This window comes from Dasypus novemcinctus, chromosome 7 (genome assembly GCF_030445035.2).
Source record: "Dasypus novemcinctus isolate mDasNov1 chromosome 7, mDasNov1.1.hap2, whole genome shotgun sequence".
In the NCBI taxonomy this organism is placed as follows: domain Eukaryota; kingdom Metazoa; phylum Chordata; class Mammalia; order Cingulata; family Dasypodidae; genus Dasypus; species Dasypus novemcinctus.
This window is the reverse complement of record NC_080679.1, coordinates 2,091,494-2,358,318: the sequence shown is the minus strand read 5'-3', so window position 1 is coordinate 2,358,318 and position 266,825 is coordinate 2,091,494. Positions and strand designations below refer to the sequence as shown.

The 266,825-nt window shown below is 51.8% G+C and overlaps 5 protein-coding genes, 3 long non-coding RNA genes and 2 other non-coding genes across 25 annotated transcripts; 5 read left to right on the top strand and 5 right to left on the bottom strand.

The window, feature by feature from the left end:
* Window positions 1-9,268: 9,268 nt before the first annotated feature.
* LOC101418251 (aquaporin-12-like) lies at window positions 9,269-12,857 on the bottom strand. Its single transcript, XM_058301287.1, has 3 exons — window positions 12,251-12,857; window positions 9,969-10,085; window positions 9,269-9,474 (listed from the first exon to the last, which is right to left on the bottom strand). The coding sequence occupies exons 1-3, from the start codon at window positions 12,855-12,857 to the stop codon at window positions 9,269-9,271; spliced, it is 930 nt and encodes a 309-aa protein (XP_058157270.1).
* A 28,262-nt stretch (window positions 12,858-41,119) lies between these two features.
* Window positions 41,120-134,464, top strand: LOC101414911 (ubiquitin carboxyl-terminal hydrolase 2-like). 5 transcript variants are annotated; one of them, XR_011649173.1, is made up of 13 exons: window positions 41,120-41,826; window positions 42,388-42,496; window positions 42,582-42,703; window positions 43,057-43,127; window positions 43,398-43,577; window positions 44,067-44,165; window positions 50,753-50,944; window positions 129,872-130,003; window positions 130,437-130,487; window positions 131,361-131,583; window positions 132,255-132,436; window positions 133,221-133,327; window positions 134,405-134,464. XR_011649173.1 is itself a non-coding variant. In XM_058299766.1 (13 exons), the coding sequence occupies exons 1-13, from the start codon at window positions 41,394-41,396 to the stop codon at window positions 133,232-133,234; spliced, it is 1,782 nt and encodes a 593-aa protein (XP_058155749.1). In that variant the 5' UTR covers window positions 41,121-41,393; the 3' UTR covers window positions 133,235-133,364. The 5 variants fall into 5 exon arrangements, 4 of the variants coding, with proteins under 4 accessions (XP_058155748.1, XP_058155749.1, XP_012384844.1 ...); XM_058299766.1 differs by lacking the exon at window positions 134,405-134,464 and adding an exon at window positions 130,288-130,319 and having other exon boundaries at window positions 41,121-41,826; window positions 131,361-131,525; window positions 133,221-133,364; XM_058299765.2 differs by lacking the exon at window positions 134,405-134,464 and having other exon boundaries at window positions 133,221-133,464.
* Window positions 55,665-58,094, top strand: LOC131279090 (uncharacterized). The gene is made up of 3 exons (XR_009186416.2): window positions 55,665-56,183; window positions 56,544-56,649; window positions 57,996-58,094. It is a non-coding gene; the product is annotated as an uncharacterized lncRNA (long non-coding RNA).
* On the top strand, window positions 73,179-73,285 carry LOC131279332 (U6 spliceosomal RNA). Its single transcript, XR_009186702.1, has one exon. It is a non-coding gene; the product is annotated as a U6 spliceosomal RNA (small nuclear RNA).
* Window positions 77,228-85,366, bottom strand: LOC139439288 (uncharacterized). The gene is made up of 2 exons (XR_011649172.1): window positions 84,682-85,366; window positions 77,228-81,590 (listed from the first exon to the last, which is right to left on the bottom strand). It is a non-coding gene; the product is annotated as an uncharacterized lncRNA (long non-coding RNA).
* LOC101441964 (ubiquitin carboxyl-terminal hydrolase 48-like) lies at window positions 92,801-107,431 on the bottom strand. Of its 11 annotated transcripts, none has more exons than XM_071216026.1 (16): window positions 106,946-107,431; window positions 106,219-106,327; window positions 105,899-106,134; window positions 105,472-105,542; window positions 105,013-105,192; window positions 104,406-104,504; window positions 102,644-102,803; window positions 101,865-101,996; window positions 101,554-101,585; window positions 101,386-101,436; window positions 100,565-100,756; window positions 99,674-99,780; window positions 97,076-98,385; window positions 96,609-96,897; window positions 95,454-95,510; window positions 92,801-93,374 (listed from the first exon to the last, which is right to left on the bottom strand). In XM_071216026.1, the coding sequence occupies exons 1-11, from the start codon at window positions 107,160-107,162 to the stop codon at window positions 100,739-100,741; spliced, it is 1,305 nt and encodes a 434-aa protein (XP_071072127.1). In that variant the 5' UTR covers window positions 107,163-107,431; the 3' UTR covers window positions 92,801-93,374; window positions 95,454-95,510; window positions 96,609-96,897; window positions 97,076-98,385; window positions 99,674-99,780; window positions 100,565-100,738. The 11 variants fall into 11 exon arrangements, with proteins under 11 accessions (XP_071072127.1, XP_058155757.1, XP_058155758.1 ...); XM_058299774.2 differs by adding an exon at window positions 98,557-98,804 and having other exon boundaries at window positions 95,454-96,897; window positions 102,612-102,803; window positions 106,946-107,430; XM_058299775.2 differs by having other exon boundaries at window positions 92,801-93,133; window positions 93,248-93,374; window positions 95,454-96,897; window positions 102,612-102,803; window positions 106,946-107,430.
* On the top strand, window positions 124,977-129,175 carry LOC139439289 (uncharacterized). Of its 2 annotated transcripts, none has more exons than XM_071216031.1 (7): window positions 124,977-125,432; window positions 126,294-126,402; window positions 126,487-126,580; window positions 127,019-127,089; window positions 127,367-127,546; window positions 128,045-128,143; window positions 129,040-129,175. In XM_071216031.1, exons 1-6 carry the CDS (start codon window positions 125,228-125,230, stop codon window positions 128,058-128,060), a joined length of 675 nt encoding a protein of 224 aa, XP_071072132.1. In that variant the 5' UTR covers window positions 124,977-125,227; the 3' UTR covers window positions 128,061-128,143; window positions 129,040-129,175. The 2 variants fall into 2 exon arrangements, with proteins under 2 accessions (XP_071072132.1, XP_071072131.1); XM_071216030.1 differs by having other exon boundaries at window positions 124,977-125,435.
* LOC111758641 (uncharacterized) lies at window positions 134,390-137,282 on the top strand. The gene is made up of 4 exons (XM_023591606.2): window positions 134,390-134,464; window positions 134,637-134,734; window positions 134,851-135,018; window positions 135,196-137,282. The coding sequence occupies exons 2-4, from the start codon at window positions 134,669-134,671 to the stop codon at window positions 135,562-135,564; spliced, it is 603 nt and encodes a 200-aa protein (XP_023447374.1). The 5' UTR covers window positions 134,390-134,464; window positions 134,637-134,668; the 3' UTR covers window positions 135,565-137,282.
* Window positions 137,283-162,069: 24,787 nt separating this feature from the next.
* Window positions 162,070-162,176, bottom strand: LOC111766469 (U6 spliceosomal RNA). The gene has a single exon (XR_002798512.2). It is a non-coding gene; the product is annotated as a U6 spliceosomal RNA (small nuclear RNA).
* Window positions 162,177-168,909: 6,733 nt separating this feature from the next.
* On the bottom strand, window positions 168,910-188,047 carry LOC131279091 (uncharacterized). The gene is made up of 4 exons (XR_009186417.2): window positions 187,936-188,047; window positions 176,920-176,970; window positions 172,940-173,083; window positions 168,910-170,044 (listed from the first exon to the last, which is right to left on the bottom strand). It is a non-coding gene; the product is annotated as an uncharacterized lncRNA (long non-coding RNA).
* Between the last annotated feature and the right edge of the window lie 78,778 nt (window positions 188,048-266,825).

Genomic DNA, 266,825 nt, shown 5'->3' with positions numbered 1-266,825 from the left:
CACTTGCCCTTTTTTTTCTTTTTTCTTTTTCTTTCACTCACACTGGAACAATCACAGCACATACACAATAACACTGAACAACCATTAAGCACAAAAGCAGTTTTAAATTTACTAATCTAGAATTCTTCATTGCTTTAACATTTCTTTTCCAATTCTCCTCCTCTCAATTTCTTTCTTAGTCTTTCTGTCCCCAAGTCGTACTTGCTTTATGATGTCATGCTTGAACAAGTTCTGTAGTTAAGATACTTTGACGTCTTTGGAATGAGACCCAACTGGGCAGTTTCCAGCGTCCAGTCCATCTCTCCATCTGCATGACCGGAGGTTCTGGGTCCCACAGGAACTTTTGTCGTCTCTTGGTGTTCATGGGTTCATTGTATGGTTTTATCTGATGAGCTGGTACCTACACAGGACGCTCTTTCATTTCTCAAAACAGCTCTGCAAGTCCTTTTCATGGTGTCCCTGTGCAGAAACTCTCCTGAGCTGCGGCATGTGCGCCGGGCGGCCCCGCAGCTTCCCTGCAGCCGCTGGTCTGGAAGGATTGTCCCCACAGTCCCGCAGCCGCTGACACGGCCAGGAAGGTGTAGATTCCGCTCTCTGTCTTCTGGGGAAATACAAGAAACCCTCGAGGACTTCTCGAAGGCTTTCCAAACCACTCAGGGCTCTGCGCTCTTACACCAGCATTTGTTTCACTCGAGGCAATCCTTCTCTTTGGGTCCCTGGTCTGGCACCAGTTGCTGCAGCCTTCTTTTCTTCGAGCCTTCTTTCCTTCGTGCCCCACGCTGGGCGCCACTTGCTGCATTCAGCTCACACTAGGTTGGCTCGAAGGGAAGGCAACACAGAAATAAAGGTAGAGACACAAGAGGGGAGACAAACCTGGGACCAGGGGACTCACAGCTTCTAGAACTGAGAGCCTCAACCCTAGTTTTCCCATCGCATTTATTGGGAAACTACCAAGCATCTGTTTGCTATCTGAACTGCAACATCATGTACAATAACAGGGAACCACTGCAACATCGAACAACTGCTACATTTAACAGGTGTAACATTTATAACATTATAACAAACAGGTTAGACAGTTTCCCACAACAAATAGCAAACATGCAGGAGGGTGTAGCTTGACTTCAAGTAACCTTAAACAAAGGTAAATAAGTCTAAGAATACCATCACCATACCAAATACCCATAATCAAAGGTAAGTTCAGTTTATAATTACCATTACTACAGCAAGCACCCACAAGGGTGAGGCTAGATCTGAAGTAACCACAAAGGAAAATTAGTCTGATTTCCATAACAATAATAGGTCCGGGGATAAGTCCACCCTGTTACAGTAATTTCAGTTTTTGCCCTTTTATAATATAAAGGTATCTATATCATGATCTTAACTCTTGTTTACAGTTTCTAAGAATACCAAATTGGGCACTTTTGTTTACTAGCTAAGCAACTAAAACTGTTTTATTAGTAACATTAACATAGCTAAGTTTTTTGGCTTTTGCAGCAGTTGAACTAATTCCACTTGTGATTTCTTTTATATATCAAATCCAATTGCAAGATAATACTGACATTTAAGACCCATTTTTAGGTCACAATATGTTACTGGATTTTATCTAGGTTCTTGGCTGTGCTGCAGAAATGATTTTCAAGAGTACACTGGGTGAGTTAAGCCAGTAGTTTATTCAGGTAGGGAGGGAAGAGAAATGGGAGAAAATAACAGAGCAGGGGGCCCAGGTAGAGAGGAAGGGGTGAAAAGGGATAAAGAGGGCTGATTTAGAGGCTGCCATTCCCCATTATAGGTTATAAATGCCCAGGTTTACTTGCTTGGCCACATGGCAGAGGAAAAATGGCGAGAGCAGGGCACAGAGGGCAGGAACTGGTCCAAGGTAAGAGCGCGGGTGTGTGCAGGCCTCGAGGTCCGCTTGATAAACTATTACATTCTACCCCTTTGCCAATGCAGGGGAGGGTTCCAGCTGCTTGCTGTTTTGATTGATCACCCACCCGTGAATTCCCTGTGAGGGCCCAAGGATAAAGCCCCTCTTCCTTGCTTCCAGAGGAAGTCCTTGTTCTGGATAGCAGAATCTTGGGGGTGGGGGTCTTCCAGCACTCGTCCATCTGGAAAGTTCCAGATCCTTCTATTGATTCCCTATCTCACTAGCCTGCTTCACTTTCATCCGTTATCCAATTTGTAACAGGTGACCCCAAATCTGATTTATAAATTCCTGGGCATGAGTACACTGACAAAGCAAGCCCAGTTTAGAATGGAAGAGAGAATTTTACACACTTCCTTAGCTTAGGGAAAGACCTGACTTTAGAATCACCTTCGCATGAAGCTCTCTCAGTGTCCACCTGTGGCAGAAACCTCATGCGGTTCCTTACAGCTTCATTCCTTCAGGAAAATCACTATGCAGTTCCTAGGAAGGGAGCTAAGGCATCCAGAGAAGCCCTGCCCCTGATAAGACATGAGCTGGGGCTGCTCTGGGGCAGCATCCCATTAGAGCTCTCCCTCAAGGGGTAAAGCCCTGCGAGGCTTTTTCACTGGAAGAATTGGAGAGTTGCAAGGGAATAGGCAGGGAGCTAGGAATAGCCAGGAACCTTTCAAATCATGGGCTGGAGGTGGGAAGAGGCTTAGTAAATGGCCTTGACCTCAATTCCCCATTCCCTCCCCCCATGAGGCACAACTGAGCCTGGAGAGGTCCAGAGTAGCAGTTCAGAACAGATAAGGGGCTCCCGTGTTCATTAAGAAATTAAGGGGGAAGCGGACTTGGCCCTGTGGTTAGGGCGTCCGCGTCCGTCTACCACATGGGAGGTCCGTGGTTCAAACCCCGGGCCACCTTGACCCGTGTGGAGCTGGCCCATGTGCAGTGCTGATGTGCACAAGGAGTGCCCTGCCACACAGGGGTGTCCCCCTGTAGGGGAGCCCCATCTGCAAGGAGTGCGCCCCGTAAGGAGAGCCGCCCAGTGTGAAAGAAAGTGCAGCCTGCCCAGGAATGGCGCCACCCACACTACCCATGCCGCTGACGACAACAGAAGCGGACAAAGAAACAAGACGCAGCAAATAGACAGAGAGAACAGACAACTGGGGGAGGGAGGGATTAAATAAATAAATAAATCTTTAAAAAAAAAAAAGAAATTAAGGAATCTTACTTGCAACATAAAGTCACCCAAGGTGCCTGGCTGACATCTCAAGCATGGCTTCAGGCCCTTTCCGTCCTCCCCTGGGGCAAGGTCCCAGAAGTCCTGGCGAGGCAGCCGGGCCCAGGTCCCTCTGATGTGGAAACTGGATTCAGATGGCCTGAGGGGATGGCACATTTAAGGGTGACAGTTTAAAGGTGAGCCTGTCCCAGCCCCTGCACCTGCTGCTCTTTCCTTCTCCATCTTGGCAGCGTGGACTTGATTGTTGAAAGCTGAGAAGGCTGTTTCTAAAAGGGAGTTAATAGAAATTTCAGGCCAAGGATAATTTTTTTTGCAGGTTTCTCCAGATTTCCAAGGCAGAGTAGCTAATAGAGTTCCTAGGAGGCTCTGTCGTTCTCTTGAGTCAGGACCCGCCAGGGGGTATGTTTATGCCTCTACCAGCGTTCCTTGAGCAAGGCTGGGTCTTCAGGTCCCCCTGAGTCCTTATCCTGAGCTTACTATAATCACCGGTTTGGCAGTGCATTTCCTCATCCCTTTAAGGAGACCTGACCACACGGTCACCCTCTCTGTCCTCCCTTCTCTCTCACACAGGTTTCACTGGAATTCGGGGTCCCAAACAGAGCCCACTCTTGGCTGTACTGCAGCCCCATGGTGGGGCAGGATAGATTAGCCTCTTTCTTTTTAGAACCCCAGTAGGCAGGTTGTCCCAGTTCCTGAGAAGACACCACAATGGGGAGGTGCTGGAATGCTGGAGAAGCCGCCATTATCCTAGGGGAGGAAAGCGCACTCGTCAGTCTTGGTGGTGCCCCCTGCTAGACCTGGCTGAGTGGATCCTCCCTGAGCCAGTGTCCTGAAAGTCGGGAGTCCTGCTCGCTGTCCCCACATTCCACAGTTTGGGGCCTTATATCCCTCATCACCCCACAGGCTTAGAGGTCTCGGGAGACACCTGGGTCTGCTTTCCAGACTGAAGCCTCCAAGCTGGGCTTTTCCACTGGGAAAGGGACTGGCTAGGGAGCTTTCTTTTGGCCTCCTCTTGCAGGGCCTTAGAAAGTGTCTGTGAGAGACACCTCATTTTATTACCACTGCCAGGGACTGAGTGTCCAGAAACAGAGACTAATTGCTCTGTGGCTTGCGGCAAACAACTTCAGGGTCCCTGGAGGTAAAGGACAAACAGGAATCTCGGGGCCTCCTGGGGGCCGAGTGTGGAACAAACCTCTGGGCACAGCCCAGGGTGAGAGTCTTGGGATTTTAAAAAAAACAAGAGGGCACAGACAGGCTTTGATTATGAAGCCAAACTCAGCACTCTTCACGCGGTGCTGGAGAGCCTTACTTGCATCTTTGTCTCCTGGCTGGCTCACCAAATAGGTTACAGAAGGCTCTGGGTTCTGGGCTTCTAGGTTCTTGGCTACGTCACATGAAAGAGCTTAAGGACAAGCTACAGGGTAGGTTTAGTGCGGAAGGTCAAGCCCGGGAAGGCTGACCAAATACTTGGATATGCCACGGACACCACGTGGGGAGGCCAGCAGCTGTCACGCCATTTATTTACTCACATATCCCGATAACAGACGTCAGGGAGCTGCTGCATGGCACAGTGGGAAGACAAAGGTTACAAAGGGCCGGGCAGTAAAAAGAAGGGGCCGACCAACGCATAGAGCAGCTGGAGGGTGCACGTGGCCTAGCAAATGATTAGCAGTGAGTACGTGCAGATGGGGGGAGCAGGTGGGCTCCCAGCTGCACAGGTGCAGGCTGACGGCTACTACGCTCGCCCCGTGTGCACTGTAGCGGAACCTTCCAGGGTGGACTGCTGGCCAATTCCACCCCACCTTTCCAGCAATCTACACAAATAACTAGTGGGAGGGGCAAGTGGGAATTCCATGCCCCTACAGTAGGCAACAGAGTAAAGAGTTATTAAGAAACAAAAGAGGTAAATACACAATCCAATTGTGAGCATGCTACAGGGTTAGACATGCATGGGACCCGGGTTAGGCCTTTTTAAGGTCGTTCTCCTCCCCTTTCCTCATGTTGGGAGGGGTCCCAGCTGTTTGCTGTTCTGATTGACTCCCCACCTGTTAGCTCTCAGGGGGCCAACAGGGAGGCTTTTCCTTTAGAGGTGAGGGGGGGCTCCCCATTGACCCTGAGAAGAGCTCCAAATGGGAGCTTGTGGACAGGGTCTAGGTGGGGTCTTTCCAGCTTTCTCAATAGCAGGGGGTCCAGGCAGGGCCTCCCAGCCCTGTCCTCAGGGGCCCAGCCCCCTTTCCCTACACTAACCTGCCTCCCTGGCCACCACCTCCTCGAGGGGCGCATGGAGCGCAGGGCGCGCGCCTGGAACGTGCTGGACCCGGCGCTGCGCGCGCACTTCCCCGCACCTGTGGGCCCGGCTGCGCGCCCTGGGCCCCGCGCGCCTGCGGCGGGATGTGGCGGCGCTTCGGGGGCGGGCACAGCTGGCGCGCACCTGCCTCCCCCAACGGAAGGCCGGGAGCCGGCGCCGCTGAGCCACGGCCTGGCGCCCGTCGTGGGCTGCGAGCTCCGGCCTGGCCTGGACGTGGCCACCGAGCGCACCTGTCCGGCCTGGCCATGCCCGTGCTGAGTTCACCTGACGCCTCTACCTGCGCCAGTTCCCGGAGGGGCCCTGGGCCGGCGGGGGGACCCGGGGGCGGGGCAGGACGCCCCATAGCGCAGGGGGACTATCGCAGCGCTTCCTCCTTTAAGACAGCCTGGGAGAGCCTCGGGACGCGACACCAGGCCTACGTGACTCCCACCCAAGTCCCTGCCCGAGGTGATTGACAGCTCAGGCTCCGGGGCGTCCAGCACGACGTGGCCTGGCCTGGTCAGGGGCTGCTGTCCCTCTCCTGCAAAGCCTCTTCCGGGGTCCTCACAGTTTCCACTCGGGCGACTTCTTTTCCTTTGCTGTCACTGAAAGCAGCGTGAGTCGCTCGTGGCAAATGCAAGAGAGCCGCTCACTGCTGACAGTTCCTCATTTCTAGAAGGCTCTTCCTGCTGGGGCCGTGGCTACCAGCAGGTCAGCGCTTCTCAGGCTGTGCGGACGAGAAATTCCTACAGCTAGTTGGAGACGTACATTTTAGTACAAGTGTAGGGGGAGATCCTCTGCAACAAGATTTCTGAGCAGTTTAACTCTGTACCAGTCCGTGTGTGTGCAGTGAGTTCTAAATGTATATTTATTCAATGGCATTTTAAAATTTTATTTTTAAAGATTTATTTTTATTTATTTATTCCTATTCCCCCCATTTGTCTGCTCTCTATATCCATTTGCTGGTGTTCTTCTATGTCTGCTTGTCTTCTCATTAGGCGGCTCCAGGAACCAATCCTGGGACCTTCCAGAGTGGGAGAAAGGCGATTACTCTCTTGCACCACCTCTGCCCCCGTTCTGCTACATCTTCTTATTCTCTCCTCTGTGTCTCTCCGTGTCGGCTGGCACTCGTGCGTGGGGTGACATTCCCTGCATGGGCCAGCATTCCACGTGGGTCAGCTCGCCACGTGGGCCAGCTTGCCCTCACCAGGAGGCCCTGGGCATCCAACCCTGGACCTCCTATATGGTAGACGAGAGCCCATTTGGCTGAGCCACATCCGTTTCCCTCAATGGCATTTTGATGCTTCCTCTGACATTTCCCGTAAGCTGTGGAGGTTCTACAAGAAATGGAAAGTGATGCGTGGTTTGTATCAAATTCCAAACACCGGTTTGTGCATTTCATGACTGTAGCCTCAACAGGAAAGGAAAATTAATATTCAGGTTCTCTTTTGTATCAATCATTCATCCTAAGCATCATATGAAAATCATGTTCTTTTTCATCGAATGTGGCAACCTTGCATTTTCATTTCTTCTTCTAAGCTGTGGATGTTGGCTTTGCTCTGTGGTAGCAGCTCTCAAAGGAAGAGATTCTAAACTCTCTAGATCATTCTAATAACTCCCAAGAAGCAGGGTCGCTCAGAGCAGTGGGGCCAGAGGCCGCGGCCCAGCGGGGCGAAGCAGTGGCTGAACCAGCCCATCAGGTGGCCCGGCCTGAAGCCAAGGAGGGGTACAGGTCGGGGAGTCCTAGGGGTGGGCCCGACCCTGCCTGGCCCGGTGCCTGGGCCCCTCCGGGGGCTGCGGACCCTCTGCCCTGACCCCTCGGCCGCCTCCCCTGGCCTCAGGGCCTCTCCACAGTTCTGTCCCATCTGCCTCTGTGCCCTTCAAAGGCCGCTTCCTCCAAGAAGCCCTCCCTGACCCCTGACCAGGTCAGCACCCCACGACCTTCGGGGCTCTGGCTGATACCCCAGCCTCCTCGGCACGGGCAGCTCACGCGACGGGGCCGCTTTGGTGGAAGGCGCGGTGCAGGTGTACCGCCTTCTCTGCTGCTCTCCCGGCGCCCACTCAGAGCCTCCATGAGTGGGTGCTTTGGGGGGATAAACAAATGAATGAATGAATGTGGACAGGCTCTCAGTGGGGCCTGAGGCCGGGCGGGTCGTGCTCAGCCTGCAGGGAACACAGGAGGGCGCAGAGCAGGACAACCCCTCCCCCACCGCAGGTGGTCCTTTGTCCCAGCCCCTCAGCTGGGCTCACCTGGCAAACAGCCACACCTGCACACCTGCGAGGGAAGACTGAGGGAGAGGAGGTGAGTGCTCACAGGTGGGACAGGAGAGGCCGCGGAGGCAGGGAGGGAGGGGGCGGGGGCAGGGGTCCTCGGTGGTCTCTCTCCCGCCAGCCCACCTGCTCTGCCTGGACATGCAGACGTGATCAGGAGCCCCCGCAGCCACCCGGCCCGGATTCTGGACCTTCGGCCCGCCGTGCTCCTGCAGGTGGACTCAGGCTGGAGGGGGGCATGCTGGGGGACCCTCCCCACAAGTCTGTGCCCTCCCTCTCTGTCCTCAGGCCGACCAGCAGCCTCGGGCAGGGACCATGACCCCTGCCTCTTCCTGGACCTTCTGGGTCAGAGCCCCAGCCCCAGCGGTCAGGAAGCACGGCCACCCCAGCACCGGCCCTGCTCCCACACCGGCCCCTCGAGGGGAGCTGGTGGACCCCATCCCCCGCCCCCCACCCCGTGCGCCCACCTTCCCTGGCCTGGAAGGCCCCAGGACCTCCTGGGCTCACTCGTGGCCGTAGCCCTGAGGGCTCCAGCTCACACTGGACCAGGGTCACAGCCAGGAGGAGGTGGCTCAGTGGGAGGGCCCTCCAGGGGGGACGGTCAGCCAGGGCCTGCCGACAGGGGACCCTTCCGCACCCGGGAAGCTGTGGCCTGGGCCCACGGCCCCTGGGAAAGCCCTCCCGGCTCCCCCGCGCCCTCCCACTCGTCCTTCCCCAGCACGGAGAGCCAGGCGAGGGCCTGCTGACCACCCCCACGACCGGGGCGGGCCTCGGTGGATGTGGCTTCAGGACACCAGCTGAGGGCCTCGGTCCGCCAGGACGGCTCCGCGTCAGCTTGGGTCTTTGGAGAGGAAGTGCCGGAGGCTCCACACAGCCTGCCCAGGAGCACGGAGCTCGGACTTCCAGGCCCCAGCGACGGGCGGGGGCTCGCCTGGCTTTGCAGAACCTTCCGGGGTGTCCCGGAGTGCCAGGGGCGCGGCAGGTGCAGGCTCGGCTGCCCTGAGCCCAGGGCCCGCAGCGCCGTGGGCGCGTGCTCCTGCCGCCGCCGCCCCACGCCGGCTTGTCCCCGCGTGGCTGCGGCCCCGGCCGGCCTCCCTGCCCTGTGCCTGCTCGACTCGCCCAGGGCAGCCGGTGTCCTCCACGGAGCCCCCCGCCCTTCGTGCCTCTGTCCAGGTGGACACACCTTGCCCCCGCCTCCTCTCAAGGTCCCCTTTTGTTCTTCCTCTGTAGTTAGGAGGAAGAGAGCCTGGTGGGCAGGAGCAGCCCAGCCCTGCCATCCTCCATGGGCCGGCCCTGCCCGTCGGTGAACACGGCAGGCCCAAAAGAGGCAGAGTTGCATCTCCCCTCCCCAGGGCTCTCCCTCCACCTGCCCCACTCCTTCCTTCCCGGCCCGTCCAGAAGCCCCTGTCAGGCCCAGGGAGACGGGTACTTCTGAGAAAGGTTTATTGAGGAATGGTTTCCAGGAGGAGGCAGGGGGCCGAGCTGATCCCTCCCCAGCTCTGGAGGTCACGGGGGCTGCCAGGGCGCCAGCCCTCATGTCGCGCTCACTCGGGAGCATGCTGGGTCAGCTGGAGCGCAGCAGCAGCCGCCCCACCCTGCTCCGCCCAGTCTCCCCGCTTCTCTGTCCCTTAGTGGGGATTTGGGGCTCCTGAGGCTCGGGGGCCAGCTTCCCCCTGGGGGTTCGGTACTTTCTCTTCTGGCTGTAGAATAGGTTCCTCTGGAACAGCAGGGGAATGTTGCCCTCGTGGAGCAGGACGGCCAGGACCATGCCTGCAGGGGAGGGGTTCGGGCTCAGTGCAGGGCTCGGGGTGCAGCCAGCCAGGGGCTCCCGCAGAGCGCCCCGCCCCAGCCGGGGCCAGGGAGCACAGGTCCCTAGCTGGGTACAGGGGCAGCCCCAACCTGCCCTCACCCCAGAATGGGACGGGCCTGTTGCCCAGGGGCAGGGTCTCTACCGGGAACCCCCCACTGGACCAATGCAGAGGAGAGCCCCCTCTCCCAGCTGCACAAGGGGCCCCTGGAGAGCCCGCCTGGACCCTCGCCCCCTCCTCAGAGGGCCCCTCCGTGCACACTCGGGCATCAGCAGCCAGGGGCCCCTCTTCCTCCCGGCTGTCTGCCCGTCCCGGGCTCTGACCCCTGCCCAGGTGGCCCTGGCGCAGGCTGCAGCCACGGCTCTGGGCACCACCCCACCTGGCACCCTCCTGGGCTCCACTAGGCAGGGGACCGTGCAGGTGGGGCTGGGCTCAGGGCGCCCCGGCCGCCCTTACCTGTCAGAGGCCCCAGCCAGTACACCTGGGCGTACTCCAGCAAGGTGTGCCCCGAGCACTGGAAGGTGAGGGAGGCGGCCAGGGCGGGGTTGAAGAAGGCAGCTGTGAAGGGCCCGGCTGTGGACGGAAGCACAGGCTGCGGGCGGCTGGCTCGGGAGCTCCTACCTGCCCGGGCCAGGCGGGGCCCCCACTCAGGGGTCTTCAGCCCAGCTCCATCCCCCTCTACTGGTGGAGACACAAAGGTGAGGGCTATTCTGCCAGGGCCAAAGGGCACAGGGGCTCCCCGAGGATGGCGGACCCTCGTCCTGCCCTCGCCCCCGTAGCTGCCGCAGCCCTTTCTTTTCTCCAACACCTCCATCCCAGGAGACGTGGTCTTTGGGGACAGGGCAGGAGTGAGGGAGCGCCAAGGGAAGCCCTGGCCCCCTGGCGCGAATGCAAGGAGAGGGTGCCGTGGGACAGCCGCGGGCCCCCGGGGAAGCGGCCGGAGCCAGGTCTGCGTCCTCAGGCCCAGGCCAGGTCTGGGAGGCACCCCAGGAAGCCTGGGGCTCCTGGCAGCTGGACCTTGGGGCAGGGCAGGGGCGATGTGTACAAGGACCCCTGAGCCACCCGCATGGAGAATGGACAGGGGCCGCAGCTGGATGTTGCCCTGAAGGCTCTGGGCAGGTGTGCGCACCTGACTCAGGTACTCAGGAGGAGCTCTGTGGGGTCACGGGGCAGCAGGCCAGCCAACCCACAACCCTGTCTGTAGCAAGCCTGCTGCTCCCCAGGGCCCCTGGGGCTCTTGTGTTACAGGTTAGTGGTGCCCCCGGCCGGCTGGTGGGCAGCAGCCACAGGGCTGCTTTCTTTGCTCAGCGGTGGACTCCCAGGACCACCCAGGAATCTTCGGAGAGCTCAGCCCACCCCCAGGCGTCCCCAGCGCCTGAGCACGAGGCGCTGCTCCTTAAATCCCCCAGCCGCCCACACCTTTCTAGGATGTTACTTCTCCAAAGCTCTCGCCATGTGGGAGGCTCTCTCCATGCCCCACTGGGGGGGGACACAGCTCTCCTTCCTGGGAGGCTGTCCTGCCTCTGCCCCCTCCCCCACTGTCCGGCAGCAGAGGGGCTCCACCCCACGAGGACGCGCCAGGGGAGGCCCCGACACAAAGAACGCTGGGGAGCTGCCGGGGGTCAGCAGCTGGGCGGCCCGGGCAGAGCCCCCTGCACACTCTTTCCGGGCTCTGCTCCCAGGTCAGGGACAGCTGGCCAGTGGGCGACCCCTCAGGGTGCCCCATGCCTTCCTCCCTGTTTGGGGGGGTCTGCTGCAGACTCCTGGGAGACCCCGACTTCCTCGTCTCTGGGAAGCCGCTCCCGTCATCAGGGCAGACACCCCAGCCAGTGCAGGTGACCCAGGCACGTGACCGCGGGCAGGTCTGGGGGTCCTAGGCACAGCAGCGGCGCTGGCTGAGGCTGAGGTGGTGCCGGAGGCCAGGTTCACAGGGCACCCATCAATGCTGGCCAAGAGATTCAGCCTGGGGTGGGGTCATGTCGCAGGAGGGGGCAGGAGGGGAGGGGTGCTGCTCTTCTCCTGGGTGACGTAGGGGCGAGCAGAGCCTGGCTGGGGTGGGGGGCTTTGGAAGGACCACAAGAAGAACTCGAGGTAGAGGGGAGGGGAGTCTGGGGGTCCCCGGATCCGAGTAGGGCTGTCCCGAAACTCCCCGCCCGCCTTCCCCAGGTGTAGGTCTCCTGGGAGAAGCAGAAGATCGGGGGTGGGGCCGCTCACCTGGAGGGGGGACCTGTCAGGGGCTTCAGCCTCCCGCGGCGCTCTGCGCCCCCAGCCGCCCCTCGCTCCGGGGGAATGCCAAGCTCCAGGCACGCGGCCCTAGCCTGCCGCCAGTCCCTCCCCGGCAGCCCCTCCCCCGGCGTTCTATCCCAAGGCGGCCCCTCTCCCCGGTGGCCCCTCCCACCTGCAGCCCCTCCCCTTGACAGCCCCTTCCCCGGCGGCCCCTCCCCCGGCAGCCCCCCTCCCCAGCCCCTTCCCCAGCGTTCCTTCCCAAGGCGGCCACTCCGCTCGGTGGCCCCTCCCACCTGCAGCCCCTCCTCTTGGCGGCCCCTCCCCCGGCGGCCCCTCCCCGGGCGTTTCTTCCCAAGGCGGTCCCTCCCCACCAGCGGCCCCTTCCCCCTGGTGGCCCCTCCCCCCGGCGGCTCCTCCCCCCGGCGGCCCCTCCCCCCTGCAGCCCCTCCTCTTGGCAGCCCCTCCCCCGGCGGCCCCAGGCCCGCGGCGCGGGTGGGCTGAGGCCCGCTCACCTGCGTGGAGCGCGGCGGTGCCCAGCAGGGCCAGGGCCGGCACCCTGCAGGCCGCAGGGCGGTGCCGCAGGCGCAGGTGGGCCAGCTGGAGGACGCAGGCGCCGGCGCCTTCCACGAGGGCGCCGTGGGGCACGGACGTGCGCAGCGCCGAGCCGCAGTGGGGGTCCAGGAGCGCCTGCAGCGCGTGCAGCTCGCTGAGCCCCCAGGCCCAGCAGCGGCGGGTCAGGGCGCCCGCGGCCTGCGTGCCCAGCGCCTGGGCCGCGAGCCGCAGCAGCGTGCCGGGCAGCGCCGCCTCGGCCAGGAGCAAGTCCTGCAGGGCCCCGGCGGGGTTGGCGGCGGCGCCGTCGCAGGACGCCCCGTGCAGCAGGAGGAGCAGGAAGGGCAGGAGCAGCAGCAGGTCGGGCCCGAAGCCCCCCGCCCAGGGGCCCATCTCCCGCAGCATCCTCATCTCCAGCCAGCAGGCGCAGAGCTGGGCCGCGCCCACCGCCTCCCGCGCGAAGCTGGCGTAGGCGCCCGCCGGCAGCAGGGCCCGCGCCGCCCTGCGAGCCGCCTCGCAGAGGGCAAAGGTGGCCACGAAGAAGGCGAGGGACGCGCTGAGGGCCGCCATCGGGCAGACGCTGTGCAGGGACCGCGGCCGAGGACGATCGGGGCCGGCGGCCTCCAGCGGCCCAAGGTCACCGAGCCGTGGGAGCGTCCACCTGTCCGTGGGCCTGGGAAGCCACAGCTGCGGCCTTAGCCCAGCCCCGGCCACCAGAGCAGGCGCAGAGCCAGGGGCCCGCAGGGTCCACCCCCCAGGCCGCCGCCTCCAGGGTGGAGGCGTTCAGGGACCCCCACTAGGGCTTTTTGCCTCCGCGGCCGCCCAGGCTTGGACTCGGACCAGGGCCCCTCCAAGCGGCTGCCCTGGCTCCCTGACTTGTGCAGACCCCGCGGCCAGGGCAGGGGCAGGTGTGTCCCCTCCCCACCCACTCCCCACCCCGCCTTGCTGGGCTGCAGGGGAGGAGCGTGGCGGCCAGGGAGGGAGGCAGGACCTTAGGCCAGTCCCTGGACCTGGGGGCCTTTCCAGGGAGGAGGGGGACAAGCAGCCGGAAAGGCGGGTACCTGCTGTGAAAACCCGGCCGGGGTCTCCCTGCCCAGCAGTGCCCCGCCCCCAGGCTTTCAGTGTGGAAGCCGCTGGGTGCCGCATGGGAGGAGGATCTGCAGGTCGGGGGGCCATGGGAGACGGGCGCGCACCCTCTTGCTGCCACCCCTTCCCCAAATCGGGGCTCCGCACCCCGCCTCCTGCCGCTGAGCCGTGGTCAACACCCCGAGCCTGCAACTCGGCTGGCTCCCTGGCTGGACCCACAGGTTAGAGACGGGCGGCTCAAGCCAGCTCTGGCTCCCCCCCCCCCCCCCCCCCCCCGTCAGAACCGGTTTCACACGCGCCTCCCGCGTCCCCCGAGTAGCCTGTTGTTGTTTTGCTGACCCAAACCCCCCCCCCCCCCGCCCCGGCCTCTCCCGCCGCACAGTCCCGGGAGACCGAGGTCCGGCGGGGAGGCCTCGCAGAGCCCGTGGCCTTCTCAGCACAGGTAACCAGCGTCCTCGCCCAGATTGCCCTTTGACGTCCAGCACTGTCCCAGGGCTGGGAAAGGCGCCTTGTTCCCTGGGGAGGGCAGGGAAGGCCCAGCGCTGGGAGCCCTGGGAAGTGCAAGGCTGAGCTGGCCTGCCGGAGATCCGGCCCTGCTCACTGGACTTCACCCATGACAGGGAGAAGCCTGTCCAGACCCAGTGCAAGGGGGGCCCCGCCCTGTCTTCTCCTGCTGCGGGGACCCCATCCTTGAGCTCTGGCTGCCCCTGCCCCCCTGCGCTTTCCTTCAAGCCTGCCTGCCCCGAGCTCTGCCCCTGCCCTGTCCTGCAGCCCAGCTGCCACACCCTGCCCCCTCTGTCCATCTCCCTCAGCTGGGTCCCCCCCCCCCCCCGGGACCGCCCTGAGCCCTGCCTTAGGTGAGGCTGTGGAGAGCACCTGCCCCAGCAAGGTGAGCCTTGAGCGCTCACTCGTGGTGTCCGATGGCGGCAAAGTCCTGTTTCTGGGCCCTCACCATGCTCTGAACGTGCGACAGTCTAGGGGAAACTGAGTCTCGGTGTTGTAGAATTTGAGAGAAGTTCAATTACTTGAGTATAGAGAGGCCAGGACTCAGGAATGATTTTGAGAAGGAAAAATGGTTTATTGACGGCCGGCTGGACTCGGGAACTTTCTGTTTCAATCCCGAACCCCGAACAAGATTTTTTAGTCCCTTCTATACAGAGAGGAAAGGCCAAATGGTCCTTTTGTTTCAGTTCTTAATAGGCTTGAATTAGCATATATTTCCACATCTTAGGTAAGCTTTTAGCATGGACCTCAGGCATTCGATAAGCTTTTAGCATATTTGCTTTGCATTTCCCTTGAATACTTAAAGTTTATAGACCTTGCATTGTTAAACTGTCTCCTGCTCACCGAGGGCAGGACTGCAGCCTTTCATCATCCCACACCCACAAGTCACAGATAGTTTAGGTTACCTCTGAAGAGACAAAGAGCCTGCCACCCACAGCCCACATCATCAGGAGGGTAATCAAGGTGCATGCCCGAGCCAGGACGGACACATCTGGGACGCCCCTGTGATGGTCAGGCTATCATGTCAACTCGGCCAGGTAACTGTGTGCAGTTGTTGGTCAAGCAAGCACTGGGCTAACTGTAATACAAGAGCATTTATGGACTTTAGTCACCATTAACTTTGCTACGGTGGTGAATCACAGATAGCTGATGACAATTACATCAGTCAGGGAGATTGCCATCAGCAGTAGTGACACTTACCCCAATCAGTTGAATGCCTTAAAAGGGGAAGTGATTCCAGCATTGAGAGAATTTCCCAGCTGGTCTCTGGACAGCCAGCGTCTCCCAGAACTCTTCAAGAACCTTCACTGGACTTCCATTGCAGCCCCTGGCTGCAGCCTGCCTGCGGAACCTGGACTTGCGCATCCCCACGGCTGCGGGAGAGACTCTTATAGAATCGCATACTATTGACAGTCCTCTCTTTTTGATTCTGTTTCCCTAGAGAATCCTGACTGATACACCCCCAAACCTGCCTCATCTCCGAGACCACTTCAGCTCTGCTCGGCTTCCCTTCTCCGGTGGTGCAGGCAGGGGTCTTCATGGGGCTGCGAGATCACCCATGCCCCTTTCCCTCAGCTCACCCCCTGTGGACAACTGTCCTTCCCAGGAGGCTGGTCCTTGGGTGTCAGCCAACTCTGGGTGCCCTGCCTGGGCCCCTGGGCGGAGACCTTGCTGCAAGGGCTGAGGGGTGCCCCCAGCTTGGAAACGGGGAGAACTGGGCTTTGCCTGCTCTGTCCCCTCTGCGGTCTTAGGCTGTCTCTGAAAACTGTGGAGTGTGATAAGAGCAGAGAGTAAGTGGCCATTTCATTTAAAGCTTTCAAGAAGAGCTCCTGACAACTTCCTCTATCTAAACACAAAGGGACAGCACCTTGTTTGAATTTCTCCTGTGCTTCTTTTCCTCTTTCAATTCGTATTTCCACTCCATTTTGGCCAAAGAATTCTGTGATCTTACCTAGCGGAACACATTGTCAGCTTGGACAGTGTTTTGTCACCTGATAATTCCTAACACAAGGATGGGAATGTGTATATTTAAGATGTCCTGTGAGTATAAGGCTCGAGGAGTTAACATGCTCTTCCAGAATGAACCATCAGACACAACTGCAGCATGGTAGAGGCTTTGGCAAATACTAACTGCGCAGAAAACAAAATCCCTGGGAAATGTGTCTCCTTGTGGAAATACGGGACTGAGTGCCCAAATACTCGGCGCACACATGGGCGTTCCTTATTGCCAAAACCAATCCACTACAGCCTGGGTTATGTTCTCGTTTTCACTGTTTCCCAGAGCAGTGGAGGAGAAACCAGCTGAGAGCGGAAGGTCTGTCCCGGGGGAGCCCCTACTAGGCAGCCTGTCACCTGGCAGCCCCCTCTGCATTACATGCAAATCGAGACCACATCAGAAATTAGCTCCCAGAGGCAGGCACAGACCCAGGCGGCCCTGGAGTTTGCTGAAAGGAAGGGGGTCACTCCCCGAAGGAAAGCCTCGCCCTCCCTGCCTGCGGCCGCCAGCCCGCCTCTCTTTGGGAGGGAGCAGGACGCTGGGCAGGGGAGTGGGAGCTGACCCGAGGCCCCGCGGCAGGCCTGGTGGGAGCAGGACCAAGGGGGGAGGATCTGGAACAAACCTGCTGCCGCCTTCCGCCCACCCCCGGGAGGACTTCCTGCGCCGGCCGCCTCTGCCGCCCTGTGCTGACCAGCTCTCCCGCAGCACCCGTGTCCAGGGCCCTGCGGGTGAGGACCAGCGCTGGCCGACCTCGGCTCCCGGGCGGGGCAGGGGTGCGTGGCCTGGGCATGGCCTGGCTCTGTGGAGGCCGGCTCTGGGCCTGCACCCATGAGGAGAGGCTGGGGCAGCCCCCTGCCTGGCAGGCCTTGTCCCGCCGGGTCCCCGGGGGCTGTGCCTTTGCTATGGGGCATGGGTGGGGCTGTGTGTGTCAGACAATAAGAACTGCAGCCCCCCACCCCGGCCTGGCCTTCTGTAACCATGCCAACCACTCCAGGCCCGGAAAGCCAGTTAAGTGAGGTCAGGTCTATAGACTTCGAATATTCAGGAAGGATGCAGACGAGATACGTTAATTCAAGCTCACCTGGAATGTGGGACATGTGTTAATTCAAGACTCATCTGGTTCTCAGACAAAGCACCATTTGACTCCCCCCTCCTACATCCTCTGTGTGAAAGGGACCCAAAAGTCCTATTCGGGGCTCGGTTTTTATTAGGAGAGGAGTCTGATGAGCCCGGGCAGTCAAAATGATTACTGCGTCCTGACCTTCCATAGGCGATCATGGAATCTCTCTGCTTCCACATTTCTTGGGGGCGGGTCCAGGATGGCAACGAAGGCCAGAGATGGCAGTACTTCACTGCCCCTTTCGGGTATCTTCAAGGAAGCCAGGAGGGCTCAGGTGAACCCCAATTCTGGGCACCCCTGGACTCCTTTCAGTCCAGAAAAGGGATGTGGGCTCTGCCGGAGTCCTCCCGGGGACAACTGGATGCACTGGAAGGTCTAAAAGGAAATTTGGGAAATGAAAACCTTCGCACACCAGGTAAGACCCCCGGGGAGACATAATGTCAGGAAAACCTAACTTTAAACATGAGAAGGGGAACCTGATCAGCTTCCAAAGAAGGCCTCAGTACCTCCAAAAATTCGGGGGGAAGCCAACTTCTCCAGGTCCAAAAGAAAAGAGAGAAAGCCCAATATTTAGGTAACTGTGGGTCGGCATCTGGTTCTGCCTTTGATATAGCCTGTGCATAAATTCAAAATTGTTTCCAAGAGGACCTAGTCCCCAAGATGGCCAAATAAGTAATATAGGCCCTACAGTCTCTGAATGTTCAAAAAGGATGTGAGACAAATGTGTGTTTAGGGTTGCCTCCAGACGAGATGTGGAAGATATGCTAATTCAAGCTCACCGGAGATGTGAGCGATATGCTAATTCAAGCTCACCTAAAATATGGGGGTACTATAATTCAAAACTTATCTGGTACTCAGACAAACACTTAACTAACAAGGAAAGTCATTTTCTTTCACAAAAGCACCATTTAACTCCCTACCCTTATATCTTTTCTGTATAAAAGGGAACCCAAAATTCTATTTGGGGCTCGGTTTTTATTAGGACGAGAGTCCGCTGAGCCTGGCCGGTTGAAATAAACCAACTTTCTTCTCGGTACTCTCATGTCCTGGCCTTCGATACCGCGCACACTCGATTTCTCTACAGCATTTTTGGCGACTCCGCTGGGATGCGCTGAGAAGGTCAGAGGCGGTAACAGTTGTTTGCCCCTACCGGACGTCTCCAGGGAGGCCAGGAGGGCCCGGGCGAAACCCAGCCCTGGGTGCCCCTGGACACCCCATTTGAGTCCAGAAAGAGGTTGCAGTCTTCGCTGGAGCCCTCCCAGAGGAGCCGGGGACACCGGGAGGTTTGAGAGACCCTGAGAACGAAGCAAGGAGCTCCACACGTCGGATTGGTAAGACCCCCGGGGGCATAGTGCAGGGAAGGCCTAATTCTGAAATTAGGAGGGAGTCTGATCAACTCTCAAAGAGGAGGCCCTAGTACTCCTGAGAATACGGGAGGAAGCCGTCTCCTCTCCAGGTCCGAGGAAAGGAAAGGAAAGGAAAGGGGGGTGGCTGTGTGCATGTGCTTGTGGCGACTGAGTGAGACGCGGAAAATTGCTTCTGTGGCGCAAGTGCGGAGTCCCGATCCGCGGTTCCGTGGTGACCTCAGATGATCAAGGGCGGTCTGGGGGGTCCCTGCAAAGGGACCCTCTTCCATATCGGAGGCTTATACCGATCCGCTAAGGTTAAGAGGCGCCGAAAGCTCGCGCGAGGGACGTGGCTGGAGACGGACGAAGTGAAAGGCTTGAGTGACTGTTGTACACCGTCGGCACAGGGTGGAAATGGGAAACACACACAGTAAAACCCCATTAGGATGTATGCTGGAAAACTTCCCCTGTGCATTCCAGGGAGAGATGTACGGCATAAGGTTTCAGCCAGGAAAGCTTAGGATGCTTTGTGAGTTAGAATGGCCAACTTTCAGCATGGGCTGGCCCCAGGAGGGCACTTTGGATCCCCGGATCATCCGTAAAGTCCACAATGCAGTGACTGGAAATCCAGGGCATCCAGACCAATTCCCCTACATCGATGCTTGGGAAAATGCTGTGAGCCAAAACCCACCTTGGTTAGGGAAGTGCGTGACTAAGGAAGCTAGAATTTGCTTAATGCAGAAACCGAAGAGTGCCGTCCCAGGGACCAAACCAAACAATCACCGTGCAAAGGGCACAGAGAAAGTGCGTCCCAAGTCCAGTGCTAATCCGCCCATTTTGCAAGGGCCAGATGAATTTGAATTTCCACCGCCTTATGCGATGACTCCCGCCCCAGCGGTACTAAGGAATGAAAATGAGCTAGTCTCCCTAAGCAGTGACCCACAGTCGTCATCCGCACAGGGAAGTGCGATGTCCGCACCATCCCCGCCCCTGCTTTTGTCACCACTCCCCCCCGCTGCTTTTGTCACCATCAGAGAGGGCACCTATACTATCCCCGCAGTTGCCTTTATCGCCATCTGCACCTGAGAGCCCTACGCCATCCCCACAGCAGCTTTTACCGTCTCCGCAGCGGTCTTTGGCACCTTCGGCAAGGAGAAATGCAGACCAGCTGCTTTTACAGCTGGTTACACCTGGCAACGCCGGTGCAGCACTGCGGGTCAGTCAGGGAGGAGACGCTAAGAGATTACAGCTCATACCACAGGGATCCCCGGGGGCAGAGGGAGCCAGGGAGAAGGCTGCCTTCCAGTTACCGCTGCGTGAAACCCGGGCCCCAATCTTTTACGATGCAGATGGCCAGGTTCAGGGGCGAAGCTGGACATTCATCTATCAGCCCTTTATGACAACAGATCTCTTTAACTGGAAAAGCCACACCCCACCATTTTCGGAGAAGCCTCAGGCCATGGCAGACCTTTTCCAGTCTATCATACAGACCCACAGACCCACCTGGGCTGATTGTAAACAACTTATAATGACTTTATTGAACTTTGAGGAGAGAATGCGGGTCACGCAGGGAGCGCTAACCTGGCTTAGAGAGCACCCACCTGAGGGAACTTTGGACAGTGATCAATATGCCCGCTGCAGTTCCCAGAAGAGGACCCCCTGTGGGATCCAAATAGCGCTGTCGGGCTCAACCGACTAGAGACATTCCATAGGGCATTAGTTGAAGGCAGGGAGCCACAAGGCAGTGAATATGGCAAAGACCAGTCACATTCTACAGGCTCTAGATGAGAGTCCTGCTCAATTCTATGAGAGACTGTGTGAGGCATTCCGTGTATACACGCCCTTTAACCCAGATGCTCCTGAGAGCCAAACAATGGTAAATGCAGCATTTGTTGCCCAGTCACAGGCTGACATCCGGAGAAAGCTGCAGAAATTAGATGGGTTTGCTGGAATGAATATCTCTCAGCTCATGGAAGTAGCTACTAAGGTCTATGTCAACCATGATGAAGAAACAAAAAGGGAGGAAATTAGGAAGATGAGGAAAAAGGCAGATTTTCTGGTGGCAGCCATAGTGGAAAAGTCCATTCCTGTGACAAGGAAGGTAACTTGGCAAACCCCAGCCCCAAGGAGAGGGAAAGGCCCACGTCTAGGGCGAAATCAGTGTGCATACTGCAAGGAGGATGGACATTGGAAGCAAGAGTGTCCTAGCTGGCCACTTGACCCGGCCTCTGCAGCCAAAGCATTAGCCAGAAAGGCCAGTGGGGTATCACGACCCAAACGCTGGGACCGTAAAGGTTCAGAGAAGAAACCTGCAGATCAGATCATTGGGCTGGCGGGAATGGAGGACTCTGATAGAGATTATTAGGACAGACCGGGCTCCTATTCCCTTGGCCCCAAGGAGCCTATGGTCGGAGTTCAAATTGGGGGCCGCACCATACAGATGATGGTTGACACTGGGGCTCAACATTCTGTAATGACCAAGCCAGTTGGGCCTCTATCAAAAAGGCAAGCCACTATCGTAGGGACAACTGGCAAAAGTGCCCAACGGCCTTTCCTTCAAGCCAGGACCTGCAACATTGGGGGAAGGGAAGTCACTCACGAATTCCTCTATCTTCCGGAGTGCCCAGTCCCCCTCCTGGGTCGAGACCTGCTGTCAAAACTACAGGCTCAAATTACCTTTAGTGCCACAGGGCGATCCACACTGACCTTGGGGCCACAAGACCCTCCGAAGGTAGCGCTAACCCTTCCTCTGCAGGAGGAATGGAGACTGTTTTGCCTCAGTGAGACTGGCCAATCCATGGCCATGCAGCTCCCCTTTGAAGATGTGCCTGAAGTATGGGCAGAGGGGAACCCGATGGGGATGGCACATGACATTCCTCCAGTTATTATTGAAATAAAGCCTACAGCCAGTCCAGTAAGCATAAGGCAGTATCCAGTTCCACGCGAAGCACAAGAAAGGGTCCAGCTACATATTCAGAGATTGCTGAGTGAGGGCATATTGAAGCCGTGCCAGTCTCCTTGGAACACCCCTCTCTTCCCAGTTAAAAAGCCTGATGGAGATTACCGCGCAGTCCAGGACTTACGAGCAGTTAATTCGGCAGTAGTAGCCCTTCATTCTGCAGTTTCTAATCCTTATACTCTGCTCAGCTTAATACCCGCATTGGCAATCTACTTTTCATGCCTAGATCTTAAGGATGCCTTCTTCTGCATTAGGGTAGCACCCAGGAGTCAGCTGATTTTTGCCTTTACATGGGAAAATCCAAACTCAGGTGAAAAGCAGCAGCTGACATGGATGCGATTGCCTCAAGGATTTAAAAATGCACCCACTATTTTTGGACAAGCCCTGGCCAGTGATCTCAAATCCTTTAAGGCAGAAAGCCATAACTGTTTTCTTCTCCAGTATGTAGATGACCTCATTCTTGGAAGTTCCACCTATCAGGACTGTGCTGGTGGAACCCATGCTCTTTTAAAACATCTACAGCAGAAGGGCTATCGGGTGTCTAAGAAAAAGGCCCAAATCTGCCTACCTCAGGTCAAATATCTAGGTTACAAAATAACACAGGGGCGCCGTGAATTGGGACTTGAAAGAAAGGAAGCGATCTGTAGTCTTCCTGAGCCCAACACTCGCCGGAAGCTGCGAGAGTTCCTTGGGGCAGCTCGATTCTGCCGCAATTGGATCCCCAATTTTGGGGTCCTCACGTGCCCTTTATATGAAGCCACAAAGGGGGGAGATCGGGATCCCCTGCTCTGGGAAAGCCCACAGAAAATGCTTTCACTGCTCTTGTTGTAGAATTTAAGAGAAGCTCAATTATTTGAGTATAGAGAGGCCAGGACTCAGGAATGATTTTGAGAAGGAAAAATGGTTTATTGATGGCCGGCCGGACTCGGGAACTTCTGTTTGAATCCCGAGCCTTGAACAAGATTTTCAAACGTCTTTTATACAGAGAGGAAAGGCCAAATGGTCCCTTTGTTTCAGTTCTCAATAGGCTTCAATTAGCATATATCTCTTCCACATCTTAGGTAAGCTTTTAGCATGGACTCCAGATATTCTAGATAAGCTTTTAGCATATTTACTTTTTGCATTTCCCCTAAATACTTAAAGTTTATAGCCCTTGCATTGTTAAACTGTTTCCTGGGACTGGAGCCGTTGCCATTTTCCCTAAGGGCAGGACTGCAGCCTCTTACCGTTCCACACTCACAAGTCAAACAACTTAGTTATCTCTGAAGAGACAAAGAGCCTTCCACTCATAGCCCACATCATTCCCCCCCTTTTGCCAAAGTTTAACTTGCTAAGCTTTGGCATAATTATTGTTGGAGCTATGAGGTGGATGGCTGTTTGTTGTCTTGATTGATTATTTATCAGTCTTTAGTACAGCATCCAGGACTGTTTTTAGAAGTTTAGAACTTTTCATTCTGGACAGCAGAATCTTGGGCAGGGGCCTCCTGCAGTTATTCTGCTGCCACTGGCACTCACGTGGATTTCCAGTCAGGTTCCAGATCCATCTATTACTTTTATTTTACTCTTAAAGAGTTTACACCTTTAATTTAAAAGGGGTGCTGAAGGGAGATGATCTCTTTTCTGTAACTGCTTCCTGCTGGCCATGGGCTGTAGTCATTGCCTAATAAGGTGTAAAACTCTTTAATTTATTCTAACTGGAGGAAGATGGATCTGGCATTCTGTACAAAGTTGGATGAAGTTTTCATATGGTTAATAAGATGTTCACTCTGAAAGAAACAAACTTAATTAAAAATTTGGAATACCTGTTTTTAAAAGAGGACACATTGGATTACAGAGGTAGACAAGGTTAGATGCCTATAAAGATGGCACTCCTTAAAAGCTGGTGGGAACAGCATATATATTCTTTTTTAAGTTATCCATCTTTAGAGATAAATTGCAACAGACACTTAGCTTTGTCTGAAGACACATTCCAAGCTGTTCAATGATTGACACTCATTCACTCTGTCAGATGCTCCTGGTGAACTGGCACTCCTTGGGCAACTGGCTTCACTCAGGATTAGAACACTAATTTGGAAATACTCTTAGTTTTCACCAGTGGGAGTGATCAGAACTACAGAATAAAGATTTTTACACCTTGGTTTTCATTGTACAATTTCTAGCAATTTTGACTTGTTCAATAGGTGACTCACCATCAGCAAGCAAGCCTCACTTTTGCTACACAGCAGAGTACAGCAGAATATAGAAGTTGACTGAGACTGGCTGAGACTGCCACCTTATTCTATAGACATGTTATTAACTGTTTAGAAAATGATTTTACCAGGAATTTAACATGTCTAATATACTTCTGCACTTGATCCAAAATAGAAAAGATAACATTACAATTATTAGGCATATATTTGGTACAGGATAAAAGTACAGCACTTAATATTAACTAATGTATTATTTAATGCATAAGGATTCAGAGTTGCAATTATTAGTTTTGAGTTTCAGGTTTGTAATACCTTACATGTTATCTCTCCATGAGAGCAGGCCATAATGCCAATTGTGTTTAAGTTTCACTTACAGTATCCTGGTATCATGGCTCCACTTAGCATGTTCTTCAATGCAGTGAGCAAGTTGCAGCATCCTTCATCTTAGAGAGATTTTCCAGTATTCCACTAGCCTGGTGCATAGTGCTCTCTGGCACCATGGAACAGTGCCAGTCTGGAGGTGATATCCATTGTACACTTGGCTGTACCGAGTCATTATTGGCTGCTGCAGGAGCTTGAAACTGCAATATAGTTTCCATCAACTTCAGGAGCAGAACCAGAGACTGATATAGCACATATTTTAATTGAGGGGTCAGTGACCAGCCTAGCCAATAACTCACATGGAGAGGCCACCTGTAATGTATTCAAGGCCTGGTTTGAATGCACAAGAGTTTGACAATGTTAAAGTTTATTCCTTGTTTTTATATATATTTTAAACAACTTAATGCAACACATATATCAAATGACTGTTTACTTACACAATTTTACTATGAAGATAACAGTAGGTACTTTACTTTAGTAAGAGGAAAAATATTATTTTTCATTGTTAGAATGAAAACAGAATATTTCCAATAGAATCAAGACAACTTTTTATTACCATTTACTTAAATGTGTACTTTGCAGTGGCCTTCAGACAGGTTTATTATCATGAAGTTATTTCTGCTACCAATACCAATCTAAGTTTTTTAGTTAACAATGACTTCTACAACTAGAACTATTTAAACATTTTCAGTTTGGAAGATGTTTTACAAACTCTTTATAATTGACTATAACCACATTGACTAGCCACCTCATGTTTAAATAAACTTACTAAATTACAATTACCAATGAAAGAAATTCACTCTTTATTTAAGAGAGCATATCTACAATCTTTTTCCTTTAGCATAATTTCACTAATGTGAACTTACAATATTCATTACTCTAAAGATTTCGTACATAATGTTAATTTAGTTTATAAATTAACTATGGGAGATTACACTCAAGTTAAATAAAATTGAAACCATAATAGTTTATGCAAGGAATGTTCTCTTTTTCCCTTATAGGAAGCTAAAAATTTCTTTTCTTTAAGTTATGAAAATTATTAATTTAAAAGCATACTGACTACCAGGTTTTAAAACACATTACACAATTACTTAATTTTTTAAAAAATCATAACCCAGGAAAGATCTTTTCCATAGTTTTTATGGACTTTCCTTTACTTACTGAAATTTGTTAATAGAGCCACTAATTACCTTTATTTTGTTGGAAAGAAATCTTCTGGAAGAAAATAAGGCTCACCAGATTGTGGAGAAGAAAATAATTTATTCTCAATCTTGCAAGAAGGGGTGCAGAGCCAGATATGGCTGGTGCCACGAACAAAGAAAAATGACACAATTTATACCCCTAAGCCTAGCATGCAAGCTCTTCCTCTGTTTTTCCATAGATTGGATACTTCAGAAGTTACAGCTTATCTGAGATTTAACTTTCCCACACAAAAGTTTAATTTAACTGCTTCCTCTATCACATTCCAACCATTTTAGTTTTTACCTGCTCCCCCCTTTGTCAAATAAGGAATAGAATTTAGTGCTGAAATGGCACCGACTTAGCTCCTTCTTGGGCATCCTTCCACTGCCCATAGGACTGGCCTAAACTGGTCTCCTCCACTGCTGTCCAACCCGGGAGTGGGAGACTGAGGCAGCAGGCCACCAGGTCACATCAACATTTTTCTTATGTGAAAATTAACCTAATCTTTGTTTTTTCTTTTTCTTTTTCTTTTTTTTTTTTGCATTTTATGGCTGACAAAGGTTTAAACTGGGAAATTACTAGGCAAACTGATTCTTAATTCCCTAGCCTAGTAGATAGGTTTAATCTGCCACACCTAGTCATGCCTTAAAAGCTCTTGCAAAGAGGAGGCCCTTTCCCAATTGTTTCTATAATCAGATTTCTATGACTTTTTCATCCTGCTTAGTTTAATTTGGGCTTTAAGAATATTTATAAATGTAACTGCATATTTAACCTCAACAATTTGAGCAAATAGGCAGATATAAATAGTTTGAGACAAAAACATAACTTTAATTACTTTAAACTTCTAATCTTTACAAAACAAGTGTGACTGCAAACATTTCAAAGACTCTTGAAACTCTTCTTAATTTGCACTATGACCATGCAGTTTACCACAAGAATTTTCCTTCTTACTTAATGGACTGTAATAACCAAAATGTTCTCAATGCCTTAGCACCATTTTGTTTTAGAACTTTATATTTTACTTTGAAATTAGCAGAATTTTGGATAAGCAACAAGATTAATTTTATATATATTTACTGAGGCTATTTGAAGCCTCAGGGAGACAGACTGCTTTCTCTCATGAATTGCCACTCTTAGGAACACTGACTGTCAAGGCAGGAGACTTCTCCCCCTCCACCCCCCTTTTTGATTATGGAGATAATAAAACTCCAGTGGTCATTTAACCTTATTCCATCAGGCAGCCATTTATTTAGGTTACACTTGAATTCATGAGAGAAAGGGTTACTAATACCAGGAGAGGAGACAGTGATGTCCCAGCTCTTCTCAATTATGAAATAACCATAGGCAAAGGCAAAGGGTGAGGTTAGGCTTGAAGTAACCATAAACAAAGGAAAGGTTAGTTTAGAATTTACACTTAAATAATAGTTTCAGGCTAAATTCACCCAGCTATAATTTCAGTTATTGTCTTTCCACTGTTTTATAATATAAATGCATTTATAAATGATTTTAACTCTTAGTTACAGTTTTTATTATTTTTTTTAAAAAAACCTATTAATTTTATAACACCTTTAAATACCTTTCATTTGGCTTATAACATATTAAATTAACTTAACCATTACTTTAATTTTTCCTTTAAAGTAAAATAATAGATCTCTTGCAGTTAGTTTGAAATAAAAAAGCTACTTTTCAGGATTTGATTTCTAGAACATAAATGTTCTTTTAAAAGAGATAAGGCTCTTCTTCAAACGCTGAGGAAATGATGAGGTTAAAGCACAAGAAGCTATTGATAAAAGATTTTCTTTGTATATTGATCTTATTCAATTTTAATCATAAAAATTTTCCTTCCACAAGCCTTCTACACTTTCAGTATTCATTCAGGTTCTGTCCCACACTCTACTCTTTCCAATAATCAATCATTTTATCTTAGGACAAAATTATCTTCTGTTTCCTTAACAATAAAAACACACTCCATATATCCCACATACTAAGTTACCAGGCAAACTTCTTACAACATATAATTGCCATTAATACTAAACAAGCTTGTTAAAATAATGAACTTTTCTTCACTTTAAATACTTAGTAGCATGAAATACCAGAAACAGTTTTTTTGGAAGCAAGTTGGCAGGGGAGATTGGCTGCCAAATAAGTTTGTTATAAAATTGCCTTTTAGTATTATTATTATTATCAATTCAGTTTTGTTAAATAATGACTTTCTGCAATTAGCCACTTAAATACCTTAATTTAAACAATGCTTTGTAAAACTTTTATAATTTATACCCTTAAGACAAATTTTACCTTCACAGAACATTCTCTTACTTAAGGTTACTACAATACCTTCTAAGAACCTGAGCAGAATGCAAACGTATTTTGGCTTTGACACCCTAAGGAGGGAACTTTACTGCATTTATTCTGATTCTGCTTTTCACCCCCTTCACTTCCCCCCCCTTCCAGGCAGTCGGGTGCACAACAAACAGGAATGCGGCTTATGAATAGAAGGGTGGACTCACTGGAAAGGGGCAAGCCGCTCCCCCCTTTCCAGCTTTCAGCCAAAATGGGCAGACAGAACCTACTCAAATTTGGCAACTCTCCCAGGAACCCAGCCGCCCTGACTGGGACATTCCCAACAAACTTGGGTGCTTGGCGCGGACACAGATGGCCTCCAAGCCCCAGCAAAGGGCCAGACCAGAGACAAGACAGCAGAGCATGCACAAACATCTAGACTCCGCAAACATCCAGACTCCTCAGCTTTTGCCCCAGAATCATTTCACCCCCTTGCCAATGGCAAGGGAGGGCTCCAGCTCAGCTGTAATTCTACTTTACATAAGGACACAACTCCAACACTAGCATTGAGCTGACACAGACAGAAGCACAAAGGTCACTAATCTGACCCACAAGTTTATATATTTATTTTCACCATGGCTGCCCCCACAGCCATCACAAACCTCAGAACACTTAACATTTGGTATAAAGCGAATTCATTCACAATTTAGCACCATAACAAAAGATTTCAGCTAGACTTTTCCACTGTTTAAACTTTACACCCAGACCAAGCTCCACCAGAAAAGCCGATCCATTTTCCTGTAACCAAGTTTTGTTTTCCTTAATCTAGACCAATTTCCAGGACATTAGGACTTGAACCTATAAATAGCCCTTCCTATTAAAATCGAGACTCCACTCCTTTAGTGGATATAAGACCAGTACCAGATTCTAACATGCAGTTAGACAAACCCAAAACACCAGGGCTTTTCCCCGGTTTTTCTCCTTTTCCCAAACTAGAGAGAACAGCTTCCCCCCAACCTTCTGGGGCTACTAGGGTTCTCTCGGGAGGTGATCAGCCTCCCCTTCCTAGCAATTAAAGCTAGGGCCTTCCAGACTGTGCTCACCCGGGGAGTCTTACCTTCTTCCAAGTTTGGAGTTCTTTTTCGTTCCCAGAATCTTTCTCTTCAGACCTTCCATTGCCCTCGATTTTTGTCGGGAAGATTCTGGTGGAGCCCACATCTTTTCTGGATTAAATTTAATCCAGGGGCACCCAGATTTGGGGTTCACCCGAGTCCTCCTGGCTTCCTCGGGGATTTGGAAGGGGCAGCAAAATGCTACCGTCTCTGGCCTTCGTTTGTTGTCCCACCAGAGTTGCCAAAAATGTTGTAGAATTTGAGAGAAGTTCAATTATTTGAGTATGGAGAGGCCAGGACTCAGGAATGATTTTGAGAAGGAAAAATGGTTTATTGACAGCCGGCTGGACTCGGGAGCTTTCAGTTGAATCCCGAGCCCTGAACAAGATTTTCAAACGTCTTTTATACAGAGAGGAAAGGTGAAATGGTCCCTTTGTTTCAGTTCTCAATAGGCTTCAATTAGCATATATCTCTTCCACATCTTAGGTAAGCTTTTAGCATGGACTCCAGATATTCTAGATAAGCTTTTAGCATATTTACTTTTTGCATTTCCCCTAAATACTTAAAGTTTATAGCCCTTGCATTGTTAAACATTTCCTGGGACTGGAGCCTGTTGCCATTTTCCCTAAGGGCAGGACTGCAGCCTCTTACCATTCCACACTCACAAGTCAAACAGCTTAGTTATCTCTGAAGAGACAAAGAGCCTTCCACCCATAGCCCACATCAGCTATGGGCTACCGCTCTCAATTGGCTCTGACAACGGACCTGCCTTCATCTCTGAAATCACTCAAAAGATTGCAAAGTCACTGCGCATCCAATGGAAACTGCACACCGCTTACCATCCTCAGAGCTCAGGAAAGGTAGAGCAAATGAACCGTACAATAAAGACTTATATTGCCAAGATTTGCCAAGAAACTGGACTAACATGGGTGCAGGTACTTCCAAGTGCTCTCCTACAAATTCAAGCCAGCCCAAGCCAAAAACTAAGCCTAACCCCTTATGAAATCCTCTTTGGGAGGCCTCCTCCCTTAATCAGAAATATAGAGGGGGATCTCAGAGAAAGAGGAAACTTATCAATAGCTCAGCAGATGATAAGCTTAGGAAAAACCCTACATAACCTGCATCACTGGGTCCAAGAAAGGGCCCCCATTAGCTTAAGCAGCTCTGTACACCCGTACAAGCCAGGAGATGAAGTTTGGGTCAAGGACTGGTAGTCAGCTCCACTAACCCCTCGATGGCGAGGGCCCTATCTTGTCATTTTATCCACCCCCACTGCAGTTAAAGTAGCTGAAATCATCCCGTGGATACACCATAGCCGAGTCAAGCGAGCTGCCCCAGAGTCCTGGACCTGTATTCCAGACACCCACAGCCCAACCAAACTCATCTTGCGAAAAAGGGGAACGCCGAGCCCTGCTCCAGTCACACCCCGGAAGCTGACTGGTCCACGGATGGCTGAAGATTGAGGAGGGAACACCGAGCCCTGCTCCAATCACACCCTGGAACCTGATTGGTCTATGCACAGCCGAAGATTAGGAATCTGGTTTAATCTGTTGCAATGCCCCTTTGCCTATTTTTCCTACTTCTAGCCCTAACCCTCCCCTGGTCCCAGGTCGACACCACAGAATGTGAGCCATGTATTCAAAAGGTGCGTACAGGGGCCCATGTCAACACCACATTAATATATCATAGTCATTACACCTGCAAGGGCCAGGTAACCACCTGTCAGTTTCAGGGAACCTCCTATAGTGTCTGTAATGCATCTGGCCAAATAACCTGCTATGACCCTAGACCCCCAACAGTCTCCCGTAAATGGGAAATAAGAGTGCTTGATCAAAATGGGGATCTACTTTCCTCCACCCCAGTCATGAGCCAGAACCAACAAGTGTCCCTCCTATTTGACGCATGTCAGGCTATAGACTCCAGGATACCATGGAACACAGATTGTGGAGGGCTCAGCTGGGAGCAAACGTATACTCATAGCAGTAAGTACGTGTGCGCTCCAGAAATGAGAAGTGCAGCCCAAGGGGGGAGCTTTTAGTGCAAATACATAGGTGCATACTACTGCCCCTACTGGTCTTGTGTCACCTGGGCCACCTGGAAAACAAACATAGCTAAACAGACAGCTATCCTCACCAAGGGTATGGCCCCGGCTAACTGTCTACATGGTCAATGTAACCCTTTAAACCTCACCATCCTTAAACCTGAATCCTGGCAGACTCAGGGAGTCCAAATGGACCTCCACATTGAAGGTAAAGGAATAGACCCAGGAGCCTACATCTGGGTTGGGTATCGAGAATACCCACTCACAAGTAAAGCCCATTCTGTGTTCCACTCCTTTTATGAAGAAATGGAAAAGCCCTTTTCCATCCCACAAGCAGCAAGAAACCTCTTTATAAGCCTGGCTGAAGTGGTGGGCACAGCCTTAAATGTCTCCTCATGCTACATATGTGGTGGTACTAATATGGGAGACCAATGGCCATGGGAAACCAGGGAATACAATTACAGTCAACCGTATAATGCAACTGGCCTCCCGGCTGTCCCCCGAGATAGTATGTGGCCCTTACAAACTTCCGTCATAGGAAAATATTGTGCTTCAAGGGCCTGCCTAAGCTCCTCTATAGCTGTTGGAAACCTAACATGTACAGGGGGAAAATTCTGAAATTATACCACAAATACAGCAGAGCCTTGGGGAAATGGAAAGAATTGGACCTCGTTCTCATAAATCGTACTTTCCCCAATTTAATTACAGTGTGGAACTCCACTGCAAAGGGCCCCTTTACTGCCCCAAATGGTTTGTACTGGATTTGTGGGAAGGTTGCATTCCGAGAACTGTCGCAAAACTGGTGTGGAACTTGTATGCTTGGTACAATAAAACCCTCCTTCTTCCTCATTCCCTTAACAGAAGGGAAAGAGCTAAGCCAGCCAGTATATCAAAACACAAGGAAAAAAAGGGCTGTCACTACCTGGGGAGGTGAAGAATGGCCCCCTGAGCATATAATCCAATACTATGAGCCAGTAACTTGGGCAGAGGATGGCATGTGGGGTTACCGAACCCCTATCTGTATGCTAAACTGAATCATCCACCTACAAGCTGTGGTAGAGATAATAACTAATGAAACTGCCCATGCACTAAACTTACTAGCCCAACAGCAAACTAAATTCAGAAATTGCTATCTACCAAAACCGTCTTGCCCTAGACTATCTCTTAGCAGCTGAAGGGGGAGTTTGTGGAAAGTTCAATCTCTCTAATTGCTGCCTTGAATTAGATAACACTGGAAAGGTTATTGATGAAATTACAAGCAATATAGTAAAAATTGCTCATGTCCCAGTGCAAACCTGGAATGGTTGGAATTTAAATAATCCCTTTGGAAGCTGGCAGTCAATAGTAGACAATTTCAAGCTTCTACTGGGAATAGTTGCCGTCTTCATAGGAGCATGCACCATCCTTCCATGCCTCCTTCCTTTCATCATAAACAGAATGCGCACCCTGATAAATGGTGTAGTAAAAAGGCAAACAGCTGCCCATCTCATGGCTCTATATACATACCAGTCAGTCCAGAGGGACTCAGACAATAGTGATGCCGAAGCTTAATAACTTAAGCTTTGCCTCAAAGGGGGGAATATGATATAGCCTGTGCATAAATTCAAAATTGTTTCCAAGAGGACCTAGTCCCCAAGATGGCCAAATAAGTAATATAGGCCCTATAGTCTCTGAATGTTCAAAAAGGATGTAAGACAAATGTGTATTTAGGGTTGCCTCCAGACGAGATGGGGAAGATATGCTAATTCAAGCTCACCAGAGATGTGAGGGATATGCTAATTCAAGCTCACCTGAGATGTGAGCGATATGCTAATTCAAGCTCACCTGAGATGGGAGGGATATGTTAATTCAAGCTCACCTAAAATATGGGGGTACTATAATTCAAAACTTATCTGGTACTCAGACAAACACTTAACTAACAAGGAAAGTCATTTTCTTTCACAAAAGCACCATTTAACTCCCTACCCTTATATCTTTTCTGTATAAAAGGGAACCCAAAATTCTATTCGGGGCTCGGTTTTTATTAGGAGGAGAGTCCGCCGAGCCCGGCCGGTCGAAATAAATCAACTTCCTTCTCGGTACTCTCGTGTCCTGGCCTTCGATACTGCGCACACCCGATTTCTCTACAACACCTTCACTAAGAGAGTGAAGGTTTGATTATAGTAAAAAAGGACATTAATGGGTTTAAGTCCAAGTGCATCCTGAAAAATTGATCTGGATTTGGAAAATCTTGGTTACAGAAAAGTGGATTGGTTTTTGGAATATAGCTTTGTCTGAATATGAGTTAAACAGTGGAAAGGTTTAGCCAGAAATAAATCTTTGTTTTGGTGCTGGATAGCAAATGAGCTTGTTTTATAAACAGCGAGGGTAGGCAAAAAGTCCTGATAAAAGTTTGGTGTGAGAAGTTGCAATAATTAACAAGCTGTCGCTCAAAAGCAACCATACTGGAAAAATGAAAATTATGAGTCAAATTGACGTGCTTTGTGTTTCTGTCTGTATTAGATGCCAGTGTATATTTTCATGCCTCCAAATAGTAGTATTAAACTGTGAAATAGTGAACGTCGGTTAAGCTGGAGCCCCTCCCCTGCTATTGGCAAAGGAGTAAAATAATTAATAGTTTATAAAGAAAACTGCAAAGCCTGAATGTGCACTTGCGCTCCTCTTACCCCTCCCAGCTGGTCCACGCCTTTGCAAGCCGCATTCCTGTCACTACATCCAGCTACCTAAGAAAATAAAGTGAAAAGGCGCTGGGCAGAGCCAAAATGAATGCAGTGGAAGTTCCTTTCCCCAGGGAGGTCACAGGCCAAGCTTCATTTGCATAATTAACCTTTACCCATGTTTTACCTTTCTACTTCCTGCTACTGAATTTCTCTTTGCCGGTTTCTGTTAAAATGCTTTGAAATGTTTTAAAAACTGTAAAACTGGTAAAGTGACTTTATCTAGCAAAAAGGCTATTGCCTCAGAAACCCAGTCTATTAGCTAGAACAATGAACTTCTAATCACTTAATGGCTTTTTAATGCTGGTTTAACTGGAAAATTATCAGACAATAAAGTCATAAAACTGTGAAGAAAAAAAAAACACCACAATTTGGCTTGGCAACTTCACAATAAAATTTAGCCAGCCTGTCTCCTGAGTCTAAAACTGCCCTGCAAATGCAAAGGAATAAAATTCTTTTGTTATAATCTGTGCTTAATTTTGTGTTCAACTTTGAAATCTATTTAACTTTGTCAGTTTGCTTGTGCCTAGCAAATCAAATTTAAAGTTCACCTGTTACAAGTTGGATGACAGGAATAAATAACCTGGAAATGAACCTTTAAATGCCAATACTGTCTTGCTAGTAAATTTAATGCATAACTCACAACTGAAACTTATTTAATTACTGAAAAAGATGGAAAAACTGCACAGAATTGTTACTAATAAAATTATTTTAATTGCATAATTAATATAAAGGTACCCAAAGTAATTTTAAGTAAAAACTTTCTAGAAACTAAAAATTAAAATCACTGTATAAGTACCTATATATATATATAAAACTAATAACTGAAATTATTATAGCGGAATAAATGTAGCTTAAATTTTAGCTATTATAATAGTAATCTTACACTAATTTACCTTTGTTTATGGCTACTTCAAGTTTATCTAGTGCTTACTATAATAATAGTAATTGTAACTTAAACTTATCTTTAGTTATAATTATTTTATAACTAATTTCACCTACACCTAGACTTCAACTATTGTGATGACAATTATAAACTGAGTTTGCTTTTGCTTATGGTTACTGCCAGTCTGGGCTCACTCCTTGCCTCTGCTTATGATTCTAAAACAAAGAAAAAATGTATCTTAACATTGGAAACATTTTGGTTATAAGCCATTAACTAAAAAGAGCCACAAAAGAGGGAAACCACAAACCCCTAATCTGGAAAAGCCAGCAAAAGAAAACTCTTCAAAAAAAAATCTTTCAAATATTGTTTTACAGTTAAACTTGTTTTATAAAAAAAAGGGGGGGAAGGTTTTAAGTAACTAAGTTGTGTTTCCATATAAAACTATTCATGTCTGCCTATTTGCTAAAATTGTTAAAATTAAATATGCAGTTATATAGATAATAAATATTCCTAAAACCCAAATTAAACTAAGTGATATGGAAAAGTCATATAGAAATCTAAATATAAAAACTATTGGGAAAGCTATAAAAAAAACCTTACTAAATTATAATAAAAACAAATTAAATAATTACTTTATATTCCAAAGCCTAGAAGTCAGTATGCTTTTAAGATTATTCACAGTTTTAAAGTTTTATCTAAGAGCAATTTCAAACCCCTGTAAAGAAAAAAAAGGAAACAACATTCTTTGTTTAAACAATAACAGTTTCAACTTATTTAGCCTAAGTGTTATCTCTTTGGTTTGTAAGATACCAGGTTAATGTTAACATTATATGTATTAAATCTTAAAATAATAAAAAGCTGTAAATTCATGTTTAATAAAATTAAGTTAAAAAATTATAAATCTGCCCTCTCCTAAATGCATAAAGTAAAATCCTTTGATAGCAATTATAATTTTAGGTAAATTAACCAGTCTATGTAATTATGTTTAAGTATAAAAAATTTGTGGAAGCATCTTCCAAATTAAAGCATTTAAATAGCTAATTCTAAAAAGCCATTATTAATTAAAAATCTAAATTGATTTTAATGAAAAAAAAACCTTCCTAACAATAAAATCTATCTAAAAGTCACTTCAATATACATATTCGAGTGGTGGCAGTAAAAAGGTACCTTGAATCGACTGGGAATCTTCAGTTTTCATTTTAAAAATGGAAAAAAAAATGACCTTTTTCCTCTACTACTAAAATAAAATACCTGTATAATTAACATCTTCATGGTAAAAGTGTAAAAATAAAAAGCAAAGTACTGAAAGTTCATTTAATATGTAGCACATTGCATTAAAAGTATTTAAAAGATGTATAAAAATGAAAAGATAAACTTCAACATTATCAAAATCTCTTGTACATTCACAGCAGGTGTCCAGTACATGCAGGGTACTTCTCTGTGCGAGTTAGTGGCTAGTTTGGTCACTGACCCTTGAAACAATGAAAGTATTACATCTCTGGTTGTGCTCCTGAAGTGGATGGCAACTACTTTGCAGTTTTGAGTTCCTGCAGCAGCCAGGAGTAGCTAAGTACAACCAAATGTACAATAAATATCGTCTCCAAACTGGCACTGTTTCATAGTGCCAGAAAGTGCTATGCACTAGGCCGATAAAATCTACTCCCTAATTTCCCTCTAGAATCAACGTGCTGCAGCTTCTATGAAGAACATAGGAAGTGGAGCAGTAAATACCAGAATACTGTAAGTAGAACGTAAACACAACTGGCACTATAGCTTGCTTCCATGGAAAAATAACCTGTATAATATTGCAAACCTGAAGCTTAAAGCTATTAATTGCTGCTCAAGGAAAACTCATACATTAAGTAATACATTAATTAGTATTAAGTACTGTACCTACATCCTATTCTAGATATATGTCTGATAACTACGGTAATGCTTCTGGTAAATCATATACAGGAAAACACTGAACATGCTGAAGGGCCTGATCAATTTCATTTTCTGAATAGTTTATAAACATGTCTATAAAATAAAAAAGTGGCCACCTTGCCTGAAAGCAATGAGGCCAACAACCCTTTTAATGAAAAGGCCACCAAATTAACTTAGGGGCAACCTCTCACATCTTTCTCCCCACACTAGATGAAGGATGTGCTTAAGCCTAAGGCCACCAGTAGCTTACAAGTAATTGGTTAATTAATATCAGGCTCAGTTATTAAAAATCCCCCAGGTGCAAATAAGGATGTAGCAAACTCAAACCAGTTTTCCCTCCTACCTCTTATTCCAGCACCTGTACTAGTACTTAAAGTTGCACAGTGTACCCAGGGTAAACAAACCAGGGCAGCTAGCTTAAAGTTCACCCTAAAAACTGATGGGTAGCTTATTAAAAATGCCCAAATCTGGCCAGGAGCAGTGCAATAAAAAGTTCTTTCTGAATTTCACCAAGACATTCATCTGGGAAAAAATGCCCTAACCAGCTTAACTAGATTCTCAAAAAAAAACAAAGCCTAATAAAAACAGTCAAAAAATTTTATCAAGAGTTACTCAATTAAAGCCCAAACTATAAAAGCTTTACTCTGTAGTTCTGATCACTCCCACAGCTATTAAAGCTAAAGAAATGTCCAGCTTGGTGTATTAATCCTGAATAAAGTCAGCTACGCAAGAGTACCAGTTCACCAGAAGCACCTGATGAAACACATGAGTGCCAGTCATTGAACAGTCTGGGATTCATCTTCAAAAAACAAAGCTAAAAAAAAAAAAAAAAAAAAAAAAAAAAACAGAGAAAAAAGAAAAAAAAGCTAAGTAATGTTTATGTCAAAATGTTGAAATCAACCTTGCCTCTTTTCATCTCCTTTGACTTAACTGAAAAGAGAAATACCTCTTCTCATTTCTCTCCTCTACCATAAAAACTAATATTAATGATTTATGCCTAATCCCATTTTCTATTACAATTTCTCTTTAGGTTTAACCAACAACATAAAATAACATATATATACTGTTCCCCACCAACTTTACAAAGGTGCCATCTTTGCAGGCACCTAATCTTTTCTAATTCTGGGATCTAGTGTCCTCTTAAGGAAACCATGTATTCTCAAAATTCTAATTAAATTTGTTTCTTTCAGAATGGGCATCTTGTTAGCCATGTAAAAACTTCATCCACCTTCATACAAAGTGACAGATCCATCTCCCTCCAGTCAAAATAAAATAACAGAGCTTTCACACCTTGTCAGGTAGGGTCCCTACAACCCATGGCCAGCAGGAAGTAGCTACAGAAAAAAGATCATCCCCCTTCAGTACCCCTTTAAGATTAAAGGTGTAAACTCTCTAAAGGGAAAATAAAGCAAGCTTATAAAATAAAAAATTAATAGATGGACCTGGAACCTGGCAGAGAATCCACATGAACATCAGTAACCCCCAAGATGACTGCTGGAAAACCCCATCCTCGAGATTCTGCTATCCAGAACAAAAACTTCTCAAAACAAGAAAAAGCCCCAGATATTACCCAAAAACTTTATCTCTAGGCCCTCACTGGGAAATTAATAGGTGGGGTAATCAAAGCAACAGACAGCCACCCACTTCATAACTTCAATAATGGTGATGCCAAAGCTTAACCAGTTAAGCTGGCATCAAAGGGGGGAATGAGATGGGCTGTGGGTGGGGGCTGTTTCTTCATCAATAACCTGGGCTGTGTGTGTCAGACAGTGAGCACTGCAGCCCTGCCTTCTGTAACCACGCCAACCACTCCAGGCCCGGAAGCCAATTAAGTGATATAGGCTCTATAGACTTTGGATATTCAGGGAGGATGCAAACTAAATATGTTAATTCAAGCTTATTTGGAATGTGCAGGATATGTGTTAATTCAAGCTATTTGGTACTCAAACAAAGCACCATTTGACTCCCCACTCCTACATTCTCTGTATAAAAGGGACCCAAAAATCAGTTTTTATTAGGAGAGGAGTCTGCCGGACCTGGCTGGTCATAATAAATCTTCCTTCTCAGCGTCTCGCATCCTGGCCTTCAATACCGCGTACACCTGACTTCTCTCTGCTATAACACCTTGGGGGGTGGGAATCCACACAAGGCACCTTCATCAGAGTTCCATGGGCCTGTGCGCCCCAGGCAGGAGCCCACCCCAGGCTGGGGTGGGGGGTATCTGCCCCGACCGACCAACGTGCCTGAACCCACCCTCACTGCAGCCAGAAGGGAGCTGAGGTCCACAGGCTGCACCTGGCGCCGGGTCCCTGCAACCTGGGGCTGGTGAGGGGGTTGCACCCTGTCCCGGGAGGGCAGCCTCCCATGGCAAGCTGTTATTAGGAGCCTGCTGTATGCACGCCTCTGCATACCAGAGGGACACAAGCAGCACCAGCAGAGGGGCTGCGGGGGAGTGTGCAGGTGGGGGAAGGGCGCTCAGGAACACGTGGGGAAACTGAGGCAGCAGGCCCACACAGCCAGATGGTAGCACTGGGTTGCAGTCAGGTGCGGCCTCTCGGGGAGTGGGCGTGGTGCCCTGGACCTGGGCGGGGGAGCAGCTGAGAACCCCCTTGTCTAGTTGAGCAGAGGTCTTGTCTGGAGCCCTTGCTGGGCCCCCGGAGGACCATGTGCTCTGCCCCTCCGCATCCTGCTAGGCAGGGGCCAGGCGCCCCTCACCCCCCCCCGGCACCCCTCCTCTTCCGCCAGCGCCATGGAGGTGGAGGCAGAGCTGCGGCAGCTGGCAGAGCTGCCAGGACAGGCCCCCAGGAGGGCCCTGCACCTGGACGAAGGCTGCTCGCTGGGCCCCTTCTGGAAGAAGCAGGGCAGAGGGCGCAGTGCCCTGGAGGGGCCGTGGTCCTCCAGGAGGCCTGCCAGGGGTTGGGGGATATGGGGTGAGGGGAGGATTGGAGGGTGGCCCCCCCATTTCCAAAAACTCTGAACGGGCCCCCTCATCCTGCCCTCCCCTGCAGGCTTCCGTCACCTGACCTGCGGCCCAAGGCCCCCGCCCCACCCCCCACCCATCGCCCTTTCCTCACCCCCCACCCCCAGGCTGCAGCAGGAAGCCTCAGCCCACCTGTCTCTGCTCTCTGGGTCTTCACCTGTCAGGTGGCGACCCTGAGGGACCGCTGGACAGGTGCCAGGTCTGAGGTTCCGTCCATGTCCCAGGCCCCTTAAGCACTGGGTGGGGGTGGGGGTAGGACCACGCAGAGGCTGCCGGGAGAGCACGGGTCACGAGTGGCTGCCCCTGGAGCTGGAGAGGGGCAGGCCTGCTCGGGTGTGGGTCCCGGCCGGGGGTGCGGCCTGGAGCAGCTTGTGGGCAGACCCCCCTCCCAGCCGGACTTCCTGCTCCACCTTCTGCCTGGGGCAGGGAGGGGGCGGGCTGCGGGAAAGCACGGGGACCGGTGGGCTCGCATTGGTTTGGGGGCCTTGCCGGGGGCTGCGGATTCTGCGGTTGTGCCCTGGCATCTCTCATCCAAGGGTCCAGGCGTTGGGCGTCTTTCTCTTCCGGGAACCTGCAGGTGTGATGGCATGGGGACCCCCAGCCTCGTCACGCAACTGCCGCAGGAGCTCGTGTGGCCCCCTCTGTCCTCACCTGTGGCCTGGGAGTGGGCGGGGAGAGGCCAGACCTGGGGGAGCCTCCCTTGCTCCCCATGGTCCCCCAGCCGCACGCCCAGGAACAGCCACAGGGCTCAGCGACTCGCTGAGCCAGGGACCCCGCAGCGCCCTGGCTGGAGGATCGCAGGGGCCTGTGGGAGGCTGGGGCCCCTCCACCTGGTCCTCAGCACAGAGGGGTCTCGGCCTTGCCTCAGGCCCATGGGTTGGGGCGTCAGGTGACCACAGAGCACGGGGCAGGGCCACCCTCCCTGGGCCGGGAATGTGGACTAGTGCCAATCAAACAGGCTTTGGCGAGCCGGCGCAGCCGCCTGCCTTTCAGCCACGTGCAGGGCTCTCAGGTGGAGCTGCTGCTCCCCTGGGAGGGCGACTCCCATTCCCGTGCCGTCTGCTACAGCACTCGCACGTCGCCACCTGTCATCTTCTCTTTTCTGCTCCCCTTGCAAACTTCGTCCTGGAATCACTGGACAGGGCCCTAGGAGCCGAAACAAACCAGAGAGGCTGCCCAAGTGGGAGCCGTGGCTCCACGCGTGCAGCGCCCCCCAAGCTTCAGAGCGTGGCGCCTGCTCCGACCCGCGCAGCCCCCGCGGGGGAGACGGGGAAGGCGCAGAGCCAGGGCGGCCCTTGCAGGCCCAGCGAAGGGAGGCAGAGGTTTAGGGCGCCAGGTGGGGCCCAGCACGACAGTGGGCTGCTCCGGTGCCCGGGAAGGGGGTGTCCCCCAGGCGGTGCCCAGCCCAGCACGGTGGGCTGCGAGGGGAGCGCGGGGGCCAGACTGTGCCGAGGAGTTCTGCAGGGTCTTTTCCTCCCCGGAGTCGTTTAGGATTGCCCTGGGGGGCTCTCCACATTCTCACCTGTGAGTAGCCCTGGGGGGCCTGGCCATTTGCCTGCGGGGGAGGGGCGCCCTGGGGGGGGCAGGCCCCGGGTGCGGAGAGCGGGGTGTGGTGGGGGTCTCTAATATAATTGGGTGTGGTTGGGTTCATCCGGTGAAATCGGGCAGCCCTCCGGCAGGTGAACCGGCTCCTGAGCTGGGAGGGGGACAGGAGGCCCGGGGGGGCAGGGAGGGGGGCGTGCAGGGCAGAAAGCAGCGGCCGCGGCAGGGGTGGCCAGGCAGCCCCGTCCTGAGCAGGTCAGCGCTGCCCGGGGAGCGGGAGGGAGATGCGGGCGGGCAGGGGGCAGTGAGGGCTGCGGGGGCTCTGCTCAGGGCCAGGGCACTTCCAGGGATCAAAACTCAGGTTTCCCTTTTCAGGCCAGGGGCTTGGGGGGGCGTCCGGCCACCCCAGCAGGGGGTCTTGAGCAGCCCCTTCCTCCCGGCCGCCCCCACCCCACCCCGTCCTTGCACACGACCCCGCGGGCGGGAGTTCTCTGGAATGTTCCCCAGCAGAGAATCGAAAGTGAAAGTGGAGCGCACAGGGCCGCCCCTCCCCCGCCAACCCCGACCTCGCCCCCCCGCGGGGCGGAGCCGCCGGCGCCCCGCCCCCACCCCAGGCGCTGCCGGAGGCTCCGAGGGGCCGGGGCTGCGGGGCCCCAGAGCCGGGTCTCGGTCCGCGGGGACCCGGGCGCAGGGGGACGCTCGCCTGGAGCCCCCAGCCCCGCGCGCCCGTGGAGAGCCGTTCCCGCCCTCTGAGCCTCAGTTTCCCGCCCGTCTGCGGGGCGGGGCGCCCAGGTCGGGTGGGCCTAGGCCCCTTCGCTCGCTTCCCTCCCCGCGAGGTCCACGCCGCGGGGCTGCCGCGATGGGGCGCCCGCGCGGGTCCCAGGACGGGGTCGCCGGTGCTCGCCCCCCGGACGCTGCCCGCGGGTCCCGGGGCTCGTGTGGAGCCAGGGATGGTCACCGCGTTGCGGGGGACGTGCGCGGGGCGCGGCGGGCGCTAGACCCCTCTGCCCGCCGACAGGACGTCGGGGCACGCGTGGGCCAGGTCCAGGCCCCTCCGCCTGAAGCCCGCCGCCGTGGCCCCCGGGCGGAGAGGAAGGGGGGCCAAAGCCGCGGTGGGGGGCGGGGCGCAGGCAGGGTACAGCTGCCCCCACCCCCTCCTGCACCCCGCCCAGGATCTCGGGGAGCCGCTGGGCCGAGCCTGCCCACCCCGAGGCCCAGCTCCGTCGCAACAGCCACAGGTTCAGGGCACGAATCTTCCAGAAGGTCAAGATCTCCAGCCAGCGTTTCTTTAGGTACGTTCCATTCCTGACTTATGCATGCCGAGTTCTTTCCTGGGCTGTGGAGCATTCCTGCCTTCTCTCCTCTGGGGCAAAGACCCGTGTGCGCTGGGAGACAGCGTGCAGCGCCGCCTCCTACTCTGGGGTCCTGTTTCCCACCTTGGGGGTCTTTCTGAGGCAAAAATGAGCTCCAGGTGGGGCCGCCCACCAGAAAGCTGCCAGCAAGTGCTTGTGCTGGGGGTGGGCCTTCAAAGAGGGGCCAGGGGGCCTGCTCCTTGGGGAGGGGCCATGTGACTTGCAACTATAAAGGAGACCCCAAGGTGGCTGCAGGGGAAGCAGGTGCCCACCTGGGCAGGTATGGAGTGGGGGGTGCCCTCTGAGAGACCCGGGGACGTTGGGGTCTGGCCCAAATGTGCAGAGGGACAAGCGGCAGGGACGGAGGCCCAGCCCCTGGGGCCCCTCAGGGTCTCTGGGCTCAGCCCAGGTCTGGTGCAGAAAGAGGGGTGGGGGTGCCCCGGGGATGGGGCTCTCCCTCCTGAGCACCGCCCAGCCTTTCAGAAGCTCTACTTCCCCCAGGCCCATCCTGGGGACGCCCCCCCTTTGTGGGTCTCGTCAATCACGGGCTGACCTGCTACCTCAACGCCCTGCTGCAGTGCCTCTTCGTGACCCCGGAATTCCGGGACAGGTGAGCGCCCGGCGGCCCCGGGAGGGACTGGGGGGGGAGCTCTGGTCCTGTGTGAGGTGGAAGCCGGGCTGCCCTGTGGCCGCAGGGTCCAGGACGCGCCCAGGTCCTCGCAGCAGCAGCAGGCGCTGGAGCAGATCTTTGGGGACCTGGAGGCACGGCGCGGCCCCGTGGAGACGCGGGCCCTGACTGCATGCCTGGGCCTGGGCTGTGAGTGGACCTGGTGCTCCTGCCAGGGCCCAGGAGGCCGGGGCAGTTCCTGGGCAGAGGGTCTGAGCGGGAGGGCATGTGGTCAGCATGGATCCCACGGAGCAAAGATGGTGTCCATGACTGCGGCTCTGGGGTTGGGGGTCCCTGGACAGTCAGAGCAGGGGGAGGCTGCAGGGAGGAGGCGGGACGCTGGGCAGCCCGGGGACCCAGAGGAGGGCTGGAGTGGGGAGGCTGCTGGAGGGGCCACGTCGCGGTGTCCTGCCTGCTCTGGAGTGGGGGAGGCGGGACCGAGGGCCGGGGGCAGAGGGGGCTCTGCTGGCTGAGCTGGCCCCCGCCCCCCCAATGCCCTGCAGACGGCCAGCAGGACGTGGGCGAGGTGTTCCTGCTGCTGCTGGACAAGCTGGGCCGGGACGACCTGCAGGAGGTAGGGGGCACGGGGCCTGGGTCAACCAGGCCCCAAAGGGGCAGGATCAGGGCCTCGGTCCTGGGAGGGGGCTCTCCTGTGGCTGAAGTCCAGAGGCCTTGCCATCTCCTGGAGGGCGGGCAGTGCACCCCGTGGATCGAGGGGCTTGTAGGGCGCCGAGCAGCGTTGGCCCAGGTGGAGGCTGGGACTGTCCACACTGGCGGTGCTGCCCGGGACCCACCTGGGAACGGGCCGGGCCTGGGGCCTGGGGAGTGACCGCCTCCTGTGCAGGTGTTTCAGAGTGAAGTGGAGAAGGTCATCAGGTGCTCCAGGTGTGGCAGTGAGGACCACATCCCGCCCGGGGGCAGGACGCTGCTGCTCCCCCTGGCCTCCCTTGTCCGGCTCCATGGACTGGACGGGGACGGGCAGGCGCCCCGAGAGCTGCCCCGAGAGCCTGCTGGACGCGCCCAGGTACCGGCCCCTTCCCAGGTGGCCTGCGGGGGGAGGCCCAGGGAGTGGGTGTTCTCCAGCCCCGGGTCCCACTTCCCTCTAGTCACCGCCAGTCCGAGCCCCTTCTGTGCTGGGGGCTGCGCTGGGCAGAGATGCCCGATTGTGCCCCTACCTCGGGCACTCAGGAGCAGTGGGGGGCAGGCAGTTGGGGGCCCTCCCCAGGTGGCTTGGTACATGGGGATAGAGAGCAGCTGTGCTTGGGGAGCGCCCCGCAGTGCCTTGGAGGCGGTGGATGCCCATGGGCAGGGGTGATATTGGGGGTGCTGGGTTTTGCACCCTAAAGGACTTTTTAGGGCAAACCCTGTGCCCGTCAGCGGAAGCCTCGAAGGGGCTGTGGTGGGGGGCAGGGGCCCTGGAGGGCTGCAGAGCACAGAGGTGGGGGCAGTGGGTGGGGAAGGGGTACGGCACAGCCCCCTGGAGCCCCCAGCCTCTCTCCTTGGTCTCCTGCAGGACACAGGTGCCCTGAGCGGCCCCCACGTCCAGCATTTCGATGAGGACGACAACCTGTTCTTCTGTGAGCGCTGCGATGCCAAGACCCCCGCCTCCAAGGTAGGGCCTGGGGCCCGGCTGCTTCTCCCCAGCCCTGGGGTAGCCCCTGAGCTGGACCAGACCCTCGGGGGGCCTGAGAGGTGCCAGCGGCCGAGTGGTCTCAGGTCCCTGAGCTGGGAGGGCGGGGCAGGATGTGCCCGTCTGTCCCCTTGTGCCCACGGCCTGTCCACCTCCCCCCGCCCCTGCCCTCGGCACAAAGGGCATCTCCCCTGCCTTGGACTCCAGCCTCGCTCTTGTCCCCAACACGGGGCCCCTGGGACCACCTCGCTGAGGGCTCTCTCCTCGCCCTGCCGACTCCCACGTGTCTTGCTCCTGCCCTGGCCTCTTTGGCCGGAGAAGTGTTCTGCCCCTCGCTGTGGCCTGTCCAGTGCCCTGGCCTGTGGCTTTGTGCCACGCTGCCCCGAGTCCTGGTCTGAGGCACCTGTTCCTCCACGGCAGCTGGGGAGCTGGCGGCCACAGCCCTGGCCAGGGTCCCTCGCCCGTGGGTCTTGTTATTCTGCTTTTATTTTCAATGCTAGAGACTGTTTTTTCTATAGCCAGTACTTATTTTTTTAATTAATTTATTGAAATATATCACTCATGCATAAACATATATAAACAATAAGTGTATAATAGTAGTTGTGAACTTAAAAAACAAACATATATAACATCATACAGGACTCTTATAACTCACCCTACCACCAGTATCTTGCATTGTTGTTAAACCTTTTAAACTAATGATTAAATAGCATTGTCGAAGTATTACTACTAACCAAAGTACTTTTCCCCAATCCACCCTATTATGATTATTTTTATATCATTTATATATGTACATCCATAATAAGAGTATAGTAAAAGTTGTGAACTTATAAAGGAAACATGTATAACATCATACAGGGGTCCCATACATCAACCCTCCACCAACACCTTGCATTGTCATGAGACGTTTGTTACAAATTATGAAAATATTGTCAAAATCTTACTATTAATCATAATCCTTATCTTACATTTGGGGTGTTTTTCCTCCAACCCACCCTATTATTATTTTTTCAATATATTTTTTATGACAGAAGTTATAAACTTATAAAACAATCAATTCCCAAACAACACCTTCTATCAACATACCACACTGGTGGAACATTTGTTACAGGTAAGATAATATCATCTGAATGTTACCACGTCCATAGTGTACATTTGGCTCACATTTTCCATACTGCCTCATTACTCACCACAGTACATCCTTGGCATAGATGCAAATATTATATAATTATTGCTAACCACAGTCCATAGGTCACTCCAGTTGTATTTTCCCATGCATTCCCACCACCCTGCAGTAGTGATGTACATTTGCTCTAGCTCACAAAGGACACTCTTGCATCTGTACCATCAACCACAATTCTCATCCACCTCTTGGTTTACTCTGCTATTCAGTGCCTAGATTATTCTCTAGCAGTCAGTCAGTTGGCATTTACATACCTAGACTACCATTTTCAGCCATATCCCCATTTATAAACTATTACTATGTGTTACCATCCACTCTATAAATTTTCACACTTTTACAGTAAAGCTAATTAAAACTTCTACATACATTAAACATCAGTAGTCCACTCAGTCCTCCTCTTATCTCCTTTAAGAATCCACCACCTACTACCAGGTCTTGAAGATATTTTCCTACAATTTCTTCTAGAAGTTTTATGGTTCTTTCTTTTATTTTTACATTTTTTATCCATTTTGAGTTAATTTTTGGATAAGGCATGAGATTGGGGTCCTCATTCCTTCTTTTGGCTATGGATATCCAGTTCTTTCAGCATCATTTGTTGAATGGACTGTTCTGCCTGAGCTGTGTGATTGACAGGCTAGTCAAAAATCATTTGACCATACCTGTGAGGGTCTGTTTCTGAACCATCAGTTTGATTCCATTGGTCTATGTGTCTGTCTTTATGCCAGTACCATGCTGTTCTTACCACTATAGTTAGGTAATATGATTTAAAGTCTGGAGATGAGGGTTTGCTTTTCCTTTTTATGATGTTTCTGGCTATTTAGGACCCCTCACCCTTCCAAATAAATTTGATAATCGTGTTTTCAATTTTTAAAAAAATGCTGGTGGAATTTTTATTGGGATTGCATTGAATCTTTATATCAATTTGAGTAGAATTGACATCTTAATGATATTTAGTCTTCCAACCCATGAGCATGGAATGCTCTTCCAGTTATTTAGGCCTTTTTTGATTCCTTTTAACATTGAGCTGCAGTTTTCTGAATACTAGTGCTTTACATCGTTGGTTAAGTTTATTTCTGACTATTTAAGTTTTATTTTTTTTATTTTTATTTTTTGATATATAAGAGAATACATTTTTATTTATTTAAAGAAAAAATTTTTTTAATACATTCTCATATTAGGGATTCCTACAGTGGGAAAATAACAATTACTTAATTGCTTTATATTTCTGGACATTTTATTTAAGGACAAGTAAAAGAAATACATTTGAAACATAAATCTCAAGTCAGAATTAGTGATCTTTTGAATAGTCTACAAGAGGGAGCTCTTCCCTAAATGTTAGAAGCTCCCCAAGCTTCTAGGATTTTGAAATTAGTGAGATCCAGCATTTCCTAATTTTAAAGTTCCCTAGTGGTGGTGGGGAGATGTGTGGGAGCCCTGAATGATGATATGCATGTTTGTTTTATAAGTTCACAGCATTTATTATATACTTATTGTTTATGTATGTGTGACATACTTTGACAAAATTTTATTTTGGAAAAAATTTAAACAAACAAAACAAAACAAAACAAAACAAACAGTCCCTTAGGACATGTAATCATCATAGCTGGAATCAACTATACAGAGTAGTTTTTAAAAATTAAACAGAATCTAATTTTCTGCAAAGTCTTTATTTATGAATTCTCTTTCCCTTTGCCCATCATTCCCAGGACAAATATAAAAGAAGTGTGATCACAATGTGCTAAGAGTAATAAAGCTGAGTTTCCATTAACAGATTATAAATGAAAAAGCAAAAGCTCATATACACATATATGTATCATACATAAAGTCAGAGCTTCCACACATGGCAGCAGCTTTGCAGATGCCCACATCGTGACAGTTGAAATAACAAAGCCCAGCAAAGGATAAAGCCGCAAGTGTCACCAGGCCTGCCCTGGCAGCTTTCTGTAATCCCTTCCCAGGGACATAGACAGTAATAACTTGTTCAAGGCCCCATTTCCTGTGGCCAGTGACTGCTGCAGCTAGGGAGTAGTCCACCACAGTGCAAGGAGTAAAATAAGCCGCTGGAAGCAGGCCCAGGATCAAAATGCTGACCGCCTTCTCAGCAGTCCCGTGAGAGGCAGCCTTGGAACTAGCATCGCGGCTGGGGGACAGGTGAATGTGCTGCACTCCTGGGGTAGAATGGTCCTGAAGAAATGCTGAGACATGAGCAGGTCTGATCACGGAGGTTTGGAGGAACAGAGCTCGGCCCCCCTGGGCCCTGCAGAGGACACCCAGCCTCCAGAGAACCGCCATCCTGCTTGGGGCTCCCTAGTTAAGTTTTATCTGTCATATTTTATTTTCACCACTCTTTTGACACTTTTAGTTACTTTTATTGATATAATCTTCATTTCTAGACTCTCTTCCAGGCCTCTCTCTCCTGTCTTCTTTTCAGGCTCTAGCACACCCTTTAGCATTTCCTGAAAATCTGTTCTCTTCCTTAGAAATTCTCTCAGTTTCTGTTTATCTGTGAATATTCTAATCTCACCCTCATTTTTGAAAGACAGTCTTGCTGGATATAAGATTCTTGGCTAGAAGTTTTTTTCTTGTAGTATCTTAAATACATCATACCACTGCCTTCTTGCCTCCATGGTTTCTGGTGAGAAGTCAGCACTTAATCTTATTGGATATCCCTTATTTGTAATGCATTGCTTTTCTCTTGCTGTTCTCAGAATTCTGTCTTTGTCTTTGGCACTTGACATTCTGATGAGTATGTGTCTCGGAGTTGGTCTATACAGATTTTTTTTTTGCATGGGAGTACACTGTGCTTCTTGAACGTGGATATCTATGTTCTTCAATAGGATTGAGAAATTTTAAATATTCCTTCTGCCCCTTTTCCCTTCTCTTCTCCTTCTGGGACACCCAAGATACATATATTTGCATGCCTTTTGCTGTCATTTAGTTCCCCGAGTCCTTGTTCAATTTTTTCCAATCTTCATCTCTTCTCTTGTGTGTTCACTTTCGGAGGCCATTTCTTCAAGCTCACCAATCCTTTCTTCTTCCTCCTCAAATCTGCTATTATATGATTCCAATGTTTTAAAAATTTCTTTTATTGCACCTTACATTCCTGTAAGGTCTGCTATGTTTCTATGTATGCTTTCAAATTCTTCTTTGTGCTTATCTAGTGTCTTCTTAATATCCTTAATCTCTTTAGCCATCTCATTGAATTTATTTAGGAGATTTGTTTGAACATTTGTAATTAGTTGTCTCAACTCCTTTATGGCATCTGGAGGCCTATCTTGTTCCTTTAACTGGGCCATAGCTTCCTGTTTCTTGGTGTGGATTGTAATTTTTTGCTGGTGTCTTGGCATCTGGCTTCTTAGAATATATATTCTGGGTGCAGTTTTTCTCTTTAGTTTAGAGCTTCCTGCCCTTTCTCCTTTGGCTGTGCAGTAGGAGCCAAGGATGTAGTTGGTACTAAAAAATGTGGAGCCTCAAGCTGCCCTTATTGCCCCAGGAATGATGACGCTTCTCCCAACTTTCTCCTTTCCCATAGGTAGGGACAGAGTCACAGCTGTGTGGAATAATCCAAGTTGTGCAGGCCTAGACTATAGTTGCCCAGAGAGACTGATGACGCTTCATGCTCCTTTCTCCTCTAGCTGGGGCGGGGATGGGGCTGCAGGTGTGGGCAGCAGTCTGTGTAGTGTGGGTCCAAGATGACTGCAGTTGCCCCAGTAGTTGTCCCATTATTCATTCTGTGCCATCCAAAAGTCCCTGCAGTTACCTGGATAGGCTGGTGCACAGCCCGCAAGCCTCCCCCTGGCCAGAAGTGGGGCTGAAGCCTAGGCTAGGGCTGCAGGCCAATCTGGGTGAAAGAAACCGGTTCCTGCTGTCACTGTGATTTTCAGTCAGCCAGGCTTTCCCTCACGCTGGGGGCTGAGTCACAGAAAGAAGCTCCAGCCTCTTTCTGACTTGGGCAGATTCACACCCCAGCTGTTTCCAGGGTTATACCTTAGCCAGTCGAGTCTACCAATCAATAGCCAAAATCAGCAGCCAACCATCTCCTCCTCCCCTATTTTAGCTCCCAGAATAGCTCCTGGGGCGGCTCGTGGAGCCAGAGTAAGATAATCCCCACCCCCTTGGCTGGGCTGGTAATTTCCCGGAGAGGCTGGCGCAGGTCCCCGCAGCTTCCTCCCTGCTGGAGGTGGGGCTGGGGCGTAGGCTGGAGCTGCAATCTGACCTGGATGGGAAGAAGCCAGTCCTCACCAGCACTGGGATTCTCAGTCCGCCCTGCTGTCCCTCGTGCCAGGCGTGGAGTTCAGATGGCAGCTCCCGGCCTCTTTCTGACTTGGACAGGCTCAAGCATTAGCTGTTCTCAGGATCATACTGTGGCCCACTGAATTTACTCATCATAGCTGAAGTTGGTGCCCATCTGTCTCTTCCTCCCCCGTTTTGGGGAAGTGGAGCTTTCAATTCTAGCCGCAGAACAGCTCCCAAGGCGGCTTGTGCCTCCAATGGAGGGTGGGCACTGGCCTCTGGGGCGTGGAGCCTCTACTTATGAGTCTTCTCTGCAGACGGGCAGTCTCCTCCTTCCATTCCTTCAAGGATGTGGCAGGATGCTCTTCTGATCTCCTGGAGCCCCCAAACAGGTGCTTCAGTAGCTCCAGAGAGCTGTGGGTATTTGCTAACTGCCCTGTAGGAGCTGACTCCAGGAGCTCCTTACTCTGCCGCCATCTTGCTGGCGCTCCATCAGCACTTATTTCCATTCTCTGCTCATGCTTCATCCTGGCTGCTCTCTCCCTGCTCTGCCCCACCCTGGACTATTTACTGCTCTTGAAGAGCACCTCGAAACCTCCCTGGAGCTGGCTGGAGTTCCCCGAAGGCGGTGACTCTCCGTCCTCGGGTGAACGTGCTTCTGGTGGTGGCATTGGCCTTGGTCCCAGCTGGAGGGCGGCCAGAGGGTCACTGCTTGCAGGGGCAGAACCCCGACCCCCAACCTCCTAGTCATTCGTCTCCAGCCCCCCACCAGCCCTCCCCACGCACCCTGCTCGTGTCCACTGCCCTGAAGCCTCCCTGGGGGTGACGGGGTGCCCCTCTCCTCTGTCCCCCCATCTTGCCTCTCACCAGCCCCACCTCCCGCTAGACGTTCAGCGGGGGATGGGCTGCCCCGGCAGCTTCCTGGGGAGCCCTGCGCGGTCCCCGCCTGCTCAGTCTCCCTCTCCAGGCCCCTGAGAACCGAGTGGACCCCCTGCTGCCTGTCACTCGGGTCTGCGACCTTCCCGGAAGGGCACCGGCCAGCGTTGGCCCGGACAGGGCAGGCAGCCGGGAGGTGGAGCAGAGGAGGGTCCCGAGCCGCCGGCCTGGGCCCTGGCCCGTGGGGTGCCCCCCTGACCCGCCTCGCCCACTCTAGGAGCAGCGCTTCCTGCGGCTCCCCAAGATCCTGGTGCTGCAAGTCAGCGAGTTCACCTTCAAAAAGGGAAAGTTCCACAAAGCCCAGGCGACCACCAACGTCTCCCACGTGCTGGAACTGCAGACCGCGCCCCGGGCACCTGCTGCGCCCCACTCTTCAGGTTCTAGGGGAGCCACGGTCACCCCAGCCCCGGTGAGCCCCGGCACAGGTGGGGGGAATCCAGGACAAACCTTCCTATGGCCACAAGGACAGCGTTTCAGACAGCGCGCCCCCCCACCTTTCCTTCAGTGAACAGCTGCCAACCAGGGCCGAGACAGCGCAGGCCCAGAGGGGACGGGGGGGTGCAGGCCCCCAGGACAGGTGGGGGGTACAGGGGGGTGCAGGCCCCCAGGAGAGGAGGGGACATGTGGGGGGCGCAGGCCTCACAAAACAGGGTGGGTTGGAGGGCCACAGGCCCCAGGACAGGCGGGATCGGGCGCAGGCACAGTCCTGGCTCCTGGAGACCCCACAGCTAAAGTGGGATTGGAGGTGGCCAGGGGCCTGGCAGGACCCCTCCTCAGGTGGCCTGTGTCCCCACAGAGCCCCCTGTCCTCCCCTCACCCCTGGAACTCGATTCCAGATCCTGCCCCAGGAGGGGCATGAGGGGGGCTTTGTGCTCCCACAGTGGACTCAGCTGGGAACTGCCCCGCAGGGTGGCCCAGGGCCAGGCACCCACGTGGCCATCGGCGGGTGGACGCCAGGGGCGGGGACGCCAGGGACATCTGCCGGGCGCCTGGAGCCCTGGACGCTGGGCCTTGGGGGGACACAGGCGGCTGCTGGACCTGAGCGCAGGAGCCGGGGGTGGCACCGCTGGGGCTCGCCTGTGTCTGTCCTCCTCCTACCGTCGTGACGCTGGCGGGGGCAGGACGGGTGGCGCTGGCCGATGCCCACCACAGCCACAGCCCGCAGGGCCCCCGTTGTCCTGGAACGTGGAGGCACCCACGAGTCCCCGCACCCCGTCTCCCTGCAGGAGCGGAAGCGCTACCATCTCTACGCCATGTGCAGCCACCGGGGGGACTACAGCGGGGGCCACTACACGGCCCTCGTCCAGCCCCCCGGCCAGGAGCAGTGGTATCACTTCAACGACCAGCGCGTGGACCGTGTGAGTGCCCCCGCCATGTGGCCCCGGGCTGTGGGAGAGGACAGCTGTGGGAGGGGACGGCAGGCGCCAGGGGTCAGGGCAGGTCACAGTCAGGGCCAGGCACAGGGGAGAGGACAGAGGTCAGGGCCCAGGTCCAGGGAAAAGGTCAGAGGTCAGGCCCGGCACCGCCTGGCGGGGGAGCCCCTGAAGGAGGCAGAAGGCGCAGGGGCCACGTGCAGGGCAGGTGGCAGGTGGGCGAGTCGCCTGAAGGCCGTGTCCTCACTGCCCCGCCCCTCTCTTCCTAGGTGGGGTCTTTCCCGCAGCAGTTCACACACAGGTACGGCTGCAGGAGCCCCTGGGCAGGGGCGGGGCCCTCCCGGGAGGCTGGGGGCCCTGGAGGGTGAAGGGGCGGTGGGGCGGGCGGGGGCGCCAGGCTGACGTCCTGCCCACAGGTCCGGGCTCCCGTACCTGCTGATGTACCGCTGTCAGGACAGCAGGGACAGGTGCGTGCCGGGTCTGGGCCCTGGGGTCCGTGTTTGGGGGCAGGGGTGGAGGTGCCCTGGCCTGTTATCCAGAATCTCAGGGATGGAGCAGCCGGACAGGCTCTCCAGGAGGTTCTTAATTCTGGAAGGAATGAGAGGAGCACCACAGGTGTCCACAGAGGGCCAGGAGCAGGTCTGGGGTAGAGGAGAGAGACACATGGGAGCACAGGGCAGGAATCCGCTGCTCGCTCTGGATGGAGCCGGACGCAGAGGAGCCGCCTTTAGAGCAGCCCTGAGCTCCCAGGAAGCAGAGCCCCACCCAGGGCGGAGAGCACCCAGAGCCACAGGACCCAGACTGCAGCTGGCTGCTGGGGCGGGGGGTGGGGCAGTGGTTGGTGCCAGATTTAGAACCTAAGTGCGGATGTAGAGGTGAAGCTCATGCAGGAGAGGAGCTCTGGGGCCAGGAGTGTCTTCTGTGGACAGATGACTCATGGGGCCCATTGCCCCCAAGCGTGCCCTCTGCCAGGACCCTTGCTGGCCGTGCGGCCACCTCCACTCTGCCCTGTGGACATACACTGGCGTCCTCCTCACTGTATCTCTTCAGCCCAAAGGCGAACCCTGGAGCCGACCCCCACTGGGCTGGAGCACCCAGGGGACCCCCAGCCGGGCTCGGGCAGGGATGGGATCGCCTGGAGCCCCGCCTGGCCAGCACCGCACCTGCACCTGCACCTGCACCTGCACAGGTGTCCACCTGGGTGTAGGGCACAGAGGACGGAACCTCCCGGCCCCCAGGGAAGGCTGAGTGGCCCCACACCCACCTGGGAAGCTCAGCTCAATGCCCAGGAATTCCGTGGACAGGTAGAGACAACTGCTGTTACACGAGGAAGCTCAGCCGTACAGTCCAAGGCCGCACGTCAGAGACCAGGTGGACGTGCTCCGCACTCGCCCCCCCGGTGGCCCCTGCCTCTCCCTGCGGCCTCTGCTCGGGGGTGACGGCACTCCTGCATCCGCGTGCTGGAAGTGCCTCCCTGCCCGTCTCTTCCCAGTGCGGTGTTCCGGGCATCAGGTTGGAAGCTGGGAATCCCAACAGGCTCCTCTGAGACCTTGCTTTATTGCTTTGTTCGTTGTCTATAGTTCAGGGAGTGATGGAGAAAAGCTAATAAGGCAGAATAAAAATAAAAATGTATCATGAGCTTTTGGTTAACTTGGTTATTAAAGTGTAAATGCTGTGCCTTGGGTGGGCTTGAAGGGTGGAAGCTTAAACAGCTCGCAGATCTGTGGCAAGAGGAAGTCCAGCCCGAGAGTCGTGAAGGCAGCACCTGCTCCCGGAGCACCTGCCTGGGCAGGTGGCCGGCGCTCCTTGGCACGTGGCGGCCTCCTGGCCTTGCCTGCTCAGGGGCCCTTGACCTCCAGTTTTTTCTTCCTGTCGCTTCTCTCCACACCAGTGTTTTCTTCTGCTAGTAAAGGACCCAATAGCAAAGAAAAAATAATAAATGAATAAAAGAGCAAAACCGAAAAAAGCAAAAAAATAAAATAAATAAACCAAAGGGCTCCAGTACTGGAGAAGACCTGCTCTGATGGATGAGGGCCACACCTCACTGAAGTGGACTCATCCAACTGCCCACAGGGGCTCCCTCCCACGGGATGGAGTGAGTCGGAGCACCTGCCCTCCAGGGCGCAAACAGCTCCAAACCCCGCACAGGTGCGCAGCTCTTACAGTGTGAACAGCACCAGGGAAACCGAGGAAACAGGCTCCCAGTCTTCACGACTGTCATCTAATCCAGGAAGTGGCTCAGGCAACTGACTTCCTTCATGAGTGGGTCAAGTTCAGAGCAACCACCTTAGTGAAAAGAAAGCCAGCCACGGAACCACAGTCGTTCCTCCAGGACGGAGCCACTGCTCTGCGGAGCCAGCTCTTCTCCTCGCCTTCTCTGCGGTCTGATGTTGACCTGCATCTGGGGTTGCCTACAGACTCCAGAGCTGGGAATGAAGCAAGGATTCTGCGAGAATCAATTGGTTACTGGGAATTCCCAATGAAGGGTATTGTATGTATTATTATAGTTGGTAAAATGTGTTACCCATCCTTTTATCAGTACATTTATGATAAACTTAGGTGCTTAAATATATATAAATATGCATTTCTGTATATATGTACTTGTTTGGTCATTTTAAGAACTCTCAGTTAACCGTGACCCAGCGCCCAGTGCTGCCCCTGGCCTTGGGTTTGCTTGATTCCCTCTCCAGACGCTGCCCCTGGGCTGACTGGAGGCAGGAGCGCTGCCACCTGCCCCTGGGCGCTCCACTGTGCCAGGCAGGAGGCCCAGCCCCAGGCCCTGCCCGGCCCCTCCTGCCTGGAGATGCGCGTCTGTGACCCAGGAGGCCCTGCAGGACTCCCAGCCTCAGCGCCAGCCAGGCCACCCTGGACAGAGCGACCCGACGTCCCCCAGGGCTGTGTGTCCTTGTTATAGAAGTTGAGAGGGTTCAATTATTTGCATATAGAAAGGCCAGGACTCAAGAATGATTTTGAGAAGGAAAAATGATTTATTGACAGCTGGCCAGACTCGGGAGCTTTCTGTTTCAAACCCGAGCCCTGAACACGAATTTTGAGTTCCTTTTATACAGAGAGGAAGGATCAAATGGTTCTTTGTTTCAGTTCTCAATAAGCTTGAATTAGCATATCTCGTCCACATCCTAGGTAAGCTTTTAGCATGAACCTTATACATTCTAGATAAGCTTTTAGCACATTTGGTTTGCATTTTCCCTGAATATTTAAAGTTTATAGACTTTGCATTACTAAAGTGTTTCCTGGGAGTGGAGTCGTTGCCATGATCACCAAGGGCAGGACTGCAGCCTCTAACCCAGACCCACAAGTCACAGACAGCTTAGGTTATCTCCGAAGAGACAACAGCCTCCCACCCATAGCCCACATCATCCTGACCACCTCTTCTTCACCCCAGCGCTGCACGAGGACCCCACCCTACCCAGCACAAGCTGCTTGAACAGGAGACCCCGGCCCTGGGTGGACTGATGGGCAGCAGGTCATGCCCACAGGCACTGGGGGAGGGGGCGCTGCAGGCCTCGGGGCCCCAGGGCTGCCAGGGCAGCCAGCAAGGGCTTGGGGGATGCCTGGTGGGAGCAAGGAGGGAGGGCTCCCTCCCTTTCTCTGCTTGTGCCTCCTAAATGGGGTGAGGGGCTCAGGCCTGGGTCCTGCCAGGACAGCCAATGGGAGGAGGGGGTGGGAGTCCTGCCAGCACTGCCCAGGGGGAGGGGCCCAGTGCTGGTGGCTCAGCCAAGCGGAGGAGAGGGTCCTGGTCCCACCCGCCCCCTCTAGGTGACCAGGGGGTGGGTACAGCGCCTGGCTGACCAGATTCAGTTCTGTTTCTTTTGCGGGACTTTTCCGAGAACTTCCTGCCCGCGGGGCCGTGTGCAAGGACCTGGGTGGGGTGGGGAGTCTGAGCAGGGGCCTGCCGCCCCCACCCGCGCCCCCTCCCACCGCCCACACATAATAAAGGCCAGGCCCCGGCTGGCGACTCCCCAGAAGCCTGAGGCGCCCAGCAGCCGCCCCCCGCGCAATCCAGGGAAGCCCGCGGGAGGAGAAGCCCCCGTGGTCACCCTCTCCGCGGACGGCGCCAGCGCGGGTCCCGGGCCGCCAGGCAGGGTGGGAGGTGCCGCGGGGACCCCGTTCTTTGCCCCGGAGCACCCCAAGACAACGCTGGTCCCCTGCCTGGCGCCCCGAACCGCTGCGCCCACAGCGGGATCCTCGTCACCCCGACCCTGACCCACTTGTCAAGGAGGGAGACAGAAGCTCCGGGCCACGGGCCATTGCCAGGTCAGCAGCAGCGGGAGGGGGAGGGAACCGAGGACCCTGCTGGGGACCCCTGCAGAACCGGCAAGGGCTGGAGGGAGCCGGGCGGGACCCCAGCTCCACCACGCGGGCTCTCGGCCTCAGCTTGGCCACGGGGCAGGGGACAGAGGGCCAGGGACGCCCCAGAACTGCTGGGGTGCAGGGGGTGTGAAGGGGGTACGTGGTCCCCAAATCCGCCTATATGGGTAGTGCTCCCCCTTATCCACAAAAAGGGCTAGAAGAGGGGACGGGGCCGCAGGGAGGTGGGGGGCGGGGCCTCGTGCCTCCTGGGACAGGGCGGAACCCCTGCCTGCCCCCTCAGCTCCCCATCACTCTCCACTGCAGGAAAGGAGCCCTGAGGCCAGGATCCGGCGCCCCACAATGAGCCTCTCTAAGGGGGAGGAGGCCGAGCCCCCGCTCAAGTTTGTGAAGAGCAAAGACGAGATAACAGGTAGCACCTGGCCGGGGCGGGGAGGGGCCAGGTGGGGCTCTTTGGAGCCAGGTCCTGGCGCCCCAGGAGGTCCAAGCCCCTCCAGTCACAGGAGGTTCCCGTGGGGAGGGACGGGCTGCTGAGAGCTCCTGGTGGTCACTGCAGACTTTCCAGAACTTGACCAGAGCAGACCAAGGGGCAGGCGGAGCTGGGGTGGGGTGGAAGGTGGGGTCCCCGAGGTGGGGGCTGGAGGGACGGCCCTGGAGAGCCCCCTGTGTTCCATCCGCATGTGGGGAGGGTCCCTCCAGGGGAGCCTGGTGTCCTCTGGGGGCTGATGACAACCTGGGGTCCCCACCTTGGCAGTGCCCCCTTCCACCCCCCTGAAGCTCAGAGCAGGGTGTCCGCACCTGAGCCCTGCCCCCGCTTCCCCCACCTGCTCCTGCTCTGGAGGGTCCAGACATGGCAGAGGCCCCTCCTTCCCCAAACCCAGCTGTGGAGCCGGAGCCCCCCTGGCCGGAGCCGACACCTGTGACTGTGCCACCAACACCCAGGGCTCAGCTCGGCCCCCAGGGCCCATCGTGCTGCCCCTCCTGTCCCCGCCCCTTTGTCCCCCTCCAGACCCCGGAGCAGCCCCCATTCCTGCCACGTGTCTGTGGTCCCTGGAGCAGCCCCCAGTCCTGCCACGTGTCTGCCCTGCCCCCAGGCCAGGAGGGTCCCCCGACCCCCTGCAGGAGCCCCTGAGCTGACTACCTGGGCCCAGCCGCTCCCCCTCACACGTTGTACCCCAGGAATGCGGCCCCAGGACCTGCCTGAGCTCTGCACCCTCCCAGCCTCAGCTCAGGCCCTGCTGCCCCCCGGCGCCCCTGACCAGGCCTGGTGAGGCCCTGCCTGGAACCCCAGCCCACAGCCCTGGCTCGGTCCACCCTTGACCTTATAGGACAGTGACGGGGGTCCGGGGTCAAGGACCCTGGAAACAAGCACAAGACTCGTCCTGTGCCCAGGCCTTGACCAGGCAGGGTCCCGGGAGGTTGTGCCAAGGAGGGAGGGGCAGGAGGGGCAGAGGGCACCGGGGCAGCCCCCCGGGCATGGCCTCAGGAGGGGCTTCGTTCACAGGCGGAACCTACTGCGGTGACCCCAGTGGGCGAGGACAGCTTTCTTCGTGTCCTGGGGCAACAGCCGCAGCTGGAGGCCTCCGGCATGTCCCACGGGACCGTGTTTGGACTCCTGAGGCTGGGGGAGAGAGGCGGGTGTGGCCTCTGTGCCCAGCTCAGCCCCAAGGCCGTATGTCCTGTGGGAGCCCCCAGACCCAGCGCAGCCCGGCCGTGGGCACCTGATCCTGCCCCACTCTGAGCCCCCTCGTCCTACAGGGGACGAGTATGACGGGACCCAGAGGGTGCAGATGAGCTGTGGGCACGCTGTGGACCCCGGGAGCCTGACGGCCTGGTGCCGCAGCCTCATCCAGCAGGTGGGGGGGCATCTCTAGACAGGGGGGACCAGGTGACCAGGTGCGGGGGGCAGTGGCCAGTCCCAGCCTCAGTGCTGGACAGAGCCCATGACACGCCCGTGCCTTGCCCCCTTCAGGGCTCCTTCAGTTTCTACTGCCCTGCTGATGTCAACGGGGCCAAGTGCGGGGCCCAGTGGCCCTACCCCGAGGTGCACCACAGCGCCGCGCTGGGGGATGCGGAGCAGAGGGACTTAGGGCTGAAACTTGCCCTGTCTGCAGTGAGACTCTACTGTGACTTTAAAGAGGTGGGTGTGGGCCCTGCCCGGGGGGCCTCGGCCTCAGTGCCCAGGACTTAGGCCAGGGGGCAGTGCCCAGTGCCTGGACGTCAGTGCCAGGGCCCCAGTGCAGATCCTAGTCCCCTCGTGGGGACCCCCGTGCCTGCCCCTCCCCGCTGCCCCTGGCCCTGCTCTGAGCCCCCGCCCTCCCACAGTGCCCGAGGTGCAGGAGCCTGGTGGAGAGGAAGGAGCTGACCCACCTGCGGGTGCTGTGCACCATCTGCTCCTCCTCGCTGGGGGACCCCTACGAGTTCCAGTGCCTGCGGGCCTGAAAAGGGCAGGGGACGCCCTCGGACCACTGCGCCAACGAGGGCTGCCGGGACCCCAGCCTGCACGTCCTGGCCACCTGCGGCACCAAGGACCTCCCTGGCAGCGAGATCCGAGGCTGCCCCTCCACCCGGGCCTGCCCGACGTGCGGGCTGCTCATCGAGCACAAGGACAAGTGCAAGTATGTGCTGTGCTCCCGCTGCCACGTGGAGTTCTGCTTCGCCTGCCTGGACATGGCGCAGGCCTGCCGGGCTGCCAAGTTTGGGGCCTGGTTGCGGTCGTGCGCCAAGCCCCTGGCCCCACGGCAGACCCGCGTCCCCGTGTGGAGCCGCGAGGACTGACTAGGGGTATGACCAACCCCTGGGTCTGCACCTGCCCTGCTCGGCCCCAGTGCTCCTCCCTCCTGGTCCCCATGACCCTTTGGAAACAGCTGTGAGACCGTTTCTTTCCTTTCCTGACGCCAACCACTCGCGCTCTCCTGACACCCCTCCTGGGAGCCGGGCCTGGGTGTGGGCGGGAGGGCACAGTCGTGGTTGTTGGGTGAACAGGGTCCCGGGGCTGCTCACTCAGTGGACGGCCCTGCAGAGGCGCAGACTCCTGGCTGCAGGTGCAGGATGCTGGCAGGGGCTGGACAGGGGAGGGTGGAGGGATGGATGGGCAGGTGGGAGGAGGGTGGGCACACGGGCTCCTACATGGGTGGTGGGTGGTGGTGATGACGATAGGGAGATGGGTTCACGGACACACAGATAAGCGGACAGATGGACACGTTGGCAGGTCTCGGCACACGTTTGTGCAGATTTGCCTGGGGCAGGACAGACGTGCAGACGCAGGTCCGGGTTTTAACTCCCAGAGGGTCGTGGGCTGGGCCGGGGCCATCTCCTCCGAGGCGGGGAGGGGCAGGTCGGGGTCCCTGCTCAGGGCCACTGTGGCCTCTGGCAGCTGGTCCTGGCTCCTGACCCCTGGGGCAGCTCAGGTGGGAACCAGGGCCCTGCGGGTGCAGGGCGGGGCCTGGGAGGGGAAGGGGCGGAGCCAGAGCTGGGAGGGGCAGGCCCACCCTCCCCAGGGGCTGCAGGGGTGCAGGAGGAGGGGCAGGTCCTGGCCAGCCCCCCTCGCCTCCAGCCTCCCTGAGCCCCTTGTCCTGCCAGCGCCCATCAGAATGGCCCCTGGGCAGGTGCACAGCTCCCAGGTTGGAAGTGAGGGTGGAGGTGATGGGCCCTGGGTCCTGAAAGCCTATTGAGAGCCTGGCCCTGCTTCCTGTCGTGGGGCCTGTGGGACGGGACCCTTCCTCCCCCTCCTGCCCCCTCCCCAGGCTCTTAGGTCCCTGCGCCCAGTCCTGGCACCTGAAGAGCCCTGCTCACACGCGGCAACCTGGAGAAGAAAACCGCAGCTGGAGGCCCCGGTTGGTGTCCAGAGGCCAGGCCAGCCCTCCTCTGCAGGCCACTAGGGTCAGGTCACCCAGCAACCCTGTCCCACCGGCGAGTGACTGCCCGGGAGCTGTCATGAGCGAGGCGAAGCCATCGGCATCCACCACCACCCTGTTAGCCAGCCAATGGGGTGCTGATGCCAAGTACCGGGAATCCGTTGGCTGTTGTAAAGGGTCTTTATTTGGGGTAGAAGCTTCCAGTCACAAGGCCCTAAGGAGTCCAAGTCAAGAAACCGTAAGAGGTACCCCTCACCCAGAGTCTGTGGCCCCGTGTTGGCACCAGATGGCAGGCGACGTCTGCGAGGGCCCGGCTGTCCCCCACGGGCCCGTGGCCCCAGCTCCTTCCATCGCAACCACAGCCTGGGACGCGCCTCGTCTCTCTCCGGGCTCGTTCTTCTCCGGGCTCGGCCGCTCCACTCTCTCCACAAGCTCAGCTGTCAACTGCCAGGCGAAGGGCTTGTCCCTCTTTGCTGGGCCTCTGCCTCGTCTAGTGGAGCCTTTCTCTCTCTCTTCTCTTTCATCTGCTTCTCTGTGTGTTTACTTCCTGGGGCTCCAGCATTAAGATGTTCAAGTCTGCCCTTTCCCATGTCTTTTTTCTCTGTGAGTCCCGGCCCACCAAGTGGGGGAGGAGCCTCCACGTCCTACTGACGGGGCCCAAAGCCCTAACCGTAATTCAGTCACGCTCAGGGGAACAGACCAGTTTACACACGTAATGCAACATCTACTTTGGGAATTCATAGACAGTGCAAAATGGCTACAAGCACCGCCAGCCCCTCCCCCTCTGTTCCCAGTGAGGTCGAAACACAGTCTTAAGTGTGGGGTCCACATTGCGTGGCCCGAGGCTCCGTGGGTGCTGGGCAGCCTCCTTCCTGGGCACCTGGAGCTGGGCTGATGGCCAGGTGGGCTGGTCGCCCTCGGCAGAGGCCCCTCCCTGACATGACGGTGTCTGGAGCCGCTGTCACCCCTTCCTCCAGCCTCCCCTCCTGCTGGCCTCCTCCTGCCCCCAAAGCCAGGTGGGCGTGGGTGTGGCCTCCTGCTGGGCCAGGTGCAGGCTGCAGGGGCGCTCAGCTCTCACCTGGGACAGGCTCCAGGGGGGCTGGGCGCCCGGACCCTCACGGTCTTGGGAAGATGATCTGTCCTCTGCCGCCTCCTCCACCAGAAGTCCCCACCCCGTGTCCTGGGGACAGCAGCCAGGTGACCCCAACTCCACTCTGAGATCCGGGGATCCAGGCCCAGGCTAACCCTCCCCACCCCCCGCAAGGCTCAGAGACCAGTCTAGGCTGACACCCCAACCCCTGAGATCCAGGGACCCAGTCTAGGCTGACATCCCAACCCTTAAGTTCTGGGGACCCAGGCCCAGGCTGATCCTTGTCCATGACATCCAAGGCCCCAGGCCCAGGCTGACCACCTCCCTGTACCCAGAGTCTAAGGTCTTGACACTGATGTTTGCCAGCCGACGTCTGGAGCCAGAGAAGACCCTGAAGTACTATGAGATCAGGAGCAAGTCCACCCTCCTCATGGTGGCTGTGCTAGTCAGCCAAGGGGTGCTGATGCAAAATACCAGACATTGGTTGGTTTTTATAAAGGGTATTTATTTGGGGTAGGAGCTTACAGATAGCAGGCCATAAGGCATAAGCTACTTCCCTCACCAAAGTCTATTTTCACGTATTGGAGCAAGATGGCTGCCGACGTCTGCCAGGGTTCAGGCTTCCTGGGTTCCTACGTTCCAGGGTCTTGCTTTTCTCTGGGTTCAAGGTTCCTTTCCTCCTAGGGATTGCTTCTTCCTGGGCTCAGGGTTGCTCTCTTCCTGGGGCTGACTTCTTTCTCTGTGAGCTTACTTCCCAGGGCTCCAGCTTAAGCTTCAGCATCAAACTCCAACATCAGTAACCTTCAACTCTGTCCTTTGCCATGCCTTTTATCTCAACGCCCTAATCATAACTCAATCATGCCCAGGTAAAGATCAAATTACAAGCATTATCCAGTATTTCTTTTTGGAATTCATCAGTATTAAACTGCTACAGTGGTCCAGCTGCCCGGTGGGGCCTGAGGCCACAGTGAGGGCTCCGGAGCCATGACAGGGACCCAAGGGCACCTCCTCTCAGACAGGACAGCTGCCCTCAGAGCAGCAGATGAGCAAGATTATTAATTTCTTCTTTTATTTTTTCTTCTTTCATTTAGTTAATATTGTTATTCTTTTCTTAGTTTTTGGTGAATATTTTTTTCCTTTCATCCTTTCCATCTTTATTGATGTAAATACGGAAAGCCACTAGTTTTTCCCTGATTACTTCTTTATTACACCCTGATACGCAGTGTTTTCAATGGCAATTTGTGTAAATTCCAAATAACTTTTGTAATTTTGATTTCAGATGACTATGTGTGGTATGTGTGTTTTCTTTTGTTTTTTTTTTAAAGTTTTATTTTTTCATTTATTTCTTACCCCCCCACCCCCAGTTGTCTGCTCTCTGTGTTCATTTGCTGTGTGTTCTTCTGTGACCGCTTCTATCCTTATCAGTGGCACCAGGAATCTGTGTTTCTTTTTGCTCGGTGTGTGGGCGGCGCCATTCCTGGGCAGGCTGCACTTTCTTTTGTGCTGGGCGGCTCTCCTTACGGGGTGCACTCCTTGCACGTGGGGCTCCCCTATGCAGGGAACACCCCTGTGTGGCAGTGTGGGCCAGCTCACCACATGGGTCAGGAGGCCCGGGGTTTGAACCGCGGACCTCCCATGTGGTAGGCGGACGCCCTAACCATTGGGCCAAGTCTGCTTCCCTGTGTTTTAAATACCCAGGTAGAAGGACATTTTTTAAAAAGAGGCTTAATTTCTATTATCATTGAGTTGTGACTAGAAAATGGCTTTGTGTATTAGTCAGCCAAAGGGGTGCTGATGCAAAATACCAGAATTGGTTGGTTGTTTGTTATAGAGGGTATTTGTTTGGGGTAGAGCTTACAGATACCAGGCCATAAGGCATAAGTTACTTCCCTCCCCAAAGTCTATTCCACATGGTGGAGCAAGATGGCTGCCGACATTTGCCAGGGCTCAGGCTTCCTGGGTTCCTCTGGGCTCAGCTCCTCTGTTTTCTCCACAAGGGCAGCTGTAGCCTCTCAGGTGAATGGCTCTGTCTCTTTCCCGTGCCTCCAGCTTGAGACTTTAGCGTCAAACTCCAACATTAAGAACCCTTAACTCTGCCCTTTGCCATGCCTTTTATCTGTGAGTCCCCGCCCACCCCGTGGGGACTCAATGCCCTACTGGCACAAAAGGTTTACATAATTACTTAATCAAGTAAACCTATGAATCCAGTATAATCTAATATGCCTGGAGGAAAAGATCAGCTTACAAACATAATCCAGTATTTCTTTTTGGAATTCCTCAATAATATCAAACTGCTACTGTATGAGATTTCCTTTATGATCTTTAATATGGTCATATATCAGGACTGTTGCAAGTCTACTTGGCAATATTCCCTATTACCATGTTTTAGAGTTTAAAATATATCCTTACAGTCTATTTTATTTGGATGTGTTGATTAAGTATTCTGTGTCCTTGCTTATATTTTTTCATTTGGCCTATCTTAGACTGAGAACGGTTTGTAATTTGAATGGTTCTATTTCTCTTTGCATCTCTGCTATGTGATGGTGGCTGTGGAGTTATTAGGTGCAGAGATATTCCCAACTATTATACCTTCATCTTAAATCATGGCCTTTGACATTATAAATTCATCTTCTCACATTTTGTACATTTGGGCATGGAGTCTACCTTGTTTGATATCAGGATGACCACCCCTGCTGCATTATTATTTCTTTATTTTAGCCTTTCTGCTTTCTCCTATATATCAATAGAGCTAGGTAAATATATAAAGAGTTGAATAATGCTTTGTGAGTCAATCTAAAAGTAGTGTTTTTTTAAGCCGGTGAGTCACGTCCATTTACACTTATTGTCATGATTGATATATTTGGTCTCAACTCTGCGTGGGATTTTATGTTATCTTCTCTGCATATTACATGATATTTACTGAATTTCTTTCACCATAAGGTATTTGAATTATTTTTGTAATTTTGGACAATTTGTATTATTTTCGGGTCCTTCATTACCTTTGCACTGATAACATGATGTAATGTCCTCAGGCAGCCTTTCTTTATTTAGCCCTTTATGTAAATGATTTCCTTTCGCTATCACCTCTGTGGCAATGAGGCAGGTTAGTTTCGGGAAAGGAAAGACAGCTGAACCACAGCTGAGACCTGGCCGAAAACATGGCCACGAGTGGCCATGAAACCTGATCCAGATGCCAAGAAATAAAGCTGGTGAGACCTGGCCACAAGATCCCATTTCAACGAGGTCCCATTTGGGGTCAAGGGGAAGCCTGGATACCTTCAAATGGCCTCACCATTGGCCCCTGAAAACTGGCAGGTGGGGTAAACAATCAGAAGAGCGAGCAGCTGGGGCCCTTTCTCCATGTTAGGAAGGGGAGGAGCGAATAATGGCTCATAAGGGTAGGCCCACAAGCCCAAACGCTCTCCCTGCCGGGAGGAGCCCTCATCTGTACCTTAGATGCATAATTTTGTTCTGTTCTCCCATTTCTCAATAAACGCTATTCTTTTCTCCCATTCTGTTCTTTTCTCCCATTCTTCAATAAATTCTTTTTACTGGCCTAAATAAACTGGCATGTTCTTATATTCTTTTATGTAACATAGGCAAGAATCTAGAGGAATCCATCATGCCCCGACTTCAGCAACAAATAGTTGAATCCACTTCACGCTTTTCTCTCTTCATTCTCCTCCAGTCTTTGAACCTTGTCATTTCTCCTCTGTCAGAACACAAACCATTCCCTTCCTGCCCTCCCGAGTTTATACCCACACTTCTTACAGTCTTGCTTCTACCACTAATAATGTCCTCTACTCAACATCCATCCTTTTGGTAGGTTGCCCAGCCACCCCCTTTGTTCAATCTTATCCCCTGGATGACCATCCCAAGTTCCTGCATGCTTAATGTCCTGTTTCTCCAGAACCTTGTCTTTTGTCTGTATATAAATTCTGGGCTCGTGCTTTCTTCATAAATTTTCCTTAAAAATGTCACTCCTCTTTTTTCTTGCTTTTATATTGTGGTAATAAAGTTTGAAGCCTGCCTGATTTTGTTTCCTTCCCAAGTGCCTTGGTGTTTTTGCCTGGAGGTCTGAGAATTTTGCCTTTATCTTTGTCTCCTTGTTTCACCAAGACATATTTTCTGTGTACTTGACTCAGCTTGTGCTCAAGGTTCCAGAAGGGGCAGGAGAACAAGGGCCTCTGCAGAAACACTTCCGAGTCTCATAGAAGAGCTTCATGCTCATATCTGTCCTGTTCAAAATCCGCTGGAAATCTTTCACCAAAGTACTCTAATCGGAGTACCAAGACTTTAGTACTTCTGAGTACCAAAGCTTTTGATACTTTCAGGGATGTGGGATCACCGAGAACACAGCCCTCACGCAGTGTGGCAGGTTGAAATTATTTTATGAATCTCAGAAAGGGAAAGATTATGTTTGTCAACTAAACAATTCCCCGGGGCGTGCTACCCTTTGACTGCATTAAGTCCAGCTGAGTGACTTTGATTAGATTACATGTGAGATTAGGCTTTTGATTTGACCATGTCAGTGGCTTACTCAGGCTGGGCCTTCAAACCCTTCTGGGTCTGATACAAATGGACTCAGACAGACAGACACAGAAAGAGAGAGCTCTGTCCTTTTCTATCCTGCCATGTGGCAGAAAGAACATGGCTCCCAGGAGAGATGAGCCATTGTGCCTGAGAGCTTAGGGCTGAGGTTTGCCCCTTGAGGGCAGTGAGGACAGCTCGCAGTGGAGCCGGGTGTGGGGTCTGGGAGAGGGCAGAGGGTTTCCCCGCTCTGCCCCTCAGGGCAGCGTCAGTCCCTGCCCACACATTCTGCTGGGAAATCCCCTAAGATTGTCCCTGGATAACATTTCCTTTCAGGCTACAAAGAAACAATAAACCAAGGCAGCCTGTTTTTGCCTCCCACCCAAATCCAGGATCAGCAAGGAGGGGCTGGGGGCGGGGGGCACTGGAGAGCTGATGGGGAGACCCGGGGAGCAGGAGGGAGGACACCTGCCAGTCGTCCTGGTCCCAGGGGTCAGCTCCATTGCTGTCCAAAGCCCCATGGTGGCCCCTCAGGGCCCCACAGCCCCCACACAGCCCCGCAGGCCCTGCTCAGCCAGGCACAGCCACCCGCAGCCCCCACATGCGCCCCCTACGGCTCTCAGAACACTCTGCTTAGCACTCCCCACGGCCCTGCACAGGCCCCAATCCCCCCCACTGTCTCCGCCCACCCTCCTGAGCGCCCCTCTCCCCCTGGAACCCTCCATGCACCCCCTCCCACCCACCCCGTGACGGATGGGGGCCCAGGGTCTCCCGTGGCTTCCTGGAGCTGGAGGTCAGCGCCCCCCAAGGGCCTGCAGGTGGCCATGGCCAGTGTCCCAGCCAGACCTCTCTGGGGCCTGTGGGGTGTCAGGGGCTCTCCTGCCTGAGGTCAGTGATGGGAGACTGGCGGGTAGGGCAGGTGTCCCTTATGTGGACCTCGCTGCCTGCCCCCAGCTCCGCCCTCCCCTGAGGTCCCGCCCCCATCTGGGACCCCAGCAGGCTGTCCTGGGCAGGGTCTCACATCCACTGCTCACACCCGGAGGCTGCTCACCACCCCGAGGTCAGAGGCTCAGGGCAGGAGTGGGTCTTCTAGGAAGTGACCAGCCCCACAGAGAGGAAACCACCCAGGACCAAGTTAGGGTGCAGCCAAGGGGGTGGCGGGAGAGCAGGTCCAAGGAGGCCGAGCCACGTCCAGGGACCTCTTTAAGGGACTGTCTGCCAAGGTCGGGGTGGACGGGTCAGGCGGAGGCAGCCCTGGGGGTCTGCCCTGCACGACAATGCCCTCAGGGAGCTGGGCCAGGGGAGGGTCCCTGTGCCAGGAGAGGGTCCCTGTGCCCCTCTGCCCACCCTTCAGGGCCTGCCCCCAGGAGACCCTCCCTGTGCTGGCCCCTAACGGTGCAGGAGAACCCACGTCACCTGCAGCCCAGGGCCCACAGCTCAGCTCAGGTCCTGCCACCACCCCAAGGTTGAGCCTTGTGCCCCCATGCCTGAAGGGGGAGCTCTGGGTGCAGGTGCCAGCCCAGGGAAGGGGCCTGGGGCCCTGGACACCTGCAGGTGTTGCTCTCTGCCCTCAGCTGGGAAAGGAGGCCCAGCACCCTGGGAAGGAGATGCCCTGGGGGGTGGGGGTCCCGATCCACCTGCCCAGTGGTTCTGTGGGACAGGGCACTGGGCCCCCAGCAGTGAACCGCACACAGGCCCGGGGCTTGGGAGAGGCGCAGCCAGGGCTTCCTGTGTGAGCCTGAGCTCCCAAGGCCTGTCGACCACTAGGGGGGCCTACTTTGCTGGGGCCCCCCAACACCTGGGCAGGCTCTCAATACACTGCAGTGTTCGCTCCACCCCGGGGTAATGCTCCCCCATTCCAGGATAGTGCTCCCCCATCTGCAAGACAAAAAGGCGTAGCCAAGGCTGCGACTTGAGGAATATTTATTGCCCCAACCCCCCTCTCTTCCCTGTTGGAGAAAACCCAGGAGGTCGCTCATCCATTGTCCTGAAGGCAGCTGACCTGTCCAGGGAGAGGAGCCCTTGGATCCCGTCAAGGCTCCGGAGCCCTTGCTGTGGTCTCAGGCCCCACCGGGCAGCTTGACCACCATGAGGAGGGTGGACTTGTTCCTGATCTGATAGTACTTCAGGGTCTTCTCTGGCTCCAGACGTTGGTTGGCAAACATCAGTGTGAACTCCGAAGACTCTGCGGGCAGGTGGGAGGGTCAGCCTGGGCCTGAGCACCCGGATGTCAGGGTCAAGGGTCAACCTAGGCCTATGCCACAGAAGTTGTGGGTGGGGTATCCCTGGGCCTTGGGGTGGGGTTAGCCTGGGACTGGGTCCCCAGATCTCAGAGTGGAGTTGGGGTCACCTGGCTGCCGTCCCCAAGACAGGGGTGGGGGCTTCTGGTGGAGGAGGTGGCAGAGGAGAGATCATCTTCCCAAGATCGTGAGGGTCCGGGCGCCCAGCCCCCCTGGAGCCTGTCCCAGGTGAGAGCTGAGCGCCCCTGCAGCCTGCACCTGGCCCAGCAGGAGGCCACACCCACGCCTACCTGGCTTTGGGGGCAGGAGGAGGCCAGCAGGAGGGGAGGTGGAGGAAGGGGCGACAGCGGCTCTGGACGCCGTCACGTCAGGGAGGGGCCTCTGCCGAGGGCGACCAGCCCACCTGGCCATCGGCCCAGCTCCAGGCGCCCAGGAAGGAGGCCGCCCAGCACCCACGGAGCCTCGGGCCACCCACAGCATGGAAGCTGACCCAGGGCGCACCCTGCCCCCAGCCCCTGGACGCCCCCCCTGTCCCACCCCGCCCCCCTGATCACCTGATTTTAACATTTTCTGGGCCACCAAGTTCATCAACTGCTTCACTGTCATTTGCTTGAATTCGTCCTCAGCTTTGGCCACGTCCACCACCACGTCCCGGCCCCTGAGACCATGCACCACCACCTGGTACAACATCTTCCCCCTCTGAAGCTGGACTGACGGACAGTCACACAGGCGCTCCGGGCGGCGAGGCTGCGCTGGGGCAGGAGCTGCCGCTGGCCCTGGGAGCGGAGCAGGCAGCGCCCGGGCGGGGGGAGGCTGGGCAGGGCTGGTCCTGGCGGCCCTTCCACTTTCACTTTCCTTTCCTGGGCAGCTCCCGGTCCCAGCCCTGCCTCGGAGGCCAAGCTCCTCCCCGCTCCCGGAAGAGCAGGGGGACTGCGGGTTGTGAGCCTGTGTCGTGTGACCGTGTGTGTGTGTGTGTGTGTGCTTGAGTGACCGTGTGTCTGTTGTGTCCTTGCTCGTTTGCTTTCTGTCCCCTCTGTGGTCTTGCGAGCGTGTGCTCCTCCATCTCTGTGTGTCCTTGTGTGTGCCCTGGGGTGCGTGTCCGGCGGGTCCTCCACGGCCGTGGTCCTGCCGGTGTCCCTGCTGCCCTCTGGCCTTACCCCACACCCCCAGTGGGAGCCGCCTGGAGGGCAGGGCCGTGCTCGGGCACAGGAGGACGGCGCCACCTGCCTGCACCTGCCCGTGTGGCCGGCCGAGGCCGCGGGGTGGAGTGGACGCGGGGGAAGCCCCTTCCTCCTGCCGGCCTCCGTGGTGCTCCCCTCGCCCAGCCTGGGCTCCGGGCCAGCCCCGCCCCCAAACCTCCCCGCCGGGCAGGCGCCTCGGGGCCCTGTCCACTCCCGGGCAGGCCGTCTCTGCCTCTGGCCACGGCCTCGAGGAGGGTTCCCCGTGAGCTCAGCCTCGACTCGGGGCCTGCTGCCACCACTGCCATCAGCCCCAAGGCCGCGAGCCACACCCCGGACCCTCAGCCGTGGGCCAGAGCACAGAGAGAACCAGGTCGCACCCAGTCCTGGGGTCTCAGGGTCCCCCAATGCGAGCCCCACCCCCTTCATGGACGGTCCCTCATCCTTCGCCCCGCGTAGACGCCCTGGTCCCCCCCTGCACCCTCCTCCCTGGGGCGCCCTTCTGAGGGGACACCTGGCCCGAGAAGACGGCACGAGGTCTGCTTTCAGGGAATCCAAAACCTCGTGTGCCTTCCCCTACACTCCTCACATGCCAGACGTATGCACGCACACACACGCATGCACAGGCATGCACAAGCACACACACGTGCATGCACAGGCACACAGTAGATGTGCAGACAGGCTCGCACACACTCAGGTCCACAACACACACGACACATAAACACACACACATAACAAGCACCTGCACATACACACGCGCCTCAATGCGCATGGACACGCATGGCTGGGCATGCGTGGGGCGTGTGAGCACAGCACGCAGGTGTGCACCCCTCCTGCACAGGCACATAAATACACAGAGGCCATGCAGGTTCCCACGCACGCACCAGTGCACACGGGCATGCACACCTGCGCACGCCCCTGCACACGGTGCCCTCTCACACTCACATGCACGTGGGCACCACGTACAGGCAGAGCAACGGCTCCCATGAGGGCAGGACCCGAGCGTGGGGCTGGTCCCTCCTCAGCGCCCTGCAGCGCCCGAGATGTCGGGGAGCTGGTGGGGTGGGCACAGCGGGATCCTCCTGGAATCCCCTTGGCTGCTCCGGAGCTGACCGGCAGGCGGTGGTCAGGACAGGCCTGGGGGACGCTCCTCTGGCCCCACGGGCAGGCCGTCGCCCTCTGCCCAGCTCCAGTCCTCACTCCCAACCCGGGAGCTGTGCACGTGCCCCTGGTGCCATTCTGATGGGCGCTGGCAGGACAAGGGGCTCAGGGAGGCTGGAGGCGAGGGGGGCTTGGGACCCTGCCCCTCAACCTGCACCCCTGCAGCCCCTGGGGAGGGTGGGCCTGCCCCTCCCAGCTCTGGCTCCGCCCTTTCCTCTCCCCCAGGCCCCGCCCTGCACCCTCAGGGCCCTGGTTCCCACCTGAGCTGCCTGAGGGGCCAAGAGCCCAGGACCAGCTGCCAGAGACCCCCAGAGGCCCCCCAGCCCGGCTCCCTCCAGCCCCTGCCAGCTCTGCGGGGGATTCCCAGCAAGGTCCTCGATTCCCTCCCTCTCTTGCTGCTGCTGACTTGGCAATGGCCCAAGTCCCAGAGCTTCTGTCTCCCCCCTTGTAAAATGGGTCAAGGTCAGGGTGATGATGGGCCCAGCTGACGGGGACTTGGAACCCTGGGCTGCCCCTTTCCTGGGAGACAGGGTGACCGTCAGGCCACACGATCCGCACGACCCCAAGTTGGTGGATCCTGGACTTGGGCGCTGCAGCCAGTAAGTGCCAAGTTTTTCTTTACTTCCCGAGAGTTTTTTTTTTCAATTGTCTTTTAAAAAAAAAATACATAGATCACAAAAAATGTTACACTAAAACATACCCCACACCCCACACCCCCACTCCTCCACATCAACAGCCTTTCTTCATTGTGGCACATTCAGTGAATTTGGTGACTACATTTTGGAGAACGGCTGCACCACATGGATAATGGTTTATATTGCAGTTTACACTCTCTCCCGGTCCATTTAGTGGGTTATGGCAAGATATATAATGTCCAGCATCTGTCCCTGCAATATCATTTAGGAAAACTCCAAGTCCTGAAAATGCCCCCACATCACATCTCTTCTTCCCTCTCCCTGCCCTCAGCAGCTACCATGACCACTTTCTCCACATCAGTGCTACAGTTGATTCCATTACTAGTCACAATAGTTCTATAGTAGAATACCAGTAAGTTTATTCTATTCCATATTTAATTCCTCCATCCTGTGGACCCTGGGATGATGATGTCCACTCCACCTCTATATCAGGGGGGCTTAGATCTCACATGGTTGATGGATGTGATTTTCCTGCTTGGAGTTGTAGGCACTCTTGGTTCCCTGGTGTGGTGGCTGACCTCCCTGTTAGCCGACCTGTGCAATTTCAACAATCAGAGAGTAGGAACTGCAACTCTGCTGAGGCTCAGGGCCCAGCTGGCACATGGCCAGTGCAGAGGTTGAAGTCTCCTGTATATACACCAACCCCAGTGCCAACCACAGATTCAGTAAAAGTGACCAAAGAGTCATGTGTAGAAAGGTCACATCTGAGTCCAACTCCATCACACTCAGGAACACAAATTCCAAAGTAGGGCCCACTGACAAGGCACTGAACTCCAGAGCCAACTGCCATGACTGTAGATCCTGTGTGTCTCCAAAGCCCTCAGGAGCATCAGTACCTGGGGTTGTATCTACTTTGGCGGTCTCTGGGGTCCTACTAAGGTGTGTGTAAGCGCAACCCCTCTGATGACCTCTTGACTTGTTTTTGAAGACCCTTAACCATATATACTCATTTGTCTTTATCATTTCCCCCTTTTATGCAAGGTCTTTTTCTAGTTGCATCACCAGTTAATTATTGTTAGTAATCCCTCAGTGCCAGAGAGGCTCATTCCCGGGTGTTGGCCTCCGCTGCGGCACTGCAGGCAGGTTGCTGCAGGCGAGTCGCTGCCGGGGATCTGGCCTACGCCACGGCCGGACCGGGGCGGCAGCGGGCGGCTCAAGGCTTGGGGGACGCGCGGTTCGATGGAGGAAAAACCACGGAGACGAGGTCTATGCGCAGGTCTGATTTTATTCGGGAAGTACATGGGGTTTTATAGTGTCATGGAGGCGGGGAGGTTGTGGGAGGGGCATGTCCGCGGGGCAGCTGAGGATTGGCTGCAGAGGCAAGGGCGGACCTGCGGTTTATGACGTAAGCCATTGATGGCAGAGGGGGTTGTTTCCGAGGTTGTGCCGGGGCGGATACGGGATGAGGGCGGTTGAAATGAGGCGGGGAGAACAGCGATCGGCTGGGAGGGGGAAGATAACAGTGGCTGGGAGGAGGGGCAGAGGGAGGCAGCAGCACAAACTGCTGCTGAGAAGGGCCATAATACAGGGAGGTTACGAGGAACAGGCGGGCAAAGTATAAGGAAGCGAAAGGCAGGGTGGGAGCAGGGGACACCCGGGAGTCAAGTCCCATGTGCTTAAATGCTGATTTTGGTTTAGAGAGGGGCTGGAGGATCTCAGGAGGTAACTCTTAGGCACCCTGGAGCTCTAGGCCTAGTTGAAATTTCAGGCACACAGGCTCATGAGCATAGTCATAATGTCAAGGGCTCATCACTAGAGCATCCTTCTTCACTTGTCTTTGCTCTTATTCTTAGTGGATTATTGCTGTTCCATTGGGGAATGTGACAGAGCTCCCCTGGCTAGGAACTCAGCATGCCCTCAGTTGTCGATTGTAATGGTAAATGGTATGAAAATACTCAACATATACCTGGACATTTTTTTGTACACTATATACTTGCCCTGGAGAACTCCCTCCCAACCCTGTGTCCCCCATCAATAACACCCCACACAAGCATTCCTCCCCTGCCATAGTTGAACCCCTTTGTGGTCCAAAACTTCCTCAAAAATGAAGCCTAATATATTGCCAAATTCAATTAATAGGAAAATGAAATAGTAGTGATAGGTTTAAAGATTAGAAATAGAATACATACTAATTTAGAAAAACTAACACAAAGTAAAAATAAATTGGGGTTTTAAAAAATGAAAAATATTATGCTCGCTTTGGCAGCACATATACTAAAATTGGAACGATACAGAGAAGATTAGTATGGCCCCTGCGCAAGGATGACACGCAAATTCGTGAAGCATTCGGTATTTTTAAATAAATCTTTTTTAAAAAAGTGAAAAATATCATAAAACTTTGTTTTTGACGTTTTGCATTTCATCACTGTAATAGGTGATATATATGTGTAGTGGCAAGGCAATTTCTTTCATTTCTTTCTCAGTGTCTACATCCTTTCTTTTATTTCTAATTTAAAATTTTGTCTTCAGAAAAGTTTTAGATCACAGCAAAGTCACATATACAATATAGGGACTTCCATACATCCAACATCAAACCCTTTCCCCACTTTCCCAGCTATGATTTTTTTACATGTTCATGTTCTGTTTGCTACAGCTGATGAACAGATATTGACATGTAGCTATCAAACATGGTTCCATTTGGGTTTACCTTATGCTTTATATTTTAGACTGTACAATTTTCTAAATTTTCATTTATCTTATGTTTTACATTATCGTTTATATTTTGGCCTTTAGACTTTTATACATTTTTGGTGTAATTTAACATGTCCTATATCCATCATTGCATGATCTTGTGGAGCACTTCCATTGCCCTCCCAGTTACCCTGCTTCCATCTATTCTATTCCTCTTTCCTCCTCCCCTCAGAACCCACAGTGACAACCAAGCTTCCCTGCTTGAAGGTCCAGATTCACAGATACTTGCAACAATGCTAAGGGTTTTACATAATAGCCGTCCGCCCTCATTGGAAGCCACCTATTCTCTTGAGAGACACAATTCCCTCTATTTCAGAACATCAGGCCTCCCCAGGATGTGGGTACACCTTCCCACTCATTGTATGGGTCTACACCCAATGATATAACACACTATGACAAGATGAGCCCTCACACACTCCCTAGAAGCCTGCCCCTGTGCCGTATGCCTCCCCTTAAGCACCTTGAACAGGTAATCCTTCCTTACAATATTTTCTAAAGAGTTTTCTCAGCATTACAGTTTCAACCACATCTATGACAATCTCCCATGTTCAACTGTTCCCCCAGCCATCCCCCAGTTCCTTAAGCCATCTGACCAATCCTCCCAACCCTAGCCCCCCTCAAGCCTGCAAAGCCCCACACAAAGTTATCCCTATGCCCACATCTTATCCCTTCCCTGTACAAATACTTACCTCCACTTTACCATAGATTTCACCCACATAGCCATCACCTCACAACCTTTCTCTCCCCCCTCCAAGTTCTTGTAAGTCTATTATCCAGTCTCTAGCTCTCTAAGACAGACGGGTTTGCTTATTTGGTATCAGAGAGGTCATGTAGTATTTGTCCTTCAATGTCTGGCTTGCTTTCCTCAACATAAGGTCCTCAAGATTCATCCATGTTATCCCAAATGTTTGTACTGTACTGCTTCTTTCAGCTGATTAATATGCCATTGTATGAGTATACCACATTTTCTTTATCCATTCATGTGTTGATGGGCATTTGGGTTGATTCCAGCTTTTGGCAATAGTGAATAATGCCGCTATGAACATTGGTGTGTATATATCGGTTTCTGTCCTTGTTTTCAGTTTTTCTAGGTATATACTTAGCAGTGGAATTGCTGGGTCATAAGGCAAATCTATAGCTAGTTTTTTGAGAAACCACCAAAACATCCTCCAGAGTGACTGGATCCTTCTGCATTCCCACCAGTGGTGGATGAGTGTTCCCATTCCTCCGCATCCTCTCCAGCGCTTGTTGTCTTCTGTTTATTTGATAGCTTCCACTCTTAAGGGAGTAAGATGGCATCTCATGATTTTGATTTGCATTTCCCTAATAGCTAGAAATTTGAAACATCTTTTCATCTGCTTTATAGCCATTTGTATTTCTTCTTTGGAGAAGTGTCTGTTCAAATCTCTTGATCTTTTCTTAATGGGTTGTTTGTCTTTTTATTTTTGAGATACAGGATTTCTTTGTATATGCAGGATATTTGTCTCCTATCTTTTACATGGTTACCAAATATTTTCTCCCATTGGGTAGGCTGTCTTTTCACTTTCTTGACAAACTTCTTTGAGGTGCAAAAGGCTTTAATTTTGAGGAGGTCCCATTTATGTATATGTGCTTTTGCTGCTCATGCTTTGGATGTGAATTTCATGAAGCCGTTTCCTATTACAAGGTCCTGTTGATGCTTCCCTACACTGTTTCCCAAGGTCTTTAAGGTCTTGGCTCTTATATTTAGGTCTTTTATCCGTCTTGAGTTTATTTTTCTATAAGGTGCGAGATGGTAATCCTCTCTCATTCTTTCGCATATGGATATCCAATTCTCCAGACACTATTTGTTGGAGAGGCCATTCTCTCTCAGTTGAGTGGGCTTGATGGGCTTGTCAGTTTTTGATGAGTGTATATATGAGGATCTGTATCAGAACTCTCAGATTGGTTGCATTTGTCAGTGTGTTTATCCTTGTGCCAATACCACGCTGTTTTCACTACTATAGCTTTACTGTATGTTTTGAAGTCAGGTAGTGTGATTCCACCAATTTCATTTTCCTTTTTCAGTATGTCTTTGGTTTTTCAGGGCCTCTTTCTTTTCCTAATAAATTTCATAGCTAGTTTTTCTAGCTCATTAAAAAAAAATTTGGTGTTGATTTTTATTGGGATTGCATTGAATTTGTAGATCATTTTTGGTAGGATGAACATCTTAATGATATGTAGTCTTCCTATCCATGAACAGGGAATATTCTTCCATTTATTTAGGTCTTCTTTGAGTTCCTTGAACAGTGTTGTGTAGTTTTCTGTGTATAAGTCTTTTACATCATTAGTTAAATTTATTCCTAGGTATTAGATTTTTTATTTACTATTATAAATGGTATTTGTTTCTTGGTTTCCTCCTCTGAGTGCTCATTATTGGTATACAGAAATGCTACTGATTTTTGTGCATTGATCTTATTATCTGTGATGTTACTGAGCTTATATATAAGTTCTAGAAGCTTTGTTGTAGACTTCTCAGGGCTTTCTACATATAGGATCATGTCATCTGCAAACAGTGAAATTTTGACTTCTTCCTTTCTAACTTGGATGCCTTTTATATCTGGTTGTGGCCTCAGTGCTCAAGACAATGTCAAATAGAAGGGGTGATAGCGGGCGTCCTTGTCTTGTTCCTCCTGATCTTAGAGGGAAAGGTTTCAGGTTTTCACCATGTAAATGATGTTAGCTGTGGGCTTTTCATGTATACCTTTATCATGTTAGGAAAGTTTCCATCTTTTCTTATCTTTTGCAGTGTTTTTATCAAAAAAGGGTGCAGTATTTTGTCAAATGCTTTTTCTGCATCTATAGATATGATCATGTGATTTTTTTCCTTCTCTAGTTATGTGATGTAATTTATTAATTGATTTTCTTATGTTGAACCATCCTTGCATACCAGTAATTAAACCCACTTGGTCATTGTGGATAATTTGTTTAATATGTTGTTGAACATGATTAGCAAGTATTTTGTTGAGGATTTTCATGTCCAGGTTCATTAGAGAGAGTGGTCTATACTTTTCCTTTTTTCTGGTGTCTTTGTTTGGCTTTGGTATTAGGGTAATGTTGACCTCATAGAATGAGTTAGGCAATGTTCTTTTCACTTCGATTTTTTTGGAAGAGTTTCAGCAAGGTTGGCATTAGTTCTTTCTGGAATGTTTGGTAGAATTCACCTGTGAAGCCATCTGGCCCAGGGCTCTTCTTAGTTGTTAGGTTTTTAATGACTGATTCTCTCTTTACTTGTGATTGGTTTTTTGAGATAGTCAATTTCTTCATTTGTCAATGTAGGTTGCTTATGAGTTTCTAGGAATTTGTCCATTTCCTCTAAATTGTTGTTTTTGTTAGAATATAGTTTTTCAAAGTATCCTCTTAGGATAGTCTTTATTTCTGTGGGGTCAGTGGTGATATCGCCTTTCTCATTTCTTATTTTGTGTATTTGCATCTTCCCTCTTTTTTCTTTGTTAGTGTAGCTAAGGGTTTGTCAATTTAATTGATCTTCTCAAAGAACCAGCTCTTGGTTTTGTTTATTTTTTCAAGTGCTTTCTTATTTTCTATTTCATTTAGTTCTGCTCTGATCTTTGTTGTTTCTTTCTTTCTTCTTCCTTTGGGTTTAGTTTGTTGTTTTTTTACTAATTCCTCCAAGTGTGCAGTTAGTTGTTCAATTTTAGCTCTTTCTTCTTTTTTGATGTATGAATTTATTGCTATAAATTTTCCTCTCGGTACTGCTTTTGCTGCATCCCATAAGTTTGGATATGTTGTGTTATCAATTTCATTAGTTTCAAGGTAGTTATTGATTTCTTTTGAGATTTTCTCCTTAACCCACTGTTTGTCTAAGAGTGTGTGGTTGTCCATATCTTGGTGCCAAATCTGGGTCTCTGGCCTTTGCAGATTTCCAGGTTCATTCCACTGTGTGGTCAGAGAAATTATTTTGTATGATTTCAAACTTTCTGATTTCTTTGAGACTTTCTCTGTGGCCTATCATGTGGTCTATCTTGGAGAACGATTCATGTGCCCTTGAGAAGAAGGTATATCCTGCTGTATTGAGGTGTAACATTCTGTATATGTCTAATAAGTCCAGCTTCTCAAATATATTGCTCAAAGTATTTGTTTCATAATTGATTCTCTGTTGAGATGTTCTGTCCAATGGTGATAGTGGTATGCTAAGGTCCCCCACTATAGTTGTAGAGGCATCTATTCCTCACTTAGTTTTTCCAGTATTTGCTTCACGTATTTGAAGGTACCCTTGTTAGGGGCATAAATGTTTATGATTGTTCTTTCTTCTTGAAAGATTACCCCTTTTACTGATATGTAGTGTCCATCTTCATCTCTCACAATAGTTTTGCAATTTAAGTTTTTGTCTGATATTAATACAGCTACTTCTGCCCTTTTTTCCTTATTGTTTGCCTGTAAGATTGTTTTCCAGCTGTTCATTTTCAACCTCCTTGAATCCCTGAATCTAAGATAGGTTTCTTGTAGACAGCATATAGATGGGTCATATTTCCTTATCCATTCCCCAATCTGTGTCTCTTGACAGGTGAGTTTAATCCATTGACATTCAGTGATATTACTTTCAAGGAATTACTTACATTAGCCATATTTTCTTTGGATTTGTGTTTGTCATATTTTTTCCTCTCTCTTTTTGTCTTTTTAGTTGTTCTTACACGCTCCTCCAGTTCTTACAGTTTGTCTTTCCTGTTATTTTCTTTCCTCCTGCAGAACTCCATTTAGTATTTCTTGAAGGCCATGCTTCTTGTTCGCATATGCTCTTAGTTCCTGTTTATCTGTACGTATTTTGAACTCTCCATCATTTTTCAATGCTAGCTTTGCTGGATCAAGTACTCTTGGTTGGAAATTTTTTCTTTTGTACTTTGACTATGTCGTGCCTCTGCTTTCTTGCCTCCATGGTTTCAGATGAGAAATCGGCACTTACTCTTATGGAGCCTCCCGTTCTCTTTTCTCTTTCTGCTTTCAGTATTTTCCCTTTGTCTTGAGTGTTGGATAATTTGACAAGTATATGTCTTCGGGTTGGCCTGTTGGGATTTATGCTGTTTGGAGTGCATTGTGCTTCCTGGACATGTACATCCATCTCCCTCAATAGGTTTGGGAACTTTTTAGCCATTATTTCCTGCAACACCCCTTCTGTCCCCTTTCCCTTCTCTTCTCCTTCTGGGATGCCTATAAGGCATGTATATATGCATTTTGCATTGTCATTCAAGTCTCTAAGTCCCTGATGGATTTTTTTCTATCTTCTTATCAATCAATTCTACCATCTGTTGATCGCAGATGTACTGTCCTCCACAGCACTAGTTCCTTCCTCTGCCTCTTCAAATCTACTGTTGTTTGCTGAGAGTGTAATTTTGATTTCTTGGATTGTGCTGTTCATCACCGTTATCTTTTTGTTTATGTTTACAATTTCTTCTGTGTGCTCTCCAAGTGCTTACTTAATATCCTTAATCTCTTCCTTCACTTCATTAAACTGGTCTATGATATATGTTTTGAGTGCTTTGATTAGTTGTTCAGTGTTCTGCTCCTTGCCTGGATTTTAGTTTATTCTTTGGATAGGTCCATGTTTTCCTGATTATTGGTTTAGTTTTTAGTTTTTGATGCTGCCTGTTCATCCTGTTATCTGGATGGGTTTATTCAGTTGCTTAGCTTTTCCGTCTAGTCTCCGGGTTTATTTAGGTGTGGTTTTTGTGTTGTGTTAAGTCTTCTCTTTGACATTTTGTTCTTCTTATTCTATTTCTTGGTTGTTGTCTAAGTTCCCTTTGTCGCAGTCTCTCCAGGTCGATGTCCAGACGCCTACTGCTCTGTTGTTCCCAAAACTACTCACTCAGGCAGGATTCTGTCCCCACTCAAATGGTGTTTTGCAGGATACATGATGAGGGTGCACTCCCTCGAATGCCATCTTGCCCCGCCTCCTTCCCTTGAGTTTTTACTGTTTTGTTTTCTGTTTTTTAATTGCTGCTGGCTGTGGTCTGCTGGATTCCCTCCCACTGTCCATGTTTGTCCAGCTGTGCTCTCTTCTGTCCGTCTAGTGCTCCTCGTCAGACTCCCCACCCCACCCAGGTCCCTGCACATGACCCTGCAGGCAGCGAGTTCTCAGAAATGTTCCACCAAACAAACAAAACTGAACCCGTCAGCAAGGTGCTGGTAGAGCCCCTCGCCCCACTTAGGAGTGGGGACTTTGGGCATGGCCCAGGCGCTGGTTGAGCCTTAGAACAGCCTGGGGGCCAGCAGAGCCACCCATGCTGGGCCTCTGAGCCCCTGCAAGGAGGGTACAGTGCCCTGGACAGGGCCCTGCCACATCTTGCACCCCCCTCCCCATCTTCATACCTGGAAGGATCTAGACCCTGAGCCCATGTTCCCAATGGGGCGGGAGGTGCAGGCTGCACACAGGGGACCTGGCCAGGTGCAGTCCCCTAGGAAGGAGGCCTAGAGCCTGGAGTTCAGCAGGCGCTGCCCCCACCTGTCCTCAGCCTCCAGGGCTCCATGTCCTTGCCCACCCATGGGAGTAGAGCCTGGCCATTGTGCCCCCCAGGAAACCATGCCTCCTCGCTCCCTCCCTTGCTCCCACCAGGCATCCCCCATGCCCCCGCTGGCTGCCTCTGCTTCCAGGCAGCCCTGGGGCCCCTGAGGCCTGCAGTGCCCCCTCCCCCAGTGCCAGTGGCCACGACCTGCTGCCCATCAGTCCTCCCAGGGCCGGGGTCTCCTGTTCAAGCAGCTCGTGCTGGGTGGGGTGGGGTCCTCGTGCAGCACTGGGGTGAAGAGGACGAGGTCAGGACACACAGCCCTGGGGGACATCGGGTCACTCTGTCCAGGGTGGCCTGGCTGGCACTGAGGCTGGGGGTCCTGCAGGGCCTCCTGGGCCACAGACGCACATCTCCAGGCAGGAGGGGCGGGGCAGGTCCTGGGGCTGGGCCTCCTGGCTGGCACAGTGGAGCACCCAGGGGCAGGTGGCAGCGCTCCTGCCTCCAGTCAGCCCAGGGGCAGCGTCTGGAGAGGGAATCAAGCAAACCCAAGGCCAAGGGCAGCTGTGGGCACTGGGTCATGGTTAACTGAGAGTTCTTGAAAAAAGAAACATATATATATTACATAAACTCACATTTATACATATATAAGCCTATACAATTATCATAATTTGTACTGATGAAAGGATGGGTAGCACATTTTACCAACTATAATAAAACATAAAATACTCTTCATTGGGAATTCCCAACAACCAATTGATTCTCACAGAATCCTTGTTTCTTTCCGGGCTATGGAGTCTGTAGGCAACCTGACATGCAGGTCAACATCAGACCGCAGAGAAGGCGAGGAGAAGAGCTGGCTCCGCAGAGCGGTGGCTCCATCCTGGAGGAACGACTGTGGTTCCGTGGCTGGCTTTCTTTTCACTAAGGTGGTTGCTCTGAACTTGACCCACTCATGAAGGAAGTCAGTTGCCTGAGCCACTTCCCGAATTAGATGACAGTCGTGAAGACTGGGAGCCTATTTCTTCGGTTCCTCTGGTCCTGTTCACGCTGTAAGAGCTGCGCACCTGTGCGGGGGTTCAGAGCTATTTGTGCCCTGGAGGGGCAGGTGCTCCCACTCACTCCATCCCATGGGAGGGACCCCCTGTGGGTAGTTGGATGAGTCCACTTCAGTGAGGTGTGGCTGACGTTCATCAGAGCAGGTCTTCTCTAGCACAGGAGCCCTTTAGTAGCAGAAGACAACACTGGTGTGGAGAGAAGCCACGGGAAGCAAAAAACTGGAGGTCAACGGCACCTAAGCAGGCAAGGCCAGGAGGCTGCCACGTGCCCTGCTCGTGACACAGGGACCCAGGCCAAGGAGAGCCGGCTGCCAGCCCAGAGCAGGTAGCCTGGAAACAGGCAGTGCGTGCCCTGATTATTAGAAAGAAAGCTGCACCTGTAAGAGAAGAAAAGCTCACCCAATTGTGGAGGAGAAAAGCATTTTATTAATTACTGTTGGAGTCGCGGACCCAAAAGGTATCGGGAATGAAAGACAAAGAGAGATTGGGAACAGGGGATCTGCGAGCATTGAAGCCTCAAGCTCATCAGACAAGTTTATTAATGTTAGGGGCTTCTTTATATACCCCAAGCAATCATGGGAACCAGCAACTATCCTAGCTAACTATTCCCATAACTTCATTAATGAAAACACAGTGCACAGTGGATAAGAGAGTAACTAAAGCCCAAGATGTTCTATTATGTTATTGAAACAAGTATACTCATAAATCTTGTTGCCCAGGTTACTTGAGATATCAAGTCTGGGTTCTGCTGGAATGTTACGTTTCCCAGAGAGTTTAGCCACCTGCACGTACATCTCCAGGGACAGCATGACGCAGTGGTCAGAAAGTAACTTGCTACCATGGAAACAGCATGCCTTTGTTTTCCACAAATTACCTTGCAAGAATGGATGTGTAAGCTGGGTAAAATGGCCGGTGTGCCAAACAAGAAACAACATTTATCCCCTAAACCGAGCACAAGGTGCCTCCCCACTTCCCCATTGATTGGGTTCTTCAGGGGTTACAGCCGATCTGAGAGGTCTAGCTAAATTACGGGGTTCCCTCTCTGAGCCGCCGCTCCCATTCCATACATTATGGCAGTTTGGCACCACTTTCAAACCTGGCTCCACTTTTGAATTTGGCACTGCCTACATTTGGTGCCATCTTCATTTTGGTGCCACTTTCAAACTTTGGTGCCAAAGCCACAAGAGCCCCTCTCCCCTCTCCTTCAACGGCAGAGACAGCTTCAGGTTTACCTTCATGTGAAAGCCAAACTTCACCCTTTCCTTACAGATCTCCCCTCTTTCTTTCAGACTCTTTTTAGTTTTCACAATTTAGTTTCTCAAATCTGATAAGAACTTCCGCACATTCTTTATCGTACAGGTCTTCCTCTTTAAGGGGGTATAAGTTGTTTTGCTTCTACTGTATGGGCATCTGTCTGGTTTGGGCCATTTCAAAGAGTTTTTGAGCTAAAGCTTGGGCACATGGGATGATGCAACATCCAACTGCGGTGAGTACCTCAGCCTTGATGATAAGGGACATCAGGACAGACAGTGCCACTCCTTTCCATTCTCCAAATCAGCTCTAACCATCCCATGAGTGGGTTGTCAATGCCAGAATTTTCTGCTAACTCTTCAGATAAGGCTGTTAAGCCTTACAAGGCTTTGGCGATAGTCCTGTCTGGGACTGTATTATTGGGGATGAAGTTACAGCAACTACCTCCAATCATGATACAGATGCCTCATTTTTCTCCTAGCGTCATGTCTACGGCTGTCCTATTTTCCCAGGCCATTTGACTAGGAGCATCCAACTGTTCTGCTACTCTCTTAACTGCATCCCTAGTGTAATTGATAAATCTGTGTTGATGATAATATATATAGTTAATCCAACCCACATTTTTGTTAATGGGGACTCAATGAAGAAGAAGGACTCAAATCCCTCAGGTACCTGGTTTCTAGCTTTAAACTCAACTAGGGCTCCCCAGGGAACTCCTAGACTATCTAGATAAATTCAGTCATCAAAGGAACCAGGTAAACTCCTTTCCTTTCTCTTTCCCTGGTTTTGTGTTTCCTCCTCTTTTTCAAATGCCAGGGTAAATGGGATGGCCAGTTGAACCAGAGCACAGGCTCCTCCCCCCTTCTCAGGTAACACTGCTCGGAGGATACCCTTTCCACAGTACCACCAACGGTCTGCCAGGGTAATGGCCAAACTGGAGAAATGGCCAGCACTATCCTCACTCACATTCCATATTGTGTACACAAGGCCAAGGTCCCAAGGTCCTGGAGCCCCGTTCCCCATCTAGAGAGACAGGCAGAGGGACTTCCTGGACCAAGGCGGGAAGCCGGCACAGCTTTGTTCTTTCCCTTTTTACAGGAGGGAAGAGAGCGGACAACGTAACATAATTCTCACTAGGAGTGGCATTCTGGAAGAGGAGCACCATGCCTTAAGCTCCCATTCATGTTCTTCCATAGCTAATGGAACAGGCACGATATGGAGCAGTGGACCAGCCTGTGGCACAAGCATAACAGTTGCTTTTGTTCAGACTCTCGACTATATGTTTGACCCATTCTACCCAGGTATTTGCATCTCCATATCTTGTCTCTATTTCTGCTTTGAATCCCCTGCCTTAAGTATCCTGAGTGCTTTGGGATCCTTCTGCATCAGGGAACTGCCCTTTGGTGGGTTTTCCCTTGGTTCTTCTGAAGGGTGAGCTGGAGCAGGTGTTGTTGATGTCATAGCTACACAGGGAGGAAGGACTCGAATACAGAACCTCCCCAGAGGATCTTCATCTGTAACGTCCACCCACATGCCATGGTCTCTATCAGGGGAAGAATAAAACGGTTGTTTTGGTGAATTGGTCTGCCTTTCTAATGGTATTACTACCGGGTTAGAGTGGTGGTTTTGCAGTCTGGTGGGTATTCCCTTTATAAAAGGCTGCTTGTCCTCCAGCTGTTTCCAGTGAGGGTGGCCTCCTCCGTTCCTGGTGGTCCAGCCCTTGCACTTGGTAGTCCACCACACAAGGAGGGAGGTTGAGATAAGCTCTCAGTGACTCCAGGTATAGATATTTATTTTGCCCACTCAGCCACCACTGATGTCCTAAATCCCTACATATTATCACTTGGCAGGTGTCCAACTGCACAGTCTGGGACTCTAGGCCTTCGGTTACATTTATTATCAATGAAACGGGCCTCGTCGCAACCCAAACCTGGAACGTCGTAGTCAGTGTAATTATTCTCGCTCTCAGACTGAGCTTTAAACCCTTCATCTGTCAGCCTCCTGAGGCACTAGGTGAAGTGGTTATGGGTAATAGCCTGCCCTCTATAAGGTACGTTCAAGTGGAGGGGTACCTTCCCGCAAAGCTCACTGGTTCAGGAGCCAACCGGTCCCTCCCCCTTTCTGATATGCCCCCAACTATTCTTTTCAGAGTGATCCTTAAGGGGTCTGAGGTTGGAGTTCTTTCCCAGGACTCAGACGGTGTTGTTGGGTACTTACCTTCCGGTTTGGGCACTGGTCCTTTTACTCGGGTGCAAGGGGTCCAGCTTCTTTCTGCTATACACATTGCAGTTTCATTTGTCAACAAAATTTTGTAGCATTCTTCCCAGGTTGGCTGAAGTTTGGACTCCTTCCATGACTTGATTAGGACCCAACTGCCAGGTTGGTGTTGATGGACAGCGACTTCTAGAGGCAGGGTCTGGGCCAGAAAACCACGATGCCTGAGGGATGACAAAGTAGAGGACAAAGCCAGTATATAATTCTTAAGGAAGAGATCCTTCCAGTCTAAGGAAGGAAGTTCTCCAGTCCTTCGAGGAAAAGGCAATGCAGAAAGCACTTCATAAGGAGAGCTTCCCAGTTCTTCCCTAGGGGCAGTTCCAATCCTCAATAGCACTCTGGGTAAGCACTGAATCCAGGGCAACTTCATTTCTAGGACCAGCTTAGAAAGATGCTTTTTCAAGGTTGGATTCATTCTCTCCACTCTCCCTGAGGACGGCGGGTGCCAAGGTGTATGGAAGCTCCATGTGACACCCAGGCTTCCCATAATATTCTGGAGTACATGGGAGGTAAAGTGCCTACCATTATCTGAGTCTATATTCTCCACTCACCCATAACCATAGCGAGTAATTATTCAAGTATAATTTTAGAAGTCCCTGATGCTGTAACTGAGAGCAGAGGATGTGCCTCCACCCATCCTGTCAGATGATCTGCAATAACCAGAACATACTTTAGTGGAATCATTGGGGGCATTTCAGTGTAAACAACCTGAATGCTCTGGAGTGGCCTGAGGCTGGCTCCCATCCCCCTTGTTCTTGCTTCCTCATGACTTTCTTACCGACCTTTTGGCAAACTATACACCATTCATTTAATTGTTTAGCTGTGGTAAAAATACCCACACATCCAAAATACTTAAGAACCAGGTCACACAAGGCCTGTCCCTGCAATGACTCCCTTGGTGTAAGACTGCTAGAATGCCTCTCATTTTTCGCTTATTCTACATTTGCCTGTCATCCAGGAGAAGCCACCTCCCTTGATCATCCAGGGTCACTCCTAACTGCTCCAGCTCTTTCACCTCCTTTTCAGAGAATGTGGGGACCCCAAGCTCTTCGGGAATGGGGGTATCAGGACCATCAACTTCAAAGGGGGACTAAAGGAGTTTTCCCTAGCCTCCTCATCTGCTAACCTGCTGCCCTTTGCTTCAAATGTATGACCTTTCTGGTGTCTGTTTACATGTACCACTCACATTTCCCTGGGCCAGACACTTGTTTTATTATTTGCCCACGTACTAGTCCTTCTCCTTTGCTGCTAATCAATCCCCTCTCTTCCCAAATTTTCCCAAAGGCACACTTAGAGTCGGTGTAGACTGTACCATCCTCTTCTCTAATAACTGGAGGGCTTGAATTATTGCATACCATTTGCAAGTTTGAGCTGAACGGTCATCGGGCAATCAGCCAGTTTCTTTCACCTCGCAAGTTAGTCCATTACAATTGCATAGCCATTGTGCCTCCTTCCTTCTAGGACCCTGGAGGATCCATCTATGCACATTTTTTTTCCCCAGTGCAGGGGAGGCTGCCTGAGGTCAGACCAGACTCGGGTCTGATACTCAGTCATATCTAAACCATCAGCCTCAGGAGCCTCCCTTGGCTCAGGTCCCTTAAAAAGGAAGGAGGCGGGGTTCAAGCTGTGGTCTACTGTCAACACGAAGTCATTTTTCCCACTAGGATAGCCTCATACTTCAGAAATCGGAGTCAGTGAACCACCTTCCCTCTTTCTCAGACAGAATTGTTCTGACCTGAGGAGGGGTGCTAACGACCAAGGCTCCCCTGAAGGTCAGCTTCCTGCTCTCTTCTACCAGGAGAGCGGTGGTCGCCACAGCTGGAACACATGCGGGCCATCCCCTGGAGACGGGATCCAGGATTTTGGAAAGGAAGGCCACAGGTCTCCTTTGACCCCTGCAGACTTGGGTCAGAACCCCCAAAGCTGGTCTTTTATCTACTGTAAGAAACAGGTGGAAAGGTTTCTCAAGCGAAGGGAGGGCCAGAACAGGGGCCTGCAACTGTCTGTTTGAGCCACTCTAAGGCGTCTATTCCCATTGTTTCTATTTTACCTTGTTGGGCTCTTCCTCCAACAGATTTTTATATATCCCTTTAGATTGGAATGCATGAGTCTATCCATAACCCCATCAATCACAAGGATTTCCTTAGTTCTCTTTTTGTCCGGGACAGAGGTAATTCTATTACGGCCTGAGCTCTCTCTGGATTTACCTTCCTCTTTTCCTCACTGCTGAGATGGCCCAGGTACTTGACTTCTCTTTCTAGGAGTAGTAGTTGACTTTTGACACCCTTAACCCTTGATCTGCCAAGAAGTTCAATAGGTTCTTGGTGGTTTGGGCTACTGCCTGCCTTTCTTCACCTGGTACTAGCAGATCATCTACATATTGTAAAAGGACTGCTTCAGAAGGAATTGAAAGTTTCTCCAATACTTTCTCTAGTTCTTGCCCAAATAGGCTGGGGGATTCCGTGAAGCCCTGGGGTAGGACTGTCCATCTGTCCTGCTGCATCCTTCCAGTGAAGGGATGCAACCATTCGAACGTGAACAAGTCTCTACTCTCTGGGTCAAGGGGACAGGTCCAAAGGCATCCTTCAGCTCTACTACACTAAGCCAGTTATGATGATGAGGATCTTACTGTAAGGCTGAAGGGATAGGGACTACAGGGTGCCGAACCAGGACAATTTGGTTGATGGCTCTCAAGCCCTGCACCATCCTCCAACTACCATCCGATGTTTTGATGGTAAAATAGGAGAATTAAAGGGGGACATACAGGTTTCTAAGAGTCCATCTCGACTAAGACCCTCAGTGATGGGTTGGTGTCCCTGCCTCCCCTTTAAGGGAATGGGATATTCTTTCTGACAAACAACTTCCCCTTCCTCCTTCAATTGGATTTTAACAGGGGGAAGCTGCAACCCCCCCACACCCAATTCCCTTCCTTCACCCATACTTCCTCCTGGATGTCCTTTTCGTCTTCTTCAGTGAACAGGGATAAAACAATTTCTATCTTACTTCCAACTCCAGCTGCAGGGGTATTATCAGGCCCCTTCCCAAGAAATTATTCCCAGCTTCTGGGACGTACAACAGAGAGCTTATAAGTTGGCTACCCTCCCAATGAATATCAGTAGGATCAAGAACGAGAAATTTAAATCCCTACCCTTTTGCCCTTTTGACTGTGAAGGAACTACCAAAGGCTTTGGTTCCCATCGGGAAGTGGTTCACACCAAAAATGTCATTTCTTCTTGATATGGGCCCACCTTTAGATTTACTAGAGGCTCCAGGTGGGCTCTTGAGATTAGGAGCCTCTGACTCCCCTACTCCTCAAAATTCATCAGGTGCATGACCTGAACTTCTTTCTTTAAATTTGGGCACTCCCTCTGTAGCAGTTTGACATAGTTATGAATTCCAAAAATAGATATTGGATTATGTTTGTGAACTGGTCTGCACCTGGGCATGATTAAATTATGATTAGGGCTCTGATTGGGCCACATCAGCAGGGCATTGAGTCTTCCCCCCCTTGGTGGGTGGGGGCGCACAGATAAAAGGCATGGCAAAGGACAGAGTTGGAGTTTGTTTTTTTCAAAGATTTATTTTACTTCTCTCTCTCCCCTTCCCCTCTCCCTCCCATTTTCTGTTCTCTTCTGTCCATTTGCCGTGTGTTCTTCTGTGTCCTTTTGCACTTTTTTTAAAAGATTTTTTATTTGTTTCTCTCCCCTCCACACCCCCCCTCCGGTTTTCTGTGCTCTGTGTCCATTCACTCTGTGTTCCTCTGTGTCCCCTTATATTCTTGTCAGCACACCAGGAATCTGTGTCTCTTTTTGTTGCATCATCTTGCTGGGTCTGCTCTCCGAGTATGCAGTGCCACTCCTGGGCAGGCTGCACTTTTTTCACACAGGGCAGCTCTTCTTATGGGGTGCCGTCCTTGCGCATGGGGCTCCCCTACACGGGGGACACCCCTGTAGGCAGGGCACTCCTTGCACATGGCAGCACTGTGATTGGGCAGGCTCACCACATGGGCCAGTAGGCCCTGGGTTTGAACCCTGGACCTCCCATGTGGTAGGCAGATGCTCTATCTGTTGAACCAAATCTGCTTCCCCACTTGCATTCTTGATGGCACCAGGAATCTGTGTCTCTTTTTGTTGTGTCATCTTGCTGCGTCAGCTCTCTGGGTGGGCTGAGCTTTCTGCATGGGGCGGCTCTCCTTGTGGGGCGCACCTCTTGCATGTGGGGCACCCCATTCAGAGGGTATCCCTGTTTGTCATGGTACTCCTTGCCCATGGCAGCACTGCACATGGGCCAGCTCTCCATATGGGCCAGGAGTCCCTGGGATTGAACCTGGACCTCCGATATGGTAGGTGGACGCTCTATCAGTTGATCCATATCTGTTTCCCAGAGTTGGAGCTTTTTGAATATGCAGTTTTGAGCTGAGCCCAGGAAGTGAACACACAGGAGAAGAACACAAGGAATAGACATAGCTCCTTACACATGGCAGAAGCCCTGTGGAGAGAGACAGACCTATTTGCCTGATACTCTACAGGTGGCCTTGTGCAGTGAGCACAGCAGCTGAGCCTGGAGAGAAATGCAGCCCTGGGAAGACAGGAACCCAAGAAGCCTGAACTCTTGGCAGACGTCAGCAGCCATCTTGCCCCAACACATGGCCATAGACTTGGGTGAGGGAAGTAACTTATGCTTTATGGCCTGGTAACTGTAAGCTTCTATCCCAAATAAATACACCTTATAAAAACCAGCAGATTTCTGGTATTTTGCATCAGCATCCCTTTGGCTAATACATCCTCTTAAAATGACCAGGTTTCCCACAGTGGATTCCTGCACTCTCTTAGCCCCTTTATCCAAGCTACCCAGCCTGCTGCCCTATTTTGTCTCTGCCTTCCTTCTCCCTGCCTCACCTCTAATCTTTTCTGGACCTTGTGGTCAACTGTGCTCATCATGACTTTGGCTTTCTTCTGCTGTTTACCCCCTCCCTTCTCACAAACACTTTCTAAGACTCTCAACAACTCTTCCAGTGGTTTATCCATCCATCCATCCATCCATCCATCCATCCATCCATCCATCCATCCATCCATTTTCTGGATCTTTTTCTGTATGTCAGGCCAAGACCCCTTTATGTCGCTGACCTTTGCCATTCCCTGGGCCTCAGGATCATCAGGGTCCATTCCTAGTATTTCCTCACCTGGTCCCTCAACCTTCGCAGGTAAGCAGAGGGAGTCTCATCTTTTTCTTGATTCACCTCAAATGCCCTATTTAAATTTTGAGATTTAGGCACAGCCAATTTTATCCCCTGTATAATGAGGTCTTCAAGATCCTTCATTTGTGCTCTATCATCCTGACCAGTATTATTTTTTTTTAATTTTTTTTTAATTTTTTTATTTTTTATTGACTTTGTAATAATATTACATTAAAAATATATATGTGAGGTCCCATTCAACCCCACCCCCCCATCCCCCCTCTCCCCCCCCCCCAACAACACTCGTTCCCATCATCATGACACATCCATTGGATTTGGTAAGTACATCTTTGGGCACCTCTGCACCTCATATACATTGGTTCACATCATGGCCCATACTCTCCTCTATTCCATCAAGTGGGCCCTGTGAGGATTTACAATGTCCGGTGATTACCTCTGAAGCACCATCCAGGGCAGCTCCATGTCCCAAAGACGCCTCCACCTCTCATCTCTTCCTGCCTTTCCCCATACCCTTTGTCCATTATGTCCACTTTTCCCAATCCAATGCCACCTCTTCTATGTGGACATTGGATTGGTTGTGTCCATTGCACCTCTATGTCAAGAGGAGGGTCAGATTCCACCTGGATGCTGGATGCAATCCTCCCATTTTCAGTTGTAATCACTCTAGGCTCCATGGTGTGGTGGTTGTCCTTCTTCAACTCCATCTTAGCTGAGTGTGGTAAGTCCAATAAATCAGATTGTAGGTGCTGGAGTCTGTTGAGGCTCAGGATCTGGCTATCACATTGTCAGTCCAGAGATTCAAATCCCCTAAATATATCTTAAACCCCAACATTAACTGCACCTCCAGCACATTAGCATGAAAGTCTTATGAAGGGAGATCCCATCTGAAGGATATTTAATCTTTTTTTTTTTTTTTTTTTTTTTAGGTACCAGGGATTGAACCCAGGACCTTGTGCATGGGAAGCAGGACCTCAGTCACTTGAGCTACCCCTGCTCCTCTGACCAGTATTATTACAGTTAGGGTCTCCATTAGGGAACTTTTGCTCCACTGCCATCACCCCATGTCCTGGTGGGTGCTGCCTTTTCCACTCCTTCGTAGCTGTGCTCCTCACCATTCCACTTTCTTCACCCATAAAGCAGATACACAGTATCGACATAAGTTCAGACCATGGTATGGACTCAGGCCTAGGAATTGATCCACTTGCTCAACCAGCCCCGAGGCTCAGTGGGGTATGGTCCCTCATCCTCTTTTCTTTGAGCCTCTTGGAGAAGGGAAAGTTCTGTATATTCTTCCTACATTGTTCCAATTCCTTCCTTAACTGCTGATGAGTCATATCCAGTAGCACAGTGGGCACTGGTTGGTCCTCTGGCTCCCATGGCGCTTGGGTGGGTCCTTTTGGACTTTCTGAATCCACTAGTCTCTGCCCTGGGAGGGAGGGGAAACATAGAGGGGAGGAAGGCTCAATGGGGCCCCAGGTTTCAGCTTTTACAGACTCAGTTTCCGGGTTTGGAGTCTTGGCTTGCACGGGATACAGTATGGTCTCCCTCCCCTTCAACCAGCATGTGGCAGAGTCAGACTCCTCCTTGGAAAAGGGTTTCTTTTGCTCAACATAAGTACAAGAGCCAATCCTCATCTGCCCCATATTTTGGCCAAAATTCATCCGGCGGTAAACTGCTTTTCTTGAACCAAATGTAACAGCAATATTTAATCATTTTCTCCTTGTCCTTTCTTTAGTGTGATCATTATTGGTCCAATGTTTCAACACCCTCCCTAATGGACTATCTGGAGGAATGTCCCCAGGGGACCCTACAGATACACCCTTTCCACTTTTTCTGTCCAACTGACTGCCCTATTCCCCATTTTCAGTCTTGTCTGGGTTAATTTCTCTCAAATATTTTAGCTTCTTCCATTTCTAGCCTTTTCTCGAGAAGGGAAATGCAAATTGGGACTCCACACTCACTTGCACAGTTTGTCTCACGTCTCCTGCACACAATCAGCCCCAGACTCATCAGAGCTTGGCCACCACCAAGGCAACACTTAATAGTCCCTTTTCTTACCTTGGTCCATGCACACAGCTGCCTGGTCAATGGGGGGGCAATTTTCCCTTCCCCTTTTCTCGTCCAAAATCAGCAGATCTAAATGTCTGATCTTGGGTCTTTCCAGCAGGCCACAACGGAGTCCAATACCACTCAATCAGCAGGGCACACCTTCCCTTTGTCCACCCAGGGGGTCTCCCTCCAGGCTTCAGGTCCTAGGTGAGCCCCCACCCCATGGACTGTTAGAAAGAAAGCTGTACTTGTAAGAGAAAAAAGTTCACCTGATTGTGGAGGAGGTAAGAATTTTTTTAATGATCTTGCAAGAACGGCTGCACAACCTGGATGAAATGGCTGGTGCTCCAAACAACAAGAAGCGCTGACATTTATACCCTAAACCTAACAGGCAGGTCCCTCTGCTGGTCCCACTGATTGGGTTCTTCAGGGGATATAGCCTATCCAAAGGGTCTCACTAACTTATGGGGTTCCTGCTCTCAGTTGCCACCCCTGTTCCTTATATTTTGGGGGTTTGGTGCCACTTTCAAACCTGGTGCCACTTTTGAATCTGACGCTGCCCACACTTGGTGCCACCTTCACTTTGGCGCCACTTTCAAAATTTGGTGCCACAGCCGCCAGATCCCGTTTCCCTCCCTCCTCCCTGCAGAGCCGGCTTCAGGTTTCCCTTCAGGGGAAAGCTGAACTTGACCCTTTCCTCACACTGACAACGCCTGGGCTGGACTTTCTCGTAGTCACAGAACTGCAATCTTTCCAAACTCCCACCGTTTAAACTCACCCATTGCATAGTATTAAGTAACCAAGGTACCCAAAATCTCATAATATGTTTTTAAGTTTATTCCACTTTATTAGCTTTTCTCCATCACTCCCTGACCTCTGGACAAGGAAAAAAGCAATAAAGCAAGGTCTCAGAGGAGCCTGTTGGGATTCCCAGCTTCCAACCTGATGTCCGGAACATGGCACTGAGTAGAGACGGGCAGGGAGGCACTTCCAGCACGCGGACGCGAGAGCGCCGTCACCCCCGAGCAGAGACCGCAGGGAGAGGCAGGGACCACCGGGGGGCGAGAGCGGAGCACGTCCACCTGGTCTCTGACTTGCGGCCTTGGACTGTACGGCTGCGCTTCCTCGTGCAATAACGGTTGTCTCTACCTGTCCACGGAATTCCTGGGCATTGAGCTGAGCTTCCCGGGTGGGAGTGGGGCTGATCAGCCTTCCCTGGGGGCCGGTAGGTTCCGTCCTCTGTCCCCTACATCCAGTGCCCACCTGTGCAGGTGCAGGTGGGGTGCTGGCCGGGCGGGGCTCCAGCGGCTCCTGTTCCTGCCTGAGCCCGGCTGGGGTTCCCCTGGGTGCTCCAGCCCAGGGGGCGTCGGCTCTTGGGTTCAACTTTAGGCTAAAGAGATACAGTGAGGAGGACGCCAGTGAATGTCCACAGGGCAGAGTGGAGGAGCCACACGGCCAGCAAGGGTCCTGGTGGGCGGGGACACTCAGGGACAGCAGACCTGCGGGTCAGCTGTCCACACGAGGACACTCCCAGTCCTGCCCCAGGTGTGCTCTGCAGGTGCTGTCCCTGCACAGGTAGGCAGGTCCCCGAGGGTGTTTGTGTCCACTCTCCTCCATCCGGGCCAGCTGACGCTGTCCTCCCCCTGTGACTTGGACTGTAGCGGGGTCCCCAGGCCTCCTGAGCCCCAGAGCCCAAGCCTTTGGCTCTGTCTCCCAGCTGATGTTGTCCCTCTGCTTGTGCCAGTTTCCATTCTGCCCTGGAGCTTGTGGGGTGACTGCACGACCCTGTGGCCAGCAGGTCAGTGGTCGCGTGGAGCCCTGGGCCCCGGCCCTCGTGGGCCTGCTCCCCTGCACTGGATGGGGGGGGAGGTCAGGAGGGGATTCATGAGGAGCCCTGAAGGGGACAGCGGGGTGCAGTGGTGGCCTGGACGTGGCCATGCCATGCGGCCAGTGTGGGGGTGACAGCGTAGGAGGGGGAGGGGCTGTCGGGGGTGACGCTGGGGGGGATGGGCTGCGCAGGGGAGCAGGGTTGTGGGGGAGGTGGGCCTGTGGGGCAGGGCTCGGGTGACCGCAGGAGAAGGGCCGCGCAGGCAGGGCCAGGAAGCCCTCAGGTGCTCAGGAGGCCCTGGTGCCCGCAGCTTATAACAGGCGCTGCCCGGGGAGGGGCCGGCTCAGGCTGGGGGCTTCCCTGCTGGGCCTGGGCTGCAGGGCGGGGCCGCTGCTTCCTTTGAGAGCCGGGGCCCTGGAGGGAGGGTCAGTGTCACTGCTCTGGAAGGAGCAGCTGAGCCCAGGAGAAGCCCTGCCCGGGCCGGCCCGAGCCCTGCGGTCTGGGGGAGCTGAGCGTGGAGCAGGCACCTCTCGACCTGGGTGGAGGACGAGGGCCTCGCTTCAGAGGCGGGGCCAGAACAGCTCAGCACGTGCCAGGATGCCCACCCGGTTCAAGGGAGGCCCCCGGGCCAAGGACACAGGCTGTGGACAGCTGACGCCCCCAGGGTGCCAGCAATGAGGGGGGAGCAGAGCAGACCCACAGAGGGGCACCGGTAAGGGCCTGAATGTCTCGAAAGCTGCAGGTCTTGGTACTCCATTTAGAGTATTTGATGAAAGGTTTGCAGCTGAATTTGAACAGGACAGGAGCAAACGGGAGGCTCCTCTGAGGGACTTAGAAGTGTTTCTGCAGAGGACCTTGTCCTCCTGCCCCTTCTGGACCCTGAGCTGCCCTGAGCACAAGCTGGGGCAAGTACACAGAAAATATGTCCTGGTGAAACCAGTAAGACAAAGATAAAGACACAATCCTCAGGCCTCCAGGCAAAACACCAAGGCACTTGGGAAGGAAAGAACATCAGGCAGGCTTCAGACTTTATTAGCACCATATAACAGCAAGACAAAAAGGAGTGACATTTTTAAGGAAAATTTATTAAGATAAGAGACCAGAATTTATGTATAGACAACAGACAAGGCTATGGAAAAAAAGGACATGAAACGTGCAGGAACTCGAGATGGTCCACGCACGGGATGAGACTGAAAAAGCGGGTGCCTCGCAAACTAACAAAAGGATGGATCTTGAGCACAGGACATTATTCGCTGTAGATGCAAGACTGTAAGAAGTGTGGGTATAAACTCGGGAGGGCAGGAAGGGAATGGTTTGTGTTCTGACAGAGGAGAAATGACAAGGTTCAAAGACTGGAGGAGAAAGAAGAGAAGAAAGGGTGAAGTGGATTCAGCCACTGCTGCCACAGGTGACAGTGAGAGAAAATCATTTCCATGAAGGACTAAGAAAAGGCTGCCCAAGGACGTTACGGCCATGTTCTTGGTGTAAAGTAATGAAGGGCCCGAAAATAATATAAGTTGTCCAAAATTTCAACAAGAATTCAAAGACCATTAGTGAAATAAACTCAGTAAATATTATGTAACATGCAGAGCTGAGGCCAAACATCATTCATGACAACAAATGTAAATGGGCTTGATTTACCTGCTTAAAAACACCATTTTCAGATTGGAAAACAAAGCATTATCCAACTCTATTAATCTATAGGAGAAATCAGAAAACCTAAAATAAGGAGGCAGAAAGATGGAAATGAACAGCAGGGGCAGGAGAGGGCCCAAACTAGAAGCTGTGCACCTGCCCAGGGGCCATTCTGATGGGCGCTGGCAGGACAAGGGGCTCAGGGAGGCTGGAGGCGAGGGGGGCTGGCCAGGACCTGCCCCTCCTCCTGCACCCCTGCAGCCCCTGGGGAGGGCGGGCCTGCCCCTCCCAGCTCTGGCTCCGCCCCTTCCCCTCCCAGGCCCCGCCCTGCACCCGCAGGGCCCTGGTTCCCACCTGAGCTGCCCCAGGGGTCAGGAGCCAGGACCAGGGGCCAGAGGCCACAGTGGCCCTGAGCAGGGACCCCGACCTGCCCCTCCCCGCCTCGGAGGAGACGGCCCCGGCCCAGCCCACGACCCTCTGGGGGTTAAAACCCCGACCTGCATCTGCACGTCTGTCCTGCCCCAGGCAAATCTGCCCAAAGTGTGCTGAGACCTGCCAACGTGTCCACCTGTCCACTTACCTGTGTGTCTGTGAACCCATCTCCCTATCGTCATCACCACCACCCACCACCCACGTACGAGCTGTGTGCCCGCCCGTCCCTCCGTCCCTCCACCATTCCCTGTCAAGCCCCCAGCATCCTGCACCTGCAGCCAGGAGTCTACACCTCTGAGCACACCTGAGCGAGCAGCCCCGGGACCCTGTTCACCCGACAACCACGACTGTGCCCTCCCGCCCACACCCAGGCCTGGCTCCCAGGAGGGGTGTCAGGAGAGCGCCAGTGGTTGGCGTCAGGAAAGGAAAGAAACGGTCTCACAGCTGTTTCCAAAGGGTCACGGGGACCAGGAGGGAGGAGCACTGGGGCTGGGAAGGGGCAGGTGCAGGCCCCTCACAACAGCCGGCAGGACCGCTGGTTCTGTGAGGGTGACTGTCCCTCTCCTTGTCGGCTCCACACGGGGACGCGGGTCTGCCGCGGGGCCAGGGGCTTGGCGCAAAACTGAAACCAGGCCCCGCCCTTGGCGGCCTGGCAGGCCTGCGCCGTGTCCAGGCAGGCGAAGCAGAACTCCACGTGGCAGCGGGAGCACAGCACGTACTTGCACTTGCCTTTGTGCTCGATGAGCAGCCCGCACGTCGGGCAGGCCTGGATGGAGGGGCAGCCTCGGATCTCGCTGCCAGGGAGGTCCTTGGTGCCACAGGTGGCCAGGACGTGCAGGCTGGCGTCCCGGCGGCCCTCGTTGGCGCAGTGGTCTGAGGGCGTCCCCTGCCCCTTCCAGGCCCGCAGGCACTGCCAGCAGAACTCGTAGGGGCCCCCCAGCGAGGAGGAGCAGATGGTGCACAGCACCCGCAGGTGGGTCAGCTCCTTCCTCTCCACCAGGCTCCTGCACCTCGGGCACTGGGGGAGGGCGGGGGCTCAGAGCAGGCAGGGCCAGGGGCAGCGGGGAGGGGCAGGCACAGGGTCCTCTAGGATCTGCACTGGGGCCTTGGCACTGATGTCCAGGCACTGGGCACCGCCCCCTGGCCTGCGTCCTGGGCACTGAAGCCGAGGCCCCCCGGGCAGGGCCCACACCCACCTCTTTAAAGTCACAGTAGCGTCTCGCCGCAGACAGGGCGAGTTTCCACTCAAAGTCCCGCTGCTCAGCAGCCCCCAGCGCGGCGCTGCGGCGCACCTCGGGATAGGGCCACTCGGCCCTGCACTTGGCCCCGTGCGGTCACCCCTCGGGCTGAAGTGTGGTTTGCTGGCCTGGCGGGGGAGCAGCCGCGGTAGGCCTAATTCCAAGCCACTGCCCCCATAATAGGGTGGCTGGTCGGACTCACCGCCACCCCTGAAGGAAGCTCAGCATGGGCGCAGAGTGCCCTCGGGTCTCCCCTTCTCGGCAGCCATGCTTCCGCGGCCGCCCCTCCTCCCGGATGGCACCACACGATGCCTTGTGGGGCGGCACCCTTCTTCTTCTTTCTCCCTGCGCAGGCGCAGGGCGGAAAATTCCAGTCTGCCCTTTTCCCCTCCCCCGACAGCAGCAACAGCCAGGCATGGGCGGAAAAATCCAGTCTGCCCTTTTCCCTTCCCCCGACAGCAGCAACAGCCAGGCGTGGGCGGGAAACTCAAGTCTGCCCTTCACCCCAGCAACAGCAGCCACCAATCCCTAAACCCTGCCCCTTCCCCCAGCAACAGCAACAGCCAATCCCTAACCACCACCCCCCCCCCCCGTCCAGTACTGCCCACTGACCTTTCCCCAGCAACCAATCAGAACAGGGCGTGGCTTCGACCAATCAGCCTTCCCCAGCCCCTATAAAACTGTTGCTTCTCCCTCAATAAAGTTGGACTTGCGTGTTTACCTTGTCTCCGCGGTAGTTCTTCTGCCGTGCGCCCTCCAGTCCTGAGAGCCCCCGACAAGGGCCTGGCCTCCCTTGTCCCCAGTTCGTCGCCTGCTTCTCCGGGCGACCCCTTCGTCGCCGGCTTCGCCGGGCGACCCCTTCAGCCGAACCGCGCAACCCCTTGTGAGACCGATCCCTCGTCTGCTGCCGGACCGATCCCTCGTCCCAGGTGGGACCGACCCCCCGTCCCAAGCGGGACCGACCCCTCGTCCGCAGCCAGACCCCACCTCTACCGACCGAGCAAGCCGCCGCAGCCCCGTTGACGTCAGCAGGGCAGCAGAGACTGACGCAGCCCTGAAGGGGGCAAGGCACGGGCGCATTATGGGCTCTGTCCAGCATGAAGGCTGGGACTGGCTGCAACCCCTGCAGCCTGGTCACCTGGTCCCCCCTGTCTAGAGATGCCCCCCTACCTGGTCGATGAGGCTGCGGCACCAGGCTGTCAGGCTCCCGGGGTCCACAGCGTGCCCACAGCTCATCCGCACCCTCTGGGTCCCGTCATACTCGTCCCCTGTAGGAGGAGGGGGCTCAAGGTGGGGCAGGATCGGGTGCCCACGGCCGGGCTGCGCTGGGTCTGGGGCTCCCTCAGGACATGCGGCCTTGGGGCTGAGCTGGGCACAGAGGCCACACCCGCCTCTCTCCCCCAGCCTCAGGAGTCCAAACATGGCCCCGTGGGACATACCGGAGGCCTCCAGCTGCAGCTGTTGCCCCAGGACACGCAGAAAGCTGTCCTCGCCCACTGGGGTCACCGCAGTAGGTTCCGCGTGTGAACGAAGCCCCTCCTGAGGCCATGCCCGGGGGGCTGCCCCGGTGCCCTCTGCCCCTCCCTCCTTGGCACAACCTCCCGGGATCCTGCCTGGTCAAGTACTGGGCACAGGATGAGTCTTGTGCTTGTTTCCCAGGTCCTGACCCTGGACCCCAGTCAGTGCCCTACAAGGTCAAGGGTGGACTGAGCCAGGGCCGCTGGCTGGGGGCCCAGGCAGGGCCTCACCAGGCCTGGTCAGGGGCGCCGGGGCCTGAGCTGAGGCTGGGAGGGTGCAGAGCTCAGGCGGTTTCCTGGGGCTGCGTTCCTGGGGTACAACATGTGAGGGGGAGCAGTTGGGCCCAAGTGGTCAGCTCAGGCGTGCCTGTAGGGGGTCGGGGGACCCTCCTGGCCTGGGGACAGGGCAGAGGCATGGCAGGGTGAGGCAGCTGCTCCGGGGTCTGGAGGGGGACAAAGGGGCGGGGACAGGAGGGGCAGCAGGACGGGCCCTGGGGGGCCGAGCTGAGCCCTGGGTGTTGGTGGCACAGTCACAGTGTGGGCTCCGGCCAGGGGGGCTCCGGCTCCGCAGCTGGGTTTGGGGAAGGAGGGGCCTCTGCCATGTCTGGACCCTCCAGAGCAGGAGCAGGTGGGGGAAGCGGGGACAGGGCTCAGGTGCGGACACCCTGCTCTGAGCTGCAGGTGGGCGGCAGGGGGCACTGCCAAGGTGGGTCCCCCAGGTTGTCATCAGCCCCCAGAGGGCACCAGGCTCTCCTGGAGGGACCCTCCCCACATGCGGATGAAACACAGGGGGCTCTACAGGGCCGCCCCTCCAGCCCCCACCTCGGGAACCCGACCTTCCACCCCACCCCAGCTCCGCCTGCCCCTTGGCCTGCTCTGGTCAAGTTCTGGAAAGTCTGCAGTGACCACCAGGAGTTCTCAGCAGCCCGTCCCTCCCCACGGGAACCTCCTGTGACTGGAGGGGCTTGGACCTCCTGGAGCGCCAGGACCTGGCTCCAAAGAGCCCCACTGGCCCCTCCCTGCCCCGGCCAGGTGCTACCTGTTATCTCGTCTTTGCTCTTCACAAACTTGAGTGGGGGCTCGGCCTCCTCCCCCTTAGAGAGGCTCATTGTGGGGCGCCGGCTCCCTGGCCTCAGGGCTCCTTTCCTGCAGGGGAGAGTGAAGGGGAGCTGAGGGGGGCAGGCAGGGGTCCTGGCCAGGGCCGTTGCAGGCGCCTGCTGCTGGGCTCTGAGCGTGAGTGAGGCCAAGGGCCACGGGCGCCCCAGCCTGCAGGACGGTGGTCTTCATAGGACCCCGTCCTGGTCCTGTTCAGCAGAGAGCCCCCCAAAGGTGAAGCTGCATGGGGCAGGACAGGCCTGTCCCTGGTGTGTCCCCTGCGGTGGACGTGTTGCAGCCAAGCCAGGGGATCTGAGTGGCAGAGAAACCCAAACGGGCTTGGAGAGGCAGAGGAACAGATTTATTACACGCAGGCCTGGAGGAGAGTCTGTCTCCAAATCCTGAGCCCCGTTTCTCAGTTCTCATAGGTTTACACAGGATTCTATGCAGGACTAGCGTGGCTCTCGCTCACTGGCTAGAGCGTTGCTAGGTGACGTTTTGCAAGTGGGGTTACAGAAGCAGAAGGCAGGTGCAAGGACATGCGCTCGCGGGCAGGCTGATTCACAGTATGGGGTGGCAGGCGGGTCCCCTAGAGTACAGAAGTGGGGGGCAAGAGAGGTTCGTTTGATAGTCTCCTGCAAGGTCATGTGCACATGGGCTGCTTTATAGAATCAAGGGGCAGGAGTGACTTATTAGAAAATTTTCTGCAAGGTTATGCTTTTTATTTCTCAACAGAGGGGCCATGATGCAGGGCCGGGACGCGCTGGGGTGAGGAGGACGAGGAGCGGGGGCCTCTGGCGGACCCCGCTGAGGAGCACGGGGCCCGGGCACTTACCAGGCCTCGTGGGGCGCCCCCGGCCCAGAGCTGGGCAGGGCAGGCCAGGGTCCTCGGGCGCCAAGCAGCTGAGCAGGGCCCTGCACAGGCTCAGTTGCTGGCCACGCGCCCCGCGTCTCCTACAGCCCGTCTGCATCTCGGTCCTCGGCTTTAGCCCTCCACAGGTGTTCCACGTCAGCCTTGACTGCTGGCCTGAGCCAGAGAGAACGAGCAGCTCAGCACCCATACTGGCCAGCCCCTCCCCAAATCCAGCCCCTCCCCATATCCAGCCCCTCCCCGTATCCAACCTTCCCCTGGGCCCAGGTGGCCTGCCCCCTCCTGCAGGGCAGCGACTGCGGGGCCAGCCTCCGGGGCCACCCAGGGAATGGACAGGCATTCTCCTGCCCCTCCCACCTCACCCCGCAGGGCCCAGGCCCACTCCTCACTCCGCGTGCCCATGCAGCAGGGGGGGCTTTAGTAAAAGCAGGCGAGGGGAGAGGACCGGCTGCTCGACTCCATCCCTTCATCCCCTGCTTTAGAGCATTCTAGAAACCACAGCCCAGGGGTGTGTGGCCAGGCAGAGGCCTCCTGGGTCCCCCTCATCCCCAGGCCCACCGCCCTGACCTGTGGGACAGCACTGCCCCTCCCCGGCCTGGCTGCTATCCAGGGACCCTCAGGCCACCTGCTGCCAGTCCTCCTGGGTCCCGGGGGCACCCTCCCCCTCCCTGCGTTCTCTGAAGCCATGCCCTGGAGGGACGGGAGCCAAGGCCACCGTGACGGTCACGTGTGGCCTGCCCCCTGCCCCCAAACACTGACCCCCAGAGCCCAGACCCGACACGCACCTGTCCCTGCTGTCCTGACAGCGGTACATCAGCAGGTACGGGAGCCCGGACCTGTGGGCAGGACGTCAGCCTGGTGCCCCCCGCCCACCCCACCGCCCCTTCACCCTCCAGGGTCCCCCAGCCTCCCGGAGGGCCCCGCCCCCTGCCCAGGAGCTCCTGCAGCCGTACCTGTGTGTGAACTGCTGCGGGAAAGACCCCACCTAGGAAGAGAGGGGCAGTGAGGACACGGCCTTCAGGCCACTCGCCCACCTGCCACCTGCCCTGCACGTGGCCCCTGCGCCTTCTGCCTCCTTCAGAGGCTCCCCCGCCAGGCGGTTCCGGGCCTGACCTCTGAACTTTTCCCTGGACCTAGGCCCTGACCTCTGTCCTCTCCCCTGTGCCTGGCCCTGACTGTGACCTGCCCTGACCCCCGGCACCTGCCGTCCCCTCCCACAGCTGTCCTCTCTCACAGCCCAGGGCCATGTGGTGGGGGCACTCACACGGTCCACTCGCTGGTGATCGAAGTGAAACCACTGCTCCTGGCCGGGGGGCTGGACGAGGGCCGTGTAGTGGCCCCCACTGAAGTCCCCCCGGTGGCTGCACACGGCGTAGAGATGGTAGCGCTTCCGCTCCTGCGGGGAGACGGGGTGCGGGGGCTCGTGGGTGCCTCCATGTTCCAGGACAACGGGGGCCCTGCGGGCTGTGGCCGTGGTGGGCATCGGCCAGCGCCACCCGTCCTGCCCCCGCCAGCGTCACGACAGTAGGAGGAGGACGGACACAGGGCGAGCCCCAGCGGTCCACGGGTGAGGGGAGGACAGGGGGCTCTGTGGAGCCACAGGCCACCTGAGGAGGGGTCCTGCCAGGCCCCTGGTCACCTCTAATCCCACTTTAGCTGTGGGGTCTCCAGGAGCCAGGACTGTGCCTGCCCCCGACCCCCGCCTCTCCTGGGGCCTGTCCCCCCCATGTCCCCCACCTGTCCTGGGGGCCTCTCCCAACCTACCCCCCAGTCATGTGGTACCTGCTCTCCCCCATACCCCCCCACCTGTCCTGTGGGGTTTCTACCCCCCAAGTGGCCCCCATCCTGTGGGGCCTGTGGCCCCCGCCCCCTCTCTCTGGGCCTGCGCTGGCTTGGCCCTGGTCGGCAGCTGTTCACTGAAGGAAAGGTGGTGGGGGGCACGCTGCCTGAAACACTGTTGTTGTGCCAAAGGAAGGTTTGTCCTGGGCTCCCCTCTAGCGCTGACACTCACCGGGGCTGGGGTGACTGTGGCTCCCCTAGAACCTGAAGAGTGGGGCGCAGCAGGCGCCCGGGGCGCGGTCTGCAGTTCCAGCACGTGGGAGACGTTGGTGGTCGCCTGGGCTTTGTGGAACTTTCCCTTTTTGAAGGTGAACTCGCTGACTTGCAGCACCAGGATCTTGGGGAGCCGCAGGAAGCGCTGCTCCTAGCGGGCGAGGCGGGTCAGGGGGGCACCCCACGGGCCAGGGCCCAGGCCGGCGGCTCAGGACCCTCCTCCGTCCACCCGCCTGGCCGCCTGCCCTGTCCGGGCCAACGAAGAGGCTGGGGGTCGGGGTTCTGCCCCTGCGATGGACCCTCTGGCCGCCCTCCAGCTGGGCCCAAGGCCAACGCCACCACCAGGAGCACGTTCACCCGAGGACCGAGAGGCACCGCCTTCGGGGAAGACCAGCCAGCCCCGGGGAGGCAGAGGTGCTCTGCAAGAGCAGTAAACAGTCCAGGTGGAGCAGAGCAGGGAGAGAGCAGCCAGGACGGAGCCCGAGCAGAGAATGGAAGTGAGCGCCCGTTACAGAAAAGAAACAGCCTCCAGCACTGAGGAGAAAGAGAAGAACAAGACCCACGGGCGAGGGAACCTGGCCAAGGCTGTGGCCCCCAGCGCCCCAGCTACCGTGGAGGAACAGGTGCCTCAGACAGGACTCGGGGCAGCGTGGCACAAAGCCACAGGCCAGGGCACTGGACAGGCCACAGCCAGGAGCAGAACCCTTCTCGGACCAAAGAGGCCAGGGCAGGAGCGAGACGCGTGGGAGTCGGCAGGCCGAGGAGAGAGCCCTCAGCGAGGTGGCCCCAGGGGCCCCGTGTCGGGAACAAGAGCGAGGCTGGAGTCCAAGGCAGGGGAGATGCCCTTTGTGCCCAGGGCAGGGGCGGGGGGAGGTGGACAGGCATGGTCACAAGGGGACAGGCGGGCACCCCCACTGTGATGCTGCAGCCACCCCTTCCATGTGCGCCCGAGCACCGGCTCCACGCAGTGCTTCCCAGCTGCCCCCTCTCCGGCCACAGAGCCCCGGGAGGCAGGGGCTGTTAAGGCTCCATTCTACAGCAGAGCAAACCGAGGCACGGCGAGTCTAGATCATTGGCCAGAGGCCACAGCATTGCCAGATGAGTCTGGCTCGACTGCTCAACTTGGCTCAGTCCTTCTCAGAACAACAGGGTCCCAGCCACCCTGATGCTGAGAGCCACTGCAATTTGGTGCCTGTCTGTTACATGGCATTATCATACCATGGCCAGCCGATGCACTCTGGGGGTATGACTGTCCTCTCCTGGGTCCATGTACACTGCCCTACAGCCTCAGTGCACAGGACCCCCTGGGGCTCCTGGGGCGGCAACACAGGCCCTGGAGGCTTGGATGGAACCCTACCCCCCCATGGCCTCCTCACTCCTGCCCCCTTCCCCAATGTTGAGGATCCCGGGGTGCCCGGGCCTGTGAGCGGCTTTGGGGACACAGAGGGGCCCGCCTCTACCTGACCCCAGGCCCTGGAGCCCCTCTGGGTTTCAGTATTTGCTGATTAAAGCCGCCAATCCCTGCCGGACCCCCTTCCCAGCTCCCCATGTACTGGCTAAGGGGTGTCACTGCAGGAAGCTGCTCCCAGGCCGACCCCAGCCACCCCTGCCACACCCCTGCCCATCCTCAGGCTCCCAGCTCAGGGACCCTAAGGCCACTCGGCCCCTGGCTCCTCTCAGGCCCCCTGAGGGTCTGGTCCAGCTCAGGGGCTACCCCAGGGCCGGGGAGAAGCAGCCGGGCCCCAGGCCCTACCTCGGAGGCTGGGGTCTTGGCATCGCAGCACTCACAGAAGAACAGGTTGTCGTCCTCGTCGAAATGCTGGATGTGGGGGCCGCTCAGGGCACCTGTGTCCTGCAGGAGACCAAGGAGAGAGGCTGGGGGCTCCGGGGGGCTGTGCCGTACCCCTTCCCCACCCCGTGCCCCCGCCTCTGTGCTCTGCAGCCCTCCAGGGCCCCTGCCGCCCATCGTCCTGGCGAGGCTTCCACTGATGGGCCCAAGGTTTGCCCTAAAAGGCCCTTTAAGCTGCAAAGCCCAGCCCCCCACCCCACCCCACCCCCTGAACCCCACTGTCCGTGGGCACCCACCGCCTCTAAGGCTATCTGCGATGCTCCCCAAGCACACCTGTTCTGGATCCCCAACACCTCATGACCCAAGCCACCAAGGAGGGCCCCCCACTGCCTGCCCCCCACTGCTCCTGAGTGCCCGAGGGCAGGGGCACGATCAGGAATCTCTGCCCAGGGCAGCCCCCAGCACAGATGGGGCTCAGACTGGCGGTGACTAGAGGGAAGCGGGACCCGGGGCTGGAGAACACCCGCTCCCTGGGCCTCCCCCCGCAGGCCACCTGGGAAGGGTCCGGTACCTGGGTGCGTCCAGCAGGCTCTCGGCGCAGCTCTCGGGGTGCCTGCCCGTCCCCATCCAGACCACAGAGGCAGGCGAGGGAGGCCATACAGAGCAGCAGCGTCCTGCCCCCGGGCGGGATGTGGTCCTCACTGCCACACCTGGTGCACCTGACCACCTTCTCCACTTCACTCTGAAACAGCTGCACAGGAGGCGGTCACTCCCCAGGCTCCAGGCCCAGCCCGTTCCCAGGTGGGCCCCAGGCAGCACGGCCGGTGTGGACAGTCCCAGCCCTCCACCTGGGCCAACGCTGCTCGGCGCCCTGCGAGCCCCTCGATCCACGGGAGACGGGGTGCACTGCCCACCCTCCAGGAGACGCCAAGGCCTCTGGACTTCAGCCACAGGAGCGCCCCCTCCCAGGACCGAGGCCCCAATCCTGCCCCTTTGGGGCCCTGGTTGACCCAGGCCCCGTGCCCCCTACCTCCTGCAGGTCGCCCCGGCCCAGCTTGTCCAGCAGCAGCAGGAACACCTCGCCCACGTCCTGCTGGCCGTCTGCAGGGCACGGGGGGCGGGGGCCAGCTCAGCCAGCGGAGCCCTCTCTGCCCCCGGCCCTCAGTCCCACCTCCCCCACTCCAGAGCAGGCAGGACACCGCGACGCGGCCCCTCCAGCAGCCTCCCCCCTCCAGCCCTCCTCTGGGTCCCCGGGCTGCCCAGCGTCCCCACCTCCTCCCTGCAGCCTCCCCCTGCTCTGACTGTCCAGGGACCCCCACCCCCAGAGCCGCAGCCATGGACACCACCCCTGCTCCACGGGGTCCATGCTGACCGCGTGCCCTCCCGCTCAGGTGACGCCTCTGCCCAGGAACCGCCCCGGCCTCCTGGGCCCTGGCAGGAGCACCAGGTCCACTCACAGCCCAGGCCCAGGCAGGCGGTCAGGGCCCGCGTCTCCACGGGGCAGCACCGCGCCTCCAGGCCCCTGAAGATCTGCTCCAGCGCTTGCTGCAGCTGCGAGGACCGGAGTGCCTCCAGACCCCCGAACATCTGCTCCTGTATCTGCTGCAGCTGTGAGGACCTGGGTGCCTCCAGGTCCCCGAAGATCTGCTCCAGCGCCTGCTGCAGCTGCGAGGACCTGGGCGCCTCCTGGACCCTGCGGCCACAGGGCAGCCCGGCTTCCACCTCACCCAGGACCAGAGCTCCCGCCCAGTCCCTCCCGGGGCCGCCGGGCACTCACCTGTCCCGGAATTCCGGGGTCACGAAGAGGCACTGCAGCAGGGCGTTGAGGTAGCAGGTCAGCCCGTGATTGATGAGACCCACAAAGGGGGGGCGTCCCCGGGATGGGCCTGGGGGAGTTAGAGCTTCTGAAAGGCTGGGCGGTGCTCAGGAGGGAGAGCCCCATCCCCGGGGCACCCCCACCCCTCTTTCTGTACCAGACCTGAGCTGGACCCAGAGACCCCTGAGGGGCCCCAGGGGCTGGGCCTCCGTCCCTGTCTCTTGTCCCTCTGCACACCTGCGCCAGTACCCCAACCTCCCCGGGTCTCTCAGAGGGCGCCCCCCACCCCGTACCTGCCCAGGTGGGCACCTGCTTCCCCTGCAGCCATCTCGGGGCGCACACTGCTCCCCTGCCCCAGTCCAGGACTGGGAGGGGCTCTCCTCAAGAAGGGGTGGCCAATTGCTTCCCCAAAGCTCAGGGAAACACGGTCCCATCCAGGTGACCGGGTGCCTCAAGGGAGCTCTGAGCTCGGGTCTGTCTGGCCCCACGTGCCCCCAGGCCAGGTGGAGGGTGGGCCTGCCCCCCTCCCCGCAGGGGCTGTGGCTGGGGTGGGAGACGCGTTCTCACCCAGGCAGGAAGCAGGCTCAGCTCAGGGGCTCCGGGAGCCCGGGCTGGGAGCAGGTGGGGTGGGGTTCCGTCCCCTTCCCGCGCCCCGCCCCCGCCTCCCCCTCCGCCCCCCCTTCCTCACCACCTGGGGGTGCAGCGCCCGGCAGAAGGTCCTCGAACTCATCCACGGGGGTCCCGAAGTCCAGTTGGCGGACAGACAGTTCTAGCGCCCACCACACCCAGGTCCGCAACCAGGCGAGGAAGTGCCAGAGCCATGCCCACCAGGCCCAGAAGGGGTGAGCACCATCCGGGGGGCGAGCACCGGCGCCCCCGTCCTGGGACCCCCGCAGGCGCCCCATCGCGGCAGCCCCGCGGCGTGGACCTCGCGGGGAGGGAAGCGAGCGAAGGGGCCTAGGCCCACCCGACCTGGGCGCCACGCCCCGCAGACGGGCGGGAAACTGAGGCTCAGGGGGCGGGAACGGCTCTCCACGGGCGCGCGGGGCTGGGGGCTCCAGGCGAGCGTCCCCCTGCGCCCGGGTCCCCGCGGACCGAGACCCGGCTCTGGGGCCCCGCAGCCCCGGCCCCTCGGAGCCTCCGGCAGCGCTGGGGTGGGGGCGGGGCGCCGGCGGCTCCGCCCCGCGGGGGGGCGAGGTCGGGGTTGGCGGGGGAGGGGCGGCCCTGTGCGCTCCACTTTCACTTTTGATTCTCTGCTGGGGAACATTCCAGAGAACTCCCGCCCGCGGGGTCGTGTGCAAGGACGGGGTGGGGTGGGGGCGGCCGGGAGGAAGGGGCTGCTCAAGACCCCCTGCTGGGGTGGCCAGAACGCCCCCCCAAGCCCCTGGCCTGAAAAGGGAAACCTGAGTTTTGATCCCTGGAAGTGCCCTGGCCCTGAGCAGAGCCCCCGCAGCCCTCACTGCCCCCTGCCCGCCCGCATCTCCCTCCCGCTCCCCGGGCAGCGCTGACCTGCTCAGGACGGGGCTGCCTGGCCACCGAATTATATTAGAGACCCCCACCACACCTCGCTCTCCGCACCCGGGGCCTGCTCCCCCCCACAGGGCGCCCCATGCTGGCTCCCCTCAGGGCGCCTGAGGAAGTCACCAGGTTAAGACCAGAACGATCCAAAAACCTTCCTGGGTGAAGAGGCAGCGAAAAGCCCTGATCTTAGGGCTCCAGAGCACCCAACCCCGCCACGTCCTGGGGAGGCCATGACCGGGGACGCCCAATGCCTGGCATCGGAGCAGCCCAAGAGCGCGCTGGACCCCAGCCTGGCGCCCCAAGCGCTGCCTCCAGAGCGGGGTCTCCGTCACTCTGACCACCCTGGGCCCCCTGCCCATCCGTCCTGGAGACACGGGGTCCGGTGGTACCTGCTCTTGGAAGGCCACCGTGGGAGCTGGATGAAGGGTGACGCAGGCTGGGTAAGGACATCTACAACGGGACCCACATCTGCTCCTGCTGCCGCCCCAAGAATCCAGGGCCAGGTGTGAGGTTCCAAGGGTCTCTTGAGGGGCCTGCGCCGGCCATAGGGGCAGGCGGCCCTTTCCTAGGACAGCACGGGGTCTCCCTGCCCTAAGGCAGGGGAAAGGCTTTGTGGGAAGCAGTGATGAGAGGAAAGGCTGTGGGTTCAGTGACCCTGCGCCCGGGTGCCCGGCTCCCAGCCTTGGGCTGCACAGCCCACTCCCCAAGTCGGGGCATTTTCCAGATGGCACAGGCCCTCCAGCGGGGCAGGAGCAGGAGACCCCTAAGGACGAAGGCTGGATTCCCCCTTCCCCATGAGGGACCCAGGGTGAGGCCTTGGCCAGCGTCACGGCCAGCCCAGGCAGAGCTGGGATTGAACTGGGGGACTCTGGTTCCAGCCTGGACCGGTCACCCCCACCACTGCCCGTGCTCAGGCCTGGACCAGTCACCCCCACCACTGCCCGTGCTCAGGCCTTGACCGGTCACCCCCACCACTGCCCGTGCTCAGGAGGGGATACTGTGAGGAAAGGCCCAGACCACACGTCCACTTTCCATTTCTTATGGAACCTCCACAGCCTACAGAAATGTCAGAGGAGCATCAAAATGCCATTGAGTAAGTTTACATTAGAACTCACTGCACACACACGGGCTGGTACAGAGTTAAACCGCTCAGAAATCTCGTTGCACAGGATCTCCCCCTACACTTGTACTAAAATGTACGTCTCCAACTAGCTGTAGGAATTTCTCGTCCGCACAGCCTGAGAAGCGCTGACCTGCTGGTAGCCACGGCCCCAGCAGGAAGAGCCTTCTAGAATGAGGACCTGTCAGCAGTGAGCGGCTCTCTTGCATTTGCGACGAGCGACTCACACTGCTTTCAGTGACAGCGAAGGAAAAGAAGTCGCCCGAGTGGAAACTGTGAGGACCCCGGAAGAGGCTTTGCAGGAGAGGGAGCAGCATCCCCTGACCCGGCCAGGCCACGTCGTGCTGGACGCCCCAAGCCTGAGCTGTCAACCACCTCGAGCAGGGACTTGGGTGGGAGTCACGTGGGCCTGGCGTCTAGTTCCCACTCCTCTGTGTCTTAAAGGAGGAAGCGCTGCGATTGACCCATGCCCCTTGGGGGCGTCCTGCCCCGCCCTCCCGCGTCCCCCACTGGCCCTCTCTGGGGGAACTGGCGCAGGTGGAGGCGCCGGGAGAACTCAGCTCGGGCGTGGCCAGGCCGGGCCGGTGCGCTCAGTGCCCACGTCCACGCCGGGCCGCTGCTCATAGCGAATGGCAGGCACCAGCCCGTGGCTCAGCGGCGCCAGCTCGGGGTCACGCACGGCGCTGGGTCCCCCCCCTCCCCCCCCCGGTCTTCCCGTGCAGGAGGCTGGTGAGTGCCAGCTGTGCCCGCCCCCGAAGCGCCGCCACCTCCCGCCCCAGGCGTGCGGGGCCCAGGGCGGGCAGCCGGGCCCACAGGGTGCGGGGAAGTGGGTGCACAGCGCCAGGTCCAGCACGTTCCAGGCACGCGCCCTGCGCTCCATGCGCCCCTTGAGGAGGTGTGGTGATGCCCCAGGGAGGCAGGTTAGTGTAGGGAAAGGGGGCTGGGCCCCTGAGGACAGGGCTGGGAGGCCCTGCCTGGACCCCCTGCTATTGAGAAAGCTGGAAAGACCCCACCTAGACCCTGTCCACAAGCTCCCATTTGGAGCTCTTCTCAGGGTCCATGGAGAGCCCCCCTCACCTCTGAACAAAAAGCCTCCCTGTTGGCCCTCTGAGATGGAACAGGTGGGGAGCCAATCAGAACAGCAAACAGCTGGGACCCCCTCCCAACATGAGGAAAGAGGAGGAGAAAGGCTTTTAAAAAGGCCTAACCTGGTGTATTAATCACCCAAAGTGGTGCTGATGCAAAAATACCAGAAATGGGTTGGCTTTGATAAAGGTTATTTATTTGGGATAGAAGCTTCCAGTTACCAGACCACAAAGTCTGAGTTACTTCCCTCACCAAAGTCTGTTGCCACCAGTTAGAGCGAGATGGCTGGTGACGTGTGCCGGTTCAGGCTTCCTCTTCCTCTTAGGGCTCTGTGGTCCCTGCTTCTTCCTACATCCCCTGTAGTCTGGGTAAGTCTCGCATCTCTCCCAGGGCTCGCTTCTCTCTGGGCGTGGCTGCTCTATTCTCCCACGAGGTCACCTATGGACTGTCCAGGTAACGGTGTGTCTCTGTTCCCAGAGCCTCTGCTCCAGCTTCTTCTGTGTGTTTACTTCCCAGGGCTCCAGCTCAAAACTCCAACCTCCCTATGGTCTGTTTCTCTGGGGGTCCCTGCCCACCAAGGGTGTGGGGACCCAACATCTTACTCATGTGGCCCGATCAAAGCCTTAATTATTATTTGATCAAGTGAAAGCAAATCCTTTGATTCAAATATAATGTAAGGGAAATGGATGTGGCTCAACCTACTGGGCTCCCGCCTACCGTACAGGAGGTCCAGGGTTCGATGCCCAGGGCCTCCTGGTGAGGATTAGCTGGCCCACGAGGTGAGCACGCCCACGCGGAGCGCCAGCCCACACTGGAATTCTGCCCTGACCAGGAATGCCCCGCTGCGAGGAAGTGCCGCCCAGCACGGGAAAGCCACCCCGCGCAGGAGCGCTGGCTCACACTGAGAGCCCAGCAAGATGAGGCACAAGAGGCCCATGGGAGAGAAAAGAAGAAGACATGGCAGAACAGGGAGGTGAGGTGGCACAAAGAGATTCATCGCCTCTCTCCTACTCCGGAAATTCCCAGGATCAGTTCCCAGAGCCACCTAATGAGAATATAAGCAGACACAGAAGAACATACAGCAAATGGACACAGAGAGCAGAGAGGAGCCTAAGGTGAAGGAGAGGCCAGGCAGAGACCACCCGCCATCTTCCTTCAGACGTGGCAGCTGACTTTGGTGAGGAAGCAGCCTTGAGTTGGGCCCTTGGGGGCCTTGTACCTGTAAGCCTCTACCCCAAATCAATGCACTTTATAAAGGCCGGCAGCTCTCTGGTTTGCATCAGCACCCCTTGACTGACCGATACAGCAGCCCTTGTCCTCTTCACGGCTAGTCCAGGGCTGGGAGAAGTAGAGTTATTTCTAGAGCCGAGTTCTGGGTTCTCCCTGCAGGACGCCCCTCTCATGTTGCTGGGTGCCCCCTCGCCTCTTCTCCTTACCACCTCCCCTGCCCCCTGCATGGACCCCCCTGTGGGGTAAATGAAAGTGGAGTGAACTTTCTGGGACCCCGGGGCCCTGGAATGAGGATGGGTTGTTCGGGCAGCCAGATGACCCTCATAAACGGGGTTTGGATGGAAAGAATTTCAGGACGTCTGGTAATTGTTAACTAGTGCACTGTTTGTAGCCTTATAAAACCTGACTGTGTCTGTCAGGTGACATGGAGCATGGGCGGAGCAGGGCATGGAGCTTCCCCAGCCAGCTGCCTCCTGGTTCTGTAAGTGATAAGGGCAGAACTTCACCCTGCGTAATGCCGCTGGGCTCTGTAAGTGGGCTGAGCACCCCACCAGCTGCCACCGGGTCCTGGCAGTGGGCCGAGCACCCTCTGCCTGGCGCCACCGAGCCCTGTGTGAGTAAGTAGTTAAGGCATGACCGTCGCTGGGCTTCCGTGTGGCTTCTCTGGAATATCGAATTAGAAGTTGGGTTTAACCACCCGTGTTACCATTGCTGTAGTCGGCGGGATATTCCAGAGCCTCCTAACGGTGGAAGAGCAACGGATGGCACGGCAGTCCCTTTACTGGGGAGCCTGCAAAGGAATCTCATCCTTTATTGGGAAGTCTGCAAAGGGAAACTTGCCCTTTATTGAAAGTCTATGGGGAAGTGGCTCAATTGATAGAGCGTCCGTGTACCATATCTTGCTTTCAGTTCCAGACTCTGCCTCTTCCATGAGATGGTTGTTGTCAGTCATCATCTCCTTGTGAGTTGTCCTGGGTGAGTCCAGTGAACTGGAGAGTAGGTGTTGCAAGTCTGTTGACATTGAAGGTCCAACTGGTATGTGGACACCCCAAAGATTTAAGTCACTTGAACATACGCCTATCAACTCTAGTACTAACTGTAGGTTCAAATAGAAGAGGCAGAAGAGCCACATGTCAGGAAACCACCACAGAGTCCAACTCTGTCACACTGGGGAGCATGAATTCCAAAGCAGGGCCCCCTGGCAGGGTGCCAACTCCTGAGCTGGCTGCCCTGCCTGTGGTGTCTAGATGTCTCCAAGGCCCTCAGGAGCCATGCTATTTGAGGCAATGTTTACTCTGGCAGTTAATGAGATCTTGCTGAGACGTGCATAAGCGTAACCTCTGGGATGACCTCCTGACTCACTTTGAATCTCCTAGCCATATAAACGCATTTGTCTTTACGCTTTCCCTTTTGGTCAAGGTCTTCTTCCAGTTGCATTGCTAGTTGGTGCTTGATAGTAATTCCTTGGTGCCAGGGAGACTCATCTGGAAATGCATTTACTGCTGAGTTTGGCTTAGAGTAAGGCCACATTTGAGCAACAAGGAGACTCTCAGGAGGTAGCACTTAGACACCCTGTATACCGGGCTGAGTTCCAATTTCAAAAGCGAAGCCTCATAAGTACAGTCAGAACTCAGGGGATTCTTGTTGTCCCATTAGAGAATGTGGCAGGGCTCCCCTGGGTGGGAATTTGGTGTCTTTGATTATTGTGTGGGTCTCCACCCACAGTGACGGTGCCCCATGATCACCTGAACGTTCATATGCCTTAGAGGTGTGCCCCAGGTGAACCTCCTCTATGCATCCCCCTCTCTGACATCCCACACCAGTGATCCTCCCTGCCACAGCTGGAAGCCTTCTGTGATCCAAAACTTCTTAAAAATGAAGCCAACAAAATAACTGAATACAATTAATAGGAAAATGATATAATAATGATAGTTTAAAAAATAAATAAAATACTAAAAAATTTTTAAAATTTGAAATAATAAAAAATATACATTTTTTCCTAAAATTTGACATTTTGTCTCTCATCACTGTAAGATCTGTTGTGTTGTATGCACAGTGACATTGTCTTCCATTTATTTCCCCACTGTCTTATTTTTTTTTATTTTGTCTTCAAAGAAGCTTTAGGGTACAGTCATGTCATATAGAATCTAGGTGTTTCCCATGTACCTAAACATCCTCACACGTTTGTAGTATGTTTAAAAGCCAGGTAGTGTGATTCCTCCAGTTTCAGTTTTCTTTTTCAATAAATATTTGGCTCTTTGGGGCTCCTTGCCCTTCCAAATAAATTTTATAGTTAGTTTTTCCAATTCAGTAAAAATGCTGTGGTAATTTTTATTGGGATTGCATTAATCCATTTGGGTAGGATAGACATCTTAATGATGTTTGGTCTTCCTATCTGTGAACAAGGAATATTATTCCATTTATTAATTCTTCTTTGATTTCCTTTAAAAATGTTGTAGTTCTCTGTGAACAAGTTATTTCTATCTTTAGTTAAATTTATTCCTAGGTATCTGATCTTTTAGTTGCTATTGTAAATGGGATTTTTTCTTAATTTTTTCCTCAGTTTGCTCACTATTGGTGTGCAGAGATGCTATTGATTTTCACACATTGATCTTATAACCTGCCACTTTATCGAACTCATTTATGAGCTCTAGAAGCTTCTTGTAGATGTCTCAGGCTTTCTATGGACAGGATCATGTCATCTGCAAATAGTGAAGTTTTTACTACTTCCTTTCCAATTTGGATACCTCTTATATCCTTTTCTTGCCTAAGCAAGTACTTCTAACACAATGCTAAATAAGAGCAGTGAAAGTAGGCATCCTTGTCTTCTTCCAGATCTTAGAGGGTAAGTTCTTAGGACATATACTTGTCAAATTTTCCAGTGCTCGAGACAAAGAGAGAATACTGAAAGCAGCAAGAGAAAAGAGACCCATCATATACAAGGGAACCTTGATAAGATTAAATGCTGATTTCTCACCAGAAACAATGGAGGCAAGAAGGCAGTGGTATGACATACTTAAGGTGCTAAAAGGGAAAAACTTCCAGCCAAGAATTCTCTATCCAGCAAAGCTGGCATTTCAGAAATGAAGGAGAGATCAAAATAGTCACAGATAAACAGAAATTAAGAGAGTTTGTCAATAAGAAACTTACCTTTTAAGAAATACGAAGGGGAGTTCTGCAGGTTGAATGAGAAAAACAGGACAATGAGATTTGGAGAAGAGTGTAAGAACAACTAAAAAGATAAAGAGAGAAGTTTTAAAAGTATGGCATATATACATCTAAAGAAAATATGGCTAATATAAGTAACTCCTTGACAGGAATAACATTGAATGTCAATGGATTAAACTCTCCAGTCAAGAGACACAGATTGGCAGAATGGATAAAGAGATATGACCCATGTATATGCAGTCTAGAAGAAACTCACCTTAGACGCAGAGACCCAAGAAGGCTGCAAGTAAATGGTTGGAAATCAATTTTACAAGAAAGTGATAACCAAAAATGGCAGGAGTAGCTATACTAATATCAGACGAAGTAGACTTTAAATGCAACATGTTGTAAGAGACAAAGAAAGACACTGTATATTAAAAAAAGGGATAATCTGCCAAGAAGAAAGAACAATCATACACATTTATGCATCTAACCAGGGCACCTCAAAACACATGAGGCAGGGAAGCGGACTTGGCCCAGTGGTTAGGGCATCTACCTACCATATGGGAGGTCGCTTCAAACCCCGGGCTCCTTATCCCGTGTGGATCTGGCTCATGCACAGTGCTGATGTGCACAAGGAGTGCCATGCAACACAGGTGTGTCCCCACGTCAGGTGCCCCACGCGCAAGGAGTGCCCCCTATAAGGAGAGCCACCCAGAGTGAAAGAAAGTGCAGCCTGCCTAAGAATGGCGCCGCCAACATGGAGAGCTGAGAAAACAAGATGATGCAACAAACACAGATTCCTGTGCTGCTGACAACAACAGCGGTGGACAAAGAAGAAGACACAGCAAATAGACACAGAGAACAGCCAACCAAGGCGGGAGGGTGGGGGACAAGGGAAGAGAAATAAACAAATAAAAATAAATCTTTAAAAAAAAAGCATATGGGGCAAACACTGGAAAAACTAAATGGAGAAACAGAGGCCTCTACAATTGTAGTAGGTGATTTTAATACACCATTATCACCATTAGACAGAACATCTCAACACAGAATCAATAAAGAAACAAAGACTTTTAATAATACATTAGAGGATCCGGACCTAATGGACATATCCAGAATTTTATACCCAAACCCAGAGGGATACACTTTCTTCACAAGTACACATGGATCATTCTCCAGGATAGACCTCTTGCTAGGCCACAGAACACTCTCAAGCAATTCAGAAAGATTGAAACTATACAAAGTAATTTCTCTGACCACAATTTAATGAATTTCTAAGTCAGTAACGGGCAGAGAACCCAATTAGGAACAAAGATATAGAAGTTAAACAACACACTATTAGACAAACAGTGGGTCAAGGAGGAAATCATGAATGAAATCAGTAACTACCTTGAAACAAATGAAAATGACAACAGAATGTATCAAAACCTATGGAATGCAACCAAAGGTGTAACTGAGAGGGAAATGCATAGCCATAAATACCTATATTGAAAAAGAAGAAAGAGCTAAAATCAAAGACCTAACTGTAGACCTGGAGCAATTAGAAAAAGAAAAAAAAAGTAACCCCAAAACAAGTAGAAAGAAGGAACTATCAAAGATTAGAACAGAGCTAAATAAAATTGAAAGTAAGAAAGCCCTAGAAAAAATAAACAAGACCAAATCTGGTTCTTTGAGAAGATTAATAAAATTGACAAGCCTTTAGCTGACTAACAAAGAAAAAAAGAGAAAATGCGAATACACAAAATAAGAAATTTGGAAGGGGATATCACCACTGTCTGCAGAGAAATAAAGAGTCTCGTAAGAGGATAATTTGAAAAACTGTATGCCAACAAGACGGATAATTTAGGGGAAATGAACAAATTCCTAGAAACACACAAGCAGCTACATTGATGAAAGAAGAAATTGATGAACTCAACAGACTAATCACAAGTAATGAGAATTAGTCATCAAAAATCTCCCAACCAAGAGGAGCCCAGGACCAGATGGCTTCAGAGGTGAATTATACAAAACATTCCAGAAAGAACTAACACCAACCCTGCTTAAATTCTTCCAAAACACACAAGTGGAGGGAACATTGCCTAAATCATTCCACGATGCCAACATCCCTCTAATACCAAAGCCACACAAAGACACCACAAGAAAGGAAAACTATAGACAAATCTCTCCAATGAACCTTGATGCAAAAATCCACAACAAAACGCTGGCTAATCATATTCAACAACACATCAAAGCAATTATACACCGTGACCAAAAGGTTTCATCTGGGAAGCAGACTTGGCCCAACGTGTAGGGCATCTACCTACCACATGGGAGGTCCACGGTTCAAACCCCAGGCCTCCTTGACCCATGTGGAGCTGGCCCAGGCGCAGTGCTGATGTCCGCAAGGAGTGCCGTGCCACGCAGGGGTGACCACCGCGTGGGGAGCCCCATGTGCAAGGAGTGCACCCCATAAGGAGAGCCACCCAGAATGAAAGAAAGTGCAGCCTGCCCAGGAGTGGCACCACACACACACAGAGCTGACACAACAAGATGACGCAACAAAAAGAAACAGATTCCTGGTGCTGCTGATAAGTATAGAAGTGGTCACAGAAGAGCACACAAGGAATGGGTACAGAGAGCAGACAACTGGGGTGAGGCAGAAGGGGAGAGAAATAAATAAAAAATAAATCTTAAAAACAAAAAAAAGGTTTCATCCCTGGTGTGCAAGAATGGTTCAACATAAGAGAATCAATCAATGTAATACACCACATGTACAGATCAAAGGAAAAAATCATATGATCATCTCTATAGACGAAGAAAAAGCATTCAACAAACCACAGCACCATTTACTGATAAAAACACTTTCAACGACAGAAATAGAAAGAAACTTCAACATGGTAAAGGGTATATATGAAAAACCCACAGCTAACATCTTACTGAATGGTAGATAGTTTTAATGTTTTGAGAGTCTTAGTCATCAGCCTAGCCAATAATTCAAATGCGGAGGCACCATGCAGGGTATGTGGGCCTAGTTTGCATGTGCAAGAGAGTTTGACGATACTGAATTCTATCTCTTGTAATTTTTATACACATTCTAAATACTAGTATTTAGTTATAAATGTAGCTTATAACATAAAAAATGAACTTAACTATCTTTCCTACTTTATTTTTTTCTTTTATACCCTTACCATGATTATGTTAATTAACAGGTATTTTACTTTAGCAGTACAGGAAAAACTACTTTCCCCATCATTTATTTTAGTTAGGCCAGTAATTTATTAAGGTAGGGAGGGAAGAGAAATGGGAGAAAATAACAGATCATGGGTCCCAGGTAGAGAGGAAGGGGCTGAAGAGTGACGAAGAGGGCTCATTTACAGACCACAATTTCCCATTATAGATTATGTATCCCAGGGTTTACTTGCATGTTGATCCACGTTGGGGGACACGGTGAGAGCAGGGCGCAGAAGACAAGAACAGGCGTCAAGAGCCAAGAGAGACAACAGACTCCAGCACCTACAATCTGATTTATTGGACTTACCACACTCAGCTAAGATGGAGTTGAAGAAGGACAATCACCACACCATTGAGCCTAGAGTGATTACAACTGAAAATGGGAGGATTGCATCCAGCATCCATGTGGAATCTGAGCCTCCTCTTGACATAGAGGTGCAATGGACACAACCAATCCAATGTCCACATAGAAGAGGTGGCATTGGATTGGGAAAAGTGGACATGGTGGACGATGGGTATGGGGAAAGGCAGGAAGAGATGAGAGGTGGAGGCGTCTTTGGGACATGGAGCTGCCCTGGATGGTGCGTCAGAGGTAATCACCGGACATTGTAAATCCTCACAGGGCCCACTGGATGGAATGAAGGAGAGTATGGGCCATGATGTGGACCATTGACTATGAGGTGCAGAGGTGCCCAAAGATGTACTTACCAAATCCAATGGATGTGTCATGATGATGGGAACGAGTGTTGTTCGGGGGGGAGAGGGAGGGTGGGGGGGTGGGGTTGAATGGGACCTCACATATATATATATTTTTAATGTAATATTATTACAAAGTCAATTAAAAAAAATAAAAAAATAAAAATAAAAATAAAAAAATAAAAAATAAAAAAAAAAGAGCCAAGAGAGAGAGTTCCGCCTTTGTACTTACTTTTTAAACCGTTAATTATTCCAAGTCCTCTCCATCATTTTATGAAGACCTAAGATTCTCAAAAGAATCAAGATTATCTTCCCTTACCACCACTTTTATATACATATTGAGATGGCCTCTGACCCATTTCCGGGTCATGAAGCTACTTCTTGTTATCACTATCAGTTTAGGTTTCTGTTTAATAATGGATCTCTGGAAGTAGCCATTTAAATATTTCAACTTAGAAAATGCTTTTGCAAAAATCCTATAATCAACCATAACCACACAGTCACTTTACTTAAACAAACTTATTAAATGACAATTAGCAACCAATGTAAATTTCTTTTATCCATTTAAATTTCGTGTCTTAAATCCCTTATTCTGTTATGAAAACTAGTCATTTCACTTTACAATATACCTATATTTCATGAAACATGAACTTACAAATTCCATCATCTTAAAGATTTAATATATATAAAGGTAATTTATTTAATTGGTATTCTATAACCCTAGGTAGATAACAGCTAAGCTAAATAAAATTGAAACCATTACAGTTCCTGCAAGGAATGCTCTTTTTTCCTTACTTTGCAGGAGAATAAAACCTCCTTTTTCTTTAATAAAATTCTAAAACAGTAACTAACCTTCAATCATCCCGAAAGCCAGGTTCTGGAATAATTGTAATTGTTTAATTTGTTTAATCAGGATTTAGAAAAGATCTTTCCATAGCTTTCAAGGACTTTTCCTTTACCTAGTGAAATTTGGTAATAGGATTATTAATCACCCCTATTTTAAGGCCGTTAAAAGGTTTAATTTGTAGAATTACAGGACAAACTCTGATTCTTAATTCCCCAGCCTAGAAGACAGTTTTCCTTGGTCACACCTAGCCCTTCCCTCAGCATCCTGCAAAGCCAGAGACGGCCCTGGGGGCTGAGCTGCCAAAGAGCTCAGGAAAAACTATTTCCCCTCCCCAATAGTTTCCATATTCAGGTTTCTATATGGATTTTCTTTCCTGCTTATCTTAATTTGGGTTCCAGGAATATTCAAGGCACATATTTAATTTTTAACAATTTGAGTAGAGCTCTCTTAAGAATTTTCATTTGTTAATTTGATACTATCATCCCAATGTATGAAAATATATGCAGAATGAATAGCTATAAATAGACAGATACAGAAACACACAACTAATGTTACTTACAATTTTCATTCTCTTATAAAATAAGGTAATCTGTAAAATAACGTTATAGTCAAAAGGCCTCTTTGAAGAGTAATTAGAATAATTAAACTCTTTGAAGATTAATTAGATTAATCTAATTCATCTTCCTTGTGACCCTGCAGTTTTGTGCAAGAATTTCCTTCTTTATATTTACTGGCTTATTACCAAATTTAAAATACATGGTTTAAAATACAGTCTACAACATTTTCCTTTACTTCAGAGAATTGCTTATTTTCCATTTTGACTTTGACAGACCTCAGATGAACAATATCATTTCCAGTACATACTTGCTGAGGTCAGTAAAGTCTCAGGGAAACCTGTTTTTTCTCATGACCCTCTGCTTTTAGGAACCATGACGCTCAAGGTGGGAGGCCCCCACCCCCGGTCCTTGGGGATAGCAGGACTCCAGCAGCTGCTGGACGGGAAGTGTGGACTTCCAAAGGCGAGTCCAGGGATGACAAGAGGCAGCAGTCTCCTCAAAGTCGGTGGGTCCCCTCTGGCTCTTGCCCTGAGTAGGTAAACCACCAGGGGGTATGTTTATGCCTCTACCAGCGTTCCTTGAGCAAGGCTGGGTCTTCAGGTCTCCCTGAGTCCTTACCCTGAGCTTACTATAATCACAGGTTTGGCAGTGCTTTTCCTCATCGCTTTAAGGAGACCTGACCACATGGTCACCCTCTCTGTCCTCCCTTCTCTCTCACACAGGTTTCACTGGAATTCGGGGTCCCAAACAGAGCCCACTCTTGGCTGTACTGCAGCCCCATGGTGGGGCAGGATAGATTAGCCTCTTTCTTTTTAGAACCCCAGTAGGCAGGTTGTCCCAGTTCCTGAGAAGACACCACAATGGGGAGGTGCTGGAATGCTGGAGAAGCCGCCATTATCCTAGGTGAGGAAAGCGCACTCATCAGTCTTGGTGGTGTCCCCCTGCTAGACCTGGCTGAGTGGATCCTCCCTGAGCCAGGGTCCTGAAGGTTGGGAGTCCTGCTCGCTGTCCCCACGTTCCACAGTTTGGGGCCTTATATCCCTCGTCACCCCACAGGCTTAGAGGTCTTGGGAGACACCTGGGTCTGCTTTCCAGACTGAAGCCTCCAAGCTGGGCTTTTCCACTGGGAAAGGGACTGGCTAGGGAGCTTTCTTTTGGCCTCCTCTTGCAGGGTCTTAGAAAGTGGCTGTGAGAGACACCTCATTTTATTACCACTGCCAGGGACTGAGTGTCCAGAAACAGAGACTAATTGCTCTGTGGCTTGCGGCAAACAACCTCAGGGTCCCTGGAGGTAAAGGATAAACAGGAATCTCGGGGCCTCCTGGGGGCCGAGTGTGGAACAAACCTCTGGGCACAGCCCAGGGTGAGAGTCTTGGGGTCTTGCTAATAAAACAAAAGAGGGCACAAACAGGCTTTAATTACAAAGCCAAAACTTACCATCCTTCATAGAGTGTCGGGGAGAGTTACTTGCCTTTTCGTCTCCTGGCTGGCTCACCAAATAGGTTAGCAGAATGCTCTGAGTTCTGGACTTATAGGTTCTTGGCTACGTCGTATAGAAGAATTTAAGGACAGGCTATAGGGTAGGCAATGCAAAAGAGTTTTTAAGAAACAAAAGAGATAAGTACATAATCTGACACATGAATTGCAGGCATGCCAGCGGGTTGGAAACCATAGGTCCCCAGGTATAGCTGTTTGGTATTGTTTATGGATCCAAAAATAGATATTGGATTATGTTTATAAACTGGCCTGTCCCTCCAGGCATATTAGATTATATTTGTTTCATTTTTTTAAAGATTTATCTTTATTTATTTATCCCCCACTCCCCTCCCCCTGTTGTCTGCTCTCTGTGTCCATTTGCTGTATGTTCTTCTGTGTCTGCTTATATTCTCATTAGGTGGCTCTGGGAACTGATCCTGGGAATTTCCGGAGTAGGAGAGAGGCGATGAATCTCTTTGTGCCACCTCACCTCCCTGTTCTGCCATGTCTTCTTCTTTTCTCTCCCATGGGCCTCTTGTGCCTCATCTTGCTGGGCTCTCAGTGTGAGCCAGCGCTCCTGCGCGGGGTGGCTTTCCCGTGCTGGGCGGCACTTCCTCGCAGCGGGGCATTCCTGGTCAGGGCAGAATTCCAGTGTGGGCTGGCGCTCCGCGTGGGCGTGCTCACCTCGTGGGCCAGCTAGTCCTCACCAGGAGGCCCTGGGCATCGAACCCTGGACCTCCTATACGGTAGGCGGGAGCCCAGTAGGTTGAGCCACATCCATTTCCCTTACATTATATTTGAATCAGAGGATTTGCTTTCACTTGGTCAAATAATAATTAAGGCTTTGATCGGGCCACATGAGTAAGATGTTGGGTCCCCACCCCCTTGGTGGGCAGGGACCCCCAGAGAAACAGACTACAGTGAAGGGAGGTCGGAGTTTTGAGCTGGAGCCCTGGGAAGTAAACACACAGAAGAAGCTGGAGCAGAGGCTCTGGGAACAGAGACACACCGTTACCTGGACAGTCCATAGGTGACCCTGTGGGAGAGCAGAGCCACCACGCCCAGAGAGAAGCGAGCCCTGGGAGAGATGCGAGACTTATCCAGACTACAGGGGATGTAGGAAGACGCTGGGACCACAGTGCCCTAAGAGGAAGAGGAAGCCTGAGCCAGCACACATCACCAGCCATCTCGCTCTAACCAGTGGCAACAGACTTTGGTGAGGGAAGTAACTCAGACTTTGTGGTCTGGTAACTGTAAGCTTCTATCCCAAATAAATACCCTTTATCAAAGCCAACCCATTGCTGGTGTTTTGCATCAGCACCGCTTTGGGTGATTAATTCACCAGGTTAGGCCTTTTTAAGGCCTTCCTCCTCCTCTTTCCTCATGGGAGGGGTCCCAGCTGTTTGCTGTTCTGATTGGCTCCCCACCTGTTAGCTCTCAGGGGGCCAACAGGGAGGCTTTTCCTTTAGAGGTGAGGGGGGGCTCCCCATGGACCCTGAGAAGAGCTCCAAATGGGAGCTTGTGGACAGGGTCTAGGTGGGGTCTTTCCAGCTTTCTCAATAGCAGGGGGTCCAGGCAGGGCCTCCCAGCCCTGTCCTCAGGGGCCCAGCCCCCTTTCCCTACACTAACCTGCCTCCCTGGGGCATCACCACCCCCTCCTCCAGGGGCGCATGGAGCGCAGGGCACGCGCCTGGAACGCACTGGACCGGGTGCTGCGCGTGCACTTCCCCGCACCCTGTGGGCCCGGCTGCGCGCCCTGGGCCCCGCGCGCCTGGGGCGGGAGGTGGCGGCGCTTCGGGGGAGGGCACAGCTGGCGCGCACCTGCCTCTCGCACAGAAAGGCATGGGGGCCCGGCGCCGTGCGCGACCCTGAGCTGGCGCCGCTGAGCCACGGCCGGACGTGGGCTGCGAGCTCCAGCCTGGCCTGGACGTGGCCACCGAGCGCACCTGCCCGGCCTGGCCACGCCCGAGCTGAGTTCACCTGGCGCCTCTACCTGCGCCAGTTCCCGGAGGGGCCCTTGGCTGGCGGGGGGGCCCAGGGGCGGGGCAGGATGCCCCCACATCCCAGGGGGCCAATCGCATTGCTTCCTCCTTTAAGAGAGCCTGGGAGAGCCAGGAGGACTGGACACCAGGCCCACGTGACTCCCACCCAAGTCCCTGCCCGAGGTGATTGACAGCTCAGGCTCCGGGGCGTCCAGCACGACGTGGCCTGGCCGGATTAGGGGCTGCTGCTCCCTCTCCTGCAAAGCCTCTTCCGGGGTCCTCACAGTTTCCACTTGGGCGACTTCTTTTCCCTCCGCTGTCACTGAAAGCAGCGTGAGTCGCTCGTCGCAAATGCAAGAGAGCCGCTCACTGCTGACAGGTCCTCATTTCTAGAAGGCTCTTCCTGCTGGGGCCGTGGCTACCAGCAGGTCAGCGCTTCTCAGGCTGTGCGGACAAGAAATTCCTACAGCTAGCTGGAGACGTACATTTTAGTACAAGTGTAGGGGGAGATCCTGTGCAACAAGATTTCTGAGCGGTTTAACTGTTCCAGTCTGTGTGTGTGCAGTGAGTTCTAAATGTAAACTTACTCAATGGCATTTTGATGCTTCCTCTGACATTTCTGTAGGCTGCGGAGGTTCTAGAAGAAATGGAAAGTGGACGCGTGGTCTGGGCCTTTCCTCACAGCATCCCCTCCTGAGCACGGGCAGTGGTGGGGGTGACCGGTCAAGGCCTGAGCACGGGCAGTGGTGGAGGTGACCGGTCAAGGCCTGAGCACGGGCAGTGGTGGGGGTGACCGGTCAAGGCCTGAGCACGGGCAGTGGTGGAGGTGACCGGTCCAGGCCGGAACCAGAGTCCCCCAGTTCAATCCCAGCTCTGCCTGGGCTGGCCGTGACGCTGGCCAAGGCCTCACCCTGGGTCCCTCATGGGGAAGGGGGAATCCAGCCTTCGACCTTAGGGGTCTCCTGCCCCTGCCCCGCTGGAGGGCCTGTGCCATCTGGAAAATGCCCCGACTTGGGGAGTGGGCTGTGCAGCCCAAGGCTGGGAGCCGGGCACCCGGACGCAGGGGCCCTGAACCCACAGCCTTTCCTCTCATCACTGCTTCCCACAAAGCCTTTCCCCTGCCTTAGGGCAGGGAGACCCCGTGCTGTCCTAGGAAAGGGCCGCCTGCCCCCATGGCTGGAGGCAGCGCTTGGGGCGCCAGGCTGGGGTCCAGGGTGCTGTTGGGCTGCTCCGATGCCGGGCATTGGGCGTCCCCGGTCATGGCCTCCCCAGGACGTGGCCGGGTTGGGCGCTCCGGAGCCCTAAGATCAGGGCTTTTCGCTGCCTCTTCACCCAGGAAGGTTGTTTGGATTGTTCTGGTCTTAACCTGGTGACTTTCTCAGGCGCCCCGAGGGGAGCCAGCATGGGGCGCCCTGGGGGGAGCAGGCCCCGGGTGGGGAGAGCGGGGTGTGGTGGGGGTCTCTAATATAATTCGGTGGCCAGGCAGCCCCGTCCTGAGCAGGTCAGCGCTGCCCGGGGAGCGGGAGGGAGATGCGGGCGGGCAGGGGGCAGTGAGGGCTGCGGGGGCTCTGCTCAGGGCCAGGGCACTTCCAGGGATCAAAACTCAGGTTTCCCTTTTCAGGGCAGGGGCTTGGGGGGGCGTCCGGCCACCCCAGCAGGGGGTCTTGAGCAGTCCCTTCCTCCCGGCCGCCCCCACCCCACCCCGTCCTTGCACACGCGGGCGGGAGTTCTCTGGAATGTTCCCCAGCAGAGAATCGAAAGTGAAAGTGGAGCGCACAGGGCCGCCCCTCCCCCGCCACCCCCGACCTCGCCCCCGCGCGGGGCGGAGCCGCCGGCGCCCCGCCCCCACCCCAGCGCTGCCGGAGGCTCCGAGGGGCCGGGGCTGCGGGGCCCCAGAGCCGGGTCTCGGTCCGCGGGGACCCGGGCGCAGGGGGACGCTCGCCTGGAGCCCCCAGCCCCGCGCGCCCGTGGAGAGCCGTTCCCGCCCCCTGAGCCTCAGTTTCCCGCCCGTCTGCGGGGCGTGGCGCCCAGGTCGGGTGGGCCTAGGCCCCTTCGCTGGCTTCCCTCCCCGCGAGGTCCACGCCGCGGGGCAGCCGCGATGGAGCGCCTGCGGGGGTCCCAGGACGGGGGCGCCGGTGCTCGCTCCCCGGACGCTGCCCACAGGTGCCCGGACCAGTGGACATTCAGCAGACGTCACCTAGAGGAGTCTCTGCCCTGGGCGCTAGACCCATCTGCCCTCTGGCTGCACTTCGGGACCCCCGTGGATGAGTTCGAGCTCCTTCTGCCGGGAGCTGCACCCCCAGGTGGTGAGGAAGGGGGGGCGGAGGGGGCGGGGCGCGGGAAGGGGACAGCACCCCACCCCACCCGCACCCCACCCGGTCCCGGAGCAGCTAAGCTGAATCTGTCTCCCCCAACGCCCACATGATGGCCAGGGGCTCCGGCAGGAATCTTCCAGAAGCCTGAGGGCGCTGGCGGCGGTCCCTCCAGCCTTAGGGACTCTATTCCTGCAGTACTTTCCTGCCTTTTCTCCCCTGGGGGAAGTCGGGTGGGCGCTGGGAGACAGCGTGCAGCGCCGCCTCCTAGTCTGGGGTCCTGTTTCCCACCTTGGGGGTCTCTCTGAGGCAAAGATGAGCTCCAGGTGCACCCGGGCAACACCTGCCTGGTGAGAACGCGTCTCCCACCCCAGGCACAGCCCCTGACACGCTGGGCTGGGGGGGGGGCAGGTCCACCCTCCACGTGGCCTGGGGGCACGTGGGGCCAGGCAGACGGGGCTCAGAGCCCTTTGAGGCCCCCGGTTACTGGATGAGACCGTGTCTCTCTGAGCTTTGAGGGGAAAATTGGCCACCCCTGCTTGGTGAGAACCGATCCTAGTCCTGGGCTGGGGCAGGGGTGCAGTGTGCGCCCCGAGTTGGCTGCAGGGAAAGCAGGTGCCCACCTGGGCAGGTATGGGGTGGGGGGCGCCCTCTGAGAAACCCGGGGAGGTTGGGGTCTGGCACAGGTGTGCAGAGAGACGAGCAGCAGGGACGGAGGCCCAGCCCCTGGGGCCCCTCAGGGTCTCTGGGCCCAGCCCAGGTCTGGTGCAGAAAGAGGGGTGGGGGTGCCCCAGGGATGGGGCTCTCCCTCCTGAGCACTGCCCAGCCTTTCAGAAGCTCTACCTCCCCCAGGTCCATCCCGGGGACGCCCCCCCTTTGTGGGTCTCGTCAATCACGGGCTGACCGACTACCTCAACGCCCTGCTGCAGTGCCTCTTCGTGACCCCAGAATTCCGGGACAGGTGAGCGCCCGGCGGCCCCGGGAGGGACTGGGGGGGAGCTCTGGTCCTGGGTGAGGTGGAAGCCGGGCTGCCCTGTGGCCGCAGGGTCCAGAAGGCGCCCAGGTCCTCGCGGCTGCAGCAGGAGCTGGAGCAGATCTTCAGGGGCCTGGAGGCGCTCCGGTCCTCGCGGCTGCAGCAGGTGCTGGAGCAGATCTTCGGGGGCCTGGAGGCGCGGTGTGGCCCCGTGGAGACGCGGGCCCTGACCGCCTGCCTGGGCCTGGGCTGTGAGTGGACCTGGTGCTCCTGCCAGGGCCCAGGAGGCTGGGGCGGGTCCTGGGCAGAGGGGTAACCTGAGCGGGAGGGCACGCAGTCAGCATGGACCCCATGGAGCAGGGGTGGTGTCCATGGCCGCGGCTCTGGGGTTGGGGGTCCCAGGACAGTCAGAGCAGGGGGAGGCTGCAGGGAGGAAGCGGGGACGCTGGGCAGCCCGGGGACCTGGAGGAGGGCTGGAGCGGGGAGGCTGCTCGAGGGGCCGCGTCGCGTCGCGGTGTCCTACCTGCTCTGGAGTGGGGGAGGCGGGACCGAGGGCCCGGGGCAGAGGGGGCTCCGGGGGCTGAGCTGGCCCCGTGCCCTGCAGACGGCCAGCAGGACGTGGGCGAGGTGTTCCTGCTGCTGCTGGACAAGCTGGGCCGGGGCGACCTGCAGGAGGTAGGGGGCACGGGGCCTGGGTCAACCAGGGCCCCAAAGGGGCAGGATCGGGGCCTCGGTCCTGGGTGGGGGCGCCCCTGTGGCTGAAGTCCAGAGGCCTTGCCATCTCCTGGAGGGCGGGTAGTGCACCCCGTGTCCCGTGGATCGAGGGGCTCGCAGGGCGCTGAGCAGCGTTGGCCCAGGTGGAGCCTGGGACTGTCCACACCGGCGGTGCTGCCCTGGGCCCACCTGGGAACGGGCCAGGCCTGGGGCCTGGGGAGTGACCGCCTCCTGTCAGCTGTTTCAGAGTGAAGTGGAGATGGTGGTCAAGTGCGCCAGGTGTGGCAGTGAGGACCACATCCCGCCCGGGGGCAGGACGCTGCTGCTCCCCCTGGCCTCCCTCTCCTGGCTTCGTGGTCTGCATGGGTTCAGGCAGGCGCCCCGAGAGCCGCCCTGGGAGCCTGCTGGACGCGCCCAGGTACCGGCCCCTTCCCAGGTGGCCTGCGGGGGGAGGCCCAGGGAGTGGGTGTTCTCCAGCCCCGGGTCCCGCTTCCCTCTAGTCACCGCCAGTCTGAGCCCCGTCTGTGCTGGGGGCTGCGCTGGGCAGAGATGCCAATCGTGCCCCTACCTCGGGCACTCAGGAGCAGTGGGGGGCAGGCAGGTGGGGGCCCTCCCCAGGTGGCTTGGTACATGGGGATAGAGAGCAGCTGTGCTTGGGGAGCGCCCCGCAGAGCCTAGAGGCAGTGGGTGCTCAAGGACAGTGGGGTTCAGGGGGTGGGGTGGGGTGGGGGGCTGGGCTTTGCACCCTAAAGGGCCTTTTAGGGCAAACCCTGTGCCCGTTGGAAGCCTCGAAGGGGCTGTGGTGGGGGGCAGGGGCCCTGGAAGGCTGCAGAGCACAGAGGTGGGGGCAGTGGGTGGGGAAGGGGTATGGCACAGCCCCCCGGAGCCCCCAGCCTCTCTCCTTGGTCTCCTGCAGGACACAGGTGCCCTGAGCGGCCCCCACATCCAGCATTTCGATGAGGACGACAACCTGTTCTTCTGTGAGCGCTGCGATGCCAAGACCCCCGCCTCCGAGGTAGGGCCTGGGCCGAGGCTGCTTCTCCCCGGCCCTGGGGTAGCCCCTGAGCTGGACTAGACCCTCGGGGGGCCTGAGAGGTGCCAGCGGCCGAGTGGCCTCAGGGTCCCTGAGCTGGGAGGGCGGGGCAGGGTGTGCCCGCCTGTTCCCTTGTGCCCACGGCCTGTCCACCTCCCCCCGCCCCTGCCCTGGGCACAAAGGGCACCTCCCCTGCATTGGACTCCAGCCTCGCTCTTGTCCCCGACACGGGGCCCCTGGGGCCACCTCGCTGAGGGGCTCTCTCCTCGGCCTGCCGACTCCCACGCGTCTCGCTCCTGCCCTGGCCTCTTTGGTCCGAGAAGGGTTCTGCCCCTCGCTGTGGCCTGTCCAGTGCCCTGGCCTGTGGCTTTGTGCCACGCTGCCCCGAGTCCTGGTCTGAGGCACCTGTTCCTCCACGGCAGCTGGGGAGCTGGGGGCCACAGCCCTGGCCAGGGTCCCTCGCCCGTGGGTCTTGTTCTTCTCTTTCTCCTCAGTGCTGGAGGCTGTTTCTTTTCTGTAACCGGCGCTCACTTCCATTCTCTGCTCGGGCTCCGTCCTGGCTGCTCTCTCCCTGCTCTGCTCCACCTGGACTGTTTACTGCTCTTGCAGAGCACCTCTGCCTCCCCGGGGCTGGCTGGTCTTCCCCGAAGGCGGTGCCTCTCGGTCCTCGGGTGAACGTGCTCCTGGTGGTGGCGTTGGCCTTGGGCCCAGCTGGAGGGCGGCCAGAGGGTCCATCGCAGGGGCAGAACCCCGACCCCCAGCCTCTTCATTGACCCGGACAGGGCAGGCGGCGGGGCAGGTGGACGGAGGAGGGTCCTGAGCCGCCGGCCTGGGCCCTGGCCCGTGGGGTGCCCCCTGACCCGCCTCGCCCGCTCTAGGAGCAGCGCTTCCTGCGGCTCCCCAAGATCCTGGTCCTGCAAGTCAGCGAGTTCACCTTCAAAAAGGGAAAGTTCCACAAAGCCCAGGCAACCGCCAACGTCTCCCACGTGCTGGAACTGCAGACCGCGCCCCGGGCGCCTGCTGCGCCCCACTCTTTAGGTTCTAGGGGAGCCACAGTCACCCCAGCCCCGGTGAGTGTCAGCGCTAGAGGGGGGAGCCCAGGACAAACCTTCCTTTGGCACAAGGACAGTGTTTCAGGCAGTGCCCCCCACCACCTTTCCTTCAGTGAACAGCTGCCGACCAGGGTGAGCCAGCGCAGGCCCAGAGAGAGGGGGCGGGGGGCGCAGCCCCCACAAGATGGGGGGCTACTTGGGGGGTGGAGAACCTACAGGACAGGTGGAGGAGTGCAGGTACCACATGACTGGGGGGTAGGTTGGGAGAGGCCCCCAGGACAGGTGGGGGACATGGGGGGACACAGGCCCCCAGGACAGGTGGGGGACATGGGGGGACAGGCCCCAGGAGAGGCGGGGGTCAGGGGCAGGCACAGTCCTGGCTCCTGGAAACCCCACAGCTAAAGCGGGATTGGAGGTGGCCAGGGGCCTGGCAGGACCCCTCCTCAGGTGGCCTGTGGCCCCACAGAGCCCCCTGTCCTCCCCTTACCCCTGGACCGCTGGGGCTCGCCCTGTGTCCGTCCTCCTCCTACCGTCGTGACGCTGGCAGGGGCAGGACGGGTGGCGCTGGCCGATGCCCACCACGGCCACAGCCCGCAGGGCCCCCGTTGTCCTGGAACGTGGAGGCACCCGCGAGCCCCCACACCCCGTCTCCCCGCAGGAGCGGAAGCGCTACCATCTCTATGCCATGTGCAGCCACCGGGGGGACTACAGCGGGGGCCACTACACGGCCCTCGTCCAGCCCCCCGGCCAGGAGCAGTGGTATCACTTCGATCACCAGCGAGTGGACCGTGTGAGTGCCCCCGCCACATGGCCCTGGGCTGTGGGAGAGGACAGCTGTGGGAGGGGACGGCAGGCGCCGGGGGTCAGGGCAGGTCACAGTCAGGGCCAGGCACAGGGGAGAGGACAGAGGTCAGGGCCTAGGTCCAGGGAAAAGGTCAGAGGTCAGGCCCGGCACTGCCTGGCGGGGGAGCCTCTGAAGGAGGCAGAAGGCGCAGGGGCCACATGCAGGGCAGGTGGCAGGTAGGCGAGTGGCCTGAAGGCCGTGTCCTCACCTCTCCGCCCCTCTCTTCCTAGGTGGGGTCTTTCCCGCAGCAGTTCACACACAGGTACGGCTGCAGGAGCCCCTGGGCAGGGGGCGGGGCCCTCCCGGGAGGCTGGGGGACCCTGGAGGGTAAAGGGGCGGTGGGGTGGGCGGGGGCGCTAGGCTGACGTCCTGCCCACAGGTCCGGGCTCCCGTACCTGCTGATGTACCGCTGTCAGGACAGCAGGGACAGGTGCGTGCCGGGTCTGGGCCCTGGGGTCCACATTCGGGGGCAGGGAACCCAGAGCCCACACGTGACCGTCACAGTGGCCTTGGCTCCCGTCCCTCCAGGGCACGGCTGCAGGGAATACGGGGAGGGAGAGGGTGCCCCAGGGGCCCAGGAGGGCTGGCAGCAGGTGGCCTGAGGGTCCCTGGATGGCAGCCAGGCTGGGGAGGGGCAGTGCTGTCCAACAGGTCAGGGCGGTGGGCCTGGGGACGAGGGGAACCCAGGAGGCCTCTGCCTGGCCACACATCCCTGGGCTGTGGTTTCTAGAATGCTCTAAAGCGGGGGATGGAGGGGTGGAGTCGAGCAGCCGGTCCTCTCCCCTCACCTGCTTTACTAAAGCCCCCCCTGCTGCATGGGCACCCCGAGTGAGGAGTGGGCCTGGGCCCTGCGGGGTGAGGTGGGAGGGGCAGGAGAAGGCCTGCCCACTTCCTGGGTGGCCCCGGAGGCTGGCCCAGCGTCGCTGCCCTGCAGGAGGGGGCAGGCCACCTGGGCCCAGGGCAAGGCTGAGCCCCTTCCTTCCTTCCTCATGAAGCCAGGGACATCTCCCCCAGGGGGATTCCCGGGGGCAGCCAGGCAGGCCGAGGGTCCTGGGTGCCTGGGCAGGCCTGGGGGCGTCCCTCTGCTCAGGCGAGGTGGAGTCCACCTTGACCGTTCATCTGAGGACTTGGCCCTGGAAGGCGGGCTGGGGCTGAGACAGTGGCCAGGCCTGGGGACGGCAGGAGGGTGGGGTCCGAGATGACGCATGACCCCGGGCAGGGCGGGGGCCGGGGGCTGGTCCACGGGTGCGCTTGGTGACGGAGGGCAGCCATCACCGGGAGGTGACCTGCCCTCTTGCTGCAGGCAGGAAGACGAGCCCGAAGACAGGGTCCCAGGGAAGGAGGTGGAGGCCGCACCTGTCCCCGAGACGAAGGGGCCGCCTCGCGAGGGCCCGGGCGAGCACCCCAAGAGGAGCAGCGAGGCTGCTTTCCCCGAGGAAGGCGACCCGGCCAGCCCGGCTCTCACGAGGTGCACCTGGGTGTCCTGAGGACGCAGGTCTCACCTGCCTCAGGGCACGTCCCCTGGGGTAAGGTCATGATGACCATCCAGTCTCTGTGCCATGGACGCCGGGTCCTGGGCCGCCGTGATTTAACCCATGTCCCCGGAACCCCCTAAGGCAGCCCTTCAGTCCAAGAGTCCAGAGGAACAGGCGCAGGGGTGTGGCGCGGCCGGGCGGGCTCTCAGGGCGCCTTCCTTCTGGAGGGCCCAAGAGGAGCCGGGCCACAGGCACAGCAGGTGTGCGCAGAGGGCCAGGAGCAGGTCAGGGATAGAGGGGTGCAGAGGGGAGCCCAGGGCCGGGAACCGCTGCTCGCTCTGGATGGAGCAGGATGGGAGGAGCCGCCTTTAGAGCAGCCCTGAGCTCCCAGGACGCAGAGCCCCACCCAGAGTGGAGAGCACCCAGAGCAGGTGCGGCCCCCAGACCCAGACTGCAGCTGGCCCCTGGGGGGAGGGCAGGGGCCCAGGCCTGCGCTTCGGGCCTCGGGAGGAGCTGGGCCCATGGCTGGAGCCCCTGGAGCCCACGGGGCGGTCCAGGCGCGGCCGGGTGGGAAGGAGGGGGCAGGGGGAGGGCCGGGGGACCCCAGGCATTCAGGGCAGGGCAGGATGGACATGCAGAGGGCGGGACATGGGGAAGGGGCTGGACACGGGGAGGGGGCTGCCCATACCAGGTGCTGAGCTGCCCGGCCTCTCTGGGCTCAGGCCGGTGGTCGAGGCTGAAGTGGAACACCTGCGGAGGGCTAAAGCCGACGACCGAGATGCAGACGGGCTGGAGGAGACGCAGGCCAGAAACAGCCTATGCAGGGTCCCGCTCAGCTGCTCGGCGCCCGAGGACCCTGCCCTGCCGTGCCCAGTGCTGGCCCGGGGGCACCCCACAAGGCCTGGTAAGTGCCCGGACCCCGTGCTCCTCAGCAGGGTCCCCCAGAGGCCCCAGCTCCTCGTCCTCCTCACCCCAGCGCGTCCCGGCTCTGCATCGTGGCCCCTCTGTTGAGAAATAAAAAGCATAACCTTGCAGAAAGTTTTCTAACAATTCACTCCTGCCCCTTGCTTCTATAAATCAGCCCATGTGCACATGACCTTGCAGGAGACTATCAAACGAACCACTCCTGCCCCCCACTTCTGTACTCTAGGGGACCCGCCTGCCCCCCGCTTCTGTGACTCAGCCTGCCCACGAGCGCATGTCCTTGCACCTGCCTTCTGCTTCTGTAACCCCACTTGCAAAACGTCACCTAGCAACGCTCTAGCCAGTGAGCGAGAGCCACGCTAGTCCTGCATAAAGTCCTGTGTAAACCTATGAGAACTGAGAAACGGGGCTCAGGATTTGAAGACAGACTCTCCTCCAGGCCTGCGTGTAATAAATCTGTTCCTCCGCCTCTCCAAGCCCGTTTGGGGTTCTCTGCTGCTCAGAACCCCTGGCTTGGCTGCAACACGTCCACCGCAGGGGACACACCAGGGACAGGCCTGTCCTGCCCCGTGCGGCTTCACCTTTGGGGGGTTCTCTGCTGGACAGGACCAGGACGGGGTCCTATGAAGACCACTGTCCTGTAGGCTGGGGCGCCCGTGGCCCTTGGCCTCACTCACGCTCAGAGCCCAGCAGCAGGCGCCCGCAGCGGCCCTGGCCAGGACCCCTGCCTGCCCCCCTCAGCTCCCCTTCACTGTCCCCTGCAGGAAAGGAGCCCTGAGGCCAGGGAGCCGGCGCCCCACAATGAGCCTCTCTAAGGGGGAGGAGGCCGAGCCCCCGCTCAAGTTCATGAAGAGCAAAGACGAGATAACAGGTAGCACCTGGCCGGGGCGGGGAGGGGCCAGTGGGGCTCTTTGGAGCCAGGTCCTGGCGCTCCAGGAGGTCCAAGCCCCTCCAGTCACAGGAGGGTCCCGTGGGGAGGGACGGGCTGCTGAGAGCTCCCGGTGGTCACTGCAGACTTTCCAGAACTTGACCAGAGCAGGCCAAGGGAGGCGGAGCTGGGGTGGGGTAGAAGGTGGGGTCCCCGAGGTGGGGGCTGGAGGGACGCCCCTAGAGAGCCCCCTGTGTTCCATCCGCATGTGGGGAGGGTCCCTCCAGGAGAGCCTGGTGTCCTCTGGGGGCTGATGACAACCTGGGGGACCCACCTTGGCAGTGCCCCCTGCCGCCCACCTGCAGCTCAGAGCAGGGTGTCCGCGCCTGAGCCCTGACCCGGCTTCCCCCATCTGCTCCTGCTCTGGAGGGTCCAGACATGGCAGAGGCCCCTCCCTCCCCAAACCCAGCTGCGGAGCCGGAGCCCCCCTGGCCGGAGCCCACACTGTGACTGTGCCACCAACACCCAGGGCTCAGCTCGGCCCCCCAGGGCCCTTCCTGCTGCCCCTCCTGTCCGCGCCCCTTTGTCCCCCTCCAGACCCCGGAGCAGCTGCCCCACCCTGTCCTGCCTCTGCCCTGCCCCCAGGCCAGGAGGGTCCCCTGACCTCCTGCAGGCGCCCCTGAGCTGACCACCTGGGCCCAGCTGCTCCCCCTCACCCGTTGTACCCCAGGAACGCGGCCCCAGGACCCGCCTGAGCTCTGCGCCCCTCCCAGCCTCAGCTCAGGCCCTGGCACCCCCCAGCACCCCTGACCAGGCCTGGTGAGGCCCTGCCTGGAACCCCAGCCCGTGGCCCTGGCTCGGTCCACCCTTGACCTTACGGACAGTGATGGGGGTCCAGGGTCAAGGACCCAGGAAACAAGCACAAGACTCGTCCTGTGCCCAGGCCTTGTCCAGGCAGGGTCCCGGGAGGTTGTGCCAAGGAGGGAGGGGCAGGAGGGGCAGAGGGCACCGGGGCAGCCCCCCAGGCATGGCCTCAGGAGGGGCTTCATTCACACGCGGAACCTACTGCGGTGACTCCAGTGGGCGAGGACAGCTTTCTGCGTGCCCTGGGGAGGCAACAGCCGCAGCTGGAGGCCTCCGGTATGTCCCACGGGGCTGTGTTTGGACTCCTGAGGCTGGGGGAGAGAGGCGGGTGTGGCCTCTGTGCCCAGCTCAGCCCCAAGGCCGCATGTCCTGTGGGATCCCCCAGACCCAGCGCAGCCTGGCCGTGGGCACCCGATCCTGCCCCACCTTGAGCCCCCTCGTCCTACAGGAGACGAGTATGACGGGACCCAGAGGGTGCAGATGAGCTGTGGGCACGCTGTGGACCCCGGGAGCCTGACGGCCGGGTGTAGCAGCCTCATCGACGAGGTAGGGGGGCATCTCTAGACAGGGGGGACCAGGTGACCAGGTGCGGGGGGCAGTGGCCAGTCCCAGCCTCAGTGCTGGACAGAGCCCACAACGTGCTGGCGCCTTGCCCCCTTCAGGGCTGCTTCAGTCTCTACTGCCCTGCTGACGTCAACGGGGCCAAGTGCGGGGCCGAGTGGCCCTACCCCGAGGTGCGCCACAGCGCCGCGCTGGGGGACAAGGAGCAGCGGGACTTTGAGCGGAAACTCGCCCTGTCTGCGGCGAGACGCTACTGTGACTTTAAAGAGGTGGGTGTGGGCCCTGCCCGGAGGGCCTTGGCTTCAGTGCCCAGGACGCAGGCCAGGGGGCAGTGCCCAGTGCCTGGACGTCAGTGCCAAGCCCCAATGCAGATCCTAGAGGACCCCGTGCCTGCCCCTCCCCGCTGCCCCTGGCCCTGCCTGCTCTGAGCCCCCGCCCTCCCCCAGTGCCCGAGGTGCAGGAGCCTGGTGGAGAGGAAGGAGCTGACCCACCTGCGGGTGCTGTGCACCATCTGCTCCTCCTCGCTGGGGGGCCCCTACGAGTTCTGCTGGCAGTGCCTGCGGGCCTGGAAGGGGCAGGGGACGCCCTCGGACCACTGCGCCAACGAGGGCTGCCGGGACCCCAGCCTGCACGTCCTGGCCACCTGCGGCACCAAGGACCTCCCTGGCAGCGAGATCCGAGGCTGCCCCTCCACCCGGGCCTGCCCGATGTGCGGGCTGCTCAACGAGCACAAGGGCAAGCGCAATTATGCGGAGTGCTCCCATTGCCACGTGGAGTTCTGCTTCGCCTGCCTGGACACGGCGCAGGCCTGCTAGGCCGCCAAGGGCGGGGCCTGGTTTCAGTGGTGCGCCAAGCCCCTGGCCCCGCGGCAGACCCGCGTCCCCGTGTGGAGCCGACAAGGAGAGGGACAGTCACCCCCAGAGGACCGGCAGTCACCCCCACAGGACAGGCGGTCCTGCCGGCTGTTGTGAGGGGCCTGCACCTGCCCCTTCCCAGCCCCAGTGCTCCTCCCTCCCGGTCCCAGTGACCCTTTGGAAACAGCTGTGAGACCGCTTCTTTCCTTTCCTGACGCCAACCACTCCCGCTCTCCTGACACCCCTCCTGGGAGCCGGGCCTGGGTGTGGGCAGGGGGGCACAGTCGTGGTTGTCGGGTGAACAGGGTCCCGGGGCTGCTCGCTCAGTGGACGGCAGTGCAGAGGTGCAGACTCCTGGCTGCAGGAGGAAGATGCTGCCGGGGGCTGGACAGGGGACGTCGAGGGACAGAGGGACCAATGGGCGGATGGGAGGCCGGGTGGGCACACGGGCTCGTACATGAGTGGTGGGTGGTGGTGATGACGATAGGGAGATGGGTTCACGGACACACAGGTAAGTGGACAGGTGGACACGTTGGCAGGTCTCGGCACACGTTTGTGCAGATTTGCCTGGGGCAGGACAGACGTGCAGACGCAGGTCCAGGTTTTAACCCCCAGAGGGTCGTGGGCTGGGCCGGGGCCATCTCCTCCGAGGCGGGGAGGGGCAGGACGGGAGGGGCAGGTCGGGGTCCCTGCTCAGGGCCACTGTGGCCTCTGGCAGCTGGTCCTGGCTCCTGACCCCTGGGGCAGCTCAGGTGGGAACCAGGGCCCTGCGGGTGCAGGGCGGGGCCTGGGAGGGGAAGGGGCAGAGCCAGAGCTGGGAGGGGCAGGCCCGCCCTCCCCAGGGGCTGCAGGGGTGCAGGAGGAGGGGCAGGGTCCCAAGCCCCCCTCGCCTCCAGCCTCTCTGAGCCCCTTGTCCTGCCAGCGCCCATCAGAATGGCCCCTGGGCAGGTGCACAGCTTCTAGTTTGGGCCCTGTCCTGCCCCAGAGTTCATTTCCATCTTTCTGTCTCCTTAGTTTCAGGCTTTCTCTTTTTTCCTAAATATCAATAGAGTTAGATAATGCTTTGCTTTCCAATCTGAAAATGGTGTTTCTAAGCAGGTAAATCAAGCCCATTTACATTTGTTGTCATGAATGATGTTTGGTCTCAGCTCTGCATGTTACATAATATTTCCTGAGTTTATTTCACTAATGGTCTTTGAATTCCTGTTGAAATTTTGGACAACTTATATAATTTTTGGGTCCTTCATTACTTTACACCAAGAACATGGCCGTAACGTCCTTGGGCAGCCTTTTCTTAGTCCTTCATGGAAATGATTTTCTCTCACTGTCACCTGTGGCAGCAGTGGCTGAATCCACTTCACCCTTTCTTCTCTTCTTTCTCCTCCGGTCTTTGAACCTTGTCATTTCTCCTCTGTCAGAACACAAACCATTCCCTTCCTGCCCTCCCGAGTTTATACCCACACTTCTTACAGTCTTGCATCTGCAGCGAATAATGTCCTGTGCTCAAGATCCATCCTTTTGGTAGTTTGCGCAGCCACCCCCTTTCTTCAGTCTCATCCTGTGCGTGAACCATCCCGAGTTCCTGCACGTTTCATGTCCTTTTTTCCGTAGCCTTGTCTACTGTCTGTACTTAAATTCTGGGCTCATGTCTTCTTAATAAATTTTCCTTGAAAATGTCACTTCTCTTTTGTCTTGCTTTTGTATTGTGATAATAAAGTCTGAAGCCTGCCTGATTTTATTTCCTTCCCAAATGCCTTGGTTTTTTTGCCTGGAGGCGTAAAAAATTTGTCTTTATCTTTGTCTTACTGGTTTCACCAGGACATATTTTCTGTGTACTTCCTCAGCTTGTGCTCAGGGCAGCTCAGGGTCCAGAAGGGGCAGGAGGACAAGGCCCTCTGCAGAAACACTTCTGAGTCCCTCAGAGGAGCCTCCCGTTTGCTCCTGTCCTATTCAAAATCAGCTGCAAATCTTTCACCAAATTACTCTAATTGGAGTACCAAGACCTGCAGCTTTCGAGACTTTTAGGAACGTGCTCCAAGAGCACAGCCCTCACACAGTGTGGCAGTTTGAGATTATTTTTTGAATCTCAGAAAGGGAAAGAGTACGTTTGTCAATTAAACAATTCCCCTGGGTGTACTACCCTTTGACTGCATTAAGTCCAGCTGAGTAATCATGTAATTACTGATTAGTTACATGTGAGATTAGGCTTTTGATTTGACTGTCAGTGGGCGTGACTCCAGCTGGACTTTCAAACCCTTCTGGGTCTGATACAAACCAACTCAGACAGACAGACACACAGGAAGAGAGAGCTCTGTCGCTTTTTATCCTGCCGTGTGGCTGAAAGAAGGCGGCTCCTACAGCTGACGCCCTGGAAAGATGAACCATTTTCCCTGAGAGCTTAGGGCTGAGGTTTGGAGGCAGCGGGAGACTGAGGGGGGAGGCCCTGAGCCACCGCGGCTGAGGTCAGGAAGAGCTGGCCACGGGGCTCAGGAGGAGGAGGCCAGCGGAGCAGAGGCCAGGCAGCCCCCACCACCCTCTTCCTTCCACGTGGCAGCTGACTTGGCGAGAGGGACGCTTGAGGCGGGCTCCTTAGGGCCATGTGACTGTAAGCTCTTACCCCAAATAAATACCCTTTTAAGAGCCAACAGATTTCACGTTCTTTGCATCCGCAGCTAATGTGCACAGGAGCCTTTGAATTTTGTCCTTAGGTCAGTGACATCCTGGCTGGAGCCAGGAGGCCTGTCCTCCAGCCCAGCATGTCCTTCCCCTCAGCTGCAGGGAGGGGGGGTAACAGGTCGAGACCCTCTCCTGCCAGCTACGCCAATTTTCACGCAGGTAGTTAACCGCGACCAACCAATTTGATATTCCAGAGAAACCACACGGAGCCCAGGGATGGTCAAACCTTTATTACTCACAGCCAGACCCCAGTGGAGGCGGGCAGGGTGCTCATCCTACTTCCAGGACCTGGTGGAGGCGGGCAGGGGTGCTCATCCTACTTCCAGGACCTGGTGGAGGAAGACAGGGCTGCTCAGTCTACTTCCAGGACCTGGTGGAGGCCGGCAGGGTGCTCATCCTACTTCCAGGACCTGGTGGAGGCAGGCTGGTGTGCTCATCCTACTTCCAGGACCTGGTGGAGGCAGGCAGGGCTGCTCAGCCTACTTCCAGGACCTGGTGAGGCAGGCAGGGCTGCTCGGCCTACTTCCAGGACCTGGTGAGGCAGGCAGGGCTGCTCGGCCTACTTCCAGGACCTGGTGGATGCAGGCAGGGCTGCTCAGCCTACTTCCAGGACCTGGTGGAGGCGGGCAGGGCTGCTCAGCCTACTTCCAGGACCTGGTGGAGGCAGGCAGGGTGCTCATCCTACTTCCAGGACCTGGTGGAGGCAGGCAGGGTGCTCATCCTACTTCCAGGACCTGGTGGAGGCAGGCAGGGTGCTCATCCTACTTCCAGGACCTGGTGGAGGCGGGCAGGGCTGCTCAGCCTACTTCCAGGACCTGGTGGAGGCAGGCAGGGTGCTCATCCTACTTCCAGGACCTGGTGGAGGCAGGCAGGGTGCTCATCCTACTTCCAGGACCTGGTGGAGGCAGGCAGGGTGCTCATCCTACTTCCAGGACCTGGTGGAGGCCGGCAGGGTGCTCATCCTACTTCCAGGACCTGGTGGAGGCGGGCTGGGGGATGCTCCCCCCTGCTCCGCCCCCTGTTCCACCCACAAGGTCAGCTTTTATAAGGTTACCAACAGCAGGGCACAAGGGTTCCTAGTTACCATGACCAGACCTCCTGATCGCTGTCTCAGGTCTCCCTTCGATGCTCACATCCAAACCCCGTGTATGAGGTCACGCGGATGCCGGCACAGCCCGTCCTCCTCCCAGCGCCTCGGGTTCCCGGATGGGCGCTGCACCATCCCTTACCCCACACTCCAGCCCAGTGCTCTTTCTGCCGTTCACTTTGCCCTTTAAATCTGCTTGAGCGGCTCAGCATATGTGGGCAGAGCAGTGACCAGCACTGGCCCCTCGCTGGCCTGACCCTGCAGGACACGTAAGTGACCGCGGCCCTGCATGGAGGACCTTGGCCACGGCAGCTGTGGGCTCGGCCCAGCACCCCCCGGGCATTGCTGTCCTCCGATTCCTCATCTGCTCCAGCCGTTCGGGGCTCGGGGCCTTCCCAGGCAGAGGCAAGGCTTCTCCACAAGGCCCTGGAGCTCCTAAGGGCAGGAACACCCAGTGGTGACCCCAGGAACTCGGGTGGTCCCAGGAGGGTGTGGACCAGGGGCCGCCTTGCGCAGCCGCGTCCTGTGTCCTTCAGGGAAGCCCCGGCTTCCGCCCATCCTAAGAGTGAGGCCTTGTCACCAGGCCAGGCAGGGGCGGACCCACCCTGAGGACACAGCCTGGGGGCCCCAGGCCAGGAGGCCGGTGGTCCAGTGGGGAGGTCCCCAGCGCCTGGGAGGGCTTCCTCCTGCCCGGGACGGGCGCCCCGGGGCCTCTGCAGATGATGGAGCAGGGGCGCCGCCCCCTGAGCCCTCGTCCCCTTAGGGCAGAGCTGGACGCTCGGTGTAAGAGCCTCAGCCCTCTGTTCAGTGTAAGAGCGTGTTAGAGGAGCTCAGAGGTGCTGCAGGAAAACCAGAGGTGCTCCGTGAAGACCACTGTCCTGCAGGCTGGGGCGCCCGTGGCCCTGCTCTCCCCCACGCTCAGAGCCCAGCAGCAGGCGCCCGCAGCGGCCCTGGCCGGTGCCCCCTGTGGATCTGTTCTGCTCCCCCCTCATCGCTGGCACCCTGGGGGGGTCAGCTGTCTGCAGCCTGTGTCCTTGGCCCGGGGGCCTCCCTTGAACCGGGTGGGCACCCTGGCACGTGCTGAGCTGCTCTGGCCCCCGCCTCTGAAGCGAGGCCCTCGTCCTCCACCCAGGGCGAAAGACACAGTCTCCACGCTCAGCTCCCCCAGACCGCAGGGCTCGGGCCGGCCCGGGCAGGGCTTCTCCTGGGCTCAGCTGCTCCTTCCAGAGCAGTGACACTGACCCTCCCTCCAGGGCCCCTGCTCTCAAAGGAAGCAGCGGCCCCACCCTGCAGCCGAGGCCCAGCAGGGAAGCCCCCAGCCTGAGCAGGCCCCTCCCCGGGCAGCGCCTGTTCCAGCTGCGGGCACCAGTGCCTCCTGAGCACCCGAGGGCGTCCTGGCCCTGCCTGCATGGCCCTTCCCCTGCAGTCACCCGAGCCCTGCCCCATGGGTGGGCTTCCCCCACAGCCCTGCTCCCCTGCGCAGCCCATCCCCCACAGCGTCACCCCCGACAGCCCCTCCCCCTCCTACACTGTGACCTCCTCCCTGGCCGCATGGCACAGCCACCTCCAGGCCACCACTGCACCCCGTTGTCCCCTTCAGGGCTCCTCATGAATCCCCTCCTGGCCTCCCCCCCATCCAGTGCAGGGGAGCAGGCCCACGAGGGCCGGGGCCCAGGGCTCCACGTGACCACTGACCTGCTGGCCACAGGGTCGTGCAGTCACCCCACAGGCACCAGGGCAGAATGGGAACTGGCACAAGCAGAGGGACAACATCAGCTGGGAGACAGCCAAAGGCTTGGGCTCTGGGGCTCAGGAGGCCTGGGGACCCCGCTACAGTCCAAGTCACAGGGGGAGGACAGCGCCAGCAGGCCCAGATGGAGGAGAGTGGACACAAACACCCTTGGGGACCTGCCCACCTGCACAGGTGCAGCGCCTGTAGAGCACACCTGGGGCAGGACTGGGAGTGTCCACGTGTGGAGAGCTGACCCGCAGGTCTGCCGTCCCCAAGTGTCCCCTCCCTCTGGGACCCTTGCTGGCCATGCGGCCACCTTCACTCTGCCCTGTGGACATTCACTGGCGTCCTCCTCACTGTATCTCTTCAGTCCAAAGGTGAACCCAAGAGCCGACGCCCCCTGGGCTGGAGCACCCAGGGGAACCCGAGCCGGGCTAGGCGAGGGACGGGAGCAGCTGGAGCCCCACCCGGCCAGCACCCCACCTGCACCTGCACAGGGAGGCACCTGGGTGTAGGGGACAGAGGACGGAACCTACCGGCCCCCAGGGAAGGCTGAGTGGCCCCACACCCACCCGGGAAGTTCCTGCTCAATGTCTGGGATTCTTTGGGACACTTAGAGACAACCGTTATGAAACGTGAAAGAACAGCCTTACAATTCCACAAAGCACGTCAGAGACCAGGTGAATGTGCTCTGCACTCGCCCCCCCGGTGGCCCCTGCCTCTCCCTGCGGCCTCTGCTCGGGGCTGACGGCGCTCCCGCGTCCACCTGCTGGAAGTGCCTCCCTGCCCGTCTCTTCCCAGTGCCGTATTCCGGGCATCAGGTTGGAAGCTGGGAATCCCAACAGGCTCCTCTGAGACCTTGCTTTATTGCTTTTTTCCTTGTCTAGAGGTCAGGGAGTGATGGAGAAAAGCTAATAAAGTGGAATAAACTTAAAAACGTATTATGAGATTTTGGGTACCTTGGTTACTTAATACTATGTAATGGGTGGGTTTAAAGGGTGGGAGTTTGGAAAGATTGCAGTTCTGTGACTACGAGCAAGTCCAGCCCAGGCGTCATCAGTGTGAGGAAAGGGTCAAGTTCAGCTTTCGCCTGAAGGGGAACCTCAAGCTGGCTCTGCAGTGAGGAGGGAGGGACAGGGGATCTGGCGGCTGTGGCACTAAATTTTGAAAGTGGCGCCAAAGTGAAGGTGGCACCAAGTGTGGGCAGCGCCAGATTCAAAAGTGCTGCTGGAGTTGAAAGTGGCACCAAACCCCCAAAATATAAGGAGCAGGGGTGGCAACTGAGAGCAGGAACCCCATAAGTTAGTGAGACCCTTTGGATAGGCTGTATCCCCTGAAGAACGCAATCAGTGGGACCAGCAGAGGGACCTGCCTGTTAGGTTTAGGGTATAAATGTCAGCGCTTCTTGTTGTTTGGAGCACCAGCCATTTCATCCAGGTTGTGCGGCCGTTCTTGCCAGATCATTAAAAAAATTCTTACCTCCTCCATAATCGGGGGAACTTTTGTTCTCTTACAAGTACAGCTTTCTTTCTAACAGTCTGTGGGGTGGGGGCTCACCTAGGACATGAAGCTTTGGAGGGAGACCCCCTGGGTGGACAAAGGGAAGGTGCGCCCTGCTGATTGATTGGTATTGGACTCCGTTGTGGACAGCTGGAAAGACCAGAGATCAGACATTTAGATCTGCTGATTTTCGACAAGAAAAGGGGAAGGGAAAATTGCCCCCCCATTGACCAGGCAGCTGTGTGCATGGACCAAGGTAAGAAAAGGGACTACTAAGTGTTGCCTTGGTGGTGGCCAAGCTCTGATGAGTCTGGGGCTGACTGTGTGTGCAGGAGACATGAGACAAACTGTGCCAGTGAGTGTGGAGTCCCAATTTGCATTTCCCTTCTCGAGAAAGGGCTAGAGATGGAAGAAGCTAAAAGATTTCAGAGAAATTAACCCAGACAAGACTGAAAATGGGGAATAGGGCAGTCAGTTGGACAGAAAAAGAGGAAAGGGTGTATCTGTAGGGTCCCCTGGGGACATTCCTCCAGATAGTCCATTAGGGAGGGTGTTGAAACATTGGACCAATAATGATCAGACTAAAGGAAAGGACAAAAGAATATGATTAAATATTGCTGTTACATTTGGGTCAAGAAAAGCATTTTACCACCTGATGTATTTTGGCTAAAACACGGGGCCGATGAGGATTGGCTCTTGTACTTATGTTGAGGAAAAGAAACCCTCTTCCAAGGAGGAGTCTGACTCTGCCACGTGCTGGTTGAAGGGGAGGGAGACCACACTGTATCCCGTGAAAACCAAGACTCCAGACCCGGAAACTGAGTCTGTAAAAGCTGAAACCTGGGACCCCATTGAGCCTTCCTCCCCTCTATGTTTCCCCTCCCTCCCAGGGCAGAGACTAGTGGATTCAGAAAGTCCAAAAGGACCCACCCAAGCGCCATGGGAGCCAGAGGACCAACCAGTGCCCACTGTGCTACTGGATATGACTCATCAGCAGTTAAGGAAGGAATTAGAGCAATGTAGGAAGAATATACAGAACTTTCCCTTCTCCAAGGGGCTCGAAGAAAAGAGGATGAGGGACCATACCCCAATGAGCCTCTTTACCCCTTGAGAGAAGCACCAATTGGTCCAGGGAGATCAGTTATATAAATGCCCCATTGGCAAGTCCGGGAGTCAGAACCTAAAAAGAGATGAAGTCATTAATGCACGATCCAGCGGGGCTGGTTGAGCAAGTGGATCAATTCCTAGGCCTGAGTCTATACACGTAGTCTGAACGTATGTTGATACTGTGTATCTCCTTTATGGGAGAAGAAAGTGGAATGGTGAGGAGCACAGCTATGAAGGAGTGGAAAAGGCAGCACCCACCAGAACATGGGGTGATGGCAGTGGAGCAAAAGTTCCCTAATGGAGCCCCTAACTGTAATAATACTGGTCAGGATGATAGAGCACGAATGAAGGATCTTGGAAACCTCATTATACAGGGGATAAAATTGGCTGTGCCTAAATCTCAAAATTTAAATATGGCATTTGAGGTCAATCAAGGAAAAGATGATCCGGTTCTCCCAGCGACCCTGCCGCTGTCCCAGCAGCTCGGGCGGCGGGAGAAGCGGTAGCGGCCAACAGCCCGGCTTCGTGAAGGCCCTCAGCGCGTCCAGTCCTGCAGCACCGCCAAGATGCCCAAGAGGAAGGTCAGCTCGGCGGAAGCGGCGGGGAAGGAGGAGCCCAAGAGGAGGCCGGCGAGGCTCTCCGCCAAACCCGCTCCTGTGAAAGTGGAAGCGAAGTCAAAAAAGGCAGCGGGAAAGGATAAACCTTCAGACAAAAAAGTTCAACCAAAAGGAAAAAGGGGAGCAAAAGGAAAACAAGCTGAAGTGGCTAACCAAGAAACTAAAGAAGGTTTACCTGCAGGAAATGGAGAAACTAAAAATGAGGAGAGTCCAGCCTCTGATGATGCAGGAGAGAAAGAAGCCAAGTCTGGTTAATACCACACACCATGTCTTATCGCTGGTCCCTGGTTCTCCCTTCTTGTACAATCCAGAGGAATATTTTTATCAGCTATTTTGTAAATGCAAGATTTTTAGTAGCTCTAGAAGAAACATTTTTAAGGAGGCGATTGGAATCCCACCTCATCACATTTTTTTAAGTGTAAATGTTTTTTTTTAAGAGGGGAAATCATCTGCTGGTTGTGTATTTTTTGGTACAACCAGAAAATAGTGGGATATTGAATTATGGGAGGCTCTGACTGTCTCGGGCATCAACATTCCCCTGGGGGTGGCAGTTTTTATACCCTTTAATCCAACACGTACTAAATGGTGATTTAGAAGCAAAGTTAAGCATTTAACATGTGTTGAACATTTTAAATTACTTCTATTCCCATGTTTTTTAGTAGACATGTTTCTTAAAACCACTCCCTGATCTTGGCTCTCCCTGTCAGAACTCTGTAACATCCTTGGTCTTGGTCGTCCAGTTTTTCTAATAACTTTGTTAATGTGTTGTAAAAGATTGGAAATGTGAGTATGTAGCGTGTATGGTATTGTGAATTTGTGGGACTTAAAAAATGTAACAGTTTATCAAATTTGAAAATATTGGTACTTGATATTCTCTTAAGGAAAACTTGCCTCCAAATTTTAAGCTGGAAAGTCACTGGAATAACTTTAGAAAAACAACTACATGGCTTTTTAGGGTTTTGGTATGTACATTAAGAATTGTGTACAAATTGTTCATAATATCTGTGCTGATCTTCAAAACAACCAATACAAATCTCAATTATGAAAGAAAAAGAAAAAGAAAAAGATGAGACTCCCTCTGCTTACCTGCGAAGGTTGAGGGACCAGGTGAGGAAATACTAGCAATGGACCCTGATGACCCTGTGGCCCAGGGAATGCCAAGGGTCAGCGACAGAAAGGGGTCTTGGCCTGACATACAGAAAAAGATCCAGAAAATGGATGGATGGATGGATGGATAAACCACTGGAAGAGTTGAGAGTCTTAGAAAGTGTTTTTGAGAAGGGAGGGGGTAAACAGCAGAAGAAAGCCAAAGTCATGATGAGCACAGTTGACCACAAGGTCCAAAAAAGATTAGAGGTGAGGCAGGGAGAAGGAAGGCAGAGACAAAATAGGGCAGCAGGCTGGGTAGCTTGGATAAAGGGGCTAAGAGAGTGCAGGAATCCACTGTGGGAAACCTGGTCATTTTAAGAGGATGTATTAGCCAAAGGGATGCTGATGCAAAATACCAGAAATCTGCTGGTTTTTATAAGGTGTATTTATTTGGGATAGAAGCTTACAGTTACCAGGCCATAAAGCATAAGTTACTTCCCTCACCCAAGTCTATGGCCATGTGTTGGGGCAAGATGGCTGCTGACGTCTGCCAAGAGTTCAGGCTTCTTGGGTTCCTGTCTTCCCAGGGCTGCATTTCTCTTCAGGCTCAGCTGCTGTGCTCACTGCACAAGGCCACCTGTAGAGTATCAGGCAAATAGGTCTGTCTCTCTCCACAGGGCTTCTGCCATGTGTAAGGAGCTATGTCTATTCCTTGTGTTCTTCTCCTGTGTGTTCGCTTCCTGGGCTCAGCTCAAAACTGCATATTCAAAAAGCTCCAACTCTGGGAAACTCCAACTCTGGGAAGCAGATGTGGATCAACTGACAGAGCGTCCACTTACCATATGGGAAGTCCAGTGTTCAATCCCAGGGACTCCTGGCCCATATGGAGAGCTGACCCACGTGCAGTGCTGCCATGGGCAAGGAGTACCATGACAAGCAGGGATACCCTCTGCATGGGGTGCCCCCCATGCAAGAAGTGCGCCCTGCAAGGAGAGCCGCCCCATGCAGAAAGCTCAGCCCACACAGAGAGCTGACACAGCAAGATGACTCAACAAAAAGAGACTCAGATTCCTGGTGCCATCAAGAATGCAAGTGGGGAAGTGGATTTGGCTAAACAGATAGAGCATCTGCCTACCACATGGGAGGTCCAGGGTTCAAACCCAGGGCCTCCAAACCCATATGGTGAGCTGGACCATGTGCACTGCTGCCATGTGCAAGGAGTGCCCTGCCCTACAGGGGTGTCCCCCACGTAGGGGAGCCCCATGTGCAAGGAGGGCACCCCATAAGGAGAGATGCCCTGTGTGAAAAAAGTGCAGCCTGCCCAGGAGTGGCACTGAACACTCAGAGAGCAGATGCAGCAAGATGATGCAACAAAAAGAGACACAGATTCCTGGTGCCGCTGACAAGGGGACACAGAGGAACACACAGTGAATGGACACAGAGTACAGACAACTGGAGGGGGGTGGAGGGGAGAGAAATAAATTATAAATCTTAAATAAAAAGAATGGACATGGACACAGAAGAACACACAGCGAATGGACACGAGAGAGCAGACAACGGGGCGGGGGGGCAGGCAGTGAGAAATAAGTAAAATAAATCTTTAAGAAATGAAAACAAACTCCAACTCTGTCCTTTGCCATTCCTTTTATCTGTGAGTCTCCACCCAAAAAGAGGCGGAAGACTCAATGCCCTGCTGATGTGACCCAATCAAAGCCCTAATCATAATTTACTCATGCCCAGGTGCAGACCAGTTCACAAACATAATCCAATATCTATTTTTAGAGTTCATAACTAATCAAACTGCTACAGAGGGAGTGTCCAAATTTAAAGAAAGAAGTTCAGGTCATGCACCTGATGAATTTTGAGGAGTAGGGGAGTCAGAGGCTCCTAATCTCAAGAGCCCACCTGGAGCCTCTAGTAAATCTAAAGGTGGGCCCATATCAAGAAGAAACGACATTTTTGGTGTGAACCACCTCCCGATGGGAACCAAAGCCTTTGGTAGTTCATTCACAGTCACAAGGGCAAAAGGGTAGGGATTTAAATTTCTCGTTCTTGATCCTACTGATATTCATTGGGAGGATAGCCAAATTATAAGCTCTCTGTTGTACGTCCCAGAAGCCAGGAATAATTTCTTGGGAAGGGGCCTGATAATACCCCTGCAGCTAGAGTTGAAAGTAAGATAGAAATTGTTTTATCCCTGTTCACCGAAGAAGACAGAAAGGACATCAAGGAGGAAGTATGGGTGAAGGAAGGGAATTGGGTGTGGGGGGGTTGCAGCTTCCCCCCGTTAAAATCAAATTGAAGGAGGAAGGGGAAGTTGTTTGTCAGAAAGAATATCCCATTCCCTTAAAGGGGAGGCAGGGACGCCAAACCATCACTGAGGGTCTTAGTCGAGATGGACTCTTAGAAACCTGTATGTCCCCCTTTAATTCTCCTATTTTACCCATCAAAACTCGGATGGTAGTTGGAGGATGGTGCAGGGCTTGAGAGCCATCAACCAAATTGTCCTGGTTCGGCACCCTGTAGTCCCTAACCCTTCAGCCTTACAGTAAGATCCTCATCATCATAACTGGCTTAGTGTAGTACATCTGAAGGATGCCTTTGGGCCTGTCCCCTTGACCCAGAGAGTAGAGACTTGTTCACGTTCGAGTGGTTGCATCCCTTCACTGGAAGGAGGCAGCAGGACAGATGGACATTCCTACCCCAGGGCTTCATGGAATCCCCCAACCTGTTTGGGCAAGAACTAGAGAAAGAATTGGAGAAACTTTCAATTCCTTCTGAAGCAGTCCTTTTACAATAGTTGATGATCTGCTAGTACCAGCTGAAGAAAGGCAGGCAGTAGCCCAAACCACCAAGAACCTATTAAACTTCTTGGCAGATCAAGGGTTAAGGGTGTCAAAAGTCAACTATTACTCCTAGAAAGGGAAGTCAAGTACCTGGGCCATCTCAGCAGTGAGGAAAAGAGGAAGGTAAATCCAGAGAGAGCTCAGGCCATAATAGAATTACCTCTGTCCTGGACAAAAAGAGAACTAAGGAAATCCTTGTGATTGGTGGGGTTATGGATAGACTCATGCATTCCAATCTAAGGGGATATATAAAAAACTGTTGGAGGAAGAGCCCAACAAGGTAAAATAGAAAGAATGGGAATAGGGGACTGAGAGGGGCTCAAAAGGGTAGTGGTGCCGGCTCCTGTTCTGTCCCTCCCTTCGCTTGAGAAACCTTTCCACCTGTTTCTTACAGTAGATAAAAGACCAGCCTTGGGGGTTCTGACCCAAGTCTGCAGGGGTCAAAGGAGACCTGTGGCCTTCCTTTCCAAAATCCTGGATCCCGTCTCCAGGGGATGGCCCGCATGTGTTCCAGCTGTGGCGGCCACCGCTCTCCTGGTAGAAGAGAGCAGGAAGCTGACCTTCAGGGGAGCCTTGGCCGTTAGCACCCCTCCTCAGGTCAGAACAATTCTGTCTGAGAAAGAGGGAAGGTGGTTCACTGACTCCAATTTCTGAAGTATGAGGCTATCCTAGTGGGAAAAATGACTTCGTGTTGACAGTAGACCACAGCCTGAACCCCGCCTCCTTCTTTGGAAGGGACCTGACCCAACGGAGGCTCCTGAGCCTGATGGTTTAGATATGATTGAGTATCAGACCCGAGTCTGGTCTGACCTCAGGGACCCTCCCCTGCACTGGGGGAAAAAAAGTGTGCATAGATGGGTCCTCCAGGGTCCTAGAAGGAAGGAGGCACAATGGCTATGCAATTGTGATGGACTAACTTTCGAGGTGAAAGAAACTGGCTGATTGCCCGATGACCGTTCACCTCAAACTTGCGAATTGTATGCAATAATTCAAGCCCTCCAGTTATTAGAGAAGAGGATGGTACAGTCTACACCGACTCTAAGTTTGCCTTTGGGGTAGTCCACACCTTTGGGAAAATTTGGGAAGAGAGGGGATTGATTAGCAGTAAAGGAGAAGGACTAGTAAGGGCAAATAATAAAACAAGTGTCTGGCCCAGGGAAATATGAGTGGTACATGTAAACAGACACCAGAAAGTTCATACATTTGAAGCAAAGGGCAGCAGGTTAGCAGATGAGGAGGCTAGGGAAAACTCCTTCAGTCCCCCTTTGAAGTTGATGGTCCTGATAACCCCCATTCCCGAAGAGCTTGGGGTCCCCACATTCTCTGAAAAGGAGGTGAAAGAGCTGGAACAGTTAGGAGTGACCCTGGATGATCAAGGGAGGTGGCTTCTCCTGGATGACAGGCAAATGTAGAATAAGCAAAAAATGAGAGGCATTCTAGCAGTCTTACACCAAGGGAGTCATTGCGGGGACAGGCCTTGTGTGATCTGGTTCTTAAGTATTTTGGATGGGTGGGTATTTATACCACAGCTAAACAATTAAATGAATGGTGTATAGTTTGCCAAAAGGTCGATAAGAAAGTCTTGAGGAAGCAAGAACAAGGGGGATGGGAGCCAGCCTCAGGCCACTCCAGAGCATTCAGGTTGTTTACACTGAAAAGCCCTCAATCGTTTCTCTAAAGTATGTTCTGGTTATTGCAGATCATCTGACAGGATGGGTGGAGGCACATTCTCTGGCCTCAGTTACAGCACCAGGGACTTCTAAAATTATACTTGAACAAATAATTACTCGCTATGGTTACGGGTGAGTGGAGAATATAGACAGTGGTAGACACTTTACCTCCCATGTACTCCAGAATATTATGGGAAGCCTGGGTGTCACATGGAGCTTCCATACACCTTGGCACCCGCCGTCCTCAGGGAGAGTGGAGAGAATGAATCCAACCTTGAAAAAGCATCTTTCTAAGCTGGTCCTAGAAATGAAGTTACCCTGGATTCAGTGCTTACCCAGAGCCCTGCTGAGGACTGGAACTGCCCCTAGGGAAGAACTGGGAAGCTCTCCTTATGAAGTGCTTTCTGCATTGCCTTTTCCTCGGAGGACGGAGACCTTCCTTCCTTAGACTGGAAGGATCTCTTCCTTAAGAATTATATACTGGCTTTGTCCTCTACTTTGTCATCCCTCAGGCATCGTGGTTTGCTGGCCCAGACCCTGCCTCTAGAAGTCGCTGTCCATCAACACCAACCTGGCAGTTGGGTCCTAATCAAGTCATGGAAGGAGTCCAAACTTCAGCCAACCTGGGAAGAATGCTACAAAATTTTGTTGACAAATGAAACTGCAATGTGTATAGCAGAAAGAAGCTGGACCCCTTGCACCCGAGTAAAAGGACCAGTGCCCAAACCGGAAGGTAAGTACCCAACAACACCGTCTGAGTCCTGGGAAAGAACTCCAACCTCAGACCCCTTAAGGATCACTCTGAAAAGAATAGTTGGGGGGCATATCAGAAAGGGGGAGGGACCGGTTGGCTCCTGAACCAGTGAGCTTTGCGGGAAGGTACCCCTCCACTTGAACGTACCTTATAGAGGGCAGGCTGTTACCCATAACCACTTCACCTAGTGCCTCAGGAGGCTGACAGATGAAGGGTTTAAAGCTCAGTCTGAGAGCGAGAATAATTACACTTACTACGACGTTCCAGGTTTGGGTTGCGAAGAGGCCCGTTTCATTGATAGTAAATGTAACCGAAGGCCTAGAGTCCCAGACTGTGCAGTTGGACACCTGCCAAGTGATAAAATGTAGGGATTTAGGACATCAGTGGTGGCTGAGTGGGCAAAATAAATATCTATACCTGGAGTTACTGAGAGCTTATCTCAACCTCCCTCCTTGTGTGGTGGACTACCAAGTGCAAGGGGTGGACCACCAGGAACGGAGGAGGCCACCCTCACTGGAAACAGCTGGAGGACAAGCAGCCTTTTATAAAGGGAATACCCCACCAGACTGCAGACTGCAAAAACCACCACTCTAACCCGGTAGTAATACCATTAGAAAGGCAGACCAATTCTGCAAAAGCAACCGTTTTATTCTTCCCCTGACAGAGACCATGGCATGTGGGTGGACGTTACAGATGAAGATCCTCTGGGGAGGTTCTGTATTCGAGTCCTTCCTCCCTGTGTAGATATGACATCAACAACACCTGCTCCAGCTCACCCTTCAGAGGTAGCAGGGGAAAACCCACCAAAGGCCAGTTCCCCGATACAGGAGGATCCCAAAGCAGTCAGGATACTTAAGGCAGGGGATTCAAAGCAGAAATAGAGACAAGATATGGAGATGCAAATACCTGGGTAGAATGGGTCAAACATATAGTCGAGAGTCTGAACAAAAGCAACTGTTATGCTTGTGCCACAGGCTGGTCCACTGCTCCATATCGTGCCTGTTCCATTAGCTATGGAAGAGCATGAATGGGAGCTTAAGGCATGGTGCTCCTCTTCCAGAATGCTACTCCTGGTGAGAATTGTAGTACGTTGTCCACTCTCTTCCCTTCATAAAAAGGGAAAGAACAAAGCTGTGCCGGGTTCCTGTCTTGGTCCAGGAAGTCCCTCTGCCTGTCTCTCTAGATGAGGAAAGGGGCTCCAGGAACTTGGCCTTGTGTACACAATATGGAATGTGAGTGAGGATAGTGCTGGCCATTTCTCCAGTTTGGCCATTACCCGAGCAGACCGTCGGTGGTCTTGTGGAAAGGGTACCCTCTGACCAGTGTTACCTGAGAAGTGGAGAGGATCCTGTGCTCTGGTTCAACTGGCCATCCCATTTAACCTGGCATTTGAAAAAGAAGAAGAAACACAAAGCCAGGGAAGGAGAAAGGAAAGGAGTTTTCCTGGTTCCTTTGATGACTGAATTTGTCTAGATAGTCTAGGAGTTCCTGGGGGAGCCCTAGTTGAGTGTAAAGCTAGAAATCAGGTACCTGAGGGATTTGAGTCCTTGTTCATTGGGTCACCATTAACAAAAATGTGGGTTGGATTAACTATATATATTATCATCAACACAGATTTATCAATTACACTAGAGATGCAATTAAGGGAGTAGCAGAACAGTTGGATGCTCCTAGTCAAATGGCCTGGGAAAATAGGACAGCCGTAGACATGACGCTAGGAGAAAAATGAGGCATCTGTATTATGATTGGAGGTAGTTGCTGTAACTTCATCCCCAATAATACAGTCCCAGACAGGACTATCGCCAAAGCCTTGTAAGGCTTAACAGTCTTATCTGAAGAGTTAGTAGAAAATTCTGGCATTGACAACCCACTCATGGGATGGTTAGAGGTGATTTGGAGAATGGAAAGGAGTGGCACTGTCTGTCCTGATGTCCCTTATCATCAAGGCTGAGGTACTCACCACAGTTGGATGTTGCATCATCCCATGTGCCCAAGCTTTAGCTCAAAAACTCTTTGAAATGGCCCGAACCAGACAGATGCCCATACAGTAGAAGCAAAACAACTTATACCCCCTTAAAGAGGAAGACCTGTAAGATAAAGAATGTGCAGAAGTTCTTATCAGATTTGAGAAACCAAATTGTGAAAACTAAAAAGAGTCTGAAAGAAAGAGGGGAGATCTGTAAGGAAAGGGTGAAGTTTGGCTTTCACATGAAGGTAAACCTGAAGCTGTCTCTGCCGTTGAAGGAGGGGGGAAAGGGGCTCTTGTGGCTTTGGCACCAAAGTTTGAAAGTGGCACCAAAATGAAGATGGCACCAAATGTAGGCAGTGCCAAATTCAAAAGTGGAGTCAGGTTTGAAAGTGGTGCCAAACTGCCATAATGTATGGAATGGGAGCGGCGGCTCAGAGAGGGAACCCCGTAGTTTAGCTAGACCTCTCAGATCGGCTGTAACCCCTGAAGAACCCAATCAATGGGGAAGTGGGGAGGCACCTTGTGCTCGGTTTAGGGGATAAATGTTGTTTCTTGTTTGGCACACCGGCCATTTTACCCAGCTTACACATCCATTCTTGCAAGGTAATTTGTGGAAAACAAAGGCATGCTGTTTCCTTGGTAGCAAGTTACTTTCTGACCACTGCGTCATGCTGTCCCTGGAGATGTACGTGCAGGTGGCTAATCTCTCTGGGAAACATAACATTCCAGCAGAACCCAGACTTGATATCTCAAGTAACCTGGGCAACAAGATTTATGAGTATACTTGTTTCAATAACATAATAGAACATCTTGGGCTTTAGTTACTCTCTTATCCACTGTGCACTGTGTTTTCATTAATGAAGTTATGGGAATAGTTAGCTAGGATAGTCACTGGTTCTCACGATTGCTTGGGGTATATAAAGAAGCCCCTAACATTAATAAACTTGTCTGATGAGCTTGAGGCTTCAATGCTCGCAGATCCCCTGTTCCCAATCTCTCTTTGTCTTTCATTCCCGATACCTTTCGGGTCCGCGACTCCAACAGTAATTAATAAAATGCTTTTCTCCTCCACAATTGGGTGAGCTTTTCTTCTCTTACAGGTGCAGCTTTCTTTCTAATAATCAGGGCACGCACTGCCTGTTTCCAGGCTACCTGCTCTGGGCTGGCAGCCGGCTCTCCTTGGCCTGGGTCCCTGTGTCACGAGCAGGGCACATGGCAGCCTCCTGGCCTTGCCTGCTTAGGTGCCGTTGACCTCCAGTTTCTTGCTTCCCGTGGCTTCTCTCCACACCAGTGTTGTCTTCTGCTACTAAAGGGCTCCTGTGCTAGAGAAGACCTGCTCTGATGAACGTCAGCCACACCTCACTGAAGTGGACTCATCCAACTGCCCACAGGGGGTCCCTCCCACGGGATGGAGTGAGGGGGAGCACCTGCCCCTCCAGGGCACAAATAGCTCTGAACCCCCGCACAGGTGCGCGGCTCTTACAGCGTGAACAGGACCAGAGGAACCGAAGAAATAGGCTCCCAGTCTTCACAACTGTGATCTAATTCGGGAAGTGGCTCAGGGAACTGACTTCCTTCATGAGTGGGTCAAGTTCAGAGCAACCACCTTAGTGAAAAGAAAGCCAGCCACGGAACCACAGTCGTTCCTCCAGGATGGAGCCACCGCTCTGCGGAGCCAGCTCTTCTCCTCGCCTTCTCTGCGGTCTGATGTTGACCTGCATGTCAGGTTGCCTACAGACTCCATAGCCGGGAAAGAAACAAGGATTCTGTGAGAATCAATTGGTTATTGGGAATTCCCAATGAAGGGTATTTTATGTTTTATTATAGTTGGTAAAATGTGCTACCCATCCTTTTATCAGTACAAATTATGATAATTGTATGTGCTTATATATGTATAAATGTGTGTTTATGTAATATATATATGTTTCTTTTTTCAAGAACTCTCAGTTAACCGTGACCCAGTGCCCACAGCTGCCCTTGGCCTTGGGTTTGCTTGATTCCCTCTCCAGACGCTGCCCCTGGGCTGATTGGAGGCAGGAGCGCTGCCACCTGTCCCTGGGTTCTCCACTGTGCCAGCCAGGAGGCCCAGCCCCAGGCCCTGCCCCGCCCCTCCTGCCTGGAGATGCGCGTCTGTGACCCAGGAGGCCCTGCAGGACCCCCAGCCTCAGTGCCAGCCAGGCCACCCTGGACAGAGTGACCCACTGTCCCCCAGGGCTGTGTGTCCTGACCTCGTCCTCTTCACCCCAGTGCTGCACGAGGACCCCACCCCACCCAGCACGAGCTGCTTGAACAGGAGACCCCGGACCTGGGAGGACTGATGGGCAGCAGGTCGTGGCCACTGGCACTGGGGGAGGGGGTGCTGCAGGCCTCAGGGGCCCCAGGGCTGCCTGGAAGCAGAGGCAGCCAGCAGGGGCGTGGGGGATGCCTGGTGGGAGCAAGGGAGGGAGCGAGGAGGCATGGTTTCCTGGGGGGCACAATGGCCAGGCTCTACTCCCATGGGTGGGCAAGAACATGGAGCCCTGGAGGCTGAGGACAGGTGGGGGCAGCGCCTGCTGAACTCCAGGCTCTAGGCCTCCTTCCTAGGGGACTGCACCTCGACAGGTCCCCTGTGTGCAGCCTGCACCTCCCGCCCCCATTGGGAACCTGGGCTCAGGGTCTAGATCCTTCCAGGTATGAAGATGGGGAGGGGGGTGCAAGATGTGGGGGCAGGAGCCCTGTTCAGGGCACTGTACCCTCCTTGCAGGGGCTCAGAGGCCCAGCTTGGGTGGCTCTGCAGGCCCCCAGGCTGTTCTGAGGCTCAACCAGCGCCTGGGCCATGCCCAAAGTCCCCACTCCTAAGTGGGGCGAGGCGCTCTACCAGCACCTTGCTGACGGGTTCAGTTTTGTTTGTTTGGTGGAACATTTCTGAGAACTCGCTGCCTGCAGGGTCATGTGCAGGGACCTGGGTGGGGTGGGGAGTCTGACGAGGAGCACTAGACGGACAGAAGAGAGCACAGCTGGACAAACATGGACAGTGGGAGGGAATCCAGCAGACCACAGCCAGCAGCAATTAAAAAACAGAAAACAAAACAGTAAAAACTCAAGGGAAGGAGGCAGGGCAAGATGGCGTTCGAGGGAGTGCACCCTCATCATCTATCCTGCAAAAAACCATTTGAGTGGGGACAGAATCCTGCCTGAGTGAGTAGTTTTGGGAAGAACAGAGCAGTAGGCATCTGGACGTCGACCTGGAGAGACTGCGACAAAGAGAATTTAGACAACAACCAGGAAATAAGAATAAGAAGAACAAAATGTCAAAGAGAAGGCTTAACACAACACAAAAACCACACCTAAATAAACCCAGAGACTAGACGGAAAAGCTAAGCAACTGAATAAACCCATCCAGATAACAGGATGAACAGGCAGCATCAAAAACTAAAAACTAAACCAATAATCAGGAAAACATGGACCTATCCAAAGAATAAACTAAAATCCAGGCAAGGAGCAGAACACTGAACAACTAATCAAAGCACTCAAAACATATATCATAGACCAGTTTAATGAAGTGAAGGAAGAGATTAAGGATATTAAGTAAGCACTTGGAGAGCACACAGAAGAATATGTAAACATATACAAAAAGATAACAGATATGATGGTGATGAACAGCACAATCCAAGAAATCAGAAATACACTCTCAGCAAACAACAGTAGATTTGAAGAGGCAGAGGAAGGAACTAGTGCTGTGGAAGACAGTACATCTGCAATAAACAGATGGTAGATTTGATTGATAAGAAGATAGAAAAAAATCCATCAGGGACTTAGGGACTTGAATGACAATGCAAAATGCATATATACATGCCTTATAGGCATCCCAGAAGGAGAATAGAAGGGAAAGGGGACAGAAGGGGTGTTGGAGGAAATAATGGCTAAAAAGTTCCCAAACCTATTGAGGGAGATGGATGTACATGTCCAGGAAGCACAACGCACTCCAAACAGCATAAATCCCAACAGGCCGCCCCCAAGACATATACTTGTCAAATTATCCAACACTCAAGACAAAGGGAAAATACTGAAAGCAGAAAGAGAAAAGAGAACGGGAGGCTCCATAAGAGTAAGTGCCGATTTCTCATCTGAAACCATGGAGGCAAGAAAGCAGAGGTACGACATAGTCAAAGTACAAAAGAAAAAATTTCCAACCAAGAGTACTTGATCCAGCAAAGCTAGCATTGAAAAATGATGGAGAGTTCAAAATACGTACAGATAAACAGGAACTAAGAGCATATGCGAACAAGAAACATGGCCTTCAAGAAATACTAAATGGAGTTCTGCAGGAGGAAAGAAAATAACAGGAAAGACAAACTGTAAGAACTGGAGGAGCGTGTAAGAACAACTAAAAAGACAAAAAGAGAGAGGAAAAAATATGACAAACACAAATCCAAAGAAAATATGGCTAATGTAAGTAATTCCTTGAAAGTAATATCACTGAATGTCAATGGATTAAACTCACCTGTCAAGAGACACAGATTGGGGAATGGATAAGGAAATATGACCCATCTATATGCTGTCTACAAGAAACCCATCTTAGATTCGGGGATTCAAGGAGGTTGAAAATGAACAGCTGGAAAACAATCTTACAGGCAAACAATAAGGAAAAAAGGGCAGAAGTAGCCATATTAATATCAGACAAAAACTTAAATTGCAAAACTATTGTGAGAGATGAAGATGGACACTACATATCAGTAAAAGGGGTAATCTTTCAAGAAGAAAGAACAATCATAAACATTTATGCCCCTAACAAGGGTACCTTCAAATACGTGAAGCAAATACTGGAAAAACTAAGTGAGGAATAGATGCCTCTACAACTATAGTGGGGGACCTTAGCATACCACTATCACCATTGGACAGAACATCTCAACAGAGAATCAATTATGAAACAAATACTTTGAGCAATATATTTGAGAAGCTGGACTTATTAGACATATACAGAATGTTACATCTCAATACAGCAGGATATACCTTCTTCTCAAGGGCACATGAATCGTTCTCCAAGATAGACCACATGATAGGCCACAGAGAAAGTCTCAAAGAAATCAGAAAGTTTGAAATCATACAAAATAATTTCTCTGACCACACAGTGGAATGAAGCTGGAAATCTGCAAAGGCCAGAGACCCAGATTTGGCACCAAGATATGGACAACCACACACTCTTAGACAAACAGTGGGCTAAGGAGAAAATCTCAAAAGAAATCAATAACTACCTTGAAACTAATGAAATTGATAACACAACATATCCAAACTTATGGGATGCAGCAAAAGCAGTATTGAGAGGAAAATCTGTAGCAATAAATTCATACATCAAAAAGGAAGAAAGACCTAAAATTGAACAACTAACTGCACACTTGGAGAATTAGTAAAAAAACAACAAACTAAACCCAAAGGAAGAAGAAAGAAGGAAACAACAAAGATCAGAACAGAACTAAATGAAATAGAAAATAAGAAAGCACTTGAAAAAATAAACAAAACCAAGAGCTGGTTCTTTGAGAAGATCAATTAAATTGACAAACCCTTAGCTACACTAACAAAGAAAAAAGAGGGAAGATGCAAATCCACAAAATAAGAAATGAGAAAGGCGATATCACCACTGACCCCACAGAAATAAAGACTATCATAAGAGGATACTTTGAAAAACTATATTCTAACAAAAACAACAATTTAGAGGAAATGGACAAATTCCTAGAAACTCATAAGCAACCTACATTGACAAATGAAGAAATTGGCTATCTCAAAAAACCAATCACAAGTAAAGAGAGAATCAGTCATTAAAAACCTAACAACTAAGAAGAGCCCTGGGCCAGATGGCTTCACTGGTGAATTCTACCGAACATTCCAGAAGGAACTAATGCCAACCTTGCTGAAACTCTTCCAAAAAAATCGAAGTGAAAAGAACATTGCCTAACTCATTCTATGAGGTCAACATTACCCTAATACCAAAGCCAAACAAAGACACCAGAAAAAAGGAAAAGTATAGACCACTCTCTCTAATGAACCTGGACATGAAAATCCTCAACAAAACACTTGCTAATCATGTTCAACAACATATTAAACAAATTATCCACAATGACCAAGTGGGTTTAATTATTGGTGTGCAAGGATGGTTCAACATAAGAAAATCAATTAATAAATTACATCACATAACTAGAGAAGGAAAAAAATCACATGATCATATCTATAGATGCAGAAAAAGCATTTGACAAAATACTGCACCCTTTTTTGATAAAAACACTGCAAAAGATAAGAAAAGATGGAAACTTTCCTAACATGATAAAGGTATACATGAAAAGCCCACAGCTAACATCATTTACAATGGTGAAAACCTGAAACCTTTCCCTCTAAGATCAGGAGGAACAAGACAAGGACGCCCACTATCATCCCTTCTATTTGACATTGTCTTGAGCGCTGAGGCCACAACCAGAAATAAAAGGCATCCAAGTTAGAAAGGAAGAAGTCAAAATTTCACTGTTTGCAGATGACAGGATCCTATATGTAGAAAGCCCTGAGAAGACTACAAAAAAGCTTCTAGAACTTACATATAAGTTCAGTAACATCACAGATAATAAGATCAATGCACAAAAATCAGTAGCATTTCTGTATACCAATAATGAGCAATCAGAGGAGGAAACCAAGAAACAAATACCATTAATAATAGTAAATAAAAAATCTAATACCTAGGAATAAATTTAACTAATGATGTAAAAGACTTATACACAGAACACTACACAACACTGTTCAAGGAACTCAAAGAAGACATAAATAAATGGAAGAATTATTCCCTGTTCATGGATAGGAAGACTAAATATCATTAAGATGTTCATCCTACCAAAAATGATCTACAAATTCAATGCAATCCCAATAAAAATCAACACCAAATTTTTTTTTAATGAGCTAGAAAAACTAGCTATGAAATTTATTAGGAAAAGAAAGAGGCCCTGAAAAACCAAAGACATACTGAAAAAGGAAAATGAAATGGGTGGAATCACACTACCTGACTTCAAAACATACAATAAAGCTATAGTAGTGAAAACAGCATGGTATTGGCACAAGGATAAACACACTGACAAATGCAACCAATTTGAGAGTTCTGACATAGATCCTCATATATACACTCATCAAAAACTGACAAGCCCATCAAGCCCACTCAACTGAGAGAGAATGGCCTCTCCAACAAATAGTGTCTGGAGAATTGGATATCCATATGCGAAAGAATGAGAGAGGATTACCATCTCGCACCTTATAGAAAAATAAACTCAAGACGGATAAAAGACCTAAATATAAGAGCCAAGACCTTAAAGACCTTGGGAAACAGTGTAGGGAAGCATCAACAGGACCTTGTAATAGGAAACGGCTTCATGAAATTCACATCCAAAGCATGAGCAGCAAAAGCACATATACATAAATGGGACCTCCTCAAAATTAAAGCCTTTTGCACCTCAAAGAAGTTTGTCAAGAAAGTGAAGAGACAGCCTACCCAATGGGAGAAAATATTTGGTAACCATGTAAAAGATAGGAGACAAATATCCTGCATATACAAAGAAATCCTGTATCTCAAAAATAAAAAGACAAACAACCCATTAAGAAAAGGTCAAGAGATTTGAACAGACACTTCTCCAAAGAAGAAATACAAATGGCTATAAAGCAGATGAAAAGATGTTTCAAATTTCTAGCTATTAGGGAAATGCAAATCAAAACCATGAGATGCCATCTTACTCCCTTAAGAGTGACAGCTATCAAATAAACAGAAGACAACAAGCGCTGGAGAGGATGCGGAGGAATGGGAACACTCACCCACCACTGGTGGGAATGCAGAAGGATCCAGTCACTCTGGAGGACGTTTTGGTGGTTTCTCAAAAAACTAGCTATAGATTTGCCTTATCACCCAGCAATTCCACTGCTCAGTATATACCCAGAAAAACTGAAAACAAGGACACAAACCGATATATACACACCAATGTTCATAGCGGCATTATTCACTATGCCAGAAGCTGGAATCGACCCAAATGCCCATCAACAGATGAATGGATAAAGAAAATGTGGTATACTCATACAATGGCATATTAATCAGCTGAAAGAAGCAGTACAGTACAAACATTTGGGATAACATGGATGAATCTTGAGGACCTTATGTTGAGTAAAGCAAGCCAGACATTGAAGGACAAATACTACATGACCTCTCTGATACCAAATAAGCAAACCCGTCTGTCTTAGAGAGCTAGAGACTGGATAATAGACTTACACGAACTTGGAGGGGGGAGAGAAAGGTTGTGAGGTGATGGCTATGTGGGTGAAATCTATGGTCAAGTGGAGGTAAGTATTTGTACAGGGAAGGGATAAGATGTGGGCATAGGGATAACTGTGTGGGGCTTTGCAGGCTTGAGGGGGGCTAGGGTTGGGAGGATTGGTCAGATGGCTCAAGGAATTGGGGGATGGCTGGGGGAACAGTTGAACATGGGAGATTGTCATAGATGTGGTTGAAACTGTAATGCTGAGAAAACTCTTTAGAAAATATTGTAAGGAAGGATTACCTGTTCAAGGTGCTTAAGGGGAGGCATACGGCACAGGGGCAGGCTTCTAGGGAGTGTGTGAGGGCTCATCTTGTCATAGTGTGTTATATCATTGGGTGTAGACCCATACAATGAGTGGGAAGGTGTACCCACATCCTGGGGAGGCCCGATGTTCTGAAATAGAGGGAATTGTGTCTCTCAAGAGAATAGGTGGCTTCCAATGAGGGCGGACGGCTATTATGTAAAACCCTCAGCATTGTTGCAAGTATCTGTGAATCTGGACCTTGAAGCAGGGAAGCTTGGTTGTCACTGTGGGTTCTGAGGGGAGGAGGAGAGAGGAATAGAATAGATGGAAGCAGGGTAACTGGGAGGGCAATGGAAGTGCTCCACAAGATCATGCAATGATGGATATAGGACATGTTAAATTACACCAAAAATGTATAAAAGTCTAGAGGCCAAAATATAAACCATAATGTAAAACATAAGATAAATGAAAATTTAGAAAATTGTACAGTCTAAAATATAAAGCATAAGGTAAACCCAAATGGAACCATGTTTGATAGCTACATGTCAATATCTGTTCATCAGCTGTAGCAAACAGAACATGAACATGTAAAAAAATCATAGCTGGGAAAGTGGGGAAAGGGTTTGATGTTGGATGTATGAAAGTCCCTATATTGTATATGTGACTTTGCTGTGATCTAAAACTTTTCTGAAGACAAAATTTTAAATTAGAAATAAAAGAAAGGATGTAGACACTGAGGAAGAAATGAAAGAAATTGCCTTGCTACTACACATACATATCACCTATTACAGTGATGAAATGCAAAATGTCAAAAACAATGTTTTATGATATTTTTCACTTTTTTAAGAAAAGATTTATTTAAAAATATCGAATGCTTCATGAATTTGCGTGTCATCCTTGCGCAGGGGCCTTACTAATCTTCCCTGTATCGTTCCAATTTTAGTATATGTGCTGCCAAAGCGAGCATAATATTTTTCATTTTTTAAAACCCCAATTTATTTTTACTTTGTGTTAGTTTTTCTAAATTAGTATGTATTCTATTTCTAATCTTTAAACCTATCACTACTATTTCATTTTCCTATTAATTGAATTTGGCAATATATTAGGCTTCATTTTTGAGGAAGTTTTGGACCACAAAGGGGTTCAACTATGGCAGGGGAGGAATGCTTGTGTGGGGTGTTATTGATGGGGGACACAGGGTTGGGAGGGTGTTCTCCAGGGCAAGTATATAGTGTACAAAAAAATGTCTGGGTATATGTTGAGTATTTTCATACCATTTATCATTACAATCGACAACTGAGGGCATGCTGAGTTCCTAGCCAGGGGAGCTCTGTCACATTCCCCAATGGAACAGCAATAATCCACTAAGAGTAAGAGCAAAGACAAGTGAAGAAGGATGCTCTAGTGATGAGCCCTTAATATGTGACTATGCTCATGAGCCTGTGTGCCTGAAATTTCAACTAGGCCTAGAGCTCCAGGGTGCCTAAGAGTTACCTCCTGAGATCCTCCAGCCCCTCTCTAAACCAAACTCAGCATTTAAGCACATGGGACATGACTCCCGGGGATGAGTCTCTCTGGCACTGAGGGATTACTAACAGTAATAACTGGTGATGCAACTAGAAAAAGACCTTGCATAAAAGAGGGAAATGATAAAGACAAATGAGTATATATGGTTAAGGGTCTTCAAAAAGGAGTCAAGAGGTCATCAGAGGGGTTGCGCTTACACACACCTTAGTAGGACCCCAGAGACCGCCAAAGTAGATACAACCCCAGGTACTGATGCTCCTGAGGGCTTTGGAGACACACAGGATCTACAGTCATGGCAGTTGGCTCTGGAGTTCAGTGCCTTGTCAGTGGGCCCTACTTTGGAATTTGTGTTCCTGAGTGTGATGGAGTTGGACTCAGATGTGACCTTTCTACACATGACTCTTCGGTCACTTTTACTGAATCTGTGGCTGGCACTGGGGTTGGTGTATATACAGGAGACTTCAACCTCTGCACTGGCCATGTGCCAGCTGGGCCCTGAGCCTCAGCAGAGTTGCAGTTCCTACTCTCTGATTTGTTGAAGTTGTACAGGTCGGCTAACAGGGAGGTCAACCACCATACTAGGGAACCAAGAGTGCCTACAACTCCAAGCAGGAAAATCACATCCATCAACCATGTGAGATCTAAGCCCCCCTGAAAAAGAGGTGGAGTGGACATCATGATCCCAGGGTCCACGGGATGGAGTAATTAAATATGGAATAGAATAAACTTACTGGTATTCTACTGTAGAACTATTGTGACTAGTAATGGAATCAACTGTAGCACTGATGTGGAGAAAGTGGTCATGGTAGCTGCTGAGGGCAGGGAGAGGGAAGAAGAGATGTGATGTGGGAGCATTTTCAGGACTTGGAGTTGTCCTAAATGATATTGCAGGGACAGATGCTGGACATTATATATCTTGCCATAACCCACTAAATGGACCGGGAGAGAGTGTAAACTGCAATATAAACCATTATCCATGTGGTGCAGCCGTTCTCCAAAATGTAGTCACCAAATTCACTGAATGTGCCACAATGATGAAAGGCTGTTGATGTGGAGGAGTGGGGGTGTGGGGTGTGGGGTATGTTGTTTTAATGTAACATTTTTTGTGATCTATGTATCTTTTTTTTAAAAAGACAATTGAAAAAAAAAAAACTCTCAGGAAGTAAAGAAAAACTTGGCACTTACTGGCTGCAGCGCCCAAGTCCAGGATCCACCCACTTTGGATCGTGCGGCCTGACGGTCACCCCGTCTCCCAGGAAAGGGGCAGCCCAGGGTCCCAAGTCCCCGTCAGCTGGGCCCGTCATCACCCTGACCTTGACCCATTTTACAAGTGGGGAGATGGAAGCTCTGGGACTCGGGCCGTTGCCAAGTCAGCAGCAGCAAGAGAGGGAGGGAATCGAGGACCTTGCTGGGAATCCCCCGCAGAGCTGGCAGGGGCTGGAGGGAGCCGGGCTGGGGGCCTCTGGGGGTCTCTGGCAGCTGGTCCCGGGCTCTTGGCCCCTCAGGCAGCTCAGGTGGGAACCAGGGCCCTGTGGGTGCAGGGCGGGGCCTGGGAGGGGAAGGGGCGGAGCCAGAGCTGGGAGGGGCAGGCCCACCCTCCCCAGGGGCTGCAGGGGTGCAGGTTGAGGGGCAGGGTCCCAAGTCCCCCTCGCCTCCAGCCTCCCTGAGCCCCTTGTCCTGCCAGCGCCCATCAGAATGGCACCAGGGGCACGTGCACAGCTCCCGGGTTGGGAGTGAGGACTGGAGCTGGGCAGAGGGCGACAGCCTGCCCGTGGGGCCAGAGGAGCGTCCCCCAGGCCTGTCCTGACCACCGCCTGCCGGTCAGCTCCGGAGCAGCCAAGGGGGTTCCAGGAGGATCCCGCTGTGCCCACCCCACCAGCTCCCCGACATCTGGGGCGCTGCAGGGCGCTGAGGAGGGACCAGCCCCACGCTCGGGTCCTGCCCTCATGGGAGCCGTTGCTCTGCCTGTACGTGGTGCCCACGTGCATGTGAGTGTGAGAGGGCACCGTGTGCAGGTGCGTGCGCAGGTGTGCATGCCCGTGTGCACTGGTGCGTGCGTGGGAACCTGCATGGCCTCTGTGAATTTATGTGCCTGTGCAGGAGGGGTGCACACCTGGGTGCTGTGTTCACACGCCCCACGCATGCCCAGCCATGCGTGTCCATGCGCATTGAGGCGTGTGTATGTGCAGGTGCTTGTTATGTGTGTGTGTTTACGTGTCGTGTGTGTTGTGGACCTGAGTGTGTGTGAGCCTGTGTGCACATCTACTGTGTGCCTGTGCATGCACGTGTGTGTGCCTGTGCATGCCTGTGCACGCGTGTGTGTGCGTACGTACGTCTGGCATGTGAGGAGTGTAGAGGAAGGCGCACGAGGTTTTGGATCCCCTGAAAGCAGACCTCGTGCCGTCTTCTCGGGCCAGGTGTCCCCTCAGAAGGGCGCCCCAGGGAGGAGGGTGCAGGGGGGGACCAGGGCGTCTACGCGGGGCGAAGGATGAGGGACCGTCCATGAAAGGGTGGGGCGCGCATTGGGGGACCCTGAGACCCCAGGACTGGGTGCGACCTGGTTCTCTCTGTGCTCTGGCCCACGGCTGAGGGTCCGGGGTGTGGCTCGCGGCCTTGGGGCTGATGGCAGTGGTGGCAGCAGGCCCCGAGTCGAGGCTGAGCTCACGGGGAACCCTCCTCGAGGCCGTGGCCAGAGGCAGAGACGGCCTGCCCGGGAGTGGACAGGGCCCCGAGGCGCCTGCCCGGCGGGGAGGTTTGGGGGCGGGGCTGGCCCGGAGCCCAGGCTGGGCGAGGGGAGCACCACGGAGGCCGGCAGGAGGAAGGGGCTTCCCCCGCGTCCACTCCACCCTGCGGCCTCGGCCGGCCACACGGGCAGGTGCAGGCAGGTGGCGCCGTCCTCCTGTGCCCGAGCACGGCCCTGCCCTCCAGGCGGCTCCCACTGGGGGTGTGGGGTAAGGCCAGAGGGCAGCAGGGACACCGGCAGGACCACGGCCGTGGAGGACCCGCCGGACACGCACCCCAGGGCACACACAAGGACACACAGATGGAGGAGCACACGCTCGCAAGACCACAGAGGGGACAGAAAGCAAACGAGCAAGGACACAACAGACACACGGTCACTCAAGCACACACACACACACACACACACACACACACACGGTCACACAACACAGCGACACAACCCGCAGTCCCCCTGCTCTTCCGGGAGCGGGGAGGAGCTTGGCCTCCGAGGCAGGGCTGGGACCCGGAGCTGCCCAGGAAAGGAAAGTGAAAGTGGAAGGGCCGCCAGGACCAGCCCTGCCCAGCCTCCCCCGCCCGGGCGCTGCCTGCTCCGCTCCCAGGGCCAGCGGCAGCTCCTGCCCCAGCGCAGCCTCGCCGCCCGGAGCGCCTGTGTGACTGTCCGTCAGTCCAGCTTCGGAGGGGGAAGATGTTGTACCAGGTGCTGGTGCACGGCCTGAAGGAGAGGGACATGTTGGTGGACGTGGCCACGTCTGCGGAGGGGTTCGAGCTGACGACAGTGAGGCAGTTGACGGGGTTGGTGGCCCAGCAAGTGCTCAAGTCAGGTGATCAGGGGGGTGGGGTGCGGCTGGGGGGGCATCCAGGGGCTGGGGGCAGGGTGCGCCCTGGGTCAGCTTCCAGGCTGTGGGTGGCCCGAGGCTCCGTGGGTGCTGGGCGGCCTCCTTCTTGGGCACCTGGAGCTGGGCCGATGGCCAGGTGGGCTGGTCGCCCTCGGCAGAGGCCCCTCCCTGACGTGACGGCGTCCTGAGCCGCTGTGGCCCCTTCCTCCACCTCCCCTCTTGCTGGTCTCCTCCCTGCCCCCAAAGCCAGGTAGGCGTGGGTGTGGCCTCCTGCTGGGCCAGGTGCAGGCTGCAGGGGCGCTCAGCTCTCACCTGGGACAGGCTCCAGGGGGCTGGGCACCCGGACCCTCACGGTCTTGGGAGGATGATCTGTTCTTTGCCACCTCCTCCACCAGAAGCCCCCACACCCCGTGTCCTGGGGATGACAGCCAGGTGACCCCAACTCCACTCTGAGATCCAGGGACCCAGGCCCAGGCTAACCCCACCCCAAGGCCCAGGACCCAGCCTAGGCTGACACCCCACCCACGACTTCCATGGACGCAGGCCCAGGCTGACCCTTGACCCTGACATCCGGGTGCTCAGGCCCAGACTGACCCTCCCACCTGTCCGCAGAGTCTTCAGAGTTCACACTGATGTTTGCCAACCAACGTCTGGAGTCAGAGAAGACCCTGAAGTACTATCAGATCAGGAACAAGTCCACCCTCCTCATGGTGGTCAAGCTTCTCGGTGGGGCTTGAGACCACAGCGACGGCTCCGGAGCCTTGATGGGACCCACGGGTGCCTCCCCCGGACGAGTCAGCTGCCTTCAGGACAACGGATGAGTGACCTCCTGGGTTTTCTCCAACGGGGAAGAGGGGAATTGGGGCAATAAATACTCCTCAAGTCCCAGCCTTGGCTACGCCTTTTTGTCTTCCAGATGGGGGAGCACTGACAAATGTGGGGGGAAGCTGCCCTGGTGTGGGCGTCCCCTTTGGGGGTCAATTACCCTGTCCCACAGACACACTGTGCAGGCGGTTCGGGACCCCTCCTGTCCCCAGGGCAGCTCCTTGCCAGGGTGCTGGGCCTCATTTCCCACATGAAGGAACCACCTTCAGACACACAGCTCAGCAGGTGGGGGCCACCTACGCTCCGTGACCGCGGGGGGGGTGGCAGGACCTAAGCTGACCCGTGGGGCCCTGGGCTGGAGGTGAGGTGGGTTCTCCTGCACCGTGAGGGGCCAGAGCAGGGAGGGCCTTCTGGGGGACAGGCCCCGAAGGGCAGAGGGGGCGCAGGGACCCTCTCCCGGCCCAGCTCCCTAAGGGCGTTGCCATGCAGGGTGGACCCCCAGGCTGCCTCCGCCTGACCCGTCCGTCCTGACCTTGGCAGACAGTCCCTTAAAGAGGTCCCTGGACGTGGCTCAGCGTCCTTGGGACCTGCTCTCCCGCCACCCCCTTGGCTGCACCCTAACTTGGTCCTGGGTGGTTTCCTCTGTGGGGCTGGTCACTTCCTAGAAGACCCAGTCCTGCCCTGAACCTCTGACCTCGGGGGTGGCGAGCAGCCTCCGGGTGTGAGCAGTAGAGGTGCAGAGGAGCCCCTGACACCCCACGGGCCCCAGGGAGGCCCAGCTGGGGCACTGGCCACGGCCACCTGCAAGCCCTTGGAGTGCACTGACCTGCAGCTCTGGGAAGCCACGGGAGACCCAGGGCCCCCCTCCTTCACAGGGTGGGTGGGAGAGGGAGCGTGGAGGGTTCTAGGGGGAGGGGGGGTGCTCAGGAGGGTGGGTGGGGACAGTGGGGGGCCGGGGGAGTGCTACGCAGAGGGTCCTTAGAGCCGTGGGGGGCGCATGTGGGGTCTGCGGGCGGCTGTGCCTGGCTGAGCAGGGCCTGCGGGGCTGCGTGTGAGGGGTCACCGTGGGGCTGGGGACAGCAATGGAGCTGCCCCCCTGAGACCAGGACGACTGGCAGGCATCCTTCCTCTTGCTCCCCGGGGCTCCCCCCAGCTCTCCAGTGCCCCAGCCCCCAGCTGCTCCCTGCTATTCCTGGATTTGGGTGAGGGGCACCAACAGCCTGCCTTGGTTATTCTTTCTTCGTAGACTGAAAGGAACTGTGATCCAGGGACAGCCTCAGGGGACTTCCTAACAGACTGGGAGGCTTCCTTGGTTTCTGGTGGGCGGGGACTGAGGCTGCCCTGAGCTGCAGAGCTGGGACTTGCTCTCGCCCCCTCCCGGACCCCACACCCCGCTCCACCTGCGAGCTGCCCTCACTGCCTCAAGGGGCAGGGGTGTCCCCGCCTGGGCAGCCGAAGCTGGCCTCCCCGTCGCCCGAGTGTCCTCCTGACCCCAGACTTGGTGCCACGACCCAGAGGGCAGCTCTGAGGCCTCACGCTGTGCCCGGCAGGAGGGCCTGGCTGGTCACTCGGCTCTTGGTGGCCCCTCCTGTCCCGTGTCCAGGCAAGGTGATCCAAGCCCCCTGCCCCTGCCCCCAGTGTGCCGCTGGAGGCCTTGCACGCCCTTGCCCCTTCCTTCCTTCCCCTGGAAGCCTGCGAGGAGCCAGGCCTATGGGGGGGCCCGCACCCCTGGGGCTCCCGCGAGGCCAGGTGCCTGGGCGCTGACCCTGAGCCTCCACGAGTGCTGGGGGTCAGGGAGCCTCCCGCGTGGGCCCGGGTCGCGGTGAGCAGGCCCCGAGCTCTGGGGCCTTGGGGAGCCTCCTGCTGTGCAGGCTTCGGTTTCCCCAACTCTGCAATGAGACTCAGGGTGCCTGGGGCTCTCACAGCACCCTGTGCAGGGGCTGGATCTGGCCAAGGTTTAGGGAGACTTGGTTATTTTGTTTTTTTTTTTTTACATTTTTACTTTTTTATTATCACTTTGGTTTAATAGGGAGCTAAGTATTTTTCACAAAGACCTATGACCTCATTAGAATAAGTTTACAAACCACATGAATAATTTCGATATTCTGTCTGCCAAATCAAATCTTAAGTTATGACTCTTTTGGGTTTTTTTTGAGAGTTGGTTTATTTCATTTTTTTATTTTGTTTTTAGAAGGTAACAGGGATTGAATCCAGGACCTCATCTATGGGAAGCAGGAAACCAACCACTTGAGCTACATCTAATCCCTCATTGATTTTTTTCTAACTTTTTTTTTCCAAATTCTACTCAATTTATTTATTTTTTTAAAAAATATTACATTCAAAAAATATGAGGTCCCCATATACCCTCCACCCCCCTCACCCCACTCCTCCCCCCATAACAACAACCTCCTCCATCATCATGAGACATTCAATGCACTTGGTGAATACATCTCTGAGCATCGCTGCACCTCATGGTCAATGGTCCACACCATAGCCCACACTCTTCCACAGTCCATCCAGTGGGCCATGGGAAGACATACAATGTCCAGTAACTTTCCCTGCAGCACCTCCCAGGACAACTCCACCCCCGAAAATGCCCCCACATCACATCACTTCCTCCCACTCCCTACCCCCAGCAGCCACCACAGCCACTTTCTCCACAGCAATGCCACATTTTCTTCAATTACTAATCACAATAATTCATGAATAGAATATCAGTAAGTCCACTCTAATCCATACTCTATTCCTTCATCCTATGGACCTTAGAATGCTTGTGTCCACTCCACATCTATATCAAGAGGGGGCTGAGATTCCACATGGATGCTGGATGCAGTTCGCCTGCTTTCAGTTGTAGGCACTCTTGGCTCCCTGGTGTGGTGGTTGATCTTCTTCACCTCCATGTTAGCTGAGTGGGATAAGTCCAATAAACCAGAGTGTAAGAGTTGCAAGTCTGCTGAGGTTCAGGGCCTGGCTATCACATGGTCAGTCCAGAGATTCAGATTCCCTGGGTATACATTAAACCCCAGCACCAACTACAGTTCTGGTAAAAGTAACAGGAGAGGCTTGTGGACAAAGATCACATCTGAGTCCAGCTCCATGACACAGAAACACAAACTCCAAAGTAGGGCCAACGACATGGCACTGAACTCAATCTGCCATGACCATAGAACCTGTGGGTCTCTGTAGCCCTCAGAAGAACTGATACCTGGGGTTGTATCTACTTTATCTGTCTCTGGGACTCTGCTGAGGTGTGCATAAGGGCAACCCCTCTGATAACCTCCCGGCTGTTTTTGGAGACTCATAGCCATATAGACTCATTTGTCCTTTCCATTTTCCCCTTTTATTCAGGTCAAAAAGCATTTTTAACTCCTGGTATTAAGTGTAGACTGAGATATTCTGCTGGTCCGAGATGACCCTTTTATTCAAGGTCATTTTCTAGTTACATCATCAGCTGGTACTTTGTAGTAATCCCTTGGCACCAGGGAGGCTCATCCCTGGGAGTCATGTCCCACGCTGGGGGGAAAGCAATGCATTTACATGCTGAGTTTGGCTTAGAGACTGGCCACATTTGAGCAATACAGGGGCTCTCAGGAGGTAACTCTTAGGCACACTGCAGCTCTAGGCCTTGTTCTTATTTCAGGTGCCCAGGCTTACAAGCATAGTCATTAATATCAAGGGCTCATTGTTGGATCTTCCTTCTTTTTTGGTCTTTGCCATTGCACTTGGGGGATTGTTGCTGTTCCTTTAAGGACTGTGATAGAGCTCCCCTAGCTAGGAACTCAGCACTCCCTCAGTTGTTGTTTTTAATTGTAACCACTATGAAAATATCCAAACATTTTTATGTACCCTGGATATATGCCCTGGAGAACTCCCTGCCAACCATATGTCCCCTGTCAATAACATCCCACACCAGTATTCCTCCCTGCCATTGTTGAACCTCTCTTGAACCAAAACTTCTTCAAAAATGAAGCCCAGTATATTGCCAGGTTCCACTAAAAATAAAATGGAATACAGTGATGAGTTTAAAGGTTAGATATAGAATACATATTAATTTAGAAAAATTAAGGTTAAAATTAATTGGGGTATCAAAACATTTAAAAATGCAAAAGTTTTGTTTTTGATATTTTGCCTTCCATCACTGCAATAAGTGTTGCCCTATATGCAAATTGGCAAGGCAATTTCTTCTGTCTTTTCCACAGTGTCTATGTCCTTTTTTTTTCTTTTTCTTTTCCTAATTATTAAGCTTATCTTCACAAAAGTTTTGGATCACAGTAATTCATATATACAATATACAGTACTCCCACATATCCAACATAAAACCCTTTTCCCTTCCACAGCAATAACCTTTTAAATATTCATACTATATTTACTGAAACTGATGTACAGATATTGAGACAACAGCTTTCAAACAAGGTAACATTTGGACTTACATTGTGGTTTATATTTTAGACTATACAATTTTCTAAATTTTTAGTTATCTTATGTTTTACATTATGATTTACGTTTTAACCTATCAGCCCCTATGTATTTTCAGTGTAATTTAACATGTCTTATATCCATCCTTGCGTAATCTTATGGAACGTGTCTATTGTCCACATAGTTACATTGATTCCATGTATTCAATACCTCTTTTCTCCTCCCCTTAGGGCCCACAGTGACAGTCAGGCTTCATTGCTTGAAGGGCCATGTTCAGAGATACTTGCAACAGTGTTGAGGGTTTGTATATGCATTTAATCTTTAATGAATTTGGCTAATAAGATAGGGAATCAATAGATGGATCTGGAATCTGGCAAGAAGTCCACATGGACATCAATAACCCCAAGATGGCTGCTGGATGACCCCCCCCCCCAAGAGTCTGCCACTCATAAAAAGACTTCCTCCAGAAGCCAGGAGAAGCCCCAGATATTCCCCAAGGACTTGATCATTGGGCCCTCCTGGGAGACTGATGGGAGAAATAAGCAATCAAAATGGTAAACAGCTGGAACTCCTCCCCTGGCGTTAGCAAAGAGGTGGAATACCAACAGTTCAAAAAGCGGGCATGAGGCCTAAGCTCTCTCTATTGTCTCTGGACCCTGACTCTGATTTCCTTCTCCCCCACTTGGATCACTACACAAATAAACCTTGGGATCTACAACCTATAATGTGGAATTGTCTGTAAATCAGCCCTCTTGATCACTTTTCAGCCCCTTCCTCTCTGCCTGGGACCCCTGATCTGTCATTTTCTCCCATTTCTTGTCCCTCCCTCCCTGAATAAATTACTGGCCTAACTCACCTGGCGTGCTCTTGAAATTCATTTCTGCAGCATAGTCAAGACTGAAACAAATGTGGTAACATAGTTGGTGAGCCAGCCAGGAGCTTGTTGGTGCGTGAAACTTGGCCTACACCCTGTTTAATGCCTTCCTTTGGTTCTCCATTTTAAACAGGTCCACATTTGAGCCCCCGTAGGATGTAACCCTAGGAGAAAGAGGCTGGGGCATGGGAATTCTCTGCATCTGGGCTGTGCATCAAGATCCAGGCTCTTAGATCTGAGTCCAGTAAGGAGGGCTAGGGCACAGGACAGGGGCTCACTGAACCACTCTTTCAATCCCTTTCTTTTTTCACTTTCACACATTCATTTTGATGTTTTCACTTGTTTTTAGAGGTACTACAAAATCACATGACCCCCACCACACCACCTAAGAGCTAATACTTCTAATAACTGTTTTTTTTAAATTAAACTCTATTTTTTAAAAATACATAAAACATAAAAAATGTTACATTAAAAACTGTAAGAGGTTCCCACACACCAAGTAGCACTCACCTTTGAATCCCTTTTAGCAGCCGTTGTCTCTTCCTTCAGGGCTAGCAACCATGGCCTTCACCTGTACTCTCCCGTAGGGGGTGCATGGCAGTGACGAAGAGTGAGGGCTGGGTCACGGGTCCATGCCTTTGCAGGCCGGCTTTTCTAAGAAGGGGTGGGCAGAGCCAAAATGGATGCCATGGAATTTCCCTTCCCCAGGAGGATCACAGACCAGGATACCATTGCATAATTAACCTTTACCCATATTTTACCTTCCTACTTCTTGCTACTGAAGTTCTCTTTACAGGTGTGTATTAGAATGCTTTGGAATGTCTTAAAAACTGTGAAACTGGGAAAATGCTTTTGCGAGCAAGGAAGCTATTGCCTCAGGATCCCAAGGATTGTTAGCTGGAACAATTAATCTCTAATCACTTAATGGCCTTTTGATGGTTGATCTAACTGGGAAACTATCAGACAGTAAAGTCGTAAAACTAGAACTGCATCTAAGACTTCTAGAAGGATGGAAGGAAGAAGCTTTCTGGCCCTTCTCCAAGGAGGGAGCAGTATTCAGCTTGCAGAGCATCTGATCTATTTAATTAGTCTTCCAAGTCCAGGACAGCCCCAGAAGTGCCCAGCAGCAGGGTCTCTGATTCCTGGGATGGTGAGAACCAGAGAAGTAACTCTGAATGTTCCTCAAGACTTTTGTAGCCTTGGGTGCTTCGATTCAGAGAGCAGTCAAACGTTTCCTGAGATTTAACTCAGGAACTTCTGCTTGGGTAACAGTGCAGTCAGTCTCAGACCCTGGAATGTAGGGATGCCAAGGACCAGAGCAGTAATTTGAACCACCCCCATTCCTTGGGTGCATCCATTCAGAGGGCAGCCAAATATCCTGAGACAGACATCTCAGGTACTCTGATTTGGGGTAACTGCTCAGTCTCCCACCAACTCAGCTTGGGCACATAGATCTAATATCTGGAGTCAGATATCCCCCAAGACCTAAGTCATCCACAAGGGTGCTTGTGGGCCAGGCAGGCTCTGAAAATTCAAATTCTCAGGATGCTAGGAACAAAGCTTCAGCTCCAAATTATGTGGAGCAGTGAACATTTAATCAGACTAGGACTCTGCAACACCAGAATGGTCGACTAAACGGTGCTTCTTCATTCTTCCTTGCATAATAGGTGCAGCCTCTATCTTTCCAGAAAAAACGGATGCAACCTCTAGCATAACAAGCAAACTCACCATAGGAGTCTCTTCAGGAATCAGGAAATTCTGCCTACTGCTGGTCCATGTGACCACAGCATAGCCAAGAGTAGCCTCTGTGTAGGACCCTGAATCCCAGTTCAACAAGTATAAGAAAAAAGAACAGGTAGATCTGAGGTCCAGAAACCTTGTGTTGTGTCTCCTTAAAGAAATGAGGAAATAAACCTCAAACTTGTCAGTTTAAACTCGGTTGGGCCTATAAAAAGTATGAACAGAGATCAAGATCCAGACTCATTACCAAACCTCTGCTGGAAAATGAAAAACCTCATGTGCCATGCATTAAAATCAAAGTGTTCCTAGAAATGCTAAAGGTACAAAATTCTCTCTTCTGTTTTAATCTGTACTTAGCTTTGTGTTGAACTTTGAAATCCATGTTTCTCTTTGTCAGTTTTCTTATGCCTAGGAAATCAGATTTGGGATTCACCTGTTACAAATTGGGTAACAGTGAATGGTATCCTAAAAATGAGTCTTTAAATGTCAATACAGGCTTGCTAGTGGATTTAATGCATAAATCACAAGTGGAATTAATTCAACTGCTAGAAAAGCAGAGAAACTTCACAAAGTTATTACTAATAAAATTCTTGTGACTTAGTTAATAAAGGTGCCAATTCACCTTAAAGTAAAAACTTACTAGAAACTGTAACTAAGAGTTAAGATCATTTATAGATGCCTTTATATAATGAAGCAGAAGGATAATAACTGAAATTATGTTTGGGTAGATTTAGCCTAAAACTACTTTTGCAAGTGTAAATTCTAAGCTGAGGGCAAGCATGCAAAAGTTTGGCTCTCAGAACTGGCCGCCTCCGAGGTCTGAGGCACGAAATACGCCTCCCTTGGTTGGCCCCTCGGGACGAGGTATGCACCTACGCCTCCCCACAGGGGAAACTCACGCAAGCCCCCTCACACCACCTCCGTCTGGGCCAATCTCAGGGCCTCCTACCTCGTAAAGACACGCCTGCTCTCTTCCACCTATCAGCGAGCTATCCAGCTCAGCCCTCTCAAATTTAAGCTCTCCCTAGTAAATACTGACCAGCCTAGTAGACGAGTTCTGCTTCTATGCCCTTATAAGGTAACAACAGCTAATCTAGCCTATCAGAACCCAATCACCCTCCACCAATCCCCTATCTTCATACTCTATAAAACTGCTTGTACTTCCTCAATAAAGTAGACCTGCGCCATCCGCCTCATCTCCGCAGTTGTCCTTCGAGCCACCGTGCGTCCTCTCACGCCTGCGCCTCCCCACCCCGAGCCCCCTGTCTAGAGAAGCGGGGGCTCCTCACCTCATTTGGCGCCCAACGTGGGGCTCCCCGTGGGGCCTGGCTTCAACCGCTCGCCGTCATCCAGGAGCAGGTAAGGACCCCTCCGGGTGCACCTCCCCTAGCTAGCATGGGGAGCTCACTCTCCTCGCAGCAAAGCCCGCAGGTTCGGGCCCTTGCCACCCTCTTAGACTGCCACAGATGTAAAGTCTCAGCCCATCAGCTTCAGACCTTCTGGGACCTCCTTCTTCCCTTTAACCCCTGGCTTACCACCGCCAACCTCTGGGACCCAGACACTTATCGTGTGCTCATAGATCGGGTCACCTCTGCCATGGAGCACGAAAATAAGTGTTTCCCTCCTGGCCTCATTCCTACCCTCATCACCATTCACTCCTGCCTCCAAGGAGCCGCTCCTCCCACTGCGGCTTACAGCTGCGAGGAGGCCAACCCCACTGACGACAGGGACGACGACTCCGTCTCCCTTGTGTCCCAGCTTAACAATCTCTTAGAGCCTGCGCAGCCGCAGGCGCTCTCTCCTAAAGTGCAAAATCTTGAGCCATCGGCACCTCCGCTTAAGCATCAAGATGGCGCATTTCCGCCTTCTTCCCCGTCCGAGCCCAAACATGGCGCACTTCCGCTTTCTTCCCCGCTCGCCATGCCCAAGGACCCAAGCGGCCACCCCCCATCTCCTCTCCCGGGGAAGGCGCCACCTCCCTCCGCAGCGGCTACGTCACTCTACCCTGAACTTCCTGCTGCCGCAGCACAGGAAGTCCCCAACTTCCCCCACCCTCCCTGTCCGCAGGGTGGGGCCGCCGCAACCATCCCGTTCGCCCAGGCGGCTAGCACCTGCCTAGGACTAACCAACCCATACCCGCACGCCGGCTCCTCCATGTCTGCCCCTTGGCCGTTCCCCACCAGTCTCGAGTCGCAGCCAAATAATAATTCCCCATCATTTCCCGCTGCGCACTTCCAAATGATGTGTCAGGAGCCTTTACCTCTGCCCGCCCTGAGCGGCTCCGCTCAGCCTTCAGCTGGCTTCCCCCAGCTCTTCCCCCTCAACATCCAACAAACTCCACAGCGCCCCCTCCCTTGGTACCCCCACGAACGCGCAGAGGTCAAACGCCTCAGGGAGGCAGTGAAAGAGGACGGTCTCGGCAGCCCATACGCCAGACAGCTCCTCGATGACATCTCTCTTCACTTAAATCTCCCTTACGATTGGCTCTCTGTTGCCCGAGCCATCCTAACTCCCGGTCAATTTGTCAACTGGCGCGCACATTTCCAGAACCAAGCCAAACTCCAGGCAGTCACCAACCTGCAGAACGGCGTCCCCTTCCCGGCCGAGGCCTTCTTAGGCACCGGGCCTTTTGCCAACCCTGGGGTATACGCCTGGGCGCCTTCCGCCTTTTGGGATCAATGCCGTTCGGTTGCCTTGCGAGCCTTTCAAAGCTGCTCGGCTATTAAGACTGATGGTCTCGCTAAACTTACCCAAAGGCAGGACGAGGACTTCTCAGCCTTCATTTCGCGAGTCCAAGAGGCCTGTGAACGAAAAGTAGAAAATGATCAGGCCCGCCGAGCCCTCGCTAGGGAACTTATCCTAGAAGGGGCAAACTCGGCCTGCAAGCAGGCCATCTTGCCTGTGCGTGATAAAGACATACATGAATGGATATTGGTGTGCAAAGACTTGGATCAAACCACCCAAGTCCTAGCCACCACCCTAGCCACCTCCATAAACCATTCCACCCAGAACCTCGCCGACACCTTGGCCTCATCCCTGGCCGAGGCCCTCTCCCTTACCGGAGGCTGCTTTAAATGCAGGGAAATGGGCCATTTCGCCCACGACTGCCCCCAAGGACCCCGCCCTTCTAACCATCGGCCTCCAGGGCCTCCCACTCCTTGCCCAAGATGTGGGCGTGGCTATCACTGGGCCAGAGACTGCCGGTCATGCACAAATAAGAGCGGCAAGCCTTTAAACTTCCAAGGGGGCAGGCCCCAGCCCCACAACCAAGGGGTTCCCCCCCCCCAGCACCACAACCAAGGGGTCCCCCCCCCACACGCAAACCACCAAAGCCATAATGTGGTCCATCCCCATCCACCAAAATAAACCTCTTCTAGCCATAAAAGTTGGAGGAAAAGGTGGAGGGCAATGGTTTCATGGCACCCTTGACTCCGGAGCTGAAGTCTCCTGTTTCCCCATTTGTTATGAACACCTATGGGAAACCATACCGGGTCCTCCCATACAAGGTGCCACTGGGGAAGTGCCCTCCCGAAAGACTAGGAAATTAATTCCATGGGAGGACGAAGATGGACACAAAGGGCTATTTCAGCCTCTCATTGTGCCAGAACTCCCTACTATTCTATGGGGCCGTGATATCCTCGAACAAAGCGGTGCTATCATCTCCACCGAGCACCCTGGGTCTATGAAGCACCCCCAATTCTAAGCTCCATTGCTCGTAATTTACTGCCTCAACCTGTTCCTCTTCAATGGGACACAGAGGAACCTATCTGGGTTGAGCAATGGCCTCTCCCATCTCATAAATTGGAAGCTTTAAAGTTATTAGTACAAGAGCAGCTACACCTGAAACACATAGAACCCTCTGTTAGCCCATGGAATTCCCCAGTCTTTGTCATACACAAAAAAGACAAACAGGCATACCGATTCCTCCATGACCTACGCGAGATAAATAAGCATATACAACCAATGGGTTCCCCGCAACTGGGGCTACCTCACCCGTCAGCTATTCCCAAAAAATACCACATACTTATTACTGACATCAAAGACTGTTTCTTCTCCATACCACTGCATCCTAATGACCGCGAAAAGTTCGCCTTCACGGTTCCACTGCCCAATCATCAAGGGGCTAATGCTAGATATCTATGGACTGTGTTACCGCAAGGTATGAGAAACAGTCCAGCAATGTGCCAAAATTATGTCAATCAGGCCATTGAACCTCTTAGATCCTCATATTACGTCATCCACTATATGGATGACATCCTCATCACTCACAGTGAAGAAGAAATGCTAATCGAAGGGCTAAACCAATTAAAATTAAACCTCCAACAAATAAACTTAACCATCAAAGAAGAAAAGGTACAAAAGGTAGCCCCATTCACATTTCTTGGATACCGAATAACCTCCCATATAAACCCCATATCACCCCAACTCGAGACTCCGGAAGCTCTCACTCTTACTGAGCTGCAACAGCTTTGCGGACATATCAATTGGATTAGAACCTCCATCCCTATCACTACACAAGACCTTGACCCCCTTTTCCAGCTGCTTAAAACACCTGGACACCCTTCCAATATAATTCATAAAAAGATTAAAATCACCCCGGCTGCCAAACAAGCCATAGAAAAGGTGTCCCAGGCTTTGTCGAAAGCAGTTATCAATAGATATAACCCTGAGGAACCAATCTTAGCTCTAGTCCTCAAAACCCTAGGCACCCCAACGGGAGTGTTATGGCAAAATGGGCCTCTTCTTTGGGTGCATTTGTCTAAATCTCGCATTCCAAAGCTCCTGCCACTAATACAGGCCTTTATATCCTTGGCATCAGACCTTGTCACTTTGTGTAGGCAAAGGTACAATGTAGAACCTGCACGAATTATATGGCCATTAAATAAAGAACAAACTACCACCCTCTTGCAGGAGAACTATAGCATGCAAGTGCTCAAGGAACAGTATACTGGGGACTTTGACACACATTACCCTTCAAGCAAGTTGTTGCAAGGCCTTACAGGCATAAAGTTAATGGAACAAAACCATGCGTTCCCCTCTGGAGCGCCTATTCCTCATGCCACAGTAGTATTCACTGATGCATCCAAACGTGGATTTGGCTTTGTAGCATATACAACCAACAAATGCACACCCTCATATCAGGCCTATAAGTTAACTAATTCAGTCCAGAGGGGCGAGCTACATGCAATCATAGCAACCCTTCAAACATTTAGTCAGGAACCACTTAACATATTTTCAGACAGCCAGTATGCCTGCCAGGTTTGTAAAACCATAGCGTACTGCACCTTCTTCCCCACAGACTCACCTCTAGATGCAGCCCTGGTTGACCTAAAAAAGGCCCTGGAGCATAGACATCACCCCTGGTATATCAGCCATGTTAGAAGTCATACCTCACTTCCAGGAGCTATAGCAGAAGGAAACCATTTGGTTGACTCTTTAGTCTTGGCACTCCTAATGCAACAATTGACCGTTGATCCCATCAGTCAGGCAAAAAATCTGCACGCGCGCTTTCATTTTTCAGCTGCGTCCTTAAAGCACTTACTCCCTGATGTACCTTTAGACACATGCAAACACCTAGTGCGCCTTTGCAAAACCTGCGCACCATTCTTACCATTGGGACCCCTACAACCTCAAGGGGTTAACCCCTGAGGCCTGAAGCCCAATGCACGCTGGCAAATGGATGTCACCCACATCCCAACATTTGCTAGGCTAAAATATGTACATGTCATCATAGATACTTATTCTCATTTAACTTATGCGGCAGCCTTGGCCAGTGAAAAGGCTAGGCACTGCATAAAGGCACTGCGACAAGCCATCCTGTTCATGGGAGTGCCTTGGGACCTAAAAACAGACAATGGCCCTGCCTATACTAGCAGAGAGTTCCAAAATTTTATCAGAACGTACAACATCACACACCATTTTGGCATCCCATACAATCCACAAGGTCAAGCCATAGTAGAAAATACGCACCATCGCTTAAAGGTTCTCATTGAAAAAGAGAGGGGTATACAGCCCCAAGCTACACCAGATGAACTATTAACTTCATGCCTAATACACTTAAATCTGATGACATTTGACAAGAATGGCCTCTCGCCAATGCATAAGCATTGGGGGCCCTCTATAATATCTACTCCTCTTCCCCTCGTATATTGGAAGAACCCAGAATCCAACAACTGGCAGGGACCCAGCCCCCTTCTAACCCAAGGACGAGGGTTTGCTTGTATTTTTCCAGATAACGTCTCACAGCCCATCTGGATCCCTGGAAGGAATGTCCGCCCAGCAACCGGAGAGACCAAACCTACCCAGTCAGGGTCCATGGAAGCCGTCCCGGAGGGACCTCCGGCTAATGCGAGCTCTCCAACACCAGATACAACACCTCAACATGTCAGATGAAGCTCCAGACATCACCGCCCTGATCCGCCTGTATAGGAGAGCCAGAGCCACCGGCCCAAGGAAGCTCCTAACCTCGTTGCCCTGCTGCTTGCTATGCTCTCACTCGCCTCTACAGGCCAGGCCATGGAGGTCTGGGCGGCAGTCTGTCATCCTCCTGGACTCCTTTCCCTTTCCCCGCAGAGCCTTGTTTTCCCCCAACTCATCCTAAGCAACTGCTCTCTACAGCTACCATGCAACCCCACCTTCGTACCCACATCGATAACTCTCACTGTTTCTCTTACTCCCCCCCCAGATGCTCTCTTACTTATAGCCTTTGGCGGTGTTGCCAATCCTATAACCAATCCTTTTGGAATTATACCCTCTCTCTGCAGCATGACATAGAAACCTTTAATGACCTCGTTGTCCCCGAATTTACTATTAGCCTCCTCAGTCAGCTACTCAATAAGTTCACCCAATTTTTCAACCCTGCCAATCTCATTTTCTATGGTATCCTTTTCCTAATAGCTGTTATTCTTCTCATAATGTTCAGACATGTCTTTACCTCCCTAAACCGCGTTAAAGCAGAACCAGCGAGTTCTGGCTATCTCCACCCTAGCCTTAAAAGAAAACAAAGGGGGAATTGAGGGCAAGCATGCAAAAGTTTGGCTCTCAGAACTGGCCGCCTCCGAGGTCTGAGGCATGAAATACACCTCCCTTGGTTGGCCCCTCGGGACGAGGTATGCACCTACGCCTCCCCGCAGGGGAAACTCACGCAAGCCCCCTCACACCACCTCCGTCTGGGCCAATCTCAGGGCCTCCTACCTCATAAAGACACGCCTGCTCTCTTCCACCTGTCAGCGAGCTATCCAGCTCAGCCCTCTCAAATTTACGCTCTCCCTAGTAACTACTGACCAGCCTAGTAGACGGGTTCTGCTTCTATGCCCTTATAAGGTAACAACAGCTAATCTAGCCTATCAGAACCCAATCACCCTCCACCAATCCCCTATCTTCATACTCTATAAAACTGCTTGTACTTCCTCAATAAAGTAGACCTGCGCCATCCGCCTCGTCTCCGCAGTTGTCTTTCGAGTCACTGTACGTCCTCTCATGCCTGCGCCTCCCCACCCTGAGCCCCCTGTCTAGAGAAGCGGGGGCTCCTCACCTCAGACCTCACCTTCATTTATGGTCACTTCAAGCCTAGCCTCACTCTTGCCTTTGCTTAACAGCATCTGCCCTTCTGGCTCAGGGGAAAGCAAACTTGGGACTTCCCTGTCTCCTGTTCTACTTTTATTAGTGACCCTGCTTTCTCTCATGGCTCCAAGTGTAGCCTAAATTGCTGCCTGGTGGATTTCTCAACCTCAGGGTTGAACATCCACTCTTCCAGTCCAGCGGCCCCCAGAGTCCTGTTATCTCTGAAGACTGGGAAGTGAAGGAGGCCTCCTGCCTTCACTGTCGGGGTTCCTAAAAGTGGCAATTCATGAGAGAAACCAGTTTCCCTGAGGCTTTGATAGCCTCCGTGAATATACATAGAATTATTCTTGTTCATTCAAGGTCTGCTCAAGTCAAAACAAAAAATAAAGTTCTGAAGCAAAGAAAAATTGTCTTTAAGCATTGGGGACATTTTGGTTATAAGCCATTAATTAAGAAACAAAAGTCTTGTGCAAAACTGCATGGTCACAGCACAAATGAGAGTAATTTAAAAGAGCCTTCAAAAATATCTTTTAAATGTTATCTAACTTATTTTGTAACAGAATGAAAATTATAACAGTGAGTCCTGTGTTTCTATGTGTCAAACTCTATTCATGTCTGCCTGTTTGCTCAGTATATAACTTCAGATATCAGGGTGATAATACCAAAATAACAAATGAAAATTCTATGTCATATCTACTGAAATTAAGTTAAAGAAACATAGATCTGACCTCTTTTAAATTCATAAAGTAAATTCCATTAGTTGCTAATTATAATCTAAGGTAAATTAACCAGTCAATTACAAAGAGTTTGCCAACGCATCTTCCAACCTGAAGCATTTAAATACCTGGTTCTATGAAGCCATTATTAACTAGAAACCTAAATTGATATTAATGGCAAAAAGTAGCTTCATAAAAGTGAAACCTGTCTGGAAGTCACCTCAAGGTGCATATTCAAGTGGTAATAATGAAAAGTTTCCTTGATTCCATTCAGTTTTCATTTTTTAAAAAATGGAAGAAGTAGTTTTTCCTGTAGTGCTAAAATGAGATACGTGCTAATTAACGTCTTCATGGTAAAAGTGTAAAAGTAAGAAGCATAGTGCTAAAATGTTCATTTGATACATAACATAGTGCATTGGAAGTATTTAAAAAGCATATAAAAATCAAGAGATAGACTTCAGCATTGTCAAACTCTTGTGCATTCAAACCAGGCCTTCAATACACTGCAGGTTTGTCACTGAAGTGTATTGGCTAGGTTTGTCACCGACCCCTAAAACAATAAATGTATCTACTACATCTTTGGTTGTGCTCCTGAAGTCAATGGAAACTATGTTGCGGTTTCAAACTCCTGCAGCAGCCAACAATGGCTTGGTGCAGCCAAATGTACAACAGATATGGCTTCCAAACTGGCACTTGTTTCATAGTGCCGAAGAGCACCAGGTGGAATACTGGAGCCTGCCATTCTAGCATCTCTCTAGGGTCAATGGCGCTGCAGGATGCTGGCTGTGTGAAGGACATACCAGGAGGAACAATAATTACCAGAGTACTATGAGTAGAACTTAAACACAATTGGCATTATGGCCTTCTCCTGTGGAGAGATAACATGTAAAATATTGTAAACCTGGAACTTGAATCTGTTAGCTGCAGCTCAAGGAGAAAGTTATGCATTGGGTAGGACATTAATTAGTATTAAGTACTTTATGCATATCCTATTCTAGATATATGCTTGATGATTATGGTGATATCTTTTCTATTCTAGACTGTAGCAGTTTGATATTATCGAAGAATTCCAAAAAGAAAATTGTATGATGTTTGTAAACTGGTCTTTTTCTCTGGGCATATGAGATTATATTGGAATCAGAGGTTAAGTAATCAAGTAAACCTCTTTTGTCAGCAGGGCATTGAGTACCTGTGACTCGGTGGGTAGGGACTCACAGATAAAAGGCATGGCAAAGAACAGAGTTGAGGGCTTTTGATGTTGTGGTTTTGATGTTGGAGTTTGATGCTGAAGCCTTGAGCTGGAGCCCCAGGAAGTAAGCACACAGAGGAAAGAGAAGCAAGCCCCAGGAAGGGAGGAACCCAGGAAGCCTGAACCCTCGCAGATGTCAGCAGCCATCTTGCTCCAACACATGGAAATAGACTTTGGTGAGGGAAGTAACTTATGCTTTATGGCCTGGTATCTGTACTCTCCTACCCACAAAAAATACCCTTTATAAAAACCAACCAGTTTCTGGTATTTTGCTTCAGCACCTCTTCTGCTGACTAATACAGAATTTGGTACTGAGGAGTGGGGAAGTGCTTTTGCAATTACTGAAAAGCTGGAACCATTTTATAAATGGATAAGGGGTATTTTTTGAAGGAATGGTGAGATGTTTGATGGAAAAGGCCTAGATTGCTTTGAAGGGACTGTTGGTAGCAATATGGATGCTCAAGAGTCTTCTTATGATGACTTCAAAGAAAATGATGAAACTATTATTGGAAACTGGAAAGGCAATTCTTGTTTAAAAGTTGCAGAGAACTTAGCAAGATTAACTCCTGATGTTGTATGGAAGGCAGAATTTTAAAATGGTGAGCCTGGGCATTTAGCTGAAGAAATTTCCAAAGTAAACCTGGAGAATGTGGCTTGGCTTCTGCTTGCAGCTTATAGCAAAATGCTAGATGAGAGTGATAGGCTGAGGACTGAACTGTCGGACACAAAGAAAACAGAAACTGATTCTGGAAATGCCAAGCCTCTGGAGATCAAGCTCCCAGATGAAAGTGCCCCATTAGAGGACTTAACTAAACTTGGAACTGGTAAATCAAGATTGAAAATGCAGTTATCTAGGAGAGCTTGTGCAAAGTCTTACTGTCTGATGACTTAGACCCTTGCTTCCTGCATGCTAAACCAACAAGGTTCTTGAGAGAGCTGTATGAACAAAACCACTGTCAGCCTGGAATAAAGAGGACATGAAAAGGAGAGAGAAGGAGAAACAGCTATAAGAGGAAAACCATGGAAGCTGAGGTCTGGAATTAGGACATCACCTTGGGCCAAGAGAGGAACCCCACCCATATGTACAGACAGGGTGAGTCTACCCCAGCATTGAAGAGGGTGGATGTTTCTGTCCAATGTTTAGGGAGAGTTTTGCCACCCCAGGGTGCACAGAGGGTGGGGCACATTTCCCAAGGATTAGTGCAGTTAAGGTCAGCACCCCACAGGTCTGAGAGGGGTAAACCTGTCCCCTGTGGATTAGGGAAAGCCAGGTGGTCAACTTGTTGCTCCAAGAGGGTTGAGCCTGTATACCAAACAGTAGGGGGAATATTGTGTTCATGTCACTGTACTAGGGGGATTGAGACTCTAACCCAAAGATAGGGTAAGGTGTGGCAATCACCCCAACACTCTTGGAGGGTGAGAGTCTGAAGCTTTGGTTGACACACAGATTCTTGATGAGGGTGAAACCAAGAAAATGGCCATTGGGTAAGCCTGTGGAAAGGGTGGGGCCCCATATGGCCCAAGGAGAAGAAACCACCATCTTAATTATGACTCTGAGATCGAAATCAAATGGAGGATTCCCTGCAGGTTTACTGAACTGTAGAGGATGCATGACTCATGTTTCCCTCCTGATTTCTCCTTACTGTAATGAAAATGTTTATCCTCTTTCTATCCGTTTGTGTATTGGAAGCAGATGAATTGTTTTGTAAGTTTCAGAGGTCTATAGCAGATGTTGCTTTGCCCCAAGACAAACTGTATTTCTTTAAATTGACTGTGATATGATTTGGTACTTGCATTGTAACTGACTTAAGGTTTCTTTGAATATTGTAATGTCTTTATAGAATTCAGAGGGTGGAGTGTAGCATTTGATATTACTGATGAATTCCAAAAGGAAATATTGGATTATGTTTGTAACCTGATCTTCTCCTCTGGGCACATTAGACTATATTGGATTTATGGGTTTATTTAATTAAGTGATTATGTAAACCTCTTGTGCCAATCGAGCATTGTGCCCCGGACCGTGGTGGGTGGGTGATCACAGATAAAATTCATAGCAAAGAACAGAGTCAAGGGTTTTTGATGTTGGAGTGTCGATGTTGGAGTTTAATGCTGGAATCCTGGGAAGAGTTCACAGAGGGAAGACAAGTAAGCCCTTGGAAGGGAGGAACCCAGGAAGCCTGAACTCTCGCAGAACTCTCGCAGACAACGGCAGCCAACTTGCGCCAACACATGAAAATAGACTTTGGTGAGGAAAGTAATTTATGCTTTATGGTCTGGTATCTGTAAGCTCCTACCCCAAATATATACCCATCATAGAAACCAAACAATTTCTGGTATTTTGCTTCAGCACCCCTTTGGCTGACTAATACACTGACCTAAGGATAAAATTCAAAGGTTCCTGTGTGCATTAGCTACAGATGCAAAGTATCAGAAATCTGTTGACTCTTAAAAGGGTATTTATTTGGGGCAAAAGCTTACAGTTACACGGCCCTAAGGAGCCCACTTCAAACTTCCCTCTCACCAAGTCAGCTACCACGTGGAAGGAAGAGGGTGGTGGGGGCTGCCTGGCCTCTGCTCCGCTGGCCTCCTCCTCCTGAGCCCTGTGGACCAGCTCTTCCTGACCTCAGCCACCGTCGCTCAGGGCCTCCCACCTCAGGCTCCGCGCTGCCTCCAAACCTCAGCCCTAAGCTCTCAGGCAAAATGGTTCATCTCTCCAGGGCGTCAGGTGTAGGAGCCTCCTTCTTTCAGCCACACAGCAGGATAAAAAGTGACAGAGCTCTCTCTTCCTGTGTGTCTGTCTGTGTGAGTCCATTTGTATCAGACCCAGAAGGGTTTGAAGGCCCAGCCCAAGCAATGCCCACTGACAATCAAATCAAAAGCCTAATCTCACATGTAATCTAATCAAAGTCACTCAGCTGGACTTAATGCAATCAAAGGGTAGCATGCCAGAGGAACTGTTTCCTTGACAAACATAATCTTTCCCATTCTGAGATTCATAAAATAATCTGAAACTGCCACACTGTGTGAGGGCTGTGTTCTTGGTGATCGCACATCCCTGAAATTCTCAAAAGCTGCAGGTCTTCCTACTCCAATTAGAGCACTTCAGCTAATTTAAACAGGACAGGGGCAAGTATGAAGCTCCTCTTGTAGGAGGAATAAAAGGGCCCAAGAGCACCCTGCGCACAGCCGACAAGGCATAGCTAATCAGTTGCCAACCCGCTGTCTCTAAGGCAACCACACAGCTAAATGGAATGGCCGCTGACCACGAGGTCAGACAGAATGGCAACCAAGCCCTGTCCAGCTACACCACGTCTTCTTCCTCCTCTCCGAGCCCCTCTCCCTTTGTTTGATCCCCACCAATCAGGCAGTATGGCATGAAAAAGCTCAGCCTACGTGATCAACCTAACCGTCCCCCATAGCTTACCCCTCTTCTTGTTTGGACATATATTCACCCCCGCCAATCTAATACCATCTAGCCCCCCTTCCCTATCACCCTGAACTATAAATTGCTGTTCCTACTTAATAAAGTTAGACTTGGTCCAGAAACCTGTCTCTGGAGTGTGCATAGTCTCCGTATCTGTCCTCACTCCCCCGGGGTCAACTAGTTCGAGCCCACCAGCCTGAGGGATGCCTCAGTCCGGTGAAGAACGGTCGCAGTGTCAAATCGCGACATTTTGCGCCCAACGTGGGGCCTACAGACAGTCCCGCGGATCAGGAACCTTGGGGAACGCCGTCGTACGCCACTATCGGGTGAGGGACCCCCTGCCCTATCGTGGGCAACCTCCCGTCCTCCGCGAGGACGCCGCGAGCAAGAGCGCTTCATGCTCTCCTAGCTAGTAGACGCATAAAAACTTCAGAAAAGGAACTCAATCAGTACTGGGATCTTATTGTACACTGTAACCCATGGCTTTCTTCTGCCTCTCTCCGGAACCTGCACACCTGGGCAAAACTGTTAAAAAGGGTCTGTTCTGCTGAGGTGCATGAGGGCACAACTCTCCCGCTTGGCCTTACCCCTGCACTGCTCGCTATCTGTGCCTGTCTTTCCCGCGCGCCGCCAGATGAACCTCCTCCCAGGCCCCCTGATCTGATGGCCTCAGAGCTAACGCCGCTGCTCAGGGACCTTAATCCCCCAACCTCTGCACCGATTCTCCCCCCCACTATGCTTCGCGGGAGCCCCTTTACCCTTTGCTAACCAAGTTCCGGTCAGAAAAAAATCAGGTTTACTGAGTGCAACTCACAAGAGCATACTAGGCAAGAGTTATCCCCTCCTCCTCGTCCAGCACAGAGCTCAGACTTGCTAACAAACCAAACAGACGTGCTGCTGGAGAGCCCAGCCCGAGGGCGGGAACAGCTCAGCCTCTGAGAGCGGAAGCCTGGAAGCCACCGCCCTGCCTTTCTCAGAAACAAAGAGCCTGCTCCTCCCAGGTTAGATACTTCCCCTGGCGCGAGCCCTCCCTCATTTCCTCCCAACAGTCAGGACAACTCCGCCCCTCTGCAGGCTAAGGCCCCCACCCCCTCTCGAAGCTGCTGCTGTGCTTCCTCTTTTCTCTCTGCCCCCCAACTCTTCCCTGTAAACCAGCACCGCGGTACTGAGCGCCCTGATGCCTGGTACCCCCTGATCATAAAACTATCTCAAACCTCAGGAAGGCCGTCCAAGAAGATGGCCTCGACAGCCCCTATGCCCAGATGCTGTTGGAAAATCTATCCTACCAGCAAAACTGTCCTGTAGATTAGAAAAATCTAGCCCAAGCTATTCTACCACCAGGCGACTACGTCACCTGGAAAGCTCTTTACTACAATGAAGCAGAAGTCCTTGCCATACGCAATAGAACTGCAAAAAATCCTGAGCCGGTAGACACTCTAAAGGGTGAAGGCCTATTTGCCTCCCCTGAAGCACAGGCAGATAATGATGAAACCTATTTTGACCAGTGCTGGCTTTGTGCACAAAGAGCCATCCGCAAGCTAAACCCTAAAGGTACACCCGTTCAAATGTCTCAGTCCAAAAGCCCAATGAATGCTTTGCTGACTTCTATAGTCGAGTCAAAGAGGCAGTAGAGCACAAAGTCACTCACGGCAATGCAGCAAAGGCCCTTATTTCTAATTTGCTGTGGGACAGCACCAATGGAGAATGTCGTAAAGCTATTGCCCCACTCAGAAACGGCACTCCAGAGGACTGGGTGCTTGCCTGCAGGGACGTCGCTCTAGCTCAGCTACCATTCTCGCCGCAGCACTGGCCGAACACCTGTCCATCAATGCTGTCACTCGACCAAGTAACTGCTTCCACTGCAATCAACCTGGGCATTTCACCCATAATTGCCCATCAAAGCAAAACTCCCAATTCCCCAATCAGGCTCCCCCACCAAGTGCCCCCGATGCAAAAAAGGGTTTCATTGGAAGCGAGATTGTAAGTAGAAAACCTATGTTGATGGCCACCCCCTCCCATCTTTAAACTCCCTCCGGGGCACCTTTCAGCCTTGCCAGAAAGAGAGGACTCAAAAGGCTATAGAAATGATAATGACCTTTTTTGCATAACCAGAGAAGAGTCAGAAAGCAATTCAAATGACAACCCTTTTAACATTTATTAGACTATCCCTATAACACAGCAGAAAGCCTAGCTAACATTATCAGTCCATGGTAAAGAAGTAAAAGGACAAATAGACATAGGCGCAGATGTTTCTGTCCTAAGCGCCAAGGATGCTGATCCATCCTTGCCGTTAGTCCTAGGCCCAATAATACAAGGGGTTGAAGGCTTAAGAACGGCTCGACAATCACGTGACCCACTGCCTTGGTCAGACCTAGAGGGTCATTTGGGTTCCTTTAATCCGCTAGTGCTGCCTAATTTACAAAATACTTTATGGGGCAGAGATATATTCCAACAACTCGGAGCAATTTTAACTACCAGCCAGCCCCCCCAATTCTAAAGGCCACTGCTCCACCATTATTAACTATAAGCAAACCAGATCCAATAAAACTCCGATGGAATACTAAAAGCCCCATCTGGGTGGAGCAGTGGCCACTGCCTCGACATAAACTTACTCACCTTTATGATCTAGTTCAACAACAATTAGACTCTAATCACATAAAGCCCTCTACTAGCCCCCATAACTCGCCAATATTTGTAATACAGAAAAAAGCCTCACACAAGTGGAGATTACTCCATGATCTAAGAGCCATAAATGCACGCATGGAAAAAATGGGGTCCTTACAGCCTGGCCTCCCGCATCCCTTTGCCATTTGTCGTGACAATTTTGTCATAGCGATTGACATAAAAGATTGTTTCTTTTCTATCCCTTTGCACCCTGATGACCGCCCATATTTTGCTTTCACCGTGCCCTCCATTAACAATGTCATCCCATCCCAGAGCTTCCAATGGAAAATTCTTCCCCAAGGTATGAAAAACAGCCCTACTATATGTCAATCCTTCACTCATCACGCGGTATACCCACTAGCTGAGTACTGCCAAATTATTCACTATATGGATGAGATCTTACTCTCTCATCCTGACCAAGATCACCTGCACACCTGTTTCAAGGTACTCCTCCACAATCTAGCCCAGTTGGGACTACAGATACCCCCAGAAAAAGTCCAAATGTATGCACCTTTCCAATTTCTGGGCTGTCATATAACAGATAAAATAACACCTTTAACACCTTCCATTCAGCTACCAGAAATCACCTCCCTAGTTGAATTACAAAAACTTTGTGGGGATATTAACTGGATCCGTCCACACCTTAATATGACCACTTATGAACTCAGACCCCTCTTTGATCTCCTGCAAGGTGACCCTGAACCCAGCAGTAGACGCATTCTAGATACCCTGCCACCGAATGTATTCGAAAATTCAATTTACAGTTGAGCAACTTACCGCTCGACAGGTTTGACCCCCGTCTCCCTTTATTAGCTGTAGTTTTAGCTACTAAAGGAACACCTACACGTGTTCTCTTCCAAAATAATCCCCTGTACTGGGTTCATCTTGCATACAGTCGTCTAAGCAAAGTAGTGCCGCATATTACTGCTCTCTGTATGTTAGGAAGAAAGCTAAGACGTACTGCTGCGCACCTATATGGCTCTGAACCTCATGTTCTAATCCTGCCCTTCACTACAGAACAATTAAACCACCTTATTCAACATAACATTGAAATGCAATTGCTAATAGAAAACTACTCTGGAAAAATTGATAACCACCTTCCTAGGCACAGACTAATTACTGGCCTTACTCTTCTGCCCTGTTCCACCCGGCCATATGCCTTTGCCTCCTCCACCCCCATTCCTAACGCTCCTCTCATCTTCACTGACGCCAACAAAACTCATAGTGCAACCGTTCTAAAACAACCAGGCCATCCCGATAAAATCTGGCGAGAAAAGCATTCTGGCTCAGTGCAACAAGGGGAATTATACGCCATATTTCATACCCTTCTCTATCATCAAAATATTCCTCTAAACATATTTACCGACAGTGCCTATGCCACCCAAGTCATTAAGGCACTGCCCCTTACTATTCTACATGATAAAAGCAATCTCCTAGAGGCCATGCTCGCCAACACCCAAGAGTTACTGGAAAACAGAAAGCATCCCTGGTATGTCCAACACATACGCTCTCACACAGACCTGCCAGGCCCCCTTGCACAGGGTAACGACCAGGAAGATAGAGCCCTCATCCTAACGGCCTCTGTCATTGATCAAGCCAGGGCTCTTCACTCACGCTTCCACATGTCAGTTCACTCCCTCCATACACTCTTTCCCTCACTTTCGCAACAGCAGTGCAAACACCTCACACGGGCCTGCAGCATCTGCAGTCCTTTTCTACCTCTGGGACACCTGCGGCCTCAAGGAGTAAACCCTAGAGGTCTTAAACCCAATGCTATATGGCAAATGGACGTTACTCATGTAGCCAACTTTGGAAAACAAAAATACATGCATGTCATTATAGACACTGTCTCCCACTATATAATAGCAACAGCCTCTACAGGAGAAAAAACAAAACATGCCACATCCACTTTATTGCAAGCCATGCTTCATATGGGCATTCCATGGAAGCTAAAAACTGACAATGGCCCATGTTACACACCCCGTGGCTTTCAACAATTCTGTAATACTTGGAAAATTGCCCACTCCACTGGCATTCCTTATAACCCTCAAGGACAAGGTATTGTTGAACGAGCTCATGCTACCCTCAAACAACAAATTAAAAACTAAAAAGAGGGAAATGCTAATAATGATACCCCCAAAGAAATACTCACTAAAGTTCTCATAACTATAAATTACCTTTCTTTTAATCAAAAAGGTCTTTCCCCTGCAGCCATACACTGGGGAGTCCTGCGCAATGCGCCAACGCCATTGCCCCTGGTACGATGGAAGGATCCCCTAACAAATAACACGCACAGTCTGCATGCATTGCTGACCCAAGGTAGAGGATATGCTTGTATCTTTCCAGAAAATGCTGAACATCCCATCTGGATTCCTAGCCGGTGCGTCCGACCAACAACATCCTTGGAGCCGCCTATGTCCTCCTCATACAGTAACACCCCTACTACTCCTTCCCCTCCTAATCCTCACCCTTCACCCCCAACCATACAAATTGACAACTACGCTTGGACATTCACTGTATGAGAAACCATAAGCACCACTGAACGGACCATAAGTCAGAATATTGGATCCACCACTTGCCCCCTTACAGGTTGCAGTGAAGCCATTACTTTTCCCATCCAGCCCACTGCCATTAAGCTCAGCTCTAAACAATGGAGCACATACCCTTATGCCTGTTTTCCCCATACCCAAACCAAAAACTACTGCATTCAAAACCAGTATGACGCCATCTACGGAGGCTGTCCATATTTTTCCTGTGTCTGTTTTAGCACCTGGTTACAAGGAGAACTAATTACCAAAGGATTATTCTATGCAAATAGTGCCTCCTTTTACCTACACATCACGGACCCTTGGCACCCAGGTGGGCCTCAGGAGTCAGAGGAGCACTGTATTATTCTCCCTATACCTCCACTCCCTCCAGCTTCATCGACATTGCTCGACTCTATACCCTATATAATCGCACCGCTCCATTACAAAAAAACAAAAAATATAATCTCCAAAGCAGAAAAAAAACTCCAAAACACTATTCACCCATTACCACAATTTCTATTACATCTCTTTCCTGGCTACACATCCTTAACAATACCATAACCCTCCTCAACAACTCACATATAGCCCCCAACCTTATCCACTGTTTCTTACGTGCCTCCCTTGCCCGCCCCCTTATGGTCGCTGTCCCAGTCGACAATTACAATTCATCATTCCCTCACGGAAACAACAACTCATGCACCAAGCCCATACTGCCCAACACCTCCCTCTGGAAAGTCAGCCTCATCATCATGTGCTTTACTTTTCCCTCTGCCGCCTCCTCCCCTCCTTCCTCTAGCCCTTCCTCTCTCCCATGTATGCACAACCTCTCCGTCGCTGCACCCTACGCCGCACCAAAAGGCCTTCACTTCTGGTGCAACCACTCCCTCACCCCCTGTTTAAACGCATCTTTCAACATGCCCTGTGTCTTAGTTGCCTTAGTCCCTCAACTTACACTATATAGTGAATACGAGGTTAGTTGCCTGCTCCCACAGTCCCGCTCTAAGAGAGCAGCTTTTCTTCCCATTCTAGTGGGCACCAGTCTTACCGCCACACTCGCTACTGTTGCCATCGCTGGCAGCACCCTAGGACATAGTGTTATCACCGCTAACAACTTTAACGATGCACCGCAAATCACTATTGAAAATACCGCTCAATCCCTAGAAGCCCTCCAAAAACAGCTTACTTCACTAGCATAAATAGCCCTTCAAAACTGTCATGCCCTAGATCTGCTAACAGCAGAAAAAGGTGGCACATGCCTCTTCTTACAAGAAGAATGCTGTTTCTACGTAAAAGAGTCCGCAGTGTAGAACAAAACCTACAAACCTTACACAACTTACGTAACAAACTGTCCAATAAAAACCAAAACCAAAACACTCTTCTTTCCTGGTTCAGCTCTCCACTCTTAGCTTGGATGGCCCCTCTCATTACCTCCCTCTTAATCCTCTTCTTTGTCTTACTTCTAGCTCCTTGTATCATGAAATTCATTAAGAAGCAAATACAGGGAAACGGACTTTGGCCCAGTGGTTAGGGCGTCCGTCTACCATATGGGAGGTCCGCGGTTCAAACCCCGGGCCTCCTTGACCCATGTGGAGCTGGCCATGCGCAGCGCTGATGCGCGCAAGGAGTGCCGTGCCACGCAAGGGTGTCCCCCGCGTGGGGGAGCCCCACGCGCAAGGAGTGCGCCCGTGAGGAAAGCCACCCAGCGTGAAAAGAAAGAGCAGCCTGCCCAGGAATGGTGCCGCCCACACTTCCCGTGCCGCTGACGACAACAGAAGCGGACAAAGAAACAAGACGCAGCAAATAGACACCAAGAACAGACAACCAGGGGAGGGGGGGAAATTAAATAAATAAATCTTAAAAAAAAAAAAAAAAAAATTAAAAAAAAAAAAAAAAAAAAAAAGAAGCAAATACAAAGTATCTCCCTACTAACCTTTTTTCAATTGCAGCACCCGCCATATCAGCCGTTACCACAAACTGAAGCTGAAACCAATTTTTTACCAATTTTTAAACAACCAAACAGTCGTCATCAATCAGGTCATGTAACAAATGTGCTAAAAATACACACTGGGCCTCCTCCTTCTAAGAGCTTGGGTGGCAGCCAATGACAGGTAAAAACTTCAGAGGAAGGCAACCTAAGACAGGTGCAGTCAATGTAAGTCTCTACACATAAGCCTCTTTCTTTAAAAATATAAAAAGGGAGGAATTGTAGGAGGAATAAAAGCACCCAAGAGCACCCTGTGCACAGCCGACAAGGCATAGCTAATCAGTTGCCAACCCGCTGTCTCTAAGGCAACCACACAGCTAAACGGAATGGCCACTGACCATGAGGTCAGACAGAATGGCAACCAAGCCCTGTCCAGCTACACCACATCTTCTTCCTCCTCTCCAAGCTCCTCTCCTTTTGTTTGATCCCCACCAATCAGGCAGTATGGCGTGAAAAAGCTCAGCCTATGTAATCAACCTAACTGTCCCCCATAGCTTACCCCTCTCCTTGTTTGGACATATATTCACCCCTGCCAATCTAATACCACCTAGCCCCCCTTCCCTATTGCCCTGAACTATAAATTGCTGTTCCTACATAATAAAGTTAGACTTGGTCCAGAACCCTGTCCCCGGAATGTGCATAGTCTCCGTATCCGTCCTCACTCCATCGGGGCCAACTAGTTCGAGCCCACCGGCCTGAAAAATGCCTCAGTCTGGTGAAAAACAGTAGCAGTGTCAAATTGCAACACCTCTGATGGACTTGGAAGTTTTTCTGCAGAGGGGCTTGTCCTCTTGCTCCTTCTGGAACCCTGAGCTGCCCTGAGCACAAGCTGGGGTAAGTATACAGAGAATATGTCCTGGTGAAACTAGTAAGACAAAGATAAAGACACAATCCTCAGGCCTCCAAAGGAAAATACCAAGGCACTTGGGAAGGAAAGAACATCAGGCAGGCTTCAGACTTTATTGCCACAATATAAAAGCAAGACAAAAGAGGAGTGACATTTTTAAGAAAAATTTATGAAGAAAGCATGAGCCCAGAATTTATGTACAGATAGTAGACAAGGCTATGAAAAACAGGACATTAAACATGCAGGAACTCAGGATGGTCCACGCATGATAGAAGACTGAACAAAGGGGGTGGTTGTGCAAACTACCAAAAGAATGGATGTTGGAGGTGGGGCAAGATGGTGTCTGAGTGAGTGCACCTCACAGTCTCTCCTGCAAAGAGGAGGCCGAGTGGCATTGGAATCTTGCCGGAGTGGGCAATTTTGGGACTTGCAAGGCAGGAGGTGTGTGGACGTCAATTTGGAGAGACAGTGACAGAGATAGTGCTTGCTAAAGGTAGAATTGCAGGTTGCAAGTATGGAGGTCGGAGGCTGTGGGACATGGTACCCTTCCACCTGGGCCTGGCTGCCACAGTGTTCCCTGAGAACTGTCAGTTGGGCACTGGCAGTCCTGGGCCCTGTGATCTCCAGAGATGGGGTCCCGAGGTCCATGTCCCCTAAGTCCCCGTAGCCCACGTTGCACAGACATACATACCCTGAGTCTCTTCTTTTTTATTCCTTTTACATTAGGTGCTGCAGGGAGCACTTCACATTTGGTGTATTTCCTCATCATCCATTTCCTCTTTTCTGTGTGTATTGATTTTGGTCACCAACACTATCCCCTTTCCTCTACATCTTTCTATCCTCCATCATTTATTGTTTCTCTTACATTACACCTCTCTTTGTTTGCCCCCCTATTTTTCTGACATTTTATTTTGAATACCTTTGTTCTGTTTTTTCTTATATTCACTCTTTACATTATTGTCCTTTCTTTTCTCTTTCCCTCTTTCCTGAACACACTGGTCTTTTAATTCACACTATATTCCTCTCCATATTCAGTTTACTGTCTCATTTCATGTGTTAGGCCTCAAAGCAAGGCCTTCATGGATAACCAGTGATGGCATGAAGAAAACTTCAACACGAGAGTTAGGCAAATTTACATTTATTACGTCTTCAAAGGTGAGGAGCCAAGGCCAGTCCAAAGTGACTCAGACCCGACTCCCTGTGCTGCAGTTTCACTCTTACTTAAATATCCAAGTTACACCTTAGCATTTGCTTTGATTATGCATTAATTTTTATACATATGGATGAACACACATAGCTGGTTATATAATTGTATGATTAACATGTTCAGGAAATCACACTTGCACTTACATTGCATGATCAAGAAAGGGGTGGATAACTCGACTCCTGGGTGGGAATTTTACTATGTTATTTATGCAAGTTGAAATGAGGACAGCAAGGGGTTGCTTCTGTGCTGGTCCGGCCAACTGGTTTTCATACTTCATTGCTTCAACAAGATATTCTTGACCACCAAAAGTGGAATTTGGCCCAAAGAGAGGGTTGCACTTCATTACCTTTCATTTACATACAATTCTTTTCTTTGTATCCTAGCAACAGGGAGAGAAGCAAGTTAATTTCAGGTATTTGGTCATCCTACATCCATCACATGTACTGTGGATGGATGGAAGGAAGGAAGGAAGGAAGGAGGGAGGGAGGAAGGAAGGGAGGAAGGAAGGAAGGAGGGAGAGAGAGATATTACCACTGAACCCACAGAAATAAAGACTATCCTAAGAGGATACTTTGAAAAACTATATTCTAACAAAAATGACAATTTAGAGGAAATGGACAAATTCCTAGAAACACATAGGCAACCTACATTGACAAATGAAGAAATTGATAATCTCAACAAACCAATCACAAGTAAAGAGATAGAATCAGTCATTAAAAACCTCACAACTAAGAAGAGCCCTGGGCCAGACGGCTTCACAGGTGAATTTTACCAAACATTCCAGAAAGAACTAATGCCAATCTTGCTGAAACTCTTCCAAAAAATCAAGACTGAAGGAACATGGCCTAACTCATTCTATGATGCCAACATTACTCTAGTACCAAAGCCAAACAAAGACACTGTAAGAAAGGAAATTTACAGGCCAATCCCTCTAATGAACCTAGAAGCAAAAATTCTCAACAAAATACTTGCTAATCGTGTTCAACAACACATTAAATGAATTATACACCATGACCAAGTGGAATTCATTCCTGGTATGCAAGGATGGTTCAACATAAGAAAATCAATGTAGTACACCATATAAACAGATTGAAGGAAAAAAATGACATGATCATATCTATCGATGCAGAAAAAGCATTTGACAAAATACAGCATGCTTTCTTGATAACAACACTGCAAAAGATCAGAATAGAAGGAAACTTTCTGAACGTGATAAAGGGTGTATATGAAAACCCATAGCTAACATCATTTACAATGGTTGCGGCGGCTTGCTCGGTCGGTAGAGGTGGGGTCTGGCTGCGGACGAGGGGTTGGTCCAGCTCTGGATGAGGGGTCGGTCCCGCTTGGGACGAGGGGTCGGTCCCGCTTGGGACGAGGGGTCGGTCCGGCAGCAGACGAGGGATCGGTCTCACAAGGGGTTGCGCGGTTCGGCTGACGGGGTCGCCCGGCAAAGCCGGCGACGAAGGGGTCGCCCGGAGAAGCAGGCGACGAACTGGGGACAAGGGAGGCCAGGCCCTTGTCGGGGGCTCTCAGGACTGGAGGGCGCACGGCAGAAGAACTACCGCGGAGACAAGGTAAACACGCAAGTCCACTTTACTGAGGGAGAGGCAACAGTTTTATAGGGGCTGGGGAAGGCTGATTGGTCGAAGCCACGCCCTGTTCTGATTGGTTGCCGGCGAAAGGTCAGTGGGCGGTACTGGACGGGGGAGGGGTGGTGGTTAGGGATTGGCTGTCGCTGTTGCTGGGGGAAGGGACAGGGTCTAGGGATTGGTGGCTGCTGCCGCTGGGGTGGAGGGCAGACTGGATTTTTCCGCCCACGCCTGGCTGTTGCTGCTGTCGGGGGAGGGGAAAAGGGCGGGCTGGATTTTTCCGCCCACACCTGGCTGTTGCTGCTGTCGGGGGAGGGGAAAAGGGCGGGTTGGATTTTTCCGCCCACACCTGGCTGTTGCTGCTGTCGGGGGAGGGGAAAAGGGCAGACTGGAATTTTCTGCCCTGCGCCTGCGCAGGGAGAAGGAAGAAGAAGGGTGCCGCCCCACAAGGCATCGGGTGGCGCCATCTGGGAGGAGGGGCGGCCGCGGAAGCATGGCTGCCGAGAAGGGGAGACCCGAGGGCACTCTGCGCCCATGCCGAGCTTCCTTCAGGGGTGGCGGTGAGTCCGACCAGCCACCCTATTATGGGGGCAGTGGAATTAGGCCTACTGCGGCCACTCCCCTGCCAGGCCAGCAAACCACACTTCAGCCCGAGGGGTGACCGCAAATGGTGAAATCCTAAAATCTTTCCCTCTAAGATCAGGAACAAAACAAGGATGCCCTCTATCACCCCTCCTATTTAACATAGGCTTAGAAGTACTTGCTTCAGCACTGAGGCAAGAACCAGACATGCCTGTAAAAAGGCATCCAAATGGGAAAGGAAGAATTCAAAATATCACTATTAGCCCAGAGAAGTCTACAACAAAGCTTCTAGAACTTATAAATGAGTTCAGTAAATTCACAGGTTACAAGATCAATGCACAAAAATCAGTAGCTTTTCTGTACACCAATAATGAGCAATCTGAGGAGGAAATCAGGAATCAAATACCATTCACAGTAGTAAATAAAAAAAATCAAATACCTAGGAATAAATTTAATTAAAGATGTAAAAGACTTATACACAGAAAACTATACAACACTGTTCAAGGAAATCAAAGAACTAAATAAATGTAAGACTATTCCCTTTCATGGATAGGAAGACTAAATATTATAAATATGTCTATCCTATCAAAACTGATCTACAGATTCAATGCAATCCCAATAAATGTCAACACAACATTCTTTAATGAACTAGAGAAACTAACAATGAAATTTCCTTGGAAAGGAATGAGGCCCCGAATAGCCAAAGATGTAGTGAAAAAGAAAAATGAAATTGGAGGAATCACACTACCTGACTTCAAAACATACTACAAAGCTACAGTAGTGAAAACAGCATGGCATTGGCACAAGGATAGACACACTGACCAATGGAATTGAATTGAGAGTTCTGATATAGATTCTGACATATACAACCATATGGTATTCAACAAGGCCACCAAGCCTTCTCAAATGGGAGAGATTGGCCTCTTCAACACGTGGTGCCTGGAGAACTGGATATCCACATGTAAAAGAATGAAAGGATTACCAATTCACACCTTATACAAAAATCTTTTCAAGATGGATCAAAGACCTAAATATAAGAGCCAAGACCTTAAAGACCTTGGAAAGCAATGTACAGAAGAATCTACAGGACATTGTAATAGGAAATGGCTTCATGAACTTCACACCAAAAGCATGAGTGGCAAAAGAACAAATAGATATGTGGGACTTCCTCAAAATTAAAGCCTTCTGCACCTCAACGGAGTTTGTCAAAAAAGTAAAAAGAGAGCCTACACAATGGGAGAAAATACTTGGTAACCGTATATCTGATAGGAGACTTATATCTTGCATATATAAAGAACTCCTACATCTTGAAAATAAAAAGACAAACAGCCCATTTTAAAAATGGGGAAAAGATTTGAACAGACACTTCTCCAAAGAAGATATATGAATGGCTAAAAAACATATGAAAAAATGCTCAATATCACTAGCTATTAGGGAAAGGTAAATCAAAACAACAATGAGATAACATCTTACTCCCATAAGACTGGCAGTTATCAAAAAATCAGAAGACTACAATTGTTGGAGAGGATGTGGAGGAATGGGAACACTCATCCACTGTTGGTGGGATTGTAGAAGGATCCAGCCATTCGGTAGGACAGTTTGGCAGTTTCTCAAAAAACTAGCTATAATTTTGCCATGTGGCCCAGCAATTCCACTGCTGGGTATATACCCAGTAGAACTGAAAACAAGGACACAAACTGATATATGCACACCAATGTTCACAGCAGCACTACTCACTACTGCCAAAAGTTGGAATCAGCCCAAATGCCCATCAACAGTTGAATGGATAAATAAAATGTGGTATATACATATGATGGAATACTACTCAGCTGTAAGAACAAATACAGTACAAACACATGTGATAACATGGATGAATCTTGAGAACATTATGTTGAGTGAAGCAAGCCAGGCATTGAAGGACAAATACCACATGACCTCTCTGATATGAAATAAGTAAACCACCCTGTCTCAGAGCTAGAGACTGGATGATAAGCTTAAAGGAAGTTGGGAGGTAGAAGGTTGCGAGCTGACACCTACGTGGGTGAAATCTGTGATAAGTTGGAGGTAAGTATTTGTACAGGGAAGGGATAAAATGGGGGTATAGGGAAACCTTTGGGTGGGGCTTTCTAGGCTTGAGGGGGACTAGGGATGGGAGGATGGGTCAGATGGCCCAAGAAATTGGGGGGAGTGTGGGGGGAACATTTGAACATAGGAGATTGTCAGGTATGTGGTTGAAATTATAATGTAGAGAAAATTCTTTAGAAAATATAATATGGAAGGTTACCTGTTTAAGATGCTTAAGTGGGGGCATCTGACACAGGGCAAGCTTCTAGGGAGTGTGTGGGTGCTCATTTTGTCATAGTGGGTTATATCATTGGGTGGAGACCCATACAATGAGAGTGAAGGTATACCCACATCCTGGGAAGGACTGATGTTCTCAAACAGAGGGAATTGTATCTCTCGAGAGAATTGGTGGCTTCCCGTGGGTTATGGCAGTCAAGTATGTCAAGCCCTCAACATTGTTGCAAGTATCTCTGAATATGGTCCTTCAAGTTATGAAGATTGATTGTCATGGTGGGGCCTGAGAGGAGGAGGAAAGAGGTTTGGAATACATGGAACCAGTGTAACTGCGGAGCAATGGAAGTGTTCCACAAGAGCATACAATGATGGATATAGGACATGTTAAATTACACCAAAAATGTATAAAAGTTTGTAGGCTAAAATGTAAACCAAAATGTAAAACATAAGATAACTAACAATTTAGAAAATTATATAGTCTAAAATATAAACTATAATGTAAGCCCCAATGGAACTATGTTTGAAAACTATTGTTTCAATATCTGTACATCAGCTGCAGCAAATGTAATATGAACATGTTAAAAGATCATTGCTGGTGAAGGGACAAATGGTTTGAGGTTGGATATGTGGGAGTACCATCTACTGTATATGTGAATTACTGTGATCTAAAACTTATGTGAAGAAAAACTTAATAATTAGGGAAAAAAAGACAGGATGCAGACACTGAGGAAGTAATGGAAGAAATTGTCTTGCCACTGTACATACAGAGAAGCACCTATAGCAGTGATGAAAGGCAAAACATGAAAAACAAAGTTTTTCATTTTTCCATTTTTTGATACCCCAATTTATTTTTCCTTTATTTAATTTTTCTAAATTACTATGTATTCTATATCTAACCTTTAAACCCATCACTATATTCCATTTTAATATTAATGGAAACTGGCAATATATTGGGCTTCCTTTTTGAAGAAGTTTTGGACTACAAAGAGGTTCGACTATGGTGGGGGAGGAGCACTTGTATGGGGTGTTATTGGTTGGGGCACACAGTTGGGAGGGAGCTCTCCAGGGAATGTATACAGGGTACATAGAAAGGTTTGGATATTTTCATAGTGGTTTCAGTTGGAAACGACAGGTGAAAGAGTGCTGAATTCCTGGCCAGGGGAGCTCTATCACATTCCCCAATGGAACAGCAACAATCCCCCAAGTGCAATGGCAAAGACCAACAAAGAAGGATGGTCCAACAATGAGCCCTTGATACTGATGGCTCCAATTATGAGCCTGTGTGCCTGAAATATGAACTAGGCCTAGAGCTGCGGGGTGCCTAAGAGTGACCTCCTGAGAGCCTCCATGTTGCTCAAATGTGGCCACTCTCTAAGCCAAACTCAGCATGTAGATGCATTGCCTTTTCCCCAGCATGGGACATGACTCTCGGGGATGAGCCTCCCTGGTAACAAGGGATTACTACCATGCACCAGCTGATGATGTAACTAGAAAAAGACCTTGAATAAAGGGTCAACTCAGACCGGCAGAATATCTCAGCATACATATAATATGAGGTGTTAAAAACTGCTTTTTGGCTTTGGATAAAAGGAAGAATTGAAAGGACAAGTGAGTTTATATGGCTATGAGTCTCCAAAAAAGAGTCGGAAGGTCATCAGAGGGGTAATGCTTATGAATGCCTTGGCAGGGTACCAGAGACAACCAAAGTATATGGAAACCCAGGTGCTGGTTCTCCTGAGGGCTGCAGAGACCCACAGGTTCTATGGTCATGGCAGATGGCTCTGGAGTTCAGGGTCATGTCAATTGACCCTACTTTGGAGTTTGTGTTCCTGTGATGGAGTTGGACTCAGATATGACCTTTCTACACATGCCTCTTCTGTTACTTTTACCAGACCTGTGGTTGGCATTTGGGTTGGTGTATACTCAGGAGACCTGAATCTCTGGACTGTCCATGTGACGGCCATGCCCTGACCCTCAGAAGAATTGTAGCTCCTACCTTCTGGTTTGTTGGACATACCCTTGCCATCTGACAGGGAGGTGAAGAGGGTCAACCACCACACCAGGGAGCCAAGAGTGCCTATAGCTGCAAGCAGGAGAATTGCATCCATCATCCTTGTGGAATCTAAGCCCCCTCTTAACGTAGAGGGGGACTGGACATCACCATCCTAGGTTCCACAGGATGGAGGAATAGAGTATGGATTAGAGTGAACGTACTGGTGTTCTGCTGGGGAACTATTGTGATTAGTAAGGGAAGAAATTGTAGTAGTGATGTGGAGAGGGTGACCACGGTGGCTGCTGATGGTAGGGAGATGGAAGAAGAGCTATGGTGTGGGGGCATTTTCAGGATTTGGAGTTGTCCTGGGTGGTGCTGCAGGAAAGGATGCTGGATTGTGTGTTCTGTGGCCCACTGTGTGGCCTGGGGGAGAGTGTGGACTACAATGTGGACCACCTCCTATGTGGTGCAGCGGTGCTCCAGAATGTATTCGCCAGATCCAGTGGATGTGCCACGATGACGGGAGTGGTTGTTGATGTGGGAGGGGTGAGGTCGGTGGGGTCAGGGGTATATGGGGACCTCATATTGTTATAATGTAACATTTAAAAGAAAATGAAGAAAAAAAAGGTGATGTTGAGCACAAGACATTATTAGTTGTAGATGCAAGACTATAAGAAGTGAGGGGAGGGAAGTGGATGTGGCTCAACTGATACAGCATCTGCCTACTATATGGGAGGTCCAGGGTTCAAACATAGGGCCTCCTGGCCCTTGTGGCGAGCTGGCCCATGCACAGTGCTGATGAGCGCAAGGAGTGTTGTGCCATGCAGGGGTGTTCCGCACATAGGGCAGCCTCACGCGCAAGGAGTGCGTTCTGCAAAGAGAGTTTCCCTGTGCAATAAAAGCATAGCCCACTCAGGAGTGGTGCCACACACACGGAGAGCTGATGCATCAAGATGATGCAACAAAAAAGAGACACAGATTCCCAGTGCCACAGAGAATGCAAGCAGACACAGAAGAACAGACAGCGAGTGGACACAAGAGAGCAGACAATGTGCTGGGGGAGAGGGGAGAGAAGTAGATAAAATAAATCTCTGAAAAAAAAAAAAGAAGTGAGAGGAGCACTACAGGCTCCATACTCCTCCAGAAGGGGGCATGGAGCCAGTCTGGAGCAACCCCCCTCCCTCCTGCTCCACGTTCCCATGTACCAGATGCAAAGCTGGACAAGGAAACGTGCTCCCATGGAGCCTTATTCCATGACCACTGTTTACCCTGACTAGCCCAAGGGAAAGGAAAGGAAACCACCCTCTCTGTAAGGAAATCCCCTAAGATTGTCCCTGGAGAACGTTTCTTTCAGGCTATAAAGAAAGAATAACCAAGGCAGCCTGTTTGTGCCCCCCCCCACACACACACACCCAAATCCAGGAACAGCAGGGAGGGCCTGGGAGTTGGGGGCACTGGATAGCTGGGAAGGAGACCCAGGGAGCAGGAGGGAGGATACCTGCCAGTCGTCCTGGTCCCAGGGGGCAGCCCCATTGCAGTCCCCAAGCCCCATGGTGGCCCCTTGGGGCCCCACAGCCCCCACACAGGCACACAGGCCCTGTTCAGCCAGACACAGCCCCCCACAGTCCCTACATGGGCCCCCCAAGACTCTCAGGACACTCTGGGTAGCACTCCACATGGCCCTGCACAGGGGCCAACCCCCCCCACTGTCCCCACCCACCCTCCTGAGCCCTCCTCTCCCCGTGGAACCCTCCATGCACCTCCTCCCACCCAGCCCATGAAGGATGGGGGCCCTGGGTCTCGTGACTTCCCAGAGTGGAGGTTAGTGCCCTCCAAGGGCCTGCAGGTGGCCGTGGCCAGTGCCCCAGCCAGGCCTCCCTCGGCAGAAGGGCAGGTGTCCCTTACATGGACCTCACAACCTGCCCCCAGCTCCGCCCTCCCCTGAGGTCCCACCCCCATCTGGGACCCCAGCAGCCTGTCCTGGGCAGGGTCTGCACTTCCACTGCTCACATCTGAAGGCTGCTTGCCACCCCCAAGGTCAGAGGCTCAGGGAAGGAGTGGGTCTTCTAGGACATGGCCAGCCCCACAGAGAGGAAACCACCTGGAGCCGAGTTAGGGTGCAGCCAAGGGGGTGGGCAGGAGAGAAGGTCCAATGGGGCTGAGCCACATCCAGGGAACTCTTTAAGGGACCGTCTGCCAAGGACAGGATAGACAGGTCAGGTGGAGGCAGCCCAGGGGGTCTGCCCTGCATGGCAACACCCTTAGGGAGCTGGGCTGGGACAAGGTCCCTGTGGCCCCTCCGCCCCCCCCCCTCAGGCCTGGCCTCCAGGAGGCCCTCCCTGCACTGCCCCTAAAGGTGCAGGAGAACCCACCTCACCTCCAGCCCAGGGTCCCCCAAACCAGCTTAGGTCTTGCCACCACCCCAAAGGTCATGGAGCATAGTTGGCCCCCACCTGCCAAGCTGTTGTGCTCGAAGGTGGTGCCTTCATCTGGGGAACGAGGTCCAGCACCCTGGAAAAGAGCTGTCCTAGGGGCAGGAGGGGTCCTGAACTACCTGCACATTGGTTCTGTGGGACAGCATATTTGACCCCCAAAGGTGATGCCCACACCAGGGCAGCTTCCCCCACATCATGGCATAGCTCCCCGATCAGCCAGATAGAGGCATGCCCAATGCTGCAACTTGAGGACTATTTATTGCCTCAATCCCCATCTCTTCCTTGATGGAGAAAATCCAGGAGGTCGCTCATCCGTTGCTCTGAAGGCAGGTGTCCTGTCCAGGGGGAGGTGCCCTTGGGTCCCTGTCAAAGCTCTGGAGCCCTCACTGTGGCCTCAGGCCCCACCGGGAAGCTTGACCATCATGAGGACAGTGGACTTGTTCCTGATCTCATAGTACTTCAGGGTCTTCTCCGACTCCAGACGTTGGTTGGCAAACATCAGTGTGAACTCTGAAGACTCTGCGGGCAGGTGGGAGGGTCAGCCTGGGCCTGAGCACCCGGATGTCAGGGTCAAGGTCAGCCTAGGCCTATATCATGGAAGTCATGAGTGGGGTGTCACTCTAGGCTGGGTCCTGGATCTCAGGGGCTGGGGTGTCAGCCTAGGCTTGGTTCCTGGGCCTTGGGGTGGGGTTAGCTTGGGCCTGGATACCAGGATCTTGGTTTTTTTATTTTTTCAAGTGCTTTCTTATTTTCTATTTCATTTAGTTCTACTCTGATCTTTGTTTGTTCTTTCTTTCTTTCTTCTTCCTTTGGGTTTAGTTTGTTGTTTTTTTTACTAATTCCTCCAAGTGTGCAGTTAATTCTTCAATTTTAGCTCTTTCTTCTTTTTTGATGTATGAATTTATGGCTACAAATTTCCCTCTCAGTACTGCTTTTCCTGCATCCCATAAGTTTAAATATGTAGTGTTATCATGTTCATTAGTTTCAAAGTAGTTATTAATTTGTTTTGAGATTTCCTCCTTGACCCTGTTTTTCTAAGAGTGTTTTGTTTAGCTTCCAAGTCTTGGTGCCAAATCTGGGTCTCTGGCCCTTGCAGATTTCCAGTTTCTTTCCACTGTGGTCAGAGAAATTATTTTGACTGATTTCAAACTTTCTGAATTCAATGAGACTCTCTGTGTCCTAGCATGTGGTCTATGTTGGAGAATGATCCATGTGCACTTGAGAAGTGTGGGATAGCCTCCTCCTCAGTAGGGGCCAGCCCTGGTGGAAGGTAGATGCGTAACCTGGAGCCAGTGGTCAAGGGAAGGGCTGGTACAGGCACAAGCCCTCAGCCTGCCCAGGCCCACTACGAGACGGCCAGTACGGATGCCACGTCCTCGGGCCATTGGTATGTGGCGCTCCAAAGCCCGCCCAGTCATCTAGGCTACGCCCACTGTTCCCACCAAAAGGCAACATCCGGACGGCTCCCCCACTCCCCCTTCCCCCTCCTCGTCCCGCCTCCCCTTGCTGTGACGCCATTCCCGCCCCTTCCCGTACCCCCCCTCCTGGCAGTTCCGTGTTGCTCCTTACCAATCCTCATCGAAAGCCTCCCCAGCACGCCTTATAAAGCATCCCAGCAAGAACTCTGCCCGCCCCTCTGCCACAGCCCTATATAATCTCTGTACATTCCCCAATAAACGGCTCTGTTACAGCTCCACAAGGGCGTTTCGTCTCCTTTGTTCCTTTCGCCCTCCACACCTTGCATGCCTCCGGGGGAGACTCGGCCAAGTCTCCCGCCTCGCCCTCGCCTCCGGGAAGAACCGCCTGGCCCAAGGGCCAGGGCCAGGCTATGAAGACCGCTGCCGCAACTGGTGCGCCGTGTGAGGAATCTCTTCGTCCTCGCGCAGCAGTCCTGCCCAGAGTCCACTCTCCCGGACGCCTCTCCAGTTCCCCTCTCCCCGCCTGCAAGGTAAGGGCCCCTCCTTCGCTGCCCCGCTCCAGGGCCGCCTCTCCTCACCCCTCGCCGCCCCGTCCCGGGGCCACCTCGCCCTTCGCCGCCCCGCTCCGGGGCCACCTCGCCCTTCACCGCCCCGCTCCGGGGCCGCCTCTCCTCACCCTTCACTGCCCCGTCTCGGGGCTGCCTCTCCTTCGCCGCCCCCGTCCCGGGGCCGCCTCTCCCTTCGCCGCCCCCGGCCAGGGGCCGCCTCTCCCCATACGCCCAAAACAGAGTTGCTACCGTATTATTTCACATGGGTGTCCACTGCCTGATCACCAGTGGCCACCGCCAGTGAACTCAAGAACCGTCCCCGCCTTGCTCCATAACTTGGCGGCGCTTCTCCTACCCTTACCTTCCTCCTTCTCCTAGCCTCCTTCCACTCCGTCACCTCTGAACGCCGGTGACCTCATACAATCTACGGCGGTCTGGGAGAATCGCTCGCAGAGCTTTCTCCTTCCAAGTTGGGGGCTTATACCAACCCGCTATGGTTAAGAGGCACCGATAAACGTTCAGAAACTCATACCTCAACTCTCGGCTCCTCACTAACCGCTTCTCTATCTCTGGAACTTCGTTTCCATGCTTACTGTCCCCTCAGCCGCCGCTGTCCCATCTAGTCCACTAGACTCTTCCCCTCTTCCCCTTCGTGTCTTCGTCGTTGTTGTCTGTATAATCGTCCCTCTAATCGGCACTTGGTGTCTCGCTGAACTCGCTCCCTCGGATTGGTCCTGCCACCAAAGAGTATTGTTCTTTGCTCTCCTCGCCTCTCTTAGCCTTGTAGTCTCGGCCCTTCTAGCCTTTTTCACCCTCTAGGGCAATATCATGGGCAACCGGCTATCTGCCTGGCAAGCGCCTCAGGTCCGCGACTTGGCGGGACTTTTAGATACTCACCGCTGTAAGGTCTCCGTTCGACAACTGCAAGTTTATTGGGACCTTCTCTTGCCTTTTAATCCATGGCTCTCCACTTGCCACCTCTGGGACCCTATCACGTATGATCGCTTAATCGATCGGGTCGCCTCCGCCATGGAGCATGAAGGGAAGCGGTTCCCTCCCGGCATGCTGCCCACCCTAATAACCATTCGCTCCTGCCTACAGGGCTCTCGTCCCCCAGATAGGAGCCCCAATAAATCAAAGGAGGCCCTATCGGCCCAAGCAGCCAAGGAGGACAAAGATTCTGATTCGGACCCCCCTTCAGATACAGAGTCTCTAGTCGAGCAACTGAACAATGCGCTCGAACTCCACCTGCCTAGACAAGACAACACGAGACCTCATCAAGATGGCGCACTTCCTCCTTCTCCTTCGGCCTAAAAGGGCACCAAAAAGGAGAACTACCCCGACCATGATGTCACTTCCCCACCACACCCCCAGGCGCGTGCACTCTACCCCTCCCCTTCTGAGGGCGGGGCCTGTCCGCCATCTTACGCCTCGGCCGCGCCCTCCGCGCCGCCATCTTGTGATCGCTGGGATCACCCAGAAGCCCCGGCGGCAAGTCAATGGACCGGGCCCCCTCACTCTGCACCCACGCCCTCCCCCCATTTCCAGCTTGCCTCCAACATCCCTCCCTCTCGCCGGCCTCCCTCTCTCAGCTGTTTTCCCTTGAATATTGCCCCTACCGCTAATCGCCCCTACGACTGGTACCCAATCGATTCCGAAACAGTTAAACAGCTCCAGAAAGCTGTCAGGGAGGACGGATTGGGTAGTCCCTATGCCATCCAGCTCATGCAGGACATCGGCATGGACCTCTGTCTCCCCCAAGATTGGACCTCCCTCGCCCGGGCCATATTAAACCCCGGGCAATTTGTCGATTGGCGCGCCCACTTCCAAGCAGAGGCGGAAAGGCAAATCTCTCAGAACGCAGCCACGGGAATCCTCCACCCTCCTGATGCCTACACGGGTACGGGTGACTTTGTCCAGGCGACCGCTTACCAGCAGGTCCCGGCTGACTTCTGGCCAATTCTTCGAGACGTCGCCTTGCGAGCCTTCCACAACTGCTCGGCTAGCAAACCCGAAAAGTTTGCAAAGTTAACCCAAGGCCAGGACGAGCCATTTGCCACCTTTGTCTCAAGGGTCGAGGACACCTGCTCCCGCAAGGTTCATGACCCCCAGGCGCAATTGGCATTGGCGCGCGAGTTAATCCTAGAAGGGGCCAATCCAATATGTAAACAAGCCATCCTTCCAGTGCGAGACAAGGGTATCCATGACTGGGTCCTTGCCTGTAGCGGCCTCGACCCATCCGCCACAGCCCTCGCTAATGCGGTTTCCGGCGCTGTCACTGCAGCACTAGCGGCTACCGCCGGCTGCTTCCGCTGTGGCGAAACCGGGCACTTTGCTCGAGAGTGCCCTCACAAGGCCCCGCCACCAGAGGGCCCCAGTCAGCTGTTGAGGGGCAAGCCTCCCCCTCGGCCCTTGCCACAAGGAGGCTGCCCACCAACTACCCCCTGCCCTCGCTGTGGTAAGGGGTTTCATTGGGCACGTGACTGCCAATCCGCCTCCCGTTCCATGCCCTCTGGACAACAGGCCAACAAGCCTTTAAACTTCCAAAGGGGCATGCCTCAGCCCCGTCCCTAAGAGGCACCCACTACAAAGTCCACTCAGATGCCTTTCCATGGGTCATTAATGGCCACTGTCCCCAGTTTCCTTGTAGAGACTGGCATTGCCCTTATCGCTGGCACACTATTTCCAAAGGAATCAACCAGACCAATGAGGCACCCTCGGAGCCCCCTCCCAAACCGGGCTCTGCAAATGAGAGCCAAGTCACTCCTGCAGGCCCGCCAGGGGAGCCACCCAAAACGCTTTTATGGACTGTCCCCATTACCCCACAAAGGCCCACTCGTAAATTAAAGATCGAGGGGCAATGGTATACAGGTACACTTGATTCGGGGGCAGAAGTCTCCTGCATGCCCGCCCAACTGGCTACGCCTTGGCAGGTCCTAGATGGCCCCTCGGTAATCGGGGCCACCGGCACCTCTCCCTCATTACAAGCTATGAGACCCCTCATATGCGAAGATGAAGACGGTCGAACAGGCACCTTCCGCCCGTTATTCCTCCATACCATAGACCAAATCTTATGGGGCCGCGATATCCTCGCCGCCTCTGGGGCAGTGCTTACCACGCAGCCCCCCAATGATATATGCCACTGCTCGCTTAACACCTCCAGCACCCGTTCCTCTGCAGTGGGACACCGAGGAACCCATTTGGGTGGAGCAGTGGCCCCTCCCCACACATAAGCTAGCAGCGCTCCAAGCCCTCGTTCAGGAACAATTGAGCGCTGGCCACATTGAACCCTCTACCAGCCCCTATAATTCACCAGTATTTGTCATTCAAAAGAAGTCCACAGGGAAATTTAGACTCCTCCATGATCTGAGAGAAATTAATAAGCATATTCTTCCTATGGGATCCCCACAACTGGGACTCCCCCATCCAATGGCCATTCCAGTTCATTATCATGTGGCCACAATTGATATAAAAGACTGCTTCTTTTCCATCCCATTACATGAGCGGGACCGCCCTCGCTTTGCCTTTACTGTTCCTGTCCCCAATCATGCGGGCGCAGCCAGCAGGTACCAATGGAAGGTCCTCCCGCAAGGGATGCGAAACAGTCCGGCTAACTGCCAGATGTATGTCAACCATGCAGTGGCCCCCCTACGGGAGCAGGCTATGCTCATTCATTACATGGATGACATATTAGTAGCCTCTGAAGATGCCTCTGCTCTTCCTCAGATCCTTGCTGACCTGACAACTAACTTAGCTGATATCGGCCTTTCCGTTCAACCAGATAAGGTCCAAATGACACCACCCCTAACCTTTTTGGGATTCACTATTGATAAGACCATTTCCCCATCCGCCCCCCAGTTAGACATCCCTGACCGGGTCACTTTAACTGAACTTCAACAGCTCTGCGGTCAAATTAACTGGCTCTGCTCCGCGCTGCCCATTACCACCGCACAGCTCCAACCACTCTTTGCACTATTAAGTGTCCCCGAAGCCCTGCCGCAAGCAGTCTCCCGGCGCATTAAACTCACCCAAGAGGCAAAGGAAGCCATAGCCGTCAACAAGGCACTCGCCACCTGCTGCCTCCATAGAATTAGTACTAGAGAGAGCCATCTTATAGCACTTGTCCTCCCCACGCCCGGGACCCCCATGGGCTGCCTGTGGCAAGATGGCCCCCTGCTCTGGGCGCATCCCGCCAAGAGCCAATTAAGAAAAATCTGCCCTGCAGTGCAGCTCTGGATCAGCCTGGCTTCTGATCTAGTCACATTGGCTATCCATGTCTTTGGGGCACAACCAAAAAAGATTGTCTGGCCCCTAGACGCCGGACAAACAAGCCTGCTCATACGGGATAACCCAGACATGCAAATCCTTTTGGAAGGGTTTCATGGTGAGTTCAGCTGTCATTATCCTAGCCATCGGCTGCTGCAAGGGCTGGCTAAGCTCTCCTTCCGCAGCCCCTTCCATCCCTTCCCCTCCTCTGCACCCATCCCCGGGGCAATCACCGTCTTTACAGACGCCTCCAAAACCCGGTTTGCCACCCTCTCCTACCTCCCCAATGCCGCTGAACCCCGCCTGACCGGATATGTCAACCTCCATTCTGTCCAAGTAGGTGAGATCCTAGCAGTCTCCTGTGCGCTCGCGGACCACCGCGACCACCCGGTAAACATCTTCACTGACAGCCTTTACACCTATCAGGTCTGCCGAGTCCTCGCCTTTTCCACCTTCTTTCCGGGGGACTCAGCCATTGATAAAGCCCTTGCAGACCTCCGAAGTATCTTAGAACACCGACAGAACCCTTGGTTCATTAGCCACATTCATAGTCACTCGGGCCTCCCTGGGCCATTGGCTAATGGCAATAATATAGTAGACCAAGCAGTTTCAGCCCAAAATGACCAAGCGGTACTGGCCATCTCGGCAGCCCCCCCGGGAGACACTATCAACCAGGCCAAGCTGCTACATTCCAAATTTCACTTCTCAGCCACATCTCTGCATCATCTGTGTGGACTCCCTCTAAACACCTGCAAACACTTAGTCCGCAATTGCACTGTCTGCACGCCCTTCGCGCCACTTGGCCCCCTACAACCTCAAGGGGTCAACCCGCGAGGCCTAAAGCCCAACTCCAGATGGCAAATGGATGTCACGCACGTTCCCTCCTTTGGGCGTCTCAAATACATGCATGTGATAATTGACACTTTCTCAGCCATGTGCTATGCAGTCCCCCTTGCTGGGGAAACAGCCAAACATTGTGTCAAAGCCTTAAGACAAGGAATTCTCTTCATGGGAGTTCCCTGGGACATAAAAACAGACAATGGGCCTGCCTATTGCAGTGCCTCCTTTGCTGCCTTTCTTCGGCTATACAACATCACCCATCACTTCGGCATCCCCTACAACCCTCAGGGGCAAGCCATCGTTGAAAGTCAGCACCGCCGATTAAAAACACAAATAGAAAAAGAAAGGGCAATGCTCCCCCAAGCATCCCCGGGGGACCTGGTTACCACAGCCCTTATACATCTAAACCTCTTAACATTTAACAAAGAAGGGCTCTCGCCCCTACATAGACATTGGGGGCCATCATACCGGCCCACCCAGGCCCCAATGGTCTATTGGAAGGACCCCGAAACTAATAGCTGGAAGGGGCCCAGCCCCCTCCTCACCCAAGGGAGAGGATTTTCTTGTGTTTTTCCAGAAAATGCCTCCCACCCCATCTGGATCCCAGGGCAGAATGTCCGACCAGCCACCGCTGAGCAGTCTGTCTCGACGCGAGCGCCGCCGACTGAGGGCAAGGATGCATCAAGCCCGGCACAGCATCCCTCCACCGGCCCCCCCACCACAGCCGGCTCAAACCCAACCTGAAACGCCAATTGCGCCCCAGCAACAGCCTCGCTTGAAACGGAAGGAACGCCGTCAACTCTGTAGCCTGATCCGCCGTGTAACCCAGGTCACCCTGCATGACCCTCCCTGTCCAACGGAAGACCCCACTGCAACAGAAGTTGCAAACCTCCTGCAGCTATACCGGCAAGCCAGAACCTTACACCCCCCATCTCAACCCCCCTCACCCTCCCTAGTCCTCCTCCTTGTTCTCCTCCTCTCTCTTGCTACCACAGGTCAAGCCAACCCCACCCATCAACCTTACAATTGGACACTCAAAACCTTCAGCCCAGACAAAATCTTAGCCTTCAATATAACAGCAGGCGCTCCTTCCCTTACTGTGCATATATGTAATCTCTTTCTATTCGCAGATCTAGATAATAATAATTGGCTAAGTAATTGATGCCAATCCAACCTCATTTCTGGCTTTTACATCTGTCCTTCCACAGGCAGGGGCTGTGCTGACCCCTCGCATTTTTATTGCCCCTCCTGGGGGTGCGAAACAGTGGCCTACGGATGGTCTAAGGCTCCCAACAGAGACCAGCACCTCCAAGTAGCGTGGACAAACCAAAATTGGCGCAATATAACCCTTACGGTTAAAAACCCCAATGAGGACAACTGGCTTAGTGGCCGCACATATGGCATCCGCCTCTACATGGAAGGCTATGATTGGGGTAGCCTCTTCTCCATACAGAAGAGACACCCCACCACCCCCATCCCAAGCGGCATTGGCCCAAATAAAGTTCTCAATCCTCCACAGGCACAACCCTCCTCTCCGCCCCGCTCTGCCTCACCCTCTCCTTCGCCCAGCACCTCTCCCACAACTGTCTCCCCTAGCTCCCATAACCCCAAGCTTCGCCTACCCCCTACTCGGTATTCCAGCCCTCTCATCAACCTAATCAAAGCTTCGTACACCTCTCTGAACACCTCCCACCCCGACCTCACTGCGAGCTGCTGGCTTTGTCTCTCCCCCTCTCTTCCTCTGTACGAGCCTGTTGCCACTAACCTCACTTTCAGTGAATCCTCTGAACAGAATCCAGCCAAATGCAACTGGAACACCTCCTCTGTCCCCTTAACCTTTCAATCCGTTTCTTCCACAGGGCACTGCATTCATTCTCGCCAAAGTTCCCATCCCCCCCTAAAAGCTTGCTCCAACTACTCCTCTCCCGGCGCTTCCGCCAAATTCTTAATTCCCCATAACACCTCCCAATGGCTTTGCACATCCACAGGATTAACCCCCTGCCTCAACGTCGCCACCCTCAACGCCACCAATGAAACCTGTCTGCTCATTCTTCTCGCCCCTCGAGTCCTTTTCCATCCTAACGAAGAGTTCTCCCGTTTACAGGGTCAAAATCTCCCCATTCACCTGCAAAAAAGAGAGCCCATCACTGTCCTCACTGTTGCTACCCTTCTAGGTCTCACCGGAGCAGGCACAGGAGTCGCTGCCCTCGCCACGCAATCCTCTTCTCTTTCCTCCCTCAGGCAAGCTGTCGATGAAGACATCGCCCATCTCCAAACAGCTATCTCCCATCTTAAAAATTCTCTTAACTCCCTTTCCAAGGTAGTCCTCCAGAACCGCCGGGGCCTTGACCTTCTTCTCCTCAAGGAGGGAGGCCTCTGTGCCGCCCTTGGGGAAGAATGCTGTATATATGCCAACTCTACGGGCCTCGCCGAGGACAGTCTAAGAAAGGTCCGAGAAGGATTAGAGCGACGCCAAAGAGAGCGCGAAGCAGCTAACTACTTTTCTGGAGTCTTTCATACCCTCCTTCCATACCTCCTCCCCTTTCTGGGTCCACTAATCATAATCATCCTAGCCCTCACTATAGGTCCCTGGGCCGTCAGAAAAATCATCCAGCTCGTCAAGGACCAAGCAAATGCAGTCTTCACATCCTACGTGCGCGTCCAGTACCAGCGACTCGCTACAGAAGACGGCCCCCCTGCCCAGCCCCGTCCCACACGTCCGAAGAGAAGAACTAAACCCTCCCACTGTCCTGACGTCCAGACAACCGCCATATGACTTCAGAACTGTCTGCTGTCCCCCAGCCGCCAAGCTCAATAACTTCATACTTTTTGCCTTACTTGTTCTCATCCAGAGACTCTCGCCACCCTCCAATCGAGCCCAATCAGCTGTCCATCTACCCCCCTCCCCACACAGTCCCTACCCGACTCTTCCCTATACCCTTCCCCCCCTCTCTGCCCTACCCTGCCCCTTTCTTTATAGGGGGAGCCCCCAGTTCTTTTAGTTAAAAAACCAGGGGGAAATGTGGGATAGCCTCCTCCTCAGTAGGGGCCAGCCCTGGCGGAAGGTCGATGCGTAACCTGGAGCCAGTGGTCAAGGGAAGGGCTGGTATAGGCACAAGCCCTCAGCCTGCCCAGGCCCACTACGAGACGACCGGTACGGATGCCACGTCCTCAGACCGTTGGTATGTGGCGCTCCAAAGCCCGCCCAGTCATCTAGGCTACGCCCACTGTTCCCGCCAAAAGGCAACATCCGGACGGCTCCCCCACTCCCCCTTCCCCCTCCTCTTCCCGCCTCCCCTCGCTGTGACGCCATTCCCGCCCCTTCCCGTACCCCCCCTCCTGGCAGTTCCGTGTTGCTCCTTACCAATCCTCATCGAAAGCCTCCCCAGCATGCCTTATACGGCATCCCAGCAAGAACTCTGCCCGCCCCTCTGCCACAGCCCTATATAATCGCTGTACATTCCCGAATAAACGGCTCTGTTACAGCTCCACAAGGGTGTCTCGTCTCCTTCGTCCCCGCCGCCCTCCACACCTTGCACGCCTCCGCCGGAGACTCCGCCAAGTCTCCCGCCTCGCCCTCGCCTCCGGGAAGATCCGCCTGGCCCAAGGGACAGGGCCAGGCTATGAAGACCGCTGCCGCAGAGAAGAATGTATATACTGCTGTATTGGGGTATAACATTCTGTATATGTCAAAGTCCAGCTCCTTATATGTATTGTTCAAAGTCTGTTTCTTTATTGATTCTCTGTTAAGATGTTCTGTCCAATGGTGATAGTGGTTTATTAAATTCTCCCAATAAATTGTAGAGACATCTATTCCTTCACTTAATTTTTCCAGTGTTTGCCTCATGTATTTGGAAGGACAGTTGTTAGGGGCAAAAATGTTTATGATTGTTCTTACTTCTTGAAGATTATTCCTTTCACTAATGTGTAGTGTCCGTCTTTGTCTCTCACAATAGTTTTGCATTTAAAGTCTATTTTGTCTGACATTAATAAATTTTGTCTGATATTAATACAGCTATATTTATATCTTTTTTGGTTATTCTTGGCCATTAAGATTGTTTTCCACCTGTTCACTTTCAATCTCCTTGAATCTCTGGATCGAAGATGTGTTTCTTGTAGACAGCATATAGATGGGTTGCATTTCCTTATCCATTCTCCAATCTGTGTCTCTTGGCAGGTGAGTTTAATCCATTGATATGTAGTGTTATTACAATCAAGGAATCATTTACCTTACCGATATTTTCTTTGGATTTGTGTTTGTCATATTTTTTTCTCTCTCTCCTTTTTGTTGTTCTTACACTCTCCTCCAGTGCTTACAGTTTGTCTCTCCTGTTATTTTCTTTCCTTCTGCAGAACTCCATTTAGTATTTCTTGAGGAAGGGCAAGTCTCTTGTTCGCATACTCTCTTAGTTTCTGTTTATCTGTTAATATTTTGAACTCTTCATCATTTTTGAATGCAGGCTTTGCTGGATAGAGTATTCTTGGTTGGAAATTTTTTCTTTTGTACCTTGACTATGTAATACCACTGCCTTCCTGCCTCCATGGTTTCAGATGAGAAATCAGCACTTAATCTTATGGAGCCTCCCTTGGAAGGGATGGTTCTCTTTTCTCTTTCTGCTTTCAGTATTTTGTCTTTGTCTTGAGCATTGGATCATTTCACAAGAATATGTCATAGGGTAGGCCTGTTGGGATTTATGCTGTTTGGGGTGTGTTGTGCTTCCTGGACATGTACATCCACCTCCCTGAATAGGTTTGGGAACTTTTCAGCCATTATTTCCTTCAACACCCCTTCTGTCCCCTTTCCCTTCTCTTCTCCTTGTGGGATGCCTATAATGCATATGTTTGTGTGTTTTGCATTGTCATTCAAGTCCCCAAGTCCCTGCTGGATTTTTAAATATCTTTTTATCAATCATTTCTACTATCTCTTTGATTGCAGATGTACTGTCTTCTACAGCACTAATCCCTTCCTCTGCCTCTTCAAATCTTGTTGTTGCTGAGAGTGTATTTTTGATTTTTTGCATTGTGCTGTTCATCACCATCATATCCGTTATCTTTTTGTGTATGTTTACAATGTCTTCTGTATGCCCTCCATGTTTTCTTTCTTTCTTTTTTTTTTTTTTTTTGGTTTTACCAGTCTTCTTGTTTATTAGTTCATTTTGTGCTTCATGCTCAAACATATTGAAGTTCTTTTTTTTTTTGCCTTTATTTTTTAATGTTACATTACAAAAATATGAGGTCCTCATATACCCCCCACCCCCCACCCCACTCCTCCCATATTGACAATCGTGGGACATTCATTGCATTTGGTGAATACACTTTTGAGCACTGCTGCACCACATGGATAATGGTTTACATTATAGTTTACACTTTGCCCAGTCCACCCAGTGGGTCACGACAGGACATACAATGTCCAGCAACTGTCCCTGCAGTACCACCCAGAACAACTCCAAGTCCTGAAAATGCCCCCACATCATAGTCAACATTTTCTTAATATCCTTAATCTCTTCCTTCACTTCATTATATTGGTCTATGATAAATGTTTTGAGAGCTTTGATTAGTTGTTCGATATTAGGTTCTTCTTCCTGGTTTTTAGTTTATTCTTTGGATAGGTCCATGTTTTCCTGATTACTGGTATAGTTTTTAGTTTTTGATGCTGTCTGTTCATCCTTCTATCTGGATGGGTTTATTCAGTTGCTTAGCTTTTCCGTCTAGTCTCTGGGTTTATTTAGGTGTGGTTTTTGTGTAGTGTTAAGCCTTCTCTTTGACATTTTGTTCTTCTTATTCTGTTTCCTTGTTGTTCTCTAAGTTCCCTTTGTTGCAGTCTCTCCAGATCGACATCCAGGTGCCTACTGCTCTGTTGTTCCCAAAACTACTCACTCAGACAGGATTCTGTCCCCACTCAAATGGTTTTTTGCAGGATAGATGATGAGGGTGCACTCCCTCGAATGCCATTTTGCCCCGCCTCCTTCCCTTGAGTTTTTACTGTTTTGTTTTCTGTTTTTTAATTGCTGCTGGCTGTGGTCTGCTGGGCTCCCTCCCGCTGTCCATGCATGTCCAGCTGTGCTCTCTTCTGTCAGTCTAGTGCCCCTCCTCAGACTCCCTGCCCCACCCCGGTTCTTGCACACAACCCTGCGGGCAGGGAGTTCTCAGAAATGTTCCACCAAAGAAACAAAACTGAAACTGGTCAGCAAGGTGCTGGTAGAGCCCCTCACCCCACTTAGGAGTGGGGACTTTGGGCATGGCCCAGGTGCTGGTTGAGCCTCAGAACAGCCTGTGGGCCTGCAGCGCCACCCATGCTGGTCCTCTGAGCCCCTGCGAGGAGGGTACAGTGCCCTGGACAGGGCCCCTGCCCCCACATCACGCACCCCCACCCCATCTTCATACCTGGAAGGATCTAGACCCTGAGCCCAGGTTCCCAATGGGGGTAGGAGATGCAGGCAGCACACAGGGGACCTGGCCAGGTGCAGTCTCTCCAGGAAGGAGGCGTAGAGCCTTGGGTCCAGCAGGCACTGCCCCCACCTGTCCTCAGCCTCCAGGGCTCCATGTCCCTGCCCACCCATGGGAGTAGAGCCTGGCCATTGTGCCCCCCAGGAAACCATGCCTCCTCCCTCCCTTGCTCCCACCAAGCATCCCCCATGCCCCTGCTGGCTGCCTCTGCTCCCACGCAGCCCTGGGGCCCCCGAGGCCTGTAGCGCCCCCTCCCCCAGTGCCTGCGATGCTCATGCTGGGTGGGGTGGGGTCCTCGTGCAGTGCTTGGGTGAAGAGGACATGGTCAGGACACACGGCCCTGGGAGATGTCGGGTCACCCTGTCCAGGGTGGCCTGGCTGGTGCTGAGGCTGGGGGTCCTGCAGGGCCTCCTGGGCCACAGACGTGCATCTCCAGGCAGGAGGGGCCAGGCATGGCCTGGGGCTGGGCCTCCTGGCTGGCACAGTGGAACACCCAGGGGCAGGTGGCAGCGCTCCTGCCTCTGATCAGCCCCAGGGGCAGTGTCTGGAGAGGGTATCATGCAAACCGAAGGCCAGGGGCGGCAGTGGGTGCTGGGTCATGGTAAACTGAGAATTCTTAAAATGACCAAACAAGTACATATATACAGAAATGCTTATTTATATATATTTAAGCACCTGAGTTTATCATAAATGTACTGACAAAAGGATGGGTAACACATTTTACCAACTATAATAATACATACAATTCCCTTCATTGGGAATTCCCAATAACCTATTGATTCTCACAGAATCCTTGCTTCTCTCCCGGCACTGGCATCTGCAGGGAACCCCAGCTACAGGTCAACATCTGCAGAGAAGGTCAGGAGAAGAGCTGGCTCCACAGAGCGGTGGCTCCTCCTGGAGGAAGGACTGTGGTTTCATGGCTGGCTTTCTTTTCACTAAGGTGGTTGCTCTGAACTTGACCCACTCATGAAGGAAGTCAGTTGTCTAAGCCATGTCCCGAATTAGATCACAGTTGTAAAGACTGGGAGCCTATTTCCTCAGTTCCTCTGGTCCTGTTCACACTGTAAGAGCCGTGCACCTGTGCGGGGATTCAGAGCTGTTTGTGCCCTGGAGGGGCAGGTGCTCCCACTTACTCCATCCCGTGAGTGGGACCCCCTGTAGGCAGTTCGATGAATCTACTTCAGTGAGATGTGACCCACGTCCCTCAGAGCAGATCTTCTCTAGTATGGTGGCAGAAGACATCATTTTTGTGGAGAGAAGCCAAGGGAAGCAAGAAACTCGAAGTCAATGGCACCTTAGCAGGCAAGGCCATGAGGCTGCCATGTGCCCTTCCCTTGACACAGGGGCCCAGGCCAAGGAGTGCTGGCTGCCAGCCCAGAGCAGGTGGTCTGGAACCAGGCACTGCCCTGATTGTTAGAAAGAAAGCTGCACCTGTAAGAGAAGAAAAGCTCACCCAATTGTGGGGGAGAAAAGAATTTTATTAATTACCTTGCAACAATGGACGTGTGACCTGGGTAAATTGGCCTCTGTGCCAAACAAGAAACAACAACATTTATCCCCTAAACCAACCACATAGCTTCCTCCCCCACCCCTTCCCCATTGATTGGGTTCTTTAGGGGTTACAGCCTAACTAAATTGCAGGGTTCCCTCTCAAGCCACCGCACCCATTCCCTACATTCTGGCAGCTTGGCGCCACTTTCAAACCTGGCTTCACTTTCGGATTTGGCACTTCCTACATTAAGTTCCATCTTTATTTTGGTGCCATTTTCAAACTTTGGTGCCAAAGCCACTAGAGCCCCTTTACCTCCCTTCTTCAACTGCACCTTCATGTGAAAGCTAAACTTAACACTTTCATTACAAATCTCCTCTCTTTCTTTTAGACTCATTTTATTTTTCACAGTTTAGTTTCTCAAATCTGCTAACAGCTTCCTCTCATTCTTGATCATAGAGATCTTTAAGGGGGTACAAGTTGTTTTGTTTGTACTGTATGGGCATCTGTCTGGTTAGGGCCATTTCAAAGAGTTTTTGAGCTAACACTAGGGCTCATGGGATGATGCAACATCCAACTACAGTGAGTTCCCCAGCCTCAATGATAAGGGAAGTCAGGACAGACAGTGCCACTCCTTTCCATTCTCCAAAAGAGCTCTAACCATCCCATGAGTGGGTTGTCAATGTCAGAATTTTCTGCTAACTCTTCAGATAAGGCAGTTAAACCTTGTAGAGCCTTGGTGATAGTCCTTTCTGGGGCCATATTATTGGGGATGAAGTTACAGCAACTACCTCCAATCATAACACAAATGCCTCATTTTTCTGCTGTCATCATGCCTAGGGCTATCCTATTTTCCCAGGCCATTCAGCTAGGAGCATCCAACTGTTCTGCTACTCCCTTAACTGCATCCCTAGTGTAATTGATAAATCTGTGTTGATGATAATATATATAGTTAATCCAACCCACATTTTTGTTAATGGGGACCCAATGAACAAGAAGGACTCAAATCCCTCAGGTACCTGATTTCTAGCTTTAAACTCAACTAGGGCTCCCCAGGGAACTCCTAGACTATCTAGATAAATTCAGTCATCAAAGGAACCAGGTAAACTCCTTTCCTTTCTCCTTCCCTGGCTTTGTGTTTCCTCCTCTTTTTCAAATGCCAGGGTAAATGGGATGGCCAGTTGAACCAGAGCACAGGCTCCTCCCCCCTTCTCAGGTAACACTGCTCGGAGGATACCCTTTCCACAGTACCACCGACGGTCTGCTCGGGTAATGGCCAAACTGGAGAAATGGCCAGCACTATCCCCTTTCACATTCCATATTGTGTACACAAGGCCATCATCCCAAGGTCCTGGAGCCCCTTTCCCCATCTAGAGAGGCAGGCAGAGCGACTTCTTGGACCAAGGCGGGAAACCAGCACAGCTTTGTTATTTCCCTTTTTATGAAGGGAAGAGAGTGGACAACGTACTACAATTCTCACCAGGAGTAGCATTCTGGAAGAGGAGCACCATGCCTTAAACTTCCATTCATGCTCTTGCATAGCTAATGGACGGGCACGACATGGAGCAGTGGACCGGCCTGTGGCACAAGCATAACAGTTGCTTTTGTTCAGACTTTTGACTGTGTATTTGACCTATTCTACCCAGGCATTTGCATCTCCATATCCCCTGCCCTGCCTTGAGTATCCTGACCGCTTTGGGATCATTCTGCATCAGGGAACTGGCCTTTGGTGGGTTTTCCCCTGCTACCTCTGAAGGGTGAAATGGAGCAGGTGTTGTTGATGTCATAGCTACATGGGGAAGAAGGACTCGAATAGAGAACCTCCCCAGAGGATCTTTACCTGTAACATCCACCCCCATCCCATGGTCTTTGTCAGGGGAAGAATAACAGTTGTTTTTGGTGAATTGGTCTGCCTTTCTAATGGTATTACTACCGGGTTAGAGTGGTGGTTTTTGCAGTCTGGTGGGGTATTCCCTTTATAAAAGGCTGCTTGTCCTCCAGCTGTTTCCAGTGAGGGTGGCCTCCTCCGTTCCTGGTGGTCCAGCCCTTGCACTTGGTAGTCCACCACACAAGGAGGGAGGTTGAGATAAGCTCTCAGTAACTCCAGGTATAGATATTTATTTTGCCCACTCAGGCACCACTGATGTCCTAAATTCCTACATATTATCACTTGGCAGGTGTCCAACTGCACAGTCTGGGACTCTAGGCCTTGGGTTACATTTACTATCAATGAAACGGGCCTCGTCGCAACCCAAACCTGGAACGTCGTAGTCAATGTAATTATTCTCACTCTCAGACTGAGCTTTAAACCCTTCATCTGTCAGCCTCCTGAGGCACTAGGTGAAGTGGTTATGGGTAACAGCCTGCCCTCTATAAGGTACGTTCAAGTGGAGGGGTACCTTCCCACAAAGCTCACTGGTTCAGGAGCCAACCGGTCCCTCCCCCTTTCTGATATGCCCCCCAACTATTCTTTTCAGAGTGATCCTTAAGGGGTCTGAGGTTGGAGTTATTTCCCAAGACTCAGACGGTGTTGTTGGGTACTTATCTTCCAGTTTGGGCACTGGTCCTTTTACTCGGGTGCAAGGGGTCCAGCTTCTTTCTGCTATACACATTGCAGTTTCATTTGTCAATAAAACTTGGTAGCATCCTTCCCAGGCTGGCTGAAGTTTGGACTCCTTCCATGACTTGATTAGGACCCAACTACCAGGTTGGTGTTGATGGACAGCGACTTCTAGAGGCAGAGTCTGGGCCAGCAAACCACGATGACTGAGGGATAACAAAACAGAGGACAAAGCCAGTATGTAATTCTTAAGGAAGAGATCCTTCCAGTCTAAGGAAGGAAGATCTCCAGTCCTCCGAGGAAAAGGCAATGCAGAAAGCATTTCATAAGGAGAGATTCCCAGTTCTTCCCTAAGGGCAGTTCCAATCCTCAATAGCACTCTGGTAAGCACTGAATCCAGGGTAACTTCATTTCTAGGACCAGCTTAGAAAGATGCTTTTTCAAGGCTGGATTCATTCTCTCCACTCTCCCTGAGGACGGCGGGTGCCAAGGTGTATGGAAGCTCCATGTGACACCCAGACTTTGCTTAATATTCTGGAGTACATGGGAGGTAAAGTGTCTACCATTGTCTGAGTCTATATACTCCACTAACTGGCAATGAGGAACGATTTCTTCAAGAATAATTTTAGAACTCCCTGATGCTGTAACTGAGGCCAGAGGATGTGCCTCCACACATCCTGTCAGATGATCTGCAATAACCAGAACATACTTTAGCGGAACCATTGAGGGCATTTCAGTGTAAACAACCTGAATGCTCTGGAATGGCCTGAGGCTGGCTCCCATCCCCCTTGTTCTTGCTTCCTCAAGACTTTCTTATCGACCTTTTGGCAAACTATACACCATTCATTTAATTGTTTAGCTATGGTATAAATACCCATGTATCCAAAATACTTAAGAACCAGATCACACAAGGCCTGTCCCCACAATGACTCCCTTGATGTAAGACTGCTAGAATGTCTCATTTTTTGCTTGGTCTACATTTGCCTGCCATCCAGGAGAAGCCACATCCCTTGATCATCCAGGATCACTCCTAACAGCTCCAGCTCTTTAATTTTCAGAGAATATGGGCACCCCAAGCTATTCAGGAATGGGGGGTATCAGGACCATCAACTTCAAAGGGGGACTAAAGCAGTTTTCCCTAGCCTCCTCATCTGCTAACCTGCTGCCCTTTGCATCAAAAATATGAATTTTCTGGTGTCCATTTACATGCAACACTCATATTTCCCCAGGTAAGAGTAGATTGGCCAATACTTGCTTTATTAATTCCCCATGGACTAGGCCTTTTCCTCTGATGTTAAACAATCCCCTCTTCCCAAATTTTCCCAAAGGTGTGGACCACATCAAAGGCAAACTTAGAGTCGATGTAGTCTGAATCATCCTTTCTTCCAATAATAAGAGGGCTTGAATTAATACATACAATTTGCAGGTTTGAGCTGACCAGTCATTGGACAATCAGCCAGCTTCTCTCACCTCACAAGTTAGTCCATCACAATTGCATAGCCATTGTGGCTCCTTCCTTCTTGGACCCTGAAGGACCCATCTATGAATATTTTTTCCCCCAGAGTGCAGGAGAGGGTCCCCCAGGAAAGAACAGATTCGGGTCTGATAGTCAATCAGGTCTAAACCATCATGCTCAGGAGCCTCCATTGGGCCAGGTCCCTCCAGAGGAAGGAGGCCAGGTTTAGGCTGTGGTCTGTTGTCAATGCCAAGTCATCTGTTTCCATTAGGATAGCCTCATACTTCAGAATTCAGAGTCAGTCAACCACCTTCCCGCTTTTTGAGACAGAAGAGTTCTGACCTGATGCTAATGACTAAGGCTCCTCCAAAGGTCAGCTTCCTGCTCTCTTCTACCAGGAGAGCGGTTGCCATAACAGCGCGAACACATGCGGACCATCCCCTGGAGACAGGATCCAGGATTTTGGAAAGGAAGGCCACAGGTCTCCTTTGACCCCTGCAGGCTTGGGTCAGAACCCCCAAGTGTGGTCTTTTATCTACTGTAAGAAACAGGTGGAAAGGTTTCTCAAGCGAAGGGAGGGCCAGAACAGGAGCCGGCACCACTAGCCTTTTGAGCCCCTCTAGGTCCCCTATTCTCATTCTTTCTCTTTTACCTTGTTGGGCTCTTCCTCCAACACTTTTTGATATAACCGCTTAGATTGGGAAATATAAGAGTCTATCCATAACCCCACCAATCCCAAGAATTTCCTTAGTTCTCTTTTTGTCTGGGGAAGAGGTAATTCAATTATGGCCTGAGCGCTCTCTGGATTTATCTTCCTCTTTTCCTCACTGATGAGATGGCCCAGGTACTTGACATCGCTTTCTCCAAGTAGTAGTTGACTTTTGACACCCTTAACCCTTGATCTGCCAAGAAGTTCAATAGGTTCTTGGTGGTTTGGGCCACTGCCTGCCTTTCTTCACCTGGTACTAGCAGATCATCAACTATTGTAACAAAACTGCTTCAGAAGAAATTGAAAGTTTCTCCAATACTTTCTCTAGTTCTTGCCCAAACAGGTTGGGGGATTCCATGAAGCCCTGGGGTAGGAATGTCCATCTGTCCTGCTGACTCCTGCCAGGGAAGGGATGCTCCCACTCGAACATGAACAAGTCTCTACTCTCTGGGTCAAGGGGACAGGTCCAAAGTCATCCTTCAGATCTACTATACTAAGCCAGTTATGATGATGGGGATCTTACTGTAAGGCTATAAGGGTTAGGGACTACAGGGTGCTGAACCAGGACAATTTGGTTGATGGCTCTCAAGTCCTGCACCATCCTCCAACTACCATCTGATGTTTTGATGGGTAAAAGAGGAGAATTAAAGGGGGACATACAGGTTTCTAAGAGTCCATCTCGACTAAGACCCTCAGTGATGGGTTGGCGTCCCTGCCTCCCCTTTAAGGGAATGGGATATTTTTTCTGACAAACAACTTCCCCTTCCTCCTTCAATTGGATTTTAACAGGGGGAAGCTGCAACCTTCACACAGCCCATTCCCTTCCTTCACCCATACTTCCTCCTTGATGTCCTTTTCATCTTCTTCGGTGAGCAGAGATAAAACAATTTCTATCTTACTTCCAAATCCAGCTGCATGAGTATTATCAGGCCCCTTCCCAACAAATTATTCCTGGCTTCTGGGATGGACAACAGTGGTCTTATAATTTGGCTACCCTCCCAATGAATATCAGTAGGCTCAAGAGTGGGAAATTTAAATCCTACCCTTTTACCTCGAGACTTTGAGGGAACTACCAAAGACTTTGGTTCCCATCGGGAGGTGGTTTACACCAAAAATGTAGTTTCTTCTTGATATGGGCCCACCTTTAGATTTACTAGAGGCTCCAGGTGGGCTCTTGAGATTAAGAGCCTCAGACTCCCCTGCTCTTCAAAATTCATCAGGTGTGGGACTTGACTTTCTTTCTTAAATTTGGACACTTCCTCTTTAACAGTCTGATATATTTATGAATTCCAAAAATAGCTACTGGGTTATGTTTGTAAACTGGTCTGCACCTGGGCATGATTAAATTATGATTAGGGCTTCTATTGGGCCACATCAGCAGGGCATTGAGTCCTCCCCTTTGGTGGGTGGGGACTCACAGATAAAAGGCACAGCAAAGGAAAGAGTTGGAGTTTGTTTTTTTTAAAGATATATTTTATTTATTTCTCTCCCCTTCTGCTCCCCTCCCTGCATTGTCTGCTCTCTTGTTTCTACTGGCTGTGTGTTCTTCTATGTCTGTTCGCATTCTTGATGGCACATGGAATCTGCGTCTCTTTTTGTTGCATCATCTTTCTGCATCAGGTCTCCATGTGTGTGGCACCACTTTTGGGTGGGCTGCGCTTTTTGCACGAAGTGGTTCTCCTTGCAGGGTACACTCCTTACACATGGGGCACCCCTATGCAGTGGACATCCCTGTGTGGCACAGCATTCCTTATGCATGGAAGCACTGCACATGGGCCAGCTCACCACATAGGCCAGGGGGCCCAGGGTTTGAACCTTGGACCTCCCATATGGTAGGTGGATGCTCCATCAGTTGAGCCACATCTGCTTCCCAGAGTTGGAGTTTTTTGATCCTGGAGTTTTGAGCTGGAGCCAAGGAAGTGAACACACAGAAGAAAAACACAAAGGAATAGAAACAGCTCCTTACACCTGGCAGAAGCCCCATGGAGAGACAGAGCTATTTGCCTGATAGTCTGCAGGTGGCCTTATGCAGTGAGCACAGCAGCTGAGCCTGGAGAGAAATGCAGCCCTGAAAAGACAGAAAACCAAGAAGCCTGAAGTCTTGGCAGACATCGGCAGACATCTTGCCCCAACACATGGCCATAGACTTGGGTGAGAGAAGTAACTTATGCTTTATGGCCTGGTAACTGTACGCTTCTATCCCAAATAAATACACCTTATAAAAACCAACAGATTTCTTGTATTTTGCATCAGCACCCCTTTGACTAATACAACCTCTTGAAATTATCAGTTTTCCCACAGTGATAGCATCCTGTGGAACCCTGCACTCTCTTAGCCCCTTTATCCAAGCTAGTGCAGCCTGCTCCCCTGTTTTGTCTCTGCCTTCCTTCTCCCTGCCTCGCTTCTAATCTTTTCTGGACTTTTTGGTCAACTGTGCTCATCATGACTTGGCTTTTTGCTTCTGCTTTTCCCCCACCCTTCTCACAAATACTTTCTAAGACTCTCAACAACTCTTCCAGTGGTTTATCCATCCATCCATCCATTTTCTGGATCTTTTTCTGAATGTAGCTGACCTTTGGCATTCCCTGAGCCACAGGTTCATCAGGGTCCATTCCTGAATATTTCCTCACCTGGTCCATCAACCTTCACAGGCAAGCAGAGGAAGTCTCATCTTTTTCTTGATTGACTTCAAGTGCCCTATTTAAATTTTGAGATTTAAGCACAACCAATTTTATCCCCTGTATAAGGAGGTCTCCAAGATCCTTCATTTGTGCTCTATCATCCTGATCAGTATTATTACAGTTAGGGGCTACATTAGGGAACTTTTGCTCTGCTCCCCTTGTCCAGGTGGGTGCTGCCTGTCCCACTCCTTCATAGCTACCCTCCTCACCATTTCCCTTTCTTCTCCTGTAAAGGGGATACTCAGTATCGACATAAGTTCAGACTACGTGTATAGACTTGGGTCTTGGAATTGATCCACTTGCTCAACCAGCCCTACTGGATCTTGCATTAATGACTTCATCTCCTTCTTAAATTTTCTGACTTCCATACTTGCCAGTGTGGCATTTATATAACTGATCTCCCCTGGCCCAATTGATGTTTCTCTCAAGGGGTAAAGAGGCTCAATGTTCCCTCACCCTCTTTTCTTCAGGTGCCTTGGAGTAGGGAAAGTTCTGTATGTTCATCCTACAGTGTTCCAATTCCTTCCTTAATTGCTGGTGGGTCAAAACTAGTAGGGCAGTGGGCACTGATTGGCCCTGAGTCTCCCTGGGGGCTTGGGTGGGTCCTATTGGACCTTCTGAATCCACCAGTTCCTGCCCTGGGAGGGAGGGGAAATATAGGGAGGAGGAAGGCTCAATGGGGGTCCCAGGTTTTAGCTTTTTTAGACTTAAGTTTCTGGGTCTGGAGTCTTGGCTTTCATGGGATACAGAATGGTCTCCGTCCCCTTCAACCAGCACATGGTAGGGTCAGACTCCTCCTTGGAGAAGGGTTTATTTTCCTCAACATAAATACAAGAGCCAATTCTCTTCTGCCTTGTATTTTGGCCAAAATACATCGGCAGTAATATGCTTTCCTTCGTCCAAATATAACAGCAATATTTAATCATTTTCTTCTTGTACTTTCCTTTAGTCTGATCATTATTGGGCCAATGTTTCAACATCCTCCCTAATGGACTATCTGGAGGAATGTCCCCAGGGGACCCTACAGATACCCCCCTTTCCTCCTTTCCTGTCCAACAGACTGTCCCTATTCCACTTTCTCAGTCTTGTCTTGGTTAATTTCTCTTTAATCTTTTAGCTTCTTCCATCTCCAGTCCTTTCTTGAGAAGGGAAATGCAAATTGGGACTCCCCACTCACTTTGCACAGTTTGTCTCACATCTCCTGCAAACACAATCAGCCCCAGACTCATCAGAGTTTTGCCACCACCAAGGCAACACTTAATAGTCCCTTTTCTTACCTTGGTCCATGCACACAGTTGCCTGGTCAATGGGAGGGAAAATTTTCCCTTCCCCTTTCCTCGTCCAAAATCAGCAGATCTAAGTGACTATTCTCGGGTCTTTCCAGCTGTCCACAACGGAGCCCAATACCACTCAATCAGCAGGGTGCACCTTCCCTTTGTCCACCCAGGGGGTCTCTTGCCAAAGCTTCAGGTTCTAGGCAAGTCCCCACCCCAAGACTGTTAGAAGGAAAGCTGTACCTGTAAGAGAACAAAAGTTCCCCCGATTGTGGAGGAGATAAGAATTTTTTTAATGATCTTGCAAGAACGGGCACACAACTGGATGAAATGGCTGGTGCTCCAAACAACAAGAAGCGCTGACATTTATACTCTAAATCTAACAGGCAAGTCCCTCTGCTGGTCCCACTGATTGCATTCTTTAGGGGATACAGCCTATCCAAAGGGTCTCACTAACTTATGAGGTTCCCGTTCTCAATTGCCACTCCTGTTCCTTATATTCTGGGGGCTTGGCACCACTTTCAAACCTGGTGCCACTTTTGAATCTGGCGCTGCCCACAGTTGGTGCCACCTTCACTTTGGTGCCACTTTCAAAATTTGGTGCCACAGCTTCCAGATCCCCTGTCCCTCCCTCCTCACTGCAAAGCCGGCTTCAGGTTCCTGTTCAGGCGAAAGCTGAACTTGACCCTTTCCTCACACTGATGACGCCTGGGCTGGACTTGCTCGTAGTCACAAAACTGCAATCTTTTTAAACTCCCACCATTTAAACCCACCCATTACATAGTATTAAGTAACCAAGGTACCTAAAATCTCATAATACACTTTTTTTAAAATTTAATTCCCCTCCCCCGGTTGTCTGTTTTCTGTGTCTTTTTGCTGCGTCTTATTTCTTTGTGCACTTCTGTTGTCATCAGCGGCACGGGAAGTGTGGGCGGCGCCATTCCTCGGCAGGCTGCTCCCTCCTTCGCGCTGGGCAGCTCTCCTTATGGGTGCACTCCTTGCGTGTGGGGCTCCCCTACGCGGGGGACACCCCTGCGTGGCACGGCACTCCTTGCGCGCATCAGCACTGCCCATGGGCCAGCTCCACACGGGTCAAGGAGGCCCGGGGCTTGAACCGCGGACCTCCCATGTGGTAGACGGATGCCCTAACCACTGGGCCAAAGTCCGTTTCCCTCATAATACATTTTTAAGTTTATTCCACTTTATTAGCTTTTCTCCATCACTCCCTGACCTCTAGACAATGAACAAAGCAATAACGCAAGGTCTCAGAGAACCCTGTTGGGATTCCCAGCTTCCAACCTGATGCCCAGAATACGGCACTGGGAAGAGACGGGCAGGGAGGCACTTCCAGCACGCAGACGCGGGAGCGCTGTCACCCCCGAGCAGAGGCCGCAGGGAGAGGCAGGGGCCACCGGGGGGGCGAGAGCGGAGCACGTCCACCTCGCCTCTGACGTGCGGCCTTGGACTGTACGGCTGCGCTTCCTCGTGTAACAGCGGTTGTCTCTACCTGTCCACGGAATTCCTGGGCATTGAGCTGAGCTTCCTGGGTGGGTGTGGGGCCACTCAGCCATCCCTGGGGGCCGGGAGGTTCCATCCTCTGTGCCCTACACCCAGGTGCCCGCCTGTGCAGGTGCAGGTGCAGTGCTGGCTGGGCGGGTCTCTAGCTGTTCCCGTCCCAACCCGAGCCCAGCTGGGGGTCCCCGGGTACTCCAGCCCAGGGGGCGTCAGCTCCTGGGCTCAACTTTTGACTGAAGAGATACAGTGAGGAGGACGCCAGTGTATGTCCACAGGGCAGAGTGGAGGTGGCCGCATGGCCAGCAAGGGTCCTGGTGGGAGGGGACGTTCAGGGGTGTCGGGCCCCGCAGGTCAGCTGTCCACATGAGGACACTCCCAGTCCTGCCCCAGGTGTGCTCTACAGGCGCTGCACCTGTGCAGGTGGGCAGGTCCCTGAAAGCATTTGTGTCCACTCTCCTCCATCTGGGCTGGCTGGCGCTGTCCTACCCCCATGACTCGGCTGTAGCGGGGTCCCCAGGCCTCCTGAGCCCCAGAGCCCAAGCCTTTGGCTCTGTCTCCCAGCTGATGTTGTCTCTCTGCTTGTGCCAGTTTCCATTCTGCCCTGGAGCTTGTGGGGTGACTGCACGACCCTGTGGCCAGCAGGTCAGTGGCCGCGTGGAGCCCTGGGCCCCGGCCCTCGCGGGCCTGCTCCCCTGCACTGGACGGGGGGATGGGGGGGAGGCCAGGAGGGGATTCATGAGGAGCCCTGAAGGGGACAACGGGGTGCAGTGGTGGCCTGGAGGTGGCCGTGCCATGCGGCCAGGGTGGGGGCGACAATGTAGGAGCAGGAGGGGCTGTCGGGGGTGACGCTGTGGGGGATGGGCTGCGCAGGGGAGCAGGGCTGTGGGGAAGTGGGCCTGTGGGGCAGGGCTCGGGTGACCACAGGGGAAGGGCTGTGCAGGCAGGGCCAGGACACCCTCGGGTGCTCAGGAGGCACTGGTGCCTGCAGCTGGAGCAGGCGCTGCCCAGGGAGGGGCCGGCTCAGGCTGGGGGCTTCCCTGCTGGGCCTCGGCTGCAGGGTGGGGCCGCTGCTTCCTTTGAGAGCCGGGACCCTGGAGGGAGGGTCAGTGTCATGGCTCTGGAAGGAGCAGCTGAGCCCAGGAGAAGCCCTGCCTGGGCCGGCCCGAGCCCTGCGGTCTGGGGGAGCTGAGCGTGGAGCCTGCACCTCTCGCCCTGGGTGGAGGACGAGGGCCTCGCTTCAGAGGCGGAGCCAGAACAGCTCAGCACGTGCCAGGGTGCCCACCCGGTTCAAGGGAGGCCCTCAGGCCAAGGACACAGGCTGCGGACAGATGACCCTCTCCCAGGGTGCCAGCGATGAAGGAGGAGCAGAGCAGACCCACAGAGGGCCACCGGCCAGGGCCGCTGCGGGCGCCTGCTGCTGGGCTCTGAGCGTGGGGGAGAGCAGGGCCACGGGCGCCCCAGCCTGCAGGACAGTGGTCTTCACGGAGCACCTCTGGTTTTCCTGCAGCACCTCTGAGCTCCTCTAACACGCTCTTACACTGAACAGAGGGCTGAGGCCCTTACACCGAGTGTCCAGCTCTGCCCTAAGGGGACGGGGGCTCAGGGGGCGGCGCCCCTGCTCCGTTGTCTGCAGAGGCCCCGGGGCACCCGTCCCGGGCAGGAGGAAGTCCTCCCAGGCGCTGGGGACCGCCCCACTGGACCACTGGCCTCCTGGCCTCGGCTCCCGGGCCGTGTCCTCAGGGTGGGTCCGCCCCTGCCGGGCCTGGTGACAAGGCCTCACTCTTAGGATAGGCGGAAGCCGGGGCTTCCCTGAAGGACGCAGGACGTGGCTGCGCAAGGCGGCCCCTGGTTCATACCCTCCCAGGTCCACCCGCGTTCCTGGGGTCACCACTGGGTGTTCCTGCACTTAGGAGCTCCAGGGCCTTGTGGAGAGGCCTTGCCTCTGCCTGGGAAGGCCCCGAGCCCCGGAACGGCTGGAGCGGAAGGAATCGGAGGACAGCAATGCCCGGGGGTGCGCCGGGCCGAGCCCACAGCTGCCATGGCCAGGGTCCTCCGTGCAGGGCCGCGGTCACTTACGTGTCCTGCAGGGTCAGGCCAGCCGGGCGAGTGCTGGTCACTGCTCTGCCCACACATGCTGAGCCGCTCAAGCAGGTCAGCTGGGGGCTTCTCCGGGGGCCCTCCGTGGGGGGTGGAGACAGGCTCTGACTGTGGGGTGCTCTCCTGGGCCCCTGGGGAAGGGGCTTGGGTGTCTGGCTCGTCCTCGGCCTCTGCTGGCTCCTCCTGCTCCCCGTTGCTGGGCGTCGGTCTGCACCTGCACACGGGGAGGATGGAGGCTCGACCAGCTGGTGTGGGCAGGGGCCCCTGGTGTCCCGAGCTCCATTCCTGTCCCAGCACGCCCCCCACTGCCCACCCTCCAGCTTGCTGAGCCCAGTTGAGCCCCTCGGCCCTGCCCCTGTGGGGCCATCCTCTGGGCATCCTTCCTCTCTCCTGAGGGGATGTCAGGCCCTGCCTTTGGGGCGCACCCGCTCGGTGGCCTTAGGGTCTCCGTGGGGGCACACCCCACACAGGGCCCGGCCACTCACGTGTCCTTCCGGGCTGACCCAGGCAGGAGGCTGGGCTGGGCCATGCTCCGTCCACAGATGCTGAGCTGCTCATGAGGGAGAGGAGGGGGGCTCTCCATGGGCCATCCTTGAGGGACGGTGGCCAATGCTCCCAGGGCACCACACTTTGGGCGAGACACCCCAAGGTTCTGGGTGGCCTTGGCCCCTAGTGTCCTCTCCTGGGTGCCCATGTCAGGACCACACAGTAACCTGCATGCCAGGGGAGGGTCCACACTGAGCAGCCGGCTCCACCACCTCACCAGCCCACCGTGCCTGGGACTGGGACCCCGTTACCCAGGAGTGGGGTGAGGTCACGGCAGGGGATTTCTCCGGGCCCAGGACCCCCACCCACCTCGGGAGTGCCCGTTGACTCTGTCCACTGCGGCTCATGGGGTACTGGCTGACCCCTCCCTTGGGCCAGGGACCCTGCGGTGAGGGTCGTGGCTATGGGGCTGGGAGGATGGACGATGTGGCCAGTGGCCAGGAGCTGGCCCCAGGGATCTGCCCTGCTCTCAGGACCTCGGGTTACCTGGTCACTTACGTGGTCATCTTGGGTGGGGCAGGAGCAGCGCTGGGCAGGGCAGCGCCCGGTGAGTGGCTGCTGAGCATCTCCTTCCCTGCAGGAGGGTGGCACTCCTGGGGGCAGCCCTGGGGGGCAGCACGGCCGGCCTCCAGGGCCATCCCGCCCCCCCTCTGGGGGGTGTCCAGGCTCTCTGCCATCCTCACCCTCTGCCGTCCCCGCCTGCTTCCTGGGGCCAGATTCAGCTTCCTGCCTGTAACACAAGGGGGTGATGAGCCCCAAGGCCTGGGGTCCACAGGGCAAGGTGGACCTGTGCCCCTCACGTGGCTGAGGGAAGCCAGGGGCCCTGCTAGGCCGGTGCATGGTCAGCAGCGCTGCCCACCCAGGCAAGCTGCAGGGGACCCCTCAGGATGCAGCGCCTCTGTGACTTGGAAGGTCTGGCGGGCCGGGCAGTGCCCGAAGGCCGAGCCCACACTGTCCCCCAAAAAGACGTGTCAGACCAAAAAGTAGTTCAAGGACCAGCTAGAACGACTGGAAAACTATCTCGGCTTTACAACACGGGGAAGCAAGACACCACCCAGGAGAGAGGGACAAAGGAGAGGAATCATGATGGCAAAGCTGGGAGTTGAAACCAGCGGTGGGCACTGCCAGCACCCTCCCCACACCAAGACACTTCAAAATTCTCAGGTGCCTGTGACTACAGACAAAGGAGCCTCCAGGGATCTGCCACCCCAGGAAGGGGGAGAGAGACACAGCCTAAGGCTACTCGGCTTCCGACCATCGAGCATCTGAGATGCTACGTCCTGATTGGATGCTAGACATCAGCAAAAAAGGATGAGCCATAACAATAAAATGGAAGACACGGGCCAGGAAAAGGAATATGTCAAAGCTCAAAAGAGATGCAGGATTGAAGAAAAGTAATTCTTGAGATGCACACAAATTTCAAAAATCAATTTAATGAGTTGAAAGACAGTATAGCTAAAGAGATCAACGACATCAAGAAGATATTGAGTGAGCACAAAGAATTTGAAATCCTGAAGAGGAGAGTAACAGAGCTCATGGGAATGAAAGACACAATAGGGGAGATCAGACACACATCAGAGGCATCCAACAGCGGACTCGAGATGACAGAAGAAAGAGTAAGTGATACCGAAGACAGAACGGCTGAAAGTGAAGAGAACTGAGAGAGAAAAGAATGAAAAAAATGGAGCAGGGGCTCAGGGATTTGAAAGACAACATGAAATGCAACAATATATGTGTCATGGGAGTTCCAGAAGGAGACGAGAAGGGAAAGGGGGTAGAAAGAGAAGTTGAGGAAATAATAGCTAAAAATTTCACAACTCTCACTAAAGAAATGAACTGACACGTCCAAAAAGCGTACCATAAACCCATCAGGATAAAGCTGAATAGACCTACTCCAAGATACATGCTAGTCCGGATGGCAAATGTCAAAGATAAAAAGACAATTCTGAGAACAGCAAGAGAGAAGTCAACAGTCACATACAAGGGACACCCAATAAGACTTACTATGGATTTCTCATCAGAAACCAAGGAGATGAAAGGACAGTCTATGTTACAATTAGCCTATTGAAAGAGAAAACCTGCCAGCTGAGGATTCTTTATCCAGGAAAATTGTCCTTCAAATATGAAGGTGTGTTTAAAATATTCACAAACAGAACTAAGAGAGTTAGAAAAAAACAATCTACCTTTGCAGGAACTATAAAAAGCAGCCTTAGAGTCTGAAAGAAAAAGGCAGGAGAGTGAGGTTTATAGGAGAGTATAGAAGAAAGAATAGCAGAAAGGATAACCAAAAGAGTGAAAAGACAATGATATGATATGACGTAAGAAAACCAAACAATAAAATGCTGGAAGTAAACAATGCATATTTAATGCATAATGTGTAGTAATTAATCTATTGAATGTGAATGGAAACAACTCGCCAATCAAAAGATGTAGGCTGACGGAATGGATTAAAAAACACGAGCCATCTACATGCTGCTTACAAGAGACTTACCTTAGACCCAGGCATACAGACCAGCTGAAACTGAAAGGTTAGAAAAAGATATTCCATGCAAACAGTAACCAAAGAAGAAAAGGGGTAGCTATATCAATTATCAGACAATACAAACTTTAAAGGCCAAAAGGTATGAGACAGAGAAGGCCTTCCTAAATTAATAAAAGGGACAATCCACCAGGAAGATATAACAGTCATAAATATCGATGCACCTAACCAGGGTGCCTCGAAATACATGAGACACACTCTGGAAAAACTGAAGGGAGAAACAGATGTCTCTACAGTGATAGTTGAAGACTTCAACACCCCACTCCCATCATTAGATCGAGCAACTAGACAGAAGATCACATATGAAACAGAGAACTTGAGCAATATGATAAACATGTTAGACCTAAGAGACATATACAGGACATTGCATCCAAACTCAGTGGGTTGTACATTCTTCTCAAGTGCCCATGGATCTTTCTCCAGGATAGACCACATATTACAGCACAGTGCAGTTTTCAATAAATATAAAAAGATTGAAATTATACAAAGTACCTTCTCAGATATTAATGGAAAGAAACTGGAAAACAATAATATATGGGAAAGAGGTAAATTTGCAAATGTCCAGAGGCTAAACAATATGCTCCTAAATAATCAGTAGGTCAAAGAAGAAATTGCAAGTGAAATCAGTAAATACATTGCGACAAATTGAAACGAGAACACAACCTGTCAAGACTTATGGGATACAGTGAAGGCAGTCTTGAGAGGAAAATTTATAACCCTATATGCCAATATTTTTAAAAATATAGAGCTAAACTCAAAGATTTAACTGAACTACAGAAACCAGAAAAAGAACAGCAAACCAATTCCAAAGTAAGCAGAAGGAAAGAATCAAGATTAGAGCACAAATAAATGAAATTGTGAACAAAAGAAACAATACAGAAAATTAACAAAAGCAAAAGCTGGTTCTTGAAAAAGATCAGTAAAATGGACAAACCCCTAGCCAGAATAACAAAGAAAAAAAGAGAGAAGATGCAAATAAATACAGCCAGAAATGAAAGGGGCAAGTTAGTACTGACACGACAGTAATAGAAATGATGAGAGGATATTATGAGAAACTGAATGCCAACAAACTAAACAACCTAGATGAAATGATCAATTTCCTACAAATGCATAAACGGCCTACACTGAAACCACAAGAATTATAAGAACATAACAAACCAAGTGCATTTAAAGAGATTGAATCCGTCCTCAAAAATCTCCCAACAATGAAAAGTCCAGGACCAGATGGATTCACAGGTGAATTCTACCAAGCATTTTGAAAAGAATTCACAACAATCCTGTTTAGACTCTTCCAAAAAACTGAAGAGGAGGGAAAATGACCCAACATATTTTATGAAGCCAACATCACCCTAACACCAAAGCCACATAAAAAAAGACGCTACAAAGAAAAGAAAATTACAGACTAATCTTCCTAATGAACATAGACGCAAAAATTTTCAACAAAATACTTGCAAATTGAATCCAACATCATATCAAAAGACTTAAACATCATGGCCCAGGGGGATTTATTCCTAGTATGTAAGGCTGGTTCAACATAAGCAAATCAATCAATGCACATTAACAAATTGAAGGAAAAAACACACCATCATCTCAATTGATGCAGAAAAGGCATTCAACAAAATCTGGCATCCTTTCTTGATAAAAACACTTCAAAAGAAAGGAATAAAAGGAAAATTCCTCAATATGATAAAAGGCATATATAAAAAACCCACAGCCAAGAGCAAACTCAATGAAGAAAGGTTGAAAGCTTCCCCTCTAAGATCAGGAACAAGATAAGGTTGCCAATTGTCACCAAAGTTATTGAATAACGTACTAGAAATTCTAGCTAGGGCAATAAGACAAGAAAAACAAAATTAAAGGTATCCAAAAAGGAAAAGAGGAATTAACACTCTCACTATTTGTGGATGACATGATCCTGTATTTAGAAAATTCTGAAGTATCCACGATAAAGCTACTTGAGCTAATAAATGAGTTTAACAAAGGGGCAGGATACAAGATTGTCATGCAAAAATCAGTAATGTTTTTCTACAATAGTACTGAGCAATCTGAGGAGGAAATCGGGGGAAAATCCATTTACAATAGCAACAAAAAAGGCTCAAATGCCTAGGAATCAATTTAACCCAAGAAGCACAGAGCCTATATGAAGAAAACTATCAAACATGCTAAAACAGGCCACGGCCTGGACAGGACACAGCGAGGAGCAGAACCCTTCTTGGACCAAAGAGGCCAGGGCAGGAGTGAGACACGTGGGAGTCGGCAGGGCGAGGAGAGAGCCCCTCAGCGAGGTGGTCCCAGGGGCCCCCGTATCCGGGACAAGAGTGAGGCTGGAGTCCAAGGCAGGGGAGATGCCCTTTGTGCTGAGGGCCGGGAGGAGGAGAGGTGGACAGGCCATGGGCACAAGGGGACAGGCGGGCACCCCCACTGTGATGCTGCAGCCACCCCTTCCATGTGCGCCTGAGCACCGGCTCCACGCAGTGCTTCCCAGCTGCCCCCTCTCCAGCCGCAGAGCCCCGGGAGGCAGGGGCTATTAAGGCTCCATTCTACAGCAGAGCAAACCGAGGCACAGCGAGTCTAGATCATTGGCCAGAGGCCACAGCATTGCCAGGTGAGTCTGGCTCGTCTGCTCAACTTGGCTTGGTACTTCTTGGAACAACGGTGTCCCAGCCACCCTGACGCTGAGAGCCACTGCGAATTGGTGCCTGATTGTTACGTGGCATCACCATACCATGGCCAGCCGATGCACTGGGGGGTATGACTGTCCTCTCCAGGGTCCATGTACACTGCCCTACAGCCTCAGTGCACAGGTGCCCCCTGGGGCTCCTGGGGCTCCTGGAGCGGCAACACAGGCTCTTGGAGGCTTGGACGGAGCCCTGCCCCCCCCATGGCTTCCTCACTCCGGCCCCCTCCCCCAATGTTGAGGAGCCCAGGGTGCCCGGGCCTGTGGGCGGCTTTGGGGACACAGAGGGGCCCGCCTCTACCTGATCCCGAGCCCTGGAGCCCCTCTGGGTTTCAGTATTTGCTGGTTAAAGCTGCCAATCCCTGCTGGCCCCCCTTCCCAGCTCCGCACGCCCTGGCTGAGGGGTGTCACTGCAGGAAGCTGCTCCCAGGCTAACCCCAGCCACCCCTGCCACACCCCTGCCCATCCTCAGGCTCCCAGCTCAGGGACCCTGAGGCCACTCGGCCCCTGGCACCTCTCAGGCCCCCCGAGGGTCTGGTCCAGCTCAGGGGCTACCCCAGGGCCGGGGAGAAGCAGCCACGCCCCAGGCCCTACCTCGGAGGCTGGGGTCTTGGCATCGCAGCGCTCACAGAAGAACAGGTTGTATTCATTGTCCAAATGCTGGACATGGGGGACGCTCAGGGCACCCGTGTCCTGCAGGAGACCAAGGAGAGAGGCTGGGGGCACCCGACCCCGTGCACCCCCCTCTGTGCTCTGCAGCCCCCCAGGGCCCCCTCCCCACCATTGCCCCCTCGAGGCTTCCGCTGATGGGCCCAGGGTTTGCCCTAAAAGGCCCTTTAGGGTGCAAAGCCCAGCCCCCCACCCCACCCCACCCCCTGAACCCCACTGTCCGTGGGCACCCACTGCCTCTAAGGCTCTGGGTGGCGCTCCCCAAGTACACCTGCTCTGGATCCCCAACAACTCGTGACCCAGGCCACCCGGGGAGGGCCCCCACCTGCCTGCCCCCCACTGCTCCTGAGTGCCCAAGGGCAGGGGCACGATCGGGCATCTCTGCCCAGCGCAGCCCCCAGCACAGACGGGGCTGGACTGGTGGTGACTAGAGGGAAGTGGGACCCGGGCTGGAGAACACCCACTCCCTGGGCCTCCCCCCGCAGGCCACCTGGAAAGGGGCCGGTACCTGGGCGCATCCAGCAGGCTCTCGGGGTGGCTCTCGGGGCGCCTGCCTGAACCCATGCAGACCACGAAGCCGGGAGAGGGAGGCCAGGGGGAGCAGCAGTGTCCTGCCCCCGGGCGGGATGTGGTCCTCACTGCCACACCTGTCACACTTGACCACCTTCCCCACTTCACTCTGAAACAGCTGCACAGGAGGCGGTCACTCCCCAGGCCCCAGGCCCCAGGTCCGGCCCGTTCCCAGGTGGGCACCGGGCAGCACCGCCGGTGTGGACAGTCCCAGCCCCCACCTGGGCCAACGCTGCTCGGTGCCCTGCAAGCCCCTCGATCCACGGGGTGCACTGCCCGCCCTCCAGGAGACGCCAAGTCCTCTGGACTTCAGCCACAGGGGCACCCCCACCCAGGACTGAGGCCCCAATCCTGCCCCTTTGGGGCCCTGGTTGACCCAGGCCCCGTGCCCCCTACCTCCTGCAGGTCGTCCCAGCCCAGCTTGTCCAGCAGCAGCAGGAACACCTTGCCCACGTCCTGCTGGCCGTCTGCAGGGCACGGGGCCAGCTCAGCCCCCGGAGCCCCCTCTGCCCCTGGCCCTCGGTCCCGCCTCCCCCACTCCAGAGCAGGCAGGACACCGGGACACGGCTCCTCCAGCAGCCTCCCCACTCCAGCCCTCCTCCGGGTCCCCGGGCTACCCAGTGTCCCCGCCTCCCCCCTGCAGCCTCCCCCTGCTCTGACTGTCCTGGGACCCCCACCCCCAGAGCCCCGGCCATGGACACTGCCCCTGCTCCACAGGGTCCATGCTGACCACGTGCCCTTCCATTCAGGTGACTCCTCTGTTCAGGACCCACCCCGGCCTCCTGGGCCCTGGCAGGAGCACTAGGTCCATTCACAGCCCAGGCCCAGGAGGGCGGTCAGGGCCCGCGTCTCCACAGGGCAGCACCGTGCCTCCAGGCCCCCGAAGACTGTTCCAGCGCCTGCTGCAGCTGCGAGGACCAGGGCAGATCCTGGACCCTGCGGCCACAGGGCAGCCCGGCTTCCACCTCACCCAGGACCAGAGCTCCTGCCCAGTCCCTCCCGGGGCCGCCGGGCGCTCACCTGTCCCGGAATTCCAGGGTCACGAAGAGGCACTGCAGCAGGGCGTTGAGGTAGCAGGTCAGCCCGTGATTGACGAGACCCACAAAGGGGGGGTGTCCCCGGGATGGGCCTGGGGAGCTAGAGCTTCTGAAAGGCTGGGCGGTGCTCAGGAGGGAGAGCCCCATCCCTGGGGCACCCCCACCCCTCTTTCTGCACCGGACCTGGGCTGGTCCCAGAGACCCCTGAGGGGCACCAGGGGCTGAGCCTCCATCCCTGCCTCTCGTCCCTCTGCACACCTGTGCCAGACCCCAACCTCCCCGGGTCTCAGAGGGCGCCGCCCACCCCGTACCTGCCCAGGTGGGCACCTGCTTCCCCTGTAGCCACCTCGGAACGCACACTGCACCCCTGCCCCAGCCCAGGACTGGGAGGGGCTCTCCTCAAGCAGGGGTGGCCAATTGCTCCCCCAAAGCTCAGAGAGACATGGTCCCATCCAGGTGACGAGGCGCCTCAAGGGGCTCTGAGCCCTGGGCTGCCTGCCCACAGGTGCCCCCAGGCCAGGTGGAGGGTGGACCTGCCCCCCCCCCCAGCCCAGCGTGTCAGGGGCTGTGCCTGGGGTGGGAGACGCGTTCTCACCGGGCAGGTGTTGCCCGGGTGCACCTGGACCTCATCTTTGCCTCAGAGAGACCCCCAAGGTGGGAAACAGGACCCCAGACTAGGAGGCGGCGCTGCACGCTGTCTCCCAGCGCCCACCCGACTTCCCCCAGGGGAGAAAAGGCAGGAAAGTACTGCAGGAATAGAGTCCCTAAGGCTGGAGGGACCCTGGCCAGCGCCCTCAGGCTTCTGGAAGATTCCTGCCCCCAGCCCCTGGCCGTGATGTGGGTGTTGGGGGAGACAGGCTCAGCTCAGGGGCTCCGGGACCGGGTGGGGTGCGGGTGGGGTGCTGTCCCCTTCCCCCGCTCCGCCCCTTCCGCCCCCCCTTCCTCACCACCTGGGGGTGCAGCTCCCGGCAGAAGGAGCTCGAACTCATCCACCGGGGTCCCGACGTGCAGCCAGAGGGCAGAGGGGTCTAGCGCCCGGCGCAGAGTCTCCTCTGGGTGACGTCTGCTGACTGTCCAGCAGTCCCGGGACCGGCGGGCAGCGTCCGGGGGGGAGCACCGGCGCCCCCGTCCTGGGACCCGCGCGGGCGCTCCATCGCGGCAGCCCCGCGGCGTGGACCTCGCGGGGAGGGAAGCCAGCGAAGGGGCCTAGGCCCACCCGACCTGGGCGCCACTTCCCGCAGACGGGCGGGAAACTGAGGCTCAGACGGCGGGAACGGCTCTCCACGGGCGCGCGGGGCTGGGGGCTCCAGGCGAGCGTCCCCCTGCGCCCGGGTCCCCGCGGACCGACACCCGGCTCTGGGGCCCCGCAGCCCCGGCCCCTCGGAGCCTCCGGCAGCGCCTGGGGTGGGGGCGGGGCGCCGGCGGCTCCGCCCCGCGGGGGGACGAGGTCGGGGGTGGCGGGGGAGGGGCGGCCCTGTGCGCTCCACTTTCACTTTTGATTCTCTGCTGGGGAACATTCCAGAGAACTCCCGCCCGCGGGGTCCTGTGCAAGGACGGGGTGGGGTGGGGGCGGCCGGGAGGAAGGGGCTGCTCAAGACCCCCTGCTGGGGTGGCCAGAACGCGCCCCCAAGCCCCTGACCTGAAAAGGGAAACCTGAGTTTTGATCCCTGGAAGTGCCCTGGCCCTGAGCAGAGCCCCCGCAGCCCTCACTGCCCCCTGCCCGCCCGCATCTCCCTCCCGCTCCCCGGGCAGCGCTGACCTGCTCAGGATGGGGCTGCCTGGCCACCGAATTATATTAGAGACCCCCACCACACCTCGCTCTCCGCACCCGGGGCCTGCCCCCCCCCCCCCCAGGGCGCCCAAGGAAGTCACCAGGTTAAGACCAGAACAATCCAAACAACCCTCCTGGGAGAAGAGGCAGCGAAAAGCCCTGATCTTAGGGCTCCAGAGCGCCCAACCCGGCCACGTCCTGGGGAGGCCATGACCGGGGACGCCCAATGCCCGGCATCGGAGCAGCCCAAGATCGCGCTGGATCCCAGCCTGGCGCCCCAAGCGCTGCCTCCAGAGCGGGGTCCCCGTCACCCTGACCACCCTGGGCCCCCTGCCCATCCGTCCTGGAGACACGGGGTCTGGTGGTACCTGCTCTTGGAAGGCTGCCGTGGGAGCTGGATGAAGGGCGACACAGGCTGGGTAAGGAAATCTACAATTGGGACCCACATCTGCTCAAGCTGCTGCCCCAAGAATCCAGGGCCAGGTGTGAGGTTCCAAGGGTCTCTTGAGGGGCCTGCGCCAGCCATGGGGGCAGGCGGCCCTTTCCTAGGACAGCACGGGGTCTCCCTGCCCTAAGGCAGGGGAAAGGCTTTGTGGGAAGCAGTGATGAGAGGAAAGGCTGTGGGTTCAGGGACCCTGCGCCCGGGTGCCCGGCTCCCAGCCTTGGGCTGCACAGCCCACTCCCCAAGTCAGGGCATTTTCCAGAGGGCACAGGCCCTCCAGCGGGGCAGGGGCAGGAGACCCCTAAGGTCGAAGGCTGGATTCCCCCTTCCCCATGAGGGACCCAGGGTGAGGCCTTGGCCAGCGTCACGGCCAGCCCAGGCAGAGCTGGGATTGAACTGGGGGACTCTGGTTCCAGCCTGGACCGGTCACCCCCACCACTGCCCGTGCTCAGGAGGGGATAGTGAGGAAAGGCCCAGACCACGCGTCCACTTTCCATTTCTTCTAGAACCTCTACAGCCTACAGAAATGTCAGAGGAAGCATCAAAATGCCATTGAGTAAGTTTACATTTAGAACTCACTGCACACACAGACTGGAACAGAGTTAAACCGCTCAGAAATCTCGTTGCACAGGATCTCCCCCTACACTTGTACTAAAATGTACGTCTCCAGCTAGCTGTAGGAATTTCTTGTCCGCACAGCCTGAGAAGTGCTGACCTGCTGGTAGCCATGGCCCCAGCAGGAAGAGCCTTCTAGAAATGAGGAACTGTCAGCAGTCAGTGGCTCTCTTGCATTTGCCACGAGCGACTGACGCTGCTTTCAGTGACAGCAAAGGGAAAAGAAGTCGCCCAAGTGGAAACTGTGAGGACCCCGGAAGAGGCTTTGCAGGAGAGGGAGCAGCAGTCCCTGACCGGGCCAGGCCACGTCGTGCTGGACGCCCCGGAGCCTGAGCTGTCAATCACCTCGAGCAGGGACTTGGGTGGGAGTCACGTGGGTCTGGTGTCGTCTCCCAATTCTCTCCCAGGCTGTCTTAAAGGAGGAAGCGCTGCGATAGTCCCCCTGTGATATGGGGGCGTCCTGCCCCGCCCCCGGGCCCCCAGCCAGCCCAGGGCCCCTCCGGAACTGGCGCAGGTAGAGGCGCTGGGAGAACTCAGATCAGGCGTAGCCAGGCCCGGCAGGTGCGCTCGGTGGCCACGTCCAGGCCGGGCCGCTGCTCACAGCACACGACGGGACCCAGGCCGTGGCTCAGCGGTGCCAGCTCGGGGTCGCGCACGGCGCCGGGCCCCCACAGGGTGCCGGGAAGTGCGCGCGCAGCCCCGGTCCAGCGCGTTCCAAGCGCGCGCCCTGTGCTCCATGCGCCCCTGGAGGAGGAGGTGGTGATGCCGCAGGGAGGCAGGTTAGTGTAGGGAAAGGGGGCTGGGACCCTGAGGACAGGGCTGGGAGACCCTGCCTGGACCCCCTGCTATTAAGAAAGCTGGAAAGACCCCACCTAGACCCTGTGCACAAGCTCCCATTGGAGCTCTTCTCAGGGTCAATGGAGAGCCTCCCTCACCTCTAAAGGAAAAGCCTCCCTGTTGGCCCCCTGGGAGCGTACAGGTGGGGAGCCAATCAGAACAGCAAACAGCTGGGACCCCTCCCAACATGAGGAAAGGGGAGGAGAAAGGCCTTAAAGAGGCCTAACCTGGTGTATTAATCACCCAAAGTGGTGCTGATGCAAAATACCAGCAATGGGTTGGCTTTGATAAAGGGTATTTATTTGGGGTAGAAGCTTACAGTTACCAGACCATAAAGTCTGAGTTACTTCCCTCACCAAAGTCTGTTGCCACCGGTTAGAGCGAGATGGCTGGTGACGTGTGCTGGCTCAGGCTTCCTCTTCCTCTTAGGGCACTGTGGTCCCAGCGTCTTCCTACATCACCTGTAGTCTGGGTAAGTCTCGCATCTCTCCCAGGGCTCGCTTCTCTCTGGGCGTGGTGGCTCTGCTCTCCCACAGGGTCACCTATGGACGGTCCAGGTAACGGTGTGTCTCTGTTCCCAGAGCCTCTGCTCCAGCTTCTTCTGTGTGTTTACTTCCCAGGGCTCCAGCTCGAAACTCCAACCTCCCTTCCCTGTAGTCTGTTTCTCTGGGGGTCCCTGCCCACCAAGGGGGTGGGGACCCAACATCTTACTCATGTGGCCCAATCAAAGCCTTAATTATTATTTGATCAAGTGAAAGCAAATCCTCTGATTCAAATATAATGTAAGGGAAACGGATGTGGCTGAACCTACTGGGCTCCCATCTACCGTACAGGAGGTCCAGGATTCGATGCCCAGGGCCTCCTGGTGAGGACTAGCTGGCCCATGAGGTGAGCACGCCCACGCGGAGTGCCAGCCCACACTGGAATTCTGCCCTGACCAGGAATGCCCCGCTGCGAGGAAGTGCCGCCCAGCACGGGAAAGCCACCCCGCGCAGGAGCGCTGGCTCACACTGAGAGCCCAGCAAGATGAGGCACAAGAGGCCCATGGGAGAGAAAAGAAGAAGACATGGCAGAACAGGGAGGTGAGGTGGCACAAAGAGATTCATCGCCTCTCTCCTACTCCGGAAATTCCCAGGATCAGTTCCCAGAGCCACCTAATGAGAATATAAGCAGACACAGAAGAACATACAGCGAATGGACACAGAGAGCAGACAACAGGGGGAGGGGAGGGGGGATAAATAAATAAAGATAAATCTTTAAAAAAGTGGAACAAATATAATCTAATATGCCTGGAGGGACAGGCCACTTTATAAACATAATCCAATATCTATTTTTGGATCCATAAACAATACCAAACAGCTATACCTGGGGACCTATGGTTTCCAACCCGCTGACATGCCTGCAATTCATGTGTCAGATTATGTTTTTATCTCTTTTGTTTCTTAAAAAACTCTTTTGCATTGCCTACCCTATGGCCTGTCCTTAAATTCTTTGATACGACATAGCCCAGAACCGATAAGTCCAGAACTCAGAGCATTCTGCTAACCAATAGCAACTAAAAGATCAAATGCCTAGGAATAAATTTAACTAAAGATAGAAATAACTTGTTCACAGAGAACTACAACACTTTTAAAGGAAATCAAGAAGACTTAATAAATGGAATAATATTCCTTGTTCTTGGATAGGAAGACGAAACATCATTAAGATGTCTATCATACTGAAACTGATTTACAGATTTAATGCAATCCCAATAAAAATTACCACAGCATTTTTACTGAATTGGAAAAACTATAAAGTTTATTTGGAAGGGCAAGAGGCCCCAAAGAGCCAAATACATGTTGAAAAAGAAAACTGAAACTGGAGGAATCACACTACCTGGCTTTAAAACATACTACAAACCTGCAGTGGTAAAAACTGCATGGTATTGGCACATGATTAGACACACTGACCAATGGAACTAAACTGAGAGTTCTGATATAGATCCTCATATATACAGTCAACTGATATTCAACAAGACCACCAGTCCCACTCAACTGGGAGAGGATGGCCTCTTCAACAAATGGTGCTTGGAAGAGTGAATATCCATATTGAAAAGAATGAAAGAGGATTACCACCTCACACCTATTAAAAAAATTAACTCAAGGTGGATCAAAGATCTAAATAGAAGAGCCAAGACCATAAAGATCTTCGAAGACAACATAGGAAAACTTCTACAGCATCTTGTATTAGGAAATACTTTCATGAACTTTATACCCAAAACACAAGCAATGAAAGAAAAATAGATAAATGGGACCTCCCCAATATTAAAAACTTTTGCACTGAAAAAGAACTTAGTCAAGAAAGTGAAAAGGCAGCCGTCTCAATGGGAGAAAGTATTTGGTAACCATATATCTGATAGGGGCGTCTAATAGCCAGCATGTATATAGAAATTCTACACCTCAAATATAAAAAGACAACCCATTTTAAAAATGGGCAAGTGACTTGAACAAACACTTCTCCACAGAAGAAACACAAATGGCTAAAAAACACATGAAGAGATGCTCAACATCACTATTGGGGAAATGCAAATGAAAACTACAATGAGATATCATCTTACACCTATTAGACTGGTGGCTGTTAAAAAAACAGAGGACTACAGGTGTTGGAGAGGGAGGGGAGGAATGGGAACACGTATCCACTGCTGGTGGGAATGTAGAAAGGTGCAGCCATTGTGAGGACAGTTTGGCAGTTCTTCAGGAAACTATAGAACTACCAAATGATCCAGCAATCCCACTGCTGGGTGTATAATCAGAATAATTGAAAGCAAGGGAATGAATAGATATGTGCACATGAATGTTCATCGTGGCATTAATCACCATTGCCAAAATTTGGAAGCAACTCAAATGTCAATCAATAGATGAATGGATAAACAGATTGTGTTATATACATACAATGGAATAGGACTCAGTCATAAGAAGAAATCAATGCTGTATTAACACATGGGATAACTTGCATGAATCTTGAAGATCTTCTGTTGAGTGAAGTAAGCCAGCCACTGAAGGACAAATATGACATGACCAAACTGATATGAATTAAGCAAATTGAGCAGACTCACAGAACTAGAGTCTGGAAGACTGGTTTACAAGAGACAGAAAGGGAGAAGAAGGTTGTGAGTCAATGCTCATACGGGCAAAATCTATGACAAGGTGGAAGGGTGTAGCTGTGCAGTGGATGGGCATGGCAGTGGTGCAGTGATGCTCTTGGGCTGGGTGGTGCTGGCTTGTGAGGGGGCAGGGTGGGGAGAGTGGTTGGACAGTCCCTGGAACTGGGGGGAAGTTTTGGGGGAGAGAGCAGGTGAACTATGAGTATTTGTAGGTGTGTAGTTGAAACTACAGTGTTGGGAATGTTCTTTTGGAAATAAGAATAAGGCAGGGAAGGGTTACTGGTTTAAAGTGTAGGATTTGGGGGGCATGTGGGACAGGACGTGCCTGGGCCAGGCTTCTAGGGAGTGTGAAGCTTTCATCTGGTCACAGTGTGTTGTATCAGTGGGTGGAGACTCATATAATAAGCAGAAAAGTGTTGAAGTCCCACTCTGGGGAGTTTTGCTATGATCTCAAATAGAGGGATGGGAGTCCCCTGAGAGCATAGGCAGTGACTAATAGGGAAGGATGGGCCAGTATGTCAAGCCCTCAATATTGTTACAAGTAACTATGCATATTGTCCATCAATGTGTTAATCTTGGTGGTTACCATGAGTCCCAAGGGGAGAGGGGGGGAGGAATAGAATAGATAGAACACAGGACATTTTTGGGACGATGGAATTCTACTACATGATTTTGCAGTGATGGGTACAGACCGTGTCAAACTTCATTAAAATGTATGAAAGTGTACAGTCCCAAATGTAAACCATAATGTAAAACATTGACTTGGTTAGTGGCATAGTTTCAATATTTGTACATCAATTGTAACAAATATACCATCCACATGTAAAATGTTATTAATAGGGGAAAGTGGAAAAGGGTGAGAATGTGTGGGTACATGGGAAACACCTAGATTCTGTATGACTTTTCCATAAGCTTCTTTGAAGTCAAAATGAAAAAAATAAGACCTGGGGGAATAAATGGAAGACAAAGTCACTGTGCATACAACACAACAGATCTTACAGTGATGAAAGACATAATGTCAAATTTTAGAAAAAAAATTATATGTTTTATTATATCAAATTTAAAAATTTTTATTATTTTATTTATTTTTTATTTTTTATATTTTTTATTAATTCATATTTTAAAAATATTACATTCAAAAAATATGAGATCCCCATTCACCCCCACCGCCCCCACCCCACCACTCCCCCCATAGCAACACTCTCCCCATCATCATGACTCATCCCTTGCATTTGGTAAGTACATCTCTGGGCATCACTGTACCTCATGGTCAATGGTCCACACCATAGCTCATACTCTCCCACATTCCATCCAGTGGGCCATGGGAGGATCAACAACGTCCGGTAATTGTCCCTGCGGCACCACCCAGGACAACTCCAAGTCCTGAAAATGCCTCCACATCTCATCTCTTCCTCCCATTCCCTGCACCCAGCAGCCACCATGGCCACTTTTTCCACACCAATACCACATTTTCTCGATTACTAACCACAATAGTTCATTAATAGAATATCAATAAGTCCACTCTGATCCATACTCTATTCCTCCTTCCTGTGGACCTTGGATTGGTTGTGTTCATTCCACATCTATATCAAGAGGGGGCTTAGATTCCACATGGATACTGGATGCAATCCTCCTGCTTTCAGTTATAGGCACTCTTGGCTCCAGGGTGTAGTGGTTGACATTCTTCAACTCCATGTTAGCTGAGTGGGGTAAGTCCAATAAACCAGAGTGTAGGAGCAGAAGTCTGTTGAGGCTCAGGGCCTGGCCATCACACTGTCATCCAGAGATTCAGATCCCCTAGTGAAAAAAAATCACTTCTGAGTCCAGCTCCATCATGCAGAAACACCAACTCCAAAGAAGGGCCAACTGACATGGCAGTGAACTCCATCTGCCATGACCGTAAAACCTGTGGGTCTCTTTAGCCCTCAGAAGAACTGATACCTGGGGTTGTATCTACTTTATCTGTCTCTGAGACTCTGCTCAGGTGTGCATAAGGGCAATCCTTCTGACAACCTCCAGACTCTTTTTTAGAGACTCATAGCCATATAAACTCATTTGTCCTTTCCATTTCTCCCTTAATTTAGGTCAAAAAGCATTTTTAACTCCTGTTATTATATGTAGACAGGGATATTCTGCTGGTCCACGTTGAACCTTTTATTCAAGGTCATTTTCTAGTTACGTCATCAGCTGGTACTTGGTAGTGATCCCTCGGTGCCAGGGAGGCTCATCCCCAGGTGTCGTGTCCCATGCTGAGGGGAAGGCAGTGCATTTACATGCTGAGTTTGGCTTCGAGACTGGGCACATTTGAGTAACACAGAGGTTGTCAGGAGGGAACTCTTAGGCACAATGCTGCTCTAGGCCTTGTTCTTATTTCAGGTGTATAGGCTCACAAGCATAGTTATTAGTATCAGGGGCTCACTGTTGGACCCTCATTCCTTCCTGGTCCTTGCTATTGCACCCAGGGGACTGCTGCTGCTCTCCTAGGGACCATGACAGAGCCCCCCCCCCCCGCCAGGAACCCAGCACCCCCCCCAGCTGTTGTTTTTAATTGTTTCCACTATGAGTATGTCCAAACATTTCCATGCACCCCTGTAAAACTCCCTGTCAACCATATGTCCCCTGTCAATAACATCCCACACCAGTATTCCTCCCCTGCCATTGTTGAACCACTCTGTGATCCAAAACTTCCTGAAAAGTGAAGCCCAATATATTGCCAGTTTCCCTTAATAGTAAAATGGAATGCAGTGATGAGTTTAAAGCTTAGATATAGAATACTTATTAATGTGGAGAAATTCTACATCCTATCTTTTTCTTTTCTTTTTTCTAATTATTAAGCTTATCTTCACAAGAGTTTTAGATCACAGTAATTCATATATACAATATACAGTACTCCCACATATCCAATATAAAACCTTTTCCCTTCCACAGCAATAAACTTTTAACATATTCATACCATAGTTACTGAAACTGCTGTATAAATATTGAGACAATAGCTTTCAAACAAGGTAACATTTGTGTTTACATTGTGGTTTATACTTTAGGCTATACAATTTTCTAAATTTTTAGTTATCCCATATTTTACATTATGATTTACATTATTAGTCTGTCGGCCCCTATATGTTTTTGGTGTAATGTTACATGTTTTATCCATCCTTGTGTATTCTTGTGAAACACTTCTATTGCTCTCACAGTTACGTTGGTTCCATCTATTCAATATCTATTTCCCCCTCCCCTTGGGGCCCACAGTGACAGTCACTCTTCATTTCTTGAGGAGCCATGTTCAGAGATACTTGCAACAGTGTTGAGGGCTTGACTTGCTCATCTGCCCTAATGTCCTGGGAGCCACCATTTCTCTTGAGAGATAAGGTTCCCTCTATTTGAGGGCATCAGTCCTCCCCAGGATATGGGTATATGTTCACTCACATTATATGGGTCTCTATCCAATGATATAACCCACTCTGGCAAAATGAGCATTCACATATTCTCTAGGAGTCTGTCCTACATCAGATTATCCCCTTTAAGTATCTTAAACAGGTAACTTTCCTAATTATATTTTGAAAAGGTTTTCTCAGCATTATACTCTCAACCAACACCTGACAATCTCCTATGTTCGTATGTTGCCCCACCCTCCCCCCAATTTCTTGGGCAATATTACCCATCTGCCCATCCCTAGCCCCCCTCAAGCCCACAAAGCCCCACCCAAATTTATCCCTAGGCCCCCATTTTATCCCTTCCTTGTACACATAATTACCTCCAGCTTATCATAGATTTCACCCATGTAGATGTCAGCTTACATCCTTCCACTACCCCCCGATTTCCTGTAAGCCTATCTTCCAGTCTCTAGTTCTCTGAGGCAGCTTGGTTTACTTATTTCATATCATTGAGGTCATGTAGTATTTGTCCTTCAATGCCTGGGTTGCTTCACTCAACATAAGGTTCTCAAGATTCATCCATGTTATCACATGTGTTTGTAGTGTATTTGTTCTTAAAGCCGAGTAGTATTCCATTGTATGTATATACCACATTTTATTGATCCACTCATCTGTTGATGGGCATTTGGGTTGATTCCAACTTTTGGCGATAGTGAGCAATGCTGCTATGAACATTGGTGTGCATATATCGGTTTGTGTCCTTGTTTTCAGTTCTGCTGGGTATATACCCAGCAGTGGAATTGCTGGGTCATATGGCAAATCTATGGTTAGTTTTTTGAGAAACCGCCAAACTGTCCTCCAGAATGGTTGGATCCTTCTGCATTCCCACCAGCAGTGGATGAGTGTTCCCATTTCTTTAAATCCTCTCCAGCATTTGTATTCTTCTGTTTTTTCATAGCTGTCAATCTTATGGGAGTAAGATGGTATCTCACTGTAGTTTTGATTTGCATTTCCCTGATAGCTAAAGATTTGGAGCATTTTTTTCATGTGCTTTTTAGCCATTAGTATTTCTTCTTTGGAGAAGTGTCTGTTTAAATCTTTTTCTCATTTTTTAAATGGGTTGTTTAACTTTTTATTTTCAAGATATAGGAGTTCTTTATATATGCAGGTTATAAGTCTCCTATCCGATATATGGTTACCAAATATTTTCTCCCATTGTGTAGGCTCTCTTTTCACTTTCTTGACAAACTTCTTTGAGGTGAAGAAGGCTTTAATTTTGAGGAAGCCCCATTTATCTATTTATTCTTTTGCTGCTCATGCTTTTGGTGTGATGTTCATGAAGCCATTTCCTATTACAAGGTCTTGTAGATGTTTCCCTACACAAGTTTCCAAAGTCCTTATGGTCTTGGCTCTTATATTTAGGTCTTTGGTCCATCTTGAGTTGATCTTGGTATAAGGTGTGAGATGGTAATCCTCTTTCATTCTTCTACATATGGATATCCAGTTCTCTAGGCACCATTTGTTGAATACGCCATTCTCTCCCAGTTGAAAGGGTTTGGTGGCTTTACCGAATATTATATGGCTATATATGAGGTTCTATATCAGAACTTTCAATTCAATTCCATTGGTCTGTGTATCTCTCCTTATGCCAATACCATTCTGTTTTCACTACTGTAGCTTTGTAGTATGGTTTGAAGTCAGGTAGTGTGATTCCTCCAATTTCATTTTTCTTTTTCAATATGTCTTTGGCTATTCAGGGCCTCTTTCCTTTCCAAATAAATTTCTTAGTTAGTTTTTCTAGTTCCTTAAAGAATGCTGTGTTGATTTTTATTGGGATTGCATTGAATATGTAGATCAGTTTTGGTAGGAAAGACATCTTAATAATATTTAGTCTTCCTATCCATGAACAGGGAATATTCTTCCATTTATTTAGGTCTTCTTTGATTTCCTTGAACAGTCTTGTGTAGTTCTCGGTGTATAAGTTTTTTACATCTTTAGTTAAATTTATTCCTAAATATTTTATTTTTTTATTTACTATTGTAAATGGTATTTGTTTCTTGATTTCCTCCTGTGCTTGCTCATAATTGGTGTACAGAAATGCTACTGATTTTTGTGCATTGATCTTTTAATCTGCAACTTTACTAAACTTGTTTCTGAGTTCTAGAAGCTTTGTGGTAGACCTCTCAGGGTTTTCTATGTATGGGATCATGTCATCTGCAAATAATGAAATGTTGACTTCTTCTGTTCCAATCTGAATGCCTTTTATATCTGGTACTTGCCTCAGTGCTCGAGCAAGTAGTTCTAAAACAATGTTAAATAGAAAGGGAGAGAGTGGGCATCCTTGTCTTGTTCCTGAATTTAGAGGGAAGGGTTTTAGGATTTCTCCATTGTAAACAACATTGGCTGTGGGTTTTTCATATATACTCTTTATCATGTTCAGAAAACTTCCTTGTATTCCAATCTTTTGGAGTGTTTTTATCAAGAAAGGGTGCTGTATTTTGTCAAATGCTTTTTCTGCATCTATAGATATAATCATGTGATTTTTTTCCTTCAATCCGTTTATATGGTGTATTACATTGATTTTCTTATGTTGAACCATCCTTGCATACCTGGAATGAGTCCCACTTGGTCGTGGTGTAGAATTTGTTTAATGTGTTGTTGAATATGATTAGCAAGTATTTTGTTAAGTATTTTTGCATCTAGGTTCATTAGAGACATTGGTCTGTAATTTTCCTTTCTTGTGGTGTCTTTGTTTGGCTTTGGTACTAGGGTAATGTTGGCATCATAGAATGAGTTAGGCAATGTTCCTTCTGTTTCGATTTTTTGGAAGAGTTTCATCAGGATTGGTGTTAGTTCTTTCTGGAATGTTTTGCAGAATTCGCCTGTGAAGCCGTCTGGCTCTGGGCTCTTCTTAGTTGGGAGATTTTTAATGATTGATTCTATCTCTTTTCTTGTAATTGGTTTGTTGAGATCATCAATTTCTTCTTTCATCAATATAGGCTGCTTATGTGTTTCTAGGAATTTGTCCATTTCTTCTGAGTTGTCATTTTTGTTGAAATATAGTTTTTCAAAGTATCTTCTTATGATAGTCTTTATTTCTGTGGGGTCAGTGGTGATATCTCCTTTCTCCTTTCTTATTTTGTGTATTTGCATCTTCTCTCTTTTTTTCTTTGTTAGTCTCGCTAAGTGTTTGTCAATTTTATTGATCTTCTCAAAAAAAAACAGCTCTTGGTCTTGTTTATCTTTTCAAGTGCTTTCTTATTTTCTGTTTCATTTAGTTCTGCTCTTATCTTTGTTCTTTCTTTCTTTCTTCTTCCTGTGAGAATCCTTTGTTGTTTTTTTACTAATTCCTCCAAATGTGCATTTAGTTCTTCAATTTTTGCTCTTCTTTTTTGATGTATGAATTTATGGCTATAAATTTCCCTCTCAGTACTGCTTTCGCTGCATCCCATAAGTTTTGGTATGTTGTGTTATCATTATCATTTGTTTCAAGGTAGTTATTGATTTCTTTTGAGATTTCCTCTTCGACCCACTGTTTTTCTAAGAGTGTGCTGTTTAATTTCCATATCTTGGTGTGAAATCTGGGCCTCTGGCCCTTGCAGATTTCCAGCTTCACCCCACTGTAATCAGAGATATTATTTTGTATAATTTCGATCTTTCTGAATTCATTAAGCCTTTCTTTGTGGCCTATCATATGGTCTATCTTGGAGGATGATCCATGTGCACTTGAGAAAAATGTATATCCTGCTGTATTTGGGTGTAATGATCTGTATGTGTCTATAAGATCCAGCTCCTCTAATATACTGTTCAAATATTTTGTTTCTTTAGTGATTCTCTTTTGAGATGTTCTGTCCAGAGTAGATAGCAGTGTATTAAAATCTCTCACTATAATTGTAGATGCATCTATTCTTTCACTTAGTTTTTCCAGTGTTTGCCTCACGTATTTAGAGGCCCCCTTGTTAGGAGCATAAATATTTATGATTGTTCGTTCTTCTTGAGAGATTGTCCCTTTCACTAATATGTAGTATCCTTCTTTGTCTCTCACAATTGTTTCACATTTAACGTCTATTTTGTCTGATATTAATATAGCTACTCCTGCCTTTCTTTGGTTATTGTTTCCTTGTAAGATTGTTTTCCATCCATTCACTTTCAGCCTCCATGAATCTCTGGGTCTAAGATGTGTCTCTTGTAGACAGCATATAGATGGGTCATGTTTCCTTATCCAATGTCCCAGTCTGAATCTTTTCATAGGTGAGTTTGATCCATTGACATTCAGTGTTATAACTTTCAAGGAATTATTTATGTTAGCCATATTTTGCTTGGACTTGTGTTTGTCATATTTTGTTTGTTTGTTTGTTTTCTTCTCTTTTTGTCTTTTTTGTTGCTCTTACACTCTCCTCCAACTCTGCCTGTCCTGTTTTTTCCTTTCTTACTGCAGAACTCCCTTTAGTATTTCTTGAATGGGAGGTTTCTTGTTGGCACACTCTTTCAATTTCTGTTTATCTGTGAATATTTGGAACTCTACATCATTTTTGAATGCTAGTTTAGCTGGGTAGAGTATTGTTGGTTGGAAATTTTTTTCTTTTAGTACGTTGACTATATCAGACCACTGCCTTCTGGCCTCCATGGTTTCAGATGAGAAATCAGCACTTAATCTAATGGAGCCTCCCTTGTATGTGATGGTTTTCTTTTCTCTTGCTGCTTTTAGAATTTTCTCTTTGTCTTGAGCCTTGGATAATTTGACAAGTATATGTCTTGTGGTGGGCCTGTTGGGGTTTATGATGTTTGGGGTGCATTGTCCTTCTTGGATATGTACATCTGTCTCTCTCAGTAAATTTGGGAAATTTTCAGCCATTATTTCCTGCAACACCCCTTCTGACCCCTTTCCCTTCTCTTCTCCTTCTGGGATGCCTAGAATACCTATGTTTGTGTGTTTTGCATTGTCATTCAGGTCCCTAAGTCCTAGCTGGATTTTTTCTATCTTTTTATCGATCAATTCTACTATCTGTTTGATTTCCGATGTTCTGTCTTCCACATCGCGAATTCTCTCCTCTGCCTCTTCTAATCTGCTGCTTTTTGCTGCGAGCTTATTTTTGAGTTCTTGAACTGTGGTGTTCATTCCCATCATATCTGTTATCTTTTTGTGTATGTCTGCAATTTCCTCTCCAAATGTTTTCTTCATATTGTTAAACTCCTCCTTTACTTCATTAAGTTTGTCTCTGATTTATGTTTTGAGATCTTTAATTACTTGTCCAAAGTTCTGCTCCCCTTCCTGGTTTTTAATTTGTTCTTTGGATTCAGCCATGTTTTCTTGATTACTGGTTTGGTTTGTAGTTTTTTGTTGCTGTCTGGTCATCATTTTATCTTGACGGGTGTAATCAGTTCCTTAGCTTCTTCATCTAGTCTTGAGGATTAATTAGCTGTTGTTTTTGCATAAGTGTTATATCTTCTCTTTGTCACTTTGTTCTTCTTATTCTAATTTCTTGTTGCTGGCTGAGTTCACTTTGAAGGAAAATATTTGGGCCAGGGGAAGGCAATTGTGTAAAAAAGGAAAATGTGTAAAGTAGTATTGGTAATAAATGTTAACAGAGCAACAACATGAGATCTGGGAGGATGGATATTAGATTCATGTAAGTTGTGTAGAGTTACAGCAGTAAGTAGAGTACTTATAATGAGGTAGTCGACTGAATACGGGAGGAATATAGTATGAATTAAAAAGCCAGTGTTTTCATGAGAGAGGGAAAGAGAAAAGAAAGACAATAGTATCAAGAGTGGATAAGGAGTTTTTTTCGGCAAGATGGTGGCTGCGTGAGCGTGCCTGGTAGTGTCTCTGCAGGGGGCGGCTGGGCAGCGTTGAAGGCTCTTTGAGACCGCGCTGTTTCGGGGATTTTTGCTGGTTGGAAGGTGTCTGGACGTCAATTCGGTGGGAAGGTAACAGAGAGGATACATCTATAATATATAAACGGAGGTCCCAGCTGGGCTCGGGAAGTTCCCTCCTTGGGTGGGCGGAGCCGCGGTAGCGGGTGCTCCTGAAGCTCCGGAGCCGCAGCGGCCAGGGTTTTTGTTTTTTTTTTTCCTTTTACTAGAGGCTTTGTGGTGCTGAGAAATTCGCGGATACTGGGCTGGCTGGTGAGGGATTATTGGGACAAGACTCCTTTGCAGATTGATTTGGGGAGACAGACGGTGTTTTCTTGTGAAGCGGGGGACGTTTTTGGTCGACGGACAGGGGGGGCAGTGCTTCCGCCTGGAGCCCCATCCCCAAAGGTCCGGCTGCCGATCTGCAACGGAATTGGATTTTGGACAATAAGGGGACACAATTGGGAGACTGTTGTAGGGTGCAGTGAGGGAGGAGGACACGTCTGGAAGCTGATTGGAGGATATTTTGCGAAGTTTGGGATTTCGGATCTTAGAGTCTGTTTTCGGCGTTTCCAGCTGAAGCCCAGCCCACCCGGCGGGGCTTGGGATCTGGGTCATTGAACTGGCCGTGGTGTAGAGGCGCCCTCAAGTGGCCGTTGCGAGGGAGCACAGGGAGGGAGCTGTCCAAAGGCTGATACCCTGAGGAGTTAGGTGAATTTCAGGGATCAGAAATTCAATATAAAATTCGCGGATCTGGCTTCCCCCACAGGGCTGGCACCCAGCTACGGGGATCTCTGAGGGCTGTGTTGCACTGCGGGGCTCCTAAGCTTTCTGTAGACCAGATTTGAGCTTGCCAGGTCTGGGTCCCCTGAACTCTGGCGGTCCACACCCCAGACTCACACCTCTTGAGTCTTCAGTGTCTCAGACTTTCCACCCCTGAATCCATCACGCTCTGGGGTCTACCTGGGGTCCTTGAGTGCCCTGGACCTCAACGTTTGCGTTTTATCTTTAATGGTTCATATTGTTTTGTTTTTATTTTCACTTTATCTTATTTTTTACTCTTTTTGACGCCCTGATTGCTAATATTGCATTATCCCCTAGTCTTTTCTCCTAGCGTCTCCCCCAAAGTCCTTTTTTTTTTTTTTACAGATATTTAGGGGTTTTTTTGGTTGTTGTTTTAGATAGTGTTGCAATTGTGACACGTGTATACCTGTATCTCTCTCCCCCCATCTGTTCCCCACCGCTTGCCTATCCTCTTTTTCTTTCTTCCTTTCTTCTTGTCTTTCTTTTTTTCTTTATTATAATTAGTGTTTTTTTTTTTTCGGTTCTCTCTTTCCCTCTTGTCCCTCATTTTCCACTTATTTTATTTTAATTCAAGTACACAATACGTGCTACAGGGAACACCTCACATTTGCTGGGTTTTCCCATCCTCCACTGCCTCATTTCTGTGTGAACTGATTTAGGCTACCTACACTATCCCTCTTCCCCTGCATCTTGATAACCACTATCATCTACTGTCTCTCCTATATTCCACCCCCCACCTCCCATTCTCTGATCCACAAAGTGTCTAACTCTTAATTTCTAATACCTTTGTTCTGTTTTCTGTCTGTTATCCACTCTTGAAACTATTACCTTTCTTTTCTTTTTCCTTCTCTCATGACAACAATAGCTTTGTAGTTCATACCATATTCCGCCTATATTCAGTCATCTACTTCATAAAAGATACTCTACCTACAGCTATAACTCTATACAATCTACATGAATCTAACCTCCATCCTCCCAGATCTCATATTCTTGCTTTGTTAACATACATTACCAATACCACTTTACACTTTACCCTTGCTGACACAATTGCCTTTTCCCAACACTAATACTTTCTTCTAAAGTGAACTTAACCAACAACAAGTAACTTGAGTAAGAAGAAAAAAGTGACAAAGAGAAGATATAACACCTATGCAAAAATAACAACTAATTAACCTCCAAAAGCAGACAAAGAAGCTAAGGAACTGATTAAATTCGTCAAAATAAAGAGATGACCAGAAAGCAACAAAAATCTACAAACCAAACCAATAATCAGGAAAACATGACTGAATCCAATCAACAAACCAATAATCACGAAGGGGAGCAAAACTTGGCACAAGCAATGAAAGAACTCAGATCATTCATCACCGACAAATTTGATGCAGTAATGAAAGAGGTTAACAACATGAAGACATCACTTGGAGGGGAAATTGCAGACATACGCAAAAACATAACAGATATGATGGGAATGAACACCACAGTTCAAGAAATCAAAAATACACTTGCAGCAAATATCAGCAGACTAGAAGAGACAGAGCAGAGAATTAGTGATGTGGAAGACAGTACCTCAGAAATCAAACAGATAGTAGAAGGGGTCAATAAGAAGATAGAAAAAATCCAATTAGGATTTAGGGACCTGAATGACAATGCAAAACGCTCAAACATACGTATTATAGGCATTCCAGAAGGTGAAGAGAAGGGAAAGGGGTCAGAAGGAGTGTTGCAGGAAATAATGGCTGAAAACTTCCCAAATCTACTGAAAGAGACAGATGTACAGATCCAAGAAGCACAGCGCACTCCACAAGTCATAAACCCCAACAGGCCCACCCCAAGACATATACTTATCAAATTATCCAAGGCTCAAGACAAAGAGAAAATCCTAAAAGCAGCAAGAGAAAAGAAAACCATCACATACAAGGGAAGCTCAATTAGATTAAGTGCTGATTTCTCTTCTGAAACCATGGAGGAAAGAAGACAGTGGTATGATATAGTCAAGGTACTAAAGGAAAAAAACTTCCAACCAAGAATACTCTATCCAGCTAAACTAGCATTCAAACATGATGGAGAGTTCAAAATATTCACAGACAAACAGAAACTGAAAGAGTATACCAACAAGAAACCTCCCCTTCAAGAAATTCTAAAGGGAGTTCTGCAGGAAGAAAGGAAAAAACAGGAAAGGCAAAGTTGGAGGAGAGTATAAGAACAACAACAACAAAAAAAAAGACCAAAAAAATATACAAACAAAATATGACAAACACAAATCCAATCAAAATATGGCTAACACAAATAATTCCTTGATAGTAATAACACTGAATGTCAACGGATTAAACTCACCTATCAAAAGATTCAGACTGGGACATTGGATAAGGAAATATAACCCATCCATATGCTGTCTACAAAAGACACATCTTAGACCCAGAGACGCATGGAGATTGAAAGTGAATGGCTGGAAAACAATCATACAAGCTAACAATAACCAAAAAAAGGCAGGAGTAGCTATATTAATATCAGACAAAATAGACTTTAAATGTGAAACAATTGTGAGAGACAAAGAAGGATACTACATTTTAGTGAAAGGGAAAATCGGTCAAGAAGATCGAACAATCATAAATATCTATGCCCCTAACAAGGGTGCCTCTAAATACGTCAGGCAAACGCTGGAAAAACTAAGTGAAAGAATAGATACATCTACAATTATAGTGGGGGATTTTAATACACCACTATCAACTCTGGACAGAACATCTCAAAAGAGAATTACCAAAGAAACAAAACATCTGAATAGTATATTAGAGGAGCTCGATCTAATAGACATATATAGATCGCTACACCCAAACACAGCAGGATATACATTTTTCTCAAGCGCACATGGATCATTCTCCAAGATAGATCATATGCTAGGCCACAAAGAAAGGCTGAACGAATTCAGAAAGATTGAAATCATACAAAACATTATCTCTGACCACAGTGGAGTCAAGCTGGAGATTTGCAAGGGACAGAAGCCCAGATTTCACACCAAGATTTGGAAATTAAACAGCACACTCTTAGAAAAACAGTGGGTCAAAGAGGAAATCTCAAAAGAAATCAATGACTACCTTGAAACAAATGATAATGATAACACAACATACCAAAATTTATGGGATGCAGCAAAAGCAGTACTGAGAGGGAAGTTTATAGCCATAAATTCATATATCAAAAAAGAAGAAAGAGCAAAAATCGAAGAACTAACTGCACATTTGAAGGAATTAGAAAAACAACAACAAAGTAACCCAACAGGAAGAAGAAGGAAGGAAATAACAAAGATAAGAGCAGAACTAAATGAAATAGAAAATAAGAAAGCACTTGAACAGATAAACAAGACCAAGAGCTGGTTTTTTGAGAAGATTAACAAAATTGACAAACCTTTAGCAACACTAACAAAGAAAAAAAGAGAGAAGATGCAAATACACAAAATAAGAAATGAGAAAGGCGATATCACCACTGACCCAACAGAAATAAAGACTATCATAAGAGGATATTTTGAAAAACTATATTCCAACAAAAATGACAATCTAGAGGAAATGGACAAATTCCTAGAAACACATAAGCAGCCCATATTGATGAAAGAAGAAATTGATGATCTTAACAAACCAATCACAAGCAGAGAGATAGAATCAGTTATCAAAACTCTCCCAACTAAGAAGAGCCCAGGGCCAGATGGCTTCACAGGTGAATTCTACAAAACATTCCGGAAAGAACTGACACCAATCCTGCTGAAACTATTCCAAAACATCGAAACGGAAAGAACATTACCCAACTCCTTCTATGATGCCAACATTACCCTAGTACCAAAGCCAAACAAAGACATCACAAGAAAGGAAAATTACAGACCAATTTCTCTGATGAACCTAGACGCAAAAATACTTAACAAAATACTTGCTAATCGTATTCAACAACACATTAAACGAATTATACACCACGACCAAGTGGGATTCATCCCAGGTATGCAAGGATGGTTCAACATAAGAAAATCAATCAACGTAATACACCATATAAACAGATTGAAGGAAAAAAATCACATGATTATATCTATTGATGCAGAAAAAGCATTTGACAAAATACAGCACCCTTTCTTGATAAAAACACTCCAAAAGATTGGAATACAAGGGAATTTTTTGAACATGATAAAGAGTGTATATATGAAAAACCTAAAGCCAACATTGTTTACAATGGAGAAATCCTAGACTCCTTCCCTCTAAACTCAGGAACAAGACAAGGATGCCCACTGTCTCCGCTCCTATTTAACATTGTCTTAGAAGTACTTGCACGAGCACTGAGGCAAGAACCAGAAATAAAAGGCATTCAAATTGGAAAGGAAGAAGTCAAAATTTCATTATTTGCAGATGACATGATCCTATACATAGAAAACCCTGAGAGATCTACAACGAAGATTCTAGAACACATAAATGAGTTTAGTAAAGTCGCAGGTTATAAGATCAATGCGCAAAAATCAGTAGCATTTCTGTACACCAATAAGGAGCAAGATCAGGAGGAAATCAAGAAACAAATACCATTCACAATAGTAAATAAAAAAATCAAATACTTAGGAATAAATTTAACTAAAGAGGTAAAGAACTTATACAACGAGAATTATACAAGATTGTTCAAGGAAATCAAAGAAGACCTAAATAAATGGAAGACTATTCCTTGTTCATGGATAGGAAGACTGAACATTATTAAGATGTCTATCCTACCAAAATTGATCTACACATTCAATGCAATCCCAATAAAAATCAACGCAGCCTTCTTTAAGGAACTAGAAAAACTAACTATGAAATTTATTTGGAAAGGAAAGAGACCCCGAATAGCCAAAGACATACTGAAAAAGAAAAACGAAATTGGAGGAATCACACTACCTGACTTCAAAACATACTATAAAGCTACGGTGGTGAAAACAGCATGGTATTGGCATAAGGAAAGACACATAGACCAATGGAATCGAATTGAAAGCTCTGATATAGAACCTCACATATATAGCCACATAATATTTGATAAAGCCACCAAACCCTCTCAATTGGGAGACAGTGGCCTATTCAACAAATGGTGTCTGGAGAACTGGATAGCCATATGTAGAAAAATGAAAGAGGATTACCATCTCACACCTTATACAAAGGTCAACTCAAGATGGATCAAAGACCTAAATATAAGAGCCAAGACCATAAAAACCTTAGAAAGCAGTGTAGGGAAACATCTACAGGACCTTGTAATAGGAAATGGATTTATGAATATCTCACCAAAAGCACGAGCAGCAAAAGAACTAATAGATAAATGGGACTTCCTCAAAATTAAAGCCTTCTGCACCTCAAAGGAGTTTGTCAAGAAAGTAAAAAGGGAGCCCACACAGTGGGAGAAAATATTTGGCAATCATATATCTGATAAGAAACTTATAACTTGCATATATAAAGAACTCCTATATCTTGAAAATAAAAAGATAAACAACCCATTTAAAAAATGGGAAAAAGACTTAAACAGACACTTCTCCGAAGAAGAAATACAAATGGCAAGAAAGCACATGAAAAAATGTTCCAAATCTCTAGCTATCAGGGAAATGCAAATCAAAACTACAATGAGATACCATCTTACACCCATAAGATTGGCAGCTATGAAAAAACAGAAGAATACAAGTGCTGGAGAGGATGTGAAGGAAGGGGAACACTCATCCACTGCTGGTGGGAATGCAGAAGGATCCAACCATTCTGGAGGACAGTATGGCGGTTTCTCAAAAAACTAGCCATAGATTTGCCATATGACCCAGCAATACCACTGCTGGGTATATACCCAGCAGAACTGAAAACAAGGACACAAACCGATATATGTACACCAATGTTCATAGCAGCATTGTTCACTATTGCCAAAAGTTGGAATCAACCCAAATGCCCATCAACAGATGAGTGGATCAATAAAATGTGGTATATACACACAATGGAATACTACTCGGCTGTAAGAACAAACACACTACAAACACATGTGATAACATGGATGAATCTTGAGAACCTTATGTTGAGTGAAGCAACCCAGACATTGAAGGACAAATACTACATGACCTCAATGATATGAAATAAACAAGCTGCCCTAGATAGCAAGAGACTGAACGATAGGCTTACAGGAAATCGGAGGGTGGAGGAAGGATATGAGCCGATGTCTGCAGGGGTGGAACTTAAGACGAGATGGTGGTAAGTATGAACACAAAGAAGAGATAAAATGGGGGCAAGGGGTTGCCTTTGGTTGGGGCTTGACGGGTTTGAGGGTGGCTGGGGAGGGACGGTTGGGTAATGTTGCCCAAAAGTGGGGGGAGGGAAGGGTAGCATACGAACACAGGAGAGGGTTAGGAGGTGGTGGAGAGTAAAATGCCGAGAAAATAATATCAAAATATAATAAAGAGGGTTACCTGTTTAGAATGCTCGGAGGGGAGGGTCTGATGCAGGACGGGCTCCTGGGGAATGTCTAAATGCTCATTCTGCCAGAGTGGGTGACACCATGGGGTAGAATCCCAAGTAGTGAGAGTGGGGGTGGACCCACATCCTGGGGAGGACTAATGCCACCAAATAGAGGGAACTCTATCCCTCTAGAGAAAGGGTGGCTCCCAGGGCATTGGGGCAGATGAGCAAGTTAGGCCCTAAACACTATTCCATCTATCTCTGGAAGTGGCTCCTCAGGAAACGGAGGTTGACTGTCACTGTGGGCACCAAGGTGGAAGGGAAAATGGACGTTAAATGTGTGGAACCAAAGTAAATGGGGGGCAAGGGAGGAGTTTCTTGAGAGTACACAAGGATGGATATAAAACATGTAATATTACACCATAACATATAGGAGACGACAGACTGATAATGTAAACCATAATGTAAAACATAGGAGAACTAAAAATGTAAAGAACTGTGTATCCTAAAGTATGCACCATAATGTAAGCACAGATATTACCATGTTAGAAAGCTAATATCTCAGACTCTGTACATCGCCTTAAGTAAATATGATGTGAATAGGGTGTAAGAGTATCGCTGTGGAAGGAAAAAGGTGTTGTGGTGGATGTATGGGAGTGTTGTATATTATATATATGCATTGCTGTGGTCTAGGACTCCTACGAAGAAATGCTGAATAATTAGGGGGGGGGGGGAAAAAGGATAGGATGTGGAATTTTTTCAAGTCAACATTCTTTATCTAAGTTCTTTATCTAACTTTATCCAAGTTCTTTATCTATCCTTTAAACCCATCGCTATATGCCATTCCCTAGTAAGGGACCATGACATTATATTGGGCTTCAAATTTCGGGGAGTTCTGGATCACAGAGTGTTTCAACAATGGCAATGGAGGGATACTGGTATGGGATACCAATGACAGGTGATATATGGCTGACAGGGAGCTGTACAGAACATATGTCCAGGGTGCATGGTAATGATTGGATATACTCATAGTGGCAACAATTAAAAACCCAGCAGGGGGGGTACTGGGTTCCTGGCCAGTGGTGCTCTGTCGTGGTCCCTAGGGGAGCAGCGATAGTCTCCCAGGTACAGCGGCGGGGACCGGGAGGGAGTGAGGGTTCAACAGTGAGCCCCTGATGCTAATGACTATGCTTGTGAGCTGATAAACCTAAAATAAGAACAAGGCCTAGAGCAACATTGTGCCTGGGAATTTCCTCCTGTCAGCCTTCATGTTACTCAAATGTGGCCAGTCTCGAAGCCAAACTCAGCATGTAAATGCAATGCCTTCCCTCCAGCGTGGGACATGACACCCGGGGATGAGCCTCCCTGGCAACGAGGGACCACTATCAAATACCAACTGATGATGCAACTGGAAAAGGACCTTATATGGAAGGTTCAATGCGGATCAGCAGAATATCCATGTCTACATAAAACAACATGACTTTAAAATGCTGTTTGACCTAAAGTAAGGGGGAAATGGAAAGGAGAAATGAGTCTATATGGCTACGAGTTTCTAAAAAAGAGTCTGGAGGCTGGCAGAAGGATTACCCTCATGCACAACTGAGCAGAGTCAGAGAGACAGATAAAGCAGATACAACCCCCAGATATTGGTTCCTATGAAGGCTAAAGAGACCCATGAGAGTTATGGTCATGGCCGATGGGGTTTACTACCAGGGCAGATGGCCCCTCTCTGGAAATGGTGTTTATGTGTGATGAATCTGGACTCAGATGGGATCTCCCTTCATAAGACTTTCATACTAATCTGCTGGAGGTGCAGTTAACGTTGGGGTTTAAGATATAGTTAGGGGATTTGAATCTCTGGACTGATAATGTGATAGCCAGGTCCTGAGCCTCAACAGACTCCAGCACCTACAATCTGATTTATTGGACTTACCACACTCAGCTAAGATGGAGTTGAAGAAGGACAATCACCACACCATGGAGCCTAGAGTGATTACAACTGAAAATGGGAGGATGGCAGCCAGCATCCATGTGGAATCTGAGCCTCCTCTTGACATAGAGGTGCAATGGACACAACCAATCCAATGTCCACATAGAAGAGGTGGCATTGGATTGGGAAAAGTGGACATGGTGGACGATGGGTATGGGGAAGGGCAGGAAGAGATGAGAGGTGGGGGCGTATTTGGGACGTGGAGCTGCCCTGGATGGTGCCTCGGGGGTGATCACCGGACATCGTGGATCCTCACAGGACCCACTGGATGGAATGGAGGAGAGTATGGGCCATGATGTGGACCATTGTCTATGAGGTGCAGAGGTGCCCAGAGATGTACTTACCAAATGCAATGGATGTGTCATGATGATGGGAACGAGTGTTGTTGGGGGGGGAGAGGGGGGGTGGGGGGGTGGGGTTGAATGGGACCTCACATATATATTTTTAATGTAATATTATTACAAAGTCAATAAAAAAAAATAAAAAAAATAAAAAATAAAAAAAAAAAAGAGTGGATAAAACACAGAAAACAAAACAAGGTATTAGAAATTAAAAGTTAGACAATTCGGGGACCAAAGAAAGGGAGGTGGAATATAGGAGAGACAGTAGATAATGGAGGATATGAAGATGTCAGGGAAGGGGAATAGTGTTGATGGCCAAAATCAATTCACACAGAAACGTGCAAATGGAGGATGAGGAAACCCAGCAAATGTGATGTGTTCCCTGCAGCACCTATTGTATAATTAAGATAAAATAAGAAGAAAAAGAGGGAAAAGGAAAAAAAGAGAAGAAAAAAAAGGGGGGGTGGGCAAAGGAAAGGGAGGGAAACAAGCAGGAAAAATAAAAGAAGAAAGAGAAGAAAAAAAACCCTTAAATAAATAAAGAAAGACTTGAGGGATACAATGGGAGAAAAGACTAGGAGACAATGCAATATTAGCAACCAGGACAAAAAAAAGAAAAAAGGAATAAAGAAAAAGGAAAGAGAAAAAAAAAGGGAA

Coding starts and splice junctions, on each gene's coding strand:
- LOC101418251 (XM_058301287.1), bottom strand. CDS start 12,857: ATGGCGGCCCTCAGCGCGTCCCTCGCCTTCTTCGTGGCCACCTTTGCC. Junction 10,086..12,250: donor CACCGCCGCGCTCCACGCAG/GTGAGCGGGCCT, acceptor TTCCGTCCACAG/CCGGGCCCTTCACAGCTGCC. Junction 9,475..9,968: donor CTGGCTGGGGCCTCTGACAG/GTAAGGGCGGCC, acceptor CCTCCCCTGCAG/GCATGGTCCTGGCCGTCCTG.
- LOC101414911 (XM_058299765.2), top strand. CDS start 41,394: ATGGGGCGCCCGCGCGGGTCCCAGGACGGGGTCGCCGGTGCTCGCCCC. Junction 42,497..42,581: donor ACCCCGGAATTCCGGGACAG/GTGAGCGCCCGG, acceptor CTGTGGCCGCAG/GGTCCAGGACGCGCCCAGGT. Junction 44,166..50,752: donor CCAAGACCCCCGCCTCCAAG/GTAGGGCCTGGG, acceptor CGCCCACTCTAG/GAGCAGCGCTTCCTGCGGCT.
- LOC101441964 (XM_058299774.2), bottom strand. CDS start 107,162: ATGGGGCGCCTGCGGGGGTCCCAGGACGGGGGCGCCGGTGCTCGCCCC. Junction 106,328..106,945: donor GGGCGCTGCACCCCCAGGTG/GTGAGGAAGGGG, acceptor TAACTCCCCCAG/GCCCATCCCGGGGACGCCCC. Junction 106,135..106,218: donor ACCCCGGAATTCCGGGACAG/GTGAGTGCCCGG, acceptor CTGTGGCCGCAG/GGTCCAGGAGGCGCCCAGGT.
- LOC139439289 (XM_071216030.1), top strand. CDS start 125,228: ATGGAGCGCCTGCGGGGGTCCCAGGACGGGGGCGCCGGTGCTCGCTCC. Junction 126,403..126,486: donor ACCCCAGAATTCCGGGACAG/GTGAGCGCCCGG, acceptor CTGTGGCCGCAG/GGTCCAGAAGGCGCCCAGGT. Junction 126,581..127,018: donor GGTCCTCGCGGCTGCAGCAG/GTGCTGGAGCAG, acceptor CGTGCCCTGCAG/ACGGCCAGCAGGACGTGGGC.
- LOC111758641 (XM_023591606.2), top strand. CDS start 134,669: ATGAGCTGTGGGCACGCTGTGGACCCCGGGAGCCTGACGGCCGGGTGT. Junction 134,735..134,850: donor GTAGCAGCCTCATCGACGAG/GTAGGGGGGCAT, acceptor TGCCCCCTTCAG/GGCTGCTTCAGTCTCTACTG. Junction 135,019..135,195: donor GCTACTGTGACTTTAAAGAG/GTGGGTGTGGGC, acceptor GCCCTCCCCCAG/TGCCCGAGGTGCAGGAGCCT.